We start from the raw sequence: 248694 nt of genomic DNA on the forward strand, positions 1-248694 counted from the left end.
CTCCCAGGTGCCAGCTCCTGACCAGCCCTCCACACCACGCCATCCCCGGGGGGGGTCTCTGCTGCCAGGGGCCGGGGCAGCGGTGGTCCCGCAGGCAGCACCTCTCCGCTGCCAGTGTGTGCCCAGAGCTGCCGAGTGAAACCTGGCCAGCTCCGGCGTGCGAGGGTAAACTTCCTTCCCAAATCCACAGAGCGCTTTATGGCTACCTTGCAGATAAACCCCGCTAAATAAATAGATGTTTATACTCCCTGTATTAAAGTGATTAGATCCTGGTTTTTGACAGTGTTGAGTCAATATAACCTGAGTAATTGCATGAGTAACTCATGTTTCCCCTAAAGGGAAACTGTTCTCGTGTAAATATATTTATTAATAATTAAAGTGTTTTTGAGTTCTTGTGCACACAGCCCCTCTCCCCCACAGAGATGCCTGAAAGGCTGTTATCTTTAAACCTGCACAGAGTCAAACAGGAAGGGACTTTGGCAGGAGGGTGATGGTCTATGGCAAGAGGCATGTGGTTTAATTTTGACCTTTTTTTCCTTCCTGAACAAAAAATAATGGTGAGATCTGTGTATGAGAGATTTAAAAACCTCTACTAGTCCATTAGGAGCATTACCCTGAAATATTCACTGGAGCTTCTAACAGCCCACATAATAGGGGTGAGAAATAATTTCTGGAAAATATTACCCTCAAAGCATCTTACCAGAGGATTGTTTCCTAACAACAACAATAAAATCTTTGTCAAATAATCCTTCATTACCACAAATATTTTGGCTTTAATTGTATCAGTGTAGATAACTGCTCAGCATAGGAAATGGGAGTCAGAGCTCCTGGGAGACTTTTTTCTGACAAAGCCAGTGCTGGATACCTTTAGGTAAGTCACACATTTTTCAATGTTCTTTGGCCTAATTTTTTTTTTTTTTTTAACTGACTGTAATCTGGAGCCTAATTTGATATGCCTTAAAAGGCTGATTTCACATTGAAGATGGTCTACTATCAGGATAAGCAGGCATAAGAAATCCCAAAATAGGCAGATTAAGGGTTTGGGATCATGGGGGTTTATTTCTATGCAATTAAAGACATGATCACATTTAAAAATTGCTAACTTGTAGGTTTTTTTTAAAAAAAAAACCAACAACTGGGAGTCCCACATTTAAAAACAGCTAATAACTCTATTAATTAAGAATATGATTAGCAGAGACAATGAGCTAGATAGCACAAAAGCACAGCATTTAATTCAGTGCACATTTTCGGGGGACATGGTGTGGCCAAGGCAGTTATGTATTAATTAGTGCTCTGAAGAGGGCGAGGAGGACAGGAAGGGAGTGAGGGAAATTGGCAGGTGTAGAAATGAGATTAGACAACAACAGAGGATTTTTCTCTCCAGAACAGAAGTCGTGTAGAATCCTCATCAGCCTCGCTAACACGTTTTGTATAAACGAGGATACACGCCACGAGAACGGGCAGGGCAGTTAAGGCACGGCTTGGGGACAGGGAGAGGGAGGACAGCATTCCAGGGCTCGCCTGCGGAGCATTTCCAGGCGGCCGTCACCAAGTAGCACCCTCAATTTCCCACCCGCTGCTGGCTGTTTGTGGATGGCAGGTGCCTCCATGCTCAACCCTTACAAGGAGACTTGTGCCGTTGTACCGAGGTACTGCTGCACCAACCCTACGAGCTTCCCCTTTGCTTTCCTTCACCGTGTGGGTGCTTCAGCTGGGTGTCTGCTTGTAGTGGAAGCCCAGGCTTGAGACAAGGATGCTGTGCAAGGATGCTGCGCCCGCGTCCTAGAACCGCTCGCTTGGCCGTCACCTCTGCCATTGCTTTGGCTTGAAGCATCCACACAGTGCTGCGAGTGCCACTACTGGAGCCCACCCATGGTCCCTCTTGCATGGTGGGATATGCTGCCCAAAGAGTTGGGTCCCTCCCGGGTGCACCCTGAGCCTACAGCCGTGCCCTGTGTTGCGATGGTGGGGCAGGAGGCGAGCGCTGGCCTGGGCAACTGCTCAGGACTCTTCCACTTGGATGGCTAGGACAGAAACTACATGGGCAAACAAAGCATCTGCCGCAGCGAGCACAGCCCTGCACAGCGCCTGGCCCAGGATGGGTCCTGACCTTCCCAGTGCCCTGCTCCTTGGTCTGGAGCACGTTCCCCTCCGCAACGAGGGGCGAGCTCAAGCACCCACGGATGGGGGAAGAACCGCAGTGAATGTGAATCGACACTTTCACCCACACAGGTAGAGCGTTCCCACGCCGGTGTGGGAGGGGGGATCTGAGGCTGCGCTATCTCGTGGCTGCTCCCCCCGCTGTGGATTCCAGTGGGTGGAATTTGGGAATATCACCACTTTTTTCGCTGTGTCTTTTTTTTCTCCACAGTTAAAAAAGAGCCCGTTGGAGGGCAGAGGAGATGCACAGTCCTATTTTGAACTCGAGTTTTGGCAAGGCTTTGGCAAAGCTCCTTTGGGGGTGGAGCCCGGCGGCGGCCCGGGCTTCGCCCCCGCCCCGTTCCCCGGGGAGCTGTCACCCCGGGCGAGCGGCAGCGGGACCGGGGGGCGAACTGTGGCCGTGGCGGGCGGTGGCCCGGGGCCGCGCTGACACCTCTGACCCCCCCCCCCCCCCCCCCCGCTCCCCTCAAGTGCGCAGCCCGGGCGGCCACCTGGGCGGGACGGGCCCGTAGCCCCGGCGCGGCGTCCGTGCTGCGGGGGAGGTGGGGGGACACCTCGAGGGACACCCCCCCCCCTTACGTTCTTGTCGTATTTGTCCACTCCACGTGCAATCTGCCTCGGGGCCGGCCGGCCCGACCGCCACTTCCTCGCGTCCCTGCCCCGAGCTCCCGCGGAGCGGCCGGGCGGGGGGCGGCGACGGGATCTCTATTGCGGCTCGCCGAGCCGCCCCGCCGCTGGGAAAAGTGCTTCTTCCCTTGCCCCCACCCCCGCCCCGGCCCGTTCTGCTCGAAAACGCGAAGGAGACAGCGGAGAGAACGGCGGGAAGCCCGGAGGAGGCGCGTTGTCGGCAGCGGAGGAGCCGCTCCCAAGGCGGGGGGGCCGCCACCCCGCCCGGTGCGCGGCCGGCGGCGCGGGGCACCCGCGGCAACTTCATCACACTCACATGACGGGCCCGCACCGAGACCCAGTGAGTAACGGCGAGAGGGCGGGGGCGGGGGCGGGCGGAGGGAGGGAGGCGCGGCCGTGAGCGCGCCCCGCCGCCCCCCGCCGCGCAGCGCCGCGCACCCGCCGCGGCCGCCACTTCCCGCGGGCGTCGCTCGGCGGCGGGCGCGCAGCCTGCGCAGGAAGCGGCCCCGCGGCCCGGCCCCTCCCGCCGCTCGGCGGAGGGCTCATGCACTCTGCGGACGCGGCGGCGCGGGCGGCGGGATGGCTCCGGCGGGCGCTGAGCCGCGGCCCCCCCGCGCTGCTGCTGCTGCTGCCGCTGCTGCTGCCCGGCCGCGCCGCCGGCCTGGAGGTGCAGCGCAAGTTCCTCTCGCCCACCCCCACCAACAACTTCGCCCTGGACGGCCCCGGCTCCCGCGTCTACCTGGCGGCCGTCAACCGCCTCTTCCAGCTGTCGGGGGGCGAGCTGGCGCTGGAGGCGGAGGCGGCGGTGGGGCCGGTGCTAGACAGCCCGCTGTGCCACGCGCCGCAGCTGCCGCAGGCCTCCTGCGAGCACCCCAAGGTGCTCACCAACAACTACAACAAGATCCTGCAGCCCGACCCGGAGCAGGGCGTCCTCGTCGTCTGCGGCTCCATCTACCAGGGCCTCTGCCAGCTGCGCAGCATGGCCAACATCTCGGCGGTGGCCGTGCGCTTCCCGCCGGGCGGCAGCGACCCGGTCACCGTCTTCCCCAGCATGCTGAACGTGGCGGCCAACCACCCCAACGCCTCCACCGTGGGGCTGGTGCTGCGCCGCGGCGGCGACGGCGGCGGGGCGCGGCTGCTCGTGGCCGCTACCTACACCGGCTTCGGCAGCCCCTTCTTCCCCCACAACCGCAGCCTGGAGGACCACCGCTTCGAGAACACGCCCGAGATCGCCATCCGCGCCCTCAACGCCCGCGGCGACCTGGCGAAGCTCTTCACCTTCGACATCAACCCCTCCGACGACAACATCTTCAAGATCAAGCAGAACGCCAAGGCGCGGCACAAGCTCAGCTTCGTCCGCGCCTTCCTGCAGCGCGGCGCCGCGCCGCCCGCCCGCCGCCCCTACGCCTACCTGGCGCTCAACAGCGAGGCCAACGCGGGCGACAAGGAGAGCCCCTCGCACAGCCTGCTGGCCCGCATCTGCCTGGGCGAGGCGGCCGAGGCCACCCTCAACGGCAGCGGCGAGACCAAGAAGCTGACCGAGTCCTACATCCAGCTGGGGCTGCGCTGCGGCGGCGCCGCCGACGCCTTCACCCGCCTCGTCTCCGTCTTCCCGGCGCGGGCGGCCTGGAGCAGCCCCGCGGCCCCGGCCCCGCCGCCCGCCGAGGAGCTGCTCTTCGGCGTCTTCGAGCGGGCCGGGGCCGGCGGCGGCGGGGGGGGGCGGCCGCAGTCCGCGCTCTGCGTCTTCCGCTTCGCCGAGATCGAGGAGACGATCCGCGCTGCCCGCAACTCCTGCTTCGTCAGCCCGGGCGCCGGCATGGTCACCGTGCTGGACAGCGTGGTGCAGGGCACCGGCCCGGCCTGCGAGAAGAGGAACATACAGGTACGGGCGGGCAGCGGGCACCTGCCGGCGCCCGGGCGGGACGGGACGGGGCGGGTGGGGGAGCAGGGACGGGGCGTGCTGGGACGGGCGCGGGGAGCCGGTGGCCGGCGGGAGGCAGCGGCCCCGTCCCGTCCCGTCCCGCCGCTGCCGTTGCCGCACCGCCTGCCCCGGGCGGGAGCGCGTCCCGCGGCCGGAGGCGCGGCGGGCGGGCGGGCGGCTGCGCTCCGCTCGCTGCGTGCCCCGCGCCGGTCCGCGGGAGCCGTGTCGCACCGGGTCACGCCGTCAAAGCCGGTTGGGTCCCGGCTGCTTCCCCCTGCAGCCAGGCGTGCGGCGGGCCTCGTACCGGATAGAGAACGTGTGTGTGTGTTTGGGGGGAGACACCCCCCCACCCCGTCTGTCAGGGACGCCGTTATTCCCACGCCGCTGTCCCCGGCGAGCCGCGGTGGCTCCCGGGCGCGCGTCCCCGCGCCCCGGCGGGTGCCCTTGCGCGGCTGGGAGGGCGGTGGGCATCGCCGGCCCAGCCGGTCCCTTCCCACGTCCCGTCCCGCGGGCGGGCAGCCCTGCCAGGGGACGCGCACACACAGGCTGCCTTGTTTCGTCGCTTTCGGGGTAAAAGTTTGCCATTGTCACAATTCGTTACCAAGCGGCCGTAAATGTTAACGCCGGATAAAGACGCCTGTTTTCCCTTTCACTAAAGATATGCGATGCTTGGGAAAAAAAAAAGAGAGAAAGAAAGAAGGGCTGCTTTAACACTGCATTTTTCCCTTCCTCTGGGAAGGATGCATAACTCAGCTCCGTCAAAGATCGTAAAAACATCTGTTTGATTTCAAAGGCAAGATAGAGCGTTGGGGCTTGGGCTTCCCTGTGCAATGCCAGTGGCAAAGAGAGAAAGGTTTCCCATGGTAACCAAAGTGTTTAGTGTGGCATCTCCACGCTGTGTTAAAATATGTAGTCTTAATGCACTGGTTCATAGACCTGCTCTAGCAAAGTTGAATAGTTTTTCCCTGGTGGCAAAGTACAAGCAGCCTGACAGCCAGGAAATCTGGTAGTTGTCCTGACTTTTTAGTTAATTCCACAAAGTCTCTGTGCGTTGAACACTGGAACCCCAGTTCTCAAGCCTTGGCACGGTCACTGCTCTCAGAGGAGTCACTGGGAGTCAGAAATCCCATTTACAGGAGGAGAAAGCACCCACGGTTCTTGTTGGCTGTGGCTGAAGCTCAGCATCCCTGCGAACCAGCCCCTCAGCCTCTCGCAGGACTGAACTGTCTCTGCCAGGCGGGTCAGGAGGAGGCATTGTGGCTGAGGCTCCTGGAGGGTGCTCGGGGAGGTAGCAGCCTGGTTGTGACTGAACGTCAATGGCAGAAAGACACCCGCTCCCCTTGAGCTTCTGCAGAGCTCCAGGATTGTTGGGAATATACTCGTCGTTCTAACTTTTGTTCAGTAGGGAAAGTAATAATGTCTAACACCGGCCTATTAACGTTTAAAACACAAAGTGCTGTATCCAGTCAGGTGTTTAGACAGCTGATTCCCTGGTGAGTGCAGGGAGACTCAGTGCAGAAATGAGATGTCACTCTTGGTAGCAGTCCTTCTCTCTGAGTGCTCCCCAGGTGGGCAAGGAAGGCGACGAGAAGTGTATTGTCAGTTGATGCCACGAAGGTGGTCCGTGAAGGATGGCTGTGTTCTTGAAGGGGTAAGCGATCAGGGACGTGAGGTTCAGAGGAGCAAGCTAGAAATCACCCAGCCTCTCCAATCCTACAGAAGTTGGTAGAAACCCTCCATGTTTACCGTTGTGGCGAGATCAGGCTGAGAGACATGGAGACAGCAGTATGGCTGGTGGTGGTACAGGGTGGCCAGGGAGAACCGGGCTCTGCTCCTGGCTGACATTGTGCAGTGTTGCTGTCCTTGAACCAGTCATTTAACCCGAGGTGCCTCAGTTTCCTGATTTGCCACATACTCCTATATTTATTACTATTATTCAAAACGTAACTCACGTGTAGCGTAGGATTACATTTGTAAAGCTGCTTTGAGATCCTTTGATGTCAAGTACAGCAAGATACAAATGGAATTTAGCATTAATACTCGTTCATGCCTAATATTTCTACACTTCCCATGTATTTGAAGCATATTCCTCTAAAACCACTGACCAAGCCTGCTGGGAAGCCTTCCTACCAGTCAGGAGGAGAGCCTTTCTTTTTTTTTTTTTCCTTCTACTTAATCATTAGAATTGCCAACAAGTTAACAAGCTGTTTTCATTTCCGAGTCCCAGAGTGGCAGTGTCAAGAGAAGAGTTGTAATGTTGTTTCTTTGTGCTGCAAAAATCTAACATCAATTTCTACCTTCAAGACAATGAAATACTCTGATACATTTTGTGTCCCAGCCCTGGGAACACAGCAGGAAAATGTATTAAAGCAGCAGCTGGTTTGGCGGAGCAGATCAGCATCTAGCTGCCTTCCCATTACGAGCTCCCCTTCTCTACCCGTTAGAGGGTTTCCAGGTTTTCTTTTGCCTATGCATCAGTGGTAGGTGCTCCGGTATTATCAAAATTGAGGTTCATTAGTTCTTCCTGTGGACTGGATGGTTGGGTTTTAAGCTCCTTCTGGAAGAAAAAATAAAAACCTAATGATGGCCTGATTCATTCCAAGCGCGCGTTCGGCTGAAGGAGTTGGTTGTTACAAACACAGAGCACGGGCTGTTGGGCGTAATGCGGTGTGAAAGGAAAATCATTGCCCCCTTGTGTGCTCTTCTCTCTAATTGAATGCTCCTCTCCTGCAGCACTCGGCTGTGACTCAGCCAGCGAGCTACAGCCCTCGGCCGCCAGCGATGGGTTTCAGCAGCGGGCCCTTGGTGTGCTGGCTGTCCCCGGCTGTCCCTGCGGCACTGCTGCGGCAGCACTTGCCAATGATGGGCCAGACTCGTTACACCTCAGCGTCACGACGAGAAGTCGGGTGGGGGACGGACGGTGAAGGGAGGGGCTCTGTCCTGTGCCGGGGTGCGCACTCGAGCAGTTACGGTTGGTGTGGTTGCAGCCGCTTGTTTGGCTCCCGCTGTGACTGCGTGGGACCAGCCCTGCGGGGGGCTGAGGAGGGCAAGTGGGGCAGGTGGACCTGGGGACGGCGCATCTCTGCTGGCTGGTAGGGCAGCCCGGGTGGCCAGTCAGCCAGCATCCCCGCTGCTGGGCGAGGGGAGTTGCCAGCTTGGCTTGAGAACAGTCCGGTTGTGTTGATGGAAGCACTAATTTGCAATTAAACAAACATATGCTTAATGGCTTTATGAAACCAAGGGAAGGTGAGGGCCAGCAACCAGGTGGAGAAAACGTGCAGAGGAGGATGGTCTGGGTGAGGAGTGGAGGCTGGTCGGTTGTTCTCAATGAGTGCTGCTGAGAAGTCACTTACCGAGGAGAAGAATTTGCAGTGGCAGCTTAGGGGAAGGAGGGTGTATTAGGGAAGGATTTAGTTTGATTGGGTTCTTGTACCGAGAGTGAGTGGGTGAGCGCTAGGATTGCTTTCCCTCAACAGAAATAGCTTTTTATAATGAATTTTGTGTCAAACGCTGGGATGTCTCTGTAACGCGTGCAGTTAAAATGAAATACTTTCACGGAGTCGCTGCTGCGTTTTGCCCACTCGAAGCCGGGTGGAATTTGGACCCGAGCCTCCGGGAGAGAAGAGGAGTATGAGCTCTCTGTAGCAGACTGTCTTTGACGTTATTTGCAGCAGTGTGCTGACAGAGCTTATCAAAGCCCAAGGACACGGAGTGGGTTTACTTCATATTTGAACTATTCTGCCCTGGCAGGATCATGGCCCAGTAGGTTTGAAGGTCACACCGGCTGCCTGGCTGCAGCGCGGTGCAGCTGCGGGACGCCAGAGCCCTTTCGAAGGCAGCCCACGGGAGACCCTGTCCCCGCCTTCCCCATGGCCCGAGAGGAGCAGCCGTGCAGGGTGTCCCAGCACCTTCTCCCTTGGTGCCTCTGAATAAAGGTGTGGCCGTTCCTGTGGTGCAGGTGGCCGTGCTCATCACTGCCACGTCCCAGCGGAGAGAAGCCTCCATAGCATCTTCTCACCACCACCCCATCTCTCAGGCTGGCATTTGGGGCAGGGGGACAGAATGGGCACCTTTGTGCTGCTCCAACTGGTAGCTGCCTTTTTGGCCAGGGCAATGAGGGTGGTACCAGGCAGTCCCAGCCCTGCTCTCCTGGCTGTGGCCACAGAATGGCAAGTGAATGTGGATTTCCAGGCATCTCTGTAAACCTTCCCACTCTGGGTGTCCAGACATTGACTGGCGTGGGAGTCTGAGTTTAACACAAAATAAAACACACCGTGCGATGAACACACACACTTAAGGAGAAGCTGGGCTGGTGACCCCATCCCACGTGTCCAGCCACGCTGTTCTCATCTTCTGTGGTTTTCATGTCGAGCCCTATGCGCTCCTTCTAAAAACTCCTGGAGAGGTAACTATGGAAAGTGGACTTGTATTCATTAGACTTAGATTTGCCAGCCAGGGATCTGCATCTCTCCTGGGAAATGTTTTGGGTTCCGGGACTCAAAAAAGGCTGAAAATCTGGTTTGCTTCCTGTGCTGAAAAACATAGGCACGGTGGCCTGGGATAATGATGCGTTTCAGCATTAATTCTCGAGTTTCTGGCTCTTGTGGCTTTGTGTCAGATCCTGCATGCTCATTGAGCACGGTGTTCTGTGGTGTAATGACGAGATACCCACCAGTGAGCCTTACTATAACGGGTTGTTGAATAAAACGAACTCCTTGGATAGACTGTATAAACAGTCTCAGCATATATGTATGCCTGGGCATAGAAGTGTGGTCTGAAACCAGTCAGAAAATGTTCCCAAAGAAAAAAACCTCATACACACGTGGGAATATGACAAAGCATCTACTTACTGTCCAAATATACTGTGGCATCTCCGTGGGATTGGGTTTTATAGGAGCTGAGTTACTTTGAAGTGCTGGTTTATACTAATTTAGAAATTCCAAACATGAAAATAAATGCTCTCTAACCTTACATCTACTCAAATAAATCCAGAGGATTAGCCACAGAAAGGAAACTGGGAATTTACACTTAATTTGTACATTAAAAATGAGGCAGGAGTTCTTGTAGCAGACTTGATTTCTGCTTTTCGCAGGACACGCTGTGTGTGGAGCGGCCACCCCGCACCTGAGGGGGCACGTGCCCCGTTACTGCAGAGCTGCGCCGCGCTGTGGTACCGCCGTGATCCATTCTGCTTCTGGATGTTGTTTTATGAGCAGTGGGAAGCCGGTGTCTTTCCAAGCTGCCATCCGCGGGCTGGGCGGCGAGGGGCCGGTCTGCCCGTGGAGGAGCTGGCAGGACCCGGGATGCCCCAGACAAGAGGTTCAAGCCACAGCCTGAGCTTTGCTGGGCTTTGCAAGACTTTGGACATGAACCCAAGTACTGCGTACATGCTCTGTCTCTCACCGGGTATTAGCGAGTCGTGGCCAGCCGTTGGGTATGTTTCCTTGGGAATTTACATGGAAGTGCGACCTTCTGCTTGCAGTCAAGGCACACGTGGGCAGCTGGGAGCAGAGAGCAGGAGCTGTGTGAATCTTGTCCTCCCTGGGATGGCAGGCTCAGCTCCGGGGGCTGCCTATGCCCGGGGGCTTCCCCACTGCCAAGGGCCGGCATGGCCCTGGTGCTTTGTGCCAAGCAGAGGAGTCTCCCAGGGAGCAGGTGGGTGGTGGGAACACACCTCCCGCGCACCCTGGGGCTTGCCCCGGCTTTGCCTCTCAAACTCAAACAGATCCCAAGTTGCAGAGGGAAGTTCGGTCGAAGTGGCAGAAGTTTCTGTGCCTGGAAGTCGGACATCGGCTGCTTTAGGTGAGGGAACAGAAAGTGGCCATGGGCCGTGGCGAAGCGCCTGCTGCTCCTGCAGCGTTGGCCCATGCTGCCGGCCGGGGCTGTCCGGCCCAGGCAGGTGCTGGGTCCTTTTGCAGAGGGGGATTGGAGCCACCCCCTCGGGTCTCTGGAGAGCCATAACCACCGGCAGCGGTGCAGACCTCGTCATGCTCGGTAGCTAGACAGGCAGACGAACTTTGGTCCGTTGAGCTCATCAGATCTCCTGTAACTAAATAATGCTTTAGGTGAAAAACAGGAAAAGGGTCATTTTGGCCAAGTCCAGAGTTGCACATGGAAGGTACGTCACAGCTGGGAGGACGCTGGAGCACTCTGGAGAGGGGCTCATACGATCGTACGGAGGCGGTGATCGTATCTCAGCAGCGGTCTCTTCATTTAGGGCTTTTCAACCACTTTTGTTTGTGTAGCCCCAGACGTTCTCCGGGGCAGGCGTTTGGCGTGAACGTGGACCTGCCCCCAGGAGTCCTGACGGGCGCTGGCTCGGCTGCGGGATCTCAGTGGGTGGAAATGAAGGGGTTTGCCATCTCTTTTCTGATTGTTCAAGGTCTGTATTTTAGTGATTGAGAGAGAAGGTTGGTGGGGCTGAGGGCACCTGGAACGGTGAATCAGACACCCAGAGATGTGGCAGGGTGCCTGGGGGTGCTGTGCAAACACCTCGCTGCACCTCGTAAATCCCAGCAGGCGTCTGCTCGAACTCGCAGGCGGCTGCGCCGTTGTGGTATTCTGGTCTGGTGACCTCTTCCAGCAAGTTGTTGGAAACGTAACAGGTCTGAGCCCCTGGCTGCGGTGATTTGATGCAAACACCGGGCGCGCTAGAACCAGCAGCGGCTGGAAACAATCAATTACAACCACCTGAGCACCACACCACGCTACCTACAGCAGTGCGGCTGCACCTCCCGGCCCGGGCTCGTGCGCGGCACACGCGAGGGGTCACCCATTGCGGCTGGTGGCTCCCCGGCGGTACAGCCCACATGCAGACGTGAGGCCGCTCATTTGCACTGTGGCGGCGATGGACGGGGGTCAACGTCCTTGACTGGGGCGCAAGGAGCAGCTCGGCGGGCGGCTGGTGCCTGGCGGCGTTACCGCCTGCGCTGCGCCCCACGTGCGGGGAGCCGCGGGGCTGTGCCTGCGGCGTTGCTGCAGCCCCGGGCGCTCCCGCATCCGTTGTCGTTGTGACCCCTCGGCGCAGCGTTACTGCCCTCTCTTCGCATGGGGAGGTAGGTGGTCAGAGACTGCCCGATCCGTGCCTCGTCCTTGACCTGATGGGCGGCAGCACTGGGATTTGAGTTGAGGTCTGGAGTGCTGCTGTGCCACCGAACCCAGCATGTGCACCCAGGGGTGGGCTGGCCCTTGCATCTGAAGGAGGGAGCTGCTTTTCTTCTCTTCTTCTCTTCTTCTCTTCTTCTCTTCTTCTCTTCTCTTCTCTTCTTCTCTTCTTCTCTTCTTCTCTTCTTCTCTTCTTCTCTTCTTCTCTTCTTCTCTTCTTCTCTTCTTCTCTTCTTCTCTCTTCTTCTCTTCTTCTCTTCTTCTTCTCTTCTTCTCTTCTTCTCTTCTTCTCTTCTTCTCTTCTTCTCTTCTTCTCTTCTTCTCTTCTTCTCTTCTTCTCTTCTTCTCTTCTTCTCTTCTTCTCCTCTTCTCCTCTTCTCCTCTTCTCCTCTTCTCCTCTTCTCCTCTTCTCCTCTTCTCCTCTTCTCCTCTTCTCCTCTTCTCCTCTTCTCCTCTTCTTCTTCTCCTCTTCTCTCTTCTGTCTTTTTTTCTTTTTTTTTGTTGAGTTGGTAAAGAAATGATTGCAAGTTCTTGTTTTCTTTTCAAATTGGCCCCTAACACCTTGCAGCAAGCGGAGGAGGTGGCACACTATCCTCATCTATCTCCCACTTGGAGAGACTGGTAGAGCTTGTTGACGTTTTTGAGCAGAGAGCAGCACTAATTTCCAACATCTGGAGAGCAGCTCTGCTGGCAGCCGCCGCTCTGTCGGAGCGGGGCCGGCGGGGGCGTGGGACGGCTCGCTGCCGGGAAGGCCCGTGTCACACAGAGCCTGACGAGCCTCCGTTAGACATGGTGTGCTGAGGAGCAGGGCTGACATCAAAGCCCGTGGTGATTTCGCCTCGTTACCCACTGAGTGTCAGTGGGGCTTGTCTGGCGTGGGGAGCGTACGCTGGCTCCTCACCCAGCTCTGTGCCGGGCGTTGGGACCAGGATGTCCCCAGGGACGGGGGGCTTGTAATGTAATGTGAAATAGCAGTTTCCAAAGGCGCTTGACTGGTGAGTCCCTGTCATCCTTCAGTACGTCTCATAGATCCAGATGTTCACTGCGAGCAGTACAGAGGCACCAGGGCTGGTGTGCTGGTGCATGTGGTTCCTCAGAGAGCAGCAGACCACCCCCCCAGTCTGGGAACCAGCTCACGTGGGCCGTGGGCTTGGGTTGGGCTTTCGGCGATCAGTGTGGTGAGTCATCAACTGGGAAGAGATTGTGGCAAAATCTCTGCTTGAGGGGACAAACGTCCACATCTGGAGAGCAACTGATACAGATGATCTCCTCCCTGCGCTTTCCCGTTTGGTTTGAATCGCCTGTGTCCCTGAGGTGAGCCACATGGCAGAAGGCGGAGATGGGTGGAAGATCCCGGGCATCCCTCCTGGAATTCCCCCTGCCAGGCCAGCGCTTGGTGTGCTGGTGCTCCCGGAACGCGGAAGGGCTGTTGGCCACTGTCAAATAAGCTGCTGAAGAAAGATGTCAAGCTTTGGGGAGGCGCTGGGGTTGCAATGTTGTGTCCCTGTGATCACCTAACTGTAGTGGCATTTTCTGCCGAGGTTTAGCGCTGCAGCAAGCTGCGGAGCACAGTGGATCTTCCCAAACAGCTTTGGAAATGCCAGTTTCTAATAAAATCCTGAAGGCAGGCAGGCTAAAATATAAAATAGTAGACAAAAAGAAAGCCTTCCATGCTTCGAACAAATGAGAGAGGTGTTCAGTTGCTGAATCCAGTAGGACCATTGATTTTTAACAAATTTTGAAATAATTCTGCTTATCAAATTTCCTAATTGAGGGGCAGGGTGAGGGGGGAGGAACTCCGAAGGTGAAGCTGTAAAGACACGATACTGGCAAGTCAACAAGCACAGTGCTTTCAGAGAGGTGCCTGCACAACGTCGTTTGCTCCGTGCAGGTGGTGCCTGCGAGAGGAGGCTGTGTGTGGGTCTGAGGGCTGGCAGCGGGTCAGGGCGCCTGCACTCACGCCTTCTTTGCACTGTCCATAATCACCTGTTTAACCTGTTTACTTGGATTTTCTTAGTGCCAAAGATGAGGGCAGAGGTGACTTGTCTTGTGCGTTAGACTGGAGGAAGGGTACGCTTGTGAGCTGGAGAAGCAGCGCATCTGCCTTGACCCATGTCTGTGTGTCTCGGTCACTTCCATAATCAGAGTGCTTCATTAATGAGCAAAAAGGCTTTTTTTAACCTTTCCATGCCAAGCTACTCTAGCCGGCTGGGTGCCGGCAGCAAGTGACGTCGTTTTGTTTCCGATTGCTGGTGCAGAGGCTGCTGAGCAGGGGATGCGGGTGGTGGTACCGACGGAGGGTGCCTTGGTGGTACGGCGGCATGCAGAGGCAGGCGTGACTGAGGATGCGTAAAAGAAGAGTTCTGCTCATTATCTCAGAGCTTAATTGATTTGGCAGAACTAATGAGGAAAATACAGGAAAACATTTACTATAAACTACTGCTAAATGAAGCAGATTTGGACTGACACATGCAGAAGACCAGTTGTGTTAGGTAAGAAGTTGCTACTTTAATGGATGCTTTTTTCAGCCCAGAATCGCGCAGTTATGCCGTCAGAGCACTTCGAGCATGTAAAGTGCTAAGTGTTATCAGTAGCAGCAATCCCGAAGACTGAGGAGCCAAACCCACGGTTCACTCAGGACTCCTCCCCGTGGGAAGGAGTTTCAGTAGTGTGGGGTTGGTTACTGAAGCCAAACTCAGCATAAATGAGAAGCACAGCCTGAGTGGTGGAAGGGGGGCTCTCCCAAGGAAAGAGCCGCTAAGAAAATACCGCCGGAATAAATCAGGCGTCCTACTGCAAACAGTTTTGAGAGGGACACGTTGGTTCGGTTTTCAGAGCAGCACGAGTGTCCTTGGGACACGGCGTGCTCGGCTGATCCGCTCGACTCCTTGTCCCTGGGGAGCGGGGCAGAGGGGCCGCGTTTCCAGCGGGGGTGGATTATAAGGACACACAAACTCTTGCTGCTTAAACGCATGCTATTTTGGCTATGACAGCCCCTCTGGAGCCTGTTGTTCGTTAATCCCTCTGCCTGCCCGTTCCTGGGGGATTTGATTGTATAATCTGCAGTATTGTATTTAATGCAGGATGAAGGCTAACATAATAAGCTTGACCAGTCTTCCTGGCAGCATGAAGGATGTGCAATTTCAGTTAAAAGACTGCTACTTTTTCCTGTTTCTCTGCTTTGAGCAGTTCCCCGTGCGGTCACACGTGCTGCTCCAGCTCTCTGCACGGTGACGCACCAGCGTGCACCAGGGCCCCGGCTCGTGCGGAGCGAGGAAGGGAGACCCATGCCAGGGCTGCCCGGGTCGGGGGAAGGTGGTTTGGGGGAGGTCTGCGCAGAGCTGCCAGTCTCCTGTCAACGTTGCCCTTAGCCGCCTTTGCCAGCGGTGAGCACGGCAGGTTGGGGCTCACAGGGTGACGGATGGCCGTCAGTCCTGTGCTTGCTGGGCTTCCCTCCCAGTGCGCTCTGCTCGCTTCTGGTGAGGGACATGAGCCTGAATTCCTCCGTCGTTGTAATCAGGTGAATGTCCCCTGTGAAGCTGCCGAGGGTGAATGTCAAGAGCTGGCACGAAAGAAAACTGTTGGAGTCAAGAGTAGGGAGAAGGAACAATGAGTTTCATAAGAAGGGGGGAAAAAATGCTTTGCTGTAAAATAAAAATGGAGTTAACAGGATGAAAAACTGCCAGGCTTCAGGAGCTCTGCAGAAGCCGAAGGAATGTTTTTCGGCATCAGGGTGACATTTGTCTGCAGTGGAGGGAGGAGCGGCTGCGCTGACACCGTCATTTTTCTCTCCACGCGGCCGATGCGACTCTGCTGCTGGTGCCACTGGCTGTGGTGTGGCGGATGTGCGTTCGGCCGGGGAGCAGTGGTTCGGGCTGGTTTGACAGAGGGAATCTGCCGATAGTTTTTCATTAGGAATTATTCCTCTTGAGCAAGATACCAACTTCCCTGACCCGGATCTGGAGGCGATCGCCGTCCCAGCTGTCTCACGTACAGGGCCGAGGCAAACGGGGCGGTGGGAATCGCTGTGGTTTCCCAGGGTGTGAAGCCACGCGGAGCTCTGCAGGAGAGAGCCCGAGGGCTGCTGCTGAGCTGCTCTCGCACACGCTCTGTGGGAGCAGCTGGGCAGGTCCCACAGATGCCAACGGGACCCCCGGCACCAGTCAGGCAGTGTGGATGTACATCCCGGGACTCAGCCCCCACCGTGTCCAGATGCCGTCTGGCTGGAAAAACCACTGCTGTGGTGGGGCCGGGGCTGTGGCTCCCTGGGGGGCCGCGCTCTGGTCTGCCGTGAGAGCAGCAGAGGGCTGTTCGGACAGCCCGTGGTGGGGGTCATGCTGGCGGCTCGCAGGGCACTGAGGGCCGGGGCTGGCACTGTGCAAACGTGCCAAGCACAGCAAAACCACCGCTTCCTCACTGGAGAAACTTGTGGTCTAAGTAAACAGTGAAACCCGGGTGCAGATCTCATTGTAAGCCTTTTTTTAAGGACGTCTGCTGTTCTGGGCGGGTGCTGATTGCTTACTGAGCATGATTCTTGAGAAAAGTTCAACAAGGTTCATCTTACGAGAGGTTCTCAGCCCGAGTGCCTCGACTAGCCGAGAGCGCACGTTGATTTGCCTCCCATTGCCTAAAAAATCCAGTGGGAAGTTGGAGGAGCCCTGTGATAACGCCTGCCCTTGCAGCAGCACTGCAATTAGGGACCGCTTACGTCTCAAGTGCCTCAACAGTAGAGTCCTCTTCTGAGGATGACATTTTCCTCCAGGCATCCCAAAAAGCCCGTTTTTGACAGCTCCGGTTGCGATGCTCCAGCAGATAAACGCGTGATTGTGTGTACAAACTGCTGGTGGCGCGGGGGGGCCGGGGGATGAGTGGGCTCTGCCCGGCAGCCGTTTCGTGGCGGGTCTGGGCTCTGCCTGGCACAGAGGAGGGCTTGTGCTTTCTGTTCTCGTAACGCAGCCAGGCCGGCTTGCCTCCAGCCCTTGCCCTGCCCATTCTCCTGCGGTGCCTGTGCCATAGTGCCATGCTGGTTTTTACCTTTCCCCGGTGTTCAGCTTCGAGTCCGTGTCCTGCTATTCTCTTCGGACAGTATCCGAATCATTTTGAATAGTCTCTCTGCAAACAGAGATTTCCCTGAGTCATACCTAAATGTTAATAAAAGCCTAATGGTTTATGTTAAGGAAGGCGAGAGATAAAACTAGAGCCTTTTTATCACAGACTTTAATGGCCTGAAAATGTCAGTTGTGTGGGAGCAACTGCCAAATTTTGAGCCTGCAAAGACGATGGCTAAGTCCCACAAATCAACAAGTTTGGAGCGGATTATCGGATGCTGGCTGTGTCACTTTCCCAGGACTCCAGGCATGCTAGAAGCCAACACGTTAATCCGCTCCGACACGATGCGCGGAAGGGGCCGACTCCCCTTCCCCTCGCCGCTGCGCCGCGGAGCTGTCGGACCGCGGGAGCAGTCCGAGGAGCCTCGCCGAGAGCAAAAGCTGCAGGGATTTTTTCTGAACTGCAACTTGCTTTTGATTCAGAAATAAACTCCATCTTTGCTTAAGAACTATTTTTAAGGTTACAAACACAGGATGCAGAAATCAGTGCGTTTCATAGCTTTCCTGAGTGTTGCCTCACCACTCCTCTTCCTCCTTCTGTTTCCAGCAGACTTCCTTCCCGAGGGGACATCCTCTGGGGCGCAGTGCCCAGGGCTGGGGGGCTGTGATGGAAAGCCGGGGGAATTGTGTTTTCTGCTTCTTTTAGGCCTGGGATAAAGAACTGGACTCGCACCACGAAAAGAGCTGAACTCTGGAGCTCAGATGTGGCTGGAAAGCTCTTTTCTCTGCCCTGCTTTGTTTTTGCAGTCGCGCTCAGGGCTTAATCTGACTAACCCCCCCCTTAGGTGCGGCCCGTTGGTTTGAAGTGATTTACATCACTTGTGAAATTTTGCAGAAATACTGAGTGCCCCCTCCGTGCGGGTGTGCGGGGTGAGGGCAGCGCGGCTCGGCTGCTGCCAGCTCTGGGCTGTCTCCTGCCAGCGCCCGAGGCGGCTCCTCGTTAGCAACGAAGTGGCAGAGTCAAACGTTTTGGGTGCAGAAGGATTGGGATTGAGGCTTGCCTGATATTTCTGCCAGTTACTGAGTACCCAGAGTGTGCAGCAGAAAAATGGTGGCAATACAGTAAATGCCCGCAGGGTTGGTTTAAAATGCAGATGATAGAAAGAGATTGGTTTTGGAAGAAAACTTAATGTTTATGCTTTCCCCACTGCAGGGTAGGGCAGTTTGATTTAAGACAGAGCGAGATTTAACCCATTCTGCTCGGAGAAAGCCTTTTAGCACAATCCTTAAGTGCGATTTCCCAAGCTGCGGTGGGTGCCGGGTGCCTGCAGGACGATGTGACTTGGCCGTATCCTGTTTACTGTAACGTGGCAGAGTTGAGATGTCCCTCGGTGCGGTGGTGTGCAGAGCACCCGCACAGTGTCACCCCCCCAGGGACCCGAGAGAGGGAAACGCCGTACGTCTCCTGCCCGTCCGTTGGAAGAGCTGATGTCATTTAAAGAAAGGTGTTTCGGAGGAAGGATGCGTGGGGCCAAAACAAAGCTTGGCCTGCGTGAGAAGAGTTACATCCTGTTTACTGTGGAAAACACTTTGCGCGGATACCGGCTCTGCAGCGCGTGATTTATAAGCTGCCAGGCGCAGCAGATAAGGAACTTCCCGTGATTTCGGCCACCTGCGAGAAGAAAGGGCTGTGTCCCTCGGGCTGGCGGGCGGCGGAGCTGCTGGCAGTCACCGGCGCTGGATCCCTGGGCAGCTGCTGCGGAGATGAGCTGCTGAGCATCCCTCGGGCTCCCAGGTAGCCTGAGGTGCCGCTGTGCCTCAGTTTCCCAGCAGGAAGGAGCCTTGTGAGCTCCTGGGGACACGGCCCCGTCGCTTTGCAAACACGTTGTGTTTCAGCGTGTTTTTTGCCTGGGAATGCGTTGGCGTGGTGTGGCACTGAGCCGTGTGGTTATGGCCGGGAGGGTGGGCGGACACGGGGCGGGAGGTGCACCCCAAAGTGGAGTGGGAGTGGAGCAGTGGTCCTGTCCGGGTCTCACGCTCTCGCTGCACAGCCTAAACATGTGCCTGATCTTCTAAACCATCTGCAGAGAGAAGAGAGCTGAAGATTTAGTCTGGTTCCGTCAATGAAATAATACCGATAATAAGGGAATGAAAACACGGACCCCAGCACGCGCAGCCCGGGAGGAGGGACTGTGCTGAACAGGCTGGGTGTCAGGTTCTCCTGCCTGCTGGAAGCACGTGGTCCAGTGTCTTAACAGATACAGCCTCAAATCCCTGCATTTGTTCTGCTTAAGTTAGCACTCCTGGCAATTACTTTGGAAGGAATACCCATGTTATGGCTGAGCTCAGTACGCCATAAAATGTGCATCGTTTTAGGGGTGTGGGTTGCAGTCCGCCAGCGGTCTCAGCTAGAGTTTTGTATAAGCGCTTCCCGCAGTCAGGGCCTTGATTTGGTGCTTTCAGGCAGCTGCAAATACCCACACCGTTGGCACATGTCACCCCGTGACGGGGGACAGTGCAGCCATGGCTCCTCTTAAGATGAGCCTGGAGCGATGCGGTGGCTGATGTGGTAACGGCCGTCGAAACGTGCCCGTCCTGGGAATGGCCTCGGCTGTGCCCGCAGCACTTCGTAAAAGCTGCTGCAGGAGGGACAGCAGGTAAACTGTCGGCAGCGAGACCGCTGTGATGTTCGGACGTTGTTGACTCCATCCACGTTGTCTGAGCAGAAATTATAAGGACAGTCTCGGAGGAGTTGGAGTGAGAGCGGTCATAAATCTTGGGAGTGTCTCGGCAGGGCAGGAGGGATGTGAGGCATCAGTCCTGTTTTCACGTGCTGCTGTCATGCAGCAACTGTGCTAATTCATTTAGCACAGGACAGTAAAGTGTCTTGTCTTGCTCTGCAGGGACTCACAGACGAGGAGTCCTTAATGACTGTCCTCTGCCCTCGCCCCTTGGCAGCTGGTGGGGAATTGACACGGGACCCTTGATACCTGCCTGGTGTCCCCGTTGCCAACCCTCGCACAGGGCCGCTCGTCTGGTGGTTCCAGCCCCGGAGCGCCGCTCGCCGTGGCGGTTCCTGCCAGAGCTGGGCACCTGCTGTCCTGCTGCCTGGAATTTAACTTTTCTGTAGCAGAGGCAGTTCCTGCTCCTGCAGAGCTCTGAGGAGCAGCTCGAAAGCAGAAGCCAGAGGCGAGTAATGAGCATCTTGTGGTCCTGGGCACAGGGCGCAGCTGCACGTGCTCCCTGGGGCACGGCAAGCGGCTGCGGGCAGAGGCTGGACGGGGTTGGTGGCTCCAGCGTTTCTGGGCAGAGTTTTGCAGCCACTGCTCTTCCCTCCGTGTCCCACAGCGTGGTGCCTCCTCCCGCTCAGCAGCTCCTCCGTCCCTTCCCAGTGGAAGACCAGTGGAAATTTTGCCGTTGACTGCAGTAGCAGTGAGATTAGAGCAGGATTTACGGTCCTGAGAGTCGCCAGCGAGCTTCCCCCGCCCGCTCCTGCCTCTGTTCTCCGTCACTTCCTCACTTACTTGCAGGGAAATAATATTTCGAGTTCTTTTAGTAGAGAAACTTCTTGCTTCACCTTTTGTTTGAGAAGAAAAGAGCCGGAGATGGCTGCTGGGCTCCAGCCACCCCAGCTGAGCGTGGCTCTGTGCTCCCGAGCGCTGACCTGCGGGAAGGGGGACGCATCGCGGCGCTGGGGTGGCACAGGGGTCTGCGGGCAGAGTGGCCGCTGTGGCAAGGGCAGGTGGCCGCTGGGCAGGGCTCGTCTTTGGTGGGCTGAGAAACCTCCTTGTGGCACAGCCCCCACCGGCAAGGGGCTTCCAGGAGAAGAGACCTCTGACTGCTTCAGTGGGAGAGGGCAACAAGGAGCCTCCTTGTCCCCTTTCACCATTGCACCAGACTTCTGTGTTGAGGTGAGGGTGCTGCTGCTGTAAATGGGCCTTGGGCTGGAAGGTGCCCTCCTGGGGTGTCCTGCACCTGGATGGCTCCAGCAGTGATCCCAGTGCTGCCCTCATTCTGTCTGTAGTGTGGGCCAGGGCAGAGCTCCCCCCAACAGGTCGTCTCCAGCAAAGCCTGGTCTGGATTTCGCTCTGAGGGTAGACGTGGAGCACACAGGAGGCTCTGCTATAGAATCACAGAGTCACAGAATGGTTTGGGTTGGAAGGAACCTCAAAGATCATCTAGTTCCAACCTCCTGCCATGGGCAGGGACACCTTCCACTACACCAGGTTGCTCAAAGCCCCATCCAACCTGGCCTTGAACACTTCCAGGGATGAGACAGCCACAACTTCTCTGGGCAACCTGTGCCAGTGCCTCACCACTCTTAGAATGAAAAATTTCTTCCTTGTATCTAATCGAAATCTCCCCTCTTTCAGTTTAAAGCCATTGCCCCATGTCCTGTCACTACACGCCCTTGTCCAAAGCCCCTCTCCAGCTTTCTTGTAGTCCCTTTAGGTACTGGAAGGCTGCTAGAAGGTCTTCCCGGTGCCTTTTCTTCTCCAGGCTACAGAGCAAAGATCTACGACAGCCCTTTGCTCCCGTATTAACCAGTTACATTTTCCTATTCCACGATTCAGTGGTGAGGGGCTTTCCCTGGGCACAGCAGGGCCGTCGGCAGTTTGTTCACGTTGAGCCCGTGGGGGCAGACGCGCTGGGGTTTGCTGCAGCCAGTTGACGTGCGTGTCTGTCTGCAGCTGCAGCCGGAGCAGCTGGACTGCGGAGCGGCACACCTCCAGCACCCGCTGGCCATCGTCAACCCTGTCACCGCGACCCCCGTGTTCACCTACAGTGGCCTGACCGCCGTGGCCGTCGCCAGCGTCAATAACTACACCGTGGTGTTCCTGGGCACTGCCAGCGGAGGACTCCTGAAGGCAAGTGGAGCCTGGCAGCACGGACGCGGGGTGGGCAGGGCTGGGGCCAGGGGGGCGGTGGGGCTTCCCCATCCAGCACCTCTGGTTCGCACTGGGTACGAGGTCTGTGTTGAGCCCGAGCACCTGCTTCCGTTGGGCAATGGAGAAGTCATTGGATGCTGCTGTAATCCGTACGGTGATACATGCTGCCTGGCGACTGGTGGCCGTTAATTACTGTTGGAGGCTGCCACGCGAGCAGGATGTTCTTGACAAACCCTATGCTGGAAATGCTGTCGTGCAGCATTTAATTATTAACAGCTCTTCTAGTAAATTCCCCCCCTGAGCTGATGACTTTTGAAGGCTCCATGTAGGTAGGGGAATCACCAAGGGATGCCTCATCACAGCTGAGTCCAAAGCAGGTGTGAATTCACGCATCTGGTGGAGTATCTGTTTTAAATAATGTGCCGAAGGCAGCGTAGGGCAATGCGATACCCTGGCTCCGGAGCCAGGGAGCGAGGCCAAGGTTTCAGTAACTCTAGCACTTGAAGTTTGCCAAAGAAAGTTTTGATTCCAGCCAGCCACAACAGTTTGGTGTACTCTGAGCATCAAAAGTCCGCAGAGGAGAGGGGAAAAAAGCCCTGGAGCAGAGGCACGGCTGGTACCCGCTTTGTCTCAGCCTGGGTGAGTGGTGCATAACGTGGAATATTGGATCAAAATGCTTGGAGAGAAGAAAACTGATCCGATCTCTTCCCTCACGTCCAAGTGCTCCTGGCAGAAGTGTGGGAACGATCACAAAGAAACTCACTGCTTTGAGTTTTGCCCGCAGGGACAGGTAATTCACGGGGGTGGGAGGAAGCTGGCACCCCGGCCAGGCGCACGGGGCTGGAGAGGCACGTACCACCCGCAGCGCAGCCCTGTTCACGCGGCGTCAACAGCTCCGCTTCCATTATCGTCTCGGAGAGCGCAGCCTTATCTGCTGGGCCTCCATTAGGGAGAGGCTCCTGGCCACCCTTTGCTGGGATAATTTGCTCAGATAGCTCTAATCTAATTCTGCAACACAGCTGCATAACCAGAAGCCCTTTTACCTTCGGGGCTCCTTGTTATTTGGCACGGGATACAAGATACTTTGCGGGATTTGTCATTCAGATTTGCTGCCTGAGAAAAGGCAGCAAAGGGGCAGAAATAGCGCTCGGCCGGCTCCTGCCAGCGGCAATTACGGCTGCCAGGGGTGAGTATGGGGAATCAATCAGATGGGCTGCAGACGGGCATTTCGTGAGGGCCCTTAGCAGTGCCATGTCCAGCAGTCGTGGAAGGAAAAGCAGCGCTTGGGAAGTGGTGCCCAGGGCAAGGTGTGCCAGGGCGCAGTGCCCTCGGAGGAGACCGAGGTGGGAAGGGTCTGTTCCAGCAAGTTCCCCTGAGTCCAGGTCTGGACATCTGTAGACAAGGTGCTGTGGTGGGCTTTTGCAGAACGTCAGACCACCCTGCTCTTGCCAGCGCCGGTGCAGCACGTGTGCCCCAGCACGCCCAACCCTGCTCCAGCGTGAGGACGGCAGTCGCTGCCCCTCTGTGCTGCTGTCTGTGCTCTGCGGTGGGGCTGCAGCTTGTGGGGATCCAGGGAAAGTGCCTGTGCAGTGAAAGTGTAGGGTAAACGAGCCCAGGAGGCAGAGGGACGTGGGGACAGGTGCCTGGAAACAGCCAAGCGTAGAGCAGATCTCCGCAAGAAGGGAGAGAGGATGATCGCAAAGCTAAAGTGGAGGGCATCAGAACTCGGTTCGTGGGCATGTTGGATGATGGCAGGCAAATTATTTAGGTTTTGGATAGCCAGCTTTTGAGCTGGGGATAAGGATAGTGCCCCTCTTTTTCTGCACAGTGGCTTGCAGTGCGTGCGTATGGTTCCGAGCCGAGGGGAGCCCTCTGCTTTGAGCTTGTGCTATCTTACGAGGACATGTCGGTCTGCTCTAGTGTAAGAATTAATTAATCCTATGTTAATTAATTAATCCAGACTTCAGAGAGCAGAGGCACAGTCCTTACAATTGTTGCCTTCCCTTGCTAGTAAGGAGGTAGGAATTTTCCTCGCTCTCTCTCTGTTTTAAGCTGAAAAGGGACTGTCATGCAAAATTGTGTAGCCCTATTGTTATTTCCTCTCAGCAACGCCACATTTAATTTGCTGACTTTTCAAGTCAAATGCCAAGGCATTCTGAGATCTGAAGGGCAGGCTGATGCTTTGCAGCCTGTTCCATCACTGCCAGCGCTGCAGCTGGTGATTCACGAGGCAAGGTGGGGTTCGGCACTCCTGCAGCAGCTGCCGTGGTCTTCTGGAGTGAGCAGGAACAAAAGCTTCTTCTGCCCAGGAATGACAACGCTTATTTTCCAAATGTGCAGGGAGCAGGGGATGCCGTGTTGCACAGCTCTGTTGCTGATTCTCACTGTTTTTCGTTAGGCTTTGGAAATACAACGTTCTCTGTAACAGTGATGCACGTGTGTGCGATGAGGGCTGAAGGCTGGTGCCACTTCCGTTAGGGTGAGATGACAGTGCCGCTGCTGTGCCCGGCTGCAAACCGCTGTGCCGCGGGTAGAGCCCTACTCTGAAAGGTTTCCAGGCAGCCTCTCAAGCAGAGGGCTTTAAACAGAGGGACCAAGGGCTGCGGGGGTTGTTCCTCAGGGAGCAGGGCTCCTGGCCGTGGCCTGGGCTTTATGGAGCATGTGGTGCTTCCCCACGACACAGAGGTGGCTTTTCAGTAAAGCTCTGTGCGTGCAGCCCGCAGAGTGTGTAGAGATTTACAGTGCTTGAAAACGTGGAGCACTGTTAGATACCTCTTTGATTCTTGTTTATAATCGAGGAAAGATAATCTTCTCCCCATAGTGTTTGAAAAATGGTCTCAGCAAGTGACTTCTTCTCACTACAGATTAATCTGGACAGTACCATGAAGGTTATTAGCAGGAGATCCATTTCGGTGGCTTACGGAGAGCCTGTCCACCCCATCATGCAGTTCGACCCTTCTGATTCCACCTACCTCTACCTGATGACCTCCTACCAGGTGAGACCAGTCTTCAGCAAAATAGTCCTTTGAGCACTGTGCATTGGATTTGGCGCTCAGCTGGGAGCAGGAAGGGACAGTAAGGTTTGCTTTCATCTCAGTGGGCAGAGCCGAGGAGCTCAGAGCTTTGGCTGGGGTGTCAAAGGGCTTTCCAGGGCGGGTAGCGGTGCCTGTCCCTCCTGCGCGGGCAGGGCTCACGCCGAGCGGACTGGCTGGTCGGGCTCTCTTGCTGTGGCAGCCAGGTAAAAGGAGAGTGAAAGATGTCAAACTGATGCTGCTTGCAGGAGCGCAGCAATGAGCAGAGGTTGTTCCTGTACACAAACCTGAAGATTATGGTACATGGTCTTTAAGGAGACTTTTAGGAGATCCTGCAGACAGGAACGGTCCAGGAACGGCGGGAGGGCCGGGTGGGAGGAGGGCTCTCTGCGGAGACCAGGAGTGCCGCAGCAGGTACAGACAGACGGCCTCATCTCCGTCGAGTGAGCAGAGGAGGAGAGCTGAGTGCTCCAGGCTCTGGTGCTTTGTCCTGAATTACATTTTAATCTGTCAAAACAGATGCACAACCACAAATGCTGTATGTTGCATTTCTATTTTCCAAGCCCTAATTCCCTGTGGAGCGGTCATTACCATTTCACAGAGCCCCCCGGGACGGCTCTTCAGCCGCCGTCTCGGACTCTCTGGTCTCGGCTCCGGGCTGGGCTGTGCGCCTCGGTGGGCTCGGTCAGATGCCCGCTGCAGCACTGGCCGCGTGCTCCTCTCTCTGCTGCTTGGCCAATAAACCAGCTGAGTTAATTTTTCTTTGCTGGAATTAGCATCCTGGGAAGGTGCCCTGGAGTCGGGGCGGGGGTGCTGAGCACCGCAGGGCTGGGGAGCAGCGAAGGGCTGCGGGTACAGCGGGGTCAGGCCAGGGAGCCCACGGCCCGCGGTGCGCCTGCCTGGTGGGAGCGCGGGGCTCTCGGCACCTCGCGTCGTCAGCCCCCGCTGTACCGCACGACTCGGTTTACCTTCCCAAGTGTTTAGAAACTGGGGGAGGAAAAAGCAGGAACCAACACATGCTTTCCCTCCGACTGCTCCTACCGAGCGAGTCCCCAGAGGTGCTTTGATTTCTTTACAAATTAAGGTTTCCAGAGCGGTGTTGCTTTCTGGTCATTCGTAAACAGCCAGGTAGCGTTCAGGTCTGTCTAGAAAGGAGCTTTCTGCGGGTCTGAGTGAGAGCTTTGCCCAAGGAGGGCCAGGCTGTGGAGCCATCTCCATCCGGTGCGTCAGAAAGGTGCGGTGTTGCTCTCCGTAGCCCGACCATCACACATCTATGGCCAAGGTGCCGCTGAAAGGGAGCAGCTCGGCTCGGCTCAGCACTGCTGCACCCTGTGGGGCCACCATGCCCCGTGCCTTGGGCATCTGTGTCTGCTGGGACGGGCTGTGCTGGGGCGCAGCAGGGCAGCGGGCAGCCGCCTGTGCCTGTCCCTGCGTGGGCTGGTGGTACGCAGAGCACCCACCTCGAGGCATTGTGGGGTGGAGGGTGGTGCCAGGGTCTACTCCTCATCGCCCGCTCCGTAAGGCTTGATCCAGGCTAATGGCTGCGCTGGCCTGAGACGCCAGCGTCTCGTCGCTAGCTATGCATGGCTGTGCCAGCGCATCCTGGTCGGATGGAGCGTGTCCGCGGTGGTGAGCAGTGTTTGGAGGCAGCTGTGCTGTTGTCGTGCAGATGACGCGGGTGAAGGTGGCTGCCTGCAACCAGTACCTGACGTGCGCGGAGTGCCTGGCTGCCGCTGACGCCTACTGCGGGTGGTGCACCATGGAGACCAGGTAGGACTGGCTGTGTCCCGGCGCGCTTCGCCATGTCCTTCGGCCCTCGCACCTGGGTGAGAATTTCTGGTGCCTTTTTTGTTTCCACGCAATCACCCTACCGTTAGTCTTTGCCCTTTCCTTATGAAACACCTGCTTTTAAAAATAGTTGCATCTGCTCTCAAAGGGCTGGGATGCTCTTCAGAGACAGGATTTAACTGTAGCTGCATCGTTACGCTGCAGTCAGCTGCCAGCGCAAAGAATATCTTGCAGGCATCCAACCATGGGACCGAGAGCGCCAACACCCTGTTAAAGACCCTCTTTCACCCTTGCAGTTATTATTTATGAGTAGGAGACAATCAATGCTCAAAAAGGGATTTACAAAATTAGGCTCCATGTTTTCAAATTGAAGAAATCAGACAAAATGTCACCTTCTCTTCGGTTCTGGGTTGGGCCTTCTCTCTCTTACCCCGAATCCTGACGCTCCGTTGGTGCTGGTGGGAGTACGCGCCCTTATCGTAGCAACCAGACACTTTAAATATAGCAGCAAAGCTTTAGGCTTAGGCGCACGGGTGGAGGAGAAGGATGCAGGCACAGGATTTTCTCAGGATCTTCCCTCACAGGGAAGCCAACGTTTTTATCACCTGTTTTAGAAATGATCAACCGTTAATTGTTCCCCTGTTGGCTGCAGGTGTTCTCTGCAGCACGAGTGCACGAACTTCACAGGGGCCAACTTCTGGGCGAGCGCCAGCGGCGGAGTGCAGCAGTGCCCTTCCATGGCCATCCTGGAGCCCGAGATTAACATTGACAAAGAGAACCCGGTGCGTTTGGTGTGAATACCGAATCGCTCATGTGCAGCGTCCCGGAGAGTCGTTACCTGCTCTCGGGGCTGATAAATATCCACAGTCCCCTGGCGCTGCGGCGCGGCTGCACGCGGCTCGACTGTAGGTCGTGGGGATGCGGAGCTCCGCTGTATGCTCCCGAGTCCGGCCGAGGTTCTCCAGAGGGCGCGGGGTGACCGCCGGCACCTCGACACCGCGGCAGCCGGCAGGAGCCAGCCGCTGAGCCCGGGGGCGGCCGGGACGGGACCTCTGGAGCTGCCACGCTGAACACGCCAGAGAGATCTGCAGAATGTCTCTCAAAATACGGAGGATCAGCTGCAGACAGCTAAATGAACTTATTTTCTGATTTTGTGTGGCTGCTATTTTTAACACTATTTTAACGATATTTTAGATGTTTTCATCAAAATATTTCTCGTTTACAGACAGACCCTCTCCCAGTGACAAAAATCTCTGTGCCAAAGTTCTTGACCAGCCCCAACATGGGGAAATGGCACGCAGCAGGCAGCGGTTGGGGCAGAGCCCAGACTGGAGCTCGGAGAGGGATCCCGTGGGACCCGTGCGCTGGTCCGGCTCCGTGTCTGCCGCGCAGCAGCGGTGGGCTGGGGGTCCCCGGGGAGTCACCCCGCTGGCCGTGGGGGAAGGCAGCCGACTGTGTGGGCTGCGCGTTTCTGAGTCGCCTCCTCAGAAGCATTCCCGTTCCGTGAAACTTCCCGTTCCGTGAAACTTCCCGTCCCTTCCCCGTGGAGGCCGACGGCAGAAGGGAACCGCTGCGGGGGGCTCAGCCCCTGTGTGCCGGGGCAGGACGCTGGCTGATGGCCCCCAGGAGCCCCCACAGTGGGGTTCCACCATCTGCGGACTTGTCTGGGAGTCACTAGCCTAGGAGAAGCTTGTAAAACATTGGCAAATTCTAAATATAATTTTCTGTCATATAATGGATTTTTTTTTTTTGGTCCAATTATAGGCCCTGATAATACAAATAAATGGGACTATCCCGAACCTGAATGGAACAAACATCTCGTGTGACTATGGAAATAATATCCACACGGTAGCCAGAGTTGTTGGAGATTACGCAAACCAGTTTATTTATTGCAGTTTACTTCCACGCGAGAAATATCCAGCGTTTCCAGACGACCAAGGTATGTAGAGGAAAACAAGCTCGGTTCATTCTAACTGCTTTTGTGGACATGATTCTTCATGGGCCTTTTTTTCTTTTTCCAATTGTACGTGGAGATGCACGCAGCGGGAAAATACCCAAACTGCTTCTGCCTTACAGGGTGTAAGACTTTAAAGCGTGGGGAGTCCCACCGTCTTAACATGAATTCAAATCTAACAATTTTTGTCTTAAACATCAGATTTTAAAAGCGGGTTCATGTACTTATTTCATTAAGATTTATCTGGTTAGAGCTTCTGTTTTAGATTTAATAAGTACTAAACCAAAAATGTTTTAGCCCACAGGAAATAACGTTGCTTCTTATATTGATATTTTCAATTGCTTGTGTTTAATTTCCCTCCCAAACATGCGCCGCGTTTCGGAAGTTCTGGAAGAAGAGTGAGTGCTTAGCTAAAGGCAGCTCAGAAAGTCTTAATCCCATTAATCAATTAAAAGCCAGACTGAGGTCTTCTAGTATGCCCCAGTTTTCAGATGGTCCCAAACAGGATGCCCACCTCAAGGCTCTGTGAAGCCGCGTTCCGGAGGTGACCAGCACCTGCAGGTCTGGTTGAAGCCAGCCGAGCCTTGCTGGCCGAGCTGACCGAATCTGACACTGGTCACTTGCGATGGAGACGGCCCCATTTTCTGACTCCTTCTGAGAGCTTCCATGCTTCATTCCAGACTTGAGTGCTTGTTAAATCTTCATCTTTCAAGCCTGGAGTGAATGCTCTATTGAAGATGACTGACTGCAGTAGGAGAATTAGCCAATCCTTTGAAAATCCTACTTTTCATAGGCAAGTTTATAAAGCTGCATTGTTTTTCTCCCTGGCTATCCAAAGAATGGGAGATCATTAACTGTTCCGTATTGTTGGTTACAGCAATGTCCAAATGAATTTCTGGAATCCAGTGCGCTGATTTATTGTACATATTCTGAAAGAAGCATTGTCTCTTGTCCCTGGTGGTTATATGGCAAAATCGCAAAGAAAAAAAAAATTAAGCAATTTTGGGGGGAGGGGGAGTTAGCACAGCATGTTAAGTAGCCAGAAAAGGGATTTCCACTCTTCTCTGCGGGTTTGTTGTCATGGGGAAAGTGAGCGGGGTTTTAAAACATGATAACTAACATGTTTTAATTAACACTTCTTTTAAAAATATCATTTAGCACCAACTGTAAGCGAAGACAATAATTAACTCTGCTAATTAACACTTGCACAACACGCTGGAACTTTCTGCTGAAATTCGCAATGTCCTTTTCTGGTGAGGGTGATGTAAAGCGTTGATTTAAGAGGGAAGAGCTGGAAGTCAGAGGGCAAGAGATGAGTGGTCCAGGCTCTGAAATGCAGCTTGGAGGAAGCCCTGGAGAAAACAAATCAGATTTAGCCCTTGTTTTCCCAAGGGTCTGTCTTGTCTTCTAAGCGTGAGCGCGAGCGAGAGGCTCTTGCAACCCAATATTCTTTGGCTTGATTCTTTCAGACCACGTGGTCGTCGAAGCCGCTCTCCGGGTCAACAGCAAAAACATTATCCGGGCCAATTTCACCATCTACGATTGCAAAAGAACTGGAAACATTTACCCGAAGAGAGCGTAAGTGACCCCGGCGTGCCAGCGGGCGCGGGGCGCGATGGGGGTGGTACTGCGCTACCGCACGGCGCTGGGCGATGGAGCAGATGGGGCGGTTGGCAGCCGGGAGGGCGCACAGCCCGACGAGGGTCCCCGTGCCACAGCGTCCCTGCCAGCGGGTGCTGGGGGGCCCGGGCAGGATTTGGCAGGGGTGCAGCGGCTGCGCTGCCAGGGATTTACAAAGGAGGGTCCTCGCGGCATCTCGAGCCATCTGGACGTGTTGAGTTTTTTTAAAATGTGAATAATATTTTTATATGAAGCTTCTTCTGTTAACCCTTAGGCAGCGGGGCGGCCTCCCTGGTGATGCGTGGGGAGCCTGTGGGGCGGTGAGGGAGGGATCCCTGCCCTGGGTGGGAGCAGCCGCGTACCCGTCATCCGCACGGTGGGCTGGAGGAGAGGGGTCTGGTGTCACCTACAGAAAGTCGTCCACCTTTCGAGAGCGTAACAAGGGAGCCCGCCCGTGGGGATGCCCGCATCCTGCCCGCTGGCGGTCCCACGTTCTGTGCAAACTGCGCGAGAGAGCTGCGGTAGGGCACGAGCATGCCTGGCTCCCCGGGGAAGCGGATGGGGGGAAAGAGCTTTTTTGGGGGAAAAGAGATTTGCTAGGCAGGGGAGCTGGTGGGTCCAGGTGTGCTGTGGCCTGGGGCTGGTGGTGACACCACAGATGGTGACGTCCTGGAGCGGTGCTGAGAGCGGCACTGGGGACAGTGGGCGCTGCCTGCTCCCGGGGACCATGGGGAAACCTGGTGCCCGCCACGGGCGGGTTGTTCTGGGCGCCGTTAAAGGCTGAACACAGTGTGTGAAGATCGATTGCAGTGTGGTGTGGCTGAGGGGTGACTTCCCCGGGCAGCCTGAAATCTGCTTTTCTCACCGCACCGTTGCCATTGCAGATGCACCAGCTGCCTCTCGACCCGGTGGAAGTGCCACTGGTGCCCCTCCACCTACACCTGTGTCTCCAACCACTCACAGTGTGCCGACGCGCTGCGGATGAAGGTATGGCCCGTCAAACCTCGCTGCTTCGGGAGCCCTTCCCACGCCGCTGTGCTGCTGCTGCTGTTTTCCTTCTCCCGGGAATGGAGGCAGCTGCCTTGGGTTTGGCAGCGCTGCCCAGGGTGGGGGCAGCTCCGAGGACGGTGCCCCTCGGCGTCGCTGATGTGCTGCCTGGCCTCGGGGAGTCTCTGCAGCTGGAACTGCCGCGGTTCGTGTCTCGCTTCCAAGCTCAGCTGGAAGATGGAGCAGATGGAGCGCTGGAGGGCCGCTCTGTAGTGCTGTCGTGTGTGCGTCGTGTTTGCGGCGCTCCCGGGCAGCACCGGTGAGCGTGGGGCTGAGGCCGGGCTCGGACCCTCTCGCCTCGAGGTCCCCAGGCTGAGCCTCGTTTTACAGAGCCGCGCGGAGGGGTCTCCAGGCCCCGGTGCCCAGCGCAGGCTCAGCCGCTCCTTCCAGCAGGCTCTGAGCCGCCTCCATCAGCGGCTGGCACGTGCTGCCCACGGCGCGTCCTGGGCTGGAGCTGGGGCACCCTCTCCTCTCTGCTGGTGTCCAGGAGGGGGATGCATGCGGGGCAGGTACACTGCAGCCGTGCCGTGCCGTGCCTGGCGGCACGTGTGTGAGCAGGCTGGCAACCTGGCTAAAGCATTTGGCTGTCCCGGTGCCCTCAGCGGGCTCCATCCCTTGTCTCTTCATCACCTCTCATGTCTGGAGCAATGCCACTGCTTCTCCGCACCCCGGGGCGCTGGGGTTTGAGCAATACTTTACAATTCGCTCAGCTTTGCCTGGGCTGTCGCAGTATGTTCATAATTTGCTGGAGCACCACTGCTGGTGCTCATCTAAAGAAGAAAATCACCTCTTTCCAAATTATAGCTTTAATAACCCAGAGGCTCAGTGTGTTTCTGCTTCTGAAATTTAAATTGAAGTTAATTTAAATAAAATTGGCTTTTTAGCAATCAATCTGCCGTAGATCCAAGCCAAGCTTTTACACTGTAAATTGAATATCCCTTTGGCACTGGTGCTCTGCTCTCATCTCAGCTCCTCCAGCGGTTCCCCGTGCTTGTTGCCAGCAGCAGTTTGGCCCTGTGTTGGACATCCCACCCTCACCTCCTGGACTCAACCCTGGGGCCCGCCCTGGCGTCTGCTATCCTCGGGTGGGGAGGAAGTGGGTGGCTGCAAGGACAGGGGACGGGGAAGGAGATGAGGCCACCATGGCACAGCTCTGTGCGGTCGTGCCCAGTGTAAAGCCCTGGGAAACGTGTCCCATTGCTGCTGGGTGCAGTGGGGTGAGGGCTCCTGGCAGTGCTGGTTTGTCCTCTGCCTTGTGAAACGGGTCTGGATGGGTCATGCTTCCTGGTGAACATCTGGGCTGCTTGTACCGAGCGGTTTGGGGAGGCACCCTCCACCTTGGCAACGGCCCGGGTCTCAGACAGGATCTGGCGTTTTCTCATGCTGTCTGGGTGGGGGCTGGATACTTGGAAACTGGCACCGATGGCTGCTCCTGGTGTGGGACCCGGGTGCTGAGGCTGCGCAGAGGGTGTCTGCCCTGTGCCAGGACATGGGCAGCTGTGCTGGGGGTCTGGCAAGCTGTGCCGGGACATGGGCGGCTGTGCCGGGACAGGGGCAGCTGTGCTGAGGGTCTGGCAGCTGCGCCAGGAATGGGCAGCTGTGCCAGGGGCCTGTCAGTGTGCTGGGACAGGGGCAGCTGTGCCGGGACAGGGGCAGCTGTGCCGAGGGTCTGGCAGTGTGCTGGGCTACCGGGGCACGAGTGCCTGTGGTGCAGAGGGCCATGAGCTACAACCACTCGTGCTGTGCTGGCCCCGGGGGTAGGGGCTGCTGCTGGGGCGGGGGCTCCGGGGACTGTCCCCTCGCCAGTGGCACTGGGATACAGCAGGGCCGCAGGGGCAGCTGGTCCCCTGTCGGTGTGTTTGGTCGTGGCTGGTACCCGGTGTGTTTCTCCATAAATCTGGAGGAAGAGCTTGGGCTGTGGGAGAACTTCTGAAGAAGGTCCCATGTTATTGGATTGACTTTTCCCGTGACAAAGCACCACGTACCCTGCGACGGGCTGACAAACGCAGAAACTGCCTGAGATAATTTGTCCTCTGACTTAAGCGTCGCTGCGGTTCGGAAGGCAGGGGCGGAGCGGTGCTGAGCGGAGCAGGGAGCGATGCGTGTGTCAGGCTCAGCCCAGGTGTCCCTGCCAGACGGTGGCCAGGGAGATGCCAGGGCAGATTTGAGAACCGGATCTTGCCGAGTGCGGCAGTCCCCTTGTTCCCTGCCCTGCCAGGCAGAGCCTGGCCTCCTCCTGTCCTCCTGGAGAGGGGTGCGAGGGTGGGGTGGTGTGAGAGTGAAACCCTCCTGCGGTACTCGCACTGCTGGTGGGAGGGCACGGGGCTCCTGGCACGGAGCCGCTTGGGCCAGACCCAAACCACCTCTTGTAAAGCCAAACCTGAGGCTGCGGCTGTCAGTCGGTGGCACCTCCCATGGCACTGGAGTCACCATGGGATCTGGCGTGCCAGCTGTCAGGTTTGCAGGATCTCTGTGGCATGAGGCCGGAGGATGTCCTGGGACACGCGAGCACGCAGAGAGCGGGGTGAGGGTTAGGTGGCATTGGCTGCGGTGCTGCAAACGGGGAGCATCCGAGCAGGGGGCTGGAGGGACAGTGGCCCTCTGGTCCCTCTGAGCTGGCAGGGCGTCTCTGCCCTGTCTGAGCTTGCTCTGACCCCTGCGCACGTGCCAGCACCCTGCACTCATGCAGCTGTGCGCTGGAGGAGCTGACTGTGCCGAAATCAAACCCAACAGAGATGTTGTTCTGCTCCTGAGTGCCAGTGCCAGTGGGAAGGGGTTGCACACAGGTGCTGGGGTGCCTGGACCTCAGCAGCATCAGATCTGCCTTCCTGACCATGAGGACCATACAGGACAGGGTGGCACGGGCTGCTCACCTGGTGTCACGGGGGACAGCTGCTCCTCTGCCCAGAGGGAGGAAATTAGGGTTGTGGACGTGGGTCTCGAGGAGCCTCACTTACGCACTAGGGTGAGCTGCACCCAGTCTTCCGCTCTGCTCCCATCGCCTTGAGCAGATGTTGTGCCAGGGTTACCCTCTGGATAACTGTGCCCGTCCTTCCTTAAGGATAACCATACCTGTCCTCTCTTTCTCGCCGCTGATCTCCCACTCCGGAGATGCAGTTCGGTTGGATGCTGCACCTGGTTTGGGCACATTCCTGCTTTATCTCGGTGCCTTTGGTAGCCCTTCCCACTGATCTCAGAGAGCAGCCAGCAGGACGAGGTGCTCTGTAGCCCTGGAAACGTGGAGCCTTGTCCTGCAGTCTGAGCCTGCAGCAAACAAACCAGTGCTGGCCTGGCTGCACCTGAGAACTGCTCCGCTGGGAAGGGGAGCCGGCGTCGTACCGGCTTCATCCGCAGCGTTTCAAACATTCAGACCCTTTGCCCTGATCCAGACGTGAATGATACAATCAGCTGGGAAGCTCTATTTCTAGCCGCTGATGAACAGCAGGAGAAGGGGCTCCAAGACGACACGTTAATCAGTCCTCTAAAGTGTATTTATCTGGCAGGCTCTGCCAGCTGCTGTGACAGGCGAGGACACACCAGGCCATGGGAGCTTTTGCATGAATTTTCAGATGTAGCCCTGCTGGGTTTATTTTAACTCTTTTGATTCTCCTAGAAGAGGCTTGGGACTGAGATCCCTCTCCAGTGCTTTGCTTTGGTGTTTTACTTCTCTTATCATGTGCATCTCTGTTATTTAATCTCCTTGTTTAGGTGGCACCAACTGTGCTCAGTTAAGATGAGTGTTCTGATAGAAATAAAGTGTATTCTCTGCAGTCAAACAAACACTTCCACATAGTTCCCAACCCCTCGCTAGGTCTGGGGAAGGCAAGAGAGAGACCTTGTGCTCACTGCGTGCCCAGCACCGGGGAGATGTCCTGCCAGGCATCCCGGGACGCTGTACCCTGCGTCAGAGCAGCAGCCGCGCTGTCATCAACGGAGTCACAGTGGGGTAACCCTCAGTGCAAGCGAGAAGGAAATCTTGCCTGCTGCAAATTATTCTGCATAATGGACCAAATATTTTCTTGTCTTTTACCCCAATGGCTCCACTGTCAAAGGCATTAATCTGGATATACCCTGGGGCAACGGGGAATCTGGCTTCATTTTGGCTGTAGTTTTGCAGTGTGATTTACATCTCATGAGAGAACACGATGGGCTTGTCATGCAGACTTGCATTCTGAGTCAGCTCCAGTATCGGAGCCATCAGTTTAAAGCGAGAACAAAAGCAGGGGACAGATGACCTTTTAAAATCATTTTTCAGCTTCATTTAGGCCTTTCATTTCAGCTGTGCTGCTGCTGCAGTCCCCTCGCCGAAGCCCCTGCAGCTCGTCCTGCCCTTCCCTGCACGCGTCTGAGATGACGCTGTGCCGGAGGGATTCCGCTGGCAGGCGGAATCTCTGCAGGGGCTTGCAGCAGCGTGCTGCGGGGCGCGAGACGTCGGCTGCCCGCGGGCAGGAGCGGGCTCACACCGGTGGGATTGCTGTCGCGGCTGCAGTGCCGCCTTTCAGCGTCACTCCGGCCCCGTCTTCTGACATTTGTACCCAAGTGCACGGAATGGGGCAGCTGCCCAGAGTGGCAGTGGAGCAGTGTGTAGGCATTTGCTTTTAACCTGGCAGTACGTTTTTTCCGGCGCAGGAAGATGAAGGTGCTGCTTTGGCCGCTCCACCCATGTCCTGGAGCCGGCGGAGGAGCCCGGCGGGAGCAAGGGGGGAATTCCTGCTACGCTCCTCCCTTCGTGCCCGTGGCCGAGCCCTCCTGGCACCGCAGCCACGCTGCTGGGGCTGGCAGCTGGCACAGGGGTGGGTTTTAAGACGGTGTCGTGCTGGGCTGGACTTAATGCTGGTGACTTTAAGGGAGCATTAAGGTCACCAGGGAGGAAGGTTCCACGTGGTGTTACCGTGCTGTGCATCGTGGTGCCAGTTTGGTATTCACTTTCTTGGGTCACAGTGTGATCTGACTCTAAAGGCATAGTGAAATTAACCTTATCAGGGGCCCCGATGCGTCTTCTTGCCTCGTTGAGAACGCTCAGCGTGCACCCAGCTAACCCCTCTTTTTCTGCTCTTGTTCTGTACCTAACAGAAGAAAATCGACTGCCCGCAGATTGTCCCTGCCTTGTTGGACCCAATGCCTACGGGAGTGTCTCGGGACATCACCATCTCGCTGGCTAACGCAGCTTTCTCAAAGGTAAATGAGTTCCTGGAGAGATGGGGAAGTTTCAGATGAGCGTGGGCTGGTGTGCAGCACGGCGTCCATGTCAGCCGAAGGGGTTTTGAGGACGAGCTGGTTTCTGCCTCGGGAGCGGGTGGTGCGGCTGGTCCCAGTCTGTGTGAGCAGCTGAAGTCGCTGTGTTAACAGAAGATGCTGGTGGAGAGCAGCCACCCCGATGGCGAGTGGGCCTGCATGGCAAAGCCGGAGGGAGATGCTGTTTGTGTCCAGGCGTTCTTCCAGAATCACAGATTTGTTCAGTTTGGAAGAGACTTTTAAGATCATCCAGGCCAACCATTAACCTTAGCATTGCCAATTTCACCACTAAACCATGTCCCTGAGCACCACATCTACACGTCTTTTCAATACCTCCAGGGATGGTGACACCACCACTTCCCTGGGCCGCCTGTTCCAAAACTTGACAACCCTTTCAGCGAAGAAATTTTTCCTAATATCCAATCTAAACCTTCCCTGGTGCAACTGGAGGCTGCTTCCTCTTGCCTTACCGCTTGTTTCTTGCGAGAAGAGACTGACCCTCACATCGCTACAACCTCTTTTCAGGTAGTTGTAGAGAGCGATGAGGTCTCCTCTCAGCCTCCTTCTCTCCAGGCTAAACAACCCCAGTTCCCTCAGCTGCTTCTCATAAGACTTGTGCTCCAGACCCTTCACCAGCTTCGTTCGTTGCCCTTCTTTGGACACGCTTCAGCACCTCAATGTCTTTCTTGTAGTGAGAGACCCAAAACCGAACACAGTTTTCCAGACAGCAACCTCACCAGTGTCAAGGACAGGGGACAATCACTTCTCTAGTCCTGCTGGCCACACTATTTCTGATACAAGCCAGCATGCTCTTGGCCTTCTTGGCCACCTGGGCACGCTGCTGGCTTGTACTCAGCCGGCTCTTGACCAACACCCCCAGGTCCTTTTCCACCAGGCAGCTTTCCAGCCACTCTTCCCCAGGCCTGTAGTGTTGCATGGGGTTGTTGTTCTCCAGGGATCTCCCACAGTTAGCGACGGACTTTTTGCATTCAGTGGAAAAGGAGGTTTATACACTTTGTAAAACAGTCACTAGAACAAAATGTTTTGGGGAAATAAAATTCCCCGTTTCCTCGAGGGAATTGCTCCACCGTCCTGAGCATGCCGGTGCACACGCTCTCCCGGCACCGTGTGCCAGCCCGGCCCCACCGCCCCGTGCTTGGGAGCGGAGGACAAAGCCCAGAGCTGTGGGCAGAGCGCCCTGTGCTAGCTGAGCCCCTGCTTGGAGCACAGCACGGAAATATGTTTTAACTTAACTTCTGGTCATCACTGTGGAGCTCATTTTTTTTGTGAAAAAATCCTTTCTGTGAAATTTTCTGGCTTGCCAATTGTAATAGGGTGAAACGCGGGAGTGGACATCAAATGGTGCGTTCGGAGATGCGTTCTACGCCAGGAGGAACCAGAGGAATGTGGGACAGGGAGGCTGGGCACTGGGAAAGTGTCTGACTAAGCTCTGGTATTTGTAGAAAGCCGCCCTGTGTCATTTCGGGTCAAGTCTCCACCGGGACTCGTGGGGCTTGGCGCGCCATGCCTCCACGCAGGGTACGGGTACGCTGGAGAGCCAGGCAGCTCCTGTTCTGCAGAGAAGGGAGAAGGTTGGGAAGGCTGGTGGTGCTGCCCAGCGCCGCGGAGGCACTGCTTCCACCAGACCTCCTGCCCTCTGGCGCGGGCACAGAACGAGCCCTCCCTGCCTGGCTGGGGCTGCCGTTTCCTGCACAGCCCCAGCCTCCGCGAAGGAGGATGTGCCCTCCGCCGTCAGCAAAACAGGGCGAGAAATCCCTCTTCCTCTGTGGGTGCCGGAGGTGGCTGAAAAGGAAGCAATGCCGCATGTAGCCTGGGAGGAAATGAAGTCAGCAGGAAAGGAGCCGAGGCACGGCTGCTCCCGGGGGGCTGCGGAGGCTCTAGCAGTCCAACCGCCCCCCACCACCATCCGCAAACCGTCCCGGAGCGTTGGGCAGGATTCCTTCCCCTTTCCTCTCCGTGGGAGCTCGCGAGCACTGCTGGAGCTCAGAGCATGGGAGACACGTGCCCCGACACCTCTGCTGCTGTGGGGGCTCTGCCCGGGTGGTGAGCGAGCAGCAGGGGCTGGGGGCAGCCCACGGAGCAGGCACTGCGTGGGCACAAGTGATGTGCCGGGGAGATGCCAGTTTCCCCCTCGCAGCCGCCGGTGCGACCGCTGAGCCAGCAGCTGCCTGCCAGGAGCCTGGCATGTGCTTTCATGTCTTTTATCAGATCCATCAGTTTTCAAAGGGTAGTTAGACCTCAGTCGTGGTGGAGCATCAACCTGCTTTGAGATAGGATTTTTTCCTGCAGGATGGGCGCACAGCAGTAACTCAGGGCAGGATATCATCCTTGTGTTATCAGGAAAACAGCACAGACAATCCGCCTTTGAACATACTCCCGCCTGCGTCCTCGTTTGAGTTAGAGATTTGCTCTGTGCAGTTGTTGGGAGGAGAAGGAAGGTGGCTTCAAGCCCAAATCACAGCCTGGTTTGGGTGAGGCAGCTTGGGACCGCACTGGCTCTCGGGCTGCGTTGCGGCATGAGCTCTGAACAGCCCCGGTCCGGCAGAACCCGGGTACCTGCTGGTGGGGTTACGAGAGCGTAGCTCAGCCAGGCACATCTCCTGCTCTGTGAGCACTGGGGGTCAGGCACATCTCCTGCTCTGTGAGCACTGGGGGTCAGGCACATCTCCTGCTCTCTCAGCGCTGGGGGCCAGGCACATCTCCTGGTCTCTGAGTGCTGGGGGTCAGGCACATCTCCTGGTCTCTGAGTGCTGGGGGTCAGGCACATCTCCTGGTCTCTGAGTGCTGGGGGTCAGGCACATCTCCTGCTCTGCACGTGCCGCGTGTTCTGGCTCCAGGAGCAGCTGCCCCACACCCAGTCATGGCACTTTACAGCAGCCCGCCGGACGGGAGTGAGGGATGGGGCTTGGCTCCACGTGCAATGCTCAGCCTGTGGCAGTTTTACGTGTAGGTGTGTAACAGGATTAATTAGGGACAGCTCCAGCCCCGTTTGCAGTATCGGGTTCTGATCTCCCGTTTGACTAGAACACAGTTCAGGTGCTGACGGCAGAAACAAGGTGAGACATGGCACGTGCTGACATATGGCGTTTCGGTTGACTGAGACGGAGAACTGCACCAAACTGTTGTTGCAGCAGTTCTGCCCTTGTCTTCCCTCTCCCAGGAGACAGCTCTGGAGTGCCATTTTGGGACCGACAGGACATTTGAAGCCCGGTGGGTGAACTCCTCTGCCGTGGAGTGCGTACATGTGCTGGTGAGTCGGGGCGAGGCCGCCGGTGGCACGGGGCAGCTCCGAGGGCAGGGAGGGTCTTGCCCCCAACCTCCCACCCAGTGGCTGGGGCGCTGCCTCCAGCTGAAAAAAGTGCAAAGTGGGTTCTCCCCTCCGGCAAGAGGCTCTTTGTGTGTGCTGGTGCTGGAGGGGTGTTCACGAGCTGCCGATGCTGTGCTGTCCACTCCACGGGGATCTGCGGTGGCTCCCGCCCCTGCTCCGCTGGGGCTGGGGAATAAGCTGCTTGTTCACCTCTCTAAATGGGAGGAGTTCAGTTCAGGCCAAAAATTTGGCCATTTTGAGCGTTGCTATTTCTGCAGCTTTTATTCTGAGCTTGGAATTGGCCCGAGGAAATGCTCAGGCACTCACCGAAGAGCAGAGTGTGGGTGTTGGAGGACAAACTGTGCCTCTGAAACGCAGCAGACGTTTGGGCTGCCACCGATGGGAATATTGCGAGTGGATGCTGGAGAGGGGCACTTTCCCATCATGTCACCTGTGGAACTCTGTGTTGTGGCCCAGCACTGAAAACGCGCAGACTGGCTTCGGTCTGGTAGTGTTCCTGTCTGTTTCCACTAAAACCAGCAGCAGCCCAGGGCTCTGCTCTCGCTGCGGTGTGCTCCATGTCCTGCGTGGGGACTGCAGCGGAACGGTTAAAACAGAAGAGAGCCTTCCTTCTCCTCCTCTCTGCTAACGATGAGACCCCCTGTACTGAGAAGCAGTGGCCAGAGAAGCCTCACGAGGAACACTGATCCGTGTAGCGTGCGTGTGGACCCCCTATTTCACTGCATTTTCTAAGCTTTTGTTTACTTGGTTTTTATGTGCAGCTCCACACATCAGAAAAGAGCCATCTCTTCCCAGTGAACCTTCAGCTGAAGGACAGACCAGACAGATTTATCGACAGTCCAGAGATGATGACAGGTCTGAGTTGAAAATACTTTTATTCTGCTCAGCTCGAATGGCTCTAAAATCCTGGCAAAGTTCCTGGGTTCAGGAGAGAGACCATGGATCAGCCGGGCACAGCTCGGTTCTTTCTCTCAGGCACATGCCAAAAACATGTTTACCCAGAGTTACACTGGTGAACACGTGCCCAGACACCAGCTGGATGCCCACGGGCAGCCCCTGTACACCCAGGGAGAGTCCAGCCCCGTCCTTGAGTGCAGGCAGCGGCTGAGGTCTCACCTGTCAGTGAGGGCACGGGACGTGCTGGTGAAATCACCTTTGAAACACCAGCACGGGTGGGCATGGGACACGACTTCCCCGCAGAAGGGAGAGGGTGTCCGTGTTTCTGAAACACAGAGGTAACCCGAGGAGAGGGCTGGAGATCTGAGCGAAGGCTGTTCCGAGGGGAAGAGGAGACTCAGTTCTCGGCGTGGGTGGTGCTGGGAACAGGCATGGCAGTGGAAGGAGCGTGGTGGGATCCCCCCTCCTCCTGGGCAGAGAAAGAGCTCGCTTACACGGGCTCTGTGTGCAGCGGTCTGGATTTGCCAGAATATTTGGAGATCCCGAGGGATGGTTAGAACAATCTGGCTCCTCCTCGCCTCGATCAGATCAGTGCGAGTAAAGTTAGAGAGGCTGAGACAAGCAGAGACAGAGATCTGCTGGGTGGTTATGAACGTGTGCCTCTTTTGTACTGTCTTTAATGGAGTTACTGCTATTAGTGTTTATTATTTCAATATTTATTAGATTTATTGTAAACTCCGTTTTGGTAGTCCACTGAAGGCATCCCAGCTCTTTGCCGTTGGTTGGAGAGCCAACCGGTGTAACTCACTGGGTGGACTCAAGATGAGGTGAAATAAGCTCGTTTTTTGCGGAGAGAGGGAGAGTCCCTGGGTGCCGGTGACGCGTCGTGAGCCCAAGGCAGACCGTGAGCCCGAGCACAGGCCGACCGTTGAAGGCTGCGGGATGCATTAGTTGCTTATGAGGCGCCTTGAGATCCTCCCGTGAACAGAGGTGCAAAATGTGACTGTTGCTTTGTTTTATGTTCTCCTGCAAAGTCTCCTCTGGGGAGAAGGGTGTGAAAGCAACATTTCCTGAGTGTTTCTGGCTGTTTATCTCAGCGGATGCCCATGCTCCTGCGGCAGAAGTCTTTAGGCTGGAGAGGAAATGTAACCGAGGGCACCAGCTAATGAAGAGGTGGAAGCGGCGTAGGGAAACGATGTGGAAGCTGAGCTGAGCAGATCTGAAGGGAGAAGTCAATGAAGGGGGCCTGCGGTCACCAGGGGGAAGGAAAGGAACTGTAAATACTGTACAAAGCACTGGAGCCATCCGATTTTTGTCAGCGTGGAAGCAAAGTGATTGCTTTGCTAACAGGATGGAGCCAGCTTTGCCAAGCAGCTTCCCCTGTGGATGCTGAGAGTTGGAAACATGTAGCATAAATTGACAAAAGGTTCCGAGTTTGGGTGTTGTTTGTTTTTCAAGGGGAAGAAAAAGGAAAAGAAAGTGCTAAATTATATTGCAGTGAGAACAAGCACCCAGTCCTTCTGGGAAATCTTCAGGATGGCAGCCAAGTGCTGCCTCATCGTGCTGCGTGTGCAAGCTGCTCTGCTCAGCCGCTGGATTTCCAGTGTTCCTTGGATTGATATAGTCAGGAGGTGGGGGGACCCCGGGGGTCTGTTGGATGCTTCAGGCGGAGCGACACTGTGAAAGTCTCAGGCCCAGGTGCTCACGTGTTCTGTTGTCTCTGATGCTTTAGTGGAGGTGTACAACTGTGCGACGGGCAGCACCGACTGTTCTCAGTGCCTGGGGAGGGAGGACCTGGGGCACCGCTGCGTCTGGAGCGAGGGCAGCTCCAGCTGCAGGCTGCACAGCGATTTCCCCCCGGCCTCGGACGTCTGCCCGGCTCCGGAGATTAAGAAGGTGAGAGCCCAGTGCAAGTGGAGGGTGCGCGCGGGCACGGCGGGTGGCGCGGAGGGCTGGAACCGGCTGCGGGCAAAGGAGGAACCGCGCTTTGTCCCTGGTGCAGGTCAGGGTCAAGATCAGCACCGAATTATTCACTGCCTTTCTGTGCTGGTGAGTCACCCAGTGCCAAGGACATCTCGCCAGTGACGAGATCCAGCCTTCGTCGTGTTAGTGGGAAAAAACAGCAGCACAACTGAAATGTCCCAGGGTTCCGAGAGTTGGTAAAAGCAAGAAAGATTTGTGGGGTCGGCTGGAGGATTCTTATCAGGAGCGGCATTTAATGGAGCGTAGCTGAAACGTGAACGTGAGCCCTATCTCCAGGCACATATGCTCTGCAGTTCTGCTGAGATTAAGAGTGGCAGAGGGACCTTTTGGCATTAGGCATTTTGAAATGAGTTTTATTTAAATTGTAGTTGAATGAATGTTAGTTGAGGGCATTTGGATCTGGAGTTCTGCTTAGCGGTGTGGTACGAGCCAACAAATCTGTCCCTGACAAGTAGCAAAGAAAGTACCTAGAGCAAAACTTCAAGTGAGCTCCCTAGGAAAGGAGATGCTGGAGAGGCAAAAGAGCTAATGTGAACATCAAAATGGGCAAGGATATGGGATTGCTCTTCTTAGGAGGGCATGTAGCGACAGCTGCTCAAAACGTGGGTGCTGTAACACTGCGTGGAGGGGCTGCAGGATCCCCATCACCCACCTCTTCCCGCTCCCCCGCGAGCCTGTCCTTCCCCAGCACGTGTCAAGGGTTATCAGCACCTCGCCAGAAAATAATGGAAGGAAACCACAGCTCAGGTCGCAAAGCATCGCAGGACATTGTTGCTATTTCCTTAGCAAGTAGTAGCTGGCAAATCCAAATGCTCCAGTCACGCAAGCACCCGCCCTCGCAGAGCCCTCCTGGGGGTGGGCAACACAGCTGGCAAAGGAGGGCACCGAGCTGGTGCTGGGTCCTGGCCAGCTCCCGCTGGCTTGGGCAGCGGGTGCCTCGTGCTGGCAGTGTGTGCCAGTGCCTTTGCGAAGGGAAAAGAGCTGATCCTGAGTTGGAGAGATTTGTCTCACCCGCTGAATAACGCAGCCATGCTGCCAGGGACGCCCCTCGCACGGCAGAATGGTGTCGCGCCCGGCACCTGTCCCCGCGCAGCAGTGGGGTCAGCAGCTGCGCGCTGCAAAGCCAGCGGCACCGGAGGTGGATGGGGAATAGCTTTCTCCGCCCACGGCGCCCGACTCATCCTGTTCCCCGGGGTGCTGCAGTGCTGATGTCTTGGCCACGCTTTGGACACGTTCTGTCTTGTTTTTGTGCCAAAGGGCCCCACTGTGTTCGGGACAGCCCTTACAGATGCCATGGCAGGGCTCTCCCCAGTGCACCAGTGTGTGTCTCTGGGTCTGGCTCTGCCCCAGCTTCGTTCGCAGGTGTGGTGTGGAAGGAGCGATGTTTCACCCCACGTGTGTTTGCAGCTGGAGTAATCCCTGACCAAACCCAGCGCAGAAGCGCGATGGCTTCTCGTCTGCAAAGCTGCGGCACGGGGAGCGTGGCGGTGGGCCAGCTCCGGGGGCAGCGGGAGCTTGAGGAGCAATGCTGTCCTCTTCATGGGGCCGAGCAGGCCGTGGGCGCGCGTGCAGGCTCGGGGACGGAGGCAGGAAGCCTTCCTGGTTCTTCTCCTCCGACCGTTCCCTTGGTGCCGCAGATCGAGCCGCTGCAGGGGCCGCTGGAGGGGGGCACGCTGCTGACCATCCGCGGGAGGAACCTGGGCCGCCGCTTCAGTGATGTCCTCGATGCCGTCAGGGTGGGCAGCGTGCAGTGTGTGCCGCTGCCCCACCGATACGTCGTCTCCGAGACGTGAGTGCTGGGGGAGCTGGCAGGAGGTCCCCCCCAGTGTCCCCTGCCCGTGCCCGTCCCTCCCGATTCCGTCGCTCGTCCCGTTCCCTCCGCTGCCTCGGGCTGCCCAGCACGCTGCGCCCCAGCCGGAGCGGGGTGACCTGCTCCAGACGGGACACGGGGCCGCTGGTGCTGCCCGGCCCCCTGGGCAGAGCGCGGATGACGGGGAGGCCGTGGGCTCTGCCCTGCTGCTCTGGTGGGGCGGCCCCTCCGCCGTGGCACGGCTGCCAACCCCCTCTCTCCTGTCCGCAGGATCGTGTGCCGGACCGGGGAGGCTCAGGAGGCATTTTCGGATGTGGTAACGGTTAACGTGAGCCGGGAAGGGAAGTCCAGGGAGCGGTACTCCTACGTGGTGAGTAGCTGCCTCCTGGGTGGTTCCTGCACCCCTCAACACGAGCCCGCGGCCCCGCACCCCTGGCCGGCTCGGAAAGAGGGTCTGCGGCGCAGTACGTGGGGTCCCAGGGGAGCAGCTGAGGTGTCTGCTCACCTCTGGCTGCCGGAGCGGGACCCGGCAAATCCCGGCAGACCTGCCGCTGGCGTGCCATCGGGCACAGCCTCACGCCCCATCCCAGCTCCCGCCGCGGTTTGTCACTTGTCCTGGCTGTATCGCTGTTCCTCCTGCTGTAAAAATGGGCTCCTTTTTCTTCCTCCTCTTCTGCTAAAGCGCCGTTACAGCCTGTGAGATTTTTTCCCAACTTGCAAAGTCTCTTTGTGCTGTGTGAGTTACGTGCTGCGGGTTCGCGTGGTTCAGAACTGCTGGTTTTTGCTGCAGAGATTGGCTTAGTTTTTGCGTGAGAATAATGTGGGGGGGGTTAGACTTGAGCTACCCCTGTGTGGTTACAGAAAGAAAAGCCCTTTCTAGCTTTGCGCTGTACCGTCTCACGCAGATAACTTTCATCTCTAGAAACCTGAAAGAAATCCGTGTGTTTCTCTCTCCTACGAGCACCTGTCTCTGGCGAGATGCTACCCGCAGGCGATCCCGCGCATCCAGGGCAGGCACACCGGGATGAGTGCCCAGGGCAGGCTGTTTTCTCGGAGCCTTTGTGCTGCTGCTGCGTGGGCTGGGGGAGAACAGGCCGTGCTGCAGGCTGGTGGCATGAGAGGGGACCTGAGCCCCAGGAACCGGCATCGGAGCCATCGTGAGGAATTCGGGGCAGGGTCCTGGGGTGTGATCCTCACCCTGTGACCGCATGAGGTGTTGGCTCAGGGAGGTCTGTGCGGCGTGCAGCAGGCACGGGCACGGCACAGCCCCATCCATGCCCTGTGGCAGAGCTGGGATTGGCAGCGCCAGAGGGGGCCGGCGGGGCTGGGGCACTGCCAGACTCAGCTCGGTGGTGGTTCCCGGGAGGACAGTTGCGCCAGGACCCATTCCTGTCGTTTTCAGGTGTTCACGTTCACATCCAGAACACCTTAGAGATCCGGCAGTCTGGAGTGGAACAGGGTAGCACGGGGGTGTGAGCTGGTGGCAGCCCTTGGGTTTGGGATTTCTGGTGCATGGCCGTCAGGACGTGTGTGCCAACTCGGCACATCACCAGCTGCCAGGATGATTGTCTGCTTGACAAAAGGAGAAGAGCCTGAAGAGTGGGAAAGGGCTGGGCAGCATCTGCACCAGCGTTCGGCATGCGAGGAAAGCCCTCTCCGGAGACACCTGTGAGAGCACCAGCGCTGAACAGAGCAAGAGGAGCAGCCGCTGAGCTCAGAACGGGTCCGGGACAGCTCTGTGCTGGAAGCTCCTGGGCAGCGTAAGGAGAAGGCTGTCCTGGGAGTGGAAGAGGAGCCGTTTCTGCTCCGGTGGCACAGCAGAAAGCTGCCTTGTGTCTGCCTACCTCAGCAAAGCTTGGAGAGGAGACAAGCGAGTGCCCCGCTTTGTGAAGATAGAGTAGACTGCACCATGCAGGGCTGGTCTTGGGTGAGACCTGAGCTTGAGCACTGATAGCAATTTACCCGAAAAAGTTTAAAAGACTTTTAGAACTGCCCTTCCAAAGAAGGTCCTTTGTAAAATATCAAGTATTGTTTGTGTGCTACATCATTCAGAGTCCCTGTTAGATATATCTAGAAGAGACAGAATTCAGCTTCAATTCTGCTGAAGAGGAGGGAGAAACGCAATCAAGAGACTTCTCCAGGACCTTATAGCAGGCTGTGGATGAGCCGAATTTGCCAAATGAGCTGAATTTGCCAAAGCTGTGATGGAGATGATCAGTGCTGGCAGCACACTGGGAGCAGCAGCCGCTGGCCCTTGCTGAGGGGAAGAGCTGGAGGGCTTTGGGGAGCATCAATAATCCTCTCTGCTGTTGTTGTCAGGGCACATTCGAACGCATAGGTTAGGGGCCAAGGGCAGGAGGCAGCTGCCTGCAGACACTCAGAGAAACACAAATTGACAGAATGAATCCTGTGCAAACGGGTAATGATCAGAAACAACAGAGGAAATAGCTGTAGAGGGATAAAGCAGTCTGTGTGTAGGACAAGGGCAAGGATAGCTATTAATAAGCATGTTTGTGTGGCCAGGATTGACAGGAAAGGGCGTTATCACCCGGCAGCACGGAGCAGCTTAGCCCACGTTCTTCAGTCTGCTGTGCTGCGGCTTTGCTCTGCGGCGGCAGCGGCGCCGGGCTGTGGCGGTGAGCGGGCTGCGGCCAGCCTCCGCCACCCGGCGGGTCTGGAGCTGCCAGGACTGCCGCGTTTGGCAGGGAATTGCTGAATGCCTTGTGGGAGGGTCTTGAAAGAATTATTTGCTCTGCCCTTGGTGTCCCGTTCAAAGCAGGGCAGGGCGGTTGCCCAGCAGACTCTCCCGGGGCGCCCAGTGCAGCAGACACGAGGGTTCAGCGCTGCATTAGTTATCAAAGCCGTAAGCCCATGAATCTCAGGAAGATTTCCAGGGGCTGCAAATGCAGATAACATACATGCTAATTTCTGCTGAAAATGGCGAGAGGCAAAGTAACTTCCCCTTTTGCTCCTGTCGCCTCGAGAGACTCAGATTTGAAGCTTCCTTAAGAAGGAGTTTGATACTCAGTTTTCTAGACCCAGGTGGCTGTTTTGACAGATCTCCAGGCCATCATCCAGCAGGGCTTTAGCATTGTCTTTGCATTCAGGAGAAACTGGATCTGGAAGGGCAGAGATGGTGGGAGCTGGAATGAATTGGAAATTTCCTTTTGTTGATGGACCTTGTCGCCAGCTCTGGACCCTCCATTGGAAATCTCAAGGGACTGGTGGGATCCTGGGCTCCAGTTTGGACTCATGTCTCATTTGTTGCCAGAATTCAGGGACTGCAGAGAGTCACAGAGGTTTTATATGATCTCACTCAGCACTCGTACCTCTCCCCTTGTTCTGAAACCCTGCCAGCGAAAGCTCTTGCTGTGCTGCTCTTTCAGAGCCTCACAATACTGGATACTTAAATTTACTGTAGCAATTCTATGTGCAGTGTGAAGTATCCAACTGTGAATTTACCAGGCTAGAAAACAGATTTCCCCTTTGTTTTTAGCTTCCTGTGGTGCAATCCATAGCTCCCCTGAGCGGCCCAAAGGCTGGAGGAACCAGAGTGACCATCAGAGGCAGCAGGCTGGATGTCGGCTCCGAGCTCCACATCCTCGTCAATACATCCAAGCAGTGCACTGACGTCAGGTGGGACTGGGGCTGGGGGCTGGTGCTGAGCTGGTGACAGGAGCCGAAGTGTTGGGAAGGATGATATTGTCCCCCAGGAGATGAGGAAGAGCTGGGGTTTTGCTGGGGGGCTCCGCTGCATGCTGCTGCTGAGCCGTGGAGCATCTCCACCAGCCCCCTTGGCTGCAGCCACCTCCCTCCTGCACTGCCCTTGCCTTTGGCTGTGCGGGAAGTCGGTCTGGCAGCCCGGGATGGGATACGCCGAGCATCGCTCGTTAGCGGGCAGTGTAGTTAATAGGCGATTGGCACGTGAGCGGAAGCTCCTTCTTGCCTGTGTGTGCCATCTGCCCTGCTGCCGCAGGGGTGCTCGGATCCACGGCGCCTGGCTCTGGCCGCTCGGTCTGCCGTGGCTCCGCAGCTCACCCCGCCTTTCCCTGCACAGCCGCGACGACAGCACCATCACCTGCACCATGCCGTCGGCAGAGCTCACTACAGCCGTGCGAGTCTGCATCCAGTTCGAGAACAAGTCTTGTGCCAGCCACAACATCACCTTCAAGTATGAGAAGAACCCGATTATATCAGACATCAACCCCAAAAAGAGCCAGATCAGGTGAGATCCCTCCCGCAGCAGACGGCCACCCCTGCCAGGATTTGTGGCCTTTGTTGAGATCAGCCTCTTAATTTTTGCTGAATGCAGAAGTGAGCAGCGCTCCCCGTCAGAATTTTTGCTGAATGCAGAAGTGAGCGGCGCTCCCCGTCAGAGCGCAGAGCTGATCGGAGTATGCTGGCATAGCCCGTGGCAGGCAAGGCGAGCTCATCCTGCCTGGGCTCCAGGATGTGCATCCAGGCGCAGAGCAAACCCCGTGTCAGGAGCCCCAGGGTCACTGGAGCACGGCAGGAACGGGAGCGGCACCCCGTGCCATGCTGGTGTAGCATCAGGACTTCAATTCAGAGCTGGCATGTGTCTGCATCTGCCTGCAAAGGAGAGAGTCGGCTCTGGGGGAGCGGGAGAGGGTCCTGCAGGAGAAAGGGGCTTCCTCAGCCCTGGCATGTGACACTTGGCCTGCAGGCAGGTACGAAAGGGGCACCAAAGAGTGCTCTCAGGGTGCTTTGGGGTACCCCAGCACTGGAGTAGAAGAGGTGTCACACACCAGGACTGTCCGTAGCTCATTTCAGTGCATTTAAAACATGGGAGAAGGTCAGCCTTGGTAACTGCACTGCATACACCTGGTGGGTGCTTTAGGGAGGTTCGCGTGGGGGGCTCTGTGAGATGAGGATTTTTCTTGGCAGCAAAACTGCTGGAGGATAAGCTGAGGTTTGTCATTTTGGATTTCAGCTTTCCCTGAGGTCACTGTATTTCATTTTTAAAGCATGTTGCTTTTAATTTTATGTCTCTCCGTGAGCTCTCAGGCTTCTGTTCCTTTGGATACTGTGGTGAAATCCCACCTCCCTTGGCTGTGGAGCCTACAAAGACCAGGGCTGACCAAGAAACCTGTGAGTGCGGTGCCCGTGCCTGTAGGACCGCGCCGAAGGCAGCGTGCCCGGGCGCGAGCACGCCGCAGGCTCTGATGGCCCGATCCCCCTGGAGCAGAGCCGTGTCTCGGCGTTCCCAAGCGCCGTGCCAAAGATGCCGGCTGTGGGAAAGTTAATGACAAGGCACGGCGGTGACTCAGCCAACCTCAGCTCCTCGCGGGCTTGTGAACTGTGCTGAGTGGCGAGAGCGGTATCTGAACTTGGAGACAGTGGGAGAACGTCACTGCCCGTGTTCCTAAGGGAAACCACCGGGGTGTTTCTCTGTCACCTTCATCTGCCTTCCTCATATTTGCAGCAGTTTCCAAATTTCAGAGCACTGAGAACGTGACAGCAGTCTCTCCCTTCAGGCTGCTTGGTGTAGCTGGGCTGCTCCGGTGCGTTGCTGGGTGTTGACCATGAGAGGTCAATAAATTGTGTAAAAATGTAGCTGGATCTGATCTACCTTACCAATTGCTAAAATAAGCTGTGGAAGCGAAGCTTAAAACAAAACAGAAGTTGTAAACTAGTCTGCAGATGTGACAGGCTCTTAGTTAGAAACGTGGATCGGAACGACGTGGTGGTATCTGCAGCGTTGTAAAAGATTTCAGCCAACCTGACTCTCAGGGCCTCGGACCCAAAGTCGCTGTGTCCGGAGCGGTCTTGAGACAATGGCATTTGTAAGTCCCGACTGTTCCTGACAGATACTCCAACAGATGAAATGTAACACGGAGGAAGGGGAAGGTAAACTCAGGGCATAGCTTCTGCTCTCCGGAGCAGACATGCAGTAGTGGTTCTCCACCCCTTGCTCTGCCTACCAGTCTCATGTGCATCAGGGCCCTCGTTACTGTCGTTAATTGACTGCACGTTGAGAGGCCCATGTTTCCCATTCCCCAGGCAGCAGATCCAAAACACAAAACAACTTTCACATTTTGATCTAAATCAGAAGTGTCTGGGAGAGGCAGGGTCCCTGTCAGCCTTCACAGGGTCTCTTCTTTCTCCAAGACAGTGGGGCAGGGACACGGGGAATGTCTCCTGGCCATGGCTTTGAGGGGTTGGAGGTTAACCCCTTACACTGCCAGTGGCCTGGACAACCCACTGCCCACCCTGGCATGCAGAGACAGGCTGCTCCTCTGGGCAGTGGGAGAAGGGGGGACAGTTTGCTGCTGCTGCTGGAAGAGGTCCCCCCTTTCCACCAGAGCAGCCCCTGCTCCTCCTTCCTCCCCTGACATCTTGGTAGCAGCGTGGGCACTTGCTGCAAGTGGAAGGAAGGCTTTGGCTGTCAGGTTACGTTTTCTGCTCAAGCAGCTGGGAAACATCCCTGGGAGAGCGACGGCAGGCGGCACCCAGCCATGGCACCTCGCTGCTCTGTGCTGTCCTCTGCAGTCACCCTCTTTCTTCCCTTCTCCTCGAAGCGGGGGCAGGATCATCACCCTGGAAGGAAGAGGCTTTGAGCTGGTCCAGAACGTGTCCATGGTGGTCCGTGGCATCGGCAGAGAGCAGACGGTGGGTGTCCCTGCTGGGTATCACCTGGTAGCTGGGTGCAGTGCTCATGCCGCTGCCTGGAGGTGTTTGGGGTGCGAAGCTGAGGCCCCAGCCCGTGCTGCGGATGGGGCGGGGAGCAGGGCTAGTGGGGAGCACTCTGGATGTCGTTTTTTGATGTGCATGCTCTCTCCTGCTTTCAGAGCTGTAAGGTCCACACTGACACTGTGATCACCTGCCCCGCTCCAGCGGCCACCAACGTCACCGTGGGGAGCAAGCCCGCGCCCGTCGATTTCTATCTCAACGGTCGCCTCTACGCAGATGACCGCCCGGCTCTGGATGAGGAGGTGTACCCCGAGGAGGCTTTGCACATCAGCAAGTTCAGCCTGGAGTACTATGCCGACCCCCAGTTCTTCACTGCCAAGAAGGAGAAGTGGATCAAGCACCATCCTGGCGAGCCCTTAACTCTGGTTATACACGTAAGAGAGTGGCATTTGCAGCTCTGCTTCTCCGGGGTGTTGCCTGCTCCCTGCCGGGCAGCTCTGCAACCCTAAGTGCCCACACAGGGGCTGCCCCAAAACGTGGGTGAGAGAAGGGGGAGGGTGCGGACAGAGAGGCAGGAGCCAGGCAGGAGCAGGCAGTTCAGCGCCTGCGTCGGGCTGCCCCAGAAAATGCAGCCTGACCCCAGGGTGCCCGGTGAGGCAAGACGACAGAGAGCTGCTAGCAAGAAGCTAAATAAAGTACTGGATGCATGAGAAAGAACGACAATGCACTGGCCTGAAATCAGGCAGGTACTCCAGAAGGTCTTGACAATAGATATTTATTCCTGCAGAAACAGGTCGTGCATTCTTCTCCTTTGGCTACCGAATTCAGCGCACTTGACAAGGAAGTTGGGGTACAGCACTTGAGTGGACAATGCGCAACAGTAATTCAAAGGCCATTGTTCACCGCAGGATATCCTCACTGGTTGCAGCGTGCTTCAGAAACGCACTCCCCCATTCTGGAGCTCTGCAGGCACATCCCCCGGCTGTCCCTCTCTGTTGTGCATCCTTCCCCCCTCCCAGGTGGGCGCTGAGGTCCTTATCTGCGGTGCGCAGCCAAGGCAGATCAAAAGCAGGTTTTCCTGGGTTCCACGAGGGGCTTGCTCGTTCGGTGCCCCATGCTGAGTAAGGAATGCGGAACAGGAAAATGGGGAATGGCCTGATTCTGGGTTTCCTGTGGAATGCTGGAAAAACGTCCTTGGTGAGGAGAGCCCTCTTGGGTCTGAAAAACAGCAGAGAATATGGAAAGTAAAGCAGGAAAATCCTTTGGGATTCCAGCTGCTGCTCTAAAGACTGACATCCTGATTCTGTTTTTCTCATTAGAAAGAGCCTGACAGCCTGGGCCTGGAAAGCAACGAGTACCAAGTGAAAATTGGCCTTATCTCCTGCGAGATCCAGATTGTTTCGGACAAAGTCATCCACTGCTCTGTCAACGAGTCACTGAGCACCTCAGAAAGACAATTACCCGTGACGGTGAGTTCCAGGGGCTTCCACGCTCCGAGCGCACCGAAGGGGTCCCTGTGGCAAACCCCGGTGTGCAAGAGGCAGCTCCGTGTGCGGGCAGGACCTGCCGGGCTCACGGGCAGCCTTGCAGAAAGTGGCACAGACGGAAGGGTGGACAAACACGCGGCATTTGCAGCGGTCCCTGGGCCGGCTTGGTGGCGGGGTGCAGGCACAGCCAGGGCTAAGGCTGCCCTGAGTCACGGAGAGGGGCTGCCGTGCTCTGCATCGTGGGCACCGGCAGCTGCTGAGTTAACTGCTGTAGGCTGGGGGGAAGATCTTACCCGTTCTCGTAAGGCGCTGTGAAATCCCAGGCATGTGAGGTTTTGTCACTTGCAGTAATTCTCTTTCTGCCCCTCATGAGATGCATTGGGGGATTTCCACGCGGTTTTCCATCAGGGGCCTCCCGCCTCCAGCAGAAGAGCTACAAGTGGATGTGAGCATCCGAGCCTCGCCAAGCTGCGCTAAGCCGCAGCGGGGAGGGCCAGAGGAGTACGCAGGGCTGGAAAGTGTCCTGTTGCTTCCCAGTGGCTGCTGTTATGTCACTGCGAAGCGTTCGGTGTTCAGGGCTGTTGTTCGTCTTTGCGTCTACAAAATTCACAAAACTTTGTTACTGTCCTTTTTTCCACTGACTTCACTGCTCTTCTTGCCCTCAGTTTCCCTCATGTCATGTGCAGCCTGTCGCCATGCAGCGATGTGACCTTGACTCTTCATATCTAGAGAGAAAATGCCTCCGTCTCCATGGGCTGAGACCCCACAGCCCCCTCCCAGCCCGTGTGCTCCCAGTGAGCAGGCGGGAGCTGCGGCGTGGGCAGGGAGGAGGCGGAAGCCTGCGGAGGGACTGGAGGCGGCTGTGAACTTGCACTGCTCAAAAGGAAGGCACAAAGATGCACCACCAGTTCACTGACAGTTGACTGGTTACAGCCTGTGGTGTATAAAATTCGGTTGCAAACTGGAAACAGGGAAATGCAGAAGTAGCAGAATTTCCCAAGTCAATTTAATGGAAGTTTTAAATAGGGTAATTTTGGTTTTAGTAAGGACTGAGAAACAGGGAAATCCCTTTGGGGAAGAAGAGGAATTTCTGAGTTTGCTAGGCTTGATTTGACATAAAACATCCAGGGGAATGCCCTAGTAGGTCCCTAGGAAGCAGGACAATGATATCCAGCCTGAAAGTATCACATAGCTGTGAAGAGTGTACCAGCGGTGAGAGCGCAGCTAAATAATCAACTTGTATTCGCGTCTGCGCGCGCTTGTTAGACCTTCGGAGGTGGTTTGAGTTGGCACCTGCTGGTGGTTCCGTGGCCAACAGCTGCCTCTACAACATCCTTGCAATGGCTGTGCCGACACGGGGCGGGCTTGCGCGGTGGTCCCTGCCTGGTTTGCCTCAGGGGCTGCTGTCGGGGCTGCGGCAGCCCCTCCTGCTGGTGCCAGTCCTCTCTTCTGGTGAGCTGAGAGCCTGTTGCTGGGGCTGCACGGTTTGATCTTCTTTAGATGGTACCGCTCACAGCTGCAGCGCGCAGAGCACAGGAAAACAGCCCTCTAGAACGTGTCCCACTGTAGATCTTAATTCTGATGGTGGTTTTGGGCATGGCTGTTCTGTGAAGGTCCGTGTTAGCAAGTGGCACGGGGCAGCAGGAGCTGTCTGTAGAGAGATGGAGCCGGTGACAATGGGGCTCCTGACGCTCCCTGCGTTTTGGGGGCCACTTTTGAGTAGCTCTTTTAGGAGTGCCTTAGGTGAGATGGAGCTTGGTTTTGGTCTAGTTTAGTGCCAAGGGGATCCCCATCACACCCTGGGAGGCTGCGAGGCTGCAAGACTGCTCCATCCCCTAAGCCGGAGCACTGTTCCTGGGACCGCTGAGGTGGCTCCATGCCCAGGGGGTCCTGCCCAGCCCCGACAGCTCTTCCTGGGAGCAGGGTGTCCTCTGACCCCAGTGACTTCTGTACCCCCTCCACGTGCTGGTGACGGGAAATGTTGCCATTTAACCCGCAGCCTAATTAGTTCCCCTTACAGAAAGTTGTATTGAGTAGACCTGTCCAAATAAACACGAGACGCTTGCCAAGGCCTTCAAACCCATTTTTGTTCATGACCAAACTGTTTAAACACTGAATTAAACAGCAAGCGTGGGATTTCTCCTCTGGCAAATGCAAAAGGTTGAGTTGGTGGGGAAAAAAAAAAAAAAGACTTAAAACGCATCCAGGACTTGCCTCATTGCGGCACTCCGGAAGCAGGCGGTGGAAGTCTGGAGGCTCGGCAGGGTGCTGTGCAGACTGTCAAACGAGCCTCCGCAGACGCTCGCCGGCGCTCGCGGCTCCCTGCACCCATCCAGCATCTCGGCTCCCAGCCAGCACCCACTGGGGAACAGACTGAAGCTCTCAGTGCTGGTCACTGCCCGGAGGCACCACCCCAGAAACCACCAGTGCCAGAGTCGGTCTGAGGGTTGGTACAGGGGCACGCCGGGGCGCAGCGCCACGGCAGCCTGGCCGTGTGGTCCTGCAGAGGCGCCGAGGGTTTTCCTAACACCAGCGATGGCAGCCGGCGCTGCCTGCGGCGTGACAGTCTTGCTCCTGCCAGTGGAGGGGGCTTGTCTGGATGCCTTCAGCTGGCAGCATTGATGCCCTCTCCAGTGGTCCAGGGGCATGGAGCTGGGCGCTATGCGCTGTTTGGTGCATGGACATGGTGGGAAGGCCCTGTCCATGGCACTGCCTTGCCCAGCTGCCGAGAGCTGACTGCAGTGTAACCGCAGTGTGCACTTTTCCCAGAGGCACTCCGTGACACAGATGTAATCATAAGATTATTCCATCTTTTCCTACCTCGTTTCATTTTTTTTGCTCAAACTTCTCTCTCTTCTCATTCCTTGAGAGAAGTGAAACTCTCATTTCCAGAAGCAAAAGACTTGCGTGGTCACGAGTTTTTTCCTTATCAGATGATGCTGTTGATCCCTTTCATCCCAGGGCCCTAAAGAGCCGTTTATAAACAGCGCCGAGTAAACTCTCCAGCCTGCCTGTGATGTGTGTTGGCCTCTTCCCTGCTGCTGGTCAGGAGACCGAGGGACTGAGCTCAAGTGGTTTGTGCTGGTGTCACAAGAAGTACGGGTTGGGAGCAGAGCCAACACCTCCTGACACCCAGCCCACCGCTTTAGCCGCAAGATCATTGCTCGTCTCTGGTCTCATTATTATTTATTTTTATGCCCTTACTTTATTTGTATTTCAAAGACTTCCAAGTTTCTTTACCCTCCTTCTCCTGAGCGGCGGCAGCAGGTCTGCGTGTGGAGGAGGGGGGAGCGCAGATGGGATTCGACGGCCGCGCAGGGGTAGAGCAAAGCCGGATGATTAGTGGAAGTGGTTTTCTAGTAGAAGTCGTACCAGTGGTGCTATATGGTTCGGTGCGCTCTCTAGGAAAGGGTTTTCTCGTGCTCTGGGGTGGGTACGGTGGGGGCACGATGTGCCACCGAAGCCCTGGGGTGGGTACGGTGGGGACATGATGTGCCACCGAAGCCCTGTGGTGTCCCTGGGATGGGCACCGCTGCAGTACTGCAGCCTGCTGTGAGCCAGCCTTGGCATCCCACCAGAGCACGCGGGAAGGGAGCCGGGCTCTCCTGGGGCATGCGGAGTCCCCGAGGTCCGGCAGCGAAAGGCACAGCCTGGCCTCCCCGCGAAGCCTGGGGGCTGAGCCGGCGTGGGCAGCGCGTCCTTGGGCAAAGGTCTGCCGAGCGCTGCCCATAGTCCCTCCTGGCTCGACCTCTGAGCCCCTTGGCAATGTGATACTCAGCTTCTGCTTTTCCTCCCTCCTCCTCCTCCCTCTCTAGATCCAAGTTGGAAAATTCAACTACACAATCGCAATGCTGCACCTCGGGGGAGGAGAGACTGCAATCATCGTCTCCATTGTCATCTGCAGCATCTTGCTGGTCCTCTCTGTCGTAGGTAAGGGAGTGGAACGATGGGTTTCCAGGCTGTGCCGAGGGTTTTTTCTCATTGCTTGTGGAGGGGTGCGGACGACTCACTCACACCTTAGGAAACCTCGGAGTGCTGCACTCGTGCAGTGTCTGAAACTGGTCTGGGTGCAGCAAGTAGCCATAGCCACTTCTTTGTACAGGGCCAAGCCAGCTCCCGGGATCAAAGCTTCCTGCAGCATGGAGCATTTGCTGGCTGAATCCTTAGTTCAGTTCTGTTACTTGAGCCTGGGATATTTATAAACTTACCCTTTTCCCCCAAACACTTAGTAGCTACTATAATACAAAATAAAGAAGGGCGTGGGAGACTGGCCTGGGACTCGTACTGGCTTGAACAGGACTCACTCCCAGGTGTGACTGCCCCAGGCCACACCAAAGGTCCCCCAAGCCCCAGGTCCTGTCCTTGGTCTCAGCCAGTGACAGGTGCCTGGCAAAGAGCATGGAGAGCAGAGCAGGCATCCTTCGCTGGGGATCTGGAGCAGACATAGCAGTTTGCAAACCTCAGTGGAAGCTGTGCAACACGCCTGTGTCCTCTGGCTGGGGTGTCTTCTTATCGCATGCCCAGAATGACTGTGCAGCAAGAAACCTGTCAGTGCACAGTAAATGAGGAGTTTCTAATAGGGATTTCATTTTTTTAAAATAAAGGTTATAATGCACATTATTTATTAAATGCACCACCCGTCACTAGAAACATATTTCTGGAGGCATGGGAAGACTGTCAGGCATGAACACTGTAATACAGGTGGTAAAGGTCTTAAAATCTGTGTTCATTAATCAGGTGGAATACATGAATATACAGTTAAGGTGAATATAGACAGCCCAGACCTAAGTTGAAGATGACACTTAGAGCATGATCATCAAATTCCAGCTGGTTTTACTCATTTACAGGTAATCAACAACTGTCTGATCAGATACCAGTCTTGTTGTAGGGATTAATCCAACACTGAGTTGAGATTTCCGCGCCCGTGTCAGCAGAGGACCGCTCTGATCCCAGCTGCAGCTGCTTCTAAGCCCCAGTCCAAAAGGCTTCTCCCTTCCTCTTTTCCAGCTCTCTTTGTGTTTTGCACAAAGAGCCGCAGAGCAGAGCGCTACTGGCAGAAAACCCTGCTCCAGATGGAGGAGATGGAGTCGCAGATCCGGGAGGAAATCCGCAAAGGTAAGTCACCGTCCTGGGCACCGAGGAGGAGCCAGGACTGGGAGGGAGACGCCAGAATAGTGGGTTGGAGCCGTTCACCTCCTATTCTGTAGAAGTTTATAGAATTATTTATAGGAGAATTTCTGTCATCGCCTTTGAGCTTCGACAGGGTTTGTGAACGAGGCTGGATATAGGGCTCTGCCGCTGTCGTGCTGCCTGACTTGGGCAAGCCACTGGTCTCCAGTGCCATTGGTTTCCCTGTCTCGGGGTGAGTGGCCCTTGGCCATGTCAGAGGGTCTCTTGAAGGCCACACTAGTCTTTAGTGTGCGTAAGGATCAGGTGCAACGCAAACTGCAGCACGCTCCTGCCAGAGCGATGGGAGAAGCAGTCCAAGTGTTGGCATCTGCTGTCCCTGCGGCCCGTGACTCCGTGCAGGCTGAGGTCCGGTGCCACCAGGCTGGGGCCGGGCTCGGGGCAGGGGGAGCGTGTTCTCTGGCATGCGGTGGGACGCGACATGTAGTGCTGACGGATAAATCCCAGCTGTAACCTGCTTCTCCTCAGGAAACTCTGCTTCAGCCCGCTCGAGGGAAGGGCTCGAGCAGGCAGAGATGAGACATGACACGTTTTTTCAGTGCCAGCCTGTTTACTGTCTCAGCTGGTGGAGTATGGGAGCTCTTACCATCTGCGGGTCTCTTCCTTTGTGTAAGGTTTTGCGGAACTGCAGACAGACATGACAGACCTGACCAAGGAGTTAAACCGCAGCCAGGGGATCCCGTTCCTGGAGTACAAGTACTTTGTCACCCGCACGTTCTTCCCCAAAGTAAGGCGATACCGCGTTTCACGGGCACCTCATGGCTCCCGGGCCCCTCCTCACCAGATCAGGGCTCTGCTTTCCCTCTGCCGCGGGTTAGTACAGCGTAACAAAATCATTCCGCTGTTATATATTTAGTCATCACGAGTTTCAGCCTCAATTATCACCAAAAGTAGCACTGCAGCTCCTGGGGTGTGGTGTGCGGCTGGCCTTGCTCACACATGGCAGCAGCCTGGTGGTGGCACCGTCCCAGCAGTCGCTGTGGCTCGCCCGTTTCATGCCAATGGGCACCCTCTCCAGAAAGCGCGCTCTCGCATGAGCAGAAAGTGCTGGGGACTCCCCCTTCTCCCAGGGGCTCCGGTGTCACCCTGCTCTGCTGGGGAGGCTGAGGCCGAAGGGCTCAGGGAAAGGGGCTTTTTGCTCCTCACAGTGTGCCACCGAACGTTCCCGGCCACTCGGCCGGCCCTCGGGAGCGCCTCAGATGTCTCCGTTCCCCCTTCCTCTCCTCCCTGCCGAGGGCTGGGCACGCAGTGCTCCCAGTGGGACGCCTCTCGGGCGCCCAGTCCCAGTCTGTCTGCCCAGAGTCCTCGTCCAGCGCCGCACCAGACGCGCCGGTGCCGTAATTCCCATCACGGCTGCCCCGCCGGCCGCTCTGCACCCTTAACAGCAGCTGTATTTCACCCCTGAGGCAGCTGCATTTCAGTGGTGAGGAGAGAGATGATGATTTATGACTGCAGAGTGTTTCATTAGTAGTTATTACTCAGGTTTTTAAGTTATTCAGTCTCTCTATATCTGCTCACTAGAGTCTTTAAGATTCAGGTTGCTGTAGGAATGTTGGAGATTTAAACATTTTTCCCATCTGTTTCAAAAGTTACATATGTTAAACCACCCAGTACTCCTCTATTTTGACTTCGTCTTCTATAATGCTTTCTCTTCTGGGATTTTTCTAGCTGTCAAATTAGTCTATTTGCAGTCTCCCTCCCCTAACAGCCTTGTGTCTGCGCAGACATCTGCCTCCTCCCGTTCTTGTGGTGTTTGCTCGTTCAAGAGGCTCTTGCAAAGTGTTTAAAGGCTTCATAAAACGTACCAATGCATTTCTTCATAACGGGTGGTCTTCAGTCCCGCTGACACGTCTCTCCGTCTTGTTCCCTTGTGGTGCATGGTGAACGAGGAGGTCCCGGGGGGAGCAGCCACCCTGCCCTAACGCTGTGCTTGGTTGCAGTGTTCCTCGCTCTACGAGGAGTGCTACATCCTGCCGTCCCAGCAGCTCAGCTCCCAGGTGGGCTCCCAGGCCCAGGAAACTCATCCGCTCCTGGTGGGGGAATGGAAAGTGAGTAACCCACTAACAGAACAATGCTTTTGAGTGGTTGCTAACAGTGCTTGCGTGTGTTGGCAATGCCATGCGTTTTCTTGTGGTGCTGGGGGGATGCTTGATTACTCAAAACAATTAACACAAATAAGCATCAGCTCAGGTTTGGCTGATTGGAGAAGGCAGATCTGCGGATCTGCTCTCGCATGCAGGAGCATTGTCCTGAGATCCTCCTCCGCTCCACTGTGGGCTTTTCTTCCTGAGTGTATCATATTGTGTGTCACTTCCATCCCATACACAGCTCACCACAGATGGGATTCCTCCCAAGTAGGGACTTGGTAAAAGCTGGTGTTGTCCCAGAGCTGGGTTTCATGTGGACAAGAAGTAGGAACTGAAGTATCAGAGAGTCGCTTAAGTTGGAAGGGAGATCTGCTTAAAGCAGCTCCAATGAGATGAAGTTGCCGAGGGCTTTGTCCATCTGTGTCAGATATCTTCAAGGACAGAAATCCCACAGCCTCTCGGGCCCCGTTCCAGTGTCCGACCACCTTAAAAGTGAAAAGCTCCTTCTTATGTTTAATCAGTGTCCCATGCTCCGTCTGGTGTCCCTTGCCTCTCGTCCTAGCACTGTGCCGGCAGAGAAGAGCCTGGCTCTGTCTTCTCTGCCCTCCCACAGGGCAGTGAAGACTCTGGTAAGATCTCCCCTTACCACTTCTTCTTAAGGCTGACCAAACCCAGCCCTCTCCACCCCTCTGTGTACACCCACTAATTGTTTTGGCTGCCCTCAGCGGCACTTGCTCGAGTTTGCTCTGCGGTGGGGAGCCCAAAGCTGGCCCCGGTGCTCCAGGTAGCCTCGCAGGGCTGAGCAGAGGAATGGCCACTGCCTCACTGGTCAAGCTGCTTCTGATGCCACCGTGTGCCACGTCGTGCTCTGGCCAGGAGAGCGTCAAGCAGAGGGAGTAAGGGGCCTTTAGCTCAGTACCTCTGCATTCAGCAGGGACGTCCTTGCAGTCAGGAAGAGTGAAAGCTGGAGCAAAACAACAAGCAGGGTTTTTCTCACACTGCTTTCTAAATTTTTCTTTAGATCCCTGAAAACTGCAGACCCAATATGGAAGAAGGAATCTCGCTGTTCTCCACCTTACTCAACAACAAACACTTTCTCATCGTCTTTGTCCATGCTCTCGAGCAACAGAAGGACTTCGCTGTTAGAGATAGGTATGATCTTCAGAACAAAAGACCTGGCAGCTGGAGCAGGCCGATTTATTCCTAACCTGTAAGCAATCCTGCCCGTGTCTGGAGCCGTGCATGTCAGTTGAAGGTTGAGTGACACTTGCCTCCCACTTTCCTATTAGAAACAGACAGCTGTAAACCTGCGTTGCCCTGAAGAGCACCAAAAGGTACAATGAGCGACTCACTCATGAGCCTTTGTATCCCTGAACGCTTTGGTTTACCAGTAAGAGGGTGTGAGCTGACCCCAGGTCGTGCAGCACTGAAAGGGGGTCTGAAGTTTTAACACCATTGAGAAGGCTCATGAGAATTGTCTGAAATAACTGCCTTTGTGTTTTGGCTTCTTTTAATGCCAGTCAGCAGTTTGGTCTTGTGGGATTGTTGCTTGAGTCATACGCAATTCTGTGTTTCAGGTGTAACCTGGCCTCCCTGCTTACCATTGCGTTGCATGGGAAACTGGAGTATTATACCAGCATCATGAAGGACCTCTTGGTGGATCTAATAGATGCTTCAGCTTCCAAAAACCCCAAGCTGATGCTGAGGAGAACAGAATCTGTGGTGGAGAAGATGCTCACCAACTGGATGTCCATCTGCATGTACAGCTATCTCAGAGTAAGAGAATCGGATCGCTGCTGCTGCGGGCGCGAGTTCAGCACAGCGCGCAGCGGTAACGGGGGACGTGTGGGACAGCTGAGGACCTAAATGCCTCCCAGTGTGGCCATTCCAACGGTCACTAATGGTTGCCAAACTCCAGCATATTGTAAGGTCTGAGTGTGGAAAAGCAACCTTGAGTTCAGTTCCTTCTCCGCTTCTGCCTGGGGCTTTGGTGTGGTCAGACTTGGCCGCTCGCCTTTCCTGAGGCCCGAGCACCGACCAACGTTTTCACCAGGCTTGAGAAAAGAGCCGTAGGGGAGCTGAAAAATAACCGGAATGGCTCGAGGTTTTGGACGCCGTTCCAGTTCTTTGCTGTTCTCTCTGACCATCTCGCACAGCCGTAGTGACGGTCGCCAGCCGGTTCAGCATTGTCTGTCTTGAGCACGAGAGCCCCAGCCGTGCGGAGGGACAGTGGCGCGGGGCAGGGGGCTACTCTGTGTCCGTGCCTGTTGGTGCCCTCCTGGCGCGGGAGACGTCCTCCTGGTTCCACGCTGGCCAGACAGATCTGTGCAGGAGAGTTGGGGTGTCTGTCCCAGAAGCCCGACTGTCTTCCGACAGTAACGAAAAAGAATATATTTGGCATCTCGGAGCACATCAGCAGTCCATCTGCTCAGTGCTTTATCTCAAACATTTGCCAGTTCTGGTTGGAATTTCCCAGAAGAATTGAGCAATAACTTAATTGATTCCACGGCAGTTAATTGGAGAACACCCCATTATACCCACAGGGGAGAGCCTTGAAAAAGCCTTTGAAAAATCTCTTTTACCAAAGTGTTTGCTATAGCCGCAGAAGCAATACTGTATTGTCCTCGTACATATCGTAATGTCTTCTGATCCTAGCTGATGATCACTTTTTGTCCTAAAGCCTGTGGTTTTGTAGTTCATAATCTTTCATTTTAGCTCACATAATTAGCCAGTTTAATGAAAGAAAAGTTACAGGAGCGAACGAGGATGACTGTGCGGATGCAGCACGACTATCCAGCCTGTAAGAGCAGAAAAGAGTGAATTAGTGAATATTTTTTAATCTTCAGTTTTTTGTGCCTGTAGTTAAACCATTGGAGGAAAAAAGTGCTGATCTCTCCTTTTGGAGAGTGGAGACCACATGTGAGGCATCTGATCCAACTCCAGTTTGTGCTAAAAATGGACATTGTGCAAGAAGGCTTTCTCAGGGGAAAAAAAAAAGAGGAAAGAAAGTCGAGTCTTATCACGCAGGCCTGCAGACTCGGGCACGTTACTTAGCTAATGAGTGGCGAGGAGCTCCCGCGTGCTGGCGCGGCACCCGTCCCTGGCGCGGCTGGCGGGGAGGTGCCCGTCACCGCAGGCTTGTCCGGGGTCCGTGGCGGGGCCGGTGGCTGTCCCTGCAGCCAGGGCGGTGCTGGTGCAAGCCATGAGCTGGCTTTCTGGTGCTGTGCAGCCCTGGCATGCCTGTGGAGAGAGGAGGAGGCACAGGATATGGACGGGAGCGGGTCTGCGGGGCGGTGGTGGCCCTTTGCAGAGCTGACGGGTCACGAGCTGAACCTGCATTTCCATCCGCCTGCGGCGGGGTCCTCAGCAGGGGCAAATGTTGCACACTGGGTTTGCAGTCCCCCCCGGCTTCGTGGCTCAGCCTGAGGCCGTGGCAGGGAAGACCGTCGTGGCACTTTGCACCGCAGCCTATTGCCCATTTCTGAAAAGCAAACGGTTTCTGTACTAGGGCGCAGTAAAGCATTGATTTCCAAGAGCCTTTCACATCCGATGTGCTCTACAGTGAGGGAGCTGATCAGAGGAGAAACCGTGCTGCCTGCTGAAATACGGAGGAGAAAGAGAATTGATGAGACAGAAATGTCCAGAGAGGCCCTTCGACTGTCCCAGGTGGGCACGAGCTCACCTGTGCAAAGGGACGGGGAGTCTCGGTCCGGATCGGCGGAGCTGGGACCTTCCCCGCAGTGCAAACGAGCATGGGGCTGCTGCAGTCAGACAGATGGCACCTCCGTGCACACGGGCTGGTCTCAGCTCAGGGCTGTGATTTAAATACTAGCCGTAGTCAAACACCTCCCGTGTGCCTTGTGTTCCTCTGGATCAAACTCAGTTGCCTTCAGAGAGGCGTTTCTTGGTTAAAAAGAAAGGCTGCCCGCCTGCCTGTAGCACTGGTCTGTCAGATGTGTGACGATGGGTCTGGTTTTCATTCCTGAATTATCCCCATTAATCACAACGTCTATGCGAAACAGCTGCTGCAAAGGTCCCTGCCGTTGTGTGGTGGAAAAATTCCAAGTGCTTGTATTTTCCCTTGTAAGTCAACGCTACACGCTCGGAACATTTGTTTCGTATTAATGCTCTGCCTAACAGTCCGTCCATTTGTGTTTTGGGGGAAAATGATTTGAAGGAGCTGTCTTCAACTGGGAAGGAGTTGCAGCCACAGTCGCTCGTGGTCTCAACATGTGGAGGGCACCTGAAGGCAATGGAGTCACCAGGCTGGCAGGGGAGGTTTGGCTCGGTGCGTGCAGGGGATATATATATGATGAAGAACTAGCAGGAGGCTTGCTGCTTGGGACTGGATTCAGAGGAAACTTGCAGCATTTGCACAAGCAGACCTCTGTTTCTGCAGAACTGGGGGAGATTCATAGATAAAATGGTCCATGCCTCTATTTTCTGCTACAGCTTTGGTGGAAAATGCTGAAAAAAACCCCAACTTGTCCCTGAGCTACCACGGTACCATTGTGCTGGGCTCCTAACAGGATTGGGGTACCGGGAGTTAAGGGAAAATTAAGGTCCTGGAATTCAGCTTTTAGGTCTGGCTCCAAGCTTCCCAAAGTTTTGCACATGGGCTGGAGCTGAGGTGTGGTTCTTCACAAAATGCAAATAGATAATCATCCCAAAATTAGCAGGCACTTGGGATAAGCAGCTGTTTTCTGTGCTTTTCCCACCGCAGCCTCACCAAGACATTTGGAAATGGCTGTAACGTGTTCCTGGGAGGACATCTCTAACAACTTGTCAGCCTTGGTAATAGGGCAGCAACACGTGAATCCAGTCTGTGCTCAAAACCCTTTTTTTTCCCAAGCGTATAAAACCCAGCCCTCCCACGCTCGTCGTGCGTGAACAGTTCGAGTGATGCCAGCCTGAGCTGTGCTTTCCATTACTGCAGCGTTATTTCAGTGCCCTGGGTAGCTTTAAGAGCCCATAACAGTTCAGTCAAAAATGAAAATGAAGTCTCATTAAAATACATTCACAATAGGAGGAAAAAAGGCCCCAGACTGTGTTTTTTTTTAAGTACTTTTTTGTCCTGAATCAGCACTGATCTCTTCTAGTTAAACTTCCTTTCTCCCAACTAGCCAAGTCCAAAGACAGTTTTGATTTGTTTCCAGATGAGTTTTCCGAACAATGCTTGAGGTTTCCAAGTTTGCCATTTTATCTCTAGTCCCTGCCTGCCAGCCCTTCTTTCCCCCTTTGAAACTTGCTGTCTGATTAGCACTTTTGCAGATTTCCATAACATCCCACAGTTCCTGAGCCTGAAAGCCAAAAAGCCAAACAGAAATAGTATCTTGCCGGCGGAGCACTGTCCTTGTTTCCCCGTGCGGTCCGTCCGGGGGCTGATCCCGCTCTCGCACGCTGCGGCAGGTCCCGAGTGCCCGCTCCTCCGCTTCCCCCGGCCGCCCCGTCCAGTGCAGCTTTTTGTGTGCGGGACGGTGCCGCATGGTCGGCCCCGACCCCTGCAGCCTGGGCTGGTTTCCAGCCGGAGAGAGCTCCTGTATCAGCAGGACTCGCACCTTTTTAGTGTTTTTGGAGGCAGCCGTGTGGCTGTTGGCCGCCCCATCACGACTCTCTGTGGCCGGGATGGGGCCAGAGCTTCCCACAACAGGGATGGGGCAGCATGCAAAACCCGGCGCTGAATTGATCCCTGGGTCCGTCCCTGCTGCGTGCTCATGCACGTGCGACACGAACGGCGTTCCCGTTGGGAGCAGGGCCATCACTGGGATCTGTCGGCACTTCTTGCGCAGGGTCAGCTGGGCAGTGCCCCATGGTCCCCGTTCCAGAGCGCAGGTGCTGCACTGGGGATGTCTCTGTGCTGGTGTCAGCCCCTTGTGCGCTACCTCGTGCTGCCGCTTTCCTCTCAGAAACGAATGCTTCTTTGTGTCTTCTGGCACCTTCTCCGCTCTGTTGGCGATCCTCAACTTCTCCACGTCCCCACGACTTCACATCTTTCTCAGCTGTCTGGAAATCATGCCTTCCTCCATTTCCAGCACCGGCAGCTCTGCTGCTGAGCCCATTTTAGTGCCGCGTGCTCAGAAGGAGCGTCGCAGGAAGTCGTTCGGCCCCGGCAGAAAGCCCACGGAGCTTCCCCGTGTTCATAAAAAAAGTTGCCCTCGGAACATAAAGCGGGTGCACCATTGGCACAGATGGCGCGTGCCCACCTCCAGCCCTGCTGTAGTGTCTCGTCGTCAACTGCGCTGAATGCAGCCGAATTGAAATTGACATCAAACTAATTGCTTTAGCAATTATAGGGCAATTAGAATAAAAGAATCACCAAGTCTTAATTAAGAAGCAGATTGAACAGGATTTAGCAGCTCCTAGCTGAGAAAAATCAAAATCATTCGATATCTGTTGTCTTGAGTAGGATTTCAGATGGCAGGACTGTCTGTGCGGGGTGTGTGTGATGCTCAGAAAGTACATAAATGTGCAATAATTTGCACTTGCCTCCTTGGAAGGAAATTGCACATGAACATTAGGGAGAATGGGATGTACTCCAGTACTGAAAAGTTTCTTAAGAAAATAGCTCATGTTTTACTAGCACATCAGTGTAGCAGCCAGAAGTGGATCAGAAATCTGGCGTTAAAGCATGAGCTGAACCGCATCGCAAAGAGCTGGTCCCTGTTAGGTTTTTTGTTTTCATTGCAGCAGTGTCACAATTCACCCCCCTCCTCCTGTCGGACACAGTTTGATGAATGTAAGGAGTTAAATGGTGTGTTTGCTTGCTGTCTGTCGCATGGGAACAGCTTGTTGACCCTGATCCTTTCTGTTCTGCTGTGATCAGGGCTCTGCTGTGGTATGAGAAGTATGAACGCGAGTTCCCAGAGCACAGGGACATGCAGTGGGCTCGCTCCCATGGACTTCGGTGGCAACCCAGGCAGCACACAGAGAGGCTGAGCTGATGATACCTTCATGAGAAAGCTGGGCGCCCACATTTCTCTCTAGACCTGGATTTTTGTGCACATCAGCCCCATCCTTGCACTGCTGAGCGCAGTATGTTGTACAGTCTGTGCCCTGTCAGATTGCACGAAGCATCTCTGTACCGGAGTGTACTAGATTCCCCCTGAAGTTCATGTGTAATTTCACATGTAAATTAATGCACATTCGTATTTTGCCGAGCGTCGTGCGTGCACGTACCCACTCACCACAGCTACACATATGCCCCTACCTTCTGAGCAGAACCCGATGGCTCTGCCCGTGAGACAGGCAGTGCTGGCACAGGCTGCTGCTGGCAACACGCGGCCCCGCGGTACCTGCTGGAGGGGCTGGATGGGGCATGTTGATGCTGACAATCACAGCTCACCCTCCCCGAAAATCGCCTGCGGCTGTTGTCGGTTGTTACATCCTCTTCCCATCTGCGCTGTCACTTCGACACAAGTCTGGAAACTTCTGAGCAGCCTCAGAGAGAGGCTGGTGGGAGTCGGGGGACGAAGGCGCTGAGCGGGGCCGGGGGTTCGCAGTGCCCGCAGTGCTCCAGCCTGGCTCCCCGCTGGAGGCATGTTCAGCGTCCCCGCAGAGCCCGTCCCCATGCGCCGCTGGAAGGAGTTACCACCACCACGTCCAGTTTGCTTACCTGGGCTTCTTTCCTTTCCTCAGGAGACGGTTGGAGAGCCCTTCTTCCTGCTGATCTGTGCCATCAAACAGCAGATTAACAAAGGCTCCATCGATGCCATCACCGGGAAGGCCCGGTACACCCTCAACGAGGAGTGGCTCCTGAGGGAGAACATCGAGGCAAAGCCGAGGGTGAGTCCCTGCGCCCCGAGGCTCTGACGGGTGCGTGCCCCGCGGGAGCAGATGCCTTTCCAGAGCCTGGATCAAATTCTGCTTTCAATTACCTGACATAAATCTGGAGCAGCTTCACTGAAGTCAGTAGGTTACCCCAGATGTGCGTCACCGTAACTCAGAGCGGGTTCGAGCTCCACATCCTCTGCAGATTCCTGTTACCAATTGACCTGTAAATTCACAGCGCAGACCGAGGGGGTTGGCAGCAGGGTGCCGAGGGTTGGCTTTCTCGGCAGAAATGGTGACTTCATAAGTCTGAGCAGGGGAAGCGTGGCTGCTTCCTGCTTAGCAAGAGGAGAAAGAAAAGTACGAACAGGGGATGCTGGAGGAAGGAGAGCAGCTGCAGGGTTAGTGCTAAGTCACTGGCAATCCCCCACATTAACCTGAACTGAACCTCTGCTTTAAAGAACACCGTGTGAAATCACATCTTCATTTAATGCTGTGGAGAAAATGGGACTTCACCTGCGCGCTCACGGTGTTGTAGTCAGGGCTGCCGACGCTGCATCCTGATGCTGAAAAGCAGTGGTGGCAGAGGAACCTCTAGGCTATGAAAATCCCGGCCGTCACTCGCACGTACCAGGTGCCCTTCTAAGGGGCAGCTGTGCTGGTGCTCAAGCAGCACCTTTGGCAGCTGCAGCTCCTGCTCTGGGCTGGCCAGGCAGGCGGCGAGATGGCTTCAGGGTCGTGTCCTCCACTAAATGAAGGCGCCACGTTGCCCTCGGGTTCGGGCACACCAAGGAGCGGAGGACACAAGCAGAGGCAAAGCTGAGGCTGTCCCAGAGCCTCATGCTTGCAGCACTTGGGTCTGCACAGCTGGCAAGAGGAGGGGGCACCCCAGCTCTGCCTCTCCTTGCTTGACTTGCAGTCGCTCCCAAAAGAGGAGAGGACCTCTCACGGGAAGAGAGTCGCTCTCGCTGCCCTGCAGCTGCCCGCTGCGGCTGTAGCAGTAGCTGTGCATCCCTGAGGTCGAGCCTGCAGCCCCTTACAGCTGCTTGTCCCGCTGTTCAGCGCGCTCTCGAGCGGGTCGTTGCTGGTGCTGGACTCCTGCCTTGCAGCAGACCCAGCCCGCGGCACGCTTGAAGCTCATTTGAACAAAGGCGCGTGGCCCGCTGCGTTGGGGGAGGCTGAGCAGCGAGCCTTGGCGCTCCCGTGAGTCGCTGCTCAGAGCCAAGAAGCTGAGGACACGGCGGGTTATGGGGCTGACCTCCCCTCCCGCCCCCGAGGTGGTCTCTGTGCAAGAGGAGGCTGCAGGGTCGCTCCCTGTGTCCTCCTGCCTGGTCACCAGGCAGGAGCCTCCAGCCTCAGGGGCTGTAGCTCAGCACCTCTCGTTGGTGTAAGGCGTAAATGACCACATTTGTTCAGCCTCATTTCCAGCAGCACGGGCCCCGAGCACACCAGCGAGAGCTGTGCAGGCACCGCAGCCTCCGTGCGTCCGTGGAGCCGGCAGAGCTGGGCAGGTCACTCCCTTTGCCCCTAACCCGGCCTCTGCCCGCAGAACCTCAACGTCTCCTTCCAAGGCTGTGGGATGGACTCGCTGAGCGTCAGGGCCATGGACACGGACACGCTCAGCCAAGTGAAGGAGAAGATCCTGGAGGCTTTCTGCAAGAACGTCCCCTACTCCCAGTGGCCAAGGGTGGAAGATGTCGACCTCGGTAAGGATCAGAAGCATTGGACCAGCCAGTCCTTAAAAGCAGATGAAGCACCTGATGTTGCTTTTGGTGTCTGTCGGAGAGCAGTGGGTAAAGCAGCACTGACACAAGGGCAGACATCAAGGCAGCCTTTTCCTGAGGATGGTCTTCAGGAATGAGTGATGGGATCAGATACTGGTGGGCAGGAGGGAGCTGCAGAACTGGAAGGAAGCTTTAGGAAAGCCCAAGTGGAGCAGAGTGACACTTGGACTTGCACCCTTTACAGCCCATAGCCTTAACTCCTGAACAGGCTGGAACCCTCTAAACACCCCTGAGCCTGCAGATGCCTTGTTAGGACGTGTCCCTCCATTAGCAGCTATAATTGAGCCCATGGGCTCCTGTCTGGCCATGGATTCTGATCTGTCGTTTGTCTGCCCAATGGCCAACTCCTGCTCCCAGAATTCAAGAAGGGTGCAAGCCCAGTGCTGGTAAGAGAAGTGCCTGCTGGCTGTGGTGCCCACGTGCCACCCGCGGGCCGTGGAGACACGTCCTGGCTGGTGGCAGTCGCAAGGTGTGACCTTTGGTGTGGTCGGTGCCGGCGAGACTCCGAAGAAGGACGCCGGGGCCGGGGTGGTGACGCGGCCCCGCTCCTTGCAGCGGGCACACACAGCGTGTCCCCCGTCACAGGCACGCGACAGCCCTGCCCTGCGGGGAGCCGCTGCCATCCCTCGGTGGCCGCATGCCGGCCACGGCGTGTCTCAGCTGCCCGGTGCTCCACAAGGCAGGTCCCACGCCGCCCTAGGGGAGAGGGGAAGGGGGAGATGTGAGCCTTAGCCACCTTTTCCAGCTCCATCCAGATCTGCTCTAGTCTGGAAATTCCCACTGCAGAGGTTCACCGCGGAGGCCATTGCTGACCATCTGCTCTGGTTTTGCAGGGCCCCGGAGCCTTGGCGGTGGGACCGCACAGCCCCTGGGCACGGTGTGGCCGTTCCCTGGCGCCGCGTGTGCCGCCTCAGGGCTGGGGTCTCACTTCTCCTTCTCTGTGTGCAGAGTGGTTCGCCACCAGCACCGACAGCTACATCCTCCGGGACCTGGATGACACCTCGGTGGTGGAGGACGGCAGGAAGAAGCTCAACACGTTAGCGCATTACAAGGTAAACCTGCGGCACCGCAGGAAGGCTTTGCTTCCTCAGAGTCTGCCCGGCCTCGGGAGCGAGCTGTGCTTCCCCCTCCAAAACCAGGATTATCAGGAACGAGCAGGGAGGTTGCCATAGCTCCGTGAGAGCTTCCGGCGAATAGACATCTGCCCTGGCGAGAAGCTCGTTAATATTGCAACACACTGAAACTAATTAAACACTCTTCATGCAAAACAAGTTATTACTGACAACAGAAAGAGGAGGGAAAAAAGCTCCTATTCCCAACGGCCACCAGCTTGGCTGATGAGTATCACTCTGCTCTTGATCTGTGCTCCTGCTGAAATCGTGGCACCATTGTCGCTGCCCGCCCTGAGAGCAGGGCCAGGGATGCCGTCGAGGAGCGGAGGCCAAAAGTGTGGGGAAATGCGGCAAATCAGATTGTTTCCTTGACTGTTTTTCCTTTCAAAATTAAATGAAACCAGAAATTCTTTTGTGATTTCCATATTCCCTGGTATGCCTGGGAGCACAATCCTCACTGGTCTGTAGCAGTGCATGGAAAATCAAAAACTGAGCTGAGTGCTTATTAATATTATTATTTGTGTAGCAGCCGTGCTGCGGAGCCCCACTGCTGGCACGGTGCCTCACTGTGCCCAGAGCCAGAGCCACAGCATGGAGAGGGCGTACCAGCCCCGCGGGTCCAGGCTGTGGCTGGGTTCCTTCTCCTCTTCCAGGGAAAGGCAAAACGGCGTCTGCACAGTGTAACGCTCTTTGCTCTTTGAATTACCTGGTGTCGACATCCAAAAGTGTATCTTGGATACACGCACTTGCCTGATTCCCCTTGGATTCCAGAGCCTCACTATCTTGCACCCGCATCTGCAAACCCCTTCCAGGCAGGGCAGTGCCACTGGTGCCACATCCAGGCTGGGGGGCAGGGGCAGGGCTGGCGCAGAGGAGGTTGGTGGCAGAGCAGCAGTTGCACCAGCGCCCCCCACTCCCGGAGTGCCCCCGGCTGCCCCAGCTCTGTGCGAGGCGCCGTGGGCCCCGTCACCCAGGTCTGCTCTCCCTCCGCAGATCCCCGAAGGGGCGTCCCTGGCCATGAGCTTGTCGGACAAGAAGGATGCGACGCTGAGCAGAGGTAACGCCGCACGTCTCTTGCCTGGCGGCTGATGACCGCCAGAAGCACGTGTGTTTCCAGAGGGGTGTCTGTGGGCACGAGTGCTGCAATGCCGTGGTGCTGCCAGCCCCCTGCCTGCATGTCGGGGAGTGGGTGGCTTCCGCACCCCTTCCAACCCCAAGGCTTGTCTGTGTCCCTTGCAAAAGTGGGGTTTTGTGCCCGCTTTTCCTTCTGTAGCAGGAATGAGGAGGATCTGGGGAGCAGACATTTCTGATATAGACGTTGCGGGAGACACAAGTGTCATGCTTGTGGTTTTGCTTTAAAAATGTGTTGTCCAGCATCCTCCTCTCTCTGCTTGCTGAGGTGCTGCGTGCTTTCCAGTCCTTAAGTCGGAGGTGTTTGCACCTTTTGTCGCACACCCTCATTGGGGATTTGCTTTCAATCTGTGCTAACAAAGTGGAAAAGAGGAAGGATCTGAAACCACTTGACTGGAAAAGCCCCTTCCCTCCCAGTTACACGTGTTCGGTTTCTTGCCAGCGTGTTCCAGCTTTCAGGCTGTGCAGAGGGTCAAAACAGTCCAAGGGACAAAAATTCATGTTGAAGAAGGAGTTTCAAACCCCATCTCCGGGCCACCCGCACGAGCCTGTCTCTGCAGCGAGAGTCCTTTCACCCGCTGGAGCAGGGAGCTGCTCGAGGCTGCCATTGCCCTGACAGCGAGTCTGGGAGATAGCCCAGGGCACGCGGGGCTGCAGGGCACCGGGGGCATCTCAGGGCACAGTGGGCATTGCAGGGCACAGTGGGGCATCGCAAGGCATCATGATGCAGGAGCTCCCTTGTGCTGATCCTGCTCTCATGCCCTCTTGGATCCCTCTTGAAAGACCCCTTGAGAGACCTCAGGTCCTCCTCAAAGTACTTCCCGAGGTACTCGCTGTGTGCCCTGGAAGGCAGTAAAGAACCCTAAACCAAAGGAAAACGCTGAGGTTGCTTGGGCTGGGAATGCCATTCGGTGCAGAGGTTCCTGGGGAAAGCAAAGTGGCTCCTGACGGGGATGGCGTCAGCAGAGGCGGGTTTGGGTTTGAGTCCCCCGCCTGAGCCGCTGTGTCTCTCTCTCTTCACAGTGAAGGATTTGGACACTGAGAAGTACTTCCACTTGGTAAGTATCCCGCTCCCGGCTGCGGGGGCTGGTGGCTGCGTGGCACGGGGCCGGGGGCCGCTCTCCCCTCCTGCCCTCCCGGGGAGCACTGCCAGGGAGCAAAGCCGTCGCTTTGGGACAGCTGCTCTGCAGCACGGCACCGGCACGCAAGGGGACGGGTCACGGCAGCAGCTCTGCTCCCCAGACCTCTCCCGCTGCCTGGACAGTGAAGATGAGGACGCTGGCGTGGCACTGGATGAAGGGCTCCTTATGGCAGCAGAGCAGTGCCCAGCTCACCTCCTGTGTATTTTGACATATTTCACCTCCACGATGGCTGGCCGGTAGCAGACAACGGAAGCTGTTGCTTTCATCCCTGCAAACGGGTGCCAAACAGGCCGTCTCGTCTCCGGCAGCAGCTGGTCCCTGGCATGCCGGCGCAGGCAGGGCTGGCACTTGGTGAGCCCTCAGCCGGGCAAGGGGCCTGGCTGTCTTGTGCTGCCAGGCTGGCCGGCAGGGAGGTGCCCCCCCCCCAAGAAAGCTGCAGCCTGGAAAGCACTGGGAGCAAAGAGGGGACCAGTCAGTGTGTGCGCAGCGCTCCCTCCTCTCTCCTGCACTTCAGTCTGTGGGTCCTGGTTTTTCTGTGTATGTGATGAAAGAGGAGAAAATCTTCCCAGCCTTGCTGATATTAACTTAATTCATCTCTCCGGGCTGGAACGTCAGATGTGATGAACAAGCTGGATCAGGGCTCGTTAGTTTTCTTCAGAGAGGCTCAAAGAGATGCAGAAAGGTTATCTGTAGACAAGCTGTAGTACTTTGGGACGTAATAAAAAATTACCAGGATGGCAAAGTAATTGTAGTGCGTGATCTAGCTGTCAGCAGCCACAGAGGGTTCAGCAGCGCGGTCAGAGCGCGCCGCAGCACCGCTGGTAGCACCCGCACAGCCTTGGTCAAGTCACCTACCGGGAGCTCCTGGCATGCTGCCCGCTTCCCAGGGCCAGCGAGATTTATTAGTTCCTGCTTGTGCACCACGCTGGAAGTACAAAGTGCTAAATGTTGCTAAAAGCTGTTATGAAAAAAGTGTTATGGACAGCAACAATATTTTATAGCCTGATGTTTTTTCTCTGGTAAGGTTTCCGTGCTCAAATAAAGTACAAACACGCAACACATGCACGCGTGTGCACACACACACACACGTACACGGAGAGCAAGGAGGGAGAAGGGACGGGAAATTGAATGTGCACGTGTGGAACGATGCCAAGATGGACTTAAATGGCTTCTGCGTCATTATAGAGCAGTAATTAGCTGACCTGACCAGTGGAATATTTATGTTTTGTTTTTAAAAAGGCCAGGGGAGGAATACTGTCTGATCGTTCTTGCACTTTTTCCAAATGTAAGGAAAGCTGGTTTCCGCGGAAGCCTTGTGCCTAAAGTGCAGCCGCACGGGGTAGCGCGCAGAGCGCAGGAAGGTGAGCAGACAGACGTGCAAAGTGAGATGGATTGTTTCATTTTCTTTGTCTAGCTTGAGAGAGACAATAAAGAGTGCAAGAGAAACAAATGTCAAAAAACCCGAGTATTATAAATCACTTTTTTAAAGCCATATAAGGGTGTATTTATAACACAGTAACTGCTTTTTAATTGAGTTTTATATGCAGTTGAAATTCTATACTGAAAGGAAAATTCAGTGTGACACTTCCAGAGAAGAGCGCTCTGAACATGTGTTTTGTATCGCACCAGGTTCTCCCAACCGATGAGTCAGTTGAACATAAGAAATCCCACAGACAGAGCCATAGGAAGAAAGTCCTACCGGAGATCTACCTGACCAGGCTGCTCTCCACGAAGGTAGGAGACGGGACACGCTCCTTCGCGGCAGGTGGGACTGTGGTTTGTGGTCTGCAGCGCCAGGGAAGGAGCGCTGCGGGGCCGGTCGCTCTCCAGAGGCAGCGGGACTGCTGGCCGGCTGCTGGCCAGCGGGAGTGTGTTCAGCGAGGCTGCCGGGCACCACTGCCTCCTGGGCTTCCCTCCAGCTTCCCAGCTTGCCCTCGGAGCAGCCCCACACGGTATCCCCGCTGGTCTGGGGTCTGCGCACATGAAAGCGGTGCTGACCGCCTCGGGGCTCGTGATGCACAGTTCAGGCCTGAACCCACCTCCCCCGCGAGAGATCCTGCTGGGAAAGGAGATGGAGATGCTCAGCTCTGGGAGCCGGGGGAGCGTCTGTGTGATCTCAATTCAGATCTGGGCTTGCCCACTCCCTGTGAGTGCTCAGCTCCAGCGGTTGGGCTCCCAGCCCATCTTTAATCCCAGCATGATGCCTCACTGGAGCAGAGATCACAAGAAGGGCCAGCAGCCTCCAGTCATCTTTGTATTTGCTGCGCAGAACAATCGCAGATGTGAGATCCTCGCAGTAAGAAAAAAAATCTCAATGCCAAAAGAAATTAAATCCAAATGCAAGCTAATTGTATTGCTATGCACGAACCAACCTTTCCCTCCCTTCTTCGGCATCCCCTTTCTCTTCTGATTTATCCAACTGGCAGAAAAGGATTTCCCCTTGTACACGGCAGTCGCAGCCCCCGATGCTGTTTTGCTGGGCTTGGGTGCTGCTGCTTTCCCATCTCCATCGTGTGTGCTTGTCCTGCAGGGCACGCTGCAGAAGTTTCTGGACGACTTGTTCAAAGCCATTCTCAGTATCCGAGATGATAAACCACCGGTGGCTGTGAAGTACTTCTTTGACTTCCTAGAGGAGCAAGCAGAGAAAAGAGGGATCACAGACCCTGACACTATGCACATCTGGAAGACCAACAGGTTTGGAAGAGGAAATCTCTTCTTTCTTTCTTTCCTTCCGACTCTCAGGAGCAGCAGCTGCAAAGCCTTGGTGTCCTGGACTCACCATTAGGTTGCTGAAAGTAGGAGAGGGACTTGGAAAGCAGGAGGGGTGGCGGAGGCGGCGGCGAAAGATGAGGCCAAACACAGGCTTGGAGAGCTTTGAACAACCAGAGCTCAGGGGAGCGCGAGCTGGAAGAGGAGGCGTAGGCAGATAAAGGGCAGAATGAACTGGCACAATAATAAAAATAATTAAAAGAGAAGCAGAAGAGGGACAGGATGACGGGAGACAGCAATGGTATTAGCTCCAAGCACTGGAGATCTGAGACAGAGTCCAAAATTATGTCAGGTCTTAAAACATCACGGAGATTTTAAAAAGTGTGTTTGGCTCCTTTTCATTTGCTTTCTGGCTTTTCAGCCCTTGGGGGCACTTCGCCCGACTTATCTCTGTAACCAAGCTGAGACTGCAGGGTATTCACAGGACTCCAGGAGCTGGTGCTGTGACAGCAGCAGGCACCACAGCTCTGGGTGCCAGCCGGGAGCGGTGCTGGGGGCCGCGGTGAGCAGCAGGGGTGGGGTGGTGGAGCCAAAGTGAAGGAGGGAAGTAGAGCAGGGGCAGAACCAGAAGATTTAGCCGGGGAGGGCAAGGTGCTTGGAGGGAGCGTTAAGGAGAGGCTCAGCGCTTCTGAGGCTGCAAGGACAGTAACTGTTTCCAGCCCAACATGAGAAAATTAAACCCAAATTTGGCTGGGATAGCCGGCGTGCGGATTGAGCGGCGGGTTTGCCTGCCCCTCATTACCTTTGAGTGCCAGTGGAGCAAAGACTCACCGCGGTTTTCACTCCTCAGCTGCTGAGGAGCGATGGTGGGAAGGGCGAGCGATGTGTTGAAACCATTGTGGCCAAACGAGCAGTGAAATAACCGGAGGAGAAAATTACGAGCGAGCAGAAGAAAAGACATGCGATGTGTTTCACGGGGCCAGGCTCACCATCAGAACCAGATGATGGTTGCTGTCGGGGAAGCAGGAAAAGGCGCTGACACCGTTGCTACAAAAAAATCAGCAAGCGAGGAAGCCCGATTCCGCCCCACGCAGGGAAAGCTGCCGGTGCCTCTGCTGGCGCGCAGCCGGCTCGGGGAGCCGCGGCAGGGCGGGGGTGCACGCTCGCCCCGACAAGGCTGTGCGGGAAGTCTCCTGTCCGTGCTGCGTGCTCCGACCTGAAGAAATGTCTCTTCAGGGTGCAGCCATGCGCCTGCCTCTCTGGCAGGCACGGGGCCGTTCGTGCCGGGGTGATTAAATAGCACAACCTGGCTCCTCATTTTTGTCCTCTCTACTATTCACCTTGTATCATCATCTTTCCTGCGTTTCCTCCTCTCTCCCTCTGGAGCACAGAAATTCACCCGGTGTGTGTCCCCGGCTTGTTTCCTTTGCAGCCTACCTCTGAGGTTTTGGGTCAACATCCTGAAGAACCCACAGTTCGTCTTCGACATTGACAAGACAGACCACATCGACGCGTGTCTCTCTGTGATAGCCCAGGCCTTCATCGACGCCTGCTCCCTGTCGGACCTGCAGCTGGGCAAGGTATGGGCCGGAGGGCACATCCCGCTGCTGCTCGGGCAGCCACAGCCACAGCCCGGCACGGGTGGGAAGGGGCTGTAGGAGTCGCCCCCAGCAGCAGGGCTGGCTGGGAGCCACTCGCTCAGGGTCATGCAGTGAGTTTTGGCTGTCTCGAAGGGTGAGCTCTCCCTTCCCCGTCGCTTTGTTCAGACTTGAGCTTGAGATTCACACCCCTGTCCCAAACAGCGGTCAGGGACTGGGAGCGCACGGCCACAGGCAGGATGGGCAAAAGGCAGGAGGCGGAGGGAGACCCAGCCACTGGCTGCTGTTCTCGGCGTTGCCCCGTGGCCATAAAAGCTGTCCCGCGGTCGCAGGAGAGCACCCAGCGTGGTCGGCACTGCGTCTGTGTCGCTGCCTGACAGGGCCGGGCTGGTGCGTCAGCAGACGAATATTCCCTGCCATTGGCTTGGGCAGGGGGGCAGCGTACCAAGGTGACATGGGTGGGTGCCAGCTCTGCGCTGGGCGCAGGCACAGGGCACGGGCAGACTGGGCAGGGGAGCCCACTCCCTCAGTCAGGGCTGGTTTAGGGGACAGCATCAGCAAAACAATCCCAAAACAGCAGCTGGGGGATGATGTCCACTCCCAGTAGCAGGATGGAAAATGACTGAGCTTCAGGGGAGGCTTTAGTCATTGCTCAGTGGTTTCTGCACAGCATCTCCCCTGGGAGAGCCATGCCAAGCTCGGGGGCGAGCCAAACCCTCGCGAACACGGGCCGTGCTGCCCAGGCAGCTCAGAGCAAGCCTGGCTCTTGTGGAGCTGCGGGACTGCCCGGGCCATCGCGCTGATGCCATCCCTCAGCACCTGGCAGCCCTTGGTGGGCGCTGCCGCAGCCCCACCAGCGGGGCGGCCGGTGCTCCCCTCCAGCGGCAGCGTCTCTGTCACACACCGGCCACCTCCGGTGCGCGGTCAGGGCCGGGCAGGCTCGGCACACCCGCCCGGGAAGCTGAGCCTGCTCCGAGCGCACGCGAGGCTGCGCGGGCCGTGCCTCCTCGCCCGCCGGCGGGCTCCCGCGCAGCATCCCGCGGGGCCGGGAGGCAGCGAGCCGTCCGGCGCACATGGTTTCTGTTCTCCCGCTGGCTTGGCTGAGTGCGGTGTTGACATTTGGAACTTCCCAACATAAATAAGTTTTATTAAGCAGCGCTGTGAGCCGTCCCCGCTGTCCCCCACCGCAGAGGCTGGCGGGAGCGGTGCGTGACGCAGAAGGGACCCTGCGGAGAGGGGCGGGAGGCGGGTGCTGCTCAGTGCATCCCCCAGACCCAGAGCACCGGAAGCCTTCGCTGGGAGAGGTTAATACTGGAGGAAGATGTAACGAGCACCTAATTTTTTGTTTGTTTGCGTTTGGGACCTTTTTTTGCATGTGTTACGAAACACCTACAATTTGTCCTCTTCAAGCTGTGGATGAGGGGAACAGGGGTCAACTGAAGTCAGACAGCAGATGGAAACATTTTTCAGGAACACAATAGCATAAGTGAAGGAATTGTTGAGTAATGTGGGAAGAATAAATCCTCAGCATAAAAATCAGCTTGAATATACATGCAAGAGATCGCTGAATGTTTTCCAGGCTGGATTCCTCCCCTGGTTTCAGCATGTTGCTCTTGATACTGCAAATTTGAGAGCAGACTCAGACTCTGTACATCCACAGTGCACAAGCAGTTAATAGACTAGCACCCATCTCTTCATAACACAGAGTGGACAAATCAGGGGCAAATTAAAAAACAACTCAAAAAAGAGGCAGCATGGGTTTCTTTCATGTTTTCAAGGGGAAAAAAAAATGTTGTGAGCAAGCTCTGTAACTTGGCTGTATTCCTGTAATGCCTTGTCATTGGGTTTGAAAATAAACTGCCGTGGGATCTGGTGCCACAGCCTGGTGCCCATTTCCCGTTTCCCCTGCAGCATTAGCCATGCTACATATTGCAGCAGCAGATTGCAGTTACCCCGGGCTGCCGTGTTTACTGCCCGGCGCAGCTGAAGACGCTGCCTCCCCGGCTGGAGGCCCCGTGCCCGTCTCCTCAGAAGATGCTCCCTCCGCTCTCCACCTGCCAGAGCACCAGGGGCAGCCCTGCACCCCGTGTCGGGGCGGCGGGATGCGTTGGTCCTACTCCCCTCTGTGTACAGAGCCTGGGGCTGTTTCCCTTTGGGATGCAACGCTGGGCCAGTCGGCCAAGTTCATTCCCGGGGTAATGATACCGGCGGGGCAGGACTGCCTTGAGGTTAAAATCATTCATGCTTGTGTTCGCGAGGAGTGCAGGCGGGGTTATGCCTTTACTGGTGCAACCTCATTGTGTGGCTGGGAGGTTAAGACTTCTTTGTCCGAGCTGACATTAATCAAGAGAACTCAGTATTTTCTGTTAATTACTTTACGTGCACTCAGTATAGGCCAGGCAGGCTGGGTTAGCTGATGCCAAATAAATCAAAGCTACATGAAAAATCCAAGAGCAACATTTCAACTGACAGAGTTCAGCTTGTAAGAGAGCTTTATTCTTTGGTTTAAATCAAGCTGGCTGCTCAAGAGACCCGAGGAAACGCATGCAGAAGTCCTTCCCTCATTACCAATTTCCACACGCAGTGCCACGGAGCACAAGTGTTTTATCCAGCAGCCACGCTGTGCCAGTCTGCAGAGCATCACCTGGCAGCAAGCCACCTTGCCTGGCCCTGCGCACATTTTTCGTTTGCCCTTGCTGCAAATTAAAACGCACACACAGGCCACCTTCATGGGCACTGTAGCTAACAAAGCTTCGGCTGTGCTGGGAGGAAGGGCAGAGGGATGGTGCTGTGGCCCCGCAGGCGGGTGGTACCTGCCCGCAGCACCTCCATGTGTCTGTCCTTAACTGCTTTGTGCCTCGGTGCCATCCCACCGCGCTCCTGCCCGCGTGAAGCCAGGACCAAAGGCGCAGTGGTTTCCTGCGCCCAGCGTAGCTGAAGTCGGTGTCTGATGGTTAGCACGTGGGCCAGACAAACAGGGTAAAAAGTTTTCAGCCGGGAACAGTACGGTGTCTGATTTCGGTATCTCGCCCTCGCTCTAGGACTCCCCGACCAATAAACTGCTGTACGCCAAGGAGATCCCGGAGTACAGGAAGATCGTGCAGCGATACTACAAGCAAATCCACGACATGCCCCCGCTGAGCGAGCAGGAGATGAACGCCCACCTCGCGGAGGAGTCGCGGGTAAGGCGCGCTGGGCTGCAGCAGGCGAGGGGGGGAGCTCGGCCGGTGTGCCCCCCCATGCCAGGGACGAGGTCGGGTCTGCTGGAGCGCAGAGCACCGAGCCCGCTCTGCTCTGCTTGGCAGCGGAGTCGGGGACCAGCAGGGAAGGCAGATAAGCTGCCATCAGCTACCGCGTAGATGCTGGAAGGAGCAAACAAGAAAGCGTATTTTGCCGCAGACTTCCAGGCACAAACTCCACCTGACCTAATTCCAAGCATCTTCAAGTACTGCCGGAGCTGCTGTAAACACCCATGAGTTAGCTTGAACCTAACGAGCTTTGGCACCACTGGGAGGTGGAAGCAAAATTCCATGCCAAAGAGCCAGGAAGTTTGGAAAAGGATCGGCGCAGTGCTGCAGCCCCCGGCCAGCTGGCCCCCAGGTGCCCAGTGCCAGGGCCAGCCCCGAGCCTCAGGCAGCCGCTGGCAGCCAGCCCTGGCAGCCGGCCTGTGTGCAGGATGCTGGCCCTGGTACCAGCTATGGGAGCTGGCAGCCGCGCTCCGGATCCGAGTCGTGCCAGTGATGTGCCACAGCCTCCTCAAAATTGAACCATGTCCCTGAAGTGTTTTAGCTTCAGCCACCAAGCTGGTTTCTTCCGTTGGCATCCCTCTGCCTGGCTCTGCGCTACCCCGTCCGTGGAAAGGGCTGTGAGCACTGCGGGGTGAGCAGTGCTTTCAAACGTGGGCATTTGAGACCGGCTTTAGAAAGACTGAGGCTGTTTCTGCTGGAAGCAAATTCACCCTCCTCAAAGGAGTAGGTCAAAAGTCCAGCGGCATCCATGCGACACTAACAAAAACACCCAGGGAAAACCTTTTTTGAACCCAGTTAATGTCTGCTGGTGGGGCTTGAACTCGCTTGCTGCAGCACGTTAATATTCCTCCCCTCTTTGTTCTGTCTTTATAAAGAAATACCGGAACGAATTCAACACCAACGTCGCCATGGCTGAGATATACAAATACGCCAAGCGATACCGCTGCCAGGTAGGCACGCTCAGCGTACCCGCGGAGGGACCGACACGCGGTGTTTTGTGACGCGGTGGTCAGGTGCCTGCATCCCGTCCCACAGAAAAGGGCTCACCGTTTGCCGCATAGTCCCGCGCACATACGTAATACATGCGCACACTGACGCACCTGCTCCCCTGTCCCTTGGCTGACGACTTCTTGGAAGAGGAGGCCGGCTGTTCCTGGCTGGTTCTAACCGCGCTTGGCTGGGCCGGACTGAAGCAGGGCTGTCCGATGTGTCGCCCCACACATGCTTTCAGGAATGCAGAGCACACTGGTACAGTCTGCACCCACTAATAGTTGCCACCCGCCACCCCAGCCGAGGCACCGGCCCTGGCACCCGCACGCTGCAGCCAGCTCTGCGCTGTGAGCTTTGTTACTACATTGTTTTTTTGGGTGCGTTCCCCTCCTCTCACCCCCTGCCCAGGGGCTCGGCTGTGCCCCAGAACGGCTGGAGGGTGCTGGGGTGCGTGAGCGCAGGGGCTGGGTGGGCTCTCCCTGTTGGAGCTCTGGCTGGGATTCGGGCTCAGCAGGGCTGGGAGGGAGCTGGGCTGGCGGATGGGCACCCCGACCTGCATCACCTCAGCCACCCCCCCTGCCCGTGTCTCCTGCAGATCGTGGCTGCCCTGGATGCCAACCCCACGACGAAGCGCACCCAGCTCCAGCACAAGTTTGAGCAAGTGATTGCGCTCATGGAGGATAACATCTACGAGTGCTGCAGCGAAGCCTAGGCTGACCGCAGCCCTGGAAGTGGCCTTCTCCGCAGCGCAGTGCCGCAGGGAACCCGCCTTCAGCCGTGGGTACCCTGTGGATCGCCTCCACCAGGGCCGTTCTCAGACCAGCCCTAGGTGGGGGTGGGCCTGGCCCGCGGCTGAAGGGCTCCTTCACCCAACAAGAAGCCACGAGACACCTTTCTGAGCAGCTCAAACCCCCTCTGGTCTGCACTGTGGCACCCATAATTTATTTGCTGTTGCCAGCCAGAAACGGAGACGTGAGGCTTGTGGCAAGCTCGGTTCACCAGTTCCCTCTGATGAGTGCCCGGGCAGTCGGCAGCTCCCTGCATCCCTGTCTGTGGTTCTGCAGGAGGAGAGGTGGGGCTGCGGGAGCCGCAAGGACGGACACAGAGCAGAAGGGCGGCTCAGGAACGAGCAGAGACCGCACAGGCCAGCGGAGCAATGCCGCACATTCCACACCATCCCGCTGACATCCTTGTTTTTCCAGCACCAGGGACTCTATCAGCTGTTCACTATCTGCTGCATTCTGTGTATTTTTGTGCCTTTTGATTTTTGTACTGTATGTGTAGACATAACCACTCCTCCATCTGAGACTTGGGCAACACGGGGAACTCGAGCCTGAGACAAAGCAGTTGCTTCCCGAGTAGCTAAGGCATGGTGAAAGCACTTTATCCCCAACGGAGACGGCCGTTACGGAGCCAGTGGGAGTGTGTTACCTGTTGGCAGGGTGGGAGGGGCTGCGCCCTCCCCCAGGCCCCCGTAGCTGGCACACGGTGAGCTGAGTTGTGGCACAGACACGTACCCCCACCCTCCAGCCCACCGGTCTCGGCCACGGCTTCTGCCCAGAAGGCCAGAGGTGATGGGCAAGGGGAAGGACGTGCCTCGTGCTGCGGTGCCAGTGCCACGCTGGCTGCGCCCACGTCTGTGGCACTGCCCCAGCCCCGGTAACACCGCTCGTGCTGTCAGGGCTCCGCTCATGCTGATGGCTCTCTGACAGCGCAGACGTGAGCCGCGTGCAGGGCAAAACACCGGGCAGCATCTCCCCTCCTGCCCCAGCATCTCCCTGTGAGCATCCCCAAAGCAGGGTCAGTGCTGCAGAGGTGTCGTCCCGCAGCAGCTCGTTCTGCTGCTGTGCACCCAGCCCACCGCGGTTGTCTCCTGAGCGGAGCCGGGAGCGCGTCCAGTCTTTTCTCGGCCCATAAAGGCAAAGGGACTGGACCCCATCCCCGCGGCAGCACGATGCTCTGGCTCGCACAGCCCAGTAGAGCAGCTCCATCACCCTGAGCTGCAAACAAAGGTAGAAAGTGTCCCACACGTACACAGGGCCAGCGAGGAGGGTCGCACTGCGCAGACAAACGGAGATCCTCCAAGACCCAGAAACTTCACTGCCATCCCACGGCACCCGTGCTGGGGCAGAACCCATCCCAGCTTGGTGGCCTGTTCTTTCCACAGGCAGCTTTGGCCTTTCTGCAGCCAGGGGAACTGTGACCGCTCCGGCTCTGCCCAGCGTCACGCGGGCCCCTCTGTAGAGGCTGGAGCGCAGCTCACGCCACGTGCTGGAAGCCAGCGTTCACCTGCAGGCAAGGGCAGCCTGCCCAGGAAAGCTAAAGCCGGCCGTAGCCACCACGTTTTCAAACTGCCAAATAGAAAAGAAAAAAAAAAAAAGAAAAAAGTTACTACCTCACTCCAGGCAGGGTCGGTCTAAGGTGAGCCTCTGTTACTCATCCAGCTGGAAAGGATGCAACCTGGTGTTAGATGACTTTGGTCCACCAAAACTCCTCCTGGGTGACTCACTGCCATGGACAGGTGGCTTCCATCCCATCGTTTCCAGTAATGCCACATTTGTCAGAGATCGGAACATCGCAATTGCATATGTGTATATAGATATCTATTTTAAAACAAATGATAGACTTTATCCAGTATGTTAAAAGGGGGAGGGGGGGGTGTAGGGAGGGGAGGGAAAGGGGAAGAACAGAGGGTTTTTTTAAAGAGAACTACAGGAAAAGTACAGACACTGTAGAGGTTTCAATGTCTTTGCTGAGGATGCGGCTTCAGAATAGAAACTCTTAAGAATGTAGCTGGGCTACATTTTATTTTGATTTCACAAAAACTCTTGAAATTTTTTTTTTTCTTTTAGAAACTGTGAATAGCTGCCAGAGATATAGGCAGGCCCAGCACAGGGAAGGCGAGGGTGAGAAGGACCGAGGTAGTGGAGAACGTTGAGCTTGACGGGAGGTGGGGGAAGGGCCGTGGAGCAGTAGCCCCGTGTTGTTACGAGGAAGGATTCAGGTGAGCCGGCAGCGAGCGTAGTTTGCCTCCAGGTGATGTGACTGGGCCACATATTGGGGCCTATTGCTTTATTATTTAATTTTTTCCAAAGCAAAAGGAAAAAAAAAAGTAGTTGCTACAACCATTTTAAAGGAACAACTTTAACAGAGCAGAAGCTTGAGGGTTTGTAGTGTTGCCTTGAACCCCCGAGCCCTTTGTAACATGTTTTTTAAACTTTGGCACGTGTTGTGGGTGTAGTGCCCTTACCTGCTGTGTAGTGGAAGTGGCAGACTCTCGGAAAAGCCTATCTTTGTAATAAAACAAGGTGCTGAAACCTGCGGAGTGGAGTTCCTGCCTCCGCGCACACGGTGCCACGCGACACTGCGGAGGATGCGTGCGGGTGTGCGCAGCGAGCCGTGCGTGTAGGAAACGTGCCGCGCTCAGGGCTGGCAGCTCAGCTGGTAACCACCTGGGTTCCGTACGAGATGGCTTCTGACCCCGCAGGCTGCAGCCCCCTGGTTTCCTGCAGAGCATGCCGCAGCCACGCACCGCTCCGGCCACCCGGTGCCACGGCTCCTGCCGGAACAGGAGCTGGTGCGAGAGGCAGAGATCTGCATGAGGACACCACCAGGTGCCTGCACTGAGTGCACGCCGTGCCACACGCAAGGAGCAGTGCCGCTGCAGCAGTGCCCAGGGCCGGGCACCCTCACCTCTGCCGGGTGCCTTCAGCCCAAAGACAGTGCCGTCTCGCAGCCCCAGGGAGCCCAGCACCCGCTCTGCACCACCACCACCCTCGAGGCTTCAGCACTGCGGCACGAGCCGTGGCCCATAGGTCTTAACAACCATGGCATTGCGAAATCCCTCTCTTCCACCTCCCCCAGTAAAAGCTGCTCTTTTCAGACACCAGAGGGATTTTCTTTTCCCTGCTAGAGAGTTGATTCTTAGGGAAGCTAAATCCAACTATTAAATGCTTTGGCCTCTCGTAAAGCCTCATGTTTCACAGAGTGCCTGGTGAGAGAGGACCCAGCTGATGCCCAGTTCTGCTATGGGACGTTTCCAGCCGAGCGAGCGGTGCCTTGTGAGGTGAGCCGTCACCGAAGGGGGGGACGAGCTCTGCTCAGTTACCACTGCAGCATCCCCCACCCTTCCCAGAGGGGGAACACGAGTTTCAGCTCCATTAAAGATGGATCATGGCCAAGGCTGACGTTTAAAGAGAAGTCAGTTTGCTCAGCTCTTGCTTAAGCCCCGAAGCAAGGCCAGGAGCCTTGGAGGGCATCGGCAAGGCCAGCTGAAGATTAGCAAAATCCTCTTTAGGAAGAGAGTTTTACTTCCACTTATTTTCTCCTGCACAGGAGGACTATAACCCTTTGCATTATCAGGCTGACCTTCAGAAGGGCTCTGTTCTGTGCAGAGCGAGAGGAACTCGGCCATTTGAAGCTACTAAATGAAAGTGTTCGTGTGTTGACCCACTGGAGCTGGCAAGACAAGTTTGGAGGTGGGAGCTGTGCCGCAGAGAGGCAATGAGAGCGCAAGCAATGCTGCAGCCCGCAGCAAACACCCCAAACTCCTTTTCCGAGCTCTTAAACACTTCTGTCTTCCTCTTGCCATGGCTCCAGCCCAGGCCGCTCCCCTGGCACTGGGACCCTTGCCCATGGCACACACCCAGACATGCACCCCAGCCCTGCCATAATCCTGGCTCAGCCAGGCATTAGCACAAGGGGCAGCCACAAGGCAGTGGGCCAGATGCCCACTCCACGCTGAGCCTGTGGGCACCGCTGCCCCACACTAGTGGGGCTGGCCAAGCCCGACCCTCGCAGTGCCATGGCCCCCACCCAGGCCATCACCTGGCACCTGGGCTCACTGCCAGCTGGGACACACACCACCACCGCTGCCCAGGTGTGCCACTGCACTGCTGGGGACACGCGGGCACAGACAGGGCACTGCTCCACAAGGGCAGTGGCAGCAGCTGCTGGCAGCACCGGCGCACGGCTGCGGCACACGGGCCGAGCCGGGGGATTTTGGTGCTGGGAGTGCAGGGGCAGGTGCCCGCGAGCGGGGCAGCAGTCACGCCATTTGGTGAGGGGTGAAGCTTTATTAGCAGGAGGTGAACACAGAGTTAAAATCTGTCCTGGGGACTAAAACCGACCCAGACACCAGGGCCCGGCCCAGCCGAGAGCGGGGCTGCCAGGGACCCTCTATGGAGCCTTCCTGCTTGCTGCGGCGGGCACTGCCCGCTGCAGCCCAGCCTGCCCCTGGCTGGCTGCTGGGGGCTGCTTTGCGCTGCCCCGGCCCCCATTGGCCGCGGGGGCGTCCCGCCGTGCCCCCGCGGGTGCCTTCTCCTTGCTCCTTCCCACCGGGGCCTTCCGGGGCGCCTTCACCACAGTGCCCACAGGGCTGTGGCCGTCACCCCCTCCTGCGCCCGCAGCCGACAGGGCCACACGGCGCCCTGCGCGCCCTGTGCCGGGGCCACGGGGGCGGCCGGCAGCTCGCGGGGGCTTCGCTCCGTCACTCCCGGGCTGCGCTGCTGCTGCTGGCGGGGCCTGGAGAGGAGAGAGCACCTCAGGTGCTGCCATGCCACGTGCCACCCCACACTGCAGGGTCTGGTCTACTCACCTCTGCCGGCTGCGTCCTCCGCTTCTGCTTCGCCGCCGCTGGCTGCTTCTCCGTGGAGGCTGTGGGAGAAGGGGTGGTGGGTGAGCCTGAGCAGGAACCTCTCTGCAGGGCAGTCGGGGCAGCTGGGGGCAACACCAGTCCTCACCTTGCTGCTGCATGCCAGCTGCAGGCACCTGTGGAGCTGCGGCAGCCCTCCTGGTCCCCTTCCCTGGCGCCTGCCCTCCATCCACATCTGCCCGCACCGGTGGCTTTGTGTGCCGCAGCTTCTCGGGGGCTAACTGGGGTGAGAGGGGCAAAGGGTCCAGGCAGCAGCTCAGCCCCACCCACCATGCCAGGGCTGGCAGTGCCCCATGGCACCCCATAGCACCCCACTCACCTTGAAGCGGCCAGTGGCCCCCGTGGCAGAGGAGCTGGGGGGCCGCACCAGGTCACCGCGGCGCAGCCCCGTGCTCAGCGCCCGCTTCAGCAGGTACTTGAGGCGGATGGGGTCCACAGCAGGGTAGCGGGCCAGGATGAACCGCTTGATGGCGGCAACAGAGACACCCTTCCTGCCGCCCTGTGCCCGCAGCACCTCCTTGACCATCTGCAGGGTGGGTGGGTGCGGCGGCCGCCGGCCACGGGCCCGTGGAGTGGGAAGCTGGGCTGTGCCCGCAGCTTCGGCTGCTGCAGGAAGAGGGGCACCTCTTGGGAGCAGGGCCAGCCCCGGGCACTCACAGCCTGAGGGCAGCAAAGCTCCCTGGCAGCCATGACCCTGCACATCCCTGCAGCCTCACGGGGACTGCGGCCACCGGAGCCCCAGTGAAGCCCGGGAGCCCAAGCAGAGCCCCCACCCACAGCACCACCAGGGCCCCACAGCACTTGGCAAACCCCTTACCCAGCTCAGGCTCCATGGCAGCACACCAGCCTACAGCACCACTGCCCCTGCTCACCAGCTCCCTTCACTTCCAGCTAATTTATCTGATTAGCACCCTGCCCGCAGGGGTGGGCAGCAGCTGCTAATTGCTGTGGTTGCCACTCCCGTGGGAGCAGGTGGCTGAGGAGTTGGGTGCCCTTTGCCAAAGCTTTGTGAGGGTGGTGGGGTCGGAGGGTGTTGCAGTGGCACAGGGTGTTTGTGCCACTGTCTGTCCTGCCCTTGCTCACAAGCAGAGCCTGAGCAACTCACGAGCTGCGCTTTGGTGCAGGAACAGCGCGACCATGCCCGCCTCAGTGCGCCGTGTCCGTCCCTTCCTCCGTACGGAAGCGCCGCGGGGCTCCGGGAGCACCGTCTGCCAAAGCCGCGGGGCAGCTGTGAGCCCGAGGACGGGCCGGGACCCGGCGGCAGGAGTGGCTCACGGCCCCACTCGGCGGACGTGTTACCGCACCGACGGACGTGCAAAGCGCTGCCCAGAAAGACCTTCATCAAGGTCTGTGCTCACCAGCTGAGCCCAGGGGCCGGATCCTGGCAGCGGATCGAGGTGCCGGCAGGAGCCAGGTCTGGAGCAAGGAGCTGGGAGAAGCACCCTGTGCCTGGGCGCCGCGTGCCCGGCTCCCCCTAGACCAGCACCACCAGCCTGTTCCCTGCTCCGTTTCCGGTCCATTTCCAAATTCCCCAGGAAGGAGCCAATGGGGACACAGGAGGGCTGCAGGGGCTGGCACCACAGCGGGGATGAGTGCGTCTCTCCCAGCCATCTTCTCCTCCTGGATCGGGCCATCACCTCTCTGGCAGTTCCGTGATGCCTCCGGCAGCTGCCCAGGCTGGCAGGGGGTGTCCCAGACCCTGCCCTGCCCCTACCACCACCAGCAGCAGCCATAGGGCTGGGCATCATGTGGGGCAACAGCCCATGGGCTTGGCCCAGGACAGCACCAGAACGTGCCAGGGCCAGGCTGGTGCAGGCAGGAAAGCTGCAGTGCCAAGCACCGCAGGGCTCCCGTGGGGCACAGCCTCGCGGACAGCAAACAAACACTAAATCCTTCCTCCTCTTCCCTCCAAAACCAGCTCCCAGATTTGAAGTACATGAATCAGACATCAGCCTAAACACTGAATTATTCATAAACCTCTAATCTTCAGATTTCACTGAATATGCAGAAGTATTGATAAAAAAAATAATGAGAGAATTGTACTTGCAAATTGCTCTTTATTAAAGGTTTGACTCGCATGGGTTCTATACGTTCCCTGTTAGACTTTGCAGAGCTGCCTAGGATTAGAAATCAGAGAGGATAATAATGTACAAAAATAGTTTCAAATGTTGATAACACTGAACAGCGAGAAAAACATCTTATTTGTATAACTGAGCTAAAAATAAAAATGAAGAACACTGCTACAATTGCAAAATGCCATCTTGTAGTGCTCAAAACATATGTCAACGTCTCCGAGCCATATGCTCCCACGTCGTGCCTGCCGTGCCACGGAGGGAAGCGTAGCGATGCGCCCATCGGGCCTCCAAAGCACGGGCACTGCCCAAGCCCTCCTGCCTGGGCCGGTGCCAAACTGATGGCAGCCGAAACAGGGAGGTGAGCGGGCGGGGGAACGTGTCTCAGGGCACGGCCCCGGGCTGCAGTGAGCCTGAGGGTGCCCACGGAGGAACAGTGGGGCTGTGGGGAGGGGGTGCTGCCTGCCAGGGGCATCCAGTGGGGCTGCTGCCGAGGGTGCCAACACCGTGTGCATGTTGCTGCGCCCGGTGCCCGCAGGAGCAACCACCGAGCCCTCCCTGAGCATCCGCCTGCGGCCGCACATGGCTGTGCTGCACCATGCCATGCTGCCAGCTCCCCTCCGTGCCACCAGCTCCCCTGCATGCCACCAGCTCCCCTCTGTGCCGCCAGCTCCCCTGCATGCCACCTGCTTGCTGGGCAGGACCCACAGCCAGCACCTCTGCAGCATGGAGGGGCCCATGTGGACTGTCCCCCCTGGAGTGGTCACGGTGCCTCTTGAGGCTTCTGACACTCTGGAGGTGGGGCAGGGCTGGAGCTGGGAGCACCTGGCAGGGCTGGGGGCACCTCGCCGCAGCCAAACCTGCCCCGGGCAGCCGGAGCGTGGTGAGGCTGAGCGGCTGGGTGGCACTGGCCATGCCACGTCTCCGGCAGCAGCAGAGCCAGGAGGTGGCCCCGACTCCGGCCCCCACAGCAGCAGAGGCAGGGATGAGCCCCGGCTCCTGCCGGGCACCAAGGTGGGGCGAGGGTGGCTCTGCGCGGCGCAGGGCACGCAGCCGTGGCGGGGGTCCGGCCGAGGGGTCTGCGCGCGGAGCGGGGAGCGCGAGCTCTGAGCACGTCAACAGAAAAGCACGGATTTACGCCGGGAGGAGCTAAGCCTTTGCATTTTAATTACAAAACGTGTGTACACATTTACAGCCTTGTTCCCAGGGTTCCTATGCCAGGAGAGGAGCCCACCCCGCGGGGCTGGGGCCGCGGTGAGGCAGGGGCGGGCAGCGGGGTCAGGTTCGTGCTCCCGGGGCGGCGACACGCACCCCCAGGACCAGCTGCTCCGGGGGTCCTACGCGGGAGAGACCTGGCTGGTGGAGACGGAGGAGGTCTCTGTCTTGCCAGCAGATGTGTCCTCATCGCCCAGCGGGTTCTTGCCACAGCAAAGGGTTGTGATCATGCAGTTACGGAACTGGGAAAGAGGGAAACCCGGGATGAGGCAGGCGGGTGCCAGGTGGCTCCGGGTGCAGGGCTGCCTCCAAGCCCGGCAGAGCTGCTTGGAAGCCTCAGCACTGCGGTGCAGGAGGTGCCATGCTGGTGGAGCGTCCTTCCCCACTGCCCACTGCTCACCCTGCCCGCTGCCTGCCCACCTGCTGCCCGTCCACCCGCTGCCTGCCCTGCCCGCTGCCCACCCTGCCCACCCTGCCTGCCACTTGGGCCGGCACGGACACGGCCCCAGCTCCCCCACCAGCCCAGTGCCCAGGTCATTTCAGACGCAGTGGCCTTGCGTTTATGAGATTTACGCAGCACCAGGGACGAGCCGCACAGTCACCCTCCTGCCCACCGGAGCAGGATCACCTGGAACCGAACTGCCCTCCCTGCCACTGGTACCGCACAGTGCCACAACTCTCTGCCAGCTGTTCCAAAGCAACGCGCAGAAAGGGAGCTGGCCTGGCATCCTGCCAGTTACCTGTTTGTTCATGACGATGTAAATCACGGGGTTGTAGATGGCAGAGCTCTTGGCAAAGAAAGCCGGGATGGTCATGAAGATGGGCCCGAAGTCCGACCCTTGGTTGGTGAAGATGTAGAAGGCGACGCTGGCGTAGGGCACCCAGCAGATCAGGAAGGCGATGACCATGATGATGACCATGCGGGTCACTTCTTTCTCTGCCTTCTGGGTGGTGGCGGACTCCTGCTGCTGGGCGGCAGCCTGCGGGCAGAGGGGATGGGAGCGTGATGGGGCTGGGGAGGGCTGCGCTGGCACGGGGCGCGGGGCCAGGGCTGCAGGGAGTCAAGCTCCACATCGGGAGTTTGCTATTTCCCTCTCCATGGAGGGCCAGCCTGGCACCCCGAGGGCCCTGTCTGTCCCCAGTCCGGAGCCCCTTCCTGGCACCGGGGGTGTGGGTGCCGCCCGGCCCAGCGCTGCAGGCAGGTACCCACCTCCTTGACAGTGCAAACCAGGTTCCCGTAGCAGAAGAAAATGACCATTAGTGGGATCATGAAGTGAACCACAAACATGTAGATGACAAAAGACTCGTTGTTGATCTCTGGCTTGAGAGTGTAGTAGTCGATCCCGCAGGAGCACTGCATGCCCTCGGGGATGTACCTGCGAGGACAGCCGGGCAGTCAGCGCCTGGCAGACGCCGCTGCCAGCCAGGCTCCCGCAGCGCCGGGCGCTGGGCACAGCACCCTCCCTACCTGGACCAGCCGAAGAGCGGGGGGGCCGCGCACGCCAGGGCCATGATCCAGGAGAAGGCGACGCCCATGACGGCGTGGTTCTCCCCGAAGCGGAAGTTGCTCATGGGCTTGCAGACCACCACGTATCTTTCGACAGCCAGGACAACCAGCGACCAGAGCGCAATTTCACCTGCACCGGGGAGAGGGATGGGGACGTAGGGGCTTTGAGCAACGGGAGAGAAGCGCGCTGATGGCAGCACGAGGCCTCCTCGGACTGTTGTTCCCAAGGAAGACCCTTGGCATCAAGTGAATCTCCACCGAGGGCTGGGGAAGAGAACGGAACAAGGGCCAAGTGCAGATGCAGTGGTCAGGCCTGAGAAGACACCTCCTCACTGCGCTGCTGAGCCGCAGTGACCACTGTGCTGTGGTGTTTTCAGCTCCATGACTGGATCCTGCCACTCATCCCGGGCACCACCTGCACCCGCCAGCCCGTGGTCCCACCCTGCCATGCAGCCAGTGCCCATCATCCCAGGATTTCCCCTCACTACCCACAGTTTCCCAGGAAACACGTGCCACAAGGACCAAGCCAGTAAACAGCTGCCTGGAGCTGAAGGCTGAGCTGAAGGAGAAGGGCGCTTTTCGACACAATTTTTATTTGAAGGGCGCTTTTCGACACAATTTTTATTTGAAGGGCGCTTTTAGACACAATTTTTATTTAACACCTGTTTCAGCCAAAGCCTGGCTGGCGCGGGGAGGAGAGCCAGCTTTGCTTCCCCGTGCCACCATGTGCCACATCAGAGCGAATGGCACGCTCAGCCCCACGAAACACGAGGAGCAAACTTGTCATCTCTCGAGTCAGAGAGCCAAAGAGATGTGCAAATCAACAGCTGCAAAATCTGCTGCTGGTTGCTTTTCACTGCTGCGCTGTTGCTCGCAGGATACTGAGCAGGCGGCTACCAAAATAAGGGTAAAAAAAAAAAAAGTGTAATTTGTCACTTTTTCACCTCCCACCCTGAAACACTGCAACTGCCGCGGCTCACATCAGCAGCAGACCAAGGACCTTCAAGATACCACGTTTTTCCAAGATCATCTGGGCACCCTCCCTCCCCCTCCTAAAATCTGGGGCAATTCCCGGCAGAAGATTTTTGAGTATTTGGAAAACTTACCACCCAGCGTAGCAAAGAAGCCTTCGATGTAGCACCCTGTTACTCCAAAGACAAAGTACCCGTTCATGGAAGTGTACATGGTGGTCGTGAAGCCTCCAAAGACCATGAAGAGGTCGGCGACCGCCAGGTTCAGAAGGATGTAGTTTAGAGGCGTCCGGAGCTTCTTGTGCTGGATGGTGACGTACAGCGTGAGGAAGTTGACGGGGAAGCCGAGAAGGATCAGCATGAACATGTAGGCGGCCAGCGCCGAGAACTTCCAGGGCTCAGCCAGGTAGTACTGGGGGTACTCGAAGGGGCTCCGCACCACCCCGGTCTTGTTGGACATGGGCACGTAGAAGTCTTGGCCTTCTGTCCCGTTCATGGTCGCGGTTCCTGAGGTGCCTTTTGCTCTTACTCAGGGTGGGTTTTGAGCACGGGGGGGATCGCCACTGAAGTGGGGCTCCCGCCACCTCTCAGCCTTCGCTCTCACCCCGAGAAGCAGCTGCGCTCACCGTCGCAGGGTGCCCCTTATAAAGTGCCCCCGGGGTAAGCTCCAGGCATCGGTGTCAGCGCGATTAGGGCTTAGAGAATTATTAATCATAATCATCCAGGGGTAATGGGCTTTCCTGGGAAGGCATTAAGGTGACACCTGTTTCTGGCCCGCGCTGTCGTTGTTGGAGACCACGGCTCATGGTCACATATAAAGAGGTGGCTCTGCACCGCACCTTTCATTTGGGGTGAACCCAAACCAGACGGCAGCTCCATGCGCACAGCCTCGCTCCTCTGGGGAACAGGGGCTCGGGGTGGGCTGCACCCACAGCAGTCTTTGCTCCCCACCATCCAGAGCTGGACATCCACAGCTCACGCTGCCGTCGCCCAGGGGACACGCTCTCCCCCCAAGGCTGCCAGTCCACCCTCCATGGGCACTCAGGGCTGCACTGCCCATCCGTGTGAAATGCCTCAGTTTCCCCACAGAGAGGTACCAGGGATGGGATGCATTACTATCGGGTTGCCAAGCGGAGGGTGCCAGGGGAAGTCAAGGCACAGAGGGATCCTCCTCTTGGCTGCGCCTTCTCCAGGCCCCTGGGCTGAGCTTTCGGCTCTCGCCAACAAACGGAAGCTCCTTTCCGTCCCCCGCTAACAAGAGGGAAGTCTGCGGTTCAAAACCCCACGACTGCGGGTTTGGGGGCTGCAGATGGTGGCTGGGCTGGGCAGGTGTGGTGCAGTCCACCAGTGACAGAGTGATCTCCCTGGCCCATTCTTACACAGGGAAAGCGAGTCCATGACACCAGCTAGTCCCCACTGCAGAGCTGTCCCCACCATGACTGCCATTCCCGGTGGGAGGCTGCAGAACGGTGCTCTTGGGCAGCACAAGAATCACCAACCCTTCTTCCATGTGCTCTCAGCCACCTCTTTTTCTGCTACAGCATCTGGCTGGGGAGGTTTGAACACCGCAGTGGAACGCTGACCCCGCTGGCAGGTTTCCAGTTGTACCATCTCCGCTGCGCCTGGCTTTGCTTGGGGTTTGGGTCATGCCAGTTACCTTGGTAACACCTAATAACTAACCTGGTCCATCTGTCCTGGACAGGTATCATTCTGCTCTGGTGCTGAAAAAGCTGCTGAACAAGGTCACTGAAGGGAGGTTCTGAGCTGAGACCAACACTCGACTTCATATGCTGGTTGACAGACATCTCCCCGAAACCTTGCAGAATCATCAAATTCCACAGGGGAAGCTGTCGTTGGAGCCTCCCACGTCCCCCGTGTCTCTCTGCCCACCCCCCCAATACACTCAGTCATGCTTGAAACGTTCTTTGTGCCAACCAGCAATTGAGTCAGACATTGTCTTTTCTTAATTTTTCAGAGGCAACGGGACAACATGTAAAGCAGAGTGAGCACAATGAAGCCGACTGCAGACCTTCTGGAGAAGGTGGTTCCTTACAGTTCACACCATCATGACTAATCTCTTAAGCTCCAAAGCTATTTTCCCCATCTCTTCTCTTTTTCTCCACCCACTGTTTATTAGCAGTCAGTAAGGTCCCAGGTGGCAGGCAGGTACCAGCTGGTGCCCTCGCAGAGGTTAGGCAAGGACTGCCTGCTCTGCCCCTTGGCGGGGCACAGAGGCTGGATCGGACCTGAGCACCCCCCTTGCTGTTTCGGCTGCAGCCAGGGGGCTGATCCGAACGTTCCTTGCAGCCAGGAGCAGAGGAGTGGGCGACTGTGAGCGCCGCATCCAGCACAGGACGTGCCAGAGCTGCTGGAGCTCACTGGTGGGAGGTGGGCAGAAACTCACGTCCTCTTGGCCTTAATATACTTCCTTCAGTTCTGTCCTAGTTTTTCCAGTGTTCCCTGTGGGTTAGTTTCGCATATGCAAAGTTTAAAGGAAAAAAGCACAAAGCTCCATACTCTCTCTAAAGAGACCAAGCTGGGAAACTTGCACTCTAAGTAGGAAATGTCTAAAGGACCTCAAGTGCTGGTGCCACGGACAAAGGAAGACCTGGGTGGCTGTGGCCAAAGGCAGGCCACCATCACTCTGGACAGTCCCAAAGGTCTTCCTTCACCTTAACATGAAAACACCCCGTCCTCAGGCACACCTCGCTCATCCCAAGTCCCTCTCAATTAACTTTTCACACGTGTTGCCAAGGCCAGAGCAGTGCCACCACCTGCTTGTGAATGCAGCTGGTCACACTGGTACCTGGGCATACAAGAAGGATTAACAGTTTATCTTCCCAACACACAAATATGGCACCTTAAGCTCTGATGCAATAAGCCACTGCTGAGGCCAGCAGCTGCTGCGAGGAGCTTAGGGCCTGGCGTGCGTCACCGCTGGGGCACGGCCGTGGGGCAGACAAGCAGGAACGGGGCAGAACGGGGCAAATCAAAGAAAACTTCTGGTCAACCACTTCCTGTAGCTTCAGACAAAAGCACTGCGGTGGGACTTCTTGTACATCCAGGGACTCCTTATCAGGAAGTCACCTGAGAGTTTCAACGGCACGGGACAGTCTGGAATTAAAACGTCTTAACGTATGGGATGTGTCAAGCATGCTCTTGCCCAGAAGAGCCCAATACAACTTTTCAAACCAAGACTGTACTCACAGAGTTGTTTAAAAAAAGAAAAAAGCTTCCTTGCTCGATCCAGTTTGCTTCTGTGTTACTGCAAACCCTGTCTATTTATTTTTACAGTTTCTCATTCCCACCAGCTCTGCAAAGCCAGCCCAGTTCCGGGAGAACGAGCCGAGTTCCATTCTGGCTCACATCTCCAACAGCATTGTTTATCCACGTCATTTGCAAAGTCTTCCTTGCGAACAGTGACAGCCGAGTCAAAAAGCAGACGAGTGGTAATTAGAACAGAATGTTTCTGAAGTGGTAAATTAAGCAAAATTGGTCAGGAGTCCCTGAGGGACTCAGGAACCCCGTGGTGCCATTGAGGGTGTCCCTCTCACGAGGGACTCGAGCAGACACAGACATCACTACTTTCACGTGCGAAGTGCTGGTACAAGGCAGCTGCCTCACCAGCACCCCACAGCCTCAGCCAAGAGCTTCGGAAGCAAAGCAGAACAGAATTTCCCACCCGAAACAAAGGGAGGCTGCGGCAGACGGGATGTCACAACAACAATAGACTTCACGGTAACACGGGCACACTTGTACTGGATTGAAGTCAAGAGACCCATCGCTTCCAGCTCAAATCCAGCCCAGCTGGTTACCTACACAAATTCTTCCACTGTCCAACTACTCGGTGACCGCCTGCAGGAGATTCCACTACCCAGGAGTACGCTGGTGTGCTGGGACTTACTGGGATGGAGTTTCCTGATGGCAGCCACGTGGTGCTGCGTTTTGGATTCGTGTCTAAACCCGTGCTGGTACCACACCAGGGCTGTCACGACGGCTGAGCAGTGCTTGCACAGCACTGAGCTTTTCTTTTTCCCCACTCTGTCCGCCCCAGCAACAGGCCAGAGCTGGGCAAGAAGTGGGGGGAGGGGGGCAGAGCTGGGACAGCTGGCCAAAGGGGGATTCCGTACCAGATGATGTCATGCTCAGAAATAAAAGCTCAGGGAAAAGAGGAAGAAGGGAGGATGCGGAGTTTGTGGTGTTTGTCTTCCCAAGTGACTATTACTCCTGCTGGGGCCCTGCTCTCCAGGAAGCAGGCTGGACATCTGCTGCCACTGGGAAGGAGCACATAGACTGGTTATTGCTTTGCTTTGCTTCACTTGTTAAACTGTCTTTATCTCAACCCATGAGCTTTTTGGCTTTTGCTCTTCTGATTTTCTCCCCAGTCCTGCAGGGAGAAGGGGGCTTAGCTGCTGCCTGGGACTGCCCCACCACGTTTGGTCAAGCAGCTGCATCACTAAAGCCCCCTCAGTCTCAGCAAGAGGCTGAAGCAGAAGGTGGCAGGTCCATCTCCTCTCACCTCTGCGCACTGTTTGCCCATGGCTCTGGACTGGAACAACGCCAGGGAAATACTGCCCAGAGAGTCCTTGGGCACAGCGCTCCGGTGGTCAGCACGATGGCCTGGGGACGTGCAGGAGCTCAGAGAGGCCAGTGCGTCCATGCCATGTAGGGACACTCGGATCACAAACGCCACAAGAACTGACAGGATGCCAGGGGTCTTGGGAACGATCCCACGATTCCAGTACCACAGCAAGTTACATCACTTGCTATTTTCGCAGCAGACAACGAAGAACTCTCCTACCACGGGTGCAGAGGAGATGCTGTGGGAAACCACTGGCTGACCATGAGCCCTCAGCTGCTTTGGTGCTCCTGCCTGGCACCCCGGCGTATTTACAACCGTGCCAACACAGTCAGTTCAGCCCATCAGGTCAGCGGCGTTTCCTTCGTTAGCGAACACACTCCCGTTACTGGGATCACGTACGCAGCAGTGGGCAGCTGAGGTACCTGCCTGGGCAGCCTGGTTAACATGAAATGTGTTCTTCCACGCACACCCTGGCACTCTGTGTTTTAACACGGGTGAATTCTACACAGACCAAAAGCTTTGCCCCTTTGTGAGAGGGTCCTTAATGCCAAGGTCAGTGCAACTCTTAAGATCACACTTCAAGAGCTCTAAACTCTAATGCTGTTCTTGCCTAAATGGAATAGAAGAAAAAAACCCCAAAAACTTCAAGCTCAGAAGAAGCAGCATTATAGCAAATTCCGAGACAGAGAGTAGTGAAAAACAGTCCCATTTATTTAAAGATCCGCCAATAACGGGTACATATTAATGAACAAATCAAGTCCTAACACAATTTAGAGTAAAAACAACTATCACTTCAAGGCTGAACTTGACTCTAGAAACATTCCTGTAAAAATCTGGGGCACTTCAGCTGCTTACCTAGGAAATGTAGAGGAAATTCACAAACAACAGACATTTTCATTTAAAAAAAATAGTTAATTTCTTTAACTCAGTTCCACTCTTATGTACCAAGTGGAACAAGATGACTTAACTAAGTTGTAGGAAAACTCTACGGATCTAAGAAGTGCTTCGGGAAGCCAACAGGGAAGCCTGTCATTTGAAGGATTAGATTGTTCTTCTTCATTGGTTTGACTCATCTATTCTCCTTCGACAGAATGGACAACAGTTGTGCTGGAGTACGAGAAGCTCATAGTCTTCTGTGTGAAACATCTGTTAATTAAGAACAGATTTAGGGAGCAGTTAGCCTGTGACTCGCTCAAAGAAAACGCAAACTGAGCTCAATGGCTTCTCTCTGGAGCAGACATTCTGAAGCCACCACTCCAAGAGAACTGGTCCTGGAACGTTCACTTGCTTGAGAGAGCTGTAACCTGGCGAAGAGCAGCAAGCGTCTCACAGAGCACGGCCAATGTTGCTGAAGAGCCGCAAACCAATTAATTACTTTTGCAGAGGAAGGATAAAAATTAGACAGTTTCTGTGTAAGCAAATGTGACTGAATTCCAGTATCTCAAAAAGCCATTCCTGAGAGGGGAAGGAGAGGGAGAGAGACTGAACCACAAGCCAGCTTAGTTACTGATTTTCCCTGCTAGGCCAGGCTGAAAGTCAGAGAGACAGAGGAAAAAGAAATAAACACAAATCAGCATTTGTTGCTGAGCCAAGGTTTGCTCGAGAGGCTCTGACTCACTGTCAGTGCAACTTCTCAAATTCAGCTACCTCCAAGTGTTCAGAAGGCAGCTGACTCTCTGCATCACGCAGCTTATGTTTTGGTTTCCATTGCCTTCTCTGCCTCTACATCTTTCAGGAATTTGTTGAATTCATTTTAAAGTATGAGGTTGCAATGATGAGAATTGTTTCAGCCATAGGGTTCTCAGTGGGATTCTTTGTTGGTTTGGTTTGTTTGTGGTTTTTTTTCCCAAACCTTTCCATGAAGACACTACCTGAAAACATGATGGACACATGGTGATGGAGGCATCTGGTAGCAGGGAACGGTAGTACTGCCACCGCAATGGCTTTGGCCAGCGCTTAATCAGGACGTCCCTCCGGCTCATTGACTGGAGAACTGCACGATTCACAACCACTGGAACAAATTCTGAGCCTCCTTGCTGCAAGGGAACAGGTTTAGAAAGAATTAGTTACCGACTGCAAAGCCCTTTGAGGATTACTAAGATCTGGTAATAGGCAAAGTAAAACTCAGTAGAAAAAGCTAATACAGAATTGGCCTGAGCCTAGTCCCACCACGCTCTTGTCAGTGTTATCAACACCTTCAGCGACAGCAGCATCCAGCCACATCTCTAACTTGGCTTCAGTAAGCTTCCGTTATTCATTTTAACACAATTCCTTGCAAATAACACCCACGGCCACAGTCTGTTGTTAAACCTCACAGCAATGACTGTTTCCTTGGTGTACCACCTAGATACAGTAATACCCTGGGGGACAGCCCTGTTGTATCGTTACATGATGATAAAATCAAATTCCAGGAATGTTTACTTTAAGATCTTTATTGTTTTGTGGTTTTGGTGGTGGTATTTTTTAGGGGTTTTTTATTATTATTTTTTTTTTAAAGAGAGGAGTTAACTGGTAAACCCCTTTCCCTCTCAAGTTCCATCTCTCTCTTCCAGTCCCTTGGATGGGGGTATGTCTCTTGCAGTAGTTTTTGTAACACATCCACACCAGAAGAGCAGCAGGCATCGTTAAGTTAAAATTTCCTATTCATTTCTGTTGGTATCCAGAAAGAAACAACTGGAAGATACAAGTAAGGCTCTTACCTCAAAGCTCAGTTTTGCTGTAAAGGGATCATCATCATCAATAATATCTGTATTGTCATCAAGCCTCAAACTCTGTGCATCTAGATGCATTTTTTTAAGGAAGAAAAAGAGTTCCTCTGAAATTAGCTGGCTAGCGCTCACAGAGTAAGTATAAAAGCATACCAGCAGGACTGGTATCCTGTTGCTCCAGAGGGTCAGAGCATTCTCAAACTGCTACAGTGCCCAGATTATTACAGAAAGTGCTAGAGAAGGGCTTGCTGTGATTCACAGCGACTGGGGAAACTTATCATTGCAGCTGCCGAACAGCAAAACTGACCACAACCAAGTCTGACATCAGCTCTGCCTTCTTCCCCTCTCTGCCCCCTTCTGACAGATGACAAAAAGCCAATGAGGCAACCTATTTAAATTACAGCTTTCAGCAGCTTTAGTCAGAGATGTTTTCTTGTGCATTACTCTGCACCTAACATCATACGGCCCCCACAGCAACTGGGAGCTCTGGATGCCAAAGCATTACAACACAGATTCCAACAGGAATGCTTATGAAGAAAGTCCATGCTGGTTTCCCCAGGCTAAGAGAAGGCAGCCTCTAACATGAGCTGTTATTGGAAGTGAAAAACACACTTCAGATTCTTCCTGTTCTTTACAGGAAGCAGTTAAATCCAGATAGGCAGAGCACGGCATTCCATTGTCAAAAAAAAAATTACATGATTAGAAACAAATTGCCCTGATGAAAAAGCTTTACGAAAACGTTAGGCTTAGTCAAAACATCTCTTTGGTTGTTACACCAACTTGAAAAGGAAACACAACACAGTTGTACTCACATCAGTCATATGACAAAAAGAAAGTTTTAAACCTAACAGGGAAAAAAGTAAATTCAAAATTGTTGCTTTTTTTCCCCCCTAAGAAAAGGATTGGAAACCAATTTTAATCAAAAGGATACGGTCACTCATCATCTCTTGCCATTTATTCTCTCTTTTACTCAACCTTGGAGCTTCAAGATCAATGAGAGCTACAGCTTCTTCATCTGTGATGCCATCTTCCAAATAGAACTCAACCAGATGCAGCACTTCTAAAGGGTGTGAAAAGCACGGAGCGTTTGGCTGCAGGAACTCAGAAAATGCCTCCTAGAAGATACTGTGCCCCTTAAGAAACGAACACCCTCTGGCTTTGCTGACGCTGCTGTTCTGCCTAAGTGTTCTCATGAAGCAAGTTAAATAAAACGAAACTAAACCAAACCAAAATCCCCTCAACACCTTGAAGGACTGCATCTGTGCTAAGGAAACACTTTGTACACTCAGTGTCTCACAATAAAGCAACGCTCTACTGCTGCTGCTATCTTGCAATGAAAGCAACAACCCCTGGGACGAGGCAGCCCGTCAGTCAAATCTACAAAGAAAAGATTTGTTTGTCCAAATAACGTTGCAGAGAGAAGAAATTAAGTCCGAAGCCACTCTGCTCAGTTACCATGCATCTACCTGGAAGGCATAACCAAAGGTGATATTCCAACGCACCGTAGGAGGAGGCGGAGAAGACGAAAGGCTGTCTGCAGTTAATGCAGACGTTCCCCAGGTTATTTAGCAAAGGGTTGTTGGTGGAGCACCTATAACACAAGGGCACAAGCTCCTGAAAGACACACGCAGAGCACAGTAATTGTAAACAGATCGGCACGTCCTGAGCTCTTTTGTTTTCAATTAAATACGGGCTCCTTCGGTTCACACCACTGATGCTACCTCAGCGCTAGTCTGGAGAAATACTGCTGTGAAATCGGATCCTTCAACGTCTGAAAATGCTTTCCCTTTTTGATAAACCAGCAAGTTTTCACATTAAAAAGTCTTCACCATTCTAACAATTAAATTTCACCTTGCTTTTGCAGTAACAGAAGCAGAATTCTGCATCAAATACACAGTGACAAAAGAAGTCGAAGAGAAGGCTACCAAAGCAAAGTTTCTTGCTGTAAGGTTTGGTCAAATTTAAGTTTCTTCAACTCATTCATCTCTCTTCAAGAGCACAGTTATTTTAGGCAGTTCTTAAGATTGTGTTTCTATTATTTCAGGTGGCCAGGTGCATGTTCACTTGCACAATACAATTTATTTTTAGTGAGTACTCCATGAGACACGGCTTTACAGAACACTGCAGAAAGTCTGACTTCGGTTAAAGAAGAAAAGGTGTTAAAATAAGACTTAAGGAAGGAAGGTCATTCAAGGGATAGGGGGAGGAGGGAAGGAGTGCTAGGAGTGGGACAAATGAAAGTGACCTCCAGCTGGAGAGAGAGACAAAGACTGCGGAGTAATTGCATGTGGATCGGAGAGAAAAAGGCTTGAAAGAATTAATAGGCAGAGAGGAAGGCAGAGGCAGGACAGGAGAGGGAGGATGGAGGCTGCCCATAAAGGACTGACTGTGATTTGTTCGCAGGAGCCAAAGGAAGTCTGACCTAAAGAACAGCAATAAAAGGACTGTTTCCAGCAGAAATACATCACACTTATGCATAATATATTTCAGCCTTCTTTGTGCACACAGTAACTCGCATTCTTGGCTGAGGCCACACATTAAGGATTAACATGAAACACGACAACTCACCTCGCTGTCGTGGAACGGCTTCGATCGGATCGTCAGGCTGCCCAGCTCAATCGACTTCTGGAACCTGGCTGGGATCTGCAGCCCCTGGAGCTTGTCATAGGCATGACGAGCCAGTTTATATGCACCCAGAGCTCTACTCTGTTTTGCCAGGGCAAATAATGTGTTGCTATAATTCAATTAAGGAATAAAAATACATATGGCATTTAGGAAAAACTGCAATACTCTTTCTAATCAGAGAAGTTGTGCAATGAAGCATATCCAACATCAGTACTTTGAACAGACTTTAACGAGAGCAATCTATTTACATAACTATTTAAAAACAAGTGTGAAAGAGCTATCAAAACATCTGTAGGCAATTACCAGCAAGGTAAGGAATTGACCCTACGTTAATATCACTTTGGTTAAATATTCTGATCCGTTTAAAAAATTTTGGTAATTTTAGAGTGAATGGATTTTCCCCCAGCCAAAAAAAAAAAAGTAAAAAGTCTTAAAACACCAGCAATGCACAAACACCAACTAAATACACATGATCTTACTGGAAACGAAAGACATGCTCTGCCTTCCCCTTTCATCAGCGTATAAGAGTAACTGCTGCTCAGAAAGCTACGGATCACAAGGCACGTTGTGAAAGGCAATACATGTGTAAGTGAGGAAGTTACGAAAAGGAAAGCTAACATCCCATGCAAAGCCATAAATGAAGTGGAAACAAGAACATCAGGTCTCCCTGTGGCATCCAGTGACCCTTCTTGCTGTCCTTCACGGACAGGTGCATTTCCACAGGGTGCACAGGCCGTTTAGCAAGCCCTCTCCGAAGCCGCAGTGTGCACGAACAGAGGGCTGCCACCGCTGCAGGGGAAGCAAAAGCTCCTGGTTTTTTGTTGGTTTTGTTTTTTTTTTTACCCCTCCCGTCTCAGTTCAGCCTCCTTGCAACAACACTGTCAAGATTCAGAGCCAGCATCCTGTTGCAATGACTGGTATCCTGGAACTTGCTCCTCTGACAAAGGTGATACACCAGACTAGGTGGGTGGTTTTGAGAATTACACCTTCGTTGATTAAAACAAACAAACAAACAAAAAAGGTAGGGCAGTTAAACACACAATAGTTTGAAGATGCTGGTATTTCCTTAGGGACAAAAGTCAGTTTCCATTAACTATAACCAACAGCCAAAACTGAAGATACCCTACAGGAGATCTCTGCATTGTGGATCAACATCAATTATTCCTTTCATGTTTATCTCACAAGATAACTTGTAGATTTTGCACTGTTGGAAGGATACACTTTCGAGATCCCCAGAGGAGTTTCCTTTGTTAAGCTGTGAAGCAGAAACCTGGAAATATTGAAGAGGGTTTCAGGCAAGTGGAAACTGAAAGGCTCCTCCTGCAGTATTAAAAACACAGACACATTTTTCTAAGCCAGAAAATCAACAACTCGTATCACTAAGCATCACAGCACCAGCAATCTCAAATACTATGTTTCTTCCATACAGTTGCAAAAAGAAAGGTGCTGACAGAATACAGCAAGTGGATTTTGCACGTCTTATCACCAAAGCTCATGTCTGCTACATGCAGAAAAAGAGAGAAAGAGATCCATGTAGCTAAAACTGAATCTTTAACAGGCTATTTGAAAATGAGAGCAGACTGGCCAGCAAGAGTGCAGAGTCTCCACCACTGTAAGGTCTGAAGTAGTCTGACCAGCAAAGACCTCTACAGCAGGGTCAGCTTTAGGGCAAGGGCACAGATAAGGGTTCTCAAAGGTTTTACAAAATAGATTGTCACCAACAGTTGCAGCAAGGTTACTACAATTACTGGAAGTAGCAGGAGCTCCTCACTCATGACTGCTGATCATTCTGGAGTAGTTTACACACATCACTACTGATACACATACCACATTTGGGGAATCCCTAAGCTAGGATGCCTTCTTCTGCTCAATCTTGTTTTCCCAGGATAAGCCAAAGCTGACCACAGCCTGCACAGGACGAGAGGCTCAGGTCACTGCGGAACAAACCCGACACAGCTAGCAAAAAAGGGTTGGGGGTGGGAACTCAGCCACCATCGTATCTTCTGCCCACACTGAGACACCACACATCTGCTAAAACTGTGCTGCAGTCTTTAGGAATCGAGACAAGAGAAGTTCTTGTGCAGTACAGCAGAAGGCAAAGAAATAAAGTTACTATATAGTATCACTAATCCACCCTCAATAGTTAATTGCCTGAAGAGTCATTAATTATTCCTAGTTATTTCTGGACTCTCTCACGAAGCACAAATACATAACTTCTAAATATCTTACGGTATATCTTTGAATAAAGTGATAGACGTGGTAAACTTCTGCCAAATGCTGGAAGTGATGAAACTTCTGTAGCATTTCAGTCTTCTGTTGTTCATTCTCTGTGGGAGGCAAAGGCATTAGTGTAAGTCTCCAAGATGAGTCGATGAGACTCAGCTGGAAGAAAACAGTATATCATGGTTTTAGCACCAGCACTTCCAAAAGAGGTGTGTACCAGTTCAAGCGTGTCCCATCTACCTGGGCAAACCACACGTTATACAGACTTGGCGTTTTTCTGAGCAAATTTACGGTCTAAAACAAGCATGGTAAACCACAAAACAGTTGAGGCAATGGTTTTAACATAGCTAGAAGCTGCAGCTTAGTTAAAAGTAGAAAACAGTAGGTGTGCATCACTGCAAACCTCATTTATAACTTCAGAGTTTACAAATAAAGTGAGCTTTGAAATATTTGTTTCATAAATCTTGGATCACTACTAAGCCCATTAGAAAAGTTTGCATCTCTGTAAAATACCTGAGAGGTAACAGAGAAGCACTCTACCATGCATCAGCTGAACTTAAAAAAAAAAAAAAAAAAAAGGTACTTGTAGCACCAGACAAAAGGCAGTATTATCAATCTTTTGTATTCATTATTACTAAATTACGCCTATTAACTACTGGCTCCACCTCTCTCTCAGTGAAACGCATTCAGAAGACAAGATGACAGCTAACAAACAATCAGTTTCATCTCTGTTGGCAGAAATAATCTGTAAAGTACCTCTGCAACCTATGTTCAAATACAATACGTATCTTACACTCCAAGACCATCTTTATTTACTAGTACGTTAATCCTCCAACCACTTCTCTAGTTAAAGCCTGTTGTGGAACGGTACACGAGGATACACGGTCCCAGGAGACGTGGTTTTGACTCCAGTCAGGTTTCAGAAGGCGGCCCATGCATGCTGCTGTTGCTGTTTTGCTTAGTTGTTTTAAATAAGCACATGGGAGAACCAGGGGACTACAAAAATAGCACAAGCCAGAGTTATGCACAGCATTAAAAAACCCAAACAACAAACCCTAACCAAAACCAAAGCAACACAGCAGCGAACCAGTTGCAGCAACGCTATCACCATTCAGTAATTGTCTACGTGCACAGGAAGGTAACACATACAAACTTCCTCTCAGTTACTCACCGTGGGCTATATCTAAACACTGCATGGAAAGCATCCAATAATAATAGGCTGCGTCGTTAAACCGGCTTTCGAGCACGGCGTTGTGTGTCAGCTGCTCCAGCACCCTCACGGCCTCGCTCTGCCTGCCAGCCTTGTGGAACGCTGCAGCGGAGGCCAAAACAAAGAGGATTTCACAGAGCCATTACACCCATTAACTGAAATTAATGATTTTAAATTAACAGCAGCCTATTCAGCCAATATCAAACAGTCGATCCGAGCAGGATAAAAAGGATTTTACGCTGCTACTTTTCCCCTTGAAAGCAGTGACACCAGCGGAACACCAGAAGCATCTGTAGGTGTTTTGTGGCTTTCGCGCCGTCTCAGCAGTTCTCGAGCTCATAGGTTTGGTACACCACTGGTTGCTCGTTTTCAAATAGAGAAGAGAGCAAAAATGCCACCATGATTAGATCTCTACACAAACAAAGCCACCTCTAAACACTGCCAATCACAGCTTCATTCAAAACTACAATAAAGGAATGCTGGAAGTTTGTGCTCTGGTTTGTAATGCTGAATATTTTGAAAGAGTACAGTACTTACTGTGTCCTTCTATTATTCAGATATGGATTATTATGGATGAGGCTTTGGGCAACCCGGTGTAGTGGAGAGTGTCCCTGCCCATGGCAGGAGGTTGGAACTGGATGATCTTTGAGGTCCCTTCCAACCCAAACCATTCCAGGATTCTGTGATTCTATTCATTAACAGCATTTCTTTATTTGATGCTCAGAAGCCAGTATAAAGAAAGATCCTGAATTCTCACTTGGTAAACATGCATTTGGCAGTCTTCATGTATGGTAACGGGGCCGGGGGAGGAACCAACCCCCCGAAAAACCCAACACCGCAGCACGATTGCCTCCTGACGTCAGCCAGCTCAGACAGAACCGAATTCTCACAGCTCCACAGTGATCTGTAGCTCACCCAGCCCTGGGGCGTTTAGATTTGCTGAGCCACAGCAGCCCTGAGCTTCGGGGAACAAACTGGTAACGCCCTATACTGAAGCCTTCTGTGCCCGAACTACCGACCCTCTCTAAAGCCAGGTGCTCAAAGCTTCGGTGCAGAGACACACAACTAGTGGTGTGTGGGGACAGCTCATGCCTCACGCCTGGCATGTGTGCCAGCTTGGCCCCTACAAGCAAACGCAGTCACACGCTCAGATCTGCGCCGGCTCCAGAAACAGCAGATGCAACAGTCACACGGCGCCGCACCTGAGAAAAGCAACCACAGCAACAACGTGCTGGCTGCACATGGAGCTTGCTTCAGCATCGCCTTGGCCCTGGAACGATTCTCAAATTAAATTCTGAAGCCTGTCCACATCATGGAAGGCTGACAGTTCTCTTTAAAGGTAATTTTATAACTCTAACAAAATACATGGAAATTCTTAAAGAAACAGGAAAATTTTACTTCTACAAACCCAACGTTACCTAAATACAAGGAAAAACTATGCTTTCCACTCAGGTTTATATGGTGGCCACCGTATTTTGAATTCTATTGTGATAAAAATATTCATAAAGACAGTTCAGATTATACGCCAAATACTGCTGCCACATGCCACACTCTACACAATGCTATGGAAAATCTAGACCTGTATTTAGATGCCATCATTTTTGATAGATCCATCGCATTTTCTTATCAAATAAGTAGACTTCCAGCTGCTTTAAGATCAGTATGAAAATACAGATTCTATTTGGTTTTGAATCCAACTGATAAGAAACTCTCCAGGGCGGAAAGCGCGTATTCTATACTGGAAAAGCGTGGAGTAAATTTCGAGTGACCAGTGATCTGTCAGTGACATTCTCACCTTTTTGGGCTTCTTCAAATCTATCATTCTCTGCTAGCCACTGAGCATAAGGGACATAGACATCATCTTTGAATTCAGGATGCTTTTCACTCAAAGCGAATGCCTGAGGTAAACAAAAAAATCATTTTTAAAATACTGCATGGTTTAAACAGTTAAAGGGTTTAGAATATTCCACGGGATCAATACTTTAGTTCTAATTAAATTCACAATAAAAATACACATGCAGAACAGAAAGCATAATCCGTATTTTCTCCAGTATGAAACTAACATATTTTAAAATAAAAAGCAATCAACAACAAAAGGAAAGAGGCCAAGCATAGTAACAGTCTGGTTACTGAAACAGGGAAACTTGAAAGTGATCATCTAGGAAATTCAGTACATTTCACAGCAAGAGACAACAAACGTTATTTTTACTGAATATATGCTCTAAAGAAACTGAAGTAACACTATAAACACAGTTTAGATTCACTTCCCAAACTCGCTAACTAGTCAATAACGGACTAAGTCTACGATTTTCCAAAGCACCCATACAACTGGGGGAGGGGGTTTGCCAATTCCAGCAGAACTCTGAAAACATTTCCTTAAGAAAGTACACCTATCAAAAACTTAACGTGAACAAAATTAATGGTGACCCCAACTGTGAAGCGGTGGTACTGGCAGACCCGTGTTTTTAGGGAAAAACCCAGAGAAGTCCGAACTATACCTAATCACCAGCACAAATCCAGTTACAGAGTGGGCGCCACACTAACACAGCACACGTCCACCAGATCGAAATCATGCATACGGTATTCTCACTCGGGTCTGTCCAAATTATAAATAATACAGTTCAAAACAGAATTTCCCACAATAAAATTAGTATTTGTTATTTCTGACGGACTAGAAGCATCCCATGGGCAAGTCAGTTGCACAGGAAGCGAGACCAAGAAATGTGCACCCAGGAAACTACAAAAAACAACCAACCACCACCACCAAAAACCTTCACAAAAACACACCACCAAAGAAAAAACGCCCCACATCACAAAACAGACACGGAGCATCCAAAATTAAATACTCTGAACCTCCCAGCCCTCCTCTGACCACAGTGGCAGGAGAACCAGGCAGTTGTCTCCCTTCCCAGTAACCAGAGGCAGTGGGAAGCGGAGGTTCTAGCGGCAGAACCAAGGGCACGCTTACCTCTTCCCAGCGATGAGTCTCCACGTGGAGATGGACCAGCGCTTTCAGGTCACCAACCTTCAGGTAGGTTTCTGCCGCGTAGCCAGGGTTATTGAGTTTCTTAAAATAGAAGGCACATTTCGACAAAGGCTCACGCTCAGCTTTATCCAGTTTTCGAGCGATTTCAATTAACCTAGACCCAGTAAAAAAAGCCAGATGTTTCAGGTTCTGCCTTGTCTTGCCTTTTGTTTAATGCTCATAACTTCACCTTTAATCAGTTATTGTTATTTAATAAATATCACAATAGTAGTATCATGCAACACTGTTTAAACAGTTTTCAGAAAACATTCAAAATCCTCTTTTTTTCCTTTCACAAGCTCAAAACTCATTCCTTCAATCTTTACTCATCTGTGTGCAATTCATAGAACCACAGAATGCTTCGGGCTGGAAGGGACCTCAAAGATCATCCAGTTCCAACCCCCCTGCCATGGGCAGGGAAACCCTCCACTACACCAGGTTGCCCAAAGCCCCATCCAACCTGGCCTTGAACACCTCCAGGGATGGGGCAGCCACCACTTCTCTGGGCAACCTGTGCCACTGCCTCACCACCCTCTAAGGGAAGAGTTTCTTCCCTATATCCAATCTAAATCTCCCCTCTTCCAGTTTAAATCCATTGCCCCTTGTCCTGTCACTACACGCCCTTGTAAAAAGTCCCTCTCCATCTTTCCTGTAGCCCCTTTAGGCACTGGAAAGCTGCTATAAGATCACCCTGGAGCCTCCTCTTCTCCAGGCTGAACAGCCCCAACTCTCTCAGCCTGTCTTCATAGCAGAGGTGCTCCAGCCCTCGGATCATCTTCACGGCCTCCTCTGGACCCACTTCAGCAGCTCCATGTCCTTCTTGTGCTGGGAACTCCAGAGCTGAACACATTATTCCAGGTGGGGTCTCACGAGAGCAGAGCAGAGGGGGCAGAATCCCCTCCCTCGACCTGCTGGCCACGCTCCTTTTGATACAGCCCAGGGCACGGTTGGCTTTCTGGGCTGCCAGCGCACGGTGCCGGCTCATGTTGAGCTTCTCATCCACCAGCACTCCCAAGACCTTCTCCTCAGGGCTGCTCTCAACCCATTTTCCGCCCAGCCTGTACTTGTGCATGGGATTGCCCCGAGCCACGTGCAGGACCTTGCACTTGGCCTTGTTGAACTTCATGAGGTTCTCACAGACCCACCTCTCCAACCTGTCAAGGTCCCTCTGGATGGCATCCCTTCCCTCCAGCATGTCCACAACACCACACAACTTGGTGTCATCTGCAAACTTGCTGAGGGTGCACTCGATCCCACTGTCCATGTTACCAACAAAGATGTTAAATAGCACTGGCCCAGTACTGACCCCTGAGGAACACCACTCGTCACTGGCCTCCACATGGACATTGAACCGTTGACCACAACTCTTTGAGAGCGACCATCCAGCCGATTCCTTATCCACCGAGTGGTCCATCCGTCAAAACCACGTTTTTCCAGTTTAGAGACAAGGATGTTGTGTGGGACAGTATCAAATGCTTTGGATAAGTCCAAGTAGACAATGTCAGTTGCTCTTCCCCTATCCATCAATGCCGTAACCTCATCGTAGAAGGCACCAAATTAGTCAGGCAGGATTTGCCCTTAGTGAAGCCATGTTGGCTGTCACCAATCACCTCCTTATTTTCCATGTGCCTTTGCATAGTCGCCAGGAGGATCTGCTCCATGATCTTGCCGGGCACAGAGGTGAGACTGACTGGCCTGTAGTTCCTTGGGTCTTTTTTTCCCTTTTTAAGGATGGGGGCTGTGTTTCCCCTTTTTCAGTCAGTGGGAACTTCACCAGATTGCCACGACTTCTGAAATATGATGGATAGTGGCTGTCATGGTTTGATGTGGAGGGGGTGGGGGTTCTGGTGGCAGGAGAAGGGCTTTGCTCCCTGTGACCTCCCTGGTTTTGGAACCAGGTCAGACCTGGTTCTGGCCACCAGATCAGACTGCCATCCCCCTTGGGGTTGAGCCAATAGGGCACCTCTGCGAATTGCCCTATTTAAGTCAGGACAAAGGAACCGGAAAAGGTGCTTTGCCCAGGATCGAGCAGAGAAGGGAGGAGGGCACTGCCCCCGCTCCCTGGCTCCCGGCCGGGCAGCTGCCTGCGTCGGGCCGGCGCCGCCCACAGAGGATGGTGGCGGCGGAGCCAGCTGGGGAACTCGGGGGCACCCCACTCCCGGGGTGCCCACTGGGCTGAGTTCACCTGGAGAGGACTGAGATCTGAGAGAAACAGCTGCATCGACAGCAGGTCAGTGAGGATGGAGCGGGAGGAGGTGTGCCGGAGCCGAGTTTCCCCTGCGGCTGATGGTGAGATGGCAGGCGGCCCCCCTGCAACCAGGACGGCCTCGGTGGAGCAGAGACCCACTTTCAGCCCGTGGGGAGGAGATGCCTGAGCCTGAGGATGGTCGTGTTGGGGTGCACGACCAGGCAGAGAGGCATCTGGAGTCTGCGTGACGACCCACGCCGGAGCAAGTGGCTACAGCTCCCTAAGTACCCGAGACTGTGGTAAAGCCCACACCGGAGCAATCTGTGGGGAAGGATTGTTTCCAGTGGGCTGGACTCACGCTGGAGAAGTTTGTGGATTTTTCCTCGTGGGTAGGGGATCCACTGGAGCAGGGGAAAAGGGTGTAAGGACTCCTCCTCCTTTAAGAAAGAAGCAGCAGTAACAGCACGGAATGAACTGACCTGCACTCCCCCAGTCCCTGCCCCCTGTGCTGCTGGGGGGAGGAGGTAGAGCCGGGAGGAAAAGGAAAGTGGAGGGGGGGGAAGGTGTCGGTTTTAAGATCTGGTTTTGTTTCTTTCTGTCCTCTCAAGTAATCGGTTTTGTTTCCCTTTGTCCTTTTAAGTAATCATTAATAAACTGTTTTGCTTTGAGAAAGCCCAGTCTGTTTTGCCCAGGACCATGGTTGGTGGGTGCTCCCTCTGTTCTTGTCTCAACCCTCAGTCGCTTTATTATTTTTTTTTTTCCCTCCTCTCTACTTTACTGGAGAAGGAGAGACTGTGTGAGTTTTAGTTGCTGGATCAGCCTAAAACCACGACAGTGGCTTAGCAACTTCATCTGCCAGCTCCCTCAGGACCCATGGATGCACCTCATCAGGTCCCATGGACTTGTCCACCTTCAGGTTCTTTAGATGGTCTCGGACCTGGTCTTCTCCTACAGTGGGTGGTTCTTCATTCTCCCAGCCCCTGCCTTTGCCTTCTGTGGCTTGGGCTGTGCAGCTGCAGCTCTTGCCAGTGAAGACTGAGGCAAAGAAGTCATCGAGAACCTCAGCCTTCTCCATATCCCGGGTAGCCAGGTCCCCCGTTTCCTTCCGGAGAGGGTCTGCATTTTCCCTAGATCTCTTTTTATCAGTGACATAGCTATCGAAGTTTTTCTTGTTGCCCTTGATGTCCCTGGCCAGATTTAACTCCATCAGGGCTTTACCTTTCCTAACCTGATCTCTGGTTGCTTGGACAATTTCTCTGTATTCTTCCCAGGCTGCCTGTCCTTGCTTCCACCCCCTATAGGCCTTCTTTTTGTGCCTGAGTTGGTCCAGGAGCTCCTTGTTCATCCATGCAGGCCTCCCGGTGTTCCTATCTGACTTTCTCTTTGTTGGGATGCACCACTGCTGAGCTTGGAGGAGGTGATCCTTGAATATTATCCCACTTTCTTGGGCCCCTCTTCCCTCCAGGGCTTCATCCCATTGTACTCTACCAAGGAGATCCCGGAAGAGGCCGAAGTCTGCTCTCCTGAAATCCAAGGTAGTGAGCTTGCTGCGCACCCTCCCTGCATCCCTAAGAATCTTGAACTCCACCATTTCACGGTCACTGCAGCCAAGGCTGCCCTTGAGTATCGCGTTCCTCATCAGCCCCTCTTTGTTGGTGAGAACAAGGTCCAGCAAAGCACCTCTCCTCATTGGTTCCTCTACCACTTGGAGAAGGAAGTTATCATCCATGCGTTACAGGAACCTCCTGGATTGCCTATGCCCTGCTGTGTTGTCCCTCCAACAGATATTGGGGTGGTTGAAGTCCCCCATGAGGACTAGGGCTCGTGAACATGAGGCTGCTCCTATCTGTCTGTAGAGGGCCTCATCCACCCCGACCTCCTGGTCAGGTAGTCTGTAGCAGACCCCCACTACTATGTCCCCTGTCCCTGCCCTCCTTTTAATCCAATTCTCTCTCAGATTCCTTGCACAGTGATGAAGACAGATGGGGGAATTAGGTCCTACACGACTAAGTGACATGGGACACACTTCCTCAACCTGACCCAAACAAAAGACTCCTGAATAAACATTACTCTCTTGGCCACACAGCAAAACTGAGGCAAGGGAAGGCTGAGTGACCTGTTCAAGATCTTATGGCAACTCAGCAAACAACCCAAAACGTCACCTACCGCAAATCAAGGAGAATTTGACCAGACACAGGAGTAGCCCCAGAGTTTCTAGGGATTTGTGTTCCACTTGTCTTCTCTACCCACCATATGATTATCCTCACCAGCTTACAACAGAAATCGGCTATCACATACAAGCACTGCTGTGATGATTACTCCGAAAAGCTTAAGGCATGCATATTTTAGAAGACAGTCTCATACTACAGATGAACCCATTCATACTCCTTACTGTTGTACTGCATTTGTTTTCATAACATATTTATGCCCCTACCCTCCAAACATATGTAACTTTTAAAACATTTTTCACTGTAGATGTGCTTCAAATACTCAATTTTATATAAACAAAGGCACGTATCAAACAAGTTGTGTCTTATTTTAAAATTATGCAGAATTCATAGTAACTCATTCAAGTTTTTGTTATATATTCTCTCTGAGATGGAACGAAAACCTACATATCAACCCAGCCATGGTCCCCACTGATCTCTATGGCCTTCATGTGCTCTCCTGCAGAGAGGTACATCTCCACTGCTGCTTTTGGTTCATTGATGTTCTTGGCCCAGTCTGCTTGTTTTTTTATTAGCATCTTTGTGTCTTTGGGGGCTCCAGATCCCAGAAAATCCTGAAATAGCGCAATACAAAAGTTTGCATTACCTTCTGGCCACAAATATTGTTACAGGCCAAATTCTAAAATAGATAAAGGTGTTTTTAATGAATATCGTTATGCTTCCTAAGAAAAGGAATTCTGCATACAGAGCAACATGAACAGATCCAGCCTTCAGTAACTAATAATCAAGGCCCCATGTTTGGTAAGAAACAATGGAAAGTCTCCTATTTAGATAGTTTTCAGCTAAAAACCAATCAACAAAAAAAAAACCCACGCAAACAAAAAACCCCAAAGTGGGAGATTCTGGGAGGGCCAGGAGAAGGACGACACAGATACCTCAGAGGTAGTAAGTATGTCCCCACTAGATTTCTTGAAACGCTTGCTCTCTGTTGAGGCTGTTTAAGTGGATACGAATTATGATTTCTGCATGCTTTTCAGGAACACAGAACAGGAAAATAGTACTAATCTCAAAAACTGTAATTGATCGATTCCAAGTTTCAGATTTTCTTTTGCAAGCCAAGAGGGTAGGGTTTAATTCTCAAAGATGACCCAGCCTCACTCCGTGTTTAGGTAAGGATAGTACACCCACTTAATCATGTTCACATCAGGATGCCCGGCCACAAATCAATTAAAGGCTGAAATTTCATTTTCTGCAAAGACAGTTGATAATTATATTACAACACATCAAAGAAGTTCTTTTATAAGGAGGAATGACAGCTGTCCAAAAGTGAGAGCGACTCTGAACTGGCTGGGCTTTTGCAAGGAATGCAAACATCAAGCCTGGATGCTGTGACGATGACCATTTGGAAATAATTCTAATAGTTTGTTCGGCTTCTTCTGCCAATACCAAAGCCCTGGCACCATACAGTTCACATCTGTTGACATCATGTGCCAGGGGAAAAAAAAAAAAAAAAAAAAAAGTATTTCAACACCAGAAGATCAATTAAGGGCAATTTTCTCCGTTAACAGGCTACTGTCCATTAACATGGCTTCTATCAAATGAAAAATTAGAACAGAGGAAAAATGGAAAGGTGAGAAGAAAGTGGAAAATTACCTTATGCTGTGTTTCTGGTAAATTCTGACTCAGGTTTAAAAAACCAAACCAAAACGACGAACAAGCAAACAACCCTCACAAAAAGCACCTGCACAACAGAGCTGTTCCACCACCACAGCTCACCAGTTTCCCTGACACAGCCAGTTTCCCTCACACAGGTACAGAACTATGCCCCATCTCATGGTCATCCACGCAGGGTCAGCTCTAGCGTCACCCACTGCAACGCAGCCCCCGTCAGGTGAATAACTACGAAGGTGTCGTGATAATCTCTGAATATGAGAAAATGAAGCGGAAGGATCGGGCTGAACATTATCTTTCGCGCAACTTGTTTTCCAGCTTAGGTCACCCAAATAAGTTCACAATCCAAAGCTCAGCTTCTTATAGTATAAAGAGCTTTTTGTGAGTTCTCACTGATTTGTGATCTGGTACCGTGATAACGAGCCCATGACCACGTATCAAAGGACTTCCTGACCTCTGCCTCCAGTCTGGACCCCAGCCAGAGCTCATCGAAGTCAAGCACAAATACAAGAAACCAGACTCTGTCAGGGTCCCTTTGCACAATTCTGGCAACATCAAAAACCACCACCAACAAACACCACCACAAAAACAGCCCCCATACGTCTTTTATTGGAAAAATAACTGGCAAACAAGGGGTTTTTACGCATCCTTCCACGTATTGTGCACTCCCTGCACAAGAAGCTTCCTAACAAGTACCTTTAATTTCCTCTGCATGGAGTTACTCTCCAGGATAGGAGACACAAGACCTTTTGCTCTCTGCTAGTTAAATATAGACATGACTACAGCCAAGAATTAAAAGATTCTTATGGAGACTTATGGGAAAATTTTCATCTATGAATTACATTTATGTTCAAGAGGAGCCAAAACACTGAAGCTAACAAAGACTCATCAGCCAAAAATAGGGGAAGTCGGACTTACATCAGCAAAGCCTCCAAGTATTTATATTAAGCTCTTGGAAGAAAAAGCTCTCTCTGTAGCACGGTTTGTGGAATCTATGCTAAACCAGCTCATAAGCATGTCATGGCAAAGTCTCTGTCCTGTCCTGGGCAGAACAAGGCTCTGATGAGTGATGAATGAGTCTGAGCAGAGCATGCATTCTCAGGGATTTTGATAAGAAAACCCCACAGAAGACTTAAAAGCCAAGTAATGCTTTCTTATCAACATATAAAAACATCACTTTTTAAAACCATATTCAATTTATTTCTACATGTTTTTTTTTAAAAAAAGCAGTCAGGACATTATTGAATCTTTGGAAGAAAATTCTCTAGTAAACAAAAATATACTAGGTTAGTATATTATACACTTTATAAAATACATTAATATAGAACTAACTATTTAAGTTCAAACTCTGAAAGAAAAATATTTTTATTGTAATACAGATATGAATTAAATGCACAGTACACTCACCTCCACTTTGCATATGTACTACCTTACTATCTTTGGAAGACAAAAAAAGAAAAAGGGACTTGTGAGTGAGATAATGGGGAAAAAGTCACAAAAATGAGATCTCCAGTTTTCTGAAAAAGGAAAATTACTATGGATAATACTATATAATCACAATGAAAAAGTCACCTTTGGTACTGTCCACCAGAAAAATCCACTGAAAAGCTATGAATTCCAGGGACACATTTTAGACTACACAAAACAATCTCCTGCCCCAGTAGCAGACTCTGAGCAAAGGCTACCGCTGCATCGAGAATATGGCTGTTCTTCCCCTTACAACCCAAAAAACTTCAATCAATTAACTGAGAAAATGAAGTGGGAATTCAAAGCCCACCTTTCATCCAATCCTTTTGTAGGATCATACTCTGAAAACAGACACATTGATATTTCGGTATTTAAACATCCAGTTGCCAACTCGTACCTTTGCGTAGTCAAACATGCGTAGGTCAGAGTACATGTCCAGAGCCAGGCTTTCATGGCCACTCTTTTTGTACAACTTTGCTGCCTCGTGGAATTTTCCCTGGTAGGCATAGACATCTGCTAGGAACAGTTCATTGTTGTTCTCTCCATGCTTCTTCCGCTCCTGGAAAAAAACCCGGAGAGAGATGTAGAACGTATTCTAAATGATCAGGACCTGGGTAAGAAACAGCCATTGAAGAATTAGGTTTTCAGGCTTAGGTTTTAACTGTTAATAAAAACCTGTAACAGGGTATAATAATTATGCCTCTCCTACATTTCTGGTGAATTTATAATTAAAAGATTAAATCCCTTTTTAATTAACATTAGGAAGAGCAAAATTAAATGTCACTACACAAACCAAAGTGATGAAAAATCACTTCTCTTGATTTCACACAAGAAAACGAACACACACTATCATTATGCTCTGCTATTTTAAAAAAGGCATTTGATGGGTGCCTAATAACTCACTAGGATATAATTTGGCCAAATTAACAATATGTGCACGGGGAGGCGACAAACACGAAAATAATTGCTAGCAATAAGCAGATTCATAAAGTATGTTACCCTGCCTCTTTACAAAAACCAGTGTCACCACCACCGTCCCCACTTGCAAAGCTCCTGATTGCAGGTCGGCAGCCACCCCTTCCCCACCACCTGCACGTACTGCCCTGCGGCTCCGAGCGGCTCGCTCTGTGTGGGAAGGGACCATCCAGGCCAAGTGCGTGCAGTGCCACAGGGAAACCCTTTATGTGACTCAGAGCCACAGGGGTACCCTGACTGCAACGCACCAACGCCACACATGTGCACACACAGGTGTACGTGTGTGTGTTTTCATGTCTATTATCCTGTTTCTTGGAAACACAACACTATCCTGCTTTGGATAAAATTACTACTACTATCAGCCCACCTCGTATGGAAACATAAAGACATGAATTGAATTTAAAGAAAACGTCATGAAGGGAGGGAAAAGCATTCCATGAGCATACAAATTCAATTCTCTACTGCCAAAGGAGACTCAGCCATCACTCCTCTGGTCACATTTATTGACCAAGCTGATACTGGACTGGTGTTGAAAGGTCCCTTTAAAGACCTGGTTAAAAGAACAATCAAAGAACTGTTACACCATTTTTAAAGACTTCACCAAATCTTTCCAGGTATAGTTATCTGGCAGTTATGTTTCCTGCTGTGATCAAACAGGAAAAAAAAAGTGTCATTACTGAGAAAAAAACACCATATTAAAGGAACACATGTGCTTAGTTACACCTCTACAAGCCGTAAAAGGAACCCAATACACCGCAAGCAAGAGCAAGCAACGATGCAGAACGGTCACTTCAGAGGGAGCGTTTTCCAGAAGTCTGGAAGTAAGTTTATGTCCATTTACACAGGGAATCTTTCTCATTAAACAGAATATAACATGACAATTCCAGAACATCCTCAATAGACAAAGATGCAGAGAAGCATATGTGGAAAAGAAAGGTCAGTAGTGGTGAGAGAACACTCTCATCTACCCATCTACCCTTTAAAAGAAAAGAAAAAAAGAAAAAAAGAGGGATTCCTAGTGCAGAACTTTGTCCCAGGTGAGACTCCTAGAAAAGCTGCCTGCAACCACCTGGCGCTTTGACAGAACCAGGACAGCTCTGTGGAAACGGGAGACACGGAACACGTTCTTGCCAAGAAGGGGTAAATCTAATTAAGGTGAGAAAGAGGAACTCCATTTACGGCCCCTCAACACAGACCCTCGCCCAGCGTCACCACGCAGTCTTTCTCGAAGGACAACAGCGAGAGCATGTCTTTAACGTGCTCACCACAGACAGTCATTGCCTAGTGAAAGGCTACCAAGACGTGTGAAAAGAGTAAGAACTAGTGATTAGAGCACAGTACGGAAGTAAGGAATCCCAAATTCCATTTCCAGTTGTCACAGACTTGTCATGAGACCCTGAGTTTGTCATGTCATTTCTCTGGGCCCGTTTCTGGTCCTGCGAAGAGGAGATAATAGTAATTACCTCCCTCCAGGGGGTAAGGAAAGGCTTAATTAACTCATGTTTATGAAGGACTCTGTACTAAGCTCTTAGCACAGTAGTATTCCACCAATTATTAATTGAATATTGAACATTTTCTAGTTTTCCTGAAGCCAGTTTCAGGAGTTCTCCTTGTCCCACATGCCCATTTCTTTTCATGAAGTTCCAGTCCTATGACTGGAATTTGCGTGACCTTGGCTAGTCGTGATTTCTCACTCCACACACAGCTCCAGCAGTCAGAGGCACCGTCGGAACAAACCCCTCCAAAACACAAAGTGGTGATTTTGGCACAGCGCTAAACGTGAGAAAACACACTGTCTTTAACACTCTCTTACCTCTATGCTGCTGATCAATTCTAAATATCTAAGGTCTCGTACCCTGGTAAATGCCTATTGAAACAAAACAAAGAATAAAAAGAATTAACTTGGAAAGCCACAAAAATCAACAGAATATTGTTACGCACAAATCCAGCTGTCTCCATGCAAACAGCAGAGACAGAAGCAAGCTGGGTTTGTGCCTGTGCAGTCCCCAGCTCACAGACACAGACCACAACTGGGGCCTCTGAGGCACTGCAGTAAGACAAGGGTCCAATCCTTCCAGCTTATCTCTGGGAACCAACAGCAAAGGCAGGGACTGGTGGGTGGGTGGGTGTCAGTCCCCAGGAAATACAAAATGCCATTTTACATGTTACACGCTTTTATTCCGGCTATTTTATAGCTTTTCCATTTTGGTGTGAGGCATGACAGACAAGGAAATTTAAGGAAATTATTGCAAGGTAGAACACACAATTGATCGCATTGCCACGGCACACTGCACATGCTTACAGTTTTTATAACATTCTGAAAATCCGGCATGGAAGTAACTCAGGGAGAGAAAGGAAGTAAGGAGCCGATAAGATAAAAGTGCTGCAAGACAGTGTAATATCTTTTGCAAATGGAGATAAATGTGCAGCCCAAAGTCTCAAGTGGCAAAGTCACGTGCAAGTTACAGCAGCTTAGCACTTCTTCTTGACATGCATCAAAACCCAGAAATTTAACTCTTTAGACCGCACGTTCGAGACTTCTAACCAAACTAATGCTTAAGAGGGCATACAATATTCTGCTTACACCAGATTGAACTAGGAACCATGAGAGCCTTTCATGTCAAGAAGCTGCTTTTGTTCAAATTAATCCGCTCTAATTCTAGAAGGGCACCACTTTAAAATTCCAAGGAGGCACTGAAAACTTCCTTTTAAGAATATCTATTTGCATAAAGCCAGCTACGAAACTGGAATTATTCTGATGCCTCCACTTAAGAAGCAAGGAAAAATAAAGCATTTAATTTCCTTTTACAAAAATCTGTTATTAAAAGATGCCCATCGTTACAGATCATCCCCTGCATATTTTTAGAATGTTTTGTCTCTCATACAATATTCATTACACTGAACTCAGTTCGCCCTCTCTTGTTTGAGAAAAGGTGGTGAAAGAAAACAGGGAAGTATTCTATGCCAGAGAAAACTCCGCTCTGCAGTATATGCCCATTTGCAGACCACTCCCCAAACCAAGGCATTCCAGATGGAAAATGACAACGGTGACATCCCATCACCATTGCCTTCAAAGAACACTCGTGTGTAAATAACAAGGAATATGAAACCTCCGTAGTTGAACCGAGGTTATACGATATACTTAGGGGAGAAAACAGTAAGTTTACAGGGTTGAGAAGGGGAAATGAAAGGAGCCCGGTCGGGCATCCTGTGCTGCCACCCAGTGGTCAGCACCACGGAGCAGATATATATATAATTATGAAAATACAACAAGCTTTCTGCTAAATACGTAAATAACAGCTTTACCTTTTTAGCAGTTTCAAATTCCAGCCCTTCTAAGGCTTCCATGGCCAGTTCTTTCCAGTCAGTATCAGTTACTCCCAAGCAAGCAATTTGATAGGCTTCTTTAAACATTTTTCGTTCCAGATATTGATACATGGGTGCAGACTGAGGATTTCCATGGAAAAATATGTATTAGAAAGCATAATACTGAGATATATCAGTGAAATTCTCTACATACATTGGGGGAAAAAAAATATTGCAATGACAACCATTACAAGCTCCACACAGAGTAAACATATGGTTTTTGTACGACAGACAGAACGACATTCTGGGGTGATTATTATTGTGTCTCTAGACAAGCTGGGTTAATTATATTCTAAACTCATCCATCTTGAAACCTTCAGTGCCCTGCATATTAGGAACTAGTTAAGAATGTGGGTTTTCTGAGCACCGAACATACTAAATATTACGTACAACGAGCCAATGGGGTGTTCTGGGATTTTTTTAATACTATGGAAGCAGAGCGAAGGAGGGGATAGTTCGTGCTCAAAGCATTACAAGTGGCACAACCGCCCAGTATGAAGCATCCCTGGAAACACTCAAACACAACAGGAAGAGGTACCAGGAGGAAGTAGCCCTTCTGCGCCAAGCCTGAAACAAAGCTGGTTTACCACGACTGAGACCATTAAGCCCAAAAGACACTGACCTGAAGCACCTGCCCTAAGAGGGAATTAAGGAGAGAAAGTGCCAACTGCAGGCTGGCACAGACGGACTGAGGCTCAGCAGCTGCAGCTACAGCTCGAAGCCCTTCAACGAGCAGGGGGCTCTGCGGCTACGTTACGTTACCTTTACTCCGGGTTTGCAACCAAGGCAGTGTGCAGACTGATTTCTACGTTATTTTTATCAATGTATCTGAGAATTGTGCACGTTTTGGTTCTCCCTCTCACCAAAAGTGTGGCTCTGAACAAGCTGCCTCTGTGACACTTTACAGTCATTCTGTGGCGCTCGGCGCCTACGGCCTCTCAAAGCCAGAGTGCACTGGTCCCAGTCGACCTTGTGGCAGTCAACCACCCCGGACAACCCAGAGCCCAGTTAAGGATCTGCACAGTGCCTCGGAGGGACAGGCAGGGGCTGGAACACACATCTCCAGTAGGCCACAGAAGTACATGGCCCTTCTGCCTTCTTCATTGACTCTCGGTTTCAAGTCCTGGCCACATTTAGATGCATAAATCAGAAGATGATTTGTTTTCTTTTCCCTTTTTTGTTTTGTTTCTTGGGCCATTTTAGACTCGTCCATTGCTTCCCGTAACGCAGAAAATAGCGTTTTGTGGAAGGCAATCTCTAAATTTAGAATATTAAGACTGCACGTGTACTACACATTCAGACTAAAAGATACAGCTTAAATATTGCCTAAACACACCTCGATTAAGTAACAATAAGATAGTATTCGATGTACTCATAAGAAAACTGAAATTACAACTTGAGAAAAGGCACGTAGGCTACAGCAAAAATACGGGAAGAGGTTAGTACCTACACCATATTGTAATCTTTGCTTTTAGATTATGTGCATTTGCAAGTAGAAAGGGAGAATTAGAAACAACAATCAGCAACAGCAAAAAGGCAGCTAGATTAATTAATGGCAAATAAAAATAAAATAGATGATGCAATATAACTTAAATAATGATGAAGAAAGTGTGAACTGCAATCATTTTGGTAATGGAATATGGGTAAATCTCAGAAGAGCTTCTTCGCTTCTTAAACACTGATGTTTATGAAATGTAAAGCAACACTTAATGAGATTAAAGGATTACCTGCGGAACTTCGACAGCTGACATAGAAAAAACATGAAGACAGAAGATCTTGGAGCCGTTATAACCCACCACAAAGCCTTGAAGTTTTTGTTGATGGACAGGGAAGTTACTAGCTTTGATATTGAGGTAGCCCCCTCCAGAAAAGCAAAGCATATCCTCACACTGTGTATTCCAGGCCACACTATTAGCATTGGGCTCCTAACAAGCAAAGTAACTCATGAGTACAACAGGTGCAATCACATCATCTTTCCTAAGAAACACGCATCCTTCAGCTAGATCGTTTGACCTGTTACAGCCTGGGTGTCTGTATCCGTGTTTGTAACATTCTGAAGCCCAGTACATTCCTAAAGAGATTTAAAGGAACATATTTTACATTGTAATAAACAGCTGTAATTGTCTTCCTTTTTTGTACTTACTGATGATCTATACTGTCAAACTGTAGAAGACAATACAAAATTCCACAATAATCTACTGTTAGTCAGACAGCACATCGAACTGATCATTTCTGCCCGTAACAAAGAGACAGTTACAGGCCCTATCTTCGTGCCCTTCATATTTTCCACCCAGTGTTCTCTGAAAACATTTCAACATTAACGAGGAGCCCTTAGAGTGGCTGCTAAACTGCCAATGAAGAGAGAATTATCACTATGCATTTCATAGTCTGGAAATACACGGCGAACAAAGAAGTTCAGGCTTTAATTCCGTTCATACTAATGCTAAAGCCCAAATGCTCCTTCACTGTCAGGCTTCAAAGGCAACGAGGACTGACTTCTAAATTAAAGAGAAAATGGCACATGTTTAGTCCTCTTTATTCAGCTGTTGCTCACATATAGCTCCTGCCTTCTCACTCCTCTCCTGCCATCTCTAAAACGGTAGTTTCAGTGGAGGAACAGATCACGGTTAAATCCTACAAAATATGATTAATGGCCTAAATGACAGTTATATGAATTTCTGCAGCAACACTTGGTACGTTCTGTGCTCCAAACCACTTCCTGCTCCCCTTATTTTCTTTTTTTAAAGACTTTGGATTTTACCTGAAACAACAACTCTTTGGTGTGAATATCATACACTAGGCAGGTATCGTTTTCATCGACCACCGCCAGCTTGTTTCGGGACGCGCTCATATCCAGGCAGCGCACCGCTGTGGACTGCTTCAACAGGACGATGGCAAAGGCATTATCCACAAATATCTTCAGAATCTAGACATATGGGAAACCAAAGTCAGTCCACCCGTTTCTGTGCCTAGAACTAGAAACAGCACAGCAGGTGCCAACTTTAATGCTGTTTACAGCACGCAATTGCCATTTTGTTCAGAAATAAAACTGGGCATCAAAATTAACGAAACGCTTTCAGCTTGAGGTATCTGGAAAATTGTTTCCACAACATACTCTAGGCTGCAAGTCTATACAAATAAAACATATGCTATATACATGCTAGGTTTCTTTAATGGTCCGCTAGTTAAACAATTACATTAATAGAATACTACAGGAAGATACAGCATAGATACAGAAGACACAGAGGGTATCAACCTCCTCTCTATTCTTGTTCTCTACATCAATAGTTTGAAATTTTTTGCTGCTAACCGGATGGTGAACTAGACAGCCATTTCATCTCCAGAACACCCACGCTGTCACAAGTGGTCATCAGGAGAAGTGTACACCCCCCCTGAAACCCCAATAAAGAAAAACATTCTCTCAGTTCACCAAGAACTCCATTTTTGTCAGTTGTTCCTAACAACTTGTGGACATTAGACAAAGTTAAACATGTTTAGTTTAATTTTACAGCCAGAGAATGCAAGAGATAGTCTCCTTAATCACAAGGAGACTCTGTCAGATAAAACTCCAGGTTGTAAAAGTACATGATGCTCCTCAAGCCTCCCCCTAAGACCATAACCCAGAATTTATTTGCAGCGAAAAGACACACACCAGACATTTTGTGTTACCTGACCGTTCTTCAGGCCAACTAAGAGGCCTTCTCTTCCTGGAGGTCCCCCAATTACTTTAATGTAACGAATAAGAGATTCCATCAGCCATTCTCGTTCTTTAATGCCACTAAAGGAGAGGCACTGCAATCTTTTCTCCTAAAGACACAATAACACACAAAATACTGCCTGAAGGTAAAGATAAAAGCCCTGTGTCTTTGATGTGCTGTGTTTATACCCACACTGGCATGCGTGCCTACTTTTACATATAAAAATCAGTAAGTCAAATAGTCAATTTGGCAGAATGAAATCTTCAAGGTTTTCCAATGCTATGAACAAACAAACAAAAACAACCCCCCTACCACCTTTTTCTGGTGGTTTACCCCCACCCAAAAGTTGCCCTGGATTACGTGCTAATGTACCAAATTCACTGCAGAGACTGTTTTACTGAAATTGAGCCACCCATGGCAAGCCACAGCTGTTGATCAGACGCAATGTGCAGCACTGCCATACAACAGCACTACACCCTGGTACCCTGGGGAAAAACTGTAACACATCATACAGCACGACCTTCTCCTACCAGCTAATCAGACAGCCTTAAAGCCTGAGCGTACCCCAAAACTACTCTAGATTTTAAGGCACATACCTGGCATAAAATAATGTGATCTGAACATACAACCAGCAAGTTGCATTCAAATTTTTTTACTATCTTTTCCTTCACTCGATAATACATATCTGAAGAATCATCCGAGTATAACTCATAAATCAAGATTTTCTCTGGCATCTGGATTGCTAATCTGTTTTTGTAGATTGCAATTTTCTTTACAAGCTCTCTGCCTTTTATTCTAACTAGAGAGAAAAAACACAAAACCAACACAGTACAGGCTGACATGAAAATAACGGACACAGAAATCAAAAGACTTACTAACAACACATTAAAATTGAAACTTTCTAAAGCACCTCTAAAATTAAAAGCAGATTCCTGCTCAGATATGTTTGTTGTTCTTCATCTCCATAATCTACTATCTCCATCACAATTTATCACTCTCTATTATTTGTCAACGGCACATTCTGGAGCAATACTTTGATGCCTTGCCACAAAAAGTCAGTGGATATGAAGAAGGAAAATCAGCACAAACCTATGTGGCTGCAAGTAAGGAAAAAAAAGCGCTAAATATGATGTACAGTATCTTTATCTCATTCGCAGAGATTAAAACCTTATCTTGAAAGCCTCTGCCCCTCCCCATGTCCTTTCAAATCCCCACATCCTTCACTAAGCTTGTCAGTGCTGATCCTCCAGAATCCAAGTTTGCACTCATCCTGCAAACAGTATTCCTCAGTTTTACTGTCAAAGCGACAACAATCTGTCTAATACATGCAGCGCATATCCCAAGTGTTCTGATGGATATTAAAAACAAAACAAAACAAAACAAACCAGAGTGAGAGTGAAGCTTTGGCCTGACTGCAAGTGCGAAATTACCTTTTTGTTCAGTGATGAGGTGCTGGACAATAACATCGGTCATGCTGTCTCTGTAAGCGTAGCGATCTTTGTAAAGGCCATGCACAGTGCTGAAAATCAACTGATAAAAGGATATTGTTCCATCCTGGCATCCTACTGCCTGAACACGGGACAAAAATAATTTTGTTAATTGGTGCACGTAGGTGAGACTTGGCAAAATGTCTAGTAGCTATATGAACATCATGTTCCTTTTCCTGCATAACGTATAGATTGACACCAGTTACAGCCTACGTGCACTTGAACAGTGGTAACAGCACAATGCAAAATGAGGCCTGATCTCATCACAGACCGCCCCACGGGGCACGGCGGGCTGGGGTCTGCTTTGGGGGTTTGTTTTGTTGTTGCTGCTTTGGTTTTTTCTTTTCTTTTTTTTTTTTTTTTTTTTGGCGGGGCAGGGTGTTTTTAAATTCTCTCTCTCTCTGTCTTCACATTTGCACGACACAGAGTGCAGTGTTCAGGGCTACCAGTTGCCTTGTAGGCATCTTCCACAAGGTGCAATGCAAGAAATTCAGATCTGAATGTTTTCTTCCCATCATGAAATTGGATTTGGTCAACCTAAAAGTTATTAGCTGCCATTTTTTCTTCTTTTCCCTCCTCTTTTTTAATCAAACGCAGCAAACGCCTTACCCTCTGCAAACAGGTGTTATGCTCATTTAGGGCAGTCTTGCAGCCCAAGTTTGACTTCTGCAGGAGATTAAAAATCTCGGTGGTAGTTGTAGGACCTCACTAGACACTGCTTAGGTTCTGCTGCCTCAGTATGAATGTCTAGACTAAGCAACTGAGTTTGAAATCTATGGCCTTACTTTATATGACAAACTGTCTGTGAAAGTGTCAGAGAAATGTTCCTACTCACCACATAGTTGGAGTCTGGTTTAACTTTGCACGTCCACACCCAACTGCTTTGCTCTCCTATGGTACCAAGACGCACGCCGTCCTTTGTGAAGAGGGAAACTTGTTTATCTGAACCTCCCAGTAAAATATATTCTCCTTTAGTAAAATAGCTAACACAGCAGGGATCAAAATTGAGCATTCTGTCCTTCCCAATCTACACGGGAAAAAAAAAAAAATAAAACACTTTAACAAAAGGATCATTTCATGTTTTCCCAAAGCAACAAGTGCTGCTACTGATACCATTCTTCTCATCTCTCTGGCCATGCACAACTTTTCAATACCCCAGAACCACGGACTATATTAAGATTCCCAAAGGCAGTTCTAAAATACATCCAAGAATCCCTCCAGTCCCAAACCAGTCCACTTGGAATGCAAGCAATTCACAAAACCTCCTGTTAACTGGTTGAAAAAATACAAAGATGTCCTTTACAGACCAGTAAACCATATCACAAAAGCCAGCAAAGTTGTAAGGGTTTTAATACAAGAATTGTAAGACAGCAGCTGAGTTGCCATGGGAGAAACAAGAGCTGAAGGAAAAGATAGTTTAAAAAAAAGCAGATTCATAAAAGGTTGAGAAAACAGAAAACATTCAGTGTAGCTAATAAAGCACTGGTATACAAACACGTTGAATACAGGACACAAAACAGAATCAGAAATGCCCTGCTGCTCTTGAATGCACTTTCTAAAACATACCTGTTTGCCACTAAGCTGGTAAAAGGAAAGTTTCTGACCCCAGTCTGCCACAGCTAAAATATCATTGCGTTCATCTCTAACAAAAAAAAATATAAATTATGTAGTGATTCTACAGTGATTTATTAATAAATTTCTTAGAGCAATGGAACCAAGTAATAGGACAGCAGAATATACTTCATATTACGCTTTAAAAACCCACAAACTGAAAGCACAGCAGATATATCTTGCCATTTAAAACTGAGGAATACAGCTCGGGGACACAAAAGAAAGATCAGTCTCCTTTAGAGGAATAACTGCAAAGCTTGGTGCATCACTTACACGCAGCTGTGTAAGCAGTGGGCACAGTGAAGCTAACGGTCCCTTCAAGAGATGAAGCACCTGGGCCTGGATTCTGATCCTGGCTACAGTAGTACAAAGCCACCATAACATCAAAGTCAACAGCGCTGAGCAAGAGTGAACACAATTACCAGTGTAAGGCAGGGGGGAAATCAACTTGTTCCTGTGAGACCAGCACAGACCAAGGAAAGGTTTCAGGTCTCTAATTTGCCAGCTTTGGTACTCTGACATGACCTGCTCAGCTTGGAGCAAAACATGAGAGTCACCTCCACCACAGGTTCTTGCCTAGGAAGGAGGGAGGTGGCAATCTGAACTTTCTGCTGTGAACATGCCTCTGGCCAGAAGCTGAACAGAAAGGAAACAGAAAACCTCCCGAAAAGCTAACTGTTCAGTGAGCACTCTCCCTTTGCTCAACGCGTGATGCACACACCTGTGGGGAAAAGCAACATGCTGTGACATACTGAAGAACTGCCTCGTAATGAACACACGCTAGCAGAACAAATTAAGACCGCACAGGCAACTGTTAATCTAGAATTTCCTCATTTTTTAATGTCTGATTTTGTACCCTGCACAATACTCTCTGCCTTGGTCCTTTCTGTAAATTACTGTTCTAGACAATGGAGATACATCATGTTCCTCTGATGTTTCACTCACAAGTTGAAATCCATAGAGGTCTCTTCTTCTCCACGCTCTCCTCCCTCTCTCACTGTACTGCCTACTGCCAGGCCTGGACTTCAGTACTGGCATCTCAGCTAAGTAGCTGTGAACTGACTCCTTTTGTTCACCTGCTCTACTCCAAAAATTCTGCCACCTACTGCAATAACAATTGTATATTCACATGTTTGGGACAATGTTCCCTCTGAACTGAAGTGGAAAAAATGGCTCCCCTCTGTCTCCCCCAGTCCAAACAGAATCTGCCCCCCAAAACCACCCCAAAAACAATACAAAAGAAAAAAACAAGTGTTTCTTGAGATCTAAGTGGAACTTGTTCCCAGTTTCTCCATTCAGTTAAAGACTGGCAGCAAAGCCAAAACCTCAATACATAATCACTTAAAAAAAGGTAAGGTACTTGGCATTAATCTGATTCAGCAGGGATAAAAGTCAAGCCTTTCTGCAATTAACAAGCCAAGGATTATCTATTCAGCATGAAAAAAAGGAAGGATGAAATGATTTACCTGGATGGATTCCAACAAATTGACCATATTGGAGATGAAGCACCCCCTGTACGCTCTATTTTAACTTTCTCTTCGCCGTTTTTATTCCTGATGCTGACAACGCCGTTGAACATCCCCAAAGCGAGGTACTGGCCATCATTTGTCCAGCTGATAAAACACACACAAACTGAAGAACAGACTACTAAAAACAAGCAGCAGGAAGGTAGGATGGTACAGCACACTCAAACAGGGAGGATAGATGGAAATATACTTCGAAGAGGGAGTTCTGGGAGGCAGCCAGTAATCCTACAGTTTGTTTAGGCATCTACATCCACATTTATGGCAACAGAACGCACTACAGCAAGAACATTTTATTATACACACAGAAATTAAAAAAGTAGAAATAAAAAAAAAATAAAGCTATCATCTGCTTGCAGTGCTTCTAACATGTGCTAAGTAACAGATACATTTTTGGGGACGACAGTGTTGGCAGTAGACCAGGCTGTTTTAAAAGCCACATTCAGAACACTGATCGGACAGAACTGCGTGGTGCTGGGGCAGAGGAGACCTGGTTTCTATTCTTGTCCCTACTGTAGTTAATGGATGATTTTACACAATTAATGTACCCTTGCTTCAGGTTCCCCCTAATGGCAGTACCTCCTTCTACTAAAATTATCAGTAACACAGGAGATGAACAGCTCTACAAACAAAAAGTCTCATTATTATTCCTCTGACTTCATTTTATTGTTATTGCACAGGAGAGAGAAGACACTTGCTCAAGACCAGAACACTTCTCTGATACTTTCAGAAGAACTCAATTATAAACAGTATCAAAAAAAACCCAAAACCCTTTGCTATTAAAGAAATAATAATAAAAAAAAGCTCTCTCTGAGAAGACCACAAAAGAAAGAACAACTCATCTTTGATAAATATTAGCCATATTCCTACTGGAGCATTACAAATACTACACAGGTGTTTTAATTTGAGAATGGCAAAGCAGCACAAGTACACAATGCTACTGAACAGGGAGGCAGGAGAGCCTCTCACACTACTAGGTATGCTGAACTATTTCACTTGAACGTTTTTTCCTTTCAGCTTGCACATTATTTTGAATTGTTTGTATTGAAACTAACTTAAATGACACAGGCAATCCTTAAAACTTACCTGCAGCAAGTAATCTTACTGCTAGTTTTATTTTTAGAGACTGACTTCTGTTCAGGAGACCACAAGCCTTGATTAAAGCAAACAAAAAGCCAAAGTAAATTACAAGAAAGCATTTACCAGTGTTTAGATTAGAAAGTAATATTGTCAGAAAACTCAGTCGGGACTTCAGAGGGATCAAAGTCTTATCCACTGCCAGAAGAACATTTAAATATGTATTATTTATCAGTAAATGGGAAAAAAAATGCATCTTAATAACACAGAGAGTGTCTCTGCAAAGGATCATACTAAGAAAGTAGTGTTTTACCCTTGGCACCTCACTACATAGTCCTTTCCCGCTGAGTTGAAGTGATTTAAATAACTTTAGGTAGCTTTGAACCTCATCTTTTCTGGATATAGAGAACTGTCCTTATCTGCAGTTAGCTTAGCTATACAACTTGAACAGACTTTACTGGCTTAAGGGAGAAGTTAGAGGAAGAAGACATACCAAAATCACTGGAAGAGCAGGATGCCAACTGGTGAGTAAGAGGATTGTAGGAAACGCACTGTATAGCGTCATTATGCCTGCAACGAAGTTAAAATCATGTTTCAATAAATCATTCTTGCATGCCCCCTTTTCTGGTTTTCAGCAGGATAGCTGAAAGGTTTACCAGATGCCAGAAATAATTTCACCGGTTTATATTACATCAAATTAATCTGCAATTACTGTAAACTGAATCAGTAATAAACCTTAAAAAAAATTGTCTCTAAGTGGCAGGATTCACTGTATTTCATCAAGATTAGCTAAAAACATACGTGGAGGGTGGCTTGTGAAACATGGTTAAAGGTTGTATCCAAATTCTAGAACGAGTAAGCTCGTGTGTTCTCCCAGCAGTACACTAGTGTGCACAATGACTAGTGGCAAACGCACACACACATTCAGAAAGCAAATTTGAAGCGGTCGCTTAGGAGGGATGACAGAAAAACAAAGCCAGAAGAAATATGGAAAGATACTGAAAGTACCAAAGCTTATTTTGGTCTTTGAACCAGACTTATTTTAATTTTGTTCATTCCACAAGAGCAGTGATATTGTTTCATTTTATTTCTATCTATACAGAGTTTCCCCAGCTCCCTGCCAGCCCTGTGAATTCAGAGATTCATCTAGACTTCCTGCCCTCTTTTACACCTTTAATTGCTTTCCTGCCTCATTCAGATGCTTCGGCTGTTCCCCACTCACTAGCACGTCCTCTGACCTCAGCTGACCTTCCGAGTCTATCGGCACGTGCTCTTTGACAGCAGAACTGCACAATCGAAGCCCGCTTCCGAGAGGCACAGAATTAAAGGCATCACTCACGTGTATTTCAGAATTCCTTCTAACTTGGCAGTCCAAATTATCACACTTTTATCAGCCGAGCCAGATGCGAAACGTTTGCCTAGGAACGAAATATAATTTAAATCCCACGCATAGGAGAATCACTTTCACACCAAATACTCAATCAAAGAGAGAGCACGAAGTTCTTGAGCTCGACAAGGCTCATGTAACAAAGGGCCCAACACTGCAGGCGTCGCGATGGGACTGCGCTTCTCCAGCTACACGAGGCGCCGACGACTTTATTTCATTATTGGCACAGAGCACGACTCATTGGAAGCCCACCAAAGCAGGCACGAGGCCAGTCACTCCAGCACTGCCAGTCCCAGTTTGGACATTTATGTTAACAGTGTTGGGGCAAAACGGCACATTCTCACAGGTATTCCCTGTAACTTGAACAGCAGTATTGGAGAGGAAGTCCTCGGAGTCCACAGACAGTCCCCACAGAATGGGAATTGGAGATGATGAAAGAACTGGAAGCAGAGGAAGGTCTGTAGTGAGCACAGTAATGTGCGAAGGATCAGAAGACTGGGAAGCTCTGGGACAGAGGAACTACGGGAATGAACATTAGAGGCAGGTGGAGTACTAGAAAGAGGGACCTCCAAGGTCAGCCTTCTCCTCGTATTACCCCACAGATCCAAACCTCACCACCACTGAAGCAGAAGGGGCAGTGGGGGCCACAGCTCTTGAGTTAACAGGGAGCCTTACACGTAAGAACGTGGTACTTGTGCCTGCAGCATCTGCAGAGCAGCTCAAACTCCCCAGTAACAAGCAAAACACCAGCACTCACACACGTGTTCAAAACACCGTTACCGAAACCCCAACTTCTCTATTTATCAACTGGCAGTAAGAAGTGGGAGATGTGCACTTCACAAACCAGACCAAGACCGCCCCCCAAAGTGATATTTACCATCTTTAGCGTAAGCCACACAGTACACAGTGTCCTTGTGTCCTTTCAAAGGCTGAATTAAGGTTCCATCGGAAGTATCATACACCTATTTAAACAGTGGGGGAAAAACACAAAACAAAACCGAGCATACAAACAAAAAAAACACATATAAAAAAATCCCCCAGTGAGGACTAGGCTATAGAATTACTGAAGGCCAGCAAGATTATACTTTCTTTTGTCTTTGCTTTTTTGCATAGCATACAGTCCGTGCAAGACAAAACATTTTAAAAGTGCAGAAGCAGCTTTTCTGAATGTAACACTTCTCTTCCAACACTGGGAATGAAAGAAGACTCAGACAATTACACGCACAAAAGACCTTTCCAAACAGCTCACTTGGCCAGCTTGTTTTACTCCATTCTCTGCATTAGACATTTAAACATAGTGAACTATTGGAAAGGGCCATCAGTACATGTCCCATTCTGCAAACACTGAGAATTAACAAAGCTCGCTGAGCTACACCTCTAGAATCATGCTGTCCATCCGTCCGTCTGTCCACCCATCCACCCCTGCTGTTTCTACACCTGCCCCATCCAAAAGCCTTGCAGGAATGTGAGGAGCGTGGTCCTGAGCCGCTTTTGCTGGTGGGTTAGCAGCAGGCAAGGGGACTCGGAGAAGGGAAAAGCTCTGGTTGAAGCTTCTCACAAAGTGGGGACATTGATTCAGGTTTCTTTCCCCTTTTCACAGAAATTGTAATGCAACTTGTAACAACACAGTACTTGTATATCATGCCATTGCACCAAGTCTGGATGCAGGTCAGTGGATTTCAAACACCACATGAGGTGCAAAAGGACGAGGTGATGCACGTAACTTAAATCTCATTACTTGTGGAAATAGAGCTTAAAACTTGGTAAGAAACATTAAAAAGCTTCAAAACACTTTGCAGTTAGCCCACATCAATATATGTAGATATGAGGCTGGACTAGTAGAGATAAGAGGATTGCTAACAGGTTATATGATCTTTGATCTAGATGATCTTTGAGGTCCCTTCCAACCCTAACCATTCTGTATTTCTAAGTTAATGCGAAAGAAATCCTATTCAAACAGCTGTAGCTACAAGAGGAAAAAAACGTTTCCCTACCAGCAGCCTGTTTCCAGCAGCAATTATCAACTGAGTCCCATCCGGTTTGAATGCCAGATCGTAAATACTGGAGAAAAAACACACCCCCCCCAGCAAACCCCGTATCAGCAGGCAGAAAATGCATTTCCTTTAACGTCAAAGACGCCGCACAACACAAACTGCAGCTGCACACTGGGGAGAATCCCTGATTCCTGAGCAAACTCCCCGCACAGGAGCCCCCTGCGCTCGCGTCCCGCTGCTCCCGGAGCGCGCGCAGGGGCCGGCGCCCGCGCTCAGGCCGGGCACACGCGGACGGGGCTCGGGGCGAAGCCCGCAGCGATGCCCCCGCAGGCGGAATTCACGGACCCGCACGCGGGCTGCGGGCCTGTGGCTACGCGTAACGCGAACAACCAGCAAGACGGTGCTACTGGATCACCAGTACTGCCCAGGGCGCCGCAGGGACCAGCCGCTGCCGAGGGGAACCGCCGGCTGCAGAGCGACCCCGGCCCGGCACTGCCGCAGCCGTGCGGCGGGGGGAGGCGGCGCACGGGGCGGCACCGGCGGGCCCGGCGCGGCCTGAACGGCTGCCCCGGGCCGCCCACCCGCCGCGGGGAGGCGGCGCCGCCACCGTGTCCGGTACCATCCCCCGGGCTGCCCCGGCGGCCGGGCCACCGCCGCCGCCCGGCCCACAGCCGGCCCGCTGCCATCCCGCTGCCGGCCCGGTCCCGGTCCCGGTCCCGGCCCGCTGCCCCGCTGCCGCCCCTCAGCGCAGCGCGGGCCCTGACAGCCCGGCTCGCCCCGGGGCTGCTCACCACTGCTCGGCCCTGTCACGCCAGGTGAGCGCGGCCCGCATGGCCCGGCCCAGCCCGGCCCCGCCGCCCCACTCCGAGCGCCCGGCTGTTTACAGCCGCCCCCGGCGCCACGGGCAACGCGCATGCGCACGGCGCCCGCCGGCCCGCCACGGCGGCAGGGGGCGCCCGCCAACCGGGCTGAGGCGCCGCCGCTCGTCACGTGATCGAGGCGGCCAAGATGGCGGCGGCGGAAGCGGAGCCGGGCCGCGGGTCGGTGTCCGTGGCGGCGGGCGGGCTGGGCTCGTCAGCGGGGCGGGGGGGGGGGTGGCGGCGGGTGATCCCCCCGGGGGGCGGGCCCGGGGCCCTGTGGGAGCCCCCGCGCCCCGCAGCACGGCCCCACCCGGGCATCTCCTTCCCGTGCAGCCTCCGGGGCGGCAGCCGAGACCGGGCGGTGGCGGAGGCGGCGGAGCGGCCTGGCCCCGGCGGTGGAGACCCCGGCACCGCGGCGAAGAGCGTCCCCGGCGGCTGGCAGCGGGTGGCCAGGCGGAGGCGGTCGGGCAGGACGGCGGGGCGGACCGACGTGTTCTTCGTCAGGTGAGGCTCGGCGTGTGCCGGGGGAGGCCCCGGGGAACGGAGGGGAACGGAAGGCTGAGCGCCGTCCGCCTGCGATCAAACCGCGCTTCCCCTGCCGGCAGCACGAGTTGACGCCCGCGTACAGGCGTGCGAGTGCCACGCGTGGGGCTGGTGAGGTGAAGAGCACGGTATGTACAGGATTATCCGTAAGCTCTTTGTGTTAAGCTTTTTTGATCAGGTCACAGAAACTTGTCTGGGCATCACCCTGCCACCTATTCTTGTTACTTGCCTGGGTTTTTAAATACTGGAATAGTTTTTTTAAGCGAAGAGTGAAGGAATGAACAAGTCGTCGCTAATTTACTTGTCTTTTATACCACAGTCCTGAAGGAAACAAGCTGCGATCGAGAAGTGCCCTTGTGGAGTATTTTCGGAAGACCGGGGAGACGACACTAAGAGCAGAAGATTTTGATTTTACATCTCCTTGTCAGAGGAGTACCCGTTTGAGGGTGAAAAGACACAGCGCGAAAGCTGCAGGAACTGCTTTAGAGAATGAGGATTGTCACAGTCAAGTGCAAGGCCTCAGTGCACAAAACGGTGAAGAGGATAGAATTCGGAACGTCCAGACTGGAAATGAACACCGGGAGGACATCACATCCACTCTGGGAAGTGAAGACTTGATCACGAAAGGCAAAAACCCAGAGGGCTGTTTGGAAACTGAAAAAAAGGGAGCAGGTGCTCAGAATAAGAAAACTAGGAAGAGCTCAGGAAAGAGGAGTCGAGATAACACCCGGAACAAAACCCGGAGAAGAGCGTGTAGCAAACAGGAGACTGAGTGTGTTCAAAATAAGAAAGTCTGCAGACAGACAGACACGCGTGTCGCCAACAGCCAGAGTGCGGGTGAGCAGCACGCAGCCCCCCGGGGCGCGGGGAGGGCTCTGTTGAGAATTCCCAGGCCACGGTCAGACACGCAGCCGACGTCGGTGACCGCCCACTCGCAGAGGGAGCCGGAGAGCTGGGCAGAGCAGGAATGTCTGGAGACAGGTTTGAGTGACGCGTCTTCTGCAAAACCTGAGGAAATCAAGGGATTGACAATAGGGGAAGAGACAGATGGAAGGAATGCAGGTAATCAGGATTCGCAGTCTGACACGGAGAGAGGTGCTGACGTCTTGCAGCCGTGTGACAAGAAAAGCTTCACAGCAGTTAGAATGTCACCAGGTGCTTGTGTGTTTGAGCAGAATGTTGTCCTGGCTTTCTGCCCACGTTGTCCTGGCTTTCTGCCCACGTTGTCCTGGCTTTCTGCCAGGGGTTCCCCTGACTATCCGAGCAAAGTGTTCTGTTTCAGGTCAAGCTGCTTTGATATCTGAATCTTGTTTCTTTATTCAAGAGCATTTAATGCAGATTTATTCACAACTGGAACTTCCTCTACTGATTTCTTCAGCTGTACAGTATGATATCAGAACATTCATCACCTTCCCTGCACTAGCTCTTTCAGTGTTGTTGCACGGTTGGTCAGTTTTGGTCACAAAAAGGCTACTTCTAGCCTGTTTCACATGGTAGAGTATGTGGATGACATCTAATCCCTGGTTGTAGTGTGAGATTGTTCCCTCAGGCACAGGGAAACCCTTCGCTGTGGCAAAGTAAGGGTTTATCTTCTCAAGACTTTACAGAAAGTCGAAACACAGGAGTGCTGGAGTGAATCTAAAGCACATTTCTGTTCTGTACACCTACAAGAAATCCTGGCATTTCCATCACAACATGAAGTGGAAATGGTGCATGAAGTGTGACAGCAAAGTACTTTGTGGTTTTTCTTTTTTTTACAGAAGAGTCTATCCCACGGACACAGGTGGATAGGAGGAAAACAAGTCGGTATTTTTCAAGTAAATACAGTAAAGAAGGTATAATACTCTTTAGAGAAATAAATCTTTTTTTATTAAAATAAATAAAATACTATTTTTTAGGAATAATACAGGAATATAGGAATAGGATGGCTCAAGACCAAGTGATGTTATGGAAGAATCTCTCCCAGTTTTAGGCTGGTCATGCTGGTCATGACATCAGAGAGCTCGGCTTCCTGCACGAGTGCCGATTTGTCCCGTTGGAACCTCGGTGGCCTGTGCATTGCCAAGGGCCGTTGAGGCTGGCATCAAACGCCTGGGCAGCCCTTGGCAGCGGCGAGGTGGGGGGGTGAATGGGCTGTGGTGAAGTTCAGACTGCCAAGGTGTTTCTCCTGTCGGGGAAGCCGTGCCCTGTGACTGCTGCTCTGCGCTCGCACGGAAGCATGGCGGCCGCTGGGCAGGGCCTCTTCCCTCGGGAAGAAGCTGTGTAATTGTGCAACACGGGGGCACACGTGGGCAGCCTTGGCTCTTGCTGCAGTCTGTGCCAGGCGACGCACGGTCCCTCGCAGCTCTGCCAGACTTGGGTGTGAATTGCCATTGCTCCATCCAGGTACAGCACCCCACAAAGGTGAATCTGCTTCAAAAGGCCTCAATTTTTTTAATTACTTTCATTTAATAGGTAAATCCACCCTTTACTGTCCAGTAAATGTTCCTGTCTTGCCTCTGCGTACAGCTCCCAGCCCACCTAGAAGGAAGGCCTTCAGAAAATGGACTCCTCCACGTTCTCCTTTTAATTTGGTCCAGGAAACGCTTTTCCACGATCCGTGGAAACTTCTCATCGCAACCATATTTCTCAATAAAACCTCAGGTACGTAGAGCAAAACAACTTCATGCTGTGTAAATGGGGTGGTGTTACAGGGTCAGAACAGCCGCCATTTTTTAATGGCATTAGTGGAAGAAAAAACGTATATTAACTTGTGTCAGTGTAAAAATAAAAAAAAAATCTGTTAATTTTAACTCTTGCCTCAGAAAAACCTCACTTCAAAAGCATAAATCAACTAGATAATCAAAAAAGAGAGTTACCCCCCCAGCTTTCTGTTCATGATGGTTTCTTTCACTAGGTAAAGCGGCAATTCCTGTGCTCTGGGAGTTCCTGAAGAAGTATCCTTCTCCCGAAATAACGAGGACTGCAGACTGGAAAGGAATGTCCGAGCTGCTCAGACCTCTCGGCCTCTACGAACTCAGAGCGAAAACTATCATCAAATTCTCAGGTGGGTTTTCCTGAGTGTGCCTGTGGAATGGTGTGAATCGTGCTGGCAAGACGAGCAGCAGCTTTGTCAAACGGTGCCCTGTGGCTTTTCTTTGTTTGGCAAACATTCCTGACGGTTTATTTTGTGCAGCGTTGAGATATGTTGGTCTTACATGTGCAAAGCTGCTGATGCTCTCGTCTAACTGAGCATAAAATACCACCTGTGTGAGGAGTTCTGCAGGAGACCTTTGGCTGGAGACTTGGGTGGAAAGAGGTACCAACGCTTGCAAGACAGGTTCAGTGTTTTGCAGCACTACAGGCTGGCTCTGCTCTGGTTTGCACCAGGTGACCGCCAGAAGGCCCTTCCAGCTGGAATCTTTCCATGACCCTGATGTTTTCTATACTTAGAATAAAAGCATTGTTCTGTGAGTTCTGAGGAGAGAGATTTAATTAAATCTCGCCCACAGTGATTTGTTTCAAGGTGCTTAAGAAGTACCCCGTAGGGATTCATTGCCTGCTCTCACCAGGAAACGGGTAGAGCTTGTGAAATGTTCCCGAGTGGAGATGTGTCCCACAGCAGTCGGGGTTTTGCCCAGAGTTGCCTTCTGCGAGCGCTGCAGGCAGTGACGGCGGTGGCTGTGCGTTGCAGATGAGTACCTGAGCAAGCGGTGGAAGTACCCCATCGAGCTGCACGGCATCGGCAAGTACGGCAACGACTCCTACAGGATCTTCTGTGTCAATGAGTGGAAGGAGGTGGGTGCTGCGGCCGGCAGCGCGGCCCTGTCCTTTGGCTTCGGTCGACTCACTTGGATGCAAAAAAAAAAAGGCAGTTTTTATATCTTCAGTAGGTTGAATCCCAGAAGTGTAGTGGAGGATTTCTTTGCCCATGGCAGGGGGGTTGGAACTAGATGATTTTTAAGGTCCCTTCCAACCCAAACCATTCTATGATTCTATAATGTGCCTTTTACAAGTCTGAACCTGTAAACGGAGGTTTGTCACCTTGATTTCCCACTCCCTCCTGCGATTTCCCACTCCCTCCTGCGATTTCCCACTCCCTCCTGCGATTTCCCACTGTCAGTGCATTCTTTTTCTCGGTGCCTTGATGTGGGGGTGAGAGTCTCTTCCCTGCCCCAGTTAAGAACCGGTTCCCTGTTTCCTGCCAGCCAGATCCTGCATCCCTCCGAGATCAGTGTTGGTGGGACTTGGCTCTGCTGGGCTCCTCCCGTGGCGGAGGGCTGTGAGGGGCAGTCGAGGGGCTGTTTTGCTCTCCGATGTAGGAACCCCCTCCCGATTCACAGGGTGGTGGGGGGTTTCAGGGCTGGCCAAACGCCGTACTCCCTGGTTCGTGGGGGCGGAGGCTGGTGTACTGCAGCACGGCGAGGTGTGTAGGGGAAACGTCAGAGCAGCAAGGTGTGTGAGAGCAGGTATTGTAGTAAATACAGAACCCTGTTGTGTGTTTTAGGTGCAGCCGCAGGACCACAAGTTAAACATGTACCACTCGTGGCTCTGGGAGAACCGGGAGAGACTGAGCATAGACTGAGCACGGATTGGCACGGCTGCGCCGCCGCCGCTCCGGCCCTCACCCACTGACGCTCTGGGCACCGGGTGCCCTTACAGAGCTCCTCTGATCACCATGTTCTCAGTTTAACTCTGTGTGACGTGCCCGTCACAGCCCATCCTTGTCATAGAACTTTTAAAATCTCTGTATTTTTTTAATAAACCTTTCCCAGTTTTTGTGGTGTCTGTTCCTTCACGACTGTAGTTGCCCCGACTGCGGGAGCCATTATCCAGTCACTGGGGCTTGACTGAAAGCCTGAGCCCCGAGGTTTCACGCGTGGCACTGAATTTTGTTAGTTGGCATCACCAGCAGCCCCTGCCTCCGGCTGCTGAAGCGGTTGTCTTTCAGACCGGGAAGCCCGCGGTGCCCGCGCCATCCTCAGCTGCGGTTTTCACACCTGCGAGGCGGGAGGCGTTTTGCTGCCCGGCGCTGCGCCGATCGTTCCGCAGATGCGGGAGCGCGGAGCGGCACGTGGGCAGCGGAAGCTTCGGGCCCCGCAGAGCAGGGACGGGCGCTCCGTAACGCCCGTGTCGGGCCAGGAGCCGCAGGACGTTTCCGTTGGGAGCGCGGAGCCCGCTGGAGTCCCGGAGCTGCGATTAACGGCGGGGACCGGGGGAGGCGCCGCCCGCTCCGGCCGTGCCCGGCGCCGCGGCCGTGAGCGCAGCCGCCCGCCAGGTGGCGCCCGCCCGCCCAGCGCGACTGGCGGAAGCAGCACCTGGGCACAGGCTGGCGGAAGTGGCGCCAGGCAGGTCCTGGCAGCTTCGTACTGAGGGCACGGTCCGGGGAGAGGGGAAGCGCCGGCCCGTTCTGCCGGGACGGCCGGGTCGCAGGCAGCGCGCTCGGCAGCGCCTTCTGGCAGCACCTCTCGCCGGTGGCCCGGTGCCCCGCGAGGGCCCGGTGCCCTCCCCGCGCAGCCGCCGCTCCACACGGACCCGGCAGGACCCGCGCATCCCATAGGCCCCTGCGCGCAGCCGCGCCCCTCTCTCTCGGCAGGGCCCGGCGCGGCGGGCGCCATCGGATCCCGGTGAGTGCCCATTCCCCCCCATCCGCCCCCATCCGCGCCCATCAGCCCCATCCGCCCCGGCAGCCCGGCGCGGCTGCCCCCGGGGCGGCCCCGCGTCCCTCCGCCGCCGTTTTGCCCGGGCTGCAGGAGCCGGTACCCCGCGGGGCCGAGGCCTCCCGGGCGGCCCTGCTCCGGGCGGGCGAGGAGGAGCCGCGGTCGGTAGCGCGGTGCCCTGCGGGGCCGTGGGGCGGGCTGGCCCGGGCCCGAGTAGCCCCCGGCGGAGCCGCTCGGCCGCGCTCAGGTGCAGGCGGTCAGTGGCCGGGTGGGGCGGGCCCGGGGCAGGGGCCGCTCCCGCCGTATCCCGTTTCCGGCGAGGCTGGACCGGAGAGCCCGAGATGAGCCCGTCGGTTGTAGCGTCGGTGCGGGGGGCTGCGCCGACCGGAGGGGCGGCTGCGGCCGGTGCCCGGTTTGGGGTCGGGGGGTTCCGGAGCCGCTGGGGCGAGCCGAGGGTGGGCGGGAAACATAACGGCGTCCGAGCAAGGCGTGACCTCCCAGGATCGCATCTGGAGAGCTCTCCGTGCTCTGCCAGCTTCGGAAGCGGGAGGGAGAGGCACTGCAGATGGGCACCCATTCCCTCGCGGCCTCCGGCGTGGCCGGCGAGCGGAAGGCAGTCTGCCACACGCGCCCCGCTCGGAGCGACGCGTCGCCGTTGCGGCGGGTTCCTCTTGTCACACGGCTCCTGTTTCTCTCAGGCACCATGCCCGCCCTCAGGCCTCTCGTGAAACCCAAGATCGTCAAGAAGAGGACCAAGAAGTTCATCCGCCACCAGTCGGATCGCTATGTCAAGATCAAGGTAACAAGGCGCTGCAAGTGCGTGAGAAAACGAATTCCGGGACAGTCGGACATGTTGCATTAAAGCACGGAGGGTCGGTGCTGTGACAGCGGGCCGAGGGTAACGGCCCGGCGTGGTGGGTCTGTGTGGAGACTGGAGCTGCGACCTGGAGGCGGCTGTTCCCAGACTGATCTCGTTTTGTCACCATTCAGTATTTTCCCTGTTTTTTCAGCGCAACTGGCGTAAACCAAGAGGTATCGACAACAGAGTGCGCCGGCGGTTCAAGGGTCAGATCCTGATGCCCAACATCGGCTACGGCAGCAACAAGAAGACAAAGCACATGCTGCCCTCGGGCTTCAGGAAGTTCCTGGTCCACAATGTCAAGGAGCTGGAGGTGCTCATGATGAGCAACAAGTAAGTCTGCAGGCCCCGGGCGCTCCTGCCTCCCATGGAGCGGGCACCGGCAGCTCTGCCGCGTGCGCCACTCGTCCCAACGGCGCTGCATCAGACGGTGGTGAAGAGGCAGCGCGGTCAGGGTGAGGTGCAGGTGGGAAACAAGGGAAGCCCTTGCTTTTCAGAGCAGGGAGGTTGTCTTGGAGGTTGTCTTGGTTTTCTTAGCACTGCAGTGCCGCTGGCGGGAGGGCACAGAGGGTGTCTCGGGGCTGGCAAACTCGTAGCTTTGGCAAAAATACGACATGGTGGTACGTGGCGCTGTGCCCGCGTCGCTTTGGTAAGACAGCGATCGGACTGTGGTTCACACCTGCTCAGACGCAGGCCTGGATCTACCTGCAGCGCTTCGGTTCAAAACAAACGAGAGTGACAATTAACACCGTGAAAAACTGGCTCTTCACTCGCAACAAAGCAGGCGAAGGGCCGAGCTGTGCCGGAGCCGCGCGCCTGCTTCAGGCCAGGGTCGGGCTGGGTGGTGGTGGACGGCGTGTGGTTCTGCCCGTGGCGACGTTCTGTGCCCGGCTGCTGCCAGCGGGGCGGCTCTGCCCCTGGCAATGCTCCGTGCCCGGCTGCTGCCAGCGGGGCACCTCTGCCCACGGCGATGCTCCGTGCCCAAGCGCTGCCAGCGGGGCGGCTCTGCTCGCGGCGACGCTCCATGCCCAAGTGCTGTCAGTGGGGCAGCTCTGCAGAGCTGTGCCCGCGCTGCTGGAGCGCGGCGTGACGGGCGCTCTGTTTCCGCAGGTCGTACTGCGCAGAGATCGCCCACAACGTGTCTTCCAAGAACCGTAAGGTAATCGTGGAGAGGGCCGCGCAGCTCGCCATCAAGATCACCAATCCCAACGCCAGGCTGCGCAGCGAGGAGAACGAATAGACCCGCTCCTGCATCCGGGATGTATTTAATAAAGCCTAAAACAACTCGGGTGGATGTTTTGAGTGGCCGGAGGGAGAGATGTTGGCGTGGTGCGTGTGGGCAGGCGGGCAGCTGCCTGCTGCTGGGCATCAGCAGGCAGCGGGGTGGCTCTGGCACAACCACTGTGCATGCTGGGCTGTCCTGGGGGGGAGCTCACAGCAGCGTGCCCGCTTGTGGCAGGGATCTGCGATGTCGCTGGGCTGGCTGATTAATTCAGGAGCGCACACAGCTTCACAAGGCGCAGTTTTATTTTCACACCACTCAAACAGAATGGATGTTCTTCCACACAGCACTATAGAAATACTTTTCACATCAACCACTCTGTCAAAAAGGAGAAACGAAAGCTTGGTACAGCTCCATGGCTACGAGAAGTGTGTCATGGTGGCCTTCTCTAATTTGCTGTTACCTCCTCTCTCTCTCTCTGGTTTTTTGCCCCTCTGCAAAGCAGGATTTAAACACAACAGCCACTATAGAGTATATTCCAAACAATGGAAGAGTTTGCGTGGGCTGCTTGTGTGTTTGCACCCCTGACAAGTGACTTTTGCTTCTCTCGCTTGTGTGATGCCAAAACACTGAATGGCAGCACTAAAACACTGAATGCCAGCTCTGCTGCAGGTGCCCTGCTGCTCCGTGGTCGGAGTTGAGCGTCGGTCGCTGCCTCTGTGCCACGCTGCTCTGCAGAAGCCCAGGCTGCTGGCAGGGGCAGGTAAGCCAGTGCTTAATGCACAGAAAAGCTCGTGTAAAGTTTGCTACTGCCATGCAATCGAGTACGCGGCTCTCCTGGAAGACGGCTGGTTGAGGTATTTTGCAGTCAAAATGATTAAAAGTCAAGATTTGTATCACCCAGACACCACAGGAACACTGAGCCATCGGTGCCCGTTGTGTGCACTGAGCCGCAGGTGGGCAGCCTGGAACGGGACCGCTGGTGCCAACACTCATGAAACAACTGACTTTAGTTTTCAGCCATGTTAGTGACACAAGATAAATACATTCTTCAGGCAATTCCGCGTAGAAAGTGCATGTGCAGTGGTTAAAAGTCTTACAGCTGTTTTTCTTTGTACTGCAGTCAGGAAATACTTCAGGAAGTAGTTTCCATTTTTCAGGGAACCACACTCAATTTAGGTTACGTGTATGCCCCTCCAAAATTTGCTGAAAAATTCACACACTCATCTTCCAGCCCTTCCCCTGAGTAAGGACGTGCGTCCCTTCTCGCGGATCGTGTCCCGACCCAGCGCGGTGTCTGATGTAAGCGCAGCTGCAACCAGCTGGTTTCCACCATTGGCACCCAGTGACTCGCAAGCGGCTGGCGCAGGAGAGTCCAGCTCAGTGACGTCCTCTGGCTCGGCCGTGGCGTCTCCGTCGGGTGGTGCGTTGCGAGGGCAGGAAGGTGGTGGGAATGGCCAGCTCTTAGCTCATGTCCATGGACTCTGAGGTGGGCAGGGAAGCAGAGTCTTTCTGAATACTCTCAAAAAGTGACGCCATTTCAGGGCTGGACTTGATCTGCGATGAAAACTCGGCCATCGCTGGACTCTTCTCTACTTCAGGGATGGTCAGGAGAGCGGCTACTGCTCTCATGGCAGATCGTTTCAGCTCATCCTGCTTCTCAAACTCCTGTTTCACGGAACCAGCTTTTACCTACAAGCCCAAAGCACCGTTTTCAGTTGGCATTCAGAAAAGGCAGTAGAGGCACAGAGCATCGGATACGTTCAGCCAGAGACAGAGACGAGCAGATGATTTTCTAGCTGGAGAGGCGTGGGGAGGGGGCTGCTCAGCAGCAGTGACAGACAATGCTGACAGCACAGGTGGCTTTGGGGCAGAACCCACCCCAGTGCGTCACGCTCGCTGCCTAATCTTACCTTTGTGGAGCACGTTGCTCGGAGCGGCTCAATCAGTCGCTCGAGCCGTTGCAGCACGGCGTTGGGGCAGAGCGCGGAGAGCCGTGCCAGCATTATGAAAGTCAGCATCTAGGCAAAGGAAAGAGAACACAGGCGTTGCTGCCGGGCACCTCCGATACCCCCGGCCTGGAGCGTGGATCCTCTCTGCCGGAGCCCGCGGGGCCGCTCTCCCTGCGGCGTCACGCTGTGCTCAGCAGCAGCGAGTCTGCACGCGTGCAAGGGGGGTGGTAAGAGCTTTGGCCCTATGAGAAATGCACCAACGCAGAGCAGTCGCCCCGCTGGGCACCGGTGCCAGGCGCGTGTGGCGCTCTGCTCGCGGGTGGCTGGAAACGGCTGAGAGCCTTTGAGAGAAACGGCAGTGCTCGGCACTGGGATCGTGCCAATGCTGTGCCCATGACTAAGTGGGGCAAATCAAGTAACAGTAATAAAAGATGCAGTGCTTCCTGTTGAGCTATGAGGCCATCGACGACAATGCTGAATTTTTTTATATAGTATCACTGGCCACGCTGAGCAAGTGACAATTCATAGACATTTTAGACTTTGGTAAAACCCAGCTACACCAGGCTTGTGTTTTTAAGGCCACTGTGGTCAAACTAGAGCTGCACAACATCCAGAGAGCAGGAGACGGCAGGGGCCCCCATGCTGTGCTGCTGTACCAGCTCAGTTCAAGCCCAGGGAACTGAGCATCTATCAGTGATGCCACCCCCCTCCAGCAGTTGAGACACAGCATCTACCCGAATGTCATAGTGATCCTTCAGTCCATCCTCCACATGGTTCAGGTACTCGTAGATATCCAGTCGGTCAAGGCAGCTTTCCAGCAGTGTGTACATGCATTCGAAAGCAGCTTTCCTCACGTCAAGGCCATCATCCACCGTGTGCTTGAATGGCCCCATTTCTACCTTCAATAAGAAAAAAATACAGCTGTCACCTAACAGCAGGCTGGGTGACGGCTCCATCTCAGCTTCACGTGCACCGAGTCGCGGCCGTACTGCACCCGGGCCCAGCTGGTGACATACCTCCCGGATGAGTTCCCTTCTGACCTTCGTTTCGTTATACAGGCTGGGGAGAGCTGTGCTTAACAAATCTCGGATTAAAGAAGGTTTGTTGTGAGCTGCAGAATTGAACATGGCTAAAGCCACACGCCGAACATTCAGGTCTGGATCCTGAAGAGTTTTTAAGAAGTCACCTGTGGGATCAGAACACACCGGTCAGTCCTGCTGCAGTGTTTTATCAGCATTTCAAAAGCGCATCACGACGTATTTCCAGGAGCCTGGCGACGAAAGCACCTGCGGTAAAATACCCGTAGGGCGCCGTCTAACAGACGTTAGAGATACTTTCCCTCCCTTCGTTTGGGATATAGCAGATGGAAGAAACACGACTTTCCTGCATATGGGCACAAAAAAACCCGACACTGATTCTAGCTACCTCATCCTAAAGTCAAATCAGAAGCTTTGGTATTCAAGGAAGTTGTTTGGTTTTTTTTATTGCTTAGATCTCATCTGCTCAGACTTTTCTGAAACAGAAGGCCCAGTTTTATACAACAGATCCAAGAGGCAGGTTCCCTGGACATAAGATCCTTTTAAGGTAGGTCAGATTTTACAGGATCCTTGCCATGAGATGCTTGAATCATGAGTTTAAATGAAGAAAGAACTTGCAGTCCCCATGTTCCACCAATGGAACACGCCCAAGAGCAAGGTATCAGAGCATTTAATGACGACTCACGAGACAAGTGTTGCTCGGTAATCCCCAAAGCAGAGAAACACAGATAAAAACTGGATGAGGTTCACAAAGGTGTGAAAAATCCCTGAGCTGCTAATGACATCGAACATCCCGAGATCCCAGCTCACAGTGCTGTTGGCACCAGCCTACCTATGCAGCCTTTCAGGAGAGCATCAACGGGCTGAGGCTGGTCTGCAATTGTGAATTTGATTGCAGTCACCACCGTGCTCCGGGCATGTGGAGAGCCTGTGATGGAGACGGAAAGAAAAAACAGTGAAAGATCAAGAGAAAAAAATCATTGCTGTAATTCTGAAGTACATATTTCTGCTCTTGGTCACATCACGCGTGCATTCCAGGGGTAAGAGAACAGAGCATTTGTCCCAACAACCTCCTCGTTTAAATCCTGCCCAGCACAACCTACACGTGCAGTCCCTGTTCCTAACGCCCTCCTGCACCCCGCGCAACCCCCTGCTCCTCTGATCCCCCCTGGCAGAGCTCCCTTGTTTCCTTCTCGCCTCTGCAGACTGGCTTTGCTCCCTGTTGTACCCGCCAGCAGTTTATGAGGGGATTTTCCAGCAAAAGTAGGCATTTCCCCACTCTCACCAGTGCCAGTACCTGATGACAGCTGTTTTTTCAGCCGGGGGAGCAGCTCAGCGGGATTCACCAAAGTCAGCTTCCCCAGGCACTCGGCCACCACGCTGCGCGTCCCCTCCTCTGTGCACTCACAGTGCTTGAAAAGCAGAGCCCAAATATCCTCCACGTACGGTTTGAGGCCATCGGCCGGGGAGGAGCTGATGACTTCTTTCAGAGAGTGCAGCAGGAGGTACTGTCTCTTGGGCTGGCTTCCGATCTCCTTCAGCATGAAGGGAAGATACTCCTTAAGATTCCCGACACTGATGTTCCCCAGCGCGTAGGAAGCAGCAGATTTCACCTCTTCGCTGGGGGAAGTGAATGCTTCCAGGATGACGGTTTTGAGCTCTCTCTGAGCACTGAGGTTCGTGGCGCGCCCCATCTCTGCCAGTGACAGGAAAGCCAGCACCTTGGCGGCAGAGCTGGACTTGGGGTTTTTCACATCCTGGACAAACTGGTTCACTGTCGCAGGGGCTTCCTTTGGGCAGGCCGAGGAAAGGGCCGCCACGCACTTTGCGACAGAGTAATACGCCTGTTTGTGCAGCGTCACCGATGCGCCGGCTGAACCTGAGGAGTAAACAGGTGCAGTCAGCTGCTTCATCAGCTCCGAGTAACCCACGGTGGCCGTCTTCGTCAGAACCAGAGCCTGGAAGAAGTCTATGATGGCATTCAGAGCCCCTCCTTGGAGCAAGGGCGAGTGGACAAGCTGAAAGATTTCAGCAAGAACTGAACCGCTGATCTTAGAGATGCAGGACGGATAAACCCGAGCCAAAGTAGTGAGGAACGTGATAGCCACTTGGGAAATATGCATGTCGTTCTCGGTGATTAAAGCGGGGAGCTCCGTTAGGACAGACTCTATCATGGCAGGCTTGAGGCTGTCACTGTAGTTCTTCACCAGGATGTCCAGAGCAGTCAGAGTGCTCAGTTTCAAGGCACGTTGATTCTTTCTCAAGAAGGAAGCTAGAATGGGGAAACCTTCCCCTAGAATGGGTCTCAAATCTATTTTAAGTGGAGAACTAGCAATTAAGGTCAATGCTTTCACTGTTGTCAATCTGGTGATTTCATTTTTAAGCCTCTCCAGAAATATCTTCAAGGTTGGCTGGAGATCAGTGCTTAGATGGTCTCCCAGGTTGTAAATGATTTGTCCCATGCAGGAGATGGCGCGCTCCTTCACCTCCTGGTCGATGTCAGCTGCCTTTAGTCGCTTCAGAGTACCAGGGAAAATGTCCTTCACGTAGGGCTTTGCATCAAAAGTGCAAGATTTGTCCAAAGGCCTGATAACTTTCACGAGTTGCTGAGTAACCAGCAGAGCTTCCGAGGTGATCTTATAAAAGGGGTCTCCAATACAGGTCACAACAGGAGGCAGCAGGCTTTTGATATGAGGATGAAACACCTCCGGTGGGTGATTGCAAAGAAGAACGTGAAGGAAAGACAGTGTATCAATCCTCATGTTGGAGGAGCTGGATTTATCGGCCAAGGAGAACACAATACCTGTGCAGAGGAGACAGGAATGACTGCTGTCTTATTTCAAGTGGTTTTTGTCATGCCCCCCTCCTCCTCAAAGGACACAATTGGAATCGGTTTTCTTTCTCTCCTCTCCCCACCAACATGCCAGTCGAAGAGCCAGTCTCCTTGCTGGCTTTCTGCTTTCCAGGAAGGGGCAATTCAGACACAACTGTCTCTGCAGCAGTCCTGGGTGACTGGCTACAGAACTGTTAGAAAGTTAAATCACAAAGTCATCTGGGGCTGAGATGGGAAGGGACGGGTAGTCAAGTGCAACCCAGTATGACAAAACGGCATGAAACTGAGCCTGGGAAAGCCCAGTCTCAACACAGGCACTGCGGGCAGCAGCAAGGCCCCTCCAGGAGTTTTTCCTTCAGACTTCTACGGAAACTCTTAAAAAAAAAAAAAAAAAAGCAGCAGGGGCTTTATGTTTATCTGGTTTTCCAACTTCCGTTAGTGTTGTCTGGAACAGAACTGGGCCCACTGAAAATGGACTGTGTTTGCAGAAGGGAGAAGGACGGTGCTTCCAGGTCCCATTTCTGTGGGGCGTTCTGTGCTTCCCAGCATCAACGAGAAACATTTACAGCAGGACTATGAGCCACCCCTGAAGCCACACCTGACTCTTGGTTTGAATGTTTTTTTCCAACCTGTTAATTCCTAACAGGGAGGTGCACGAGTCTGGCCCAGGGACAATCACAGGAGACTTTTTTTATATTTTCTGTACAGTCGCACCAAAAGCAGAGGCAGGACCTCAGTGTCACGAGCCTTTCAGCAGTGGGATGCTTCGTGAGCCTAGAGGCAGCGAAGCTCTGAGAAAAATGTGGCAGTGCAAATTAAATAATCAGGCAATACAAACAACTGTTTTAAATGCCACTGCATTTTGTAAAAGACAATGGCCCTCGTGCTCCTGATCTCGGTGGCCCAACAGCACAATTCCAGCTAGCTTCAAAGGAGCTGGAACAGGCCCTCCTAAAAGCATCTCTTCAGGGGACGGTGGACATGAGCTCGATACCCTTATCTTGGCTTTCGGTGGCAGACAGAAGCCAGGATTGTTCTGGGAGCAGATCAGCACGTCGACACCGAGCAGAACTCGGTGTGTACGATGAGTACACAGAGCAGAGAGAACGTCCAGGAATAAAAGCGGAACGCGCAGGCGAGCAGCATGCACGTTAGGAGGGGGCTGAGCCCACCCTGCTCCTTCACCCCAGACCACGGGCAAGTTTACCAGGGACGAGCGCAGGGATGTGATCTGCCAGGCAACCGGGAAGAACGTTGGCCAGTTCCGTCAGGAGGCTGAAACAGCCCTGTCTTGATTTGATGCTCTTTTCTTTGAGCTGCTTGTGCAAGGCCTTGACGATGCTGGGGACCTGCAGTTTGGAAAAGCAAACCAGAAGGAACCACCCCAGTCACCCCAGCTGCCAGGGCACGGAGCTGTGCCACCCGAGCCGCATGCTCAGCTGAGCCAGGGGCGCTGACTGCACAGCAGGAGAACAGGGGGACAGCAAGCAACACTGCACGTGTTCACCGGAGGAGAACGGACTTGGGACAGATCCCAGGGCACGTGAAGAGAAGCTACGTGAACAGAGGAGCGAGAGAGGATGTGATTCTCCTTCTCCATATTCTACAACCGGACTGCTAAGCAGCCCTTCCTGAAGTTGGTGTTATCCTGACACAGGAGATTAAAGAACATGACAAAATGATCAGCCCAGGACACACTGCTAAAGGAGCTCAGAGTTTTATGATTCCTTCCTGGTCTGCTGTTTAAGGATCCAGCCCCATCACTATATATAAACTGGGACACTCTGCTGGCATTTCAGTGAAATAAAAAAAGTTTCAGTCAAATCAAAAAACAAATGCCAGGGCTGAGGCGCAAGTTATTTAAATAAGGATCTCATACATATAAGGTGACTCATCAGTCATGTAATTACTTTTTGGCAGGGATTTTAACCATCCTGCTCCAAGGACTCCCAGTCAGGATCAGCACCAGCCAGCAAAAGCCGCTCTCACGGCCACGCGATTCTCTAGCAACACGGTTATTTTCAATGTTTCCTTTGTCGTCTTCTAGAACGGCACGGGTGGACCACAGCGCTGGCCAGGGCCCTGGGCTAGGCACGGTCCCCATGGGCACACGTGGATCAATGACTGTCAATTCTCCAGCTGTTTCTGAATGAAAGCAGAGGGTGCCCGCTATTGTCTGTCTGACCCGTGGCGACGCGCAGGCTGCGCGCACGACCCCCGCGCACCCCCCGGGGCGCCAGGGGCTGCCCTCCCGTAACGGGCCCAGCTGCGCGCTCACACACCACCGACCAGATCCAAACCTGACGGGGCTCCCAGCGGTTACACTGGTGCGCTCCCACCACGGTGTGCTCATGGAGTTTCCCGAGCAGCAGCTGGAGAAGTGCAGGGCAACAGGCTGACGCTTCACCCCAGGGCTGGCCCGTCTCATACGCGGTCTGCCAACACGCGCCCGGGGCGCGGAGGGGAAGCGCAAGTCACCCCTGGGTGCTCCGGCACCGGCTCAGCGCTCTCTCCCTGGGGATGGTGGAAGACAGCCAACGGACAGCCCGCAGGACTCAGTCCCCTCCGGCCGCGCGCTCCAAGGGCCCCTTCTGCTCGCTGGGTTCTCAAGCTCAACTGACTGGCACATTCACCAGCGGCACGGCACCTACTCCTCTTTGTTGCCTTCCGATTTAACCCAGCCATCTCCTCACCCACCTGGTTCTGCAGCATCGTCAGGGGAACGTCGTCTTTGCCCCCGGCATCTGAAGCATGCAGCCAGCTCTGGATGGGCAGCGTTTGCTTCAGCAAGGAGATATAAGCGCTGAAGATGTCAGCCTTGACGTTCTCCTCCCTCTCTTTGAATCTGCTTATCAAGACCGGGGAAAGAGTTCTGTAGAAGTCCTGCAGCAGGTCGTGCCTGCTGCTGACAATGGCCTCCAGGCACTTTGCTGCAGACCTGCGGACTTTCCAGCTGATGTCATCGTCGTCGCTGTACTCATCATCGCTTTCTGTGAGGAAGACAAGGGAAAACAAGGTGCACCATGATGAGAAAACTGGAGCTAGAGGATCACTTGGTCCTCAGAGCTTCCCTCTCCAGCTGACCAGACAAACAGATGCCAGTAACTTACAGGTACCTGGAAACACAAAATTGTCCAGAACAGCCTGTCCCTACAGTCATTACCAGCCAGTATGACCCAGGGCTGCCCTGTGTCAGCTGCTTCTGTTCCAAGAGCTGACAGAGAATAAACCTTAATGTTGCTGCCCTTACTGGCTGCTGCCCTTTTGTTTTGAAGGGAGAATGAGGTTCCCAGCTTTTGAAGCCAGAAATAGGTAAATATTTGTCTTAGCCATTCCTGAATGGCACAAAAGAGCGTAACAATTTACTATGTTATTGGCAGAACATTGAACATATTCTCCAGGAAGCTGGCCAGGATCCTACCCCAATCAGTATGCAAATAAACAAAACCACCTTTCTTCCAAGGAACCTGTTCTAACTTTTGCTCTTAGCTGCCACACGATACGCAGCTATGAACAGAGACATTATGAAATGTGGTCTATAGCTAACAGGCATTAACGGTGCCCCTCCTGTCTGACCAAGGCTCGACATCCACCTCAAAGTAAACACAATTCAGAAAATCACTTTTGAAGACAGTATGAGGTTGCTTTCACTGTGACTAAGATGTTTTTAGTGGTGGATCAAGATGATTTTAATGGTGGCACCTTTAAGTGCTCAGGACTGTAGCTTTGCTCTCTTCTGCTACAAAGCAGGAAAAAATAGGTACACTTTTACCTTATAGTAAAAGTGTAATTGTGTGGCTCCTATGTTTGTAGGCTGCATTAAGTTGCCCTAAAACTGTTACACCACAATTTTAGACTTTCATTTAAAATAGCAGTTCAGTCTATACCTCTTCCTGCAAACACAGGCAGCCAGCCCCGCAGAGAGGGGCGCGAGCGCGGCAGCTCAGGCTCTGCAGCCTCCCGGTGCCTGCAGAGGTGAGCTCGGGCTGGCTGTCGTGCGCAGGAACAGTGTCTACGTGTGAAAACAGCCCAGCAGGCCCAGAGAGGAGAGGAAGCGGTGCAGAAACCAAGAAGCAGCTGCAGCCTGATGAGAAGGATGGTTCTGACACCATGGCAGGGGTGCTGGCTCTCACAGGCTGCAAGCACCACTTGCTTGCCTGACCTCTGCTGCGAACAGGGAAAACAGGAGTTTGTCCAGTCTTGTAAAGAAGTGAGACCAGATCAGAGAATTCTGATCCCTTTTCTAACCAGAGTAAGCTGGAAATGCTGGTGGCTGCCTGGTTAAAAAAGGTAACACTGTGTAACACGCCAGCAGATGCAGTACGAGGGTAACCGTGTAACTGCGATTTCTAGATCCGCCTGTAACATCTTTCTTTTCAAGAAATACCATTTTTCAGGACCCTGTAAGGAGCTATCTCCCTCACATAAGCCCACTAGAGCTAAACTACGAGGACAGACAGGAACCTGTGCTACAGCTGCATTCAAACGTTGGTGCCACCACCTGAAGTCTGGCCAAGCCAGCAAGCAGGCAAGAACAGCGCCCACGCCTGCCAAGTCACCCGCTTGGACAGGAGCCCGAGGTCTGCCCGGCAGGCTGCAAGCAGCACCGGCACCTCTGGGAGCACACGGGGGCGTTTCCAACAAGCAGGGTGGCAGAGCGGCTGCTCCCCAGGATTGCAGGGCGTTCCCTGGCTGCCTGGTGGACGTGCGCTAAGAAACCCCGGCAGCACGGGAAGCACGGCGCTTCCTCAGCCTAGCTCGCCACCGAGCTGCTTCAGAGCTCACGGTTCAGCGTTTCCACTGTCGCCTAAGGCAGGCAGAGATCTGAGGACCTTGTAGTGAAAAATAAAACTAATAAACTCAGAACTGCTGCTGGAATGTTGCACATGCAGCTACGTTACTACATCGGTAAATTAAAATAACCCATTTACAAGAACTGACTGTCTTGAAGCAGATCTGAAAAGTAACATCACAGAAGGTGAGAAAGCAGGAAGGGGAGAAATGTTAACCCAGTGTTCTGCTGAGCACAGTCATCCTCACAAGCAGGCACCTTGCTCTTCATCCTCCCCATTTCCAGTTTCCATCATCTCTTCCTCTTCCTCCTCTTCGTTATCATAGTTGTAGTTTGGGTCAAAGGTGATGTACTTCAAACATAACCCCATCACATTAGGGATGTGAGGGTCAATTTCCTTTGGGCACCTGTAACAACAAATAAAAACTCTAAGAGTTAATAGATTAAAGATTAAATATCCAAACGATATAATTAATCTCAAAAGGATCCCAAAATGCTTCACAGGCTACATGAACATTTTTTTAACATGAGTTAAACCAGAGCCACTCCTTCCTACTGTGCACGACGCAAGGCCACATTCCCCTGGGGAGGAGGCAATGATTTCTACAAGGAAAAAAATTACATAAATGGCCTTCACCACCTGGTTGGATCCTCCCTTCATGGGAGAAAACCTGCTGAGGTTCTGCAGGGCTCCTTTTCCAAGACAAGCAGAAAACGCTTGACCAAACAACAGGAGGATGCCTGAGCTCCCACTCCCTCCATGCACCAGGAGTGAGGCAGTTCCCTCTTGCTGAGAAATCCTCCAAGGACAAGGACAACTCCCCCTCCTGCAAAACCAATACAGAAACACACTCCAACATGTTGAGGTAAAGCAGCTCATAACTCAAGCCCAACTCTGCACACACAGAGATTTCATTTGTGAACTGTCTTTCCCAACAGGAACGCACGTGGGAAGATACTGAACCCTGGCTGCTGAATGTGCAGATATTTACACCAGGAGGACACTGACGCTCAGGATGGGTCACAGTTGTTCCTCAAGGGCACACACCTTCTCACGAAAGACTCGAAGGCCTGAAAGCAGTACTCTCTCAGCTCATCATCTTCCACGTTACAGTACTGAACAATCAGAGGAATTATCTTCTCCAGATGTTCTCCTGGGAAAGACAGAGTAAGCAGCAGTGAAAAATCAGCTCAGCCTTCACTCAGCCCAGCAGCTAACAGCTCAACCATCCGCCACTTCCTTCGTGTGCCTGGCAGAGCCTTTCTCCCCTGGACCTCACGGGAAGGAGCCAGCAGCCCACCAAAGACCAGCCTGGCAGGGATTTTCAGCAGACAACCCCTGCTTCCTGCCTTCAGCCCCTTGTTGGCATTTCGGTCATGGAAAGAGCTGCGATTAGAGATCTTCTAGGACCTAATCTCAGCTCTGGCAGGTCTTTGAGACAAGTAATACAATATGCTGCCTTCTGTTTCTCCTCTGATTTAAAATGTGGTGAATCCACTGACCTAATTCACAGAGGTGCTAACGCAGACCAGGGAAGTGCTGCAAGACCTTGAGTCGAAATCACCACAGAAGGGCAACCAGAGAGTTACTCTGGTGTCTCCTTCCTTCCAGGTGGAGATCAGAGAGCCAGGCAGGACCACAGAGGGAATCACAAAGCACAAGCCACTAATACATTAGGAACAGAGTGAGCACACTTCTTTTACCACAAAAAGGAGCTGCTCTAAAACGCACGCACGTTTCTCAGCGTCATTTCAAGCTACTCGTCCTACCTATGCGGTGCCCAGCCTGCCTGCTGATGCCAGCGACACACTGAATGTACGTCCTGGTGGTAGAAGTAGATTCATTCCTCTTCAGCTCGGCAAGCAGATGCTCTGTGAGCTCTGAGAAGATGTTTCCACTGCAGGTCAAGACCAGATGACCCAAGGCAATGATGGCCCTTTTACGTACCGCCAGCCTGGGGCTTGTCAGCTGGGGTAGGAGGCAGTTCAGGATGGAGGAATGGAACGAGTAGAGTGTTCCCCCTAGCCTGCAATCAACAGAACAAGGCAGAAGCTGAAAGTCAAAGCCTCAGAGGAAAAGCCCTCTTGCCAGCAAAAAACATAAAAATCCTTCAGCTATGAAGACTTCATGCATGTTGCAGGGAGGGAGAGGAAAAGGATGGATTAAGCATTTTGCTCTGAACACTGACTTGTTCTGTAAAACACAGGGAGAGGTTATTTTTCTCCATCACGGAGGAATTTGATTCTGACAGTGTCCTTCTGGATGACCTGGGGGTTTGTCAATATTTCCCGCACGCGGCTGACACATGACACTGTCACTCTGACTTACGTAACGAGAGAAAGAGGCAGCCAGGAAAACACCCGCATGTGCGATCAGATCACAGGACTAAAATAAACTGCTTTGCTTTGCCCTCTCCCTCCCTACATCCGTCTGACCCGCGCCCCTGCGGGACCCACCACCACGTTACCGCTGCTCCCAAGCATGGAACGACTCAGCATGTCATCTCTCATCCCTGCTGGGAAATCGGCTCTGCTGAGATATTCCCCAGTGGCATACAACCAAAATCCTTCATTTTTAAGTCCTCGTAGCAGGATTAGGGGAATACAGAAATCACAAGTGAACACATCCAGGCAGCCCCCTGCCGTCCACAGCTGCCAGAGGGAAATTCTTTGGTACCTGCTCAGCATATCTGACAGGATGTCAAGAGCCTCCAGCTGCACAGACACATCCTCCTGCTTGCCAATGGCTCCTGTCAGCTGGGCTGTGATCTTTTTGCACACATTTGCTGTCAGGGTGGAGCCTGCAAGAGAGAGATTTTTCCCCACCGTCAGTGAAAAGGCAGTCGTCTTACTGCTAGGAACCATTTAATCTCTCCGACGTTCCAAAAAGACGTCAGCAGCGAGAGACCTACCAGAGCAGCAGTCAGCGAGCTTTTGTCTGAGACGGTGGGCACGCACCGCAAACAGCGAGGTACTCCCCCTGCGCCAGGATGCTTTAACTATTTGGAAGAAGCTTCTCTTCTCGGAGAGAGTCTTTTGCCCCCAAACACCCCGGCTGTCTCACGGGCAGCTGCCAGGCCCATGAACGCAGGGAGCAGAGCTGGCTGGGAAGTTTCTGGCATGCTTTTTCCTGTTCTTAACTGGAAAACGTTCAGTTTTGACAAATCGAGTTTTCCTCGACAGTAAGAACAGTCCTGACAGAAACTGTTTCTCAGCTCCATGACGAAATTTAAGGGTAGAACTGGATAAATCCGTCTCAAAAGAATATAGAACCCAGGTTCAAGAACGTGGTGAGATTACAACCACAGTCCAGAACCTCAATGCTCTACAGTCCAGATTAACGTCTGAATACCAGTTTAGTCTACATGTTGGGGTGCACCTGTCTCAACACTGATTTTTGTTGTGTGTTTTTTCCCAGTTGGTTCAGTGCAAAGCATAAGCAGCTTCAAATTCCATGAAACTTTCAAAGGAAGGGACAATTGCTTCCTATGCCTTCTGAACAGCCTCTGTGATGCAACAGAGACGACGCGGAAGTCATTAACTGCTATACAACACAAGAAAGAAATCTGCCTCATGCTGCTTCTTGAACAGCTATTTCAAACCTTCCCTTTGCTCCAAACAGCACCACAGCAACCACACGGAGGGAGGCTCAAGGTGCAGAAAGCACAGGAGATGTCCAGCCTCTCCATTTTGCAGAACACCCATGCTGCTTTTGCTGCCTTCCACCCACGCAGTGTCGATCCCAGCCCTCACGGAGATGACTTTTCTGTTGATACTCTAAACCAGTTTCAGTTCATGTGGTGCATGTTAAATAAAGAATTCTGAAAGGATGGCTCACAAGAGCTAAACGTTTTGCAGAAATTGAGAGAGGAGTTCAGCGAGTATTTGCATAATTTCTGAAAACTAATTCTGTTTCTCCTCCCAACCTAAAATCCAGCAGCCTGGCAGCACTACCATGGCCACCCGTGCTGAAGGAACAACAGATACAGGAGATGGCTGCAGAGGAAACTTAAATCTCCAGGAGCCTCAGGTACCTCCTGAAGAGCTGTGGCATTTTCGGGATACGTAGCTCCAAACGCGGAAGCAGCCAGGGTAGCTGTGGCAGCCGGAAGACTCGGTCCAGCCAGGCTGCGGACAGGAGGTGGAGCAGCGCTGGCATGGCTGAGATGGAAGAGGGCAGTGGCATCGCTGACACAGAGGCTGCCATCCTGCCAGCCTGCCTGAACGGCAGTACCTCGATGCACACTGAACGCTTTGGGATTGCCGTAAACAAAAACGGATTTCTGGAAGAACTCGGCTGCAGTTGCAGACTTAAGTACCCTCAGGGTGACCAGTTCAAGGTTTCCTTTCATCCCATGTTCAATCACATTGGTGTCTCAGCTTCTACCATCTCTCCTTGTTTCATTAGCTGTCCTCTAGCAGGTGAACAAGGAATCTGCAACTTTTAGGCTCTGAACTACACATTTTCCTCTGTTTCCCAGAGGCTGTGATTCCCTATTGCCTCAGTCTGACAAACAGGGACAGACATTTTACCTGTAGAAGCTGGTGGCAGCTCGGAGATGACTGTTTTCAGCCCGATGCTGGAGATATCCCGCAGCTGTTCCTTGTCGGATAACATGTTTGTACACAGCGTATCCACAATGGTTTCCACCTGGTACTCCTTCACTTTGCCAACCAGCGGGCCCAGACTGCGGGAGGAGAAGCCAATCGGAATGAAAAGGAAGAGGGATGCTTTCCACCAACGACAGGGATGCTCAAGCTCGCTTGTCCTTATAAGCAGCTCAGCCCCACGTGCAAACATCACCAAAACATCAGGATCGAGTACCGACGCCCTGCAGCACGTCGTGTCCCCAGGTTTACATGCCCTGCGCTGTTGCCGCAGTTAACTCTGTATCAGACTTCAGTGGATTCTAGATCAGATCTGTGGGAGGACATTTCACATCAACTACTGCAAACATAAGGCCAGTTAGAATCCTACTGGAAGGAGCAGCTCAGAAATTATGAGACAATGAATTGCCCAGAGTAACGGTAAAATGCACGGTACGGTTTTGGAAAAAAAACCAAAACCAACCCAGCCATCAGAAACCAACTTTTAGGAAGAAATGCCAAATGGATTTTCACAAGCAATTAGCTGCCTATTGCCTTCTGTCACGTGTGTGAAAACCTCCACCTGAGCCAAGGCTCAGAGTTACAACAGAGAGAAGACTGCTCCCTTTCCCCTGCACTTTTAAATATTACTATTATTTGAAAAACTTTCTCTTAACAGCACTGGTTTCCTGCTGGTAAGTTTGTATTCAAAATTGTGCATAGAGTGTTTGTCAGCATTTGTTTGCAACAATTTACTTTTGCATCTTTACAAGGTAACTAGCTAAAATGTAAAGTATTAGCTGTATTTCAGCAAGTCTCACGTTACAGCTTTCCTTCCCCAACTGGCTGCACTTAACTCTTTGAATTAAGCTAATGAATTCAAAATGCATCTGTTTCCCATCAATATTCCGTATCCCTTACTAAGAAATTGCTGTTTCACAGACAGCAATTCTGGTTGCTAGAATTTTCAAGGGAAGCAAACACAGATGAGTGGAAACATCATACTGCACAGAAAATTCCATCTCCTTGTTTTAGTACTTTTCCAAGGAAAATACTTCAAGCCCACTGTCAATCCTAACAACAGGGCACTCTTATACAGGTCGAGTGAGCTTGCCCACGGCTCCGTGACCCACCAGTGGCAGGGATCTGCGCCCAAGCCCCGTGGGTTTTACGCCACCCCTCCTCTCCCCCTGAAGGGTCTGCCCAGATGAAGATCTGGGGCCCTTGCCTGCAGACTAACGCCACCGAGTAATTCTCCATGAATCTAGGAATGACTTTGGAAGGATTTGGGCCTGAACAGAGATTTCCAGACAGATGCTGCAGGTTCTTTTCTATTTCCCGGGAGTCGATGCCACCTCGCAGAGAAGCAGCCACTTGCTGTAGCAGTGATGTGGCTGTGCTCCAAGATCTGTGCCAGGTACAAAACGTTACTCGCTGCCTCCTTGTTCCCTTCCTTGTGGGGACTAGTCTAAACTGAATGATTTGAACTGAATAATATAGAACTTTTCCTTTTGGTTCAAAAAACATACGAGAATTGAACAGCTCTGCGATTCATGTGCAGCACAACCATTTTTCTAAACAGGGTTCTAGAGTTTTAAAAATACCATCATGCTGCTGCTCCAGAGCAAAAATACATTTAAATAACCAATTCCTGAAGGTTTCACAGTTCTTTTTTTCCCCCTCTCAGTAGGCTGTCCACATAGCCAGGTGAAAACAAAAAACAGAGAGAAGGAAAGCACTAATCTGCCCCTTTGGAGGTCTGGTTTTTTCTTTTTTTATAGATGTTATACAGAAAAGAGGGACTAGAGGTTTTGGCTCTGTGTGCTGCATAATACTAGGGCATAGCCACTGATCCCTGGGGACTATCAGCAGCGCTACATGGCCATACACCTCAAAAGGAAAGGCTACCAGTTGCCTACAGAGTACAAAAAAAGACAGACACACACACAGGGCTTTCAACATACCCTTCTTTCACTGAAGTTTACACACAGGAGAGGTTCTGCTCCCGACAACCAGTGGTGAAAGTCCCTGGCTTCAGTGGTAGCTGAACAGGACTGTCAAAACATTGGCCTTGATGATTTACATTTTCTTAAGAGCTTGTATGAGAAGACATGGTGCTAGCACTCTACAATGTTTATTGTTGGACACGATTTGAAAGATCCTTGCACAAAAATGCATTTTCTGTCTTCTCTTTCTCTCTTCCTTTTGGCACAGCTCCCGTAACACAAACTTTATGGAACACCTACGCACAGGTAGTCACCTCCCAGCTGGCACAGCACTTACCCCTGACAGTGTGCTGAACAAACACTGTACGCGTGGTGTTTCCCAGAGTGCACAAAGTAAACTCACACTCAGCCTCTGTTCTATGAGACTATTCCTAAATTCAACAATTGGGACAATAATAGTTGTTTAGAGTCTGAGTAGCCACTCTGAAACACAAGAATTCGAAAAGAAATACTAAACAATAAGACACTGTAGAAGTGCAAGTAGTGTTCAGTCTTACACCTCGACATGCAGAACAGAACCGAGAGTCATCCCTACTTTACAGGCAGTGACGCTGAGGCACAGAGCAGCTGAGGAACTCACTTAAATTTAAAAAAAAATAAAAATCACAAAGCTAGAAATAGGGCGAGTTTTCACACAGATTTGAAATATGTGGGTTTTGGTGTGACGTGTGATTTCAGCTTTCCTCTGAAGAAATAAGATCACAGTTTTAGGTGATAAAATCAACTGCAAGACCTCTCAGTAGTTTCCTAACTTACTCCTGAATCCTGATGTGGGCTGCACAGACCCACACTTGGGGCTAATCCAACTGCCAGTGTCCTTCCAACCATCACATTTCTCCTTCTTGGAGATCCTAGCCACCTGGCTGGGAATAACTGACAGGATGTTAACTGTTGTAAGTACCTCCTTAAGTATGAAAAGGAAATATTACCGGTTCCATTCTGAGGCCCTCTAATTATCACATTCTGGATGAACAAGGTTGTAATGAGCATGGACTTACTGGTAATGCAACCATAGAAAAACAGGCAAAGAAATCTGTAGTCTGTTCAGTGTCCAATTGATTTAAAAAACAGAATAAACAAACCCAAGCAGGCAGAGGCAGGAACAGGGCCAGAAAAAGTCAGGACAGTGGGAATCAGAAAGGGCCAAAAGTCACAGGGAAAGTACAGGGATAGAAGCAGTACACAGTTAAAAAGAAGGGAATATGAATAAGATCCACAGTAGGAAAAAATACAGGAACCCAAGGTTGTCTTTAAATGGCCCACCTTTCTGGAGCCCTGTGCGTGACTGACCCATTCAATTTCATTTCTAGAATGAACACTCCCATTTAGACATGCTGGGGGAAAGAGACAGGAAAGAACACGTCAGCGGTAGGATCACTTCATCGGATCATTCGGTAATAAAGGAACCTTCTGCCTTTTTCATCTGGCTTTAAAAATATTGAAATGGTCAAAGGTAAAGCAACGGCACAGGATACACTTAAGAGTCAAAGCAAGGAAAAAGTCAAGTGCATTAAATAATTGTAGAATCACAGAACGGTTTGGGCTGGAAGGGACCTCACAGATCATCCAATTCCAACCCCTGCCATGGGCAGGGACAGCTTCCACTACACCAGGTTGCTCAAAGCCCCATCCAACCTGGCCTTGAACACTTCCAGGAATGGGGCAGCCACAACTTCTCTGGGCAACCTGTGCCAGTGCCTCACCACCCTCAGAGGGAAGAATTTCTTCCTTAGATCTAATAAAAATCTAACTTTAATGAAAATGCCCTTGAAAAGAAGGATTCAGACCTGAAGTTCAAATGTCACTTTTGAAAGGCTATACATGGTTAGTGCCATCTCTATGAAGGACAGGACCACTGGGAAATTCAGCACTGGATTTCAAAGCCCAAGAAAAGAGAGAAACTTCATGACCAAAATTTTAAATTGGGTTTCTCTCTGAAGAAAGAAAATCTTAGGCATGCTACTTTTAATATAGTAAGATTCATAACATAAACACCGAATTACTTCCAACATCACCTACTGCTTCTACAAAGATATCTGTATCTCACTCTCCCTGAGTATCAACAGAGGAAGAAACTGCTGTGCCTGGCCTAAGAGGCAGAGCCCCTACCAAGGGAGGCTGGAGTAAGGTGCCAACGCTGCGGGGCCAGGCTCCACTCTAACGCACTCTCTGCACTCTGTGGCAGCTCCACTAATGCCAAGGAATACGGTCATTGCTCTTACCACTTGACAGCAAGGTTCTGTACTTCCCCATTTTTGTCCTCCAGCAACTTCAAAAGCATTTTCACAACTTTTTTCTCACTGTCTTCATCTAGTTTTATCGAATCTTTCTGCAGTTCCATCATCAGGTCGTTGGTGGCCATAAACCTAAAAGAACATAGAGCAGAAGTGGAGTGACTGAAACAGAGGTACAAATGCATTTCCTTTGCAAGGCTGCGGACAACAAGCTTGACAATTACTACTTGTATGAAAACACACTTTCAAGGAGTAACTTACAACCCTTAGCACTGTCCTGAAAAATAAGGTGTGAAGGATTACTGCTATCTTACAAGCGGGAAACTCAGACAGTGGTAGCTGGTGAAAAGGCTTTAGCTCAGGAATCTGTGAAAATGAGAAACACATATTGTCTCCTCTCCTTAAAACACGTATCAGGGGTGAGGTAAACTAAAACTCTAGAATTGGCACCCAGCTTGTGTATTTTTCTCAGTGACTAAATCAAGATGGTTAACTATGCTAGAAAAAAATCACGGTGGGTTTTTGTCACCAATTACCCAGCGTAGGAAAACCAGTCCAGGGTCTAAGAATGCACCTGGCTCTGTTCTTTCTGGCTTATTTAGCACTGACAGTATGATCCCAAACACGGACAAGGCCTATCAAGCTCAAAAATGAAAAATAAAGTCACGACTCCATGCAAACTATACCTCAGAATTTCTCTAGGCTATATTTAGATTGCTATGAGCAAAACCAAGCACGTATTTATCATTCCAGCTTAGAAGGAAAAACAAACTCCCAGCTAACTGTTAGTCAATGTAATTTTCCAACAGGGACAATGTCAACATGGACATTGAGAAGTTCTGGAAAGTATCTATTTTCCCGAGAGCAGGAAATGTAAAAGGTGCCAGTAGAGCAGCCTGAGGTTCTGAGAAAGGTAAGTGTGGTTATCGACTATTAGCGGCTTTCCGATGCTCGCCCGGCACAGAGGTGGATCTCTGAAAGGAACCACGAACGCAAAGGGAGCTAAAAGCAGCTCTTCCCTCGCAGTTACCAAATGACACCTCCATTCTAAATTAAGCTCTTGTGGAATTCATTCAGCATGTAAGAGCCCTCATGGACCAGGGCAACGTTTGTGTCTTCAACCTGTGAGCCTGTTCCTGAGGAGCAGCTAGGTACACCTGGAACGAGGGACTGCTTGGCATCAGCCAGCCCGAAATCCGAACGAGAAAACCAGCGGGACTCTGCCCTGCCATGTTCACAATCTATTTTTGATTCTGCAAGAGCTACGAGGCTGCACTTGCAGTTCAACGTCTGCGCAGGACAAGCATGACCAATTATGGCCACGGGCTGAGCAGAGCCTTCCGCAGCGCGACATCCAGCTTCTGACTCGCTGCTTGCTGCCGCCTTGCCCACAGGAGCTCGGAAACCAGCACATGGATCCAGTTATGAGAGGGAAGCACGTGAAACCCGCTCCTGTAACTGGTTGTGCAACTGGAGACAGATAACGGGCTCACGTTTGACCGTGTGCTGGGAGGAAACGGCCCTGGAACGCCTCTACGGCATGACACATGCCCTGCTCTTGTCTGGAGTATTAACTGTAAATTCTTTGAACAAACTGTTTGTGCAACTACTCCATCACTGACTTCCTTAATAAGTACCTATTTTAACATCAGAAAAACATCAGCAGCCTCTGCAATAATCAACCTACTTTTAGGATATTACTAAGCCTCCAAAAGACCTCAAGATATCAAGCCTGGCACAAACATTACCTTCCAGGTTAACATCGAGAGAACAACACGACCACAGGTGAAATCTTTCATACTTGTTAGTTTTAACAGATTTTTATAGAGCAGCTTAAGTATCAAGCCACCGACCAGCCCCAACCCTAAAAAGATGTCACTTTTTTCTGCTGACATAAACAAAGAGAATAAAAGAACCTCAGTTCTGCCAGGGAGGCATATTTTCCCACCGCACAGAAATAGTTCTTGAGGCGGTCTGAGCACAGCCAGTATCTGCAGCGCCCATCACCCGGGTGACACGGCTGCTCAGACCGGCGCCTCTCAGCCTTGTTACTGCGCTGACCATCTAACCTTCCAGCAGAACACCGAACTAGGGATTTCTGCGGGTTTGCTACGATGTTCTTCATTTGCAAAACAAATAGGAATTTAAAGTCCAGCTGTCAAGACTTTTATTCCCCCTTCCACTTCGCTCGTCCATTATGCAGCAACCCAGGCACGGGAGGGGAGCGCTGCTGGTTTCCCTACATCCCCCCATCCCGCCAGCAGGGTCGGGGGCTCCGCGCTGCTCCTGACGCACAGGGTGCCCCGGCGCGACGGGAGCCCCGCAGTGGGAAGGCACCGCCCTCCCCAGTGGGAACGGACCCCCCCTCCCCAGTGGGAAGGGACACCCCTCCCCAGTAGGAACGGACCCCTCTCCCCAGTGGGAAGGGACCCCCCCTCCCCAGTGGGAAGGGACACCCCTCTCCCCAGTGGGAAGGGACCCTCCCCAGCGGGAAGGGACACCCCTCCCCAGCGGGAAAGGACCCCCTCCCTCTCCCCAGTGGGAAGGGACCCCCCCTCCCCAGTGGGAAGCCCCCCGGCCCGTTCAGCGCCCCGAGGCGCCGTGCCCGGGCGGCTGTCGCCCGCATGGCCCGTGCCGCGCCGGGGGCGGCGGGCCCCGCACCTGAAGTCCTTGTCCGTGGAGGTCATCTTCTCCAGCAGGCTGGAGATGTGGTAGGAGACGGTGGCCATCGCGGCGGCGCCGGGGCTGCGCGGGAAGATGGCGGCAGGCGCAGGGGCCGGGGTCGCGCTGCCGCCCGCCCTCCGCTCCCCTCAGCGCCGCCGCCGCCGGCCGGGCGCCCCCCCGAGGCGGCGGGCCGGGCCCGGGGGCGGCGGCCTCGAGGGGCCCCGCCGGCCGGGAGCGGGGCGGGGCGGCGGCGCGGGGCTCGGCCGGCCCCTGCCGGCGGCAGGTTGTTGTTTCTCGGGGCTCGGCCGGTGCCTCTCCCCGCCCCGCGGCCGCCCGGCCGAGCCGAGGGCTGCGCACCGGCAGGCAGAGCGGGGCCGCCGCCTGCGCCTCGCCCGGGCCCCGCGGCGACGCGCCCGGTGCCGTGCGGGAGCGCGGGGGGCAGCGTCGGGACACGCACGGAGAAGGGCCGCGATGGCGGCGAGCGCGGGTGCGGGTGTCCCGGGCGGGGAGGGCGCCTCCCGCCAGCGCCGCGATCCCTGCCGGCGCGGCGGGGCGCGCAACGCGCCGATGGACGCGCCCGCCCGCCGCCGGCGGAGCCGGGGCAGCCCCCGGAACCGCGGCGCGGGCGGAACCTCGGCGCACGGGCGGGCGGGGCGCGCCGCGGCGGGGGCCGTTTGGGTGTCGGACCGCCGTGCCACGTCTGAGGAGCGCGGCCGGAGGCCAGGCCGGGCTGCTCGCTGCCGGGGGGCACCGCGGGATCCGCCGTCGCCATGGTAGGCCCGGGGCGGGGGGCGAAGCGGGGGCAGCTCCGTGCGGCGGCCGCTGGAGGGGCTCCGGAGGTGGCGGGGCAGCGCGGCGGAGAACCGGCGGCGTCTCCGGTGCTCGGCCCGCGCCGCGGCGGGGCGCGGCACGGCTTGTAGCGCGGCCGGCGCCTGCCCGGGCCGCGGGGCCGCCCGGGGGCCGCGGGGCCGTGCCCGGCCCGGGGCTGGCGCGGGGTGCCCGGCGGGCTGCCGTGCAGGGTGCGCCCGTTCTTTGTCCTCTCCCCCGCAGGTCTCGGTCATTAACACCGTGGACACCTCTCACGAGGACATGATCGTAAGTGTGCGGGGGGGCCGCTGGGCAAAGCCCCCCTGGCTCTGTGCCCCCGGCTTTCACGGGACTCCGCGGTGGCGCAGGGGTGAACAGGATGGTGCCCAGCTGTGTAAAACGGTGCACACGGGGTGTTGGGTGGAGAATACTGTCTGAAATTCCCATAGCGTTCTTCCATACCGTGTGGACAGGGAAACACAGCTACTGGGGGAAGGGGAAATGATTTAAAACGTTGATTTTCATGCCTAGGCTTGTTTCTGCTCGTTGCTGTGAAGCAATGTATAGGTGTATACTAAAGCGGTGCAGAACTTGAGCAGATTAAACTGATTTTTCTTCATGTGGATGTTTCTGGGAGCAGGTGTGTAAGTACAGGTAGGAGGAAAAATGCCGAAGCAATTTGTAGAAGCCAGGAGCCCAGTCAGGTAATGAAGTTTCAAACATAAACAAGAAGCATCACTGTTTGTACACCCACTTGACGTATTAAGAAACAAAAATACGTAACCGGTCAAGGCTTTATAGTCAGTGGCCCTAATTTCCTGTCCCCTGCTGAAAACGCTGTGCATCCCTGCTCTGAACTCCCGAGGTGACTTCTGCATAACATTTGTATAGTTAGTAAGAACAGCAGCTGGGGAAATAAATGACTGATGTGGCTTGTCTGGATTGTTTGAAAGCTATCCCTGTTAACCTGTCATGCTGGGACTCGGTCATCTGCTGGCAATTCCTACAGATAGTTTTAAAAAGTAGTGAGATCTGTTAACGAGGCAGAAGTGACACGTGCTGACAGCAGCGTTTCCGTCGCCTTGCAGCACGATGCGCAGATGGATTACTACGGCACTCGGTTAGCGACCTGTTCTTCAGACAGATCCGTCAAAATCTTCGATGTTCGGAACGGAGGGCAAATCCTCATCGCGGACCTCAGAGGGTAAAGTGTCATAAATGGAAGATTTTAATATGTGGAAAATTTTAATATTTTGTCAGTTTGCCCTTCAGTAGCGTAAGATGTGTGGTGAGTTCCTCCGGGGTAATAACTGCTCTGGCTGGTTGTTGCTAAATAACTCTTCAGAGCTGTGAGGGGGGACAGAGAGCCGTTAGAAATAACACTGGGACTTCTCATTCATTAAATAATTGGCGTTATGCTTTCTGTCACTGCATCGGTCGCTCACAGCACCCCGATCTACAGCAGCGATGGCTGTGAAACGGCTGCCACCGGAATGGATTTCTCTCCGCTTTTCCAAACAGCATTGTTTCTTGCAGGCATGAAGGTCCCGTGTGGCAGGTGGCCTGGGCTCATCCCATGTATGGAAATATCTTGGCTTCCTGTTCCTATGACAGGAAGGTTATTATCTGGAAGGAAGAAAATGGCACTTGGGAAAAGACCTATGAGTACACAGGGCATGATTCCTCAGGTATGTGGGTCTGGAGTTGGGAAAAGGAGGATGTGGGATATGAGAGGATTCCGATAATACCGGAATAAATCATCAGTGTTAAAGGAAGCCTCTATCAAAGAGATAGGGATAAATTAATAGAGAGACAGTAAGTCTGTTCAGCATCAACAGAACGTTTACGTAATGTCATATTGCTGGATGACCTCCTGTCCTGATTCACACCGTGTTTGCGTAGGAGTCGTTTTACAAATAAATCAGCTTTCAAACAATCAAGATGGTAGGGTGCTGAATTCCTGAGGAAAATACTGTTATGTATCCCCTGCAGGAAGAAAGGAAAGAGGTGGATTTTAGCACGCTGTGTTTTGTTTTACAATGGAAACTGTTCTGTTGAGATGATTGGTCCTACGTGCAGATCTGGGAAGTCTCCAGCTTTGTTTTGTTCCTAATCTGCACGTCGGTTAGCCTGCTGTCCAGCTTTTGCTCTAGTCAGCAATGCTCTTCGCCGTAGCAGAGGAGGGTTGGATTGTAACCTCTCACTAAGAGTGCTCTTTTGGCGTTCTCGTTCTAAAAGGGTGCCGAAAGTAAAGGCAGTTTTCTGTCATTCAGTAAACGATGTTAATTGACTGGCTTTGCTGAAATTCAGGAATGCCGAGACTTTTATGGTTGGCTTTGGAAGCTCCTAGCTTTTAGCAGCTATTGCATTAATGTTAGTCGATTTTAGGTGCTCGCTTTGTTGTAATGCAGTCTCACCCTTCGCAGTGAATTCTGTCTGCTGGGCACCGCATGACTACGGGCTGATCCTGGCCTGCGGGAGCTCTGATGGGGCCATCTCGTTGCTGAGCTACACGGGTGACGGGCAGTGGGAAGTCAAAAAGATCAGCAATGCGCACACGGTAAGTCCGTTCCTTTGGAGCAGGACAGAGCTCTTGGAGCTACGGAGAAGCACCAAGCTGATGCCTCAAAGAACCTGTAGACTAGATTAATAAAATACAACGAAATGATGTGAAACACTTTCCAGAATCAAGAATAACCTGTTTTAACTTAACCCAGAGTGGGAAGGTATACTTTGTAGTCACTAAAATGAAGTGGAAAACAGGACATGAAGGTTATTAAACAGCACTGATAATACTTGTTTATTAAGCATTATTGGTAAAGACAGTGCTGGAAGTTAGCTGGTAGGACATGGCTCTGGTACTAAGAACACCTGTACAAACTGACTGAATAAACTGAAGCTGGAGAAACTGCAGAACTCATGATTTTCCCAAAATAGTAGGGATTTTTGCTTAAGCAGAATGTGATAAGCTAATGGCAGTGGCTTTCAATAAAAGGAAATTGGGCTCCAGACCCACAGGTTCCTTCCACTCCTGCATTCCTAAATCTTAGCAACTGTGTATGTCTTGTCTTTTCAGTTTATATATCTGTCTCCACTGTTTGCATATCCAAGATGATACTTGCACATAAAATGGTTACTTAGCTACCTAAGGCTTTCTAATAACTGCCCTGTTGAGACTAGACTCTAGCTGGATTTCTTGTTCATCTGCTATCTATCCAGCATTGTGCGAGACTCCTGTATTCCTAAGGTGGGTTTATTCCCTCCACCACCCCAATAGAGAGTGTGCTAGGTGTCCTTTGCCCCCTCAGGGGGCTTTAAGTTATTTATTTAAAGTGAGCAACTTTTAATAATGATATTTTTTCATTCAATAGATTGGATGTAATGCAGTTAGCTGGGCTCCTGCTGTTGTCCCAGGAAGCCTCATAGAACAACCGTCTGGTCAAAAACCAAACTACATCAAAAGATTTGCATCTGGTGGCTGTGACAACCTTGTCAAGATCTGGAAGTAAGTGCTCTGTTGCCAGACTGAAGAACTTCCACGACATTATGTGCTTCATAGTCTTTGAATGTCCCTGTTAGTATCTCAAGTAATATTTTTCAGCACCTCTATGCTTTCATCTTTGAATTATCGCTTTAAAAGTGAAAAAAACTTAGTGATGTGCTCTCTCTCTTATGCTTATAGCAATTTGTGTGACCCTTGCTTAATCTTATCTTGGAAGTGTCTTTCTAATTGTCTTAGATTACCACTGTCACTTGGACAGTAGCACATTTCTGTACAGCAACTGAAGATCAAATACTCTTTGCCTCTCTCACTTTCTGTCTCCTGGGAGGGATTTTGTCAATTTAAGCCATAGAGCTTTTTGGAAAAGAGTGGGAAACACTTGTGCTTCCTGTTGTCTGGGTAAACCAGGAGTCTGAAATCTACAAAAACAAAGCCTTCCAGAACAGGAGAGGAGAAATACGACGGGCTGCCGCAGTGCTTCTGACTGTATAAATGTGTTTTCAGGGAAGAAGACGGTCAGTGGAAAGAGGAGCAGAAGCTGGAGGCTCATAGTGACTGGGTTCGAGATGTAGCTTGGGCTCCATCCATAGGTTTGCCAACGAGCACCATTGCTAGCTGCTCACAGGTGAGGCTTCTGTTGGCAGGCAGAGGCAGGTTCCCAGTGCCCTCGCTTCCGTTTACTTCCTTCCCCTTTCCTCTAGTAAAGGAATAGTGAGGATAGAACTGCTGTAACACAGGTCCTCTTGGCAATCCTGTGCTGTATCTGGGTCTGTGCATAAGAGCCTTCGATTCCTGTTCCTCCCAAACTCAGAAGCCCAATGAGAGCACTTCTGGACAAGGCTTGTGCGTGTGTGGCTCTGTACCAAAGACTTCTTGAAATCCTGAGCAGGATGGTCTCCCTATGAGGAAGACCTTCAAACTAAAGTTGTATTTTGATGTCTCTGGATCAAATTCCTTGAACTTCCAGCTAAAAATTCTGGTTTTTTAGTAACTAGCATTCTTAAATCAGCTCGGATGTCCTCAACCTTCGTATTGACTGTAGTGTTGCTGCTGCTAATAATTCTGTAAATGCTTTTTTTTTTTTTTAATAGCAAGACGACTACTCAGTAAGCTGCTAACTTGCTGTCGTGGCTGAAAAGTAAATCTCATTCTGGGAAAAAAATTTCAGCTGATACATATGTATTTTGGGAGCTCTTCTATGGTGTTTGCAAGTCTTCTTTTGTGTGTAGGTTTTTTCTCACCAGAGTGCTGTACTCTTATCTTGCTTATAGCTACAGTACGAAAACAGCTGCTTTGCTGTGTTGAGCAAAACTGCCTGTAACCACAGCTAGGGTTCGTGTTGGAGCTGTGATTTGGAAAGGTAGCTGTAAGTGCAGTCAAGGTTGGCTTTTCTGGGTTGTAACTAGTGGCCCAACCAAGCCGGTCTGCTTGCTTTTCTAGGATGGCAGAGTATTTATCTGGACTTGCGATGATGCCTCTGGAAATTCATGGTCACCAAAGTTGCTGCACAAGTTCAACGATGTTGTCTGGCATGTGAGTTGGTCCATTACTGCAAATATTCTTGCAGTGTCTGGAGGAGACAATAAAGTGAGTACTGCTGCCTTGGCTTTCGCTCTCGCATGCCACATTTTCAGAAGCGCTGAGATGAGATGGGCTGTTGTTGCTTTTGTTTAAGACAAAGAGTATTGTAGATTCTCCTTTGCTGCAATGGTGAAATTTTTTCTTTTGACTTATCAAGCGGGGAGGAAGACCTTTGGCAAACTACATGCACTGCATTCTCAGTCCTTACTGGGGATTAGAAACACAGGCTTGACTTTATTTTGTAGGGTACTAACAGCAGCATTCACATACTCTCCCTTTACCACTGGATGATTGTACACCAACAAATAACTCAGAACAATGCTGCAGCACTTGACTTCTGTATCTGTAGACTGTCACCGAGCTAGTGACATGATGGCTGCAAGGAATTGAGAAGCTGAGAATGTGTTAAGGCTGAAACTTCTTCCTGATCTGTTTTTGAGGTCACGCTATGGAAGGAATCCGTGGACGGGCTGTGGGCATGTATCAGCGATGTCAACAAGGGCCAAGGAGGAGTGTCTGCCGTTACGGAGGGGCAGCAGAATGAGCAGTGATGCAACAAGTGATCACTGTGCCTGACTTGCAATGCTTCTTGAACCAGACGAGAACTGATTTTATCTAAACTGGACATGAACATGGGAAACAACAATTATCCAATTTTATGGGAACCCTCTAACTATTACTGGGAGGCTACAATATGTTGATAATTAGCCTTAATTGACATTCCCTCAAATTTAAGGTAAAGAGCTTAGCAAAGTACTGTGCCTTATACTACTCCTTGATGCTGCAGAAATTGTACCCCGCTTTTCTGGTTTAGCGATCAAATTTAATTGGATGTGCTGTGGCCAGACTTCAGGTACTCGAGTAGGAACAGGAGGAGGCGATCGGTGGTGAGAGGGGAACTCCTTTGTGCAAGGGGGACAAATACTCTGTCCCTTCAAAGGCCAGAACTTTGTTTCAGGTGAGGGGAAGGGCTGGTGGAGTGCGTGGTGTTAGGTGATAGCATGCTAGCTAGCCCTTCCAGTAGTGGTGAAGTGGCACATAGATCTTCCTGAAAATAACGTGCTGGGATATGTGAAAGTCTCTGTGCTTTCCCAAAGATGAAAAGGAGTAGTGGAATGCATATGTCTTTTGCTTTAAAATGATCTCAAAGTTGGTTATTTAACCAACATCAATAAATCAAACCATAATTTGAAGGTTGGGGTTTTTTTTTTTAGCCACACTTCTGTACTGTACCTCAGGTGTTTTTGTTGAGATACCAACAGAATAAAGTGTTATTGGTTAAAGCCTGGTGTGTGCTATATTTAATAATCTTCTCACAGGGTCCTTGTCAAGGCTGTGTGCAGTCTGCCTTCAGTGACACTGCAGTCACCTTGTCCTCTCATCCCCGCGGTTCGCTTTGCAGTGGCTGGGAAGGGGTCGCTCCACTAGTGACCAACGTGCAAGAGAACAACGTTTGCCTCTGGTTAAGCTGTTACGTACTGTTGCGCTTCAGGCACGTGTGTTAGGCTCGAACAAACCACGTTTCAGTACACCCTCAGCTAAAAGTGAAGCACTCCTCTAAGAGGGAAAGTACTTAACAGGTCACATTTTCCCTTTATTCTTCAGTTGCACTGAAGCAACACAACAGAACAATTCACAGCCTTCCTCCTTCTCCAAGGTAGTGATTCCTAGGCACGCTCTTCGTTTTAGCATAGCCAAGATAATATACCTCCTTTTCTGGAAAAACAAACTGCATTTTCTGATAGTTATCTATACTAGCCAAATAATACCCTGGTTGCTCTCAGAGACACATACATGAATTATCTTTCTGTGTACCAACAGGATTATGCACCGTTCCTGTTCTCGTTTAAATGCACTGTAGCCTTACCCCCCAAAAAATGAATCAGCTCACCTAGAAATCAGCATTATGTTCAAGTGGTTACTTTTCAAATTATTCAGCAAAGCACTATTTTCTTTCAAGCTGTTTTCCATTTCGACTAAGATCATAATCACAACTGCTCAGCTGAGCAGGCAGCCTTTCGTTCCCAGGGCCGTGCCCGCTGCTGCTTGATACGGAGTACCTGGGCGTTAAGAGGGTTTTGGGTTGGCTTTAACTGCTGTGGAAACTATACAGGCTTGAAATCAAGCACATTACCTCCAATAAAAAGGTTCAAAAATGAAGCCTCATTCTTAGCTTTTACCACATTTTCTGAGGAAAAAGGGCACTAGCTCCTTAAGTACAAAAGTTTCAGTACTTAGTTGTTGCCTGTGGGGTATTAGGTTCCACAATTCACCATATTAAAAGTTATCCTTAATTTTTATTAGTTTTAGTATTTAAGAATTCAAACCTATGTAGCAGCAAGGCTCAGTTCAGCCTGTTACCCACTCAAGAGGAAGTGTATTAAAATGGTTTCAAATAATGATCAAAGTATCCCTAACAAAATTGATAAAAGATTATTCAAGAGTTACACAGTGTATTCGTTGCAAATACAAGCACTGCGTGAAAGATTTTCAGTTGCTCTTGAGAATAAGCTTCTGGTTTTGGCTCTCTAACCCCCTCCTTCTCATACTTGGGGTCAGGATTGGGGAAAAGAGGAAAAAAATACTCAACCTAAGTTTCACACTGAAGAACTTAAAATTGCTACTTGGTTTGGTTAACACCAACGTGGTCTCTCCTGTGCCCACGGTGCACCATAGTTGTTCTTTTTCACTGTCTGGCCTAAGGAGAGAAGTTTGTGTCTTGTGATGACTCAAAGGAGTTTCCACATAAGAAATGAAGTTCTGTCATTCAATCTGCATTGTTTTCTGGAGTTTCTGGCATGTCTCCCAGTGATACACCAGCAACGAGGCTGTCGTTAACAGCAAACGTGGTCACTTGAAGTTTGGAAAGCAAGCAAAGCCCACTGTTCTGTACAACAGCCTGTCTAAATTCATACCCTGCACTTCTGTTTTCCTCACTACTTTGGAGCACTGACAGGCCTTAATAAAGCAGAAGATGCTGATCCAAAGACCAAGCTCCTGGAAGTTACAGGGGACACATCTCCCTGTCCTGTTGCGAATCCAGAAGTAGCTTGATTCTGGGGCCAGCCCCGAACAAAACACAAGTTTGCTATGAAAAACGCAGGGGGCTTCTGCTTCCTTCCTGTTTCTGGTGGGATCCAGCAGCTCTGCCTGCTTGCTTTGTGCTATCGAATGTCCTTATTAACAAGCCCTCAGATAAAAGCCAAGATGAAGATGAACTTATCAGAGTTTCTCACCTAGCTTTGTTGCTAGAGGGGTTTTTGACCCACCACCTCCACTCATTCTCACTCCCTTACCACAGTTGCTTCCTCAGTTTTACCAATTTAGTTGATACCAAACCCCTCGAAGAAGTGATTTTCTTTCAATAGTCAGATCATTTCACAGATCTGATTTATAGCGTGACTGCTCAATGTTTGAAAGAATCAGCCAGAAAGCTGCAACGTGAGACACAAAGAACCAAGCTCTTAAATCATGTTTGCAGAAGAAAACAAAACAGAACTGCATTTCCAAATCAAACTAGTTTTCCCACTCCACAGATGTGCTAAAGATTGAGCCTTACCTGGCGAGAGGGCAGTTAAGACAGTTATAAACGCCTCCATGTGACATTTTCTCCAACAGCAAGTCTGATGGAACTGAATTCCTCCTCATTTTCCCGTCTTCACACATTTCCTACGCCTTCCTCAATCCTATTACTGGAAGTTTGTGGGGCTGCAGTGCAAAAGGGATCCTGCAAATTGGCCCTGTTGTTCAAGTTAAAGTAGAATACAAGCAACAGAAGTTGCACATTTCTCATTCTTCATCGTATCTTCTTTCTTTTCTCCTGCTCTTCATGGGATTTTTGTGGACCCTCAGCCATTGCTATGAATCTTCACTGGAGTTTTAAAAATTCTGTTTTCAGAGTAGTGGAAGGAGTTTCCTAGGTATCGTTTTCAGTTTGTCTTGAAGCAGAAGACAACAAAATCTGATAAACCAGAACGTGGGACAATACAAAAGAGAGGGAATGTGCTTGAAGCAAGAAGGAGAAACATGGCTGTCACCACAGGTCAGGAGTACAGCTTGACTTCTCCGGTTCTGTTACACCGCCTCGGATAATGAAAAGGGTTTGGGGATTTTCCTTTTTGAAAAATACATGTTACAGCTATTAATTAATTTTTAAAAGGAACAATGTTAATGCCACAGGAAAAAAAGGAAACTCTCACTTCATTCCCTACACAATTTCATTATACATAAAAACAAAGGCAGCAACGGATCTATGCACTGTTTTCAGGTTTTTGTTGATTTTATTATCTTACAAGCAGGCCAAGTTTCCAAGGAATTTAAACACATATCAGATTCCATTTCCAGGAATCTCGCAGCACAGAACAAATATTCCACGCAATATATAAAGTGCATCAGAAAGCAGCAGTTTGGTGGAGCCACGAAACGAACCAGGTAAAGTTTCCCGGCGTTTCCAGCCTTCGCCGGTTTTCCTGGGTAATTTGTCTCCACTAACCTGTCTACCACATCTTAGTTACAGAAGAAAACGCTGCAAGCAATGATCTCTTTTGGACAGAATATTTTTACCTTTAGCATATAAAAATTATGTTTGCTTTATACATCCATCTCTAGAAATAATTTCAGGTCATCCAAGTCAGGAGCACTATTTTCACTGGATCTGGATTCAAGTAAATACAGAGGTTGTAAAATAAGTTTAATTTTTCAATGTTTTCAGGTTTGACACTCTGCCTCAGGAAGACAATCATGTTTCTCAGAAGTGCTCTGCTGGGAATTACTCTTTTTGGCATACTCTGGACAGAAACGACTCTGGCTGGCTCTAGTTTTTTAAGCCCTGAATATAAAAGAATACAGGTAAAAAAATTCAGAAGAATACTTTCTCAAGATTATCCTCCTCTATAAATCCTTAAAACCAATATTCTTTGCAGCATTTACAGAAGCTTTTAGAAGATATAGTTTCTAGAAGAGGAAGGAGTAATACCAGAGAACTTCTATAACAAACCATTAGCACTGTATTCATACTGTGAGAGTACGTATCTAATCTCGTTCACCAAGAATTAATAACCTGAAAAAGAGAATAAGTGAAGAGAAAGCATTCATTTAAATATTTTGTTGCATTTTCTGTGGAAATTAGTGGTGAGGTGCTTGTTCTTTAATGAACCCTTAAACTGAATACTTATTAAAGTGAAGGCAGCAATAGTAGTACAATTACGATAGACCTACGTATCCTACACACGTAAATGTGGGATCCCTTCAGCTAGTCTGCTGCATCTGTGTTAACTATAGGTTCTAATTTCCCCACTACAGACTAGTTTGATTATGGAAAGAATATATAGATATTATTTTACTTGCTTTCTAGCAACAAAGGGATCCCAAAAAACCCACAGCACAATTACACCGTCGAGGCACAGAAGGCTTTTGGGATGCAGATGAAGCAGTGGCAGAAGATGACAGAAACAGTGTTGAAATGAAGGTTTGTATTTATTCTTCTTGCTCACGTACAAGTTTAAGGAGTGGGGTTGGGTAACAATTTCTGTCACAGGCGGAAGTAAAAATTAAAACTACAATCATATTTAACTTGAAACACGAATAGGAAAGGGCACATGAAAACTGCTGGCATTGATGGCATGAAATTTAAAATCACCTGCAGTAATTCAGATCACAATCTCCTATATAGGATTCATTTATATTTCAGAACTAACATGTAATAATGCGGGTTTCTTGTAAAGTTTTCTTTCCACCCACTTATTGTGCAGCTTGGTCTGCAGTAACTGTACTCCCTGTTCCTGAGATTTTGATGACATGGAATAACTTGTTATACCTCTTGCGTGTCATCATTCCCATGAATAAAATGAACTTGCAATGTCCATGTCCAGAGCTTGTCTGTTAAACTCCATCTTTTAATGTTTTTATAGTTTAATGTTCCCTTTGAAATCGGTGTCAAGATAACGGAAAGGGAGTATGAAGAATACGGACAAGCGCTGGAGAAGATGCTAGGAGACATGCTTGCAGAGAACGCTAAAGGTACTGCCAACCGAGTTGTGAACTCAGAGGTTTTTTTTAAAAAAAAAACCCACCAACCAACAAAAACACACCAAAAAGATGACCAACTCATACCAAACAACTTTTGTCATCTCATTTTTCATCTAAGACATTTGGAGCAGCATTTCAGAAGGGATTGGGACTAAGTTGCCACTAAGAGAACGACTAAAGTATCTGATGTTCAGAGCCTGCTAGTTGAGCTTTGAAGAATCCCACTGAAGCGTATCAGGCAGAAGGGGAAGGCTTCCCTTCCTTGCACTACCCATCTCCATCTCGCCCTTGCCCTCAAATCCCACTATTTCCCTGTTTTCTCAGCTAAGACCTTCACAATTTTCATGGTGAGAAGTATTTAAAACATTGACTAAGATAGTTCTAGCAGATTCATTGATAACCAAAGTTCCACTGACCAATTCCCACACCAGCTGTCTGGTTTTTGTATTCACAGCCTGTCATCCTTTATTTTCACTCACCTGTGTTAAGCTGATCGTTACGAATCTTCTGGTTTAATGTTTATGTCGTATCCGTGTCCCACGTTCCAACTAGAGATCGCTTCATGCTTGTGTTTCACCCGCTTTTCAGGCTCCTCAGGCTTCCCCCAGCTCCTCTCTCCGTTTGCCCCCAAATTGCTTCTGAAAGGCCACTTCTGAGACGGTCTCATGCACACGTGCCCCTCTAGAACGGGGCTGTGGGAAAGCCACCTTACCTTGGCTTTGGTCCAGCACGTGTAGAACTTCCAGACAGATTAGCAAAACAGGATTTTCAGAAAACATTTAGACTATCAAAATAATCTTTTATCTTTTGCTTTTTTAGAAACTCGGATGAAAAACTGAGGCAAGACGAAGGACAAAGGCAGCACTAGATGGCCTGATTTAAGTTTTACTTTAAAATTAAATTATTACTGATTTCACAATTCTAAAGAAGTATGTGAGCCTGAGCAGTTTGCCCTGACGGACTGTGGAACGGATTATCTTTTAAGAAAGAAAACAAGACCCAGAGCCAAAAATAATAAAAGGCGAAGTTAATCACAGGGTGACACGTAGGCTTATTTTCTTATTTTAACTCTTCTCCTTAGTAAATACAGTGACTATTCTAAATGGCATGTTTGAAGGCTATGTGAATCCTCTCTAAAACTGGTGGAAACCTCTTCTTACACTTCTGTACACATCTGTACTAGAGAATAAAGCTTATGCTGGAGCTGCAACTACTTGTGGGGTTGGTTGTTTGTTTAAGAGTAGCTCAAACTGGATAGTTCATGTAATAAACTACACAAAGTAGACGGACAAGGACTCAACTTTCAGTTGCCATATTAGCTTAATTGCCAAGGGATTTGTTGATATGGATCTTATCAAGGAACTCATCTAGTATCTCTTCCAATTAAAAAAAAAGAAAGAAAATTAGTTTTCCAGTTAACTTGCTTGGATTCAGAATCATATCCGTACTGGTGCATACATCAGAGGTACAAGGCAATTTTTCATGCCTTCAAATGCATAAACCAGTATGCTCCAATGCTGTACACATTCTTTCCTGTACTTCAGCCCATACAGACATCTGATAATCCATGAACATTTTCTGGAATTTCCTCCTGAAGACATTCTGCAAAGTACTAACAGGCTGATGTGATAAATGTAAATCAACTGGAATTGTTGTTAGCATGTTCTCTTTTCCTGTCACAGAATTAATCACCCAAATGAAGCAATCCCTGTGATGCCACGAGCACCACATTGTGCCCTACCCCACCAGAAGGCAAACGAGAATTAGAAGTGAAGGAGGAAACCGACTGAAAAGGAGTAAACAATTCTTGGAAACTAGCCCAGGGTGAGGATGTGGACATGGACTTTTTGAAACCTGCAGAAGCGTTACGAAAGGGCAAAGTCAGAACTAGCACTGAAGCTGCATTTATTATGCTGAACTCTAATAATCACTTCCACAACAGATCTACTGCTTGTGTTATTTTTATGTTCAATGTGCTCCAAGCACATTCCATGGAAATGGTCATCCAATAAGCTGCCCAACAGTTCAAGAAGGAAACTGCCAGCCAGAGGCACCGCATAGATCCTTTCTTAAAACAAGAAGCACCATAGTGTTGCTCACCAACATAGGCTGCAGCTCCACAGCAGGTCATTGCACCTCCCACAGCCAGGAGGATATGGCCCACCTTTTGTAGGAAGGGCCCAAACCTTAATTAATTATGTAATTACAAATTCGTACCAGCTGGCTGCATATCCATACCGTAGTTAGGATCACTGTTTCTAGAATTCTGACAGAGATGTGCAGGATACAGTCAGCTCACTGAGGATAAAATCATGGCTGAGGTAGCCTACGGAACAAAAATCCAGGCACAGGCTTATTAAGCAGAACATTGTAAGGTTGTCTTAAAAAAAAACAAAGCAAGGCAACACAAAAAACCTCAATAAAGTTTCCTGGTGATCTAGAGAAAAGCTTTGGACCTGCAGATGTGTGCAGCATTTTCTGCTTTGCAAATACGACATCATCCTCAGGAGGGTGGTGCAACCTCGCGGTGCACAACGGCCGGCCAGGACAAAACAGGTCTCGGTGCAGTCTAACCTGCCGAGTAGAAACTGGTGCTCCCTACTTTCTTCCAAGGGTTCCGCTCAGAGGTATCTCTTGTGCCCTCTCTCTTGCCCTGGAGGCAGAAGTGCTCGTAGGCAAAGCGGCGGGTGCCACGCAGCGCTCCAGGGATGGTTGTGCCAGCGAAGCACGGCCTGCCGAGCAAAGCACGGGACCAGCAGCGTCACACGCTTGACTGCGTCCACCACTTCTCTGGGCAACCTGCTTCAGTCTCTCACCACCCTCATCACCAAAAATTTCTCCCTTGTAGCTAATGTAAATCTACCTTCTTTCAGTTTAACACCATTACTGCTTGTCCTGTCACCGCACCCGCAGAAGGCAGTTGGCACCTGACTCCTGATCTCGACGGTTTCAAGCGTCTAACACTTCCATGGATACTCGCATACTGAGGCAGAAGTGATTTAGTTCAGTATTTCTGGTGTATAATTGTTAGTTCACCTCTAGCCCTCCCTTAGAAGCGTGTGTGCATCATGGAATACACGCCATCTTCAATGCAAAACTCATTCTTAAGTACCAACTATTTAGGAGACTTTTTAAAGTTAAAACTTTATACCAAAATTGATTTGCTCTAGCATCTCTTTCCATTTGAGTTGCAAACCAAATGGAAAAAAAGAGCCAAAATGTCAATGAAAACTTTCAGGAACAGTAAGTTGCATGATTATCAGAATTAGCTGGCACGTAGATATTTGGGTTGACAGCAGTGAACAAGCATCAATCACTGAAAAAGTCCTAAAATTCCTCTGTTTGCCTATATCAAAGTGAGTTTTAAAAAAAAGGCAATCTCAGCTCTCACTGTACTCAGGGAGTGCTCATGTGGTACAACTTGCCCTGGCACAGAAAAATAAAATAACCCCTGTTGCTCCTACTATACCTGCTTTAGGATTTTTCCGAAACAACTATGCAATGTATTTGAAAAAATAAGCTAGATCTCTACCTTCTGACACAGTACAGATAATTTCAAAACTGGCTTTCTCGTTCTCTTACTTCTGAGCAGCACATCGAGGTAGAAAACACCTGTGAGAAGCTGGGTACTTACCTGGCTACTCACTACAGCTGGCTGTCCTAAACCAACTACTGCATACCATGAATGCCAAGACGGTGACCTAGCTGAGATGCAAGGAATTATTTAACAACAAAAAACCCAAATCAAAAGCCAAAGTAAAAGCACAGGTTTTTTTCTCTACCGAGATCCAGTTTCTGTTTACTTGGTGGTAATGTTTCCAAAAGCCAAGAACTTCACCAAACTCATCTTTCTCCTCAGATTTCAGCAACCAAAAGGAAAGGATTCTTGCAGGGTGAAAAAGACCCCAACCCCTAAACCAAAATTGCTTTATGCACTCAGTAACTGTAGGACAAAGCCCTCTTACGTGACCTGGAGCCATCCACAGGCTTACACAAATATTTGACTGTTCTTTCAGTATGGTTTGGACGAGCGGGCGGCAGGGGGAGGAAGGGGAAGAGGGCACTGCTGTGTTAGTCCCAGGTCACTCACCCAGACTTCCCTAACCAGAAGCTATTTCGGAATCAGTCACCGTTCCGCTATTACTTAAGTGCCCACAATTCAGATTTTTTTTCATGTCACAGCTGAATATGCTTACTTCTTTGTTGTTCATTCTTACTAATAATTTGAGATAATGAATGAAGTATATATATAGTTAAAAAAAACAACCCTTGCATTAGGAAAAGGAAAATACTCACCTTCAGCTGCAATCAATTTCCCTAAATTGAAGAGGGTGCAGTATTATTTTTGTTTTCCAAAACCCTTAAGAAAAGTAAGAGTTGTCTTCCACTAAGTTGAGATGATTATTCAATTGTGAAAATAAAATAAGGTGACTAATTAAGCTATAATCAACTCAATTCCTATGCAAAAAAAGAAAAAAAAATGATAGTAACATCACATCAAAGAAATAACAATCGAGAGTCCTCCAAAATAAGCAGCTAGTATTTTTATAATGACTTGAAGTGTTTAATTCTTTATAGACTAGGGAAGTGGAAAATACTCAGTCACTTCACTTGTAACAGTTCCTCAATCTAAAGAATGATCTAGTGCCTTTTTTTTTTTTTTTTTTCCTTTTTTTCTTTTCCTGTAGTGGTACATCACTAGACTGGGCTTTACAAAACCAGGAAACTCCTAAAGCAAGAAACAGTAAAACCATTTCATCCTCTTCATTTAAAATTTTTCAAAAAGATTCTTATGATTAAGATTCCAAAAATATTTCAACACATCCATTCAACAAAAACATACCCACCACCCTTTTTTCTTTTTTTTCTTTTTTCTTTTTTTTTCTTTTTTCTTTTCTTTTTTCTTTTTTCTTTTTTCTTTTTTCTTTTTTCTTTTTTCTTTTTTCTTTTTTCTTTTTTCTTTTTTCCTTTTCCTTGGTTCATCCACAAACGCAGACTGTGGAGAGGCTTCTTCAGCGGCTGCGGTTCGACAAGGCACAGGGTGTCCCTCAGGGTCGTTCAGAACAACAGTTGGACAGCCTGCTCGTGTTTGCTGTCTGAACACAGCTGCAATTCTTCAGGTTTTGGAATGACTTGGATGCCTCCTGAGGTCCACCTGACCTCCACGCTGCGGGCCATCAGCCTGAGCTTGGTCCGGTGGAGACACCTCCTTTCTGACCATTCCCTCTGCTGACTTTCCGCAAACACCTTGGAGCACCTGAAGGCATTAGACAATGGGTCACTGATGAGTCGTTTTCCTCTCCCCGTGATCTCCAGTCTGTTTTTCTCTCAAGTCACACTGATTTTCTGTTCTTTGCACGATATTTACCTCATCACGCTCAGGTTTATTTCCAAGCTAGATAATAAATGGAAAAGTATATTTGTAGTAACATGTTTAAGCGGTTAGGAACAACTAAACAGTGAGTTAGGAGAGCAGAACAACCTAAAGGATGAGAACTTTCCCCCCCTCCCAAGAAAGGGGAAGGTGCCATAAAACTCTGCAGCTAGCCAGCATAACTGGCAATGGGATAGTCTGAGTCCCTACAGTTTTGCTCTCATCACGCTTACGCTTACAATAAAACACATCAGCATTTGTCTACCTGAATGGAAGTATTAAATGACCATCAGACATCAGAGGACACTGAATGAGGTTCAAATGACATCGTTGACTTATACACATAGAAAAAAAGGGTAAGTAGTTAAAGGGCATACAATAGGTTTTAGCCAACACAAATTCAATGTACATTATGGTTTCACTGCCTCACTTATTAAGACAAAAATCTGCCTTTTAGAAAGCCTGAGGGTCTATAGAAAGCAAGCAACTAGAGTAAGCAAAAAAAAAAAAAATAGAGTAGCTCTGCTGCAACAAAGGATTTTTACATCGGAATTTTAAAGCGAAGTACTTTCTTAATCCATTATGTTCATTCTTGCAGTTTGTTACAAGAAGAGGAAGTCAAGATTTGAAAGACTTCCACGAAGAAACATTATTTCATAACTAAAAATAGGAGTGACAGGAACAATTCTAGAAGTCTTTAAAGTAAGCGAACAAACGACATTAGATTGCCCTCCGACAGCTGTTAACTGGCAAAAGGAAATGATGACAGAAACCTGAAATTTTCATTTTCATGTGTGGGACTGAACGACGGCAAACAATGACATCACCTGCATCTATACACCCAAAGACTGTGACTAAATCTTCGTTCTTTCAGGCACAGGCAACCAGTAATTGATAGGGTTCACCAAAAAGTTTAAGCGACTGACAAAAATGTAAAGCATTAGAGTTGTTTGCTGTTGGCACGAGGATGTCTGGCAAGCCCAATCCCACCACGGCTCTTCCTCTGGTCTTAGCAGTTCCCAGGGAGCACGTAAGCAGCGTCGGTTCCCTTTTCTGCTCTTACAGGAACAGCTTTGTTCATCGTAAGGGAATGAAGAAGAACACGAGTTCCATGGCAGGGGGGCTGGAACTGGGAGATCTTTAAGGTCCTTTCCAACCCAAACCATTCTACAATTCTATGAACCCATCCCCATACTTTGCAAGTTATTTTTCAAACCCACGCTCAGTGAGAAGTGCCAGAAACACGACAGCCACGCATTCAAAATCTCCGTGTGAGACAGGACACGAACCACTTCCATTTGCTTTCTGCGGACGTGCCGCTTCAGACGGGCACGCTGAAACGGGCGGCAAACGGCACGTCGTTGTGGGCCGGGCCTTGGCCACTGCACCCAGACAGCCCTGGGGCCCCGCCAGCCCGGGGGGCAGGGGGACACCCCGCGCCCCGCGGCGGCCGGTCGGGGCGGGCAGCTGGCGGTGCTCGGCCTCCAGGCTTTAACAGCCCCTTTGGGAGGTGCTCATCTCCAAATTAGGTTTACTTGCACCAGTCTAATGTTCTATAATAAATATATATTTTTTAAATTGACATTCTGTGCCCTTATTCTAAGGTTCAGGGGTGAAAAAAAGCAGAGTTGTCCTTCGTTTTTGACAGAGAGCTACGAGGTCCTAAGCATCAAGGGCACTACAGGTTGTGCATCTAAACACCACTAAATGTCAGCTGTGTCCCAGTAATCCGTGTAATTACTAATTTTAGAGTGAAATTTACTCTAGGGACACTTCAAAGGAAAAAAAATCAGCTATTTAACCATGAGTGAAGACAGAATAAACATGTTTGTACTAATAATTACTAATGATTAAGTGCGTGCAAAGAGACCTTGAGCCGCTTCCCTACGAACACGAATTTACCTAAACAGGGTGGGCTGAGACATGTTTTTCTGTGCCACAAATAATGAAGAAGCAGGCTATAAAGCAAGGATTTTTTTTCAGTTTTTTTTATTCACAAAGGTATTAGTAAATGGTAATGTATAGATTTGCCAAGTTGAGATTAAAACATACATTATACTCAACAGTTATGACAGAGTACCATTATTTTAAGACTACACAGTGTCTTATATATGTTACATTAAATACCATGTATTCACCTCAAAATATTTTAAAATTAACATGGAGCAAGGCAAAGAATAACGATTTCATTTTGTGACTACAGGAGAACAAAACCTTCAAAGCATTTTTGTGAAACAGAACTATGTCTAAATTATGTTTCTCAATTTCAAAAACTTAGTTTTCCAGTCAGCTCTGCCATGTGTCTACCTGCATTTCTTCCAGGAGAAAATGTGAAATATTTACCATGGATCTCCCTAAATATACCCATGAAAAACAATGACTATTCAATTTTCAGCACCATAAAGTAACTTAATTAAATCTCATGTCAAATTAAGAAGTTATTGACCAATGTTTCTTACGTCAGTACCAATGTTGTCTTGGTTTGATCTGGTAAAATAAAAAAAACCTGACACTGGCAAATATATAGACAGTATCCAAGGCACTTACAACTAAGGAATTTTACCAGATTTTAGTGTAGAAAACAATCTGATAAACGTGTAGATGACTCCAACGCTCGGGTCTTTAGTTGAGATACTCTGACGTGCTCATTGCAGTACCTCCAACGGCCTCGGGACTGTACAGTGACAGAAGATACGAGCCCTTACTCACAGACCTTTGTGTAAAGCCAGGAAAACTGCACTGTGACACAACTCAAATGAGAAGAATTACCTATAAATTCGCATTTTTTTTAAATATTCTCTGAAACTCCATTGTGAATCTCGGCCATTTCTGTACACCAGGGCCCATGACCTACGCTAAGGAGGCAGCAGCCACCTGTCTGCAACCTGAGCTACACGTTCTGGCAGGTCTTTTTGTTTATAATAAACCTGTTTTTCCTTAGACTGCACAACAGGAGAACATGCTAACGACATCACAAACAATAAATAGTCACAGCGATAAAAGTGACGCTTTCTTAAGGGGGCTTCCACTTGGTAACCAGTGTGACAGCACACGGATTTCTGTTCTTTCTCCCCAGAGTGCCCCCCGAGGCTGCCCCCCCTGCTAACGTGGGGCCAGCCAAGAGACACACATGGCGAGCGTGGCTCATCCACAGCCCACGGGCGACCTCGTCCTTCACCGGCTCTTTAGACCATCGCCAAAATAAATAGAACAAATCAGATTTCAAGTGACCGATGACAAAATTACAGATATTTTAAATTAAAATATTGTCTCTAATCCAAAATATACATCAGTTACCATGTGAAACACAATGAGAAACCTTAGCAACATGTAAAGGACACTTACAAAAAACTAACTTCCAAAAATACTCTTATGAAGTATTAAACTCTGGCCTGGAGGTCCTGACAGTGACACTTCAAGGTCAGATTTCAAACGGTGCCACAGGCATGTATGTAGTAGAGCAGCTCACAGAAGAGACCAACATGGTTTTAATTATTCACCTACAACCATGTTCAATGCAATTCAAATTGAGATTGAGTCATGCAGAGTACATGTGAGAGCCTGCACAAAAATTCCCCTCTCTGGTAACGCGGTGGTGTTGCGGATGTGGACTAAGATTTTATGGAATAGGACAGATTGATTTGAAACCTGAAACCTTCTCCAGTCTCTCTGAAGATTTCTGCCTGCTTGTACACCATGAGATAACAATAAAGGCCATTGCTAACTGCTTGCTGGCCAGTGCTTGCCCTGTAACTTCTAGGACTGCGTTTTTTAATAAGATACATATCCATGTAGATGTTTTCTGAAATACGCTGCAAAAGGATCATAAATTATTTTGGCAGTTGTTTGTGTTTGCCATATCTTTTCGCATTGCAGAAGAAAAGGAAAAAGACATTTCTGTTTACAGAGTGGCACTATGCTTTAATCTGCTGCAGAACAGAGATTTTGTGGTTTTTCTCAGTGTGATCACTTCTGTTGCTCAGTCAGGGCTAATGTTGCAGATCCAGGCCAGCTACTCAACCTTACACAAAAGGTACACTTTTACCATCTTTCTAATGAAGGACAGTCCTTGTTTCTTCTTCTGAGCTGGCCACTGCTAATAAATCCATCCAATTTACGATTCAAAAAGTTCAGAACTGTTTAATTTGTCTTCTTCATACAGCAAAATATTTTCCATGAGCTTCTTTTTTTGATCATTTATCTTTATTTTCCAAGACGTCTCTCTGGCCAATGCTGAAAAACAAAAAAGCCCAAATATTGAGAAAAAAAAAAATCTATCTATTGTCTAAGGAATAGACGATAATTTTAAATAAAAGAAACACCAACAAAACTGGCTCAGGAAAAAAATCTGATGGAAAACCAGAAAACATTTTATGGATTTATTGGTAAAACTGTAACAAAGGATAAAAGATTCACTGAAATATGTTTATAAGTAGGAAGAAGAACCTAAGCAATTCTGGAGAAAAGAGTAATTTGTCCCTACTTTATATAATACTGGAGCACTTTTACAAAGACTTTGGTTATTGCAACGGGAACTTGGGCAGTTTTGCCAAACCAGCTTGAAGACCATATGCTTCTGAACGTTCTGCGTGCACCCTTCGGATTTATCTAGATTTACCTTGCGAGGAACACGAGGAGTCACGGTCTGCGTTGCTTTGTGGAAAGGCGCTCTGTGCAGTAGATGCTGTATCCAAGACATCATCACTTTTGGCACATGCTGCATTTCTTTCCTGGAGTCCACTTGCAGGTTTTCCCTGCTTCACCCTGTAATCACAGGCTGCCACGTTTTCCGAATTGTTACAGCTGTTGCTAGATAGCTCATCTGCGGATCTTTCTGAAGGATTCCACACAAAACTACTCGATTCATCTGATTCACACGGGACCCTTGACACTTGTCCGCAGTAAGTGTCCGGTGTCCCAACTGCCACCGAAGGTGCGCACGGACCGGTGCTCGTCAGCATCGCCGGCTGCGCGCTGTGCTCCCGGCTCTGCCCCGCAGACGGCACGTCCGTGCTCAGAATGGTTGTCTCATCGTCGGTTTCTTCTGGAGTGTTCATGGAGAACCCAGAAGTGCTGCCTCCACAGAGGTAATGCTCTCTTAATTTTTTTTCAGCCATTTCCATACTTTCCAGCACCTGTTTTTAACAACAAAATCTGTGAATGCCGAATAACTCCTGTACCCCTGCTAACATGTATTCTCCTACGTCAAACACTCTCAAAGTAAGTAAGGCGTGACTATTGTCACTTTAGACCTTGCTGTCAAGAAGACCAAAATCTTGTTCATGTGTTTGAAATATTACCTCTGCTATGTTAGAATTCTTCTTTCTCAGACAAAGGCAGATGGCTGAGGCAAAATCAACAGCAACCTCTTCCAGCAAGGGTCCTGCTTTCCTGTCTAGATATTTATGGCATATTTCCTTGGCAGCGAGCTTTTCAAAATTTTTTACTTTGGAGTATGAGCTTTCTTTCACTCTTTGAATTTCATCAGCAATCATATCTTTCTGTTCAAAGGAAAGGGAAACGTTAGTGAAGGCAAAATTAACACATTTATTTTTACCTGAATCAGTACGAATATAAGTCTTGCCATGTATCTGTTATTATTGCTCCTTAAGGGTTGGTTTACAGATCTAAAAGCTTTAAGACTCTCCATTCCTGCAACTGACAGAAATGTTTGTTTTCACAGGAGAGAAAAGGCCAAAGATTTTCTCTGCATGTGTCTAATGTCAAATTCACTAAAGCAGGCACAGCTCTTTGAGGCTTATTCCCATTTACAGGAGGGAAAAATAATGGACACTATATATAGCAGCATTCTTGCACAGGCCTTTTCAAACACTGGTAAAGCCATCAGAAACCCAGGATCCTGTATTTTCTGAATCCACTTGAACATGGCTGCATTGCTGGGAAACAGTAAGGCTACTATCGTTTTCCTTTCAAAGACTTCAACAAGATGGCAAGTCAGAAGGAGCGTATCCCCCAGAAGGAACATAGGTGGAGTCTGCTTTCATGAAGATGGTGTTAATGGCATTCAGTGAGCCTGGCCACTTTTGGTTGCTTGTGAAAGTCCTTTGTGCAGTTCTAATGACAGCCTGGGCAAATTGGCCAGGATACAAATTCCAGACGATGGTGCAATACACGAACGCCTGATAAACACGATGATGAGCAACTGCAGCTACCACCTACCCAGGTTTCCCCACTCCGTTTGGCTTGTAACACCCCTCTCTGGCACATGAAAACATGCAGCAGCATTTCAGCATAAAGCCTTGTCAGCACAAAGCATAAGCACGTAGTTAAACATCAATTATTCTGGAATATCTCCTAATATAACAGGGCCAGCACTCAGCAGTGCGGTATGTGAACTGGGAATATTCTGCGTCCGTCTGAAGGCAGATAGACTGCTGATGTCAAAGGAATCGGGATATGGCTTCTAAACATCCCTTCTTCAGGGGGTGTACAGCAGACTGCAAATGACAAACTATTTACAGAAAACGTAAATTCATTCTGTGACAGCGACCCCATTCACTCGTGCTCGTATTCATTATTCCTGCTTTTTCTTACCAGATAAATAGGGTGTCTTCCTTCATCCAGTGCCTTAATCCCTGTCAGTATCTCTGCTAACACCTAGAAAGTATATTTGAAATATAAAACAATTTGTTCAGAATTAATTCTATTTTTAAAAATTAATTTCTAACTACAGAAATATTGAACTGCCAAGGCATTTTGAAATTATATTTTTACTTCAGATGGCTTAACAATGCCAGATCTGGGCAACCGTTATGACTGTAAGATCTACCTCCACAGCCAGGTCCTAATCTTATAGTTAGGTACAGGAGATATTATTGAAACAAAGGATGAGAAGAAAGTAATTTTAAATCTAGGTAAGAAATTGCACTGAACAGAGAAATTTCCTATTTAAATGGAAACACCTGGAGACAGGTGACATCATAGACTACCAAATACTTTAGCTGAAATTCCACATTAACAGGTGATGTTTGTAGCAATTCATGTGACAACTCTGCGAGAATTCTGAGAACCTAACTGCAGTCTTTCCACTACGCTTTTTTTTTAAACCACCAGCAGTAATAACTCTTTTGCAACAAGAAACAATTTAATTTCTGTTGTTCAAAAAATTCACCTCGCTTTGCCACAAACAGAAGTATATTTGGAGTGTGAACATAATTAAAACCAGGATTTCAACACATTATATAGTCAGCAACTACGACAGGAAATGGCAGGCAGAACAGCTATATGAGGCACGTGCTCTTATATCCATTTTCCTGTCTAGAAGCACCAAAGAATGCAACAGAACAGGGCAAAAAGGCAACGTACCACACCACAGCCAAATACATCAACTTTTCCTGTTAACTGCCCGTGTCTGATAAAATCTTCCGGCAGATAAGTAAGAGAAGCTTGTAAGACTTTGGTTTTCATCACGGCATATTCTGATTTCTTATCAGCAGAATACAATCGCAGACCTGAATGCCCAAGCTTTGGTGTAAAGTTTTCATCCAGCAAGACATTTGAGCTGTGATAAAGACAGACAAATAACAATATTGGTCAAGTAACTACTTTAACTTGAGGTAAAGAATTACAGTTTTACACTTCCACAGTTAAGCACTGAAAGTTTCCAGCATTTGGTCTCCTGTGTGTGAATGAAAGGATAAAGAATGGTAGAAAGGGAGAGGAGAAAGGAAAAGCGTTCAGAAAAACTTCAAAAGAATATACTTCCATCATTTAGAAAAGAGAGACAGATTAAACATAGAACAGAAAACACCCTGCAGAACAAGAGACAGCAGAAAGATACTGCAAACGGATTTCAAAATTGTGCAAGCTTTCAGCCAATACTGTTAAAGAAATCCTGGAATTAACAGGTGACCAAGGAAGTGCTGACATGCCAAACCTCTCACCTTTTGATATTCCCATGAAGAATTCCAAAATTATGCAAATACTCTACAGCTCGGATGAGTCCTACAGAAATGCTAATTCGCATCTCCCAGGTCAGGGGAGCAGAATCATCCTGCAAGAAAGGGAGGAAAAAAAATAGTATTATATAGAATAAAAAACTGTAAGACAGTAGTAGTTTTGAAAGCCAAAGCCTTAGTTTTAGTCTGACTAATGTCCCAAGCAAAACTCCTGCTGACCTAAGTCAAAAGTTTGGTCCGAGGCAGAAACGGACGATTCCAAGGCCAAGGAAGGAACTATTGTTGTGTATCCTGCTGCACGTTTTGCCTGCCGCAGGCACAGGGAGACAAGGATACAGCAAGGATCATGCTTGTCCAAAGCATCCAGTACTGGCCATTGCTGAGGCATAGTGCTGGTTTTCATGGATTGCTTTTCTGAGGCTTCTCTGCCCTGTGATCTCCTCTGCAAATGCTCTTTCAGTAGGTGTGAACATCTCAAACTCTTCCCTCCTCAGCTCTCGTAAAACTTCATAGCACATTATGCCATGGATATGATGATGGATTATACAGAAACTTATTCCCAAATCCAATGAAATATTACAGTATGAAGAGACACGTTTTGCAGATTCCTTATTATTTTAAAAATCCAGAGGCTGCACAGCACAAACTTCCTGTAGACCTGGTCTGCTTTGCAGGAGAGAGAACGGAAAAGAGCCGCAGCCTTTCTAGTACTTGCAGTCAAGGTGTTTGGGCACTTCCCCCCCAGCCCCGCTGTTTCTCAGCATTCAAAGAGATAGAATTGCTTTGCATACAGTCAGAGGACAGGCCTTGTCACCAAGGGGGACAAGGGACCCGGGTGATTTGCTTACTTGACACTGCAGTTTGTTTTGTAGTGATGCATTGGGCAGGTAGGGATAGATCAGACAGTGCAATCCAGTTTCTACTGAGAAACCCAGCAGCGGCAAAATGTTGACATGACAACACCTGCAGGCACAGATGGACAATGACTTGCAAATGAAATACGAGCAACACAGAAAAATACATTCCTGATCTGGAATAAATCCCTAAATTCAAGGCAACTGGGGATTGTGTCCTGCAGCTGGAAGCACAGAGTGGCCCTGAGCAGTGCTGCGGGAGGCTAACGGACCTCGGCAGGGACGGGAGATGTCACGACAGCGCAGCCCTGTTCTCAGCAGGCAGGAGGGACACGAAGCTCCAGGAGGCACCACTTCTCACCGTCTCAAGGACTGGCAGAGCGGCTGCGTTTGCTCAGCGGGGTTTGTTCTGCCGGGAGGCAGAACCCCCCTGTCCCCAGAACAGCACAGTTTCAGTCTCCAACGACACACACGGGCAACGGGCCACGTGCAGGACACGCACGGACTGCCTCTGAAAGAGCCACCTACCGAAAGCAAATCTGCACTTCTGTATGAAAGAACCTTTGGGTAGAATTTGGGCTTGTGCATTCCATCTGAAAAAGGAAAACATGCAAGAGAATGTCAATAGTAATTATTAAGATGTTGCATTTATACAGATCTTTTAGTCTCTAGATGATGAGCTACTTTAGAAATAAGCAAGTATCACTGATGGCAACTTTGTGCCAAAGACAACAAATAAGTTGCAATTAGAATGAAAGCCAGTGTAAAGACACCTCTGATCCAATCATCGATGCAGGTAGCTACATTGCAGGCTGCTCCCATGGATAGAGTTAATAAAACTACTCACAGGAGTAAAACCTCTCCCATGTGTTTGCTGAATCTAGGTTTACTTACTTTACATCATGTCCTTTTAATCTCTCTGCTTGTGTAGCCACTCGGGTTCCTTGCCCATCCAATATTAGATAACAACTGCCAATATTCAAGAGATACTAATAACATGCCCCCTTCAAAGAAGAAGAAAAGGTGGAGTACTTGCCTCTTTCAGTCTTTTGATGACATACACTATGTTGTTTCTCTGACCTTTGTAGACATCCGCAAAAGTACCTTCACAAATCCTGCTCTTGTCACTGAAACCGTTTGTGGCATTAGCAACTTCCCTCTGGGTCCACAAAAGACTCCCGCTGGGGAGATCAGTCGTAGTCTCCTGCTGAGGAGTGGCAGAGCTGCAAGGCTACACATTTGTAAAAGAAACAAGTTTATCTCATGAAAATTCATACTCTTTTTCCTTCTTTCAGGTGTCGTATATTCTTTTCCATGATTTAAGCACTCACTGTGATTGTCGAAAGAAACTGTGAAAGGTACTGTGCGACCTGTCACTAGGGTTTCCCTTGGTAACACCCGGCTCCATGTGCTCTGCTGATGTAAAAATTTTGCATAGTAGAAGAGACTTGAAAACTCACCAGTTGGCATTTCCATCTCTCCCAGAAAACAGACTTAGTTTTGGTTAAAAGTCCATATATTTATTTAAAGTGACGTTAGTTTAAGTTACAAAAACCACTAATGTTTATGGCTGGGGCACATAGTAAGAAACAGCTGGGTCAGAAAGTAGGGTCCCTCATAATGTATTTATGGTGGGAACTTCACATCTACTTCTGAAGCATCTGGCATCGGTTGCACAATAATTTGTTGCTTCCAGTGGGGCAAGTCCTAATGCCAATTGTTATTACAGCTGCACTGTACCCTGCATCATGCAGCTTTCACAACCTTAATGCACTCCAGACTTGAGAAAACAAAACAACTCCCTCTCAAGAACTTCTGAAACTACTGCAATCTTTGCAGCAGTCTTCTCTTCTGGCTAGTACTCTTGAACCATGTTATTTTGGAAGAGTTTAAAGTCTTAAAACACAATCTTCTTTAAAACAATTTGAACAAACTAAACCAAAGAAAATAGTCCAAGACAGAACCATGACGGGACCACAGCGTGCACCTGGATCTGAGAAACACTCTGAGAACCCACAGGCCAGATCTAGCTAGACTGTCTTAAAGACAAGAGAGACATAGGGAGGACGGAACGGGAGACCGTGTGCTGAGATTACTATGAACACGAGAAAAGCTTCCCAGTGCGATGGTTGAGCACTGGAACAGGGGCTCAGAGTGGTGAAAGAACCTTCAACCTTGGAGATTTTCATTTGTCAGCCGTGCAAGGCTCTGGGCAACCTGACTTAAATTTGATACTAGCCCAGTTTTGAGCAGAAACTACGTTTTAAGTACAAAATTAAACTCAAAGAAGTATGCCACTCTGACAGTCAGTGGAATATATTGCACTGTCCTATGACCACACCAGAACCGTTAAGTCGTCTGTAAAATCTATACTGGAAATTCCTTCAAAATTAATTGCTATTTGTGGGCATGTTACCCATGCTGAGCTATGCAGTTAATTGTTAATTCTTCCCCTCGCTGGTCCTTCACTGGCAAAAAAAGTGACGTAAACCACAAGCAACTGTAGCATTACCGTTATATTCAGTCCAAACAAACTGTCATCGAGCCTCACTTTTCCACCAGCTCTGTATTCTATACAAGTAGAGGGATAAACTCGGATTGAAAAAACACAGAAAGCCATAAAGACAATTTTCATCATTATAACCAATGAGTACTAACGGAATTTACCTTCACACTTGATGAGACGGGAGGATTTGACTGTAAGGATTTCAAAAGGTCTCTTGGGGGAGGTGGTGGAAAAGGGAGTGAATACACGGCTCCTTCGGAACCAGCACCTGGAATTGAAATAACAGCACTGAACACACACCTTATTTCTGTAATACCACAGCCTGGGACTAATTATGAAGGTCTCGAGTATTTTGTTGAATTTCCTAACCAGGGATAATCTGTGACAAGCTGCCAAAATGTGAAACACTCTGCAAAGATAGGGAGCTATTTTCCTGGCTCTTCTATGCAAGATGACTATGTGGATCTCTCTCGTCCTGGCTCGGGGACATGGAGGTCCCTACATCTATACTGTTGGTCAGATGCTCTCCTCAATATGTCCTGGGTTCTGCTCCCTCCCTTTCCCAGGCTGAGGGGCCTGCTGATGTGTGCGTGGCTCTCTTCTGGCCTAGATTTATTTGGCATGGAGAGAGGGACGTGGGGCAGGAAATGTACCTGCTGACCTAGTGTTAGTATGGAGCCATGACGGGACCAGGGTGTGCACAGGGATCTGGGAAACGTCCTGAGATCCCAAGGATAACACAGCCAGCATCTCAAGGCCAAGAGAGCTATAGAAAGGAGGAACAGGAGGCCATGTGCTAAAGTTAGGAATAAAGAGCTCAGGAGACAACAGTGCCAGGACATAGGCAAATATTCAAATGTGACCATTTTGAAAAGCAATACATTCATTCCGCTATACTGAAAGCAAATGGGAATCAATATTGTCCACACGGTCACTTCGATGTTAAAGAAAATTCAGAACCTATTACTTACTGCCTGCTGGTGATGGTCCCTGATGTGAAGAGTCTGGTGATGGCAACAGACTTATTTCATTTTCTCTCTCTTTATTTTTGTTTTCTGTAGAAGTTAAAGACACGTTCTCCTGCTTAGGCGGCTCTACCAGCTCCTCTTTTTCAGAGTTGGCAATACTAGAGGCTGACGTCCCTTCAAAAGAGAAGAAAGGAAAGATGATGATGATTACCAGGGAAAACAGAGACTGACTCTATCAGTTAACTGGAAAGAATCCTAGTCAGGAAAACAAACTGTAAATTAACATAACATTAAAATGAACATGCAAGCAATTTATTGTTGAATTGCTGAAATACTATTGCTATTTAAATTCAGAACATATTCATGATATTAACCATGACTGAAAATTAATAAGAAGCGATAGCTTCAAACAAATGTCAGTGATGACTATGCAAAAGATATATAGTCTCTTACAATAACGAATTAACAATAATAGTATATTTATTTTGTAATTTTCTATGTAGCATCCTTCAGCCAATGATCTCAAACCGTAAACATCTCCCGGCCTAAAGAAGGCATCTCGTTCTTTGTTAATTGCCATGGGACTGAGAGAAGTTTGACAGAATTGTATTGGGTTTAGTCAGTTAAATATCCCAGGACGATTTTCAATTGTGTGGGTTTAGTGTCATGACCACGCTCATTCCCAGAAACACTTTCCTATATAGAGCTATTTGCAATAAAGAATCACACTCCTACTTACGAACAGAAAGAAAGAAATGGGAGACAATCCAGGGAAAACATAAAAATGGTCAAAGGTCAAGACTTACTGATATATAAGAAAAAATTAAAGGATGAATTATTAGTTCACTACAGCTCTCAGAGATCTTGTGTTGTGTACAGCCTGGCAAAATCTCAGAATCAGGCCTGAAAAAGCAACTTGAAGTTTGGTTAAAAAAGGTACAAAAGATGCTTTCAGCGTACAGGGTCTTGGAAGAGTATGTACATCTTAGAGGAAATTATTAAAATTAGACCAGGCTATAGTCAGGATGGGGAAAAAATAAAGTAAAAAAAATTCACGGTACTGTGATATACAAGGCTGTCAAAATCTCCCGTAGAAGCAGCTGAATTCTCATCCATGAATACATTTAAAACTGAGGTTGAAAAGCAGCTTGGAAACGCCCAGTGTGCACCAGTGATGATTTAAGGACTTTCTACTGCCTGGTTACATTTCCCTGGCCATAGTTCTAAACTTTTGTTTCCCCCTTTGCGTCCAAAGCAGCGGGAGGATCCGCAGCCAGCAGGAAGCGGCACGTTTCCATCCCAACCTGCGTGCCTCACCGATCCAGCGGGCACGTCTGAGAGAAGACGAGCCATGCCAGGCTCGGTGCGCCCCAGGCTGAAGAGAAGGGCTGTGGGAAAAGCCACGGTGGCAGAAGTGGGCACCTCCATGGCAAGTCTTCTCCTTTGGCCTCCGTCTGGGGTTTGTACCCGCTTTCTTCAGTGATGTCACCCGTGAACGCAGGCTTGACTGAAACCAGGTCTTCAAATCAAAACTCAGAAAAATCAGGTACGTTTCGTTATTGCTGTGTTGGAATGTTACGAAATCCCCAATTTTATGGGTTTTTGAAATTAGCTATGAAACAGTCTGTGGGCCTTTAGTCAAAGCTTACAGTCCCTGTATTCTGCAACTGTTGGCTTCTCCCTCGTGTACTTGAACCTAGAAGTCTCTAAAATTAGAATCACTTCCCTCTTGTAACCTACTTTTCAGGGTTTTTCATGAATTTTGCAACTTCCTGCATATCAGACAAACAGGTCACTACTGAAGCTAAAGAGCTGACACTAAAAAAAATCATTATTATGGATTTGAGTACTGCAAGAAATTATTGAAGAGAGGTAGAACTCTCCTGGAAATAATCTGCCAGCAAAACATCTACCCATGTGTTGCGTCTGATTAAGTCAGAATAAACACAACCATGGTGATGTAAGGACCACGTAGTTCTCTGAAGTGCCCCACAGAAGCAGCAATGTCTTCTCCCTGTCTGCCCAAGAGGAATCACCTGAGTAAGCATATTCAGATAGAGACAAAAAAGCAGAAACAGAGGGTAAAGACGTCAAGGATTTGTCTAAACCTGAAAAGATCCTGCTAGAAATCACTTCTGCTTATGACCGAGCACACAGTTGAGTGCCCATATTGGGTTAATTCCAGAAAACATTAACTACTTCCACATGGCAGAACAAGAAAATAATCCAGACTTTCTGCCACTTAAATTAATATGAAGTTTTGCTATGGACTTCAGTAGAAGAGATAACTATTAGAAGTTTTCTAAAGAGATAATTTCATGGTAGCTTTGCAATTTATTGCATTTGAATTGATCTGGGAGTCAAGCACATTGCACGAGCTACAGTGATGCTTACACACTGCTTAAAAGAAAACCAGTCGGACAAACAGAAGGATGATGAACGTTTCTGTGCAGTGATGATGATTATTTTTGTCTGTGTTGTATCTTTATTTTTAACGACAATGTTTCTGGAAGCTGCTGTTGGCTTCGAAGCCTGATTCTTCACATTTTACAGAATTGGAGAGACAAACCTTTCTCGGTTCTTGTGCAAGCAATCTTGTCAGCGGCTTTAGGATGGGCTTTAAGATGCCGCCTCTCCGACCCTACCGCAGTGCCATACTCTTGAACCCAGGGCCGGCCCTAACGAGCAGAGATCTGCTGCGCATCATCTTCGTTTCCAGGGGGTCGTTCTACTGCACGTGCTGTACGCCAGCTTGGATCAACCGTGTGGTGGGCTGCAGGTGATGGCTCTCTGAAATGAAATACCGACTTCTCTCGCAGTCATTCACCACTGCCACGTGCTGAGCTCATCTCAGTTTGAAATGTACTCATGGTCTTGTTTTAAAGGCTGTAAGAGAAGAGAAAGGCCTCTACCTTGGGGTAAAAGCAGCAGTATCGCACTTGTTGTAACAAGTAATTTTTCTAAGCTCTTTGAACTCAGCTTTTGCAAAAATGGGAAAATTAACCCACATGGGAAAGAAAAGGCATCGTACCTAACTGAACAAAACCAGTCTTTTCCATGACGGATAAAAATTAATTTGAAAATTGCTGCTGCTATTATGTAGCGGTAAAAAACATCCAGTAATTTTTCAATTTCAGTTTTTACGTTCTCTGAAGGAGAATTCAGGGCTGTTTTTTCTTACATCACAGTACAAAGCAGGATTACAGAAACTCTGCGGAGGAATGCACGGAGATAAGGCGGCTGTAAACAAAGGCGGACCCCGGAACGCGCTCCCACAGGGAGGGACGGCGAGGTTGTAACCTGTTTGGGTTCAAGGTGTGGTGGGTCACACAGCGTTACACAAGAGCACCCAGGAACTCTCCTTACGGACCAGGATCAGCTGTGACAAATACCGAACAGGCACAGTGAAAGTGTCATCCCAGCACGGAAGCCACTCTCTGCTGCAGAGCATCCACAAAACCACCATTAGCGGGGAGCCAGGCTTCCTGCCTCGGTGGTGTCTAGATCCGAGTTATTCAAGGTAGAGACTAAAAATCAACAAGCAAGACTTTGCTTTCAATCCTGCCCACTTGGCCTGGGCCCCCAAAGTCACAGTAACTAATTTAACAACTGGATTACGGATACACAGATTAAACCAGACGCCAGTCACAGCCTGCCAAGCCGAACGCTGCGGCTGAATTCCGTCAGCAAGCGGATTGCTGAACCAAGGGGCTGCACGAGCGGCGCCAAAACCAGCGACATTAACAGAGCGACGCGCTCCTCAGGGTCTGCGGGTACGCTGCTCCGTGTGCCAAGACAGAGCGTGCTTGAAGGCTGCTTGCGAGGTAGTACTTTTTTAAAAAAAAAAAAAAAAGAAATTTAGAATACCAGCGTTAAATGTTTTTTTCTGACATTCCGAAATGAAGGTTAAAAGTCATGCTAATGCCACGTGGCAAGAAACCCAGGATGCATTATTCCGCAGCAGCCGCTCGCCACGCGGCTCAAACCCACCCGTCGCCGACAGTTTTCCCGTCGCAGCCTGGGAAGAGCAGGTGGTGCTCCTGCCCGTTTCCCACCTGTGGAAGTGTATGCCCACATCAGCTTTGAACGTTTCCCAGATGCACCTGGGTCATGCTTCTCCAAGCATCTTTGGCCACACAACAATCTGTAATTTTTCATTCTAGCAATTCTCTACAGAGAATTCGCAAAATTCATAGAGACATCTGAGTTCCAGAAAGGAGATTTTGGGTGGGAACAGGTGTGAAAAGGGGAATATGGTCCACTCGACTTTTTGGAGCGACTCAATATAGAAAGACAGAATGTTGTCCAGGGTTCAACAAATTTGGTGGTAGAACTGGACTAAGGTACAATTTGGCTTGCAAAAATAGACAGCTGCAATTTAAACATAATCTTCAATGGAAAAAAATGGAAAGGAAAATTATTTTTTAAAGTGTCGTGACTTCTAAAAGGCAGTGGTTTACCTTCACTGGGCACACTGCGTTCAAACGCTAATCATCCTACCTCGAAAAAGAGAAATCTGAAATAGAGCAAGCTGGAGATACGTGAGAAGAATCACATGCCAAGAGTTACAAAAGACTACAGTTGTTTAAGGATCAAGGAGAACATATGACACAAATAGAGAAAATATGAAGTGAGACAAAGAAATAGTAGTGTAGGTAGTGGATAAACCATTTCTGCTTGTCATAACCTTTTCCCCAAGACGCAGGAAAGCAGGCGGTACAGGCAAAACCCATTATGTGGTTTTATACTCTGAGTTTGGTGACAATTAGAGTGTAATGACAAAATTTCACAGAGGAACAAGAATGTACCAAAAAATTAAAACATTCATGATTAGGCTCTGTTTTGAAACCCTGTGTGATACGACTGGTTCAGAGCACAGCCACTCTCCCTTTGGCACCTCTCAAAGCATCTAAGATGCCCCCTACAACAGTGGGATGGTGAACTACGGGGACCAGTGATTCCTCCTCTATGTCACCTCTTCCTTTATGACCACAAATTTTATTTGAGAGAGCAGAAAATCAGAATCAGTAGAGAAATTTCAGAATTTAAGCGTAAGACCCCCAGCAAAAAGCTTCCTCAGCTTTTTTTGCACCAAGAAAGGTGCACCAGGTTGGGCCTGGTGCTCTGAGAAGCAGCACAGGCTCCCTGTGGGAGGAAGGGGCAGCTACTCACAGTCCAGGATGACTTGAGCCGCTCGGTAGAGCTGCAGTCCTTGCAGCAGGTCCAGGAGCTGCTGCACCGTAGCCAGCCTCACTCCCCACCACCACATCAGCTCTCTTGTTATGCTGATCCCCGTCTTCTCCATGCACTTGATTTTCCGTAGCTCTGTTTGATCAGTTATCACGTAGGAGGCTAGTGGGAGACAAAGGGTATTTCTGCTTAAAAATTAGAAAAAACAAGCAAGCACAAGCAGGGGAAGAAGCTAAGGTGTGAGGCACACTTTGCTTTTTCATTTTCACACTTTTACAAGGCAGGATGACAATAAATTAGCTATGTAGACATGAAGAAAATTCAGTTCCTAAAGTATGATATTCCTTTTATTCCTTCGACTGTTCTGGAAAAAATGTGGTTATATCAGAGACCCAAAAAGAAAACCTAGTCATGCTTTTCATCATATTTTCCCCATAACCTTCCTACACCTTAATGCTTTGTAGCAAGACAAGTTCAGATGAAGTTCCTGGTAGGATTCTTCCAAAACAGGTAGCGGATGTCAGTGGCGAGACAGCACTCCTTTCTCCCTTACTAAATACCGATGTTGTGGTGAGCCAAACAGCAACTGAGTCATCTGCATTGTTACTTACGGTCAGATAAACCTACCAGTGAAATGCAGCTATTCTTAAGAGCAGGAGACACCGTGCTAAAGCTGACCCTACATCATTTGTCCAGATTCCTGAATGTGCACAGGACACTGGCACCCTCTGTACCCTTCTCGGCTCGCTGACCAACACGTAATCACCTCCCCTCGCTCAGCACCCAGGAAATCCGATGCAACTGCCCGCAGCGCGGGTGTTGGAGCTACAGTGCCACGGGCGAGGTCAGAAGAACGGTGAAACAGCAGACACGTCTCAGAATGCCCCTGTATTTGGGATGGGGTCATGTCACAGCTTCCCCATCCGTCAGCGCCTGCCCGACGGCAGCAAAAGGCTCTGCCTTCCCGCGAGAGCCCCCCGCCTGCTGCGGGCTGTGGCATGGGAGGGGGCAGCCCAGGTCCCCAGGGCACAGGGTCTGGGGAGCAGAGCCAGGGTGAACTGTGCTGGGCCAGCGGTTTGTGACACACGCTTGGCTACCTTGTCACTGCCTTGGGATTTTGTGTGAATTCAGCTGTGCCCGTCTGTGGTCTCCGGGGGCGGGGAGATACCCACCGAGGGTGCCCGTCTGACTCAGCCCCTCAGCTGACCCGCACCTGATGCTGCCGCTGAGCCTGCAGCGGAGGGGCTTGGGGGCCGGGGGTGCGTGTGGAAAGATTCCCGAGCTCACACCTGAGCTGGCTTTAGAAGGACATCAGACGTACAGATTTCCCCATCTGAAGACAGCTACCCTGGGCCAGCAAGTTTAGCGAGAGAGAGAGTTTACTCAGCAGACGGAGTCGGTGAAGTCTCAAATGAAATTCGGTCACGTTAAATACAGGAAGGGGGGGCAACTAGGAAAGGTGCAGGTCAGAATTGTTTGGACCAGGATACAAAAAAAAAAGAAGAAAAAACTCAGGGACTCCATTTTCTACAGTTATTAACCGGCTGCGGCCAGGACAGAGAAAACAGGGGCAGTAAGAATGAGGGAAGAGACTTGTAGTGAAGGAAGAAAGGAAAAACCAGAACATCTAAGCACACGCGAGTGGTGATGTGCAAAGGGGCAAGGAGGAGAAGATCAAGGGCGAACGGAGAGGGGAGCGTGAAAAACAGCGGAGAGCGAGGGGAGGGAGCGTGGCTGCCCGGGGGAAGCCAAGGGGACGCGGAACTCCGGAATTCCACCTGTTAATCAGAGGTTTCGCTTCATTCCGAAAGGAGATTTGTGCGCGGGAATTCCCTGGCTACAGTTCGTGCTTCGGAGCGCCGGGGAACGGCTGGCCCTGGGCACGGTGCCCACCCCGCGCCCTGCCACCGCGCAGCCTGAACGCGCTGCCGCTCGGTGCCCCCCGCCGCCCCACCGGCTGAGGGGGGGCAGCCCCGCCGCCAGCCCCCCTGCCCCGCCGCCAGCCCCTCACCGAATCGCATCCAGTCGCAGTCGCTCAGGCAGTCCATCTTCTGGCAGAAATCCTCCAGCACCCAGGCGGGCATGCTGTGGACGTAGCGCGCCGGGGGGCAGCCCCCCCGGAGCGCCAGGGCCGGCGGCCGCAGGCTCATGGCGCCGCACTCCCGCCCCGCCGCGCCCTCGGCCCCGGCCGCGGCCATCAGCGGCGGCCGCGCAGGGTGCGCGCCCCGCGCAGCGACCGCGGGCCGGGCAGCGAGCTGCGCGCACCCCCCGCCCGCGGGCCCAGCAGCGCTGCCGCTCCCGGCGCTGCTTCTCCCGGCGCTGCCGCTCCCGGCGCTGCCGCTTCCCGAAGGCGCCGGCCCGGCGGCCCCGCTCGGGGCCGGGGCAGAGCCGGGGGCGCGGACGCGCGTTTCTCGGCAGGGTCACGCCGCGCCCCGCGCTTCCTGCTCCGCCCGACGTCAGGGCCGGCCCCGAACGCGTTTTCCTTTCCCCGAGCGCGCGTCGCTCCGGCCCCGGTGCCACATTGCACCAGCCGCACGTGACGGGGCCGAACGACGCTTTTCCTGCCGGGGCTGCCCGCAGGGTTGTGCAACGGCTGCCCGCGGGCACGGCGGGGCGTGCCGGGCAGACCTCAGCCCACCGTGCCCACCCTGCAGGGCGCAGCTGCTGCTTCGGACACCCGCGTGGGCACGGAGGTGGGTGCTCAAACGTGGGGCCCCCGGGAGGCGCCCAAACCGCGCTCCCCGCCGGGCCGGGTGATGTGCAGCCGGGGACCAGGAAAGTTTCAAAGACAGAAAAAAACCCTAAACAAAAATATCCAAAGTGTATTATTATGTAAAATATCACAATTCCCGGATTGCCTCAGGACCTAGCTGGTTTAGCAGCAGTGCTATTTCAACAATAATAGTTAAATTTCTGGTTTTTTTTCCCCTCCCTTTTCCCCGCTTACTGTCCCTCTGACCCATACCTAGATTCCACCATGGGACCGTGATCAGAGCATCTCTGAAGGTCCTGACTCCGGCACAAGGCACTGCTGCTCCCACGGCTGCCAAGCGAGCCAGTGCTGTGACTGACTGAAAACCACCCCATGCTGTAATGTAGCTGTCACAAGTAAATGACAACTGTCACTCATCACTCATCCAGCGCAGGAACTAGTCGGAGGCTCCATTTTCCAGCGTTCACGTCTTAAGAGCCAGCTGGGGTTTTCTCCGGTCGCTTTTATTCTGACCTGAAGGCGCACTCCAGAACAGAAGAAATACTCTTCCTTGCATTTGTTAAGCATTTCTCCAGAAGTTTATCTATCTATAACATCTGGCTCTGTTATTTAATTTTTAAAAACATGTTTTATCAGTAAGAGTTCTTTAATGACCACAAATTTCTAGTATGGCATTTCTGCACCTGCTTTAACAACTCTAATGGAACAGGCTTTTATGTCAGACTTCCTTACGTCCGTCAGTGCCTTGCAGTTTGAATACTCCAGCCGTGGGTTTGGCTGAAGAGTGAAAACCAAACGACATCAGAAATATTATGACCTATTCCATTCCAATGACAAGTAATACATAATCAAATTGGGTTTATGCTAGAATGCCTGTAAGTAAAAAAAAAAAGACACACAGCTGTGCTGATGTTATTACTGGACTAGTCCATGGTAGGATCTTTTGAGCATTCACTAAGTGGACCCTCACAACCAGCCCAGCTAAATGTAGGTGTTATTTAACATGATCACAATCACTGCCATGCGGTTAAAAAGGCAAGACAGAACCAGCAACACGTGTAACGGCACTGCCAGACTGTGGCAAGAGGATCAAATGTAACACCAGGTGTGACACCGGGGTGTGTAAAAACAAAACCTTGTCAGATATTTGTGAGGGAGATTTTCAAGTGCTTCTCATCTTAGAGAGGAAGTTGCTAAGTTTTTAAAACTGATCTATAGGAGGGGGGGAAACAAAAAAGAAAAGAAGGTATTTCGTGATTTGTCAACAAGAAAATCAACACTTAGATGTACATGAGAGCTAAAATTAGCCAAGTAGCTCCAGAGTGCATATCACGAGAACGCGTATTGTCATTGCAAAACCGCTGTGGGAGGAACAGGGCAGGCAGCTGCGTGAACAGGGCTCTGCACCAGACTTGGTGTTTGTTTGCAAAATGGAAGTAGAATTTCCTTTGTTTCTTGTCTAAGGAAAGTATAAAATTTCAGGCATGGATTGCCTGTTGCTATACGTTAAGCAAGGGGCATAATTTTAAAAATAAAGTACTTCCTCCTCTTAGTGGCTGCACAAAGAGTAGTCAACTACTGTTGGCAAAATGAAATGACAGTATACAGTTGTGAAGCTAGATCCAAATGACGTACTTTGGAACTGAAAACGTCAGATGCCACCGTACCTAACTGAGTGCCAGCTGCCTGCTGTGGAATCTAACGGTCCCTGTCTGGCCTCTGTCCTGCGAACGAGGCATTTGCCACCTCAGGAAGGGATGGAGAGCAGCTGGCCTGCTGTGCCAGGACAGCATCCGTGCTGAAACGAAACGCTAAAGCTAAAGAACCACGGCAGGGTTTGTAAAATTCCTGTCCTGGGACTCACATCACTGATCAAACAGAAGGACTTTCAGGAGTATTGCAGGAATACATAGTCACAAGCACCGTGAAGTTATTTGATAGAATCAGAGTAAAAAAGTTAGCATGGATTTACATTTTTATGACAAAGATCAATTCATACACTTCAAATATGTAAGAAAAACAAGACTACAAAGAGGGGAGACTTTTCATCCTTACAGAACACATTGATATTCTTCGTTTCACAGGTGTTTCTGAGAACATGTAACTGGAAAGAGACGTATGCCACGGAAATAACCAGCTATAATCTCCTACCAACCTGCTTTGAACACTGAACAGCACTACACCTGTCATTTGGTGGACGACTCGCGTATCTGCAGAAAGCAATGCTGCTTGCAACGACATGTGCACGTTCACACCAATACACATTCTAACTGAGGTACAGGGGAACAGAAAATGGGTAAAGAAACGTTTTCTCTGCTCATCTAGCCTGCAATAAGCACGGATCAGTGTGTGAGCTGGATCTAGCAATACGCCCATATGAGCTGAAACATCTTCCTTAGCTTGAGTGGTCCATGCTCCCTGAAAAGGCCTCCCACTACAACCCGAACTATTGCATTGCAGTGGGAAAAGGCAGGACTCAGAGCATCTACCTTCTAGGAATGTTACCCGATACGCCTGCGCAGGCAGCGGGGAAGTAGCTGTGCAGCAGAAAGACATCCCAAAACTAGGATCCAGTCTGCACGGCTGACTAGGTTGGATCACCTTGACAACAACCGGGCAAGAATCCCATCATGAAAGACAAATAAGGCATTCAAGACACGATCCATGTGAGTGTGTGTCAGCCTCAGGGTTGGTATGACAGGGGTTTATAAATGCAAAGGTAAGAGGCAGAGAAAACCCCAAGCATTTACAAATGTCATCTTTCCACCAACGTAACATTTCAGGTCAGGTCCTCAGAAGGTGGAGGTGGAAACCCTCACGTACACAAACACCCCCTGCACTGTGATTCACTGGCAAATCTAGCCTAAGTGTGAAATTCCATCAAAACCACATTATTCAAGCAAAACTGGTGTTGGTCTGCCACTTATAATCGTTAGAGTCTGGATTAAATTAATCCCTGCTGTAATTTACTCTCTAACACAAAGAAAGTTGATCTGTATGCGCATTCTCCACAGAGATGACCTGATCTTATGTCCCTATGCAGTGTTCTGAGACAGTCCAAATAAAACTTCTCCGAGCTTCACCTGCACGAGGCCTCTGGAGTCATCGGTTTGCAAAATGCGTAGCAAAGAACAGAACGGAACCATCAGGAATCTGGCGTACTTCCACGTGATGCTTGTCTTTTGGATCTGACTCACTGTCACGGGAGGCCTTCCGCAACTTAACTGAGTTTATGTTTCAGAACTTAAAATACAGACGTTAGTTCTTGGCATGTTTCGCGGTGACTATTCCTGCTTAAACTCAGCGGTCTTCTATTTGAAAAGTCTGGAGTGAGTAATCACGTTATTCCAGAATTCCGTTCCTCAACATTTCACTTCTCTCCAGGGAAAGCCGCTGAAGGTCCTTCCTGATATCAGGATGATCTTCCAGCTCTTCATATAACGATTGAACAATGTCCAGTTTCCTGTAGTCCACCGGTTTGACCAGACTGCGAACAACCTGGAGACATCTCTCTTTCAGGGTGAACACTGGGGTTAAAAACAAACACGCACAACTTGTCACGGGGCTCTCCTGAGCTGCTGCCTCCAGCGCAGACAGCACTTGTGCAAGAACACCATTACAGAACACAACACGCAGCAGCGTCACTCACAACGCACGAGACTCACTAGAAAGAGGAAAAAACCTTGTTTCCTGCCATGAGGGGCCCTACAAAACCCACCAGAGACATCTGTAAAACAAGAGGTGCATCAGTAGTGCTAATAAATACGCTGAGACGACACAGCTCTATCCAGAAACCCTCACGATCCTTGCCTGGTTCTGAGGCAGATTTTATAATATTAGTAGTAGTATATTTATTTATTTTATTATGGGCTGTTCAGCCTGCAGAAGAGAAGGCTCCGGGGTGATCTTATTGCAGCCTTCCAGTACTTAAATGGGGCCTACAGGAAAGCTGGAGAGGGACTTTTTACAAGGGTGTGTAGTGACAGGACACGGGGTAATGGATTTAAGCTGAAAGAGGGCAGATTTAGATTAGATCTAAGAACTTCTTCCCTCTGAGGGTGGTGGGGCACTGCAACAGATTGCCCAGAGAAGCTGTGGCTGCCCCATCCCTGGAAGTGTTCAAGGCCAGGTTGGATGGGGCTTTGAGCAACCTGGTGTAGTGGAGGGCATCCCTGCCCATCGCAGGGGGCTGGAACTGGGTGATCTTTGAGGTCCCTTCCAACCCACACCATTCTGTGACTCCGGGATTTAAGCACTCGATTTCTCACTCGATCCTTACGCCGAAGCCCAAATTGCTCAGGTGCAGAACGAACGTGTCTCCGCCGCACCGGCGCCCTGCTGTGCGTTACCTGGCAGCGTGATGTCCGCCCTGCTCACGTTGGGAGCCGCCACGAACAGCTCCTGCTGGTTGACCAGGAGCCCATCGTTGGTCCCCGCGTCCCGGAACAGCCAGAGGTGACCTGGGAGAGAACACGGCGCGAACAGCAGTTACGGGCGCGTTTTGAAGGGCGGGTTTAGGGGCAGCCGTACGGAACCGGCCTCTTCTCCGGTTTGGCGCCCACCGCCTGCCCCACCGGGGGCTGTCGATCCAGGGAGGACCGTGCCCCCCGGGCGGCCTCTGGCCGCCGGCCCCGCACCCGCGAGGAAGCTCAGGGGAAGCCCCGCCGCCGCCAGCGCACCCGCCCGGTGCCCCATCCCGGCGCGGCCGCACCCACCCCGGTAGCTGTGCATGATCCGCCCGGTGCGCGGCTGCAGGACCGGGTAGGACCGCGGCCTGCCCTCGAAATCCACCCAGACCGGGAGAACGGAACGGGGGCTGCGGTTGTTGAAGACGACCTCGGAGAGTTCGCGCGTGTTGACGGAGCGCAAGCACGGCCCGTCGCCCTCCGGACCGGGCAGTGGCCCCGGTGGCGACATACCCACAGCGGCCCGGCGGCGCGCATGCGCGAGGGGGCACGGAGTGCCCCCTCGCGCATGCGCGCCGCCGGGCCGCCGTGATTCCCGCCCTTCGCGCGTGCGCGTCGCCGCGGCTGTGTGGAGAAAGCGCCGCCCCGCTGAGGTGGCGCCGCCGTGTGACGGGTCGCCCTCGTCCGCGCTCCTGCTTGAAAATAAACCTGAAAAATTTGGTAAACCGAACCTCCGGGCGCTGGTTTGTGGCGGGAGAAGCGTGCTGGAGCTGCAGCCAGGGAATTCTGACGGGCCCGCCTGGGGGCTGGAAAATAAAACTTATGAGGAGCGGCTGAGGGAGTTGGGGCTGTTTAGCCTGGAGAAGAGGAGGCTGAGGGGAGACCTGATTATGGCCTATAAATACTTGAGAAAAGATGGTGGGGAGGTAGGGGAAGGGCTCTTTACATTAGTGACGGGTGATAGAACAAGAGGAAATGGGCATAAGCTTAGTCAGGGGAGATTCAGGTTGGATGTTAGGAAGTATTTCTTCTCTGAAAGGGTTGTCAGCCACTGGAATAGGCTGCCCAGGGAGGTGGTTGAGTCCCCATCCCTGGATGTATTTAAGAATAGGGTGGATGAGCTACTTGAGGATATGGTTTAATGGGATTAGGGATGGTTGGACTCGATGATCTCTAAGGTCTTTTCCAACCTAGAAATCTATGAATCTATGAATCTTTGCCAGCGGTGCTCCCCTCCAGCCGTCCCGGGCAGGCTTTTTGCAAACCGTTGGAACAAACTCCTTCAGCCTTTCTGGAAAGATGGGTAATCTTCCTCAGGTGTTTTGCTTTGTCAAGTACCCCTCGAAATACAACATTTCATGCACGAAGGCAGTTAAGCACGTTTTTCTCTGCAGTTCTTGCAGGTTGCAGTGCTGAAAGGAACAAGGCAGCCCTTTTCCCTGGATGTCTCTACACCTCTTAGCAGCTTTTTTCTTTTAGAATACCTCACATTCTGCAACGAGACTTGTATGAGGGGCCCTTTCGTGGTTTCTGAGCTGTCCGTGAGGGAGAAGTATGTGCAAAGTATGAGAATGACACAAGCGAAGCCATCATCTGTCAGTTCCATTTTTTTTCCAGTACAGCTGAATGTGCACGAGCTGTTGGAGAGGCTCGCTTGCTGGCCTTTGGTCAAAAGAAATCACTTTGCCTGCTTTCCTTCTGGGAGAGGAAAGCAGTAAATTCACATCGGGTACTGTAAGAAATGGTGTGCAGCATTTAGTGTGACTAGTACTGAAAATCAAATATAAGTTCTCTGTGGTCATCAATAATCTTAGATAAAGGCTAGGTTAGAATCCCAGAACGGTTTGGGTTGGAAGGGACCTCAAAGATCACCCAGTTCCAACCCCCTGCCATGGGCAGGGACACCCTCCACTACACCAGGTTGCCCAAAGCCCCATCCAACCTGGCCTTGAACACTTCCAGGGATGGGGCATCTACAGTCGTTTTCTAAGTCGCATCCAACTGATCTGAATCTATTTAATGTTAGCTGTGGTTTAAAACCCAAAACATAACCTTATCACCTTTCAGGCCAGAAGGGATGACTGGTGTTTTATTAATGTCGTTCTAATCTTTAATTCAAGAAAAAAAAAATATTTCAAAACGCACACTAGAAGGTCTTAAAAACATTACCGTGCTTCATTTTCCTTTAAAAAAGGTATCAACAGTAGCAAAGCACAGCACCAAGGCATTGGTGCACTCTGAGAAGGTAACACACCCGGGTTAAGCTGCAGAGCTCACTGGAGCAGGAGTGTGTAGCTACCACCTCGTGCAACCCCCGTGTGCTTCACCTCGCCGCCGCCGCATCAACCGTGCAGGGCGGGAACGAATTAAACAGACGCTGCTGGCACTGTTTCATCCAGAGAGACAACGGTGTAGTAAACAAAAGGCTGCATTACCCTTTACTGGACACAGACCAGAAAAAGAACACAAGACTCATCTCCTATGCAAAACTTCTAAAACCTTACTACTTGTTAATTCACCCTAAACACTTACACATTCTTAGCATGAGAACACCTTAATGAAAATGGCAAACTGCTATCCAGTGTTTTCAGCCTCTGATAAGCACAGAGTAAGAGGCCTGAGAAATCACACTACATTTACAGAAGAAAAAAAATATTTGCAACTTCAAGTTATTCAACAGGTAATATATTCTTGTAAATATTGTGGCGTAACTACAGCAGTTAAATCTCCTAACAAATTTAAACATCTTGCCACCTTGATGTGTCTACAGTAGTCACTGAAAACATGAACTTCTGAATACAATTGCTAAAAGTATCTCTGTTCTCAAACAGTAACTATAGACAGTTTGCTAAGGCTGTGTTGTGTGTGTTACCCCCCTCACCACAGCAGTGGTGCATTAAAATATGGATTAGACATTTACTAATAATTAGCACTAAGCTGAGGTAACAGGTAAGGAAAACTAGCATCAGTACATGTTTACTAATTGCCATTTGCTTACGAGACCATGAAAACCAGAGAATGGTTTGTTATCTTAGTTTACATTCGGGCAATGGTATTAAGTAGAAAACTCCCATTTGGACAAATCCTACATGAAAGAGATACTACCTCCAAACCCTTCAAGATGCCACTCTTAGCAGTCCCGTTAGCCATTTTAAGATACATGCACAATTTCTACAGCTTGGGAAACAAACTCACTGTTACCTCCAAAGCTGTCTCAACGTGTTTGCTGCTATGAACGGAGGAAATAAACATTTAACTGAAAAATGCAATGGGCATGGTAGAGAAGACTCAGGCAAAGGAAAGCAGCACGAATTCCACGACCCAATTTCAGTTTGGGTGGCGGGGAGGAGAGAGGTGATTTAAATAACAAGGTTTCAGAACACGTAGCACAGCTGGTAGCTCTCAAGTTGATCCCTGGTTTAACATTCATGTTGCACAACTTCTGCGTAGGTTTGTTGGGCATTTCTCCTTCAGACCCAGCAGATCTACGCTTTCAGGTGTCTGCTTTACCAGACTGCTATCCTGGAGGAGTCTCTGGCCTCCTTCCACGCAGGTTACCAGAACGATCTCTTCTCTTCTGCCGTCTCCCAGGTGCGTTTCAGAAGATACACTGCAGCGTGAAGCCCCCCCACGTTCACCCACACTGTCTGAGCCTTGCGCCAGATGTGGCCCATTCGTGACAAGGCCTGCAATCCAAAACAGAGAGCCAGAGAGTGGTGGCAGCTTCAAGACAAGATAATAAGGGCAAATTTGCTTTAGAAATTATTCTTGATTATTCTAAATCACATCTTATGGAGAAGTCAAATGACTCTTCAGGTCCAAACCGGCATTTAAAAGCTACTAATTACTGCTTTAAAAATAGATCCTCTTCTGTAATGAAATCAGCTTATGTTTTTTTATCAGTATATTTCAGGTGCAAATAGGTTTGACTTTCTCTCACAGAACATACCTTGGCAAAGCATTTCTTGTCCTGCGTAAGCAGCACAGCCCTGCCTGTCCCTGGCGTGCAGATCCTGCCCATCTCCGTCAGGCAGGCTGGATAGAGATCCCAGTTCTTCTTCTTCGACCCTATCCTGCAAAATGAATTGAGATCCCCTTTGTGATAGGTCTTTCAGACATGGATCAGCTCATTCAGAACCGCATTTACTACTAATTTCAATGTGCATTTTTAATGTAAACGCTTCTTAATTAGGCCCAGTTAAGTAATTAACTAGAGATGATGCAAACCATGGCCAGGCAAGCCCGTGCAGCAGCAGCGCGCAGTAACCCCAGCCGCGGCAACTCACCGCTTTCCAAATGGCATGTCTGTCACAATGATGTCCACAGAACCAGTCCGCAACGGGAGATTGCAAATATCCCACTGAATGATGTCCAAGGGTATGCCCAAGGAAGTGCTGCTGCAAACGCAAAGATCTTTATCTCACAAAATACTTTTAAATTGAGATCTATAATGTGAGCAGAAGAATAAATAGGAAAATATAACAAGACAGTGAAATGCATCAATGCAAAACAGATTTCTTTACATACAACACTACAGGAAAAGTAAATCACTCGGACTCTTCTCACCTTTCCTTACTCTCGTTTTTCTTCAGTAAAGAACAGATGTTGTTTGCTGCTCTCTTTACAGCTTGTGGGTTGTTATCCCCAGCAATATGGTAGCAGCTAGGCCACTCTGCAGCTCCCTGGGGGAAACATTGATAAAAGGCAACACCAGCATCAACACTGCTTAACTGGGAAAAGCACCACCAGAGCAGCCGAGCAGAATCATTCGAACATGACCCGACACAACAAGGCAGCGGGAAGCCGACATCAATGGTTTTAAACTTTGTAGCAGATATCTGTTACAGCTATTATGCATCTTAAAAAGCTTAAAATACTTTTGGGTTTAGTTTCTTCCTGCTACAGCTTTGGGAAGGAAAATGAGGCCATTTAGAAAAATCCTATTTGTACCCGTTTAAGAGTTGGTGAGATACTTTTGGAGTTGGCTATTCAGTAATTACCAAGAAAACTTGCACATATTACTCAGCTGCAGATACTGCCAAGTTTTATTAAGTTACAAAATAAAGGAAGAATCACCTCTATTGGTATTGCACCTGTCCCACACATGGGATCAACTATGATATCTGTGGGCTGGGGATCACAGAGCCTGAGGACAGAAAAAAAGACATGGTGAGAAAAGTCCTAAAAATGTGAATTTCTGTAAGGAAGGAAAACAGGACTGTTTTAATCACCCTGATTCTACCCTTCTACCAGTGACTTCTGCATGATTACTTTTTCCATTCACTAACGAGCACTTGATAAGCAGCAATACAGCGAAACACTTCCAAGAACACGATAACAGCATTCTGAAAACTGGCTAATCGCAGCCTACGTTTTCTGAGATGGAAAGCATCCACTGATAATTACAAAGCACACGTTTCTGCAATTACACTGCCTTTTTCAGTAATGAACAGAAACGGCTTTTGAGGCAGCAGTGGGGGAGATAAAGGACTAATTTCTGGAACAAAATGACTTGTTAACAGAATAAACCAAAACGATGAAAGCGCACTGACCTCAGCATGCCGTAAGCAAGAGTCGAGCGGAGAGTCGTGGGGCCGAAGTGTGTGATATTTCTCCTGTGAAGACTCTCCTCGGTTAGGGCAATGCCCACCACTACTTCGTTATTGTGAATATTCAGCAGAACCTACAAGAGAACTTAAGCACTCAATTTCAGGAGAAACAGAGATGGTAATTTAAAAACCAGGAAACAGGTACAGCAAAAGCATTCTGGGAAGAGAAGCAAAGCACCTTTTGTGGTGATAACAGTGGACAGAATCCCGGAGAGCATTCGGACCTTTTCTCATTCACACAGAATCTCACACAAGACTTTAAAAAGCGCTGTAACCATTACTCTGACTCTTTACAAGTTTTTTCTGTGAGTATGGGGGGGACGTCGGGCAAGTCCTGCAAGTCACAGTGAAGCATTTGCATAGCAGCAGTGAAAACCACATTCCTGGTCGCCTCCACCATGTTTATTTGGAAGGTGAAAATATTGTTACAGGACACTGGGCCAGCCTGTAAGAGACCTGCAAGAAAATCTTTGTTTTCCTTCCCCTCAAAAACGGTGGTCCCACACTACTGATGGACACGTCTGCTGGACGTCCTTCCCAATCTCTGCCTTCCCCAAGACAAGAAATAAGCACAGGGCAGTTAATATGAACCCTTTTGTCCCTTTCAGCCATAACCTACGGCTTCTAGATGAAACGTCCTCCGTTAACTTACGCTCGTATAAAACAACGGATTAAGCATTTAACGAAGGTGAAAGTGAAGCAGAAGGCACCTACGCTATATGTAAACATGAAGGAGACCAGTCACTACAGGAGGAGGGAACACTGGGTACCAGAGGGAGAGGGCAAACAGCGGTACTGGGTGTAGTGATGTTAGTCAGGTAACACGGGGAGAAGACAGCCCTGTCTGCAGAACAAAAGAGATCCGAGGGGAGGAGAGGTGCCCACACTGGGTCACAAAAGAGGTCGTTATTATGGACAGCCAAAGCAGCAGCGAGTGGTGGGACCTGAGGATGCACATAACGTGCCAGTGAAACGAACGCCGCGATTTCAGTGTTACTGGTTTTCAGTTCCAGAGTCACCTTTTGAAGACGTTCTGCAGATGTCTAAGATCAGAATTAAGGAAGAAGCATGTTTACAGCAGGAAAATCGGTATTCCCAGGCACATCACCGTACCTCCACATCGAAGTTAGTCATGTCGGCTTTCCACTGGAAGTGCTCCTGCACAGCACCGCCGAAGTCTCTGGCAGCCTCGTTTGACGTGAAGCTGTGCTTGTCTCCTGCTCTGTTGCACGTAACACGGAACTTCAACACCTTCGCTGCCTCTTCGCCCGTCGGACCGTCACCAGCCATGGCCTCGCTCCCAGAACCCGCCTGCAATTCGTCTTTGGCATCCGATCCTTCGTCATCCTCCTCCTCCCCATCTCGGGGTGCCACTCCTCCTGTCTCCTCTGTATCCCGGCCACCAGCGGGTTCCCCCCCTGCAGCGTGCTGGGCACAGTCCTCCTGTCTGCCAGCGTCTTTTTGATCCGTTCCCTCCTCTTCTCCACCGTCAGCCAGCTTTTCTTTGCTTGCAGAACTCTGCAGAGGATGTTTTTTGCGTTTTGTCTTTTTCTTTTTTAAGCTGTTGTTTAGCTCCCAAACTTTCAACGGATCGGTCCAAGGCAGTGTTTTAACCAAATCTTCCAAATCCCTTAGAGCATCTTCCTTTAAAAGACAAAAAAGTTGTGCTTTGAGGTCATTCCCTCACTTTTAGGTTCCACCACCCGCAGAATTTCGTCACTTATCTCGTCAAATCAGCAGCTAACGCTGAATCAAGAGACCACAGTGACACTGTGCTGTCCAAAGTGCGACCCACGAGCACGGTGGATTTTGCCCAAGCGTGTCAGACAACACGACTGCACTTCCAGTCCACAGGCCAGCCGGGAGGAACTGGGATAGTGTCACAAATGACACAAAAAGCCCCTTGTTCATGGCACACGGTACTTCCTGAAACCAGCCTTAAATGAACTAAACACTCCAGAGCCCGTAACTGACTGGAAAACAAGAAGGGAGCAACTCACCTTGTTTTCCTTAAACTGGTAGTCTTTGAACTCCTGCACCACCACAAACAAATTATCCACCGATCTCAAACGATGCACCTAGAAGGAAGGAGAAGCCACAGCGTCACGCTAGAGCACGCGTGCCGGGGACTGCGTTTATGGTGATCAGAACGGCCACCTCGCGGCTCGATTTAAGGGATCGCATTTTCCCACCGTTTGTGTTCACACGGGGGCTGTCGCTTTACGCGCGAAGGCGGAAGGACTTTGCACGGGCTCAAGCTCCGTCTTCGGCTTCCCCGGCCCGTTTAAACACAACACAGCCCCGGACGCAGCTCTCGAGACCGAGCCAGCCAGGGCAGAGCCCTGAACTGGTTTTCATCCCATTTTCTGGTGATGGACGGGCCCGGGCCCGTCCTCTGCAGTACAACTGCCGCTAGTCCGGTCGCGGCCGCAGCTGCAGGGGCAGCCGGGCCGCAGCCGCCGCCGGGCCGAACGCAGAGAGCCGCGGCGGCCGGGGGCAGCGGCGGGCCGGGGCCGGGGGCGGCGGCGGGCCGGGGCCGGGGAGCGCGGCGCGGAGCGGACCTGCGGCAGGCCCCGCGCCGGGACCTCGAAGTAGATCTTGCCCCGGTCCCTGCTGATCCTGGAGGCCGAGCCCAGCTTCTCTTGCACCTCCGCGGCCGCCGTCAGCTCGAACCCGGTGGGCACGGTGGCGCCGATAACGGCCGTGAGCTCCGCGCCCTCCTCGGCCGGGCCCGGGTCGGGCCCCTGACCCGCCGCCTCCGCCATGCCCCGCCGGCGGCGGGCGCTCAGGGCCGGGCCGCGCGGCACCGGGGCCCGCCGCACACCGACCGGTACCGCCACCGGCACGCGCCGCCGCCGCCCGCGCCTTCCGCTTCCGGGCCGGGCGCCGCGCCTGCGCGTGGCCGCAGCGCCCCCTGCCGCCGGCCGGGGGGTCCCGCGGCGGCTGCGGGAATCCGTGGGCCTGTGGGGGCAAACCATGGGTGGCCGTTGCCTTCTTATTCTTGTTATAAAAAGCACTGAGTTCCCTTGTCTTCTGGCTTGTTTCCAGCACTAGAATTGATTTTTAAATAAATAAAAAAATAGCTGCTAAACTTTTTTGCAGGAGACACAGAAAGAAAGAGACAGGCCGCCCTGAATGTCTTCCGTGACCGTGAGGCGTCAGTGTGACCAAGTGTGAACCGCGTGATGCTGCAGAGGCACTGCTTTCCCTGCCCCTCTCTCCTTCAGATCCCTGCGTCGCGACCCTTTCCCTGCCCGGGATTTGTACATGTAAACACAACAGCTCTGTTAGTTCTCGTTTTCCTACGTACGTTCCGCTCCCGCTGTGGCATTTTAATGCCACGCAGGATGCCTGAAGCGCTGCTCTTGCCGTTAAGCCTTCGGAAGCATCGCCCTGCCCGCACATGAGAAGTCTGCGTGACAGTGTGTCTCAGAGAGGGAAGGTGTGGGGTTTATTCCATCAGTTTATTTTTAACTTGTGATTCAAGCCTGAAAATATAGAATGAAACCCATGGAATCTGGGTCATAAACATACTGGAGAAAGCTTCTGTGAAATGGCTTCTTTGGTGAGAACTTAAAAATAAGCTGAAGCAGAGAGAACCACTTGGGCATGTTTGGTCTTCTACGCCGCAGCTGGCACCCCGCAAGGTATTTTCAGTGTGGTGACAGTGCCGTGGCACCAGCTGTGAGGGTGGCTGCGGCTGCGCAGACTGCGTGTGCCCGTGTTTTACGTCCCTGGCACACTGACACTCCACCTTTTCACAGTGTTTTCCAAGTTGTAGCTAGCGTTAGTGTGGTTTGCTGGCCAGTGCCACACAGAGCGTCCCGCTCCCAGGCTCGGTGTCTGCGGAGCAGCGTGGGCACGCTGCGCACGGCGCTGGCCCAGCTCACACAAGCAGGCCGGGTCCCGGGCTGCGTCTCTTGCTGCTCACATTGATTTTACAGATTTTGCTGAGCTCTGTGCCTCAACAGCGCTGATAGCAAGGGAAAGCCCTGCCATTCAAGTGGGATAATGAACTTGGCTTGCTCACCTCCCACGTGCTGCGAAAGGTGCGGACTCAGCTGTGTGTCTGAGTGCCCTCAGCTGCCGCTGGAACCGCTGTCTTTGTTGAACCTGTGCGAGAATTTTGCAGTTACCTGCGGTGGGAGCACGGTGATGCACTGCGGTGGCAGCATCTGCTCACCGCTTTATGGGACAGGAGAGCGCTGACCCTGGCAAAACTTGGAATGGTTCCTGTAGAATCTAAGTATTTGATTCTCATTCTTTGATCAACCCTTGGTTATAGAAAGCTCCTGTGTATTTCAAAGCCTTCTTGCGTGACTATGAGATTTAAAAAACTGGTTTTCAGCTGTGTGTTGTCTCACTTCTGTCTCTTTCTGTGGAAGCAGACCATAGATGTGTTGGTAGTTGGTGCGGCATAAATATGTGAGCTGGGATGTAATGTCGCAAATGCAGGTGGAAAAAGGAATTCTTGCCGTGCTATTCTGTGCGAGTCGGTGCACGTTGCCAGACTGGTAGTAGCATACGTATTCTCGTTTATTCGAACAGTGAGTGTATTTTTTCCATATAGACAATACTGGACCTGTGTTTTGGTAGGAGAGACAAAATGACAAACTATCTTGAAGACAAAACTAGAGTTGTATTTTCATGTCCATGATGAACCCCCTTTTCCAGAGCCAACAGATGGGAATTGGCTCCCAGAAGAAGAATTCTGTGAAAGCAAGAAAGCACCTGTTGGGTAGGTCTGTTAGACTCGTTTGTGGGCACCAGCAGCTCCTGACGAGCTGGCAGCATCGATTTCATGGCTGGTTTGGTACAATCCCGAGGCTGAACATTGCTGTCCGTTGTCTGGAAGGTTTTGTGCACCGGGTGAATTGGGTCTGTCCGTCTGGAAGGCACGTTTCGAATAGCAGGCAGCATCCCAGCAGGTGGCTGTGGTTTTCTTCACTCTTGCTCTTCAGGGTTAATCAACAGAATGATGGAAACAGCAATCATCCAACTGAAGGAAGTGTCCTAATATTATCCTGGAGTAAATTGTCTCGTAATATTGGCACACAATGGAAGAACAGTTACAATTACTAAACCAAATAACTTATCCTGTAATTAGGACTATAGGATGAATATGAAAAAAAGAGAAATATGGATTTTGCATCATCGGGTACCTCAGAACAGGCGTATGACTGTGCACAGCAGCTCTATGGTTAGTTTGCCGCTGGCCTGTGCGTGGCTTTGGAAGAGTCACTTAAGCACAATCTGCAAATTTATTTTCAAAGAGATTGGCTTGGATCTCTGTATAATGAGTTGGGGTTTTCTCTTGATTTTTGTTACTAACTTTCCACACGAGAAAATTCTGAGTTTCTGGCTTTTTTGAGTGTGTGGGGTTTTTTGAAGGTGTTAGGACCAGTTGGACAGCTGGATGGATTCTTTTGGTTCATTCCTAAATAAGGGAACTTGGGTGACAAATCTTTCAGAAATTTTCTAAAAAATGTTGTTTGACTATAGATAGCAAAATGAGCAAACAAACAAAAAACCCAAAGAACCTCAAACAACTCGACCAAGTACTTTCCCTTCTCAAAAGTTCAGTTGCCACTTTCGGACTGGTTTTGTACCACCATTCCACTATATTGCAGGGATCAGAGTTTTCTCCAGAAGGTTTCTGGAGTCCTTTGGTGAACAGTCCTGAATTTCAAAAGTAAAAATCAAGCAAACGAATCCGTGGTTGTCTCTAGGACAACATGAGAAGAACGCACTGTGTTGGGACAAGATGTGCTGTAGCAAGTGAAATTTCAGCAAAAACCAAGAGGTGGGAGGAGTTTTCAGCACGGACTGTGACGGCTCGAGATGACTGTGCGTTTGCCAACGGCATGGTCAGACAGCTTGCCGGAGTGCTTCCCCGCCGTGCCGGTGGTGAGGGGCTGGCACGGTTCTGTTTGCCCTTGGAGCAGCTGGAAACTGCAGTGCCAGCCGCCTGGCGTGCCAGAGCACGCGCCGGCTCTGCAGAACAGGAGCAGCGGGCGGTGTGGCACAGCCATGCTCCGGGGTGTTGAGACCTCGTGGCTTTTCCTCTGTCGCACGAGGCTGGCAGAGCAGTGGGCTGGGGCAGAACTGGTGAGCCGTTCAGCAGCAGCGTTCGTCACGGCGTTACTCAATTTTTCTGGAGTTCTACTATTTCCGTCTGTGGGAGAGAAAATATAGTGCAGTGTTTGGGAATCTGCAGCGGAAGTACAAAGTAATGTTATTGTGAAACCCAGAGATGAGAAGAGGAGTGAATCGGCAACGTAATGGTTACCGGATGGGGAGAACTAGTCAGTATTTGTCGTGGCACTGTGCCTTAGTCAGGAGGTGTGAACTGAGGCCACCAGGTGATAAACTGAGATAAATAGTTGACAACTTAACGTGAGAAATTGCATCGAAACCCCTTGTCACTGGAGGTGTTTTGTTAACAAGGGACCATCCCTCCTTTCCTGTCTCTGGTAGATTTTGCACATGAACAAAACCACAATTAGCAGCTTCGGTATGGGCAGCACGGGTGGTTGCAGAGCTGCGTGCGCTGGAAAGCCAGATGAGGGATAAGGTGAAGCAGAATGAGAAGCTCCCACTGCAGAACGTAAAAGATGTGCTTGAAATGTCGGACCGATCGAGTCATGGACACCTCTGCCCAGAGAAACCGAGGTTTGTCCTCTGTGGGGTTTGTTAGATGAAAACTCTGCTGGTGGAGCCTCATCTAGCGAGAAACCTCACGTGTACACAGAACTTCATGCCACTAATGGTTTCATGAAAGCAGTGAAAGGTATCCAAAGATCTTGCTTAATTTGGACTGGAGTAACTGAAATTAGCTTCTTGGACTGGTTTAATTAATCTGGTAGGGCATAAACAAATTTAGAGATGGCACTGAATTTCCAATAATGAAGCACAAAGTTATGTCTGCACCTGCCTTGCCTGGAGAAACTGCTTATATTGAGCTAATTTCAGAGCTGTGGAATTAATTTTGTGTGAATCTGTGTGGTTTGTCTTGCAGGGATGTGTTGTGTAAGTGCCATCCAGCATGTGGTTTTGCAAGGGTTAAGGTTCTTCGAGCAAGGAAATATGTTTTCTTCCAAATCAGCCCCTCAACATACAGCTGCAAAGGCTGTGCTGTGCCTCCTAAGGCAGGAGCCTGGTCTCCATGAGAAGAAAAACACACATCGGGCTCCTCGGAGCAGCCCAGTTTTTTAAGAAAGCATTAAGGAGTGTTGGGATCCCGAAATATTCAAGGCCATCATGGAAAAGCTGGAGGATAGGAAGATCTAGTATCCATGATATAGGATCCTGAGAAATCCACATCAAAGAAAACCTTTAAGGTGAGACAGCTTATCTTCTTCAGTGCCTGGATTTTGCTTCGGACCATCTCAACTTTTACTTTGGACTGAAAAACATGATGATTAATCCAAATTAAACATCATGATTGATCCAAATCCCTGGCATCGGCCTTCATAGCAAAGTCCCACGTGAGCTGCCACATGTCACTCCAGACGTGTTGGTCGTTCGGTCAAGCGAAAGCCTGGCTACATGATCGATGTGCAGCCGGCGCTTCCCTGACATCCGGAGATCTCCTGGGCACTATGTCGTAGCAGCAGCGTGTGCGGGCCCGCAGAGCCACCCGGGCATTGCTCAGTTTTCATGATTTCACGATCTCTGGGTTCCCCTGTCCCCGAGTCCCGTCATGCCCTTGGAGGCTGCTGGAAAGGGCAACACGGTCATCAGGGTCCTGCCTGCGGAGAGCCAGGAGTGCCTGGTGGGAAAAACAGGCGTCCGTGGTTCCAGGCATGCTGCACCTGGCTTCACGAGGAGAGGAACTATTATCATGATGTTTATTTGAGGTAGTTTGCGGTGACTTTAGGTGTTAAACCTCAGGGCCAACGGGGCTGATGAAAGATCTTTGAATGGCAAGAAGCATTTCAGCCATCCTAGAAATGATTCGTTGGCAGAACGGCTGAGAAGGAGCCACAGCAGCAATGCCAATGAGGCAGTGAGGAGGGAAAACATCAACAGATTAGAAGCACTGACTTCAGGCAGGATCAGGACTCCCAAAACAGGCAGCACTCTCGTCTTTCTGGGAATTACCAGATAACTGCAAATGGCTTTTTTGTCTCCTGCAGGAGCAGCATGCTAATCAGCACGGCTCGCGCCAGCACCACGCTGTTGTCTTTATCCAGTGCTGTAGTGGAAGCTGTGCAGATCCTACCTGGATCCAGTACAAGTCTGTTCTGCGTGGGGTTTTTCCTCCAACTCAGTGCTGCAGGAGACATTTTTAGTTTCTGGCAGGTCACAAACATGTAACATTTTCCAGCTGTCTCTCTGTCCTTGTACTAGCATGCCACACTGCAGGACCAAGCAGGATTATCTCCTGGTTGTGGTCACAGAACATTTTTGATCTAAATTAATGAACAGCAAAGCCACAGTTCCCCATTTTCTTGTGCATGTGAAGAAAATCACGCATTTACGTAAGAATGACTGGCTTTCTATCTTCTGCTTTTAGCCATAGCTTCTTTTGAAATACATGTGCAAATCGTAGAGGGAGTTACTTTGTGGGATAACCTCATTGGCTTCGCTAGGTACATTTAAGGCTCATCTCAAGGTAACCCTGGGTTCACTGTGATAATCAAAATCAGAAGAAAATCAAGAAATATCAGTCGTTTGTTCTGTTTACATCTCTTCCTACGTTTGTAAAGTGTTCTCCCTCTGGGGACCTATCTCAGATCTCCATATCAGAGATCGTATCAGCTCACCATTAACGCAGACCGATGCACTGCAGACCACCTGTGAAGCCCCATACACGGGTCTTGCACATGGACAGGAGATGACTGCACCGTGTGCGTGGCTGTTGAGAGCAATGCCAACAGCATTAATATTCATGTAACGCTGAATGTTACCAAAAATGGGTTCCTGAGATGTTCCAGACTCGTGCAGATTTTTAGAGACCATTGCTCCATTTGGCAGTTGGAGGGTAAAAAGGAGGGATGGTTGAAAAGCTGTAGTCACACGTAGCTGAAGCTTGAAGCCTTATTTGAGGATGGATGAGCAAGATCCCATTATTGCTAAGTTTTCCTTTGGTTTTGAATGAATATATATTTTAGAAAATTAAATTTTTTTAAAAGCATATTCAGGAAAAGAGTTGCCTGTTATTTCATCTAGTGCAGATCTGGATTGTTGTTTTTGCTTCTGGCAAATGGATTGGGCTGGTCTTTTGTTCAGAGAGGTGCGGGGCAGTGGTGACTCCCAGCTCCAGCCACCCGGTCTTAAATTCTTGAGCAACAGTTTTCCTTCTCTGCGAATGTGTGCAAGTCAGTTGTCAGGCATCCCAGTCCAGTTGTCAGGGACCTCCAGCAACTGAAAAGTCTTGCCTAATCTTGTAGGTACCTAAAAGCCACGATACCTAAATTTCTGTCAGCAGATGTGAACATAACTGCTGAATTCCTGAAACTGTTCATCAGTTCGTGCCCAAGGCCTGGGAGGATTCTCAGACAAGACCTCCTCTTTCTCTGCGTGCCCACGGAAACTGATCCAGAGATATCAACCTCTTCCTTAAATCAAAGCGTATCTCCCCTCCACCCCAACCCCTCCCAAAAGATACTGAGACCTTTTGTGGTTAACTTTATGGGCTCTCTTTTGTCTTGTCCATTGAGTGGAGGGAGAGGGACCCTCAAAGCTCCCCTTCCACGTGACCTGGAAAAGAAGTCTTCTCTTTGGGTGTCCCGGCAGTTTGTTTCAGCCTGTGCATGTGGGTCAAGCCTCTGCTGTTGCAGTTACCTGTCTGGGTGTCAGTACTTACTGGACCATCGACTGGTCTGGGAGCTGAGGTGCTTCCCCGAGACAAAGCTGACCCAGGTTCCAGCTCCACCTCCAAACCTGGCAGGGGAAGGGGGTGTAATCCAGCCAGTGGCGCGTGGGGAAAGCCATTTTTCGGGAAGAAAGGCTGATTTGTCTTACATGCCACACTTACACCGCACCCCGTAATAGAGCAAGCTGCCTAGAGCCCAAATCCCAGTGATTTTAAAGAGCGTTGAGCTCCGGTGTGTTACACACTGTGAACAGAGTCTATCCTCTTACGGCATTGAGACATATTGGAAAATGTTGTCCTCTCTGTCACAGTGCTCCACCTCTAAAATGTCTCAGATATCACTCCTCTACCTCGGGAGTTGTGAGAAATCCAGTGACACTATGAGGCACGCAAATGGTTGTAAATAAATGAAAACTAAATCAGAAAGAGAGCAAAAAGATGTTTGAGCTGTGCCAGCAACTTCTGTGTGTTTGAACCCCAAGTGGCCCAGAGGTCCCGGGTAAGACACAGCCAACAAGGGGGTGGCCACCCACGGCTGGTGTTCAGGGCAGCAGCGGTGGGTCTTCCCTGTAAACACCCGTGGTTTCCATGTGCCACCTCTCCGTGCAGCCTAGAGCTGAATGCCAGTCACTGGCACCTTGGTTGGACCTTGCAGTGCCCTATATCAAACCCTGGTGCGGTCTGAAGGCCTTCCCCAGGAGAGGTGTGCCCTGGGGGGGGGGCACCATGGGGTCATCCCTGTGCCCCCACAGTGGTCCGGTGTCTCGGGGGGCACTGGAGTCTGCGGGGACACGTGTCCCTGGGACCTGCCCTGGCGCAGGGACTGTTCATCCAAACCTCCCCAACGACTCAACAATTACGCTCCTGGAACAGCCATCAGAGGGTAACTGCTCCGCTGGTTCATCACAGGGATCCGATGACCAGCAGGTGAAGGGCCCGCTGAGACGACTTCAGCTCTGGCAGGAGGAAGGTGCTTCCTGCTCCCCCCGGGGGAAGTGACACTGGCAGGTAGTAGGGCTGCATTTAATGCAATTTCAATTGTTGGGAATGGAAAGCAAACAATACCAGCTGGGGAAGAAATTTTGGAAATGAAGTCGGGTTTGATCAGTGGTTTCAAATGTGATTTAGCAGATTTCTTTTCCTAAAAGTTAATGCTGAGCAGTGTATTCCGCTTCCCAACAAGTTTTTCCTTTCTTCCTACTGCAGGCAGCCTATGTGCTCTCTCGCCGTAAGCCTGTCACCCGAGGAAGGATCCGAGCTGCTCCGGCTGCTGGTTTATGGGCTCAGTCCTCAACAAGCACAAGAATTTAGGAGAACTTGGAGAAGGTGAGTGTGATTTCCAGTGCTACCAAATCCATCTCTGAGGACTTGTACTCACTGGCCTGAGAGGGATAACTTTCAGAAATACAGAGTAGATTGTCTGTGGCTTCAAATTTGTTTTCTTGAAGCCATATGCGACGTCCCAAAGGGCTGTCTCCTGGCTCCAGAGGGTGCTTTAAAAAAATATATTTATCTTTTAACAGCCCGAAGCTGTTAAATAGGTAGCGTGAGCCGGGCTTTTCGTTGTTTCAAAGCGACACCTACGCTGATCCGTTACTGATGTCAGGAACTGGCACAGCACGCTCCTCATCAAACCGCCTAACCGGGGCTCTTGCTAGCTGGCTGGAAAGTAGGTTTTGGCTTAGCCTAATGCTGGAAGGACAATTCCAGGCACGGATGTGAGAGAATAGGTTCCTCCAGTTTGTTTTCTCGCAGAATGGACCCCTTCGCCATTTATTTTTATTGGGATCCTTAGTGACACTGAGAATGAGAACTGTGTGGGATCATTCAGACAAAAATCAAGTTCCTTCACTACTGAGGTGAGATGTTGATATCTTTTACAGCTGTGTGGCTTTGGCATACTGTGTTAAAAACAATGTAAAGTTCTTTGAACTTCAGTTTTAAGGACGGAGACATTTTTGTGCCTTCTGGTCAGGTCTGTTGCATGAAGCTTCACTCAATAACTCCTGCATTCCTGTAGCTTCTGTTTGCCTATAGCTGAGTTTTCAAAAAAGGACATTTACATAAAACCATGAACTGGTAGAGAATCCTTTATGTGCACGTTCAACTGCTCCCATGATTAATTATTCTTACTGCTTTTTTACAAGGACCCAGTATTTTATACATCTGCTAAATGCAGTGCATGCCTGATGTTACTTTCCAAAGCTTTGGAGCAGGGTTCTTTCTCGTATCTTGCTGGGCAGAGCCCAAGTTGTCTCCTTGAGGAGGGACTTTATGTAAGAAGGAGAATGTTCCAGCCAGAAAAGCCACCCCCTGGATTGAGACTGCAGAATTCCTGACACTGGATCAGGTTTTTGGCCCCGATAAGTCAGATCTTTTATACAGAGGAACATCTGATACAGCAGGATGTTTGATCTCATTCTCCATATGAATATATCGCCAGGCCCTGACATGTGGCAGAGAGATTTCTTTCTTCCAGCTCCTGCAGCTGATCAGATTCCAAGTTTAAAACTAAGGAAAAACTTGATTATTGCTTCACATACACAAATGTTTCTAGCACCTGGAAACACTTTTGGAGAAGGACATTCTGGATGTTACTGGACTCTATTTCCTTATGTTTCATGTAACCTGTCAGAGCTTTCTGTCGCATCCTTGGCTGAGGAGAGCCAGTCGTTGCTATTGATAATTTTCATGTAGCTGCGTATTGGGAACAGAAAAGTTCTCTGCAACGACAGCAGTAATAATAGTCATTCCCACGGTGACACTGGGAGTGTAGAGCGGAGATCAAAATACGGAAAAGGACATTCCGCACAGAGCAAAAGTCTGGCATAGAAATAATACTAATTAGAGTAGGAGAGAGCAGAAGTAACAAATTGGCAGCAGAGGACTACTGGCCCTCGTGGAGGGCAATGGACAAACATTTCCTTTGACTGATGTTTTGTGCAGTCATGCCAGGAGGTGACAGAGCAGTGCCATGCCAGTCTAGTGGAGATGTGCACAGTTTGCACTGCCGGTGACACTGAGGGAATCAAACAGTTTAGGTCTTAGGATGACGGCAGTGACTCACTGGCTGGTCGCTTCACTTCCCCTGTGCCTGTAAATGTGATTCGTTAGACAAGAACATAAGTGAAGCTCGAGTAATTGATAGCAAAGACTGGCAGGTTTCTAAGATGACATGGACAATGATAATGTCTTCATTACTGAACAGAAGATGAGACAGTAGCAAAAAGCCCAGAAGCTGTGCTCTGCTGGGACCGAGTTGAGTTGTCCTGGGTCTTTTTGAAATAAGGTCTGTTTTTCTGAATAGGCAGACTGTGAAAGGAAATCAAAAGCTAAACTTTACTTGTAGCTTCTTGTACAGTAAGTTAGTAGCTAAATCGAAGGCTGTCTTTATTGCTATGACGACATTGATTTATTGATGTATAAACCAAAAACATTATCTCCCTCTCCTTCCATTCCTTAATAGCTAAGACATCTCCAAAAGAAGTGAGCAAAGTCCTTGGAGGGTTCTCTGTCCCTTGTTAGAAACTGCCTGGCTGGTCTCTGTGTGTTGATGGATCACAGATGCTCCCAGGTCCTGGCCAAGGCTTGAGTGTTTTGAGACCTGCAGAAGCTCATCCAATGTATCAACAACAAGGCTGAGAAAAGGACCCTGGAGCTGTGGTTTTCCCAGTTTCCTTGCTTGAATCACTTCACATCTTCTCATTTGTATTCTTTCCGATTAATCCATTAAGTTGCAGTCTCTTTATGAGGTTTTCATCAGTGGACATGCCTCCTCTAAAGGATTTTGATTTATGTAGTAGTTCTCGTGCACCTAGAGAGCTGTGCCAGCATACCGGAGGCAGCATTCGTAGTGCTGCGGCTCCTACCGGGAACGGCCAGGGGTGCAGAGGTGTAGTTCCCTTAGGTGGGGAACTGCTCACCTAGGAAGGAGACCTTGGGACTCGCAGATGAGTCTGCTCAGATACGGTGATGAAACGCCTCTTTGTAAACGACAGCACAGAAGCTCCCTATGAAGGCGTAGCACCACGATTTTCTGACCTCTGGATCACGTTTTTTGCTCTGATTGTTTCTTCTGGGGTGCCCTGAATGACTGCCTTAGATCAGAGAATTAAATCCTGCTTTAAACATATGCAGAGAAGTGAAAGCAAAAGTTTGCGCTTCTCATATAGAATGTTGTGAGCAGTATAGAGAGCTTTCCAGTGAAAAAGGCGCACGAGGGCGTCAGGCACTTTCCTTCTGTGACCTCTGTAAGGAAGAACTGCTTTCAGGGGAATTTGGGCGACAGCTTTACCACTTCCTCTTCAAACGCCACTCTTGCTGCGTGCTTTTTTCGGTACCGGCTTTACTCCCTCTGTGCGGTACTTCACCGCTCCACAGAAAGTTGCCATGGATTTTCCACGGAGCTCAGGGTTAAGTACTGGGATTTGTTCAGATAACCTTTCAGCCTACAAGCATCTGCTGGCTAACTGACAGCCGAGTTTACTTTGAGATAACTTCGGAAAGAGAAGATTCTTACACACACACAGATAAAAAAGAAGGCAAAGACGAAGTAGTTTACAATTCAAAATTTTCCATGGGATTTTAGCCTCAAATGGTGCTGGTAAGGTCTGAAGGAAGTGTGGGTAGATAGCCTGTGGCATAAGTTGCAAACCAGTCAGACAAGTCTGATGGGATCCAGTCCTTTGTGCTGTCTCAGTGGCCTGTGTGAGGAAGAGAAGAGGTTGCACAGTTCAGGAGCTCTTGCTCTTCCAGTTGGGGATACAGCTTCATGGTCTTGAATCCACTTTGATGACCAGAAGACAGGGATTTGCCACAGTGCCTGCTGCACTAGCGTAAGCTTTAAAGACTGGAAAACTAATAATCCCGAAACTTACTTCTAACAGCTCTGGAAGCAAAACCGCAATGTGTGTTTAAGATTTTCTGTCTTTGTACCTGGGCTCACTTTCCTTGGGGAAGAGAAGAGAGGAAGGAGTGATACACATGAGCACATCTTTTCTCGTGATAGGACACCCTGTGACAGGATCTTTGGGTAAACAGGGTCACTCATACACCAGCTTTCAAAACCCGAGGCAGGTTTGTGCATCTGTTGTTGAAACTGCCTCCTCAGGACAGCAGCTGTGATGGCTTCCCTGCCTGCAATGACACAGAATGAAAGTCCCTCTGCATAAATTACCATAAAACATACCGGGGCCTGACTGTTGTCCGTAGAAGAGGTCACTAATTTACTGCAGTAGATCTGCCATGCCACTGCCAAGACTTGCCTGTATTTGTAAAACGTTCTCCGTTAATGATAGCAGTTTGTCTCTTTAGGAGTTTTTAATGGAAACAGCAAAGTGTCATCAGGTGGCTGCTAAGAGAAGCAGCTCCTAGTTTTGTCGTGTTGTCACATCCTTCCACCATCAGTCAAAACTTCCCCATACTACCAGCATAAGTGGCTGAGAAAAAAACAGTATTAGAGCTTGGTGCATTTCTGTAAATGGCATCATGCTAGCTGCAGCGTTGTGCACAGCGCTCAGAACATATTCACTATGTGAAAATGTGCTGGTTCCTTCCTCAGGAGACCATTCAAGTCTCCTGTTGGTGCTGGGTTTGGTGGCACTGGACTTGCAGTGAGTCCTGGCTTTCTGCGCTGGAGCGCGTGCAGGGCAGCGGCACGTCTCGGCGCAGAGGCGACCGGACGGTGCTGGTGCACGGAGCTCGTCCATGGGGCCGTGCCAGAGAGTCAACCCCAAGTGCTGGTGCTGGCACAGTCCATGCAAACCGTGGGCACCATCAGCACCTTCTGAACGGGCAGACACGTTCCCCCTGGCACAGTGGGGGAACGTGCTCTCGGCACGCTGCTTCTGCTTCCGCCAAAACACGATTTGGCCATTATTTCCAGCTTTATGTGCGGGAGTACGTGTCTGTAATAAAAAGTTGTCTCCTGCAGAGAGGCCTGAGCCAGAGGACATTTGGGATCCTTCCTGGGGCTGAGGGTTTTCACGTGTGTTTCGGCATCAGTCGGCAGGTCAGACCGAGCGGGACGCGTTCACGGGTTCTGAATAAAGCAGCTTGCTCAAGGGGAGCACACGGGAGCAGGGCTGCAGGAAGAGGCCGTTACCACCGCCCGATGGATGACCTAAAGGAAGCAAAGCTTCTGCTTCCTCTCTCCTACTTTGAGAAAGTTGTTTAATTGGAAGGGAATTGTGATAATGAGAATCTAAACCAGAGATCTGCTTGTCCCAGTTACTGCTGTGCGGGTCGCACCTCTGGCTGCACCGTCACAGGACATGGACATTTCTGAAGCTGAAATCTGTTTCATTCTTTTATGAGGCGAAGCTGGAGGGCAAAATGGTGTCAGTTGGTCTGGCCACAGCTGTAGTGGGAGGAGAGGGGAAAAACCAGTTCCCTGGACATAATAGTAAAGGTCCTTTCATTGACAGAAATTATTTGCATCGGCGGAGGGTCAGCTGTGCCTGTCAGGGATGCTTCCCCCACCCTAACTGCGGTGTCCGTGCTAACCTTATGATTCTATGATTCTAACCTTATCCATGTGGAAGCCAAGCCTGGCTGACTTCTCCTCCCTGGAACAGTCTGGTCCCACATGAAGTTTCTGAATCACTAAATCACTGTAAACTTCTTCAGTGACCAGAACTGGATGGTTCTGTAGCAGGCCAGGAGAACGCACAGTTGCTGCTAACCAGGTTGATTTCAGCCATGGAGCATGAAATTTAGTCTCTTTTTTAGCATCCGCTTTTATTTTTCCTTCTGCTTTCTTTTTTCCCCAAAAAAAAAATTTCAAGTTTTGCTGAGTTTTTTCTCCTCTAATGTCTTTGACAATACTTTCCTCAGTCTGATTACATATTAAGGCAGTAGGAAGCACATTTTCTAATGGCTGATGAAATTTGCTACTATTTGTATTTACTTATTTCTTTCTTTCTTATTTATTGTTGTTTTTATTGCTGCCAACATCATGAGCTTCCATTCTGCCTATCTTTGTCTCTGGAATTTTTTTTAAATATATTTTTATAATTACCTTTTTCATTTGCTGCTGAGGATAAACAGTCCCATGTTTGTTTGTTCTTCTAATCTCTCCTTGCCTTTTTCTGAGTCCCCCTACTCTTACAACACTCCTCAAGAAACGAGCTGCCCAGAGCATGTGTGTTGCACTAGGTTTGTGTTCCTATCCTGGCACCCACAGGTGTGAGCTGAGCTCCAGAACGCGTTACTTTGGCCTGAACTCTGCTCCTGGTCCTCCCAGGAGCGGGTGCTCCTGCTGCTGGGTGATGCCCGAGCAGGCGTCCTGCATTAGGAGATGAGCTGCGGGTGCCAATCACCCAAGAGCACGGGCTCTGTGCACTGGTGTGCCTGGCGCGGCGTAATCCTGCGGCGAGTGCGGGGTCTGTGTCAAAACGTTATTTCCTTTAAACTGCAGCTGTAAATACTGAGATTAAATGCCAGAAGTTTGTTCCCCACTCTACGACCGTGCTAAGGCTAAAGGAGCATGGCATGGAGGAGACTTTCCTGACAGGTAAGTATCTAAACTCCTCTTGCTGACACAGGACCTGGGAAGGAGGAGGTCCCTACTAGTCCCATTCCTCATTCTTAATTCAGAATTCTTAATTCTTAGTCTCCATTCGGAATCTGGGGGAGGGGATAATCCTGCTGTGTCCCTTCAATGTGCATCATCGTGTTTTCTGTTACACTTGATGTGTCTGATGTTAGGTCCTAACCGAGTGCGAAAGGATGCTGATGCTACAAGAATATACGACGTCTGTGTGATGCCACAGACACTGAGGAAGGTCTTCGTAGTTTGCATTTGTGTTTCACTAGTACCTTTCATGTGAAGCTTTGTTTTCCCAACAGCTAATTTATTAGCAAGTAAATTGAGACATGCATATTAAAAGACCTGCCAAATATCACTTAGGGGCCAGAATAGAGTCTAATAGAATCATAAAGTATCTTTTTTTTTTTTTCCCCCCAGAAAAGCTATCATAGGAAGTCTTTTTAATTATTCTCTAGGATAGAATCTTACAAGATCTATAATGTATTGCAATATCGAAAGAGTTCAATTAATTTACCTGCCATTAAACTCTCTGTGACCCCGCTATGGTCACATTCGCAAGACCCCTGTTAGGTTCTAACGTCTGTCGTGTTAAACCACATGTTCAAAAGATGTAATAGGTGCTCAGCAGTCCTTCTATCTCTGACATTTTGAGCTGAGAAAAATTAGTTTCAGCCTCTGTTCTATAGAGCCAGGCTGTTGTATTCAAAGTGGGGGCACATATGGGCTTTGACCTCTTTCTTTCTCCGAAGTCGTCGTAATAAGCACCCGTCAGTGAAACTGTCCATACATAAAAGCTGTTGTTTCAGACCTTTCTGCGTGGGCAGTCAATTGTTTCCAAGTCATCGTTAGTAATTTCTGTGGTAGAAAAGGCAAAATTATTTTAGTGCATTTCAGATAGACTGCGCTGACATTTGGGGTGATGGACGCCTTGGGAATTACTAAGTCCTGCGTACTACGTATAGCAGTGTGCACGGCGCGGAGAGGCCCCTTGGCCTTACTGGGAAGTCACAACAACTTCTTCAACAGCAGAAGCTTGGAGAAAATTTGAGTGACCTTTGTGCCAATGACTCTGCTGATAATTATCTTAGCCTGCGTATAACCTGTATGGGCATTGCAGCTGAACACGCCTGGGAACAGTTCAGCTTAATTGTAATCTGATTTCTTCAGATATGTCCTACATAGAAGACTGAAATTACGTTACTAAATGGAAATCCTTCTGTTAAGAATATTTGAAAGAAGATTGGCACACACTAACACACTTAAAAGACCTTTCAGGGAGCCTGGGGTTTTGGGTTTTATTTTTAAAAATCTATTAAACTGATCTACTAGTAAAAATTGATTTATATTTTAAGCACAACTGCTTTTAAATGGGAAGCCTGCACTGTGTTTTAACGTGAAACAAACAGTTTGATCACCTACTTGAATTCTATTTTGCACAAAAATGTGCCTTTGGAATCATATCCCTGTGCTTTTGAGCTGGTAGAGTAGACGAGCTGCTCGAGGTGACTGGAGCAGGAGTTTGTGTTGCCAGGAAGCTGATGTTTCCATGAGTCACTCTGAAAGGGGGTTCCATGAATGAAATGACTCGTGAGTCTGTAACACACATAAAGAAACTAGATACAACACTTGCAGTGCAAGATCTACCCACTTCATCTCTGTCTTTTAGTGGGATATGGCACGTAGTAATTCAGCCCAGTGAACTCAGTTCATTTGCTAACAGAGTTGTTTGCACTTGCAGGGGCACTAGCACGTGCAAATCAGACACCTCATCTAGAAAGGTGCATTTGGAGAGAAAATGTCACCTGGACAGCGAGAGGTCTGAATGCTGCAGATGTGTGAAACAGAGAACATAACCAGGGTGAGAGCAGCGTGCGACAAAAAGACTAGTGTGGGGGTCACATCACGCCTGCATTAGCGTGGAGCCTGTGTTCCTTTGTGCTTTGAGATTGCTGGATGAAAAAATTCATGTCTTTACAAATAATTTTGCAGGGTATTTGTACATGAAGAATAGTGAAAGCTATGTCATGAATCAGGTGATGCTTCCATCTGCGCGCCAGTCTTTCTTAAAATGAAGTTATTGTGTGGAAAGAATACTTGACCCTTGCACATGGAAAGAAAATTGGAGAGAGTAAGAAGTGGAAAACCATCTGTGTGCTTCCACTTTCCCAGAGAACATGAGGTGGAAGAAGAAAGGATTGTGGGGTTCTGAGGATCCAAAATATTGATACTGCAAGAAGTCTCTGTTCTACATGTAGGTGCAGTAAAAAGAGGAGCTGGTAAGGGATTTAGCTGACCTGTGACTGCTGCCAGACTTTGAACAATTCTGGAAACATTCTTAAAAAAAATGTGCAGTAGCTTCACCCTTGTTGCAAAGATAGGGAGAACAGGGGAAATGACCATTTAAAAGAAAAAGTTGTGATGACTTTCTTGCTTTTTTAAAAAACCCACTAGCCACACGTGTGGATGGTTTTGGAGCTGCCCACGTTCGTTCTGGGGTCGAACATGTCTGTGACAGGGGGATTCCTGTTCTCGACCATCGCTCCTACAGCGACACGAGGGCTTTGCAGCTGTGCTCTCTGCTTGCTTGGAATGGCTGCCCTGTACACGCTGCCTTAGGCTGGTTAGAAACCCCACCAAAGTGTTCAGAACCCGGTCGCCTCCTCTGGAGCACCTGGCAGTACGGGGAGCAGGCAGCCGGCCGAGAGCGGGGCACCCAGGACAGTCGCCGTCTGACCCCCGTGGGGCGGCCGGGGCGGAGCGAGGACGCAGCGCGGGCTCGGGGTCTGTGTGCCAGATGGGAGCTGCCCGCCGGGCCCGGCTGGAAAGCTTTTGGAGCAGTTGAGGAAAATCTGTGACTTTTGTTTTCCCCTCCCATCCGCTCTCGGCTGTGTTTGTTCTCCGTGCTGGCAGTGCTGCTTGGCTCTGCGGCTCGGCTCGCCGCTCGCGCCTGGCCACTGGGCTCTCCCCTCCTGCAGGCTCAGGACGAAGTGATACGTGCTCACGGTTCCACGGGTGGGCAGACCTTCCTCTTCCAGGAAAAGAAGTAATCCCAACTAACACATGCTTACTACTACACCTTCGTCTTAAATCATGTTAAAAAGATGAGTATGTAGGTAAGTAAGATGAAGACTCTGATTTGATAGTTAAGATTCCGTTCCAAACCTGCAGTCACCAAGGGGGTCTCATGATGCACCGCTGGTCTACATGAACTGTTCACATGTTTGTGTGCTCCTTTAGGCCAGAAACAAGCCCCTTACATGTTCTGGTCTACACATGAACTTCTCAGCATTATTGCACTGTGACGAACGCTCCGTCTAAGCAGATATCTGATAACCACTCAGAGATTCTGCAGCGCTGCATCATTAAGGGGCGAAGGGGAGATGCCTTCTGAGTTCCATACTGCTGAACTCAACCTGTGAAATCAGCTGTGGGGAATCCAGACTTCACTTCAGCCCCAACTATTTGGCATTAAATTGTGAAGGTATTTTAAAGTGAAATTGGGAAAGTTGTGCAACTCCACAGGGAGCACAGTCTAGAACAAACTCCAGGTTCAAATTTTCTCATTGTTTTCCTGCAATTTAGTGATTTGTTTGTTCTATATCCATGACAACGGAGCTGTTAGAAGCAGAGTTTCTTCATCAAACGTGGCTCATATGAAATACTTGCAGTCGTCACAGCAATTCCTAGATCGTTAGTCTGCTGGACTGCGGATCCCAATCCTCTGGCGAGGCGGTCTTGCTTTCTAATGCTGCCCCACCAGCTGCCTCGCCCTGTGCCAGAGGGAATCTCTTTAGTGCAGGACAGTGATTTGTCTTAGCTACAAAACAATGAAGCCAGAGAATCAACACTTGTTATTTTGGAATTCTGAAAGATGACGGATCATCAGGCTTGTTCCACAGGGCCAGAGGATGACCCTTTTGGAGTAATGGATCCAATTTACTGCTGATACAAGTCATTCATCCAAACTCCTATCTGTAAGGTTTTGTTTCGGAGGGTGTAAAAATCCCTCCATAGAGTTCCACCCGTTACCCATGTTCCTTCTTTGCTTTTGCAGTTTGCCTTGGTAGCGAGCCATGCTCGTGGTGTGGTATGTATGCTTTATTTAATGCATGGGTCACACAGATTCCCAGGGACCAGCTTTCCTGCATTTTGGTGCAGACTGCCGTGAAAAACGACCTGCAGTGTTACACTACAGTGTGTCGGATGTGGCTCCGGAATGGGAACGAAAAGCATTGTTCAATCAGCTGTGTGTTGTTTTCTGGGCTAAATCAGCATGTGGAAGTGAACTTTAGGAAGGCACCAGTCTTCCCAAATCTGTGGCTCTCCGTGCCCGGCGATTCCCCAGTGCTTTCCTGTCTAGGAGAGTAACAGACGTGTCGGTCACTGTTTCTGCTCACCTGGTTCTTCTTTTTTAACCTGGCTACTCTGTGAGCTGGAGCTGTTTCAGACAGAAGTGACAGTTGAGGGAACAGGGAGCAACAGCTCTTCCCCCATGTTCAAACCTGAGCCGCGCTTCCATACCAAGCCGGTTGTGGATGAGTGGTGTTCAATTTTGCGCAGAATATGTTAAAGCAAAAACCTTGCAGTGTTGTTGCAGAGTTTTTGTAGCCCTTTTAAAACATTTGCAGTCGAAGGGCTGCAGTGTTTGGCGTGCCTGGCTCAAGTGCGCGGGTTATGAAACGAGTGACATTGCCGGGCGATTGTCTCGGGAAGCGGTGCTCCCTCTGCGCTGGCCCGGGCTGTGCGCATACAGCATATTCGCCGTGAGGCTGCAGCAGGCTCTGGTGCTGGTGTCAGCTCGATTTCCTCCTCTAAAGTGCATGCCAAGGGCTAGATGCCAAAAGCTGGCAATGAAACAGCTCTGGGAGGAACCCAGAGCAGGAGCAAAAGGGGACGTGGGGACGATGCCAAGGCTCCCAGGAGCAAGAGGCAGCAGCTGCTGGGACGGTGGCTGAGGAAGGACCCCATCTCCCAGCACTGGCCAGTAGAAGGGAACGGACCTGCCAGGGCTGGAGACGACTTTTAGTCTTTTTCTGCAAATATTTCTGGGCGATCTGCATGTCTGTCTGGGGAAGAAACTATCCAAAATGCCAGACAAAACCTCCGTGAAAGCAGCCTGCCCCATGCACACTTCTAAGTGAGAAGAGAACAAGAAGATGAGCAGACACTAGAGGAGAGGGTTGGTGGTACGGCCCGGTGACTGCGGAGGGGCCGCTTACGTGGTCGTGAGGATGCTGGGAGATGCCGCATGGTGCAGGTCGTGCTGCCTGGGAACAGGAGGCTGGAAACTTGTTTGTAAAGAAAGAAAGGGGCTGAATAGCCTGTGACATGAAAAGAGCTATATAAGTAGGTCTTTTTGAGTTAGTCGAGAGAGAGAGAGAGAGAGTGAGCGTGAGAGGATGGAAAAAATAATACCCTGAGCGCAGGTAAATCAGCATCTTGTGACAAGAATGACGTGTGGGCTTCTGTGTGCGGCTTGATCGACATTTGGTGTGTCACACAGCAAGTCAGACTGCCAGCATCAGAAAATCACGAGTTAGTCCTTGAAAACCATGAGGTTTCCTTTAGAATAACGAAATTACAATCAAAACCAGAGCAGCTCAGGATATTGCTCGTCTTTGACATTTGAGCCTTTACTACGCTCTTGGATTATATTTTTCAGGATTTTTCTCTGCAGCATTGAGGCATGGGAACTTAATTAAAAACTGAAATGAAAGATTAATTTGTTCTCACTGGCCGCCAAGGCCTGCCTTAGCCTCGGTCCCGGGGCCAGCCGACTTGCACTCGGTGTGCTGCACCGCGCCTGCTCCGTGCAGCCGGCAGCACCACGCGTTCCGCTGGCACGTCGCCCAGTCTCGCTGCTTCCTGGGCAGTGCAAGGTGCGACCCGCTGCCTGCCCTGGCCAGGGCACCGAGATGCTCCTTGTTGGTGGCCGGGGAGGCCGCTGCGGAGGGCAGACTGCCCTGGCCTTGTAGCTGGTGTCTAAATAGGTGCGGATAAATCAGCGCACAGCCCCCGTGGGATGCGCACAGCGGCCCTGGGCAGGTGGAAGCGGGTGGTGTGGACGGAGGAGCAGGGGGTCTGGGACCAGTTTTGGGCTGTGTGATCTCTAGTGAGTTTCGTGTCTTTGTTTCCTCTCACCTTATCCTGTCTGTTCGGATTTTCTTTTTGTCAGGACCGGATTATCAGGATTATCTCTTTCTCAAGAGCTAAATGCCTCTTTGAAGTATTCTGAATTAAAAAAAGAAAGATCTCTTCTCTCTTCACTCTAGCCTTTAAAGTAATTCTAAATCAAAATCTCCCTGAAAACGTTGTGTCTCGTACAGACGGTGCTGGTCTTGGCTCCCTGCGAGCGAGCGCTGTTGCTGTATCGCTGTCTGCATTACTGGTGAAGCTGCCTGTTGGATCTGGGAGCACCACTTTGCAATGACTGAGCAGATGGACAGCTGGCAGAGCACTGGGCAATTCCTGGGGTGCACGTGTTTTACTCCCCTCCTCAAATTTTGGAGCTGTTGCATCCCATGTGGATCCCTGAAGTGCCAGGGCTCTGGAACAGCTGCCCCGAACCGTGGGGTTACATCCTCACGGGAGAGAGAGGTGTTTTGCCGGGAGAGCTGACCGAGCATCTCACCTCTGCAGCACTGTGAAACTCCCAGCAGCAGGACAGAGATCCTCCTTAACCCCGAGGAAGCAGTCAAGGTCGCTGCTGTGTTTCCTAGAAGCAAAATGAACAAAAAAGCCCATCTGGCTGTTGGAGAAGTTGCAACCCAAAATCCGTAGGCTGCGCCTCCGCGTTGCCTTCGGAGACAGCTGACTCGAGCTTCCGCTCTGGGTTTTCAGAGAGGTCAGAGCCTTGATTTCTGGGCTGTGTTTTGGAGAGCCCTCAGTAAATAGAAGTTTTCCTTTGTGGAGCAGCGTGGTCCTAAGAGGCCTTCCGTGCCTCGGGAACCGCCGCTGACTGGCGTATCCAGAGGTTCTTTGGCCTGGGTGAAGTAAAACATCGCAGGACGTTTTTGGTAGGTTTAGTCCTCAGCCAGAGCAGCACGGTGAGCCGGGTCACTGCAGTGGCGGTGCCAGCTGGGGGCAGAGGACGGAGAGGAGGGCTGGGGAGGCAGCAGGGCAGCATGACCCCCCAGCAGCGGTGCGACGGCAGGTTGCTGGAGCCCGGCGTGAAGCCGCGCTGCCGGTCCGCTGGCTCCGGCAGCTCAGCCCCAAGCAGGGATTCGCTCACAAACAGCACCTTTGTTTTGTAACAGCACCTTTGTTTTGCCAGGGGAACAACTGACGATGGCGTTGGGAGCCCTTCTGCGCCTGCACCGTGCTGTTCAGTGCTGGCAGGGCTGGCTCAGCTTCTCGTTCCTCTGGGACTGCCTCTCTGGGCACCGTTCCGCTTGCTTTGGGAGGGTGGTCTTTTTCCTTAAGACTGGAAAACCACAGACATTAAAAGTCCACAGTAATTTTCTTTTAGTTTTCTAGTATTGTTTAACCAGTGGCTTTTCTTACACCATATACTTTTTATCATCTTGTGACAAAATATCTTTTGTCCTCTTTTCCTCCTTGAGGTGTTTGATTCTAAGAACACTGAACCATCTCTGAGTCTGTATGCAGCTAACGGATATGTCACGATAAACCAGATTTTTCTTACTGCAGTGATTAGGGGGAGGGTGGGAAAGGAAATATGGCATAATGATTGGCATATGAGAAACTAGTGCCAGATCAGTGCCAACACAAATTAGTGCAGCTTTTCTCTGGGAAGCAATCGTGGCTATACTTAGAACATGCCGGGACGTTCCTGGTCTTGTCTAAAAGGAAGGATTCACACGCACCTCATCGGGTGGCCTTGCGAGGGGAGCTGGCCCAGTCTGGGTAGCGGAGGTGTGACCCACGGCTCCGCAGGGCGAGCCCGCGGTGCCTTTCGCAGGACCACTGGAACAGACCTCCGGTGACAAACAAGCTGTTCCGCAGAGCCGCAAAAGCAGCACAGTCAGTCAACACAGGGGGAGTTTAAGAAAAGGGAAAGGAGAAACCAAACATCAGGGTGTAACTGAACAAGAGCAGGGCTGCTATTTTTGTCGGAACTCTTCGAGCCTCCCTGACAGCGTCCCACACAGTCGCTGCAGCGCTGAGCGCACGCAGCGCTTCCTCTTTGCATAGTGCGGGTCTCCAGCCAGCAGAACCTGCTCAAAAGCAATCGGTTTTACGCTATTGTTGAAAATCCCTGCCCTCCTGGGTCTCCCTGCTGTGAAAGCTTCCCCAGCTTATCAACAGCACATCTATGATGTGACACTCGTCTTTACTCTGAAGCTCTGCCAGCCACTGCTAGGCAGTGTCTCATCGCACAGTAAATCTGCCTTTAACTGCATCAGAACAAAAGCCTAATGTAGTGTGCAAAATAGAAGGAGGGAGACAAAAGGGAGAAAAATCAAATTAGATTCACTACGCATACAAATTTTCAAACCCAAAGCGCAGTGGTGCTGGGAATAGAGGGAAGAAAACCTTTACAAACGAGGCATAAAAGCGGATCGCTGTCCTTGCGTCACTTCTGGAGTCGCTTTGCATTCTGCAGGCACAACCAGGGGAGACCACAGCCAGGGCTTAGGCAGATGTGCCCGCGGCTAATTGCTGTGGCAGCGTAAGATACTGCTCCTTTTCTTCCCCAGCTGGCTGTTCCCGTTCCCATGGCGGTGAGCGGAGCGGGGGCTGCGGGCCCTTACTGCACAGCTTAGCCCGAGCTGCAGCGTGCATGAAGGTGCCAGGATTTATGGTGAACCGCGAGGAGCATCACTGTCCTCACAGCTGAGGGTCCCACAACCCTCCTCAGAGGGTTGGTGGCACATGGCTGGGGCACGGTGACACCTTATTGCTGCGGGCATCTGCCCAAGCCCCTCTGCAGAGCCCGGACGGGCGCGTGGCCAGCTACGGGCACGCTGATATAGCAAATATTAGCAAAGTGCTTGTTTTGCTTCAGCTGTTCCAGGAAAGTTTGATTTATGCTGCTACAGTAAACAGCCTTTCTTCGGGCTGGGAAGGTGCATCTCTACCAGCACGACTCGGGTGGGTCCAGGCTTTCCGTCGGCAGGGCTGTGCCTCCAGGACAGGCTCCTTCTGCTCAGGGGGCAATGCTGGCCAGCAGCCGGGGCGCAGCGTGGACTAACCCTGACTGCTTACAGAGGGGGGATCAGCAGCAGCTTTATTAGGACAACGGAAAAGTCGGTGCTTTCTCAGGCCCCAGTGCTCGTGGTGCAGCTTCGCTGTAGCGCAACAGCAGTGCTGCTCGCAGCAGCGGCTGACGCTGGGGAGGCACGCCAGCCATACCTGCGGTTGGTTGTCCATGATGGAGGGGAGCCTGGCTTTTCTTCAGCCAGATCCAATACTTCTGGGCTGTAGGAGCATATGTGATTCACAAAGGCCCTTCCCTAAATACATCTGAAACGGACCCAAAGCCAACTGAAACGGCAGATGATCTATTGACTTCAGTGGCTTTCGATCCGGACTCCAGCGGTGCCATGAAAGGTCTTGTCTTTGCACTCCCAGCCAGCTGCGGTTCCTGCGGAAGCGTGGAGTACACAGCCTCGTGCTGGCTGCGGATCCAGGCTCTCCCTGTGCTTTCATCCACTCCTCCTCTCCTGGGCATCCTCGAGTATTTTCCAATCCGGTTTTGCAGCTGCTGACCCAGAAGCAGGATAGGAAACAGCTGGGGTCTGCCAGGACTCACACAGGTTTGGTTCTGGGATGATCAATCAACAGCTGCTGTTGATCGAGCGATATAATTAACATTGTCCAGCCTTTGCTGCTGAGCATGTTTCCTTTCTGCTGCTTCAATGGTGCTGGGGGGAGTTCCACCGTCCTTGCAGCTTGTTTTTGAAAGCAGCTGCCTTGTCTGGTCAGAGCAGCAACTTTAGTTCTGTTTAATTGTGAAGAAAACCCGTGTTCAGGTAACGCTGAGGAGAGAAGGGTGGACGGAACACCACTGGGGTGGGCATTGGGTTATGTCCAGTTGCGGTCCAGGCTTGGCACGGGCGCAGTTGCTTCTGCAGAGGTGTTTCCGTGCTGGGCAGGAGCTCTCAGCAGTGGTTACCTGTGGATGCTGTTTGTGGGCAACGAAGAGGGAGCGCTAACGAGTTTGTAGCTCTATGTTGCGCTCAGAAAACATTCCCGGTCTTCTCCCTTTGGTGCTCCCCATTGCAGAGGCATCGGGCTGGCTGATGGCCACAGCGCCTGGTTGCACCTTTGGAATGTGACAGTGCCGATGGGCTGATGTCGGTCTGGTTTTGCTCCAGGGATGGAGTCACGGCCAAGTGGAAGGATGAGCAACACGTGTTTGTCGCTTCGGCTGCCTCAGCCAGTGGAGACGATGCCGTGGGGGCAGGAGCAGACCTGGGAGACGATGTGCGGCGGTTGGGGTAGGGCTCAGGCGGAGGAGAGGTGAGAGCGTTACGTGAACCTCGTGTGATTAGTTGTGCCAAGGCAAGCGTGTTCACCAACGGGTTATGGTGTTTAGGTGGACAACAACACTGCAATTTCTTATTTTGATCTCTGTCTTCTCTTTGCTGTACTTCTCGTTCTCCTGTTTTCCCCTTTTTCAATGCTTTTTGCCATCCTAAGCAGCACTGAAACCATAACAAGAACATGGCCTCCTCTGTTCTGAGAGATGGAATTATCGTAATCATAATTAAACAGGTGAGCAAGATCCTCTGTGATCGTTCTTTCTCAAGAGAAAAGGAAGCACTGATGGTTCTCCTTCCTCTCCCTGTGCAGGTCTGGAGAGCTGTGCGGCTGAGCCAGGAGGGAGAGGAAGGGCTGCGTTACTGAGACGGGGTGCTTAAAAAAACCCCAAACTTTCCACTGTTTCAGGAAATGACACTGTCGTGCTGGAATTTACAATGAAGTTGTGAATGTAGCCGGACCCCGGGGCTCCTCCAGGAGAAGGCCCCTTTGGCCAGCTGTATTCAGCTCTAATGAGAGGGCTAAGCTCTCCCTGAAAGGCGCGTTTTCCACTTGGCCCCTGTTCCTCCATCAATCGCTGTCACTGCAGACAGAAGGCCCCGCACGCAGCTTCCCTCCGTCCTGTGTGCCGCGCCGGCGCCGCGCTCCGCGGAGGACAGGCTGCCCTACTAAAATGCATCTCTTTAGCCCCCGAACAATAGCGCTTTGTGTGAGCAGCACAGTGCGCTCTCAGTTTCCCAGGCTTTTCCTTTTCTGCTCTCCCGTCTCCCGCTGGAAGCCCCCGGCGACGTGGGAGCGGGCGGAGGCTGCCGCCACCGGCTGCCGAACAAAGAGGCGAGGGGCTGGGAGCCCCGCGCGGTGCTCCTGCTGCCCAGTGCGCAGCCCCAGCGCGGGCGCTTGGGCATTGTTTGCCTCCAGTACGACAGACCTGAGTAATTCCAGCAAGAGATGCAACCCGGGGTGCAAGGAGGGCTCCAGCCGTCGCTCCAGCAGCCTCGCAGGCAGGCGCGGTGATGTGCCGTGCCGCGGGGACAGAGGCTGAAGGCAGCCCGGGGTCGCTCGGCGAGGGCAGCGTGCCACGGCGCACTTACGCATGCCGCGTGCCCCGGAGCCTGGCCATTTGCTGCGAGAGGCCTCCGTGGCTGCAGTGGTCCCTCCTCTCCTGGTACTGGGAGTCACCACTCCACAGCACCGCTTGGGACAGATAGAGATGCTGGAGTGAGGAGCAACAGGGTGAAGTTTAAAAAAGAATAAAAATAGGCTGAATCTCTGCAGCAAGTCAATGGTGCTCATGAGCACAGGCAGGACAGCAGCAGTACCAACCCCGCACACCAGCTTTGCATCAGCAGGCAGGGGAGTATCCCCCTGAAGAAAGCAGGAATGCCAACTCCACTTATGGGTGAGGAAACAGGGGTATGCCCAAGACCTCGGTGTCCCAGATCAGAGCCCGTTTCTGTCTCAGTGGGCCCCATGCCCACCTGCACACTCCTCCTGCCTCATGCCAGGAAAAGCTCCCGCGCGGCTGCCCTCCGACTGCGACCAAAGCAGGGCCAGGTTGGTGAGTTCTGGGTCCCAAAGTGCACAAACCGTGATTAGTGGGTTTCATATTGCAGATGGAGAAACAGAGATCATGTGTGACTAAATTAATTGCAAAGAATAAACAGCAGTGACCCAAATGTCAGGAAGCAAATCAGTGCCCGACAGCCACTGACCAGCTGGAGTGTTTCTCCAGCTTCAGTGGGAGCCGACGCACCCGGCTCTGGAGGATCTGCCTCGCGGAACGAGCCCCGAAGCTGCTGCGGTTTGCTGCCCCGTGCCCTGTCCTCAGGAGCTACTGTGCCGTCTGCCTCAGCTGGAAAGAAAGTGGTAGGAAAAGCTGTTTCTTATTTATAGGATGCGTGGTCACGAGCAGTCCTGAGCTGCGAGGTGCAGAGCCACTGGGGAGGAACTGGATGGAGGAACAGCCGCATCTTGCGTGGGATAAAATGGGCTCAGTCCTACAAAAGAAAATTGCCACGGTGTAACCTACAGATAAGAGGTGAAAGCACCGCTCTTTGTGTGACGGGCTTAGCATGTGCAGGATCTGGCCTTGTGTCCGTAGCCATGGGTACTGCTGGGTGCGATGGATTGTTCAGAAACAGTAATTCAGGGATGATAAAAAGACGTTGCTAAAAGAGCAGCAAGCTCCTCCTCTAGTGCAAGTTCTTTTTTTGGTCTGTTGCTACAGCAACTCTCCTCTAAGAACAAAGATGACAGCGAGATATTAAATTTTGCAGCAACTCAATTGACTCTTGATTTGCCTTCTTTTTGCCTTCAGTAACTGAATCCTACTCCGCTAATTGTGTTGGATTGCAGATAGAAATCATGCCTTCCTGTGACAAGCATTCCTGCCTTGCTTTTCCCTCCTTCACCTTAGAAACCAATTAAATCAGATTAACTTATTTAAATCCAGTGGGTGATTATAAGCACTGGATTTCTTGGCTTTATTTCTTTTGCGTGTGGACATGATGTATTTTAAGCCACAACTCATATTCTGTACAAAAATCCCCAAAGCCTTAATATTCTTTGCAAAGAAACAAACAGTTCTTGGCAAGTTGGGTTTTGGCAAAGTTCAATTTATGCCAGTGGCATGGATCAGAAATGTATAATCTAAATTACTGTAGCAGAGGTCGTCTGCGTTTATGAATGTTAAAATTGGTTTCAAAGGAATGCTGCACTTCAGTTCCTTCTCCCCCACCCCACCACCTTTATTTCTCGCAGGGCAGAGCGGGAGGAGGCGGCCGGCTGCGTCCCTGGGCTCACTCCGGAACATGCCAAGCCACCCCGCTGTGCCAGAACACGGTTTGACCAACGACCCCCAGCCTCTGGCGGGACCGTCGTGCCCAGAGCCCCGGCCCTCGGCTGGCGGAGGGCAAGAACTTCTGCGTGGGGACAGTTTCAGCTGGACCTTCGGAGCAAACGTGCGGTCGCTCCGCGTTCGACTGTCGCCCATGTGTGCCACGCGTGGCGGGCGCTGCTCCGCACAGGGTCAGCCGCGTTCATCGCTGCGGAAAATGGGTGCGAGGGGAGAAAGGCCAATGAGGTTTGTCTTAGAGGACACAAAATGTGGACTGCTACCAGAATGGTGATGGACTCCTGGGAGCAGGTACCAGGGGAGAGCAGCACCATCCCGTGTGAGCAAAGTGTAGGTCTGATCACATCCAAACCACCAATGCAGCTGCCACAAGTGGCAGAGGTTTCCCCGAAGGCCCACGGGGAGCCGGGCTGGCACGGCTGTGCCCCGCGTGGTGGGAGCTGCCGTCGCCCTCCAGGCAGGAGAGGGGACGCGACTGTGCAGCCACGCTGTGTGGTGGGGCTGCTTCTCCCAGGAGAGCAGAGCGCCTGTGGGGAGGGGGAGAACGGGGGGAAATGGAGAGAGAGAGGAACGAGGACATGTGTGGAAGGGGCGCTGCCCGTCACACGGAAAATACGACACGTTCAGCTTCACTCCTAGTTAGCGGGAGTTCGACTGACAGTGCAGCTCTGGCAGCTCCGCATTCGGCACAGAGTGTGCGGGAGGGACGAGCCCCAGCAGAGGCCTGGGCCACCCTGGGTTTAGGACAAGATTAAATCTAAGGAAGTAGAGCAGCGGAGTGAACCAGAAACGAGGTTCCTGTCGCTTTTCACAGAAAGCTGTTGTGCAAAAGCACTTCTTTGTGGGCTTAAGTAGCACAGGGCAAAGGACTCCAACCTGTCCTATGGATAGGACTTAAGCAGCCACTTGGATTCCTAATGCACGCTTTGGACACCAATACGCAAACGCCAGGCGATGTCCTTCCTAAAGAGCCTGGGACAACCATCTCCCACCCTTGGCAGGCACAGCTGGGAATGCTGCTCTCAGGGGAAGGCTGCGGGTTGGTTTGGAGGCTCCTGTGTGAAGAAGCGCGTCTTCACCCACCTTCCACCACGCCTCGGAGCGGGCGCTGGGCACCCTTCCCCTGGAGCAGCGGTGCGCGGGCACCGGCAGCATCTGCAGATCGCGGCAGGAAAACGAAAGCGCAGCTCCGACCGCGCGGCCGCGGTAATCTCCCCGAGGAAATACGAGGTAACGTCTTTGGCAGGAAACCGTTAGCAAGAGACCTTTCACAACTGCTCCAGCAACACCAAGTGCAACTCTGGCCTTGCAAAGTTGTGCCAGATTCTGAGCAGATTGTGACTCAAATGCCTTTCACAGCAGAATTACAGCCACTGGGAAGAGTTGCTGTTGCCGAGTTGTTTATCACCATATCTTGCGCTTTTAGTCACACGTAAATATTCCCATTTCTTACAATGACTTGAATTATTGACCAATGCAATGCTAAATTCTGCCATTACTACAAGGGCTTAAAAATGCTAACAGTGAAAAAGGTGCCCAGATGGGCTTCTTGTATTAGAGTGCTCTTTTTCTGTTCTGAATATTAATGTCTTCAAAGATACTACACTCGTATTTTTTGACAATATCCTCCTACTTACAACTGAGCTGTTGGAAGCCCAAATAAATTAAAAATAAAAAGCAAACCTCTGGGATGCTTTTCCTGAAAAGGAACGTGTTGGCTCCCAAATTACATCCTCCTACACGAACTGTTTGGGAGACAAAGAAGCCCTCTTTCCTAAGAGTTCCCAGTAAAAATAGGCTCGTTACCCGGGGACATTAGTGAAGGTCAACTGCAAATAACCTGGAGAACAGATGGCAGAAGCTGCTTGTCTAAATTGTGGCACCACGTCTTGTTTGATACCGTCCACAGCAGATAACTTTTCCAAGAGATTCCTGGAGCTGCTGCGTTGGCTTAAGGCCGTTGTTGTAGGACACACGGAGAACTCCAGCACTGATGAGCCCCTGACTCTGCCACCAGCTTTAGCACCGCGGCTCGTGCTGAGTGTCGCTCCCAGGACTGCTGAAGGAGGCAGTCTGGGTCAGCTCACCCCATCCTTGTAGATCTGCACTGGAAAACCTGCGCAGTATAAGAAAGGCCACAGATGGAAGTGACAGCAACTGCTTCTGGTTCCCTTTTTTTCCCCTTACAGTGGCAGCTTTCCTTTGTTCACCACCCCACGGAGACTGCTTGCGGTGCTCTACCTCTGGAGGATTGTGAGGAAGCAGTTATGGGTTTCGAGTATTTTGCTGCTTACTGTGGGGCTGCTGGGAAGGGCTATTTCCAGTCTCCTGGTGGGAGAGGGGAAGAGAAGGAGCCCACAGGTTATGCGTAGGAGTCAGAGCTTTGGTCGGCGATGCAGGTCCTGAGGCGGGCAGGCGATCAAGATCCTGCTGCAGTTGCAATATGAAACATGGGCAAAAAGCGGCTGCTTCTTCCTGGATCTGCTCCCAGCTTGTTCTTCCAGCTTTGTACCTGGTGAAAGGAACCAAACCAGTACCATCGTAGAGAAATGCAACACATTTTTCATCTGAGCATCTCAAATGGCTCAAGAATGTCTGAAGCCTTGCAGCCACCCAGAGTTTTCACATGGAAAACCTAAGGCATACGGAAATCACGATTCATCTTTGGATGCAGTTATTTTGGGAGCAAAGGCAGGATACATTGATACAGCTACGTCAGGGCCAAGTTACCACGGCTCTTCGCTACGCACGGACAGAAAAGGGCACAGGGGGGAACTAGTTCTCTGACTAGTTAATATGCCAAGATCACAGCACTTGGCTAAGGCAGCTGTGGGTATGTTAAGGGTATCATGAAACACTTACAGTCTGAGGCTGGAAACAGAGCTCAAGACAGCTTCTGCCTAAAGAATTTTCCTTAATTTAGGAATTGCTTTGAGCAAACATTACCTCTGCTTCCTGAGCACACACAAGGCTACTGCCCTGGAAATAATCTGCATTAGCCTTACTGGAGTGACCACGTTGCTATAGTTACTGTTGGTTTCTCTATACCTCAAGCTTGAAGTATTTATTATGATTAAATCCCACCCCATCCCAACCTTCATTTAAAAATTCTGTGTTGAAAGTGTCACAAAGTGAATTATAATGTAATCCTTCCTTTTAAAAAGCTGTCTTACGTAGAAATTCCACAAATGATCTTAGACGTTGATACTTATTAAAGATCATTGATTCATGATTGGATTATTTTTCTTCAGACATCACTGCTTCTTTATTCTTAGTGATATCTGAATAGCAGAAATTCCTGATGCTATTATATAATTCCATGATTGTTTTTTTCTTTCACCACTCTTTTGTGGACATTCTGATAAAAGATGTTTAACATCCTCAGATACTCAACTTGGACTCAGAGGCAGCCACACGTTTGCATCGATCTGGCAAGAAAATCAAAATCTGTCCCACGACACAGCTTGTTTTTAGAAAATTTTGGTACTTGCTGTCCTAATACCTGTGAGTGTTACAAGGAGAAGTTACAGCCGCTGGGATTAATCTATTACAAAATGGCTCGTGCTCTTTTTCGGGTTTGTGTTTTTTTTGTGTGTGTGTTTTGTTTGTTTGGTTTGGTTTGGTTTGGGTTTTTTTTTATTATTTGTTTGTTTATTTGGGTTTTTGTTTATTTTGGCTTTGTTTTTGTTTTTTTTTTTGTGGAAAGCAAGCTCTGAACTGTAAGGTCCCAACCACACTGGTCTGTGCTGCAAAGGAAGACAACATGGTTATCCCTGTGCTTTACAAGGCAGCTTTCCTCACTTTGGGAAACTACATACCCTGGTGGTATGTGACAGATCTTTTCACGTCCCAGTGACACCCTCTCCAGAGACCTAACATCCCTGGAGGAACATTCTTTGACACCTCTCAGCTTTCCTTGGTGGCCCCTCTCCAGCCCTGCTCCAAGCACAGCCCTGGGTGGTCTTTTTCCCACGAGGTGACCCCCAGGCCTGGGCTGGGTCTCACACACGGCATCCCAGCCCCTTCCCGATTCCTCTGGCAGGGAACGCAGCCGTGTTTGTTGCTCACGGCAAGTCAGGTTTCGGCGTGTTGCGGATCGCCCCAGAGGCACCCTTCGCCCTGCCGTGCGCGTGGGGCGCGGGCCGGGAGCGAGGGGCTTCCAGCAGCGGCGCGCTTGGACCCACCAAGCCCGACAGCCGCAGGACCGTCGCTTGGCTTGCAGAATCCTTGTTGTTATTCGTCCTTCCCACTACAGTAGTTCTGCCAAAACCTGTTTTCCTGTAGAGCAAGATTTACGACCAAACTTGTGCTTCTGGAGCAGCAGACAAACATTTAGTGTGAGCGGCGCAGAGGAGCAGCGAGTTCGTGGAGAGGATTGTGCGGATTCTCTGCAGCGGACTGAGGTTTATCTCCTGAACCTTTTGTTTGACAGGTGATTTATTACGGCCAGTAAAATACCCGAGACACTCCCATTTTCTCCTTTCTTCTGTTACAATGTCCTACTATTTTCTTGTTTCCATGCCTGCACCCGAACGCCCCGGGAGCAGCTCCCAGCCCTGCTCAACCCGCTCCTCTCTCCGGGTCTGTTACACCCCTGATTTTCTGGACAGTCCCTCTCAATGAAAAATCCGGCCATGTTCCCATTCGGCACAAATTTGTGTTATTTTTCTGTTTGTCTTTATCACAGCTGCTAGGAGCTTAATAGATCTCTGATCACTCTTCCAGTTCCCCATGTCAGCTGTTACGTTGCCCACCACCAAAAACTCCTCACCCAACCTGAGTAAATTTTGGAGAAGAGTTTGTCTTCCAGCCACCTCCCTGCACACAGCATTTTGACTCATCCTTGTCTGCCTTCTGCATCGTCCATTCTTCTAAACGACAACGTGCCGTACCGGCTGGCTCGTTGGTCCCATCCCACCGTTCTCAGCACTGTGAAGCTGCTCAGATCAAGCTAAATTGTGTTTCAAAGATATTTTGACACAAAATGTTAAGGGTATCGGTGAGAGATGAACACAAAACCAGAGAGAGCGGCCAGGCCAGCACACTCCCTGTGCTGCTGAGGATTTACAGCTGCTGGATGGACACATCTCTGGGCACAGAGTGGGCAAAACTTCCTGGCTTCCCCATCCCAAATTAATAGCTTCCCCTTCTCTTGTCCCTTTTCTTTATCTCTGTTCAGCAATTGCTGTTTTTCTTCCAGACTTCCTAGTTGTCCTTAACTGATGTGTCAATGCTCCTTCGCTGATGTTTCCCTAATCCCACCCCACCTTCCTTGCCGAGACCAATGAAGCAAGTCCTGCACCCAAGTCCCTCCTGCGTCCTTTCAGCTCACCCTGGGACCTCACAGCCTCCTTCTTTCTCCACTTGTTTCCTCCTGCCTGCGCTGCGCTGGCTGCACCCAACCCTCCCCGGCAGATCCTTCATTCTTAGCCTTTCTCCTCACTTGGCTCCATCGCATCGGGGCTTGCAGACCACACCGCTGCTTTACTGGGATGCGCCCACGGCTGCCCTGCGTCCCGCTCCTCCCAGCTCAACCCTCTCCTGCAGCTGCTGAAGCGGGGACCCTGGTTACTCTGCGGAT

At 51.0% G+C, this 248694-nt stretch overlaps 12 protein-coding genes and 1 non-coding gene across 23 annotated transcripts; 6 read left to right on the forward strand and 7 right to left on the reverse strand.

Moving 5' to 3' along the window:
• Positions 1 to 3331: 3331 nt before the first annotated feature.
• PLXND1 (plexin D1) lies at positions 3332 to 82069 on the forward strand. The gene is made up of 36 exons (XM_086619245.1): positions 3332 to 4669; positions 21552 to 21728; positions 24614 to 24745; positions 26451 to 26551; positions 27222 to 27351; positions 28334 to 28508; positions 29993 to 30101; positions 31028 to 31130; positions 36264 to 36368; positions 39607 to 39696; positions 40536 to 40629; positions 42404 to 42567; positions 44292 to 44443; positions 44735 to 44834; positions 47961 to 48100; positions 48522 to 48689; positions 51004 to 51094; positions 51274 to 51549; positions 52435 to 52584; positions 56418 to 56532; positions 57610 to 57717; positions 58404 to 58516; positions 59730 to 59837; positions 60898 to 61028; positions 61454 to 61652; positions 67512 to 67658; positions 69193 to 69349; positions 70376 to 70479; positions 71533 to 71596; positions 72694 to 72728; positions 74442 to 74546; positions 75343 to 75506; positions 76954 to 77101; positions 80161 to 80301; positions 81243 to 81317; positions 81953 to 82069. Exons 1-36 carry the CDS (start codon positions 3332 to 3334, stop codon positions 82067 to 82069), a joined length of 5826 nt encoding a protein of 1941 aa, XP_086475371.1.
• A 4466-nt stretch (positions 82070 to 86535) lies between these two features.
• On the reverse strand, positions 86536 to 88149 carry H1-8 (H1.8 linker histone). The gene is made up of 5 exons (XM_086619246.1): positions 88116 to 88149; positions 87330 to 87616; positions 87099 to 87231; positions 86954 to 87012; positions 86536 to 86880 (listed from the first exon to the last, which is right to left on the reverse strand). Exons 1-5 carry the CDS (start codon positions 88147 to 88149, stop codon positions 86536 to 86538), a joined length of 858 nt encoding a protein of 285 aa, XP_086475372.1.
• Positions 88150 to 90419: 2270 nt separating this feature from the next.
• Positions 90420 to 93271, reverse strand: RHO (rhodopsin). Its single transcript, XM_086619201.1, has 5 exons — positions 92911 to 93271; positions 91766 to 91934; positions 91508 to 91673; positions 91038 to 91277; positions 90420 to 90539 (listed from the first exon to the last, which is right to left on the reverse strand). Exons 1-5 carry the CDS (start codon positions 93269 to 93271, stop codon positions 90420 to 90422), a joined length of 1056 nt encoding a protein of 351 aa, XP_086475327.1.
• Positions 93272 to 98067: 4796 nt separating this feature from the next.
• On the reverse strand, positions 98068 to 134592 carry IFT122 (intraflagellar transport 122). Of its 4 annotated transcripts, XM_086619029.1 has the most exons (29): positions 134552 to 134592; positions 133761 to 133827; positions 132644 to 132728; positions 131719 to 131797; positions 130873 to 130949; positions 130389 to 130455; positions 129246 to 129392; positions 127735 to 127810; positions 127004 to 127195; positions 126112 to 126250; positions 125278 to 125480; positions 124653 to 124790; positions 123745 to 123909; positions 122711 to 122908; positions 120924 to 121064; positions 119431 to 119484; positions 117040 to 117201; positions 113952 to 114118; positions 109092 to 109263; positions 107919 to 108021; positions 106085 to 106225; positions 104920 to 105017; positions 103910 to 104010; positions 102634 to 102799; positions 101568 to 101679; positions 100997 to 101125; positions 100057 to 100136; positions 99229 to 99393; positions 98068 to 98503 (listed from the first exon to the last, which is right to left on the reverse strand). In XM_086619029.1, exons 1-29 carry the CDS (start codon positions 134590 to 134592, stop codon positions 98414 to 98416), a joined length of 3555 nt encoding a protein of 1184 aa, XP_086475155.1. In that variant the 3' UTR covers positions 98068 to 98413. The 4 variants fall into 4 exon arrangements, with proteins under 4 accessions (XP_086475155.1, XP_086475156.1, XP_086475157.1 ...); XM_086619030.1 differs by lacking the exon at positions 122711 to 122908; XM_086619031.1 differs by lacking the exons at positions 98068 to 98503; positions 99229 to 99393; positions 100057 to 100136 and having other exon boundaries at positions 101084 to 101180.
• A 176-nt stretch (positions 134593 to 134768) lies between these two features.
• MBD4 (methyl-CpG binding domain 4, DNA glycosylase) lies at positions 134769 to 139910 on the forward strand. Its single transcript, XM_086619247.1, has 7 exons — positions 134769 to 135124; positions 135483 to 136225; positions 136924 to 136998; positions 137618 to 137806; positions 138060 to 138209; positions 138837 to 138940; positions 139650 to 139910. The coding sequence occupies exons 1-7, from the start codon at positions 134769 to 134771 to the stop codon at positions 139725 to 139727; spliced, it is 1695 nt and encodes a 564-aa protein (XP_086475373.1). The 3' UTR covers positions 139728 to 139910.
• An 807-nt stretch (positions 139911 to 140717) lies between these two features.
• On the forward strand, positions 140718 to 142946 carry RPL32 (ribosomal protein L32). Its single transcript, XM_086619036.1, has 4 exons — positions 140718 to 140769; positions 141501 to 141601; positions 141813 to 141994; positions 142772 to 142946. The coding sequence occupies exons 2-4, from the start codon at positions 141506 to 141508 to the stop codon at positions 142899 to 142901; spliced, it is 408 nt and encodes a 135-aa protein (XP_086475162.1). The 5' UTR covers positions 140718 to 140769; positions 141501 to 141505; the 3' UTR covers positions 142902 to 142946.
• LOC147527955 (small nucleolar RNA SNORA7) lies at positions 141294 to 141431 on the forward strand. Its single transcript, XR_015222493.1, has one exon. It is a non-coding gene; the product is annotated as a small nucleolar RNA SNORA7 (small nucleolar RNA).
• Positions 142947 to 143184: 238 nt separating the features above from the next.
• On the reverse strand, positions 143185 to 165056 carry LOC104382957 (cullin-associated NEDD8-dissociated protein 1). Of its 4 annotated transcripts, none has more exons than XM_086618861.1 (15): positions 164986 to 165056; positions 162313 to 162456; positions 158031 to 158185; positions 156175 to 156298; positions 155268 to 155524; positions 154546 to 154651; positions 153756 to 153904; positions 151403 to 151695; positions 149913 to 150054; positions 147170 to 148675; positions 146705 to 146800; positions 145852 to 146021; positions 145570 to 145734; positions 144797 to 144904; positions 143185 to 144575 (listed from the first exon to the last, which is right to left on the reverse strand). In XM_086618861.1, the coding sequence occupies exons 1-15, from the start codon at positions 165051 to 165053 to the stop codon at positions 144348 to 144350; spliced, it is 3711 nt and encodes a 1236-aa protein (XP_086474987.1). In that variant the 5' UTR covers positions 165054 to 165056; the 3' UTR covers positions 143185 to 144347. The 4 variants fall into 4 exon arrangements, with proteins under 4 accessions (XP_086474987.1, XP_086474986.1, XP_086474988.1 ...); XM_086618860.1 differs by having other exon boundaries at positions 147158 to 148675; XM_086618862.1 differs by lacking the exon at positions 164986 to 165056 and adding an exon at positions 161354 to 161424 and having other exon boundaries at positions 147158 to 148675; positions 162313 to 162352.
• A 657-nt stretch (positions 165057 to 165713) lies between these two features.
• SEC13 (SEC13 homolog, nuclear pore and COPII component) lies at positions 165714 to 172151 on the forward strand. Of its 4 annotated transcripts, XM_086619025.1 has the most exons (9): positions 165714 to 165761; positions 166039 to 166083; positions 166884 to 166999; positions 167332 to 167483; positions 168222 to 168355; positions 169167 to 169300; positions 169802 to 169922; positions 170738 to 170884; positions 171319 to 172151. In XM_086619025.1, exons 1-9 carry the CDS (start codon positions 165759 to 165761, stop codon positions 171427 to 171429), a joined length of 963 nt encoding a protein of 320 aa, XP_086475151.1. In that variant the 5' UTR covers positions 165714 to 165758; the 3' UTR covers positions 171430 to 172151. The 4 variants fall into 4 exon arrangements, with proteins under 4 accessions (XP_086475151.1, XP_086475152.1, XP_086475153.1 ...); XM_086619026.1 differs by lacking the exon at positions 165714 to 165761 and having other exon boundaries at positions 166048 to 166083; positions 166327 to 166999; XM_086619027.1 differs by lacking the exons at positions 165714 to 165761; positions 166039 to 166083 and adding an exon at positions 166096 to 166449.
• A 3460-nt stretch (positions 172152 to 175611) lies between these two features.
• GHRL (ghrelin and obestatin prepropeptide) lies at positions 175612 to 178043 on the forward strand. Its single transcript, XM_009990217.2, has 4 exons — positions 175612 to 175726; positions 176232 to 176345; positions 176788 to 176896; positions 177725 to 178043. Exons 1-4 carry the CDS (start codon positions 175619 to 175621, stop codon positions 177742 to 177744), a joined length of 351 nt encoding a protein of 116 aa, XP_009988519.2. The 5' UTR covers positions 175612 to 175618; the 3' UTR covers positions 177745 to 178043.
• Positions 178044 to 184891: 6848 nt separating this feature from the next.
• Positions 184892 to 201914, reverse strand: IRAK2 (interleukin 1 receptor associated kinase 2). Of its 2 annotated transcripts, none has more exons than XM_086618889.1 (13): positions 201728 to 201914; positions 199699 to 199878; positions 194530 to 194700; positions 193720 to 193826; positions 192089 to 192283; positions 191581 to 191645; positions 191047 to 191161; positions 190184 to 190293; positions 189606 to 189801; positions 188835 to 188897; positions 187580 to 187780; positions 186898 to 187414; positions 184892 to 186512 (listed from the first exon to the last, which is right to left on the reverse strand). In XM_086618889.1, the coding sequence occupies exons 1-13, from the start codon at positions 201912 to 201914 to the stop codon at positions 186394 to 186396; spliced, it is 2226 nt and encodes a 741-aa protein (XP_086475015.1). In that variant the 3' UTR covers positions 184892 to 186393. The 2 variants fall into 2 exon arrangements, with proteins under 2 accessions (XP_086475015.1, XP_086475016.1); XM_086618890.1 differs by having other exon boundaries at positions 193720 to 193846; positions 194526 to 194700; positions 201728 to 201866.
• Positions 201915 to 204326: 2412 nt separating this feature from the next.
• Positions 204327 to 207346, reverse strand: VHL (von Hippel-Lindau tumor suppressor). The gene is made up of 3 exons (XM_086619004.1): positions 207145 to 207346; positions 206779 to 206889; positions 204327 to 205956 (listed from the first exon to the last, which is right to left on the reverse strand). Exons 1-3 carry the CDS (start codon positions 207344 to 207346, stop codon positions 205772 to 205774), a joined length of 498 nt encoding a protein of 165 aa, XP_086475130.1. The 3' UTR covers positions 204327 to 205771.
• A 1645-nt stretch (positions 207347 to 208991) lies between these two features.
• On the reverse strand, positions 208992 to 215209 carry THUMPD3 (THUMP domain 3 tRNA guanosine methyltransferase). The gene is made up of 9 exons (XM_086619249.1): positions 215006 to 215209; positions 214445 to 214522; positions 213558 to 214088; positions 212388 to 212518; positions 211912 to 211981; positions 211402 to 211517; positions 211122 to 211232; positions 210785 to 210908; positions 208992 to 210521 (listed from the first exon to the last, which is right to left on the reverse strand). The coding sequence occupies exons 1-9, from the start codon at positions 215207 to 215209 to the stop codon at positions 210390 to 210392; spliced, it is 1497 nt and encodes a 498-aa protein (XP_086475375.1). The 3' UTR covers positions 208992 to 210389.
• Positions 215210 to 248694: the final 33485 nt, after the last annotated feature.

The sequence above is a fragment of the Tauraco erythrolophus genome, chromosome 12 (genome assembly GCF_009769465.1).
Source record: "Tauraco erythrolophus isolate bTauEry1 chromosome 12, bTauEry1.pri, whole genome shotgun sequence".
NCBI classification, from domain to species: domain Eukaryota; kingdom Metazoa; phylum Chordata; class Aves; order Musophagiformes; family Musophagidae; genus Tauraco; species Tauraco erythrolophus.

Coding starts and splice junctions, on each gene's coding strand:
- PLXND1 (XM_086619245.1), top strand. CDS start 3,332: ATGCACTCTGCGGACGCGGCGGCGCGGGCGGCGGGATGGCTCCGGCGG. Junction 21,729..24,613: donor CCAGCGGAGGACTCCTGAAG/GCAAGTGGAGCC, acceptor TTCTCACTACAG/ATTAATCTGGACAGTACCAT. Junction 56,533..57,609: donor GCTGGTCCTCTCTGTCGTAG/GTAAGGGAGTGG, acceptor CCTCTTTTCCAG/CTCTCTTTGTGTTTTGCACA.
- H1-8 (XM_086619246.1), bottom strand. CDS start 88,149: ATGGTCGCGCTGTTCCTGCACCAAAGCGCAGCTC. Junction 87,232..87,329: donor GGGCCACTGGCCGCTTCAAG/GTGAGTGGGGTG, acceptor CTCTCACCCCAG/TTAGCCCCCGAGAAGCTGCG. Junction 86,881..86,953: donor GGAGGACGCAGCCGGCAGAG/GTGAGTAGACCA, acceptor TCTCCTCTCCAG/GCCCCGCCAGCAGCAGCAGC.
- RHO (XM_086619201.1), bottom strand. CDS start 93,271: ATGAACGGGACAGAAGGCCAAGACTTCTACGTGCCCATGTCCAACAAG. Junction 91,935..92,910: donor CTTCTTTGCTACGCTGGGTG/GTAAGTTTTCCA, acceptor TCCCCGGTGCAG/GTGAAATTGCGCTCTGGTCG. Junction 91,674..91,765: donor CCGCTCTTCGGCTGGTCCAG/GTAGGGAGGGTG, acceptor CTGTCCTCGCAG/GTACATCCCCGAGGGCATGC.
- IFT122 (XM_086619029.1), bottom strand. CDS start 134,592: ATGCGGGCCGCGCTCACCTGGCGTGACAGGGCCGAGCAGTG. Junction 109,264..113,951: donor GACCATGGCTGGGTTGATAT/GTAGGTTTTCGT, acceptor TACTGGGTCTAG/GTTAATTGAAATCGCTCGAA. Junction 106,226..107,918: donor ATTTGAAGAAGCCCAAAAAG/GTGAGAATGTCA, acceptor CCTCCGCTGCAG/CGTTCCACAAGGCTGGCAGG.
- MBD4 (XM_086619247.1), top strand. CDS start 134,769: ATGGCGGCGGCGGAAGCGGAGCCGGGCCGCGGGTCGGTGTCCGTGGCG. Junction 137,807..138,059: donor ATTTCTCAATAAAACCTCAG/GTACGTAGAGCA, acceptor TTCTTTCACTAG/GTAAAGCGGCAATTCCTGTG. Junction 138,941..139,649: donor GTGTCAATGAGTGGAAGGAG/GTGGGTGCTGCG, acceptor TGTGTGTTTTAG/GTGCAGCCGCAGGACCACAA.
- RPL32 (XM_086619036.1), top strand. CDS start 141,506: ATGCCCGCCCTCAGGCCTCTCGTGAAACCCAAGATCGTCAAGAAGAGG. Junction 141,602..141,812: donor ATCGCTATGTCAAGATCAAG/GTAACAAGGCGC, acceptor CTGTTTTTTCAG/CGCAACTGGCGTAAACCAAG. Junction 141,995..142,771: donor GTGCTCATGATGAGCAACAA/GTAAGTCTGCAG, acceptor CTGTTTCCGCAG/GTCGTACTGCGCAGAGATCG.
- LOC104382957 (XM_086618860.1), bottom strand. CDS start 165,053: ATGGCCACCGTCTCCTACCACATCTCCAGCCTGCTGGAGAAGATGACC. Junction 158,186..162,312: donor CAGAACCTTGCTGTCAAGTG/GTAAGAGCAATG, acceptor CTCCTCCCGCAG/TCTGGGCCCGCTGGTTGGCA. Junction 150,055..151,402: donor TGACGATGCTGCAGAACCAG/GTGGGTGAGGAG, acceptor TCCAAACTGCAG/GTCCCCAGCATCGTCAAGGC.
- SEC13 (XM_086619025.1), top strand. Junction 168,356..169,166: donor AGATCAGCAATGCGCACACG/GTAAGTCCGTTC, acceptor TTCATTCAATAG/ATTGGATGTAATGCAGTTAG. Junction 170,885..171,318: donor TGTCTGGAGGAGACAATAAA/GTGAGTACTGCT, acceptor TCTGTTTTTGAG/GTCACGCTATGGAAGGAATC.
- GHRL (XM_009990217.2), top strand. CDS start 175,619: ATGTTTCTCAGAAGTGCTCTGCTGGGAATTACTCTTTTTGGCATACTC. Junction 175,727..176,231: donor CTGAATATAAAAGAATACAG/GTAAAAAAATTC, acceptor CTTGCTTTCTAG/CAACAAAGGGATCCCAAAAA. Junction 176,897..177,724: donor GCTTGCAGAGAACGCTAAAG/GTACTGCCAACC, acceptor TTGCTTTTTTAG/AAACTCGGATGAAAAACTGA.
- IRAK2 (XM_086618889.1), bottom strand. CDS start 201,914: ATGGCCGCGGCCGGGGCCGAGGGCGCGGCGGGGCGGGAGTGCGGCGCC. Junction 187,781..188,834: donor GAAGACACCCTATTTATCTG/GTAAGAAAAAGC, acceptor TCCTTTGAACAG/AAAGATATGATTGCTGATGA. Junction 187,415..187,579: donor AGAATTCTAACATAGCAGAG/GTAATATTTCAA, acceptor TGTTAAAAACAG/GTGCTGGAAAGTATGGAAAT.
- VHL (XM_086619004.1), bottom strand. CDS start 207,346: ATGTCGCCACCGGGGCCACTGCCCGGTCCGGAGGGCGACGGGCCGTGC. Junction 206,890..207,144: donor GATCATGCACAGCTACCGGG/GTGGGTGCGGCC, acceptor GTTCTCTCCCAG/GTCACCTCTGGCTGTTCCGG. Junction 205,957..206,778: donor GGCGGACATCACGCTGCCAG/GTAACGCACAGC, acceptor TTTTAACCCCAG/TGTTCACCCTGAAAGAGAGA.
- THUMPD3 (XM_086619249.1), bottom strand. CDS start 215,209: ATGGCGGAGGCGGCGGGTCAGGGGCCCGACCCGGGCCCGGCCGAGGAG. Junction 211,518..211,911: donor CAGGTGCAATACCAATAGAG/GTGATTCTTCCT, acceptor TGTTTCCCCCAG/GGAGCTGCAGAGTGGCCTAG. Junction 210,522..210,784: donor ACAAGAAATGCTTTGCCAAG/GTATGTTCTGTG, acceptor TTTGGATTGCAG/GCCTTGTCACGAATGGGCCA.